Source organism: Ahaetulla prasina, chromosome 3 (genome assembly GCF_028640845.1).
Source record: "Ahaetulla prasina isolate Xishuangbanna chromosome 3, ASM2864084v1, whole genome shotgun sequence".
In the NCBI taxonomy this organism is placed as follows: Eukaryota; Metazoa; Chordata; class Lepidosauria; order Squamata; family Colubridae; genus Ahaetulla; species Ahaetulla prasina.
Genome location: NC_080541.1, coordinates 487,355 through 769,295, shown reverse-complemented (window position 1 = coordinate 769,295; position 281,941 = coordinate 487,355). Strand labels below are relative to the sequence as shown.

Below are 281,941 nucleotides of genomic sequence, written 5' to 3'. Positions count from 1 at the left end.
ATAGAGGGCAGGAAAGGGCAGCTATCCTCCCCCCCCACGCTTAATCTGGGGCAGCCAAGTTCTCAGTGGGAACACAATTTTTCCTTTATTCATTCAGTAATTGAAGTTACAACTGTGCTGAAAAAAAGAAGTTATGAATGGTCCTTGAAGATACAGCTACTTTAATGCCCCCGTGATCACATGATCAAAATTGAGATCCCCCCCCCCGCACTTAACAACTGCAAGGGTGTGAGAGTGGTTAAGGCACCATACCAGAAACCATACCAGTCCCACCTTTATCATAAAAACTCACTCTCTCACAGAACAGTCCAACTTCACAGTGTTGTTGTCATGGGGGAGGAGAAGCATATGTTTGCTGCCTGGGCATGGAATGAAGCAGCTTGGCTGTGATGAGTTGTCTGCAGCAAGTTGGCCATGGCAAATTGTCACAGACCCCATGTGATGTCCCAGGGCAAGGCACAGATGCAATATAGTCAGCTGATAAACCATCCCTTTATTGCTCCAACTTTCCCCCAAACGCTCCCACATTTATGGCAAATCCCAGAGCAAAGTGATCACACACACACATACACCCCTCCAGCAGCCTCTGGCCATAAGTAGTCCCAACACAATACTGTGAGCACAACGGCTGCAAAGCAAGAAATCCAGCGGGGCAAGGGAACAAGGCAATTAATCCAGGAAGCAAGAAATAAAGCAAGTCCAGGCAACAGCAAACAACACTCCATGAATTCAGCGTTTGTTCCTGACAAATGCCCCTCCCCACAACGTCTCTTTTTTTCGCAAATTTTAAAAAGTTTTTATTCAATATATTAAAATTTCTATTTTTATATAAAATGTGTCGTGTGAGTACAACTAATTTTGAGAAATAATCATAGTAATAACAATATTCATATCATAGACTGATAGAAGCTGATAAGGACCTAGAGGGAACAGTAATTACCCTGAAGATGGAGAAAGCTGAATATTTCCTGAGATTTCAGAATATTGAGGAAGGAAAAGGGGAAGATCTTGCTGATATAATGGCAGAGTTGTTGGTGGATGCCTTGGAGATGAGTAAGCAGGAGTTGCAAACTGGGATGGACAAAATATTCAGAATACATACAAGTTATGCAAGAAGGAATAAACTTCCCAGAGAAGTACATGTGAGATTTCTTAAGAAGGCGACAAGAATGGAAATACTCCAAAGAGAAAGAGAAGAACCACTGAAATACAAGGGGAGAGAAATAATTGTTTTGAAACAGATATCTAGAAGAGTAAGAGATCTAAGGAAACAATACCAATTCTTGACAAGACAACTGATTAAACATGAAACAAATTTCAGATGGCTGATACCTGAGAGAATAGAGAAAAAAGAGAAAATTGAAATGGACATTGAATCAATCAATACTAAATGATAACGAATTTATACAAACAATGGAAAAAGAATTGGATTTCTTCTTTAAAGAGAACAGAAAAGGCTCACTGCAAAATGTATGGGATATTGCTAGAGTGTACTTCTGGGGACTAGCTATAACTTACATAGGAAGGAAAAATAAGAAAAAGAAAAATAAGAAAAATATCACAAAACACTAGAAGAAGAATATAAAAGATTAGAACTAGAACTACAGAAAGAACCACAAAAAATAACTTAAAAAATCAAATGGAACTAATAAAACATAAATTGAATCTGATAGAAAAAGAAGAATTGGCACAAAAAATTAAAAGTGGAAAACAGAGTTTCTTTGAAAATGTGAATAAACCAGGAAGATGCTTGCCATATAAAGTTAAAATAGAGAATGAAAAGAAACTGATACATAGACTGGTAGATGAGAAAGAATTTCTCTATTACTTGTTAAAAAGAAAATAATTCAGGATTTCTATGAAAAGCTGTATAATCAAGAGAAAATCTCAGAAGATAAAAAAAAACAATACTTGGAAAAAACTGAATTACCTAAAGTGCTTGAAACAGCGAAAGCCATGTTAAATGAAAGAATAACAATGATGGAACTAACAGAGACAAAAGAATACTAAAACACCAGGACCAGATGGGCTACCAGAAGAACTTTATAAGTATTTACAAGACGCCTTAGGTCCATCAATTTTGGAAGTATTGTTAGAAGTGAAGGTACCAAATACTTGGATGGAAGCAAACATCACTCTTATACTGAAAGAAGAGACAGATTTGATGCAGATAAAAAACTAGAGACCAATATATCTATTAAACGCTGATTATAAAATATATGCTTCAATAACAGCAGAGGCTAAAAAGGGTTTTGAATGAATTTATACATTCAGACCAGAATGGTTTCTGTCTAAAAGACAAATTAAAAATAACCTGAGAATGATTCTAAACACATTGGAGTACTACGAGGCACATCCTGGGGAAAAAATGATGTTGATCTTTTTAGACGTGCAGAAAGCGTTTGATAATGTAAATTGGCAATTTATGTTATTACAACAAAAATATATGGACCACGGTGAGAAATTAACTAATAGGATTAAGGCAATATATCACAAGCAAACGGCAAAGGTGATTGTAAATGGGCGCATGACAGAGAACTTTAATATTAAAAAAGGCACAAGACAAGGATATCCACTGTCCCCTCTATTGTTATATTGACATTGGAAGTGTTAAATAGAAATATTAGACAAGATACCGAAATAAAAGATATGGAATTAAAGATAGAAAAATATAAGCTACATGCGCTTGCAGATGATTAGGTCTTCATATTAGAAGATCCACAAGAAACTGGACCCAAACTAATTTAAAAAATAGAAGATTATGGTGAAATAGCAGGACTGACAATAAGTAAATAAAGAACTAAAATATTAGTTAAAAATCTTACAGACAAAAAAAAAAGATTTAATGAAGAATACAGATATCCAGATAGTCAAGAAAGTAAAATATTTAGGAATTCATCTAACAACAAGATGTGTAACCATCAAAGAAGACAATTATTGTAAGCTGATACAACAAATTAAATCCAACTTGTAGAAACGGAAAAATTTGCAACTGTCTTTGACAGGAAGAATAGCTACTATAAAAATGACTATTTTGCTGAGATTATTATATTTATTTCAAACAATTCCGATAAAGCTGGGGGGGAAAAGCATTGAAGAATTAAATAAAACAATGTTAAGATATATCTGGCAAGGGAAAAAAAGCAAGAATAAATCTGAAAATGCTGTAAGACTCCAAAAACAAAGGGGGTTTTGGGTTGCCAGACTGGTAGTTGTACTATCAGGCCTCTGTACTTACATGGGTGAAAGAACGGATTAGCTTGAGACATAATAGATTATTAAGTTTGGAGGGACATGATCTTCAACTAGGGTGGCATGCCTTTTTATGGTATAGGAAAAACAAAATACATAGCTATACTACTATATTAGAAATCCACTAATGTTACTATGGGCAAAAATTAAAGAACAACACTATCTGAAAATACCAGTTTGGCTTTCCACAATGGAGGCACTGATACATCCAAATATTATTAATATGGAAAAATTACAATATATAAAGATATATTAAATTAAAAGTGGGAGCTTAAAACCAAGCAAGAATTGAGCACTCAAGGGATTGATATAGCATGGTGGCTACAAGTGCAGATAAAATCGCCATATGAAAAAGATGCCAAAATGTATGGAAGGAGAACAAGTAAAGGAGACAATGATAGTATGGGCCAAAAATTTTGGTTACCCACAGCATCTCCTTAACTCTCAGTCCCCAGGTATGCCTTGTGAAGAAGGTGGGCTGCTCTCCTTCCGAGTCGTTGGGTCTGTCTGCACTGTTCCTGCCTTCTCTCCACTCTCCGTGATCATGGATCAGGATTGGGTGGTCCTTGCTCATCACCTGAGCTCTGTCGCTCCTCATGTTCACTGCTTGCCTTCTTTTGGTCATCCTGCCCCCCCCCATTCCTCCCTGCCTACAAAATGTCCCAATCATGAAAGGGCTTGGCCTGACTTGGCCTGCTCCTCCCCAAAGTCCCCCAAAGAAGCTGCCCCCTCAATCTCCATCGGCTCCAGCTCCGGCTCATCTTCCTCCGCAGATTCAGGCTCCAACGGGGGATGTCACCCCCACTGGATGAGCCTGCAGCCTCGGCATTCCTGTTGCCAGTACAGAGCCTCATTTGCCAAAGGAAGGTTGCCAGGCCCTGCCAGGGAGGAGACAATGGGAGTGTGAGGTGAAGCTCCCTCCATCGTCGGCCAAGGCTGGAGAGCCACAAGCAGCTCAAGGAGCGAGGGCGGAGGCAGGCCTGCCCCCTCAGCAGTGCCTGGGTCAGCAGCCGGGGGAAGAAGACAGCAAAGGGTAGCCGGCAGAGTGCAGGGCAGGCTCCATTGTGGTTGTAAGTCAAGGACTATCTGTATCGAAAGACGGAGCAGCAGAGATGTCACTATCCAAGACGCCTTAGGAGACGCTGCCTATTCCCAAGAACCTCTAAGTCCCATAAGACCAAGGGAGACCACCCCTCCAGCCATCTCCAATTCAAAAGGCTACAAGAACCGACCCCTGAAATACGGCAAGCGACAGAAGAAGAAGCAGTTAAGGGTCTAATAGCAAATCTGGAGAATGACCCGTTGGAAGGGTCTCCTAGCAGACAAAGGAGCAAAGGTTTGAGCAGGACATGAAGGCTCCTCCGAATGCCAGGGGACAGCCAAGACATCAGATAGACCAGCCCAGAATTGTCCCTGAAAGAAAACTGACCAGACGAGGACTCTCCTCCATCAGACATAGGAGGTGAACGTGCCAGGAAAGGCCAGAGAAGAAGGGGTGATGCCCCTGGGCTCCCTTGCAGTGCTGACCAGATCTAAAGACCAGATTGAAGGCAGATGGTCATGGAGAAACTCGTGGTCATGAAGAGCTGACAATGACTTGATGGCACAAAATCAATCTATTTTCTTTTAAGAAATGCCTGAAGAAATCCTCCAACCCTATTAATTATGTTTAATTCCATTGTCTTTTATAAACTGGGTATCTGTATATAACACAGGATTCAGCTGTCCAAATTCTTATGAAATATTCCTTGGTCTGTTTTACATCACATCTATGTCACCATAATCTTCCTGGCCTGGGATTGTTAATTTTTAATCCAAGCCCTGCCTTAAACGGGATGGGGGGGCTTTTTTCTGGCCCCCACACCTCGCTTCAGGAACTCCTTGCATCCTGCAGAGCCCTCCCCAGGAAAGGACCAGCTTTCCCTCCAGGGTAAAGTGGCATCGGCCATTGGGAGCCCCCTGCCAGGCTTGGCAAGGGCAGAAACGCCTGGGCTCCGGATGGAGAGGGCGACACGGCAGCCAGTTCTTTCTAGACCTTTATTGCCTTTAATGGGGGTTCACAATAGGGGGGAGGGGGTCACCAGATGAAGAGGGGCTTCCCGTCCTCCTGCGAGAGCTTCTGAAGGCAGTTCAGCAGCAGCAGGCAATCCTCCAGCATTTCGGCGGGGGCCACACTCCTCACCACCTCCTCCAAGTGCTGGACGTTGCTGTAGGCGGCTGCCTCGGGGCTGGAGGCTTCTGGCCGCTCACGAAGGATGCCGAAGGTGTTCACCGTGCGTTCCGTCAGGCTTGGGTGGACGCGGGGGTTGTAGCCCAGGGGCTTCAGGGCGTCCATGATACTGTTGTAGCGCTCCATGATGGCCTCAGACTGCTCCGGGCTCAGCTGCAGGAAGGGGTCCTTTTCTCTCTGGGGAGAGATGGGGAGCATAAGAGGGGCAGGAGGCAAGATGCTGGTCCTGGGGTGCCTGAGCTTCACTTGGGGCCTCCAAAGGGAGGAGAGCCCAGTAACCAGAACGGGTGGGAACCACGGCTGGCAAGCCAGCCTCTGTGGGCCGGGCAAAGGTGTGGCAGAGTCCAGCCATGGGGGGCAAGCTACCTGACTTACCCTGCCCCCTCCTGACTACAGAAGAAGCTGGGTGGGGGTGCTTTCCCCACATAAAGCCCCAAAGGTCACTCCAGGTGGAGTCGCAGAAGTGTGTGTGTGTCATGGGGCTGCCCAGACTGAGGGGCCTCGGCCAGGAGCCAGCAGACCCTGTCACACCCCACAGGGCAGACAGCATCTCCTCCTGCCCCAAAGATACCTCCACCCTGGGGTAGGGACAGGCCGCAAGAGGGGGTCGCTTCACCTGTGAGATTTTCTCAGGGATGTTGCGAACAGTGAAGCCATAGAGGCGAAGTCGGTCGGGGAAGATGCTGGAGAGGATGCGGCGGTCCAGCTGGAAGGCGACCTCGCCCACAATGCGCTCCTGCTTGTTGGCTTCTGCAAGAGACCGCCAATCAGCAGCAGCCTTTGTGGTCTCTCCCTAGCAGCCCCTCCCCAGCAGGTGGCTAAGGCTAGGCCGGCTTCTATCTCGGGGACCAGGAGCCGCCGCCCCCCCAAAGCCTGGTCAGCATTGGGGGAGGGGGAAAGAGGCGGAGACCCAGCGGACAGCAACGCTGGTAGGGAGAAGGCTTGCCAGGTCCCCTCCCTGCTCGATCTATTTCAATCCTCCAAAGCCGGGCGGGGGTCCTCGATGGGGCCGGGAGGGAGGCACCTCGGGCGGCCAGGGCTGTGTCGAGCCAGTGCCACGAAGGAGGACGCAGTGGGATCGCCACCCGGTGTCCGGGCACGAGAAGGCTGAGCCAGCCAGGCCAGGTCAAGGGGGCAGAGCAGCTGGGCGGGATCCTGTGGGAAATAGAGCTTGGGAGCCCTTATTCGGCTTGCCTTCTTTTAATGCCGTCTGAAATTTAAGGGAGTAACCTGGAAGTATTTGGCGCCGGCTCTTGGCTTGTTGGCTGGGCCGAACCGCTTAGCCTGGACGGAGCTGCGAGCATTGCAGGGTCCTTTTGCGCCCCTCCGCCCACCCCTCCTCCGGCCTGGGCAGGGGCTCCGGGCAAAGCGTCCGGCGCTGTCCAACCTCCCCCCGCTGCCTTGCTCACCTTTCTCTCCGGCGCCGACGGTGCTGCTGCTGCTGTCGGCGGCGCCTTCCCGCTGGACGGAGCCGCTGCTCTCCTTCGCCCGCAGGGGTTGCGGGGGCTGCGGGGCTTCCTCTGCGGCCAGGGATTCGTCTTTCCCGACCTCAGGCGGCGGGGACGGGACGGGAGGGGGCGGAACGGCGGGGCGCGGGCCGCCCTGCGGCGGGGGCGGAAAGGCGCTCTGGACCGGAGCAGCGACCAAGAGGCCACCGCCACCCACCGCGCCGCCCGCCCCCATCCAAAAGGCGGTGGGCGGCGGCGGGGCGGCGGGGCCGAAGCCGAAAGCCTGGTAGGTGGCGGGGCTGTCGCGGGCGCAAGGGCCGGGCACCGCAGGGAAGCGCTGGGGGCCGGGCTGGGGCCAGTAGGGCAGGAAAGGCGGGGGGGCGCCGCCGGCGAAGGCCGGAGCCAAAGGTGGCCGGTGCGGGTGCCAAGGGAAGGCGCACTCGTGGCAGTAGCCGTGGGAGCCGGCGGGGTGGAGGGAGGCGGCAGGAGCGGCGAATTTCGGGCTGGAAGCGCCACTGGCTGCAAAGAACAGAGAGAGCGTCTGCTGAGCGAGCGCCAGGGGCTCCCGCTGGCTCCCTGGAGGCCCCGGGATCTTCCCCGATAATTTTGGGGAAGGGAAGGCCGCCTCCTGATCCTGTGCCTAGCCATTCCCTGCACGCCCTCCAGCCTGCCGCCTTGTGCCCCCCCCCTCCGTTTGTTCTGCTGGGCGCCCACCTGCCGCCCTGGAAGCAGCCGTGGCTCCCTTCCGCAGAGCCACCTGGACCCCACCCCCTTTAGGCTCACAGCATGCCCGGGTAGCGCTTCCTCGGTTGTCCTCGGTCAGAACCTGATTGACTTCATTAAAGGGAGGGATGTAGCTCCCCCCACATGCACCCTCCCGAAGGAGCTCTATGCAGAGGGGGCAGGTGGATGTTGGGAGCCCCCCTTTCCTGCTCCCTCCAGCCCTGGGCAACCTGCCTCTAAAAGACCGGAAGCTGCTGCCTCCTTCATAAAACCTTCAAACTTTCAGGGCAAAGTCTGCTTTCCCAGCTCTGGCATCTGTGCCGTGAGTGGCACTAGTGCTGGCTTTAGAGCAGGGCACAGCAGCAATGACCAGAGCCCTTCTGGGCACGGCATCCTTCCAAAGAGTGCCCGCAGGGAGTCCCCTAATGCCCATGGCATGGAGGGCAGGATGTGAGTGCCCAAGCTGAAGGCAGCTGGTGAGGCTCCTGGAGCGAGTCCGTCCTTGGGCAGAAAATCAGGCGTGGCTGTTGGAATGAGGCCCAGGGAGAGCAGACCTGAGCAGCACAGTCTGCACACCTACAAAGTGTGCTGCCCATCTTGGAAAGAGCAGGAATGGTCGTTCTTTGGCCTGGGTGAGTAGAGGCACCACCATTTGCAGCCAAAGTCTTGTTCTGACTGAAAACTCTGCCTGTAGGTGACCACACGATTTATCTCTGGCGTCTGAAATCCCCTTCATTTCACTTGCAGTTGCAAACCACAGGCCCTGAAGCTCTTATCCTTCAAACTTTGCCCTTTTCCAAATGTTGATAAATGAAAACTAATGGAAAAACATGGGAGGCCAGGAGGGAGGGAGTATGTGGTGGGGGCGGAGGAGCAGCAAGTGTCTCTTTGTGGGAGGGGGTGGTTCTGCCTGCCTTGAAAGGGCAGATGGCTGGCTCCCATTCACTGGAGGTCACCCTTGGATCCCCCACTCCTTCAGTTAAGGGAAACCTCTCCTGTTTAGGAAAGGCTGTTGAATAAAAATAGAAATAAGAATAGAAACAGAAATAGAAATAAGAATAGAATAGAATAGAATAGAATAGAATTCTTTATTGGCCAAGTGTGATTGGACACACAAGGAATTTGTTTTGGTGTATACGCTCTCGGTGTACATAAAAGAAAAGATACGTTCATCAAGAATCATAAGGTACAACACTTAATGATAGTCATAGGAAACAGTCAATATAAATCGTAAGGATACCAGCAATGAGGTTAGTCATACAGTCATAAGTGTGAGGAGATGGGTGATAGGAACGATGAGGAGATGGGTGATAGGAACGATGAGAAGATTAATAGTAATGCAGACTTAGTAACTAGTTTGACAGTGTTGAGGGAAATATTTGTTTAGCAGAGTGATGGTGTTCGGGGGAAAAAAACTGTTCTTTATGTCTAGTTGTTCAGGTGTGCAGAGCTCTACAGCATCGTTTTGAGGGTAGACGTTGAAACAGTTTATGTCCAGGATGCGAGGGGTCTGTCAATTGGGGAGGATCCTTTTTCTAGATCTTTTTCCCTCTGGATGATATTCTGGAGCTCCCACGATTCTGATCTTCGGAGGTGCAGAGCCTTCCAAGGCCTGCAGGGACCCTCCAGCAAGGGCTCCTCCACAGGGTTCTCGAAGGCAGAATTCTTCCTTTACTGTTCATGGTTGGCACTAAAAGGCAGAAGCTATTTATGTCCCTGATAGCTTCATTGCCAGTTCTAAGGCTGACCGTGCCTGTTGTCATTAATCTGGCCTTCTTTATGTTTAATTTGAATCCCGTTTTCCCCTCTGCTCCTTGACTTTGATTGTTAGAGCTTGCCAATCTTTTGCATTTTTCACTGTCTAGCAGTGTCATCATCAGCACAGCATATTGATGTTCCTTCCTCCAATTTTAAAACCACACTTATCTTCTTCCAGCCCAGCTTCCCTTAATATACTTAGTACATAGGCTGAAAAAATAAGGGCAGCACATCTGGCCTTGTTACACTCCTTTGCCAACCTGGATCCGGTCTGTTTTTCATATTCTGTCTGACTACGGGGTGTTGACCTGTAGGTAGGTTTCCCATGAGAACAATGAGATGTTCTGAGGCCTCTCTTGGGTACTGACATCTCTGATGCTCAGGGTTTCCATGAATCCTTTCCATCTTCCTTGGCTCTCCTTCCAGCCACTGACTACCAAGGTCCCTTGGTGTCCTTTAGCTGCCAGTTTGAGGTCGGAAACCTCTTCTGAGTTCAGAGATCTTTTGAAAGACTTTCCTTCTTTTTCCGTGTCTGTTGCTGTCCTGGGTGTCTCTACACGAGTCGTACTACAGGTAATCCCCAAGGTACGAGTGTTCACGTAGCACCCATTCGAAGTTACATGATAAGACCCACTAGTGTTTACGAACAGATCCCGAAACTATGAATGTTGCAGCACCACGATCGTTATTCGCCCTTACAAACAACCACAGAGGCTTTGCAACATTTGTCTGTTTTCCCCCACCCCACCCCCGCACTGGGTCTTCATAGGCACTAGGCCTGTGGATGCTCACCTTGCGAAGATCTAGAGATCCTTCACTTACTTGGCCTGTTTCGGCACTTCAGGCTTTCGGTGAGTACACAGAGAATGGAGGCCTAAAGTACCACAAGATCACCCGAGATCACTAGCATGAGATCTTATGCTATTGATCTCTCGTGATGTGTCTGTACATTAGGCCTCTCTTCTCTGCAAATGGAGGCCTGGACGAGATCTGCAGAAGAAGGCTTTGCAATTGGAGGGGAGCAGTGAAACATCAAAGCGCTCCCTCTGTTTGCAAAGCCTTTTGCTATCTTTGCAAAGAGTTTTGCAGCCCAAAATGGAGCTTTGGAGGGGTGGGCAAGCCCTTCCGCAGCTCCATTTTGATGTGTGCAGGCCTCATCCAGTACTTTGCAGCCAAAACGGAGCCGTCCAAAACGCCGTTTTGGGCTACAAAGTGCTGGACGAAGCCTGCACACACCAGAACAAAGCTGCAGAGGGGCATGAGTGGCTGAGAGGCTGGAGAGGAGATAGCTTGCTAGATCTTCATGTGGTAAGTGACCTGGCATGGTTTTGGGGGGGGGGAAACAATTGTGGGGAACATGAGGTATTTCAATGGGTCGGGGAGGTCTTGGGTGGTCTTAAGCAGGTGGCCTGTTCCATCACTAGGCCTCCTATGGCCTTCCCCACCCTGAGATACCTCTCGTGCTCTTAACAAGCCTCGTATTCGATTAGCAAATGCATGGGTGAAAGGAGGGAGTGATCATGTTCAAGGTACGAGATTCACTCCCACAGATCCTCGGGTTAGGAATGGAACGGGCAGGCTCTGTTACATTCATAACTTGAAGACTACCTGTAACAGTGGTGGGTTTCAAATTTTTTTACTACTGGTTCTGTGGGTGTGGCTTGGTGTGTGTGGCATGGCTTGGTGGGCATGGCAGGGGAAGGATACTGTAAAATCTCCATTCCCTCCCGATCAGCTGGGACTCAGGAGGCAGAGAATAGATGGGGGTGGGGTCAGTCAGAGGTGGTATTTACCGGTTCTCCAAACTACTCAAAATTTCTGCTACCAGTTCTCCAGAACTGCTCAGAACTTGCTGAAACCCACCTCTGACCTATAATATTTTTTGTCTCTTTTAATAGCTCTCGGAAATTCTGTGAAGCTCCTTCTTGAGAGTTTTTGTCTTTTCTCACTTTGGCTTCTGTTCTTTTCCCTTCTTGGCAATTTCCATGGTTTGTTCCACTTGGCATCCAGTTTGCTTTCTTCTGTTTCTCCATCTTCGGCAGTCTCTTATCACATTCCTCCTTGAGGATTTCTTCTGAGTTCATTCTACAGGTCCTCTGCTTCTCTATCAAAGAGTTCCAGGACTTGACAGAGATAAACAGAATAAAAGAATTGGGAGGGACCTTAAGTGGGAAACCTTATACCAGAGTGTCAAATTGGGGGCCCACGGGCCACATGCATCATGCATAGGCCACACCCACCCCAGCTCCGCGAAGGGGGAAAAACATCACAATAAGTCGTGTGACGGCAATGTGACACTGCAAGTTTGACACTCATGTCTTATGCCATTTGGAACAAATGGTCATCTAAACTCATCTTGAAAACCTCCAGGGATGGAGCACTCACAGCTTCTGCAGGAAGCCATTCCACTGATTAATTGTTCTCACAGTCAGGAAATTCTCCTTAGTTCTAGGTTGGCTATATTCTTGTTAAGCTTCTGTTACCTCTTGTCCTGCCCTCAGGTGCTTTGGAGAATAGGTTGACACCCCCCCCTTCTCTATGGCAGCCCCTCAAATATTGGAGGACTGCTATCATGTCACCCCCGTCCTTCTCTTCGCTAGACTAGACCTGGTGGGTCCATGTTCATATCATGAAAGCCGACTGCTTTTCTTCTTGTCAACTCAGAGCAGCTTGTGATCTGTTCCACAGGCAGCACCCGGCCAGGTCTTGGATGCTATAATTCACTACCTCCTTTGAGCAATTATACCATTGCTCAAAGGAGGTAGAGCAGCTCAATTTGTGCTCCATCGGGTGACGTCCATGTTTACAGACTATCATTTGGAGTTGTTTGAAGACAATGTTAGCTAGGAAGAAATCCCTGTAATGGATAAGTCCGCCTCCTGGTTCATTGCTGGGTCCTTTGAGCCATAGAATCCAGCCAGATTTTCCTCCTCCATCTTTCTTTGAGATTCCGGACACCAGGCCACAAGCAGCACATCTCCCTTGCGTGTTCTCTCCATCTCCGGTTGATAATAAAATGCTTCCCACGCCACGCCACGCCACGCCCATCAGCCCTTCTTTTCTAGCCTTTTGGAAGGGCATTGAGGCCTGTTTTTTCCCCCCTGGGGTGTGGGAGAAAGTATGGAAGGAGGGCAGCTGAACCTGTTATGGGTGGGCCAAAGGGGATGAATTTGGTTCAGGATTTTTGTGTTTTTGTTTCAGTATTATTGCATTTTTTTTGTTTATTGGGGTTTCTTTTTTATTTACATTTATATCCCGCCCTTCTCCGAAGACTCAGGGCGGCTTACAGTGTGTAAGGCAATAGTCTCATTCTATTTGTATATTTACAAAGTCAACTTATTGCCCCCCCAACAATCTGGGTCCTCATTTTACCTACCTTATAAAGGATGGAAGGCTGAGTCAACCTTGGACCTGGTGGGACTCGAGCCTGCAGTAACTGCAGGCTGCTGTGTTTTAATAACAGGCTATCTTACAGCCTGAGCCACCACGGCCCTTTCACTGATATTGTGAGTTGCCCAGAGTAGCTTAAGATAGGAGCCCTTTATTTCAAATAAAGAAATCATCTTTTTCTGCATTGGTGGTTGGAGCATGAACTAAGATGGTCATCCTATTAAAGGTTTTTCCGCAAAGCCTAATTGATATTATCTGGTCACTGATTGAAGGGTAGTCCAGGACTGTTCCTAGGACGCTCTCCCCAGCTGTAGACCTTGCTATCCCTTTCTTAACCTTGCTTGTCTACTGAATTGACTTATTCTTTTGTAATAGCAAAACTGAAGGAAGAACCAGAGCAGCCACAGGGGTAGGACTCTCACCTCCCGCAGCCGGAACAGACCAGGTCCGGAAAGAGAGAGAAAGCTCAGTTAAAAGCAGGAATGGTTCCTCTGCCACCCACAGGCGATACGTTTCCACTCACACAAGAGGCCTGATTACTGAATGAACTCAGGTCCAGGGTTAGGTTTCCACAATCTATTGAAAATGTCAGAGACTGGACTTGTAAACTATTGTTAAGCCAGCGCGCCCCCTGCACACACACAAAAGAAGTTTAATGCTAACTAGGGTTAGTGTATTGGACCAAGGAATATGTCAGCCTGAGCCTCTTCCTATGAAACGCTTGTCTTGCAGGCCTGGCTGTGGAGGGACAAACACAGCCGAGATGGCAGCCACTATTGTAAAGACTTTCACGGGGCTGCTGTGGCCCAGAATGGGTTGCCGAGGCAGAATCCTCCCAGCCAGGACCATCCCCCAGAGAGGACCTTTTGAGCCGGACGGGCCTCCTCTGTGGTGGCCCCGCTCTCTCCCTTGGAAGTGAGGATGGCCTCCTTCCTCCTGCATTTTGGGGTCTAGTTTTAAATGTGTTACTCCAGTGGATGTTCAGACCCTGGTTTCTCTTGGTGTCTCTTGGAAGGACTTTATATATTATGGTTTTAACTGTAAGCTACGAACTAGAATCCCGGTTGATTGGAGTGGATTACAAATAAGGCAAATAAGATGGGCTACATATATGGTAGAATATAATTCTAGGAAGGCTGGGCCTGTTCTTATGCAAACCACGTCATCTTAATTGGCACACAATAGTATTGTGATTGTTGTCTGGACTTGTTTTATCTTCTTTCAAATATGACATTTTGCTCACCTTTTCTTAAATTCTATTTTATCTGTTTAGCACATGCATGTTGTAATTTAACTCTATGTTAAAAAATGAGGACTGTTTATGGTCACAGTTATAAAGTAACCCAAATCTATCTCCCAAACATAGTTTATGATAACTGAAGAAACTGGTATAACAGACTTGAAATAAAGAATCTAAAATCTGGGATTTAATTTAATTTATTCAATTTAATATGGCAGGAAGATTCTGCTAGTCACATTAAATCAAATAAATTAAATTTGGAAGCCATTTGTGTCTATAGCTGAAGCGGGGCCTAATCAACGAGGGTAACGCAAGCCAAAGAGATCAACACTTGCTTCAAGAGTCTCACCGACAGCCACAACTGCTGCAAAGTTACAAATTGTCCGAACCTCCCTCAACAGCGGAGATTTACAGCCCCACCATGAGCTGCCTGGCCCGTCCATCTTCCAGAGCTCTAGTCACAGGACTGGCCATTGCTCATCCTGAAGCAGCTCCTCCAACTGGGTGCGCCGCGGACCACCAACATTTTCTCACGGACCACCAGTGGTCTTTGGACCACCAGTTGGTGACCACTGGTCTAGGATGCCATATTTTTGTCATCTGCCCAGGCCACCTGAAATGAAGGTCACCCACTACCACAATGGGTGTGTGTGTTCCTATCACTAATATTTCATGGGGGAGAAACCTTTCCTAATTCAAAAACATCAAAATGTCACATGAATAAATTAGAGACCTGGTTTTGTGCCGACCTCCAGTTGTATAAATAGCTGAATAGAGGGAGCAGTTTAAACATCTTCCACTAACCTGAAGCTTCCAATTTTCCATTTATGAGATCAAAGTGGCTTTCAGGTCTACCAACGCTGAGAATAATTTCCCTTCCTTTATCTTGCTGGATTCGCATATTCAGTGTTGCAGTACAGGGATCTCCAAACTTGCCAACTTTACAATTTGTGGACTTCAATTCCCAGAATTCCACAGCCAGTTATGTTGAAGTCCACAAGAAAATCAATCAAATAGACTTGGAAGGGGCCTTGGAGGTTTTCAACCCCATGCTGCAGCAGAAGATCCTGTACTATTTCAGGCAGGTGGCTCTCCAGTCTCTTTTTAAAAACCTCCAGTCATGAAGCCTTAAAGTTGCCAAGTTTGGAGATTCCTGCTGTAGTACCAAGCCATTCTTTGATGTTAAATAGCCTTTCCTGGGTTCTTTAGCAAGAATTTAATCTTCCTTCCGCTTATTTGGGTAAGTATTGGGTGTACAGTTTCTCTGTGGTATTAATGAAGAGACAGGTCAGTTATGGGCTGGGTTCTTCCTGTCTCCTCCTTTGAATGCTACTCCTCCAACCAGCTTGTTTTGAAGAGATTTGGTCCTAAGCTCCTCACATAGATCCATATACAGATTTGGCAGCTGTTGAGAGTCAAATCTGCACCACTGGCCTCTTTAGCCAGCTGGCAGCTTTCTCATATTCTGACCCCATGGATGATAAAACCAGAGCCCTTTGGCTATTACACCCCATCTGCATAAGGTGGGGTGCAGGGCAGACTTGGATGACCACCTGCTGGGAAGGAGCCTCTGCTGGGATCTTTGCACAGACTTCTTCAAGGACGTACTTCAAACAACAAGAATAGAATAGAATAACAGAGTTGGAAGGGACCTTGGAGGTCTTCTAGGCCAACCCCCTGCCTAGGCAGGAAACCCTACACCACTTCAGACAAATGGTTATCCAACATCTTCTTAAAAACTTCCACTGTTGGAGCATTCGCAACTTCTGGAGACAAGTGGTTCCACTGATTAATTGTTCTGTCAGGAAATTTATCCTTAGTTCTAAGTTGCTTCTCTCCTTGATTAGTTTCCACCCACTGCTTCTTGTTCTTCTCTCGGGTGCTTTGGAGAATAGTTTGACTCCCTCTTCTTTGTGGCAACCCCTGAGATATTGGAAGACTGCTATCCTGTCTCCCCTGGTCCTTCTCTTCACTAGACTAGCCAGGTCCAGTTCCTGTAACTGTTCATCGTATGTTTTAGCCTCCAGTCCCCTAGTCATCTTTGTCGCTCTTCTCTGCACTCTTTCTAGAGTCTCCACATCTTTTTTATATTGTGGCGACCAAAACTGAATGCAATATTCCAAGTGTGGCCTTACCAAGGCATTATAAAGTGGTATTAACACTTCACGTGATCTTGATATGCAGCCTAAAACTGTGTTGGCTTTTTTAGCAGCTGCTGCACATTGCTGGCTCACATTTAAATGGTTGTCCACTGGGACTCCAAGATCCCTCTCACAGTTACTACTATTGAATGAGGTACCGCATCGGGGTGGGTTCTACTTACCTTTATATTGTTTCGCATTGTGCCCGCGCAACAGGTAAAGTCCAGGCCAAGGGTAGTCAATCTTTTTATACTTACCGCCTACTTTTGTATCTCTGTAAGTAGTAAAATTTTCTAACCGCTCACCAGTTCCACAGTAATGGTGATTTATAAAGTGTATTGTTGTCTGCACATGCCTCTCGTGCATCGTGGATTGGATTTGGGGGGCCGGGGGCGCTGGCTACCAGCTCTGCTTGTCTGTTACAGCTGGGTGGTGTGGGGGGAGATGCATGAGCTATTCTGGGACGAGGGTCTTTTGCTTGCGGTCGCACTATAGCGCCATTTAGTTTCACTTACGTAACGTGAACTAAACTTATGCGCGGATGATACAAATAGTATATTTTCAGAAATTTAAATTGTCACGGGGAATTTTATGAAAACCTAATAAAAATGTTTTTAAATAATGCTATGAAATTTTTTTAAAAAGTCAATTAAATTTAAAAAAAGGAAAGTGTTTCAGTATTGGACAAAACCCCAACCGCCCACCATGAAAGCTGGAATGCCCACTAGTGGGCGGTAGGGACCAGGTTGACTACTAGTGGTCCAGGCTATTGTGTATCTCCTAGCAACTTCTCCCCATTCAGGTTTCTTACATGTTTCTCTTTTGTAAAACAGCCACAAAGTTCAGCCACCCCACCTCCACCCTGTTGGGCTTATTTCAGCCCACTCTTTAGTATGAAACAAAATTTCCCTGATTTGCAAGCAATGCTTTATATATAACCATGGAATTAATGTCAATACGGGACAAATGCTTATTTCTTGGACAGCAAAGGGCTAACCAGCAAATACTAGAGTGCATAATGTCACTAGAAGGCAAAATCGCGAAACTGTTTCTCATTTATTTTGACCCTGTAATGCGGAGTAATTCGCGGGAAAAAGCAATTCCATTGGGAAGAGTTGGGGCAAAAGGCAACCAAGCTGCCAAAGACGACGGTGGCTGGACACCATCAAAGCTGACACCAGCCAGAGCGTAGAATAAATCAAAGAAGCAGTGCAGGATCGGAAGACATGGAGAGATCACCTGGCCCTTAGAATCACCAAGAGTCGGACACGACTGAATCGATGATAATATCATCATCATCATCGGTAAAATTAGGATTGTCAGGCCTACCTATTCTCTCCTTCCCTGAGCATCCGGTCTATTCCCAAGGTTGGAGTGATAAAAGACAGCATTTTCCAGTGAGGGCACCTGGAGCAGAGCTGATATTTCAAAAATTATGACCGTATTATGTCCTCTTTAAATATTTAACCAAATTTGATGGGGTGGGGACATTTAAACAATCCAGTCACAGCTCTTGTTTTAGTGGCTGCCATCCTTTTATAACAGAAGAGCCATGAATTTTCCAACTATTGAATGAAGAGAACAATAAACGAAGCAATGTTGTCGTTCCATTCGTTGCAGGAATATCAGAAAAGCTCAAGAGGATCTTCAACATGCACACTTCAAACCCAGGAATACACTAAGGCAGAACCTTGTCCACCCCAAGGATAAAACACCCAGACACAAACTGAGCAACGTGGTATATGCAGTACAATGCATATACATATGTGCTAGTTGTTCCCGACTCTAGGGGTGGTGGTGTTCATCTCCATTTCAAAGCCAAAGAGTCAGTGCTGTCTGAAGACCTCTTGGTGGTCATGTGGCTGGCATGACTAAATGCCAAAGGTGCCTGGAACGCTGTTACCTTCCCACCAAAGGTGGTCCCTATTTTTCTACTTGCATTTTTTTTTTACGTGCTTTCAAACTGCTAGGTTGGCAGAAGCTGGGACAAGTAACGGGAGCTCACCCCATTACACGGCCCTAGGGAGTTGAACTTCTAATTGCTGACCTTTTGATTGACAAGCTCAGCATCTTAGCCACTGAGCCACCATGTCCCTTTTGAGAACTATAAGTGCATATAAAAAGACAAATAGAGTGGAAAATGTAGCAGAAAAAATCAATAAATGGTTAAGATTATAAAAAGAAGAAAAAAATACAATGCAATTTTAATAGAAAGACAAATTGCTTCAGAAGTAGGCAAAGAAACTAAACAAGGCTCCTCTGCAAGAATAAATAGGATTAAAAACAGAAGTGATAAAAAAGTTTGAGACAAAACTTAAGTGAAGGGATGGCAGAAGGAATATTTCCGAGATTTGCAAGTTAACAACTAAGAGTAGAATTGAAGACCAACACTGTACATGTTGGCATCCAAGAAAAGACTGCTGTCTAGAAGGTCTAATTGCTGTCAGGATTTTGAAGAATGGGGAGGCTGCAATCGTAGCAGGAGAAGCTTGGTTTGCCCAGGGAGTGATTGTGCTCCTTGATTGAAAGCACAGAATTATTGTTCCCTCATGCAAAGAGAAAGATTCTGTCCCTGATAAGGAAAGTGAGTTCACAGATCTTCTATATTAAAATCCAGCATTCATCTCTCTTTTTCTTTCTTTCTTTCTTTCTTTCTTTCTTTCTTTCTTTCTTTCTTTCTTTCTTTCTTTCTTTCTTTCTTTCTTTCTTTTTATACACACACACAATTACGCCACCACACCCACAATTGTCCCTTGTGTCTTACGAGTATGAGACTGGCCTTGCATCATCTCCAGGCCATGAGTTACACCACCTTTTCCTGCTTGGTTCCACATTGCACAACCAAATCTCTTGCAGACAAGATTGGAGCCAGGCCCCCAGAGCTCTCCTCTGGCCATAGTGTGGATCGCTGGTGGACCAACATCGGCACAGGCCCATATCTGCACACCAGGCCAATTTCCCATTCAGCAGAACAAATTGAATCTCTGAAGCCTTTGCAGCACTGCCGGCTCCTGTCCTCCCAGAGTCCATCATGACCTCAACCACATGACTCCCTTTGGGCTACTCAGAATCACCCATCAGAGCAAGAAGTACGGTTGGCGCCAGCTGCAGCTGTGCACTGAGCTGGCACCCTTGCCCCGAGGACCTCTAAACTCTGCCTGATGTAGAGCAGACATCCTCCGAGATGTCTGGAGGGGAGGCGTCCCGTGCTGGATCTGGAACAGTTAAGCTTTTATGCTGCAAGGACACAGCGGGCACCTGTGACTCACCTGAAGTGGAACCTGCGGGAGAGCAGACCTGGAAGCGGGGAGGGGAACCCCGCAGACTGGCAGCCATGGCTCCTGGTGGAGAAGAGGGTGAAGGGTATTGTGTGGTGAGCTGGGCTGTGAGGCCGGATGGATGTCGCTGTCGAATACCCAGCCGCAAGATGGTGTTCTGGGAATTTTGGGATTGATCCAAGTTGGAAGAGTCAAGGAAGGCCTGGTTGGCTAAAGGTTCTGTGGGGAGGACAAACGGGGAAGCCTGGGTCAGCCTCCTGCTGCCAAGGGGAAAGAACCACCCTGAGCCTCCCCAACACCTTGGCCCCCACCCTATAATCTCATATTGGATGTCAAGGATTTCCACCCCTTCTTCTTGGAGGGCATCCAGGGAGTGGGTGGAGAATTGGGCCTCCAGGTCTCCCTGCACATGCTTCCTCAAGTGGACCTCTGCCCCATCTGCATCCACTAGGTGGGGTGGGTAGGCTTAGAGATTGTCCTCATGGCAATCCATGGAGGGTTTCTTCTGGAATCGCCCTTGGATGAGCGGAGATAACATTGGACTGAAGCAGATGCTGATGGAGGCCACCATTGCTAGTGAGGCTCTCCTGGACATTCTTCTGCTGCCTTTGGAGGAATAGCCAGAACCAGGGGATGGAGGACCCTCTTTGTCCCCCATGGCTTCACAAAGTATCAGCTCATCTCTGGGGAGCTCCCCTCCATGGGTGCCCCCTCAATGAACTTTCCCCTGGCTGGCTGGATAATTGGAGATGGCAACCCCTGACTGTCGGGTCTGGGTGGCGCTTGATTGTCGAGCTGGGGTGTCTCCTGACTTCACTCAAGCAGCCCCAAGGCCTCAAGGCCAAGGTCTGCCCCAGCTGCCCTGACCTCTTGGGACACTGCTGCAGTTCAGCACGGGACTGGATTGGGGCCCAAGGTGCAGGGGGGGAGGCTGGATTGGGGCCCAAGGACAGCCTGCGGGGGCTCTTACTTGGTTGAAGTCAAGGGTATGCCCAAATTCCCCTCCTCCCGCCACCTTGTTAGTCCAGCGGGGGGAGAGGCTGGATTGGGGCCCAAGGACAGCCTGGGGAGGCTCTTATTTGGTTGAAGTCAAGGGTATGCCCAAATTCCCCTCCCCCCCACCACTTTGTTAGTCCAGCGGGGGGGGGGAAGAGGCTGGATTGGGGCCCAAGGACAGCCTGGGTGGGCTCTTACTTGGTTGAAGTCAAGGGTATGCCCAAATTCCCCTCCCCCCCACCACCTTGTTAGTCCAGCGGGGGGGGGGTGGCTGGATTGCGGCCCAAGGACAGCCTGGGTGGGCTCTTTTTTGGTTGAAGTCAAGGGTATACCCAAATTCCCCTCCCCCCCACCACCTTGTTAGTCCAGCGGGGGGGGGAGAGGCTGGATTGGGGCCCAAGGACAGCCAGAGTGGGCTCTTACTTGGTTGAAGTCAAGGGTATGCCCAAATTCCCTCCCCACCACCTTGTTAGTTCAGCGGGGAGGCTGGATTAGCCCAAGGACAGCCTGGGTGGGCTCTTACTTGGTTGAAGTCAAGGGTATGCCCAAATTCCCCTCCCCCCGCCACCTTGTTAGTCTAGCGGGGGGGGGGAGAGGCTGGATTGGGGCCCAAGGACAGCCTGGGGGGGCTCTTACTTGGTTGAAGTCAAGGGTATGCCCAAATTCCCCTCCCCCCCACCACTTTGTTAGTCCAGCGGGGGGGGGGGAGGCTGGATTGGGGCCCAAGGACAGCCTGGGGGGGCTCTTACTTGGTTGAAGTCAAGGGTATGCCCAAATTCCCTTCCCCCCGCCACCTTGTTAGTCTAGCGGGGGGAGGGAGGCTGGATTGGGGCCCAAGGACAGCCTGGGGGGGCTCTTACTTGGTTGAAGTCAAGGGTATGCCCAAATTCCCCTCCCCCCGCCACCTTGTTAGTCTAGCGGGGGAGAGGCTGATTGGGGCCCAAGGACAGCCTGGGTGGGCTCTTATTTGGTTGAAGTCAAGGGTATGCCCAAATTCCCCTCCCCCCCCACCTTGTTAGTCCAGCGGGGGTGGCTGGATTGCCCAAGGACCGCCTGGGTGGGCTCTTTTTTGGTTGAAGTCAAGGGTATGCCCAAATTCCCCTCCCCCCCCACCTTGTTAGTCCAGCGGGGGGGTGGGAGGCTGGATTGGGGCCCAAGGACAGCCTGGGGGGGCTCTTACTTGGTTGAAGTCAAGGGTATGCCCAAATTCCCCTCCCCCCCACCACTCTGTTAGTCTAGCGGGGAGGCTGGATTAGCCCAAGGACAGCCTGGGGGGGCTCTTACTTGGTTGAAGTCAAGGGTATGCCCAAATTCCCCTCCCCCCCACCACTTTGTTAGTCCAGCGGGGGGGGGGGAGGCTGGATTGGGGCCCAAGGACAGCCTGGGGGGGCTCTTACTTGGTTGGAGTCAAGGGTATGCCCAAATTCCCCTCCCCCCCACCCCTTTCTTAGTCCCGCCGGGAGGCTGGATTGGGGCCCAAGGACAGCCGGGGGGGGCTCTTACTTGGTTGAAGTCAAGGGTATGCCCAAATTCCCCTCCCCCCACCTTCTTAGTCCAGCGGGGGGGGGGGGAGAGGCTGGATTGGGGCCCAAGGACAGCCTGGGTGGGCTCTTACTTGGTTGAAGTCAAGGGTATGCCCAAATTCCCCTCCCCCCGCCACCTTGTTAGTCTAGCGGGGGGTGGGAGGCTGGATTGGGGCCCAAGGACAGCCTGGGGGGGCTCTTACTTGGTTGAAGTCAAGGGTATGCCCAAATTCCCCTCCCCCCCCACCTTGTTAGTCCAGCGGGGGGGTGGGAGGCTGGATTGGGGCCCAAGGACAGCCTGGGGGGACTCTTACTTGGTTGAAGTCAAGGGTATGCCCAAATTCCCCTCCCCCCAACCACCTTGTTAGTCCAGCGGGGGTGGGGAGGCTGGATTGGGGCCCAACACAGCCTGGGGGGGCTCTTACTTGGTTGAAGTCAAGGGTATGCCCAAATTCCCTCCCCCACCTTGTTAGTCTAGCGGGGGTGGGAGGCTGGATTAGCCCAAGGACAGCCTGGGGGCTCTTATTTGGTTGAAGTCAAGGGTATGCCCAAATTCCCTCCCCCACCTTGTTAATCCAGCGGGGAGGCTGGATTGGGGCCCAAGGACAGCCTGGGGGCTCTTACTTGGTTGAAGTCAAGGGTATGCCCAAATTCCCTCCCCACCACCTTGTTAGTCCAGCGGGGTGGGAGGCTGGATTGGGGCCCAAGGACAGCCTGGATGGGCTCTTATTGGTTGAAGTCAAGGGTATGCCCACCCTCCCCCACCACTTTGTTAGTCCAGCGGGGGGAGAGGCTGGATTGGGGCCCAAGGACAGCCTGGGGGGGCTCTTACTTGGTTGAAGTCAAGGGTATGCCCAAATTCCCCTCCCCACCACCACCTTGTTAGTCCAGCGGGGGGGGGGAGGCTGGATTGGGGCCCAAGGACAGCCTGGGGGGGCTCTTATTTGGTTGAAGTCAAGGGTATGCCCAAATTCCCCTCCCCCCCACCACTTTGTTAGTCCAGCGGGGGGAGAGGCTGGATTGGGGCCCAAGGACAGCCTGGGGGGGCTCTTACTTGGTTGAAGTCAAGGGTATGCCCAAATTCCCCTCCCCCCCCCACTTTGTTAGTCCAGCGGGGGGAGAGGCTGGATTGGGGCCCAAGGACAGCCTGGGGGGGCTCTTACTTGGTTGAAGTCAAGGGTATGCCCAAATTCCCCTCCCCCCCCACTTTGTTAGTCCAGCGGGGGGGAAGAGGCTGGATTGGGGCCCAAGGACAGCCTGGGGGGGCTCTTACTTGGTTGAAGTCAAGGGTATGCCCAAATTCCCCTCCCCCCCACCACCTTGTTAGTCCAGCGGGGAGAGGCTGGATTGCCCAAGGACAGCCTGGGTGGGCTCTTTTTGGTTGAAGTCAGGGGTATGCCCAAATTCCCCCCCCCCCCCCCACTTTGTTAGTCCAGGGGGGGGGGGAGGGGGAGGCTGGATTGGGGCCCAAGGACAGCCTGGGTGGGCTCTTACTTGGTTGAAGTCAAGGGTATGCCCAAATTCCCCTCCCCACCACCTTGTTAGTTCAGCGGGGAGGCTGGATTGGGGCCCAAGGACAGCCTGGGTGGCTCTTACTTGGTTGAAGTCAAGGGTATGCCCAAATTCCCTCCCCACCTTGTTAGTCCAGCGGGGAGAGGCTGGATTGGGGCCCAAGGACAGCCTGGGGGCTCTTACTTGGTTGAAGTCAAGGTATGCCCAAATTCCCTCCCCACCACTTTGTTAGTCCAGCGGGGAAGAGGCTGGATTGGGGCCCAAGGACAGCCTGGGGGCTCTTACTTGGTTGAAGTCAAGGGTATGCCCAAATTCCCCCCCCCACTTTGTTAGGCCAGCGGGGGGGGGAGAGGCTGGATTGGGGCCCAAGGACAGCCTGGGGGGGCTCTTACTTGGTTGAAGTCAAGGGTATGCCCAAATTCCCTCCCCACCACCTTGTTAGTCCAGCGGGGAGGCTGGATTGGGGCCAAGGACAGCCAGAGTGGGCTCTTACTTGGTTGAAGTCAAGGGTATGCCCAATTCCCCTCCCCACCACCTTGTTAGTTCAGCGGGGAGAGGCTGGATTGGGGCCCAAGGACAGCCTGGGGGGGCTCTTACTTGGTTGAAGTCAAGGGTATGCCCAAATTCCCTTCCCCCCGCCACCTTGTTAGTCTAGCGGGGGGAGGGAGGCTGGATTGGGGCCCAAGGACAGCCTGGGGGGGCTCTTACTTGGTTGAAGTCAAGGGTATGCCCAAATTCCCCTCCCCACCACCACTTTGTTAGTCCAGCGGGGAGGCTGGATTGAGGCCCAAGGACAACCTGGGGGCTCTTACTTGGTTGAAGTCAAGGTATGCCCAAATTCCCTCCCCCACCTTGTTAGTCCAGCGGGGGAGGCTGGATTGGGGCCCAAGGACAGCCTGGGGGGGCTCTTACTTGGTTGAAGTCAAGGGTATGCCCAAATTCCCCTCCCCCCGCCACCTTGTTAGTCTAGCGGGGGGGGGGAGAGGCTGGATTGGGGCCCAAGGACAGCCTGGGGGGGCTCTTACTTGGTTGAAGTCAAGGGTATGCCCAAATTCCCCTCCCCACCACCACCTTGTTAATCCAGCGGGGGGGGGTGGCTGGATTGGGGCCCAAGGACAGCCTGGGTGGGCTCTTATTTGGTTGAAGTCAAGGGTATGCCCAAATTCCCCTCCCCCCACCACCTTGTTAGTCCAGCGGGGAGGGGGGAGAGGCTGGATTGGGGCCCAAGGACAGCCAGAGTGGGCTCTTACTTGGTTGAAGTCAAGGGTATGCCCAAATTCCCCTCCCCCCACCACCTTGTTAGTCCAGCGGGGGGGGGGGAGGCTGGATTGGGGCCCAAGGACAGCCTGGGTGGGCTCTTACTTGGTTGAAGTCAAGGGTATGCCCAAATTCCCCTCCCCCCCACCACCTTGTTAATCCAGCGGGGGGGGTGGCTGGATTGGGGCCCAAGGACAGCCTGGATGGGCTCTTATTTGGTTGAAGTCAAGGGTATGCCCAAATTCCCCTCCCCCCACCACCTTGTTAGTCCAGCGGGGGGGGGGAGAGGCTGGATTGGGGCCCAAGGACAGCCTGGGGGGGCTCTTACTTGGTTGAAGTCAAGGGTATGCCCAAATTCCCCTCCCCACCACCACCTTGTTAGTCCAGCGGGGGGGGGGGAGGCTGGATTGGGGCCCAAGGACAGCCTGGGGGGGCTCTTATTTGGTTGAAGTCAAGGGTATGCCCAAATTCCCCTCCCCCCCACCACTTTGTTAGTCCAGCGGGGGGGGAGGGGGAGGCTGGATTGGGGCCCAAGGACAGCCTGGGGGGGCTCTTACTTGGTTGAAGTCAAGGGTATGCCCAAATTCCCCTCCCCCCCACCACTTTGTTAGTCCAGCGGGGGGGGGAGGGGGAGGCTGGATTGGGGCCCAAGGACAGCCAGAGTGGGCTCTTATTTGGTTGAAGTCAAGGGTATGCCCAAATTCCCCTCCCCCCACCACTTTGTTAGTCCAGCCGGGGAGGGGGGGAGGCTGGATTGGGGCCCAAGGACAGCCTGGGGGGGCTCTTACTTGGTTGAAGTCAAGGGTATGCCCAAATTCCCCTCCCCCCGCCACCTTGTTAGTCTAGCAGGAGGGGGGGAGGCTGGATTGGGGCCCAAGGACAACCAGAGTGGGCTCTTATCTGGTTGAAGTCAAGGGAATGCCCAAATTCCCCTCCCCCCGCCACCTTTTTAGTCCGGGGGGGGGAGGCTGGATTGGGGCCCAAGGACAGCCTGGGTGGGGCCTCTTATTTGGTTGAAGTCAAGGGTATGCCCAAATTCCCCTCCCCCCACCACCTTGTTAGTCTAGCAGGAGGGGGGGAGGCTGGATTGGGGCCCAAGGACAACCAGAGTGGGCTCTTATCTGGTTGAAGTCAAGGGAATGCCCAAATTCCCCTCCCCCCGCCACCTTTTTAGTCCGGGGGGGGGGAGGCTGGATTGGGGCCCAAGGACAGCCTGGGTGGGGCCTCTTATTTGGTTGAAGTCAAGGGTATGCCCAAATTCCCCGCCCCCACCACCTTGTTAGTCCAGGGGGGGGGGAGAAGCGGCTGGATTGGGGCCCAAGGACAGCCTGGGGGGGGCTCTTATTTGGTTGAAGTCAAGGGTATGCCCAATTCCCCCCCCCCATGCCACCTTGTTGGTCCAGCCGGCTGGATTCAAAGTTGGGCAGCAGATTCCTCTCGTTGAATTGGTCGTGAAGGAGAGACTTGAGCTCCTGGTTTTCGCGTAGGAGCAGCACCAGCTGTTTCAATTCCTCGTTTTCAGCCACGAGGGCTTTGATTTCTTTTCTCAATGCCTCATAGCGAGCAAAGATAGCCATCCCCTTAAAAGCGCTTTGATGTGGGGAGACTTTGCTGCCTCAGGGTGCCCCAAAAGAATGACATTCAGAGGGCCATATGGGAGCCCCAGCTGCCAAGAGCTCCCCTCTCCTGTCCACTGCTGGGCTGGTAGGTGGCAGCTTAGACAGCTGGCACAGTGACACAGGCAACCTTTGTGATGCAGTCATGTGGGGGAGGGAAGGAACTGGAAGAGTGGGGAGGGGGTTGCTGGGCTCTGCCCCAGAGCAGAAAAGAGCTCCAGGGAGGGCCAAAGGTGGTACCTGGTTCTAGCCAGCTGCTTCCACAATGAAGAAGTGGGGAGGGGGCTTCTGGGGGAATCTGCTGCTTTGGGGACTGGCCGTTGGGGTTGGGGTTGGGGTAGGGAGACTGATTGCAGCTGAACATTGACCTCTTCCTCTGGCCTGCCAGCCTTCTGATGGGGATCCCTGGCCCTGATGGCAAGAGGGGAAGTTTGGTGCCTGTCCGCAGCCTCGAGGGCAGCTCTTCTGACTGGCTGCCTTCAGTCTATGGCCAAATTGTAAGGGAAAAAGCCCAGAACATGGAAGGTGCTCACTGCCATGAATTGCCCAATGCTGGTGTAACCCAAGCCATCCAAACTACTTCAAAGCTTTGTTTAAAATACAGAAGGACTGATTTAATACAAGAACTTTGTTGAAAACAGCTAAATGGACTCCTGTCCCTTTGTGTCCATTGGCCCCCACCAGGACTGGTCCACAGATGAGATGGACCTCTGACGGGGCACTTGGACTGTCCGGGGAGCCTTCAGTAAGCAGTCAAACATTTGGCCCATCCATGACTTGCCTATTATAATATTTATTCTTCCTCTGGACAAGAAGTCATTTTCTTCTTCCTCCTCCTCCTCTCCCCCTCCTTTTTCAGAAGTGACATTAAAAAATGATTGCTTGTTGGCCCATGGAGAAAGACAGTCCAGTTGGGGGTCAGCGTTTGGCCAACTATTGGTGCTTGGAAAACTAAGCAGGTTCAGACTTGTTGATCCACGGCTGTGGGCTGGAGAAAAGTCCCTGAATTGGTGGGGTTGGGGAGCCGTATTTTGTTCCATGGAGCCTCACGGAAGCCGCACAAGTTGAGTTCCACCTGAGGAGGCTCACAGGAGGCTCCACGAAGCTTTGCCTGGAAGAGAAAACGGTGCCCCCTTTCCTGACTCAGAGAAGACAGGAAACGCCCGATGGGCAAAGAGTGGCATCTGCTCATGCTGGAGGCTCCCCAGTTAGGCAGGGGTGAAGGGACACGGCCATGGGGAGGGCAGGGAGGTATGTTGTGTCACACACAGCCACGGAGACCCCAACAGGTGCAGCTGAGTCTCATTATTTAGCTGTGGAAAGGTGAAGTGGGAGAATATTGGGGAGGGGAGGGGAGGGGAGAGGAGGGAAAGGGAAGGAGTTGCCTGCCAGCAACTTTGCCCCCTCAGCTTTTTCCCTGCCAAGGGCTGCCAGAGTGGTTGGGCTCAGATCAGGCAAGTGCCAAAGGGGCACCCATTTCATAGCTCAACAATCCACCGGTGGATATCCCACATTAAGTTTTGGGGGGCTCTTACTTGTAAAGACAACCCCCACACTTTGCAGCAGCTGATCCTCAGGCCTGCCCCCATGCTTGTTGTTCATCCATCCCATTAGCCATGTTAAAAGTCCGTGTGGGGTGTTGGAAGATGACTGGTCAGGCCTAGCCAGGCGGGGAACATCCTGGCACAGGTTGGGCAAACGGGCAGACCCTGCAGTTGTTGCACCGATGGTTCCAGGCTTGCACAGCTGGTGCTTGTGCTGTGCTTCCGCAATGGACCTTCCTTCCTCTGCTTGGCAGCTTTCATGGATGGGGCCACTCCAGCAGAGCAATTTTGCCTCAGTGTTTCTCTGGTGGTTGTGTCCATGACAAGCAAGTTCAAGAAGGCCTTTGATGAACCTTTGCAATGTTTCACCTGCCGTCCCTCCATGTGACTGTTTTGCAACTGAGCTCCCTGAAAAGAAGGTGTGTGGGGCTGTGCTTCTTTGGCATGATCTGCCCACCAGTCTAAAGGAGGTTAGGGGCTAAAAGGTATGGAAAACAGTTGCAGGAATTGGATGTGTAGTCTAGAGAAAAGAAGGACTAGGGGTGACTAGCAATATTCCCATATTTGAGGGGCAGCCACAAAAAAGAGGGAGTCAACTTATTTTCCAAAGCACCTGAAGTCAAGACAAGAAGCAACGGATGGAAATTAATTAAGGAGAGAAGCAACCTGGAATTAAGGAGAAACTTCCTAACGGTGGGGACAATTAAGCAGTGGAACAGCTTGCCACCAGAAATTGTGGGTTGGCATTTGGGTTGGCATGCCTTCTTATGGTATGGGGAAAGTAAGATACTTGGTTACTTTCAAAGACACTATATAAAAAAATGCTTTATTAGTAGTATGGGAGAAAATTAGAGAATAAGATTATTTAAAGATACCAGTTTGGCTTTCAACAATAAAAGTTCTTATCCATCCGAATATTGTTAGATATAAAGATACTTTGTCTGAAAAGTGGGAGCTCAAAACTAAACAAGAATTGGAAAAACAAGGGGTTGATATGGTTTGGTATACACAATTGCAAATACACTCTAGATATGAAAAAGATGCTAAACTATATAGTTTTTATATAGTTTTTATATGGAATTGACAGACTTGGATAAGATATTAAGAGGAACAGAAGAGAGGGTCTGCTGTGGCCCGCTAGTGGCCAGTAGATCTGGTAGCAGATTCGCACAGTGAGGAGATTGGGGAGGAACATGGGCCAGTCCTGGAGTCTGGGGAAGGCTCTGATGAGGGCTCTGCATTGGAGGCAGAGTGGGGGCCAGGGCCATATGCCAGTTATCAGCTGCCTTTGGAGTCAGACATCAATGAGGCAGATGAACAGCTGGAGCCTGTTCCCAGTGTGTGCATGTGTAGAGTTGCCAGTCGAAGGGAACAGCTAAAGAACTAGGGTCGACTTGGCAGTAAGGCCACAGGTGGACAATGAATGACCTCTCCCAGAGGGAATAAAGGGAGTGAAGTTTGCAGGAGACAATTAGTTCATTACTGCATTCTTGCCAAGTATTGCGGCATCTGAAAGATATTGGCCTGGCCACTCTCCAAGCCTGATAAAGGTCGGTAATAATTATCTTTTTTTTATCAATATAATTTTAGAATAGAATAGAAGAGAATTTTTATTGGCCAAGTGTGATTGGACACACAAGGAATTTGTCTTGGTGCATATGCTCTCATATTTTTAGTGAATCATGTGAGTTCAGGGAGAAAGGTGCTCCAGCTCTCCTCATGGGTAAACTTGCTTGTTTCTAGGGGGACGGGGAGAGTGGCTGTTTGATTGAGTGTAAGTGGGAAGTCTTGTTAGCTGTGTGCATGGGAAAAACCGGTTAGATGGTGTCCATCAGCCTTGGAAGACAACTCATGTAGCAGGAGGAAAATTCCGATCTCAAATCTACACTGCCTTGTGGCTATACCCACCTATGGGAAAGTCTTCAGGAGTCAACCTCGAGGCAAAACCTGGAGCAGGAGTCCTGGAGTGAGGAGGAGTAATACCTCTCTGAAAAAAACCTTGGTCCAGCTGGCCCGACTGGTAGCACCTTGTAAGGGCCCCTTTCCAGGGTTACAGGAGAAGATGGTCAACTGTTTTGAAGGCGGAAGAGGGCTTTACGACCCAATGGCAAATAATTTAGAATTTAGAATTTATTGGCCAAGTGTGATTGGACACACAAGGAATTTGTTTTGGTGCATATGCTCTCAGCGTACATAAAAGAAAAAGAAAAAAAAACCTTCATCAAAGGTACAACATTTACAACACAAATGATGGTCATAGGTTGCAATTTAACCCTTAATGATAGCAACAAAAAGTTACAGTCATTTAATTGGATTAGAAGGGAAAATTTTATTCTATGTTTGGTTTATGTATAACAATACCTTGTGATTGACCCGGGAAGCCGGGAGGGGGGGTGAAGGGAGGGGGGAAGGGGGTTTTGCGGGGGGGGGGAGGGGAGGGAAAGGGGGAAAATGTTTTTGTTTGTTAAAACTTTTTCAATAAAAAAAAAGTTACAGTCATACAGTCATAAGTGGAAGGAGATGGGTGATGGGAACGATGAGAAGATTAATAGTAGTGCAGATTTAGTAAATAGTTTGACAGTGTTGAGGGAATTATTTGTTTAGCAGAGTGATGGCCTTCAGGAAAAAACTGCCCTTGCGTCTAGTTGTTCTGGTATGCAGTGCTCTATAGCGTCGTTTTGAGGGTAGGAATTGAAACAGTTTATGTCCAGGATGTGACCCTCTTCTTGGTTCGTGCAGTATACAGGTCCTCAATGGAAGGCAGGTTGATAGCCATTGTTTTTTCTGCAGTTCTAATGATTGATTGATTGATTGATTGATTATTTATATTTTTATACCGCCCTTCTCCGAAGACAGGGTGGTGTACAGCCAGAATAAAACAGTAACACAACAATTAAAACAATATATCACTAAAAATCTAATTCAATTCGGCTAGAAAGTTAAAAAATAATAAAATAAAATTATAAAAACCCTATAAAACCCCATTAAAATTCCCATTAGGCCAGCCCTGCTCGATGAAATAAAGTCTTGAGCTCGCGCTTAAAGGTCCGGAGGTCAGGTAGTATGCATAGCCCCACAGGTAGTTCATTCCACAGGGCAGGTGCCCCCATCGAGAATGCTCTTCCCCTGGGAGCCGCCAGCCGGCATTGTTTGGCTGACGGCACCCTAAGGAGGCCCTCCCTGTGAGAACACACAGGTCGATGGGAGGCTATTGGTGGCAGCAGGCGGTCCTGTAAATATCCCGGTCCCAAGCCATGGAGCGCTTTAAAGGTGATGACCAACACCTTGAACTGCACCCGGAAGACCACTGGCAGCCAGTGCAGCCTGCGCAGGAGAGGTGTTATATGGGAGCTACGAGATACTCCCTCTATCCCCCGCGCAGCTGCATTATGTACCAGTTGGAGCCTCCGGGTGCTCTCCAAGGGGAGCCCCATGTAGAGAGCATTGCAGTAATCCAGGCGGGATTTTTTTTTTTTTTTTAATTCAAAAAGTTTTACAAAATTTTTTTTTTCCCCTTTCCCCCTCCTCCCCTTCCCTTCGCAACCCCCTCCCCGACTTCCGGAGCAGGCACAAGGTATAGTTAAAGTAAAAGAAACATATGCTAAAAAGTTTCGTCCCAACAATTATACCCTACAATCATCAATTCTAACTTCCCCAAAAGCTATCAAAATAATACATCATAATCATTCAAAACAGTCTGATAACTCTTAGTCTGATATCTCGTTGAATATAGTCAATCCATTTTTCCATTCCTTTAAGTATCTTTCTTAGTATTGTCTTTCAAAAGGCTGATATCTTCGCCATCTCAGCCAAATTGGCAACTTTCAATATCCATTCTTGTATTGTTGGTACTTCTTTTTTCTTCCAATATTGTCCTATTAGTAATCTTGCTGCAGTTATTAGATTTAAAATCAATTTAGTCTCAATTAATTCAATACCATCATTCAATACCATCATTCCAGACATTCTTCTAACTAAGCTAAACCAGCTACAGGTACCGGAACAGACTTGTAAGTGGATCACAAGCTTCCTAACAAACAGGAAGCAGCAGGTGAAGCTAAGCAAGATCACATCAAATACCTGTACAATTAGCACAGGGGCCCCCCAAGGCTGTGTGCTCTCCCCACTTCTCTTCTCTCTGTATACCAATGACTGCATCTCCAATGATCCATTTGTTAAGCTACTGAAGTTCGCAGATGACACAACAGTGATTGGTCTCATTCGAGACAATGACGAATCCGCATATAGACGAGAGGTCGAACGACTAGCCTTGTGGTGCAACCAAAACAATCTGGAACTGAACACACTCAAAACCGTAGAAATGGTGGTAGATTTTAGGAAAAACCCTTCCATACTTCCACCTCTCACAATACTTGACAACACAGTATCAACAGTAGAAACCTTCAAATTTCTGGGTTCTATCATATCGCAAGATCTCAAATGGACAGCTAACATCAAAACATCATTAAAAAAGGACAACAAAGAATGTTCTTTCTGCGCCAACTCAGTAAGCTCAAACTGCCCAAGGAGCTGCTGATCCAGTTCTACAGAGGAATTATTGAGTCTGTCATTTGCACCTCTATAACTGTCTGGTTCGGTTCTGCAACCCCACAAGAAAAACACAGACTTCAGAGGATAATTAGAACTGCAGAAAAAATAATTGCTACCAACTTGCCTTCCATTGAGGACCTGTATACTGCACGAATCAAGAAGAGAGCCGTGAAAATATTTGCAGATCCCTCGCATCCTGGACATAAACTGTTTCAACTCCTACCCTCAAAACGACGCTATAGAGCACTGCACACCAGAACAACTAGACACAAGAACAGTTTTTTCCCGAAGGCCATCACTCTGCTAAACAAATAATTCCATCAACACTGTCAGACTATTTACTGAATCTGCACTACTATTAATCGTTTCATAGTTCCCATCACCCATCTCCTTTCACTTATGACTGTATGACTATAACTTGTTGCTGGCAATCCTTATGATTTATATTGATATATTGATCATCAATTGTGTTGTAAATGTTGTACCTTGATGAACGTATCTTTTCTTTTATGTACACTGAGAGCATATGCACCAAGACAAATTCCTTGTGTGTCCAATCACACTTGGCCAATAAAATTCTATTCCATTCCATTACTGTACAATCCGTAATAATTCCCAACAAGAAAAATTGCGGCAGGAACTTTATCTTCTTTTTCAGAACATTTTGTAAAATCCACCAAATTTTTATCCAAAAGGCCTTTATGACCTTACAAGTCCACCAAATGTGAAAATATGTAGCGTCATCACAATTACATCTCCAACATTTTGCTTGCATTTCTGGATACATACACGATAATTTTTTAGGATCTAGATGCCATCTATAAAACATTTTATAAAAATTTTCCCTCAGATTCTGTGCCTGCGTGAATTTAACATTTCTAACCCAAATTCTTTCCCACGTTTCCAATAATATTGGCTCCTGAAAATTTTGTGCCCACTTTATCATACAGTCCTTTACCAAGTCCCTTTCAGAATCTATTTCAAGTAACACATTATACAATCTCTTTATATGCTCCTGAGACTGATTTCTAATTTGCTTTACCAAATTTCCCTCGTTCTGCTCTATACCAATTTTTGATCTCCCTACCATCTAGCATGTAATTGCTCATATTGAAACCAAGTATAATTTTTCCCTTCCTCTCTTAATACTTGCAGAGATTTTAACTGCAAATTACCTCTTTCAGTATACAAAAGATCTTTATATGTAATCATTTCCTGAATCTGTTCTATGTTTATATTTTCTACTGTATGTCTAGGACATGCCCATATAGGAACCTTATAATTTAGTTTATAAGAGTATTTTTCCAAACACATGAAGGGCATTTCTTAGCACATGATTTTTAAAGGCCTTATCCACTTTTTGTCATAAATTAAATATGCATGCCATCCATATAACAAATCATAACCTTCTATATTCAAAATTCTGTCCTCTGTTAAATTAAACCAATCACTTATTGCAGAGAGAGCAGCTGCTTCATAATATAATTTAAAATTAGGCATTTTAAACCTCCCTTTCCGAGAATCTTGAATTATTTTCATTTTAACCCTAGCTTTTTTACCTTCCCATATAAATTTGTTAATTCCCTTCTGCCATTCCTCAAGATTCTTATCTTTCTTAATTATTGGTATCATCTGAAAGAGGAATAAAAATCTACGTAAAACATTCATTTTAATAGCAGCAATTCTCCCAGCAAAGATAATTGCAATTTTTCCAAACAATCAACTCCTTCTGAACTTTTTGCCATAAAACCTCATAGTTATTCTTATACAATTTCACATTTGATGACGTAATATAAACCCCTAAATACTTAACCTTCTTTACAATTTCAAATCCTGTTACTTCCTCTAGTTTTTCTTTCTGTTGTCTGGCCATAATTTTTATTATCACTTTTCTCCTTTTTTGATTTACCTTAAACCCTGAGACATTTCCATATTGATCAATTATTTCCAACAAAGATTTACTAGAATTTATAGGGTTTGTTAAAGTAATGACCAAATCATCTGCAAAAGCTCTTAACTTATATTCGTACTGTCTAAGTCTAATTGCCTCTATCTCCTTTACTTCTCGTATTTTATCCAATAATGGTTCTAGAGTTAAAATAAACAATAATGGTGATAAAGGACATCCCTGTCTTGTTCCTTTCGCAATCTTAAAAGGTTCTGTTAAGCTACCATTGATTATAATCTGTGCTGTTTGCTCTCCATAAATTGCCCTAATTATTCTTAAAAAACCATCTCCAAATTGCATCTTTTCTATTAATTTAAATAAAAAATCCCAATGCAATCGATCAAAAGCTTTCTCTGCATCGAGAAAAATAAATGCTGCTGGAATAAAATTTTTCTTTTCTAAGTACTCCAGTAAATTAACAATCTGCCTAACATTATTCCTCATCTGTCTCCCTTTTATAAATCCAGATTGATCATTATGAATTCTTCGCTGCAGAATCAACATTAATCTATTAGCTATTATTTTAACAAAATCTTATAATCATTATTTAAAAGTGAGATTGGCCTATAATTCCCAGGTTTAGAACAATCCTGTTCCTCTTTTGGTATCAATGAAATAAAGAGGTTCTCCATGAGAAATTCCCCTCCTAGTTGTATCTGATTAAATAATTCCTTAAGTGGACCTAACATCTCATCCTGTAAATTCCTATAATAACTAACTGTAAGCCCATCCGTACCAGGAGTTTTCCCCATTTTAATTGTTTAATTACCAAAATAATTTCTTCCGAGGTTATAGGCCGATTCAATTCATCCGTTTGTTCTAAAGTTAAATTTTTAACCTTATATTCCTTCAAATAATTATCAATATCCCTATTCAATATATTATCTTTAAGATATAAATTTGTATAATATTCTAAAAAAGCTTTTTTAATTTTATCCTGTTGATATCTCTCTTTACCTTTGTATTCTATTTTTTCTATAGTACGTTGTTTTTGTCTTTTCCTTAAAGTGTATGCTAACCACCTACCAGGTCTATTTGCGTTACAAAAAGTATTATGTTTGGCATATTGTATATTTGTTGCCACCTGATCAGCCATTATCATATTAAATTGATTCTGTAGTAACTTTATTGCATCTTTAAGTTTTTGATCATGTGGGTTATGTATTAATAATTGTTGTTTCTTATAGATTTCCTCTTCTAAACACCTACGCTGTCTTTGTTGCTTATTTCTCTGTCTATTATTAAGATATATTAATACACCTCTCATAAAATCCAGGCGGGATTGATTAATGATCCTCTGAAGTCTGTGTTTGTCTTGTTGGGTTGCAGAACCAAACCAGACAGTTATAGAGGTGCAAATGACAGACTCAATAATTCCTCTGTAGAACTGAATCAGCAGCTCCTTGGGCAGTTTGAGCTTCCTGAGTTGGCGCAGAAAGAACAGTCTTTGTTGTCCTTTTTTGATGATGTTTTTGATGCTAACTGTGCATTTTAGATCTTGCGATATGATAGAACCTAGAAATTTAAAATGGCAGAACCATCTTCTAGGTCCTAGAATCTAGGAGAAGGGAAACTCTGATTATGAACCTCCAATGCCTTCTGGCTATATCTACTACTGGAAAAGGCTTCAGGAGTCAACCTCGAGGCAAAATCCGGAGCCGGAGTCCTGGAAGCAGTTCGTGACTGTGTACAATCACGGTCTGGTAACTCCTGTGATGTAGCTGGAACTAATCGTATCGGCTTTGCCATTCCACTGGACTATTTCAGCAACGTGGAGAGGAGGGATCTGCTGCTTGGGTAACAGTCTATCCTCCATATTAATCTACCCAGGCCTCGTGCTCTGGAGGGGACACTCCAGCTTTGCATACAGCATTGAAATAACATGGGAAGTGGCAGTTACTGGTTATAAGTCTTTGCTTGATTGGCATAGAATATGACATCAGGGGCCATTTTCATTGGTGGGAGAGGTCATTGTACCACCTTAAGCTGCGCAGCCCCCAGCCAGTAAGGTGCTGCCCCGCCACAGTCTGTTAACCTCACGGGGTGCTGACAAGCAGATCGATAACTTTGCACCATGAAACAGACGTAAGAAAACTTTATCCCTAAAGTTGGGCATCTGGAATGTTCGGACAATGACCCCCAGCCTCTCTTGACGATTTACAAGAATAGATGACATACGTAAGACAGCTGCCATTGACATGGAGTTGAGCAGACTGCAGATGGACATCATTGCCCTTCAAGAGACAAGACTGGTAGACTTGGAATCTGTTAAGGAGAGAAACTTCTCGTTCTTCTGGCAGGGAAAACCATCAAACAAGTCTAGGGAATGCGGGGTTGGCTTCGCGGTCAGAAACACCCTACTAGGATCCATTACTCCACCTGCTGCAGAAAGTGAAAGAATTCTATCCTTGCAGCTCCACTCATCAGCAGGGCTGGATACTCTTATTAGCACATATGCACCGACATTATCATCTTCAGTAGAATCCAAAGACAAATTCTACGACGATCTGGCTGCTAGTGTCAAGAAAATCCCTGAGAAAGAACCACTGTTTATCCTTGGTGATTTTAATGCCAGACTCGGAGCTGATTATAGTTCTTGGCCCACTTGCTTAGGTCAGTTCAGCGTCGGGAAAATGAACAAAAATGGCCAACGCCTGCTGGAGTTTTGCTGCTACGATGGTCTTTGCGTTAGCAATACATACTTTAAAACAAAGCCTCAACACAGAGTCTCTTGGAGACATCCAAAATTGAAGCATTGATTTGATTCTTAACAGGCGCTCCAACCTCCCCAATATTGCAATCACACGCAGCTAACAGGGTGCTGATTGCAATACAGACTACTCCTTGGTGTGCAGGAATTAAACAGCAAAGAGATTGCATCACTCAAAGAAGGAAGGAAGACCACGAATTGACATCAACAAAACCCGCAATCAGTGCAAAGTGGAGGAATTTGCACAAGCACTCAAGGAAACTCTCCCAGGCCCAGCTTCTCGTTTCTGACTTGATTGTGATTTTGGGTTCTGCGTATGATGCATGAGGAGCAGACTGGTGCACGACTATGGACTTTTGAATACTGATGTTGAGTCCAAAGTTTTCACAAGCCATGGAGAATTTGTCCACACTGACTTGCATCTTTGGTCCTGAGTCAGCATTTAGGACATGGTCATCAGGGGTCTGCCACCTTAAACACTCAAAGAGCCATTTGGATCCATTTCCCACAGAAAAGAAAACACCGGGAGCCACAAAACCTGGGTGGGCATGGCCAATTTGATGTCACTCACTCCGACCCAGTCACATGACACCCCCCAGCCATGCCTACCCAGGTTTTGTGGCTCCCGGTGTTTTCTTTTCTGTGGGAAATGGGTATCTCTCTCTCTGTCTGTCTCTTTGTTTCTCTCTCTGCTCTTTCTCTCTCTCTGCTCTGTCTCTCTGCTTGCTCGCTCTCTTGCTCTCTTTTTCTCTCTGTCAGCCCTGGAGCCATCTTTATTGGGCATCTTCAGGGCTGCCACAGCGGTGGCTGGGCAAGCTGTGGGAATGGGAGGGAGGAGGTGGAGATAGTGTGGGGTTTGTAATCATAACAACATTCTTTACCCTGGGAATTAAGGATGCCTTGCCAACACCTGGGAGATTAGGAGTTGGGACAGTGACCAGACTGGACCATGCGATGCACATGTGGATGGAGGGGAAGGAACTTTGACTTTACTTTGGGTGGGGAAAACATGGGGCTTTCGGATTCGGATTTTCCCCAGATGTGCCAATATGACATCTCTAATAAATCTACTGTATACTTTGAGGAAGATGCCTGCCTCAGAGTTTTGATTCTGTTGAGGGTGTTACTTGAAACCCTGACACACACTCACTCCCTCTCTCTCTCTCTGCTCTCCCTCTGTCATTCTCTCTCTCTCTGTGCTCTTTCTCTCTCTCTGTGCTCTCCTGCCCAGCTTCATGTGTTGTGTGAATCCAACCCCTAGGGCTGTGGAGTGGGAGTGGAGGATGGCAGGCAAAACCACACAAAATAAGGCAACACCAACCCGGATACTGTCAGGGGGAGACACCCCCCCCTTCCAAGGGTGAAATCTACTTACCTTCTTTACCAGTTTGGAAGTGCACATACCATGTGCGGGCTGTGAACTGCGCATGTCCAAGATGGCGTTGCGCCGCTGACCAAGAAATGCGGCAGCGAGCCTTCCTGGCCGTTCTGGACTAGGGGGGACCCTTTTGAGATCTTGGGTCCCCCCGCCCAGATGGATGAGTGTCTCCTCAGCCCGGGGATGCTGAGGTGGGTTTTGGGCGGCTCCGGGTGGCTTCGGGAGGAGCCCGGGGCAATCTCCCATAGCGGCGGTGGCGGCGTTTTACTTCCACCACCGGCGGCCTGGTCCGGCCTGGTCGGCCTGATGCGGCCTTATGCGGCCTGGTCCGGCCTGGTTCGACAGCCCGGCAGTCGAGAGAGCGATCCCGCCGCCGGTGGCGTTGTGGCCATCGGCGGCGGCAGGCCTCTTTAGGCCGGCTTGGGGGACCCTTTGGAGATCTTGGGTCCCCCGTCTGGGCCTTGGGAGAGCGTGACCGGAGCGTTTTCTCTGGTGGCGTCTCTCTTCGACGGCGGCAGCGGCCTGGCCTGGCAGCGGCCTGGCCTGGCAGCGGCCTGGCCTGGCCTGGCCTGGTTCGGTGGCCGGCGTCGGTGGCTTGAGATGGGGGTGGGGACCTTGTGGAGATCTTGGGTCCCCCCGCCACCTTGGGTGAGAGGGCCCCCCAGCCTGGGGGACAAGGAGGGCTCCGGACGGCCTCGTTTAGGGCCAACTAGAGCGTTTCTTCTCCGGCGGCGCCCTGGCTTGGTTGGGTGGCACCGGCGTTGGCGGCTGCGGCATCAGACGTTGACAGAAGATGACACCCGGACATTGGCAGCGGCTATGGCAGTATGGGTTTTTGTTCCCGGATGCTGCAGAGGCCCCCAATGGCCCCCAGGGCTACTCTGTTTAGATGGGGGTGCCGATGGTGCTGACGGGGGTGCCCCCCCTTTTTTGTAAGCTGGCTGGGATGTGGAAGCGACATCTGCAGCGAGCCGGCGGGAGAGATGACGGCGACTGGCGACGGTGCTGGGGTGCTGATGCTACCAACCAGCAACGGCAGGGTTCCGGTTGCTGCCCTCCTCCCTCTCCGGCGACGCCAATGATGAAGATTTGTGCCCCGGAGTTCCCCCCCAGGTGGAGCCGAGATGGAGCCCATGGAGTCCATGAAATTGGAGGGCTCGCCCTTTCCTCCCCCCCCACCCCAGACCACCCTTGGATTGCCCATAGAACATCATCGAGCCTCAATCTGTTGCCATCGGCAGCCAAATTAGTGGCTGCAATTTTCGAGGCTCGATGGGGATGGGGGTGATCTGTCGCGGTACTGAGTGACTGAATAAGGTGGTGACTATTCCATCTACCGCCTGAGACTGAGACTGAGATGGATGTCCATCGACTTTTCCAGCCGGAGATATCCTGACCGTCCAGGATGGGTCTGCTTGCCGTGTTTTTTCATCATGCGGACATTTTCAGCAGCTGACCTTCTTGCCCTGCGAGATTCCCCTCTCTCGCGGGTTTGGCCCTCTACGTTATCGAGGGCCCATCTTGAGGACGGGTTTTGGAACCCCGAGAGATGGCATGCCAAGAATAGGAGACTTAGGGGATTTTTAATTAACTGTTTTAACCGATTTTTTAAGGGGAGTTTTAATGGGAATTTTATGGGGAGGGTGGAAACTGACGGGTTTGGGTTGGGGGGGAGGGGAAGAATGGGTGGGGAGGGAAACCCGTTGGGGAAGGAGCCAAGTCCAGTGTGCGTTTGCGGCATTAAGTTAGGTCCGAGGGTGGTGGGGGAGGGTTTCGTTCCAGCTTATCAGGGTTGTGCTATTGACACGGTAAGTGGGAGAGGCAGATATGGCAGAAGGGGGGGGCACATCAGGTTTTGGGAGTACGCCCTCGCTATTTAAGAGCGATCGCGTGCTCCGGCCCGCCTGCTTCTTCCCGTTCCCCGGGTGGCCAGAGTACTCGGGACTTGGGCCTCCGGCTGATGTTATGCAATGCAAGGTCCGTGGTTAACAAAGCCCCCCTGATCTCAGATCTAATTCAGGAGGGGACCACGGACGTTATGGGCATTACGGAGACCTGGTTGGGCACGGAAGGGGGGGTTCCCCTAGTGGAGATGTGCCCACCAGGTTTCCGAGCATTCCATCAGCCGAGGGCCCAAGGTAGGGGTGGCGGTTATTATTAACGAAAGCCTGGAACCGAGGGAGACCACTGTACCTCAGATAGCTGGTTGTGAATCCCTCTATGTGAAGTGGGGTCGTAGGACTCAGGTGGGCTTGTTGATCACGTACCTGGCTCCTTGCTGCGTGACAACAGCCCTGCCCGAGCTGTTGGAGTTGTTGGCCGGGTTGGCAGTTGAAACCCCTAGACTGTTGGTCATGGGGGATTTCAACTTGCCATCAACTGGCGTGGCATCTTCGACGGCTCGGGAGTTCATGACTTCCATGACGGCCATGGACCTGACTCAATTAGTGGACGGCCCTACCCACATCGGGGGAGGCACTCTAGATCTGATTTTTGTCTCTGGCCAGTGGGCGACTTATCTGATTTTAAATGATTTAGTTATCGAGCCTTTGTCATGGTCAGATCATTCTCTTCTTTGTCTGGACTTTCGGACCGCTACTCACCACCGCAGGGAGATGGAACCAATGCGTTGGTTCCGTCCCAGGCGCCTGATGGACCCAGAGAGGCTCCTGACGGAGCTTGGGCCATTTCCCGAGAACCTGGCCCGCGGCACGACTGAAGAACTAGTCCGCGGCTGGAGCTTTGGACCGTGTTGTGCCTTTGTGGTCTCTGACCCGGTGCTGGTCTCAACCAGCTCCTTGGTTCTCCGAGGAGCTGAGGGAGATGAAACGCCGGAGAAGACGCCTAGAGAGTGCCTGGAGATCCAGCCGTTCTAAGGCTGACCGGACACTAGTTAGGTCCTATAGTAGGACCTACCTAGTGGCATTGAGGGAAGCGAAGCGTTCTTACGTTTCCTCCCTCGTTGCATCGGCAGATAACCGCCCGGCCGCCCTGTTTCGGGTTACCCGCTCTCTCCTTCAACAGGAGGGGCGGGAGGACCCATTACAAGGGCGTGCCGAGGAGTTTAACAGTTATCTATACGATAAAATCGTTCAGCTTCGGGATGGTTTGGATCAAAATTGGGTAGATCCAGGCGAGAGTTTCGAGACTTGTCTTGTTGAGACCATTTGGGATAGTTTTGACCCTGTGACTCCCGAGGACATGGACAGGTTACTGGGAAGGTTGAATGCCACCACATGTTTACTGGACCCGTGCCCCTCCTGGTTGGTGCTGGCCACGCAGGAGGTGACACAAGGCTGCTTCCGGGGGATTACAAATGCTTCTTTGCGGGAGGGGGTCTTTCCCGCTGCCTTGAAAGAGGCAGTGGTAAGACCTCTCCTCAAGAAGCCTTCCCTGGACCCAGCTGTTTTAGGAAATTACCATCCAGTCTCCAACCTTCGTTTTAAGGCGAAGGTTGTAGAGAGTGCGGTGGCATGTCAATTACCCCAGTACCTGGATGAAACTGTCTATCTAGACCCGTTCCAGTCCGGCTTCCAGCCCGGATACAGTACTGAGACGGCTTTGGTCGCGTTGGGGAATGTCTCTGGAGGGCCAGGGATAGGGGTTATTCCTCTGCCTTGGTCCTATTAGACCCCTCAGCGGCTTTTGATACCATCGACCATGGTATCCTGCTGCACCGGTTGGAGGGATTGGGGGTGGGAGGCACCGTTTATCGGTGGTTCTCCTCCTATCTCTCCGATCGGTCGCAGACGGTGTTGACAGGGGGGCAGAGGTCGGCCCCGAGGCGCCTCACTTGTGGGGTGCCGCAGGGGTCGATTCTCTCGCCCCTTCTGTTCAACATCTATATGAAGCCGCTGGGTGAGATCATCAGTGGCTTCGGTGTGAGGTACCAGCTGTACGCTGATGACACTCAGCTGTACTTTTCCACACCGGGCCACCCCAACGAAGCTATCAAAGTGCTGTCCCGGTGTCTGGAAGCCGTACGGGTCTGGATGGGGAGAAATAGACTCTGACACTTCAAATACTTGCTCAATCTCTTCTTAAAAATCTCCAGTGATGGAGCCCTCACAACTTCTGGAGGCAAGTTGTCCACCGATTTGTTTTCACTGTTCAGGAAATTTTTTAGTTCTACGTTGCTTCTCTCCTTGATTAGTTTCCATTCATGTTCTCCTCTTCAGGTGCTTTGGAGAATACACCCTCTTCTTTGTGGCAGCCCCTCAAATACTGGAATATTGCTATCATGTCACCCCTAGACCTTCTTTTCATTAGACTAGACATGCCCAATTTCTGCATATGGTTTAGCCTCCTATCCCAATCATCTTCGTTGCTCTTCTCTGCACTCTAGAAGAGTCTCAACATCTTTTTTACATTGTGATGACCAAAACTGGATGCAATATTCCCAACTGCGGTCTCCCCAAGGCATTATAAAGTGGTACTAACACTTCACATGATCCTATCCATCGGTTATCCAGCTGGGTCATTGTGGGGGCACAGGTGCCGAGCGAGGTGGTCCACTGTCACAGGATTTTTTAAGAATGGTGGTGTTGAGAGTAGTGTGCAATTTGGATTTGAGCGAAAGTTGCACAATGTCAGCCTCACTCTCCCATCTAATCAGGTGGTAAGGTAAAGAGTTGAGAGAAGCAGCGAAGGGATTCAGTGCAGCGGATGGACAGCCATCTTCTCTGCCTTGTCCTGCTGTTCAGGTTCCATGCATTGCAGAGGCCTTCATGATCATGAGTGGGCCAACCAATGGTCTCATCCACTCAGCCCACTGAGCAGCAAGCGTTTAAGACCCATCAGATACCCTCACCTGGTTCATCCAGCAGGTCAAAACTGTTGCCTGGGTTGTGGCTGTTGCCACATGCAAACCGCTTTGGGGAGCCACAGGTGAGAGCCAAGTGCAAAGTGGGGACCAGAGGTGGGTGGCCTGCCTGGAAAGGACAGGATGCATTCCCGTCAAAGGTGTTCCCCTTCCCTGGCACCCCATACAGCCCCACCCCTTACTGTGCTTCTGGAGAGATATGGACCCCGGCAGCTGAGGCGGCCTTTGCACCCCTTCCTGTCTGCAATGGCAGTTTTTGTTTCACCCCCAATTTCTGTGCCCGTCTGGTGTGAGCTGCCCAGACCTTTTCATGGAGAAAACACACATTTATTCAGACTCTGCCATGACAAATGAAACCAGCCAAGAAGACCGTCCTTTCCCTCTTCCCTCTTCTTTTTTTTTTCTTTTTGTTTACATTTATATCCCGCCCTTCTCCGAAGACTCAGGGCGGCTTACAGTGTATAAGGCAATAGTCTCATTCTATTTGTATATTTTTTACAAAGTCAACTTATTGCCTCCCCAACAATCTGGGTCCTCGTTTTACCTCCCTTATAAAGGATGGAAGGCTGAGTCAACCTTGGGCCGGGCTTGAACCTGCAGTAATTGCAGGCTACTGTGTTCTCATAACAGGGTTCTTAACAGCCTGAGCTATTATATTTCTTTCTTCATTTCTCAAACACCCAGAGGATTTGTTCAACATGGCTTGAGGATATGTATTTTTAAAAAATACATATTATATCCCTCCCCTCCCCTGAAATATATTTAAGGGCTAGAACTGAATTGCCAATTGTGTGGTTCAGATGCTGTGGATATCACTGCAAACTCTCTGGAACAGGAGTCGCCAAACCCTGGGCTGTGCCTGTTCACGGCCTGGGCTGTGGAAGCAGCGTGCGAAGGTGTGCCTGTGTACAGCTCCAATTGAATGCGCAGTGGCGTGTGCGCACAGCTCCATTTGTGCATGCCCGCCACTCGTACAACTGGAGTTGCATGCGCATCCACCGCTCATGTGGAACCATCCCTTTCCTCTCCCCCCAACTGCTGATCCACAAAGCCAGAAAGGTTGGAGACCCGTTGCTCTGGGAGGCTCCTGCAGCGCACACCTCTCCATCCCTCCTTGGAGCCTCCTGTGCAGCTCATTGAAAGGAGCTCATTTGGAAGATCAGGCAGACATTAACCCCAGCCCAAGAAAGGCCCCTTCCTCTCCTTCCTTCCTGGCTGGCTGAAGACAAGCGAAGACCCTGCTGTGGGCATATTTTGACTTTTATTAGACTGCTATTTTGTACAGCTTAGTGCAGAGGCTGGCCTTGGGGGCAGAGTGGCAATGGCTCAGCATGCGGCATTTCAAGCCCCCCAAAGCCAGCCATGTGTGGGGGAGGAGGGAGGGAAGAAGAGAGAGGAAAGTGTCCTCAAGTAACATCAACATCCTGGTCAAAAGGTCTCGGCAGACCCCAACGTGGAGGTGCCAAGAGAGAGACCTTGAGCTGCGCACCCTCAGGGCTGAGAGAGCCCTCCCCTTTACTGCCCAAAACCCACAGCCTCCCCCCAGGGTGAAACACTCTGCCCAGGACAGCCAGGAGGAGCTAGTGGGGAAGGTCATGCCCAGCAAGCAAGGGGAAGGAATACCATGGTGGGCATCAGAGGGACTCAGCGGGTGCTCCTGGGCCCAGGAGTAGGAGGAGAGTTTCCAAAATGAAACAAGACATTTCTAGAGCAAAACGCAGTGGACAAGAACAACAGCATATTTACACCCCTTCCTCAACTCGGGGTCACCCAAGAGATGCAGGGCGTGAATCCCTTCTCTTCCTCGCTCCGGACAGACCAAAGAGGAGTGCCCACCATTGCTACCTTGCGGTGCCGCCTTCCGCAGGAGCATCAGGACCCCGACCCCAGTGCACCAACCAAGCCCGTAGGGAAAAGAGAACAAAACTGAGGAGGGGAGGGGGCTGTGAGGGAGGAAAGGGCTGGAGACGGCCTAATCCTTGGCACGGCCAATGATGGCCAAGATGTACAGGAAGATGTTGATAATGTCCGTGTAGAGGTTGAGGGCCGCAAAGACATATTCCTCCTGGCTGATTGCCAGCTGCTTGTTCCCCAGGATCAGCTGGGTGTCCACCGCCAAGAACTGCAATGAAGAAGCAGCTATGTTAGTTCCCAGCAGCTCCAGCGGGCCGGCAGACAGGGGGTGGGAGTGGGGTGTTTCTTCCTCTAACCCTCCTGCCCCTCTCTTCCCAGGGACACTCACGCAGGTGAAAAGCAAGGCCCCAAGAGACGCATAGACGATCTCCAGGATGCGGTTCCGGATGAAGATGCAAAGGATGGCGAAGATGAACAGGACCATCAGGCAGACGATCAGCACTCCGCGGCAGGAGGTGAAGTCGTACTTGGTCTGCAGGAGAGGAGGGGGCCACAGGGCAAGTTCAAGGGGTTTTGACATCCAGGCTGCTTTCCCAGACTGACCCCTGCTCACAAGTAACACACACACACACACACACATGCTGTGCTTCTCAAAGGCTCTGCCTCTCAGGTTGGAAAGGACGACCGTGGTGGGTGTTGCAGGGTGGTAAGTCCAGGAATGTAGGAATCCTGGATTCTGTACCCGTCTGGCACAGGCACGGTGGCTTCACCAAGAATCTCACTCTTGGGCCCATAATTCCCAGTGATTCCCCCAGAGCAGCACTGCCAACCAGCATGGGAAATGCTGGGGTCCAAAGCAAGTGCTCCCCAATCCCCCCTGCAAACATGGGGACATGACCCCGATTTATGGTCTGAGGCCATATGGCTTAATTCCCCCATCCCAGTAGAAACAGAGGGGCCCCACCTGCAAGGAGAAGATGACAACGGTGAAGCACACGGCAGTCGTGATGCCCACGGCCATGATGACGGCATCTGTGTTGTAGAAGCTGGCAATCATGCCCACCATGTAGGAGAGACTCAACGTCAGGATGGACTGTAGAGGGAAAGGAGGGTGTTAGTGCCTCCAGCAGGGCTTGGAGTGGGGCCTCCTCTCTGTCTTGGGGGGCTTCTCCTGAAAGCCAGCCAGAACCTCCAAGTCCTCATGGACTGTAGCCCCAACCTCTCCCGCCAGAGCTCTGTGCTACCAGGGCTATCAGGTTCCATGGGTGCTTCCGCCGGAACTCCCCGCAGCAGCTGAGGACAATGAGGGAGATGAAGAAGACTGCATAGGAGATGTAGTATGTCCAGACATTCTTGCGCACAAAGCCCTTCACATCCTTCACAAAGGTGAAGATGGCCACAAAGGAGAAGGTCACAGAGAGCTGGATGGTCAGCACCAGGAAAACCTGCGAGTACAAGGACAGCAGCTCAGCCTGGACAGGGCAGCCATCTGGGGCACCAGGTGACAAAAGGATCCAGCTGGCCCCCTCCTCTCTCCTGCCTGGACTTTCCTACATGAGGAACTCAACTCTCTTCCACATAAGCTGAACTGCTCACAGGGCACATGGGGGACCCCGTCTAGCTCAGCTTCACGCCAGAGCCTGCCCAGCCCCTTTTTGGGCAATGTGGGAAGTCCACCAGTGGAAGCCCTTCCCCCAAAGTGGAGAAAGAGCATGGAGATCCTGCTTCATCCTGTCCCAAGGAAGTTCTGGAGATCCTCTCCTCTACACCGTGTCTTTTTTCTGCAAGAAGGTTTATGGAAGAAGGCCCTTCTTTGTGCAGGTAGGGTCCCTTGCCCCTCCTCTGGCCGGAGAACCATTCCCTTTCTCTTGCAAGGAGTGGATAAGGTGCGTGGCCCAAGGGAGGCCACCTGAGCTGAGCCTCACCTCTGGTGGGGCCTCCCAAGGAAGGGACACAGGGGGCCTCTGACCACCTGCAGCCTGGCCCTGGGCAGGGTGGCAGCAACCAAAGGGACAACCTCTCACCCAACCAGGACCATGCTGCCCACCAAGCCCTACAGTGACCATCCTGCTGACCTTGCGGATGAAAGCCTGCCGGATGTTCTTGTCGTCCCAGTTGCTGGGGGTGAAGCCCTCATTGTCGTAGTAAGAAGGTGGACCGTCCTCATGGTAGTTGTTGTGTATCGGCCCTACGCAAAAGCAGCAGTGCAGGCAGACTGAACGGCTCTCTGTACAGCCCCTGGACACCTGGTCGTCCAGAAAGCAGGGCTGGTGCAGGTGGGAGCCTGCTCCCCAGGTTGCATAGAGGATGCCCCCTTTCGCTAGTCAGAATTCAGGAGACGTGCATCCCCAGAGGAGGCTGTGGATGCCTTAGGAGGACTCCCTGGCCCAGGATGGGGGGGGGAGCAGAGCCACCAATGACTTTGCAGATGGCTTCATGCCCAGGAAACTAACCCGCTCCCTCTACCCACCAGGGCACAACTTACCAGGTGGGCTCATAGGTGCTCCAGGATGCGGCTGCGCATAGGGGCCCTGGGGGTATGGCCCTTGAGGGTATGCAGCTTGTGGATAAGGTCCATAGGGTCCGGCCTGGGGATAAGGAGAAACCGGGTAGGGGTTTGGCGGATAGCCAGTCTGGCCATAAGGTGCAGGCTGGAACTGACCCTGTGGGTGGGGGGCCACTGGATACGGAGCCTGGACATAGCCAGGGGGCACCGGAGGCTGTGGGCCTGGATAGGTGTCCCCCGACACCAGGAAGCTCTTCTCGTGCGACATGGCAGTGATGCTGGGAGCTGCAGGGGAAGGAGAGGGAGGCAGGTGAAGAGGCAGCATCTGTACAGTCCTTCCTTGTCTTGTCTATCCCTCCCCCTCACAAAAAATCCCAGGGAGAGGATCAGCCACCACCACCCCCAGGCTTCCTGAGCAGCTGAAATGCCCTAAGTTGACTGGGTGAGAATCTCACTTCTTGGTTAGGCATCCCACCCCGGTTTCCCATCCCCCCTCTGCTGGGGGGGGGGGGCGGGCAGATTTCCTCTCAACATCCACCACATCCTACCAATCCAGATGCCCTCTACCCCCACCCCCATTGCCCCAGTACCCAGCAACCTGCTGGAAGCAAAGGTAGGGAGAGGGGGACTTTTGGAGGACCTTCCCCCACCCCTTCTGAGGGCATTCACAAAGGCAATCCCTGCAAGCCCTCCCCTCCCCCTCCCCCAGGTGGAGGCTGGCTATTCTGTCAAAGCCTCCAGAGCAGCTCATCCTTCCCTTCCCTCGTCCCATGGGATCCCACCTGGTGACCCCCCCCACTATCCTACCACTGTGGTCTTCAATGCAGCAGGTGGCCAATATTAACCCCTCAAAAAAGAACCACCACCAATGGTACTTTAAAGAGAGATGTACAAGGGGCAGTTGAGATGGCCAAAGCAATTAAGCAAGAAATTTTAAATTATGGCATTAAAGGTTTTGAGGGTTATGAGCGATTAACCCATGAACCTTTTTCCAGCTCTGGTTGAAGCAGACAGATCTCTTTCTCTTTCTCCCTCTCTCTCTCTCTGTTTGTGTGTGTATGTGTGTGTGCATACGCCCATTTTGCTGCTCTTCCCAGGAAGTGGTCCTGGGCCTCCCTTCGGCTTTATCTTCCACCTTCTAGCCTGAGATTTTTGGGGATCCCCAAAAGTTAGATTTCACCAGAATTGGCAGATGATTCTCCCACATGGCAGGAACGATTCTCCTTCCCAGCACCAGGTAGCCCCCTCGGGGTATTCTGTGCCCCCCCACCTTGTGGTCTACCATGTGGGGCTCCCTGAGTGGCCAAAGCCAGTTTGGCACAGGCTCCCGCCTTTGCTATTGGCAGAGCCCAGCTGGACTCCTGGAGGCTCTTACACAGGAGTATTGGTAAGCCTTCCTTCCTTTGCCCGGGGGGGGGGGGGTGCGGGGGGGAGGAGCATGGGCCCTTTGGGGACTTCCTGGCTCTGGGATCCCAATCCAAGCGCTAACAGGATCTGGCCCTCTTTGAGATCAGCTGGAGCTGCCACAGCCAACTGAGAAGCTGCCATGGGGAATTTCCTCACCCACCACGGCTGCTCAATGCGTACCTCCCCGGGGGGGGGGCAGCTCTGGGGACTCCCAAAGACTCACTTGGACATGGAAAGGGCTGTCCTGCAAAACAGACATCTTCGGGAGAGGCAGAGCTGAATCCCCACCACTTCATCAGAAGGAGGGACCTGGCCCCTGGCCCCGAGGGGGTCTAAGCCCATATTTTATTTATTTATTTATTTTATTTTATTAAATTTTTATACCGCCCTTCTCCCGAAGGACTCAGGGCGGTGTACAGCCGGAATAAAATACAAAATATATACAATTAAAAAAAATTAAAATAAACTATTACATAAGCCACAGCACTCTCAGTTGGGGCTGCCAAGATCTAGAGGGGCTCAGTGCCAAGGAGGATGATCTCTGGAAGGTTCCCAGCTGTCCCCCATTAAATGAATGTGCCCCCAAATCCCAGCCCATTCCAGTCTCCAGGCCCATTGCAACTGTGCAGACAGACAGGCCCCCACCCAGCCCCATGGCACAGTTTGCCAGCCTCCCCTCCTTCCCCAGAGCACCCAGCCGAGGCCACCTCAGGGCCCCAGGATGCATTCAGACAGCCTGGCCCAGCAAGGCCAGACCCACCTCCAGTGCTCCCCTGCTTGACAGGAGCAGCTCCCCACGGCTGCCACCACTGTGGGCTTCTATTATGGGCTCCGTTGCCATGGTGCCCAGGAAACCAACAGGCTTCCGGGGTGAAGATTCAACTGGCTCTTTGGAAAGAAGAGAGAAGGAGTTCCAGTCCCAGAAGAAGCAGGAAGCGCCACCTGGTCAGAGAATCTGCCCACGCCATGCCCCCCCCGTAGCAATCCTAGCACTGTGCCCAGATGTGACCCTGCATCCCCCCCCCAATCAGCAAGGGCTTCCCCAGCCTACCCCCCTCCATCAATCCAGCACGGGGTCCTTCTGGGCCAGCTTCGGGGTGGGAAGGGGGAGGCTCTGTGGTTCTACTCCTTCCTCCAAGACTAGGGTTGGTAGGAGGGCAAGGTCAGGCCCCAGGGCCATGCAAGATAGGGTGCCTTGGAGCCCGAGCCTCTGGCCTCTCCTTTCCAACAAGAGACCCTTAGGAGGGAACTGTCCGGTGAGGCATCATAACCCTGGTGATGCTTCATCTTTGGCTCTGGATGGGTGGCATTTCCCTGGACTAAGTTGAAAGACAATTGGGAGAGCGGGTCCTGCTGGGCTCAGGGCTCCTGCTGAAAGTACAGCCATGGCTGGGGAGGCCTTTGAATCGATCTGTCTGGTGGGCCAATTAAATCCCTTCCTGGACCAGGAGGCCTTGCTCACCATCACTCAGGCCTCGGTCACCTCCCATCAGGATTACTGTGATGATCTCCACATGGGGCTGCTCTCGAAGAGGTCCAGAATGCAGCAGCATCTACACAATAATAGGGCCTTGCCTGCAGGATCACCTTTTCCAAGTCAGAGAGAGTGGGCAGGCTCCCATTTCCTTCCCCACAAACCATCATCTAAGGAATGATGGCGAACCTTTTCAGCACCGAGTGTCCAAACTGGAATATGCGCACGGAAACCCGAAGACCAGCTGGTCAGTGCGCATGCATCAGGTCCTTGGGCGCACGCCAGCCAGCTGGTCTTTGAGGGTGCTGGAGTGCGGGAAACCCGAAGACCAGCTGGCCAGTGTTGTATGTGCGTGCCGGCCAGCTGGTCTTTGAGTTTCTGGTGCGCGCATGCACGCTGGCCAGCTGGTCTTTGCACGCACTGGAGCTCCGAAGACCAGGTGGCCAGCACCGGCCAGCTGGTCTTTGGGTTTCCGGCGCTCTGGTGCATGCGAGGACCAGCTGGCCGGCGCACATGCAGGAAACCAGAAGAGCAGCTGGTGACGGCACACATGCCCATAGAGAGGCCATCAGAGATCTAAGAGGAGCCAGGAAAGGAGTGTGTCCCTCCCCCTTGACGTTCGGCAGCCCCCCAGCCTTTTAGTCCCCATTTAGTGGAGGTCACAGAACTGGCTTTTCCCTCAAGCGTTGCCATTAGACGATATTACCTTCACATGGATCAACACCAGTTTTTTGTTGTTTCAATGCTTCACACTTTATCTGGTTGCGTTTTATAGTTTTTAAAACAACTTTATATGCCTCTGAAGTTTTGGAGAGTTGGCTTTAAAATGGGTGGCTGTATAAATGCGTTAAAGTAATAAATATTCCCAGCCCAGCTTTCCCGGCTGGGGTGGGGGGGAGGCGGCTCCTCCGGGCCCTAACTCAGGGTCAAGACTCAGACGGTGCTGGGGGAGAGATCGGGGCCCAAATGCGCGCGGGGGGGGGGCGGTGTCCAGTTCAGCAATCGCTGCGCCGCCTCCATCTCAGAACCCCGAGTGGAAGCAGCAAAGCCGCTCAGTCGGAGCAAGGCGAGGTTCGAGGCCTTTCCAAGCAGCTCCCGGGGCTCCTTCGCAAGAGCCCGCAGCTCCGCTCGCCCAAAGAAAAGGCGGCTGTCCGATGGGCGCCGGGCTCCCTTCCTGTCATTTCTCCGGGGCATCCGGCGCCAGCCGCCATCCACTGCAGCCGTCAGAGCTGAGCCGGGGCCCTGCAAGCCCCCACACCTGGGGAGGGGGACCGGGCTCGGCTCGGGAAGAGGGCACGGCGGCCCCCAAGCCCCGCGGAAAGCCGGCCGGCCTCCTGCCTGGCCTCGGGGTCGCAGGGATGGCGGCGCGGGGGCCGGGATGAAGGCCGGGTGCCCCCGGCTCGCTCGCCCTTCGCCCAATGTGCCCAGCCGGCGGAGAGCCCGTCCCCCGCGCAGCCCCCAAGAGCGGGCGGGGGGGAGGGGATCGGAGCCGCGCCCCGGGCTTAGCCGGCGACTCCGGGGATACGGCCGGGCCTCTGCGGGGGCGGCGCGAAAGCCTCCCGAAGCGGCGACTCCCTCCCCTGGGCTGGGGGGCCTGCAGCCCACGGGACCCTCGCGGGGGAGGCGCCGTCAGGCGTGCGGCGGAGAAGGTGGGCGCTCCGGGGCGACACCCCCGCCCCGCCCGCGAAGCCCCTCGCCCGCAAGGCCGCCCCTCCCGCCAGGCGACGGGACCCCCCGCGCCGCCTCCCTCCGCTCTTCCCGGGGCTGCTGACTCACCGTGGCCTGCCGGAGCCCGCAGCGATCAGGCTGCGCAGGAACGGCGGCGGCGGGGGCGGCTTGCCCCCTCCCAGGCGGAGCACGGAGGGGGCGGGCACGGTGACGTCAGCGGCTCAGCTCCCCTCCCCCTCCAGATGGCAGGCGATCGCGGCCCGCGGAGGCTGCAGGGAGGGAGGGTCGCGCAAGGAAAGCGCTGCACCGGGGGAGGGAGAGGGCAACCGAGGGGGGCTGCCTCCGCCCAGGGGCTCAGCGGGAGCGCCCGGCCCCCTCCCTGCAAAAAGCCCCTTGGAACCCGCCTCGCCACCTCCGGGCTGGGCGAGCGGATCCGAACGGGCGGCACCTGTTCCGGTTGTGGCTGAACCGGGGCCAATCTTCGCAGACGGCGCAGGACGAGCCTCCCACGGCGCCCCCGACGGAACGGCCGCCGGGCGATCCCCTCCCCCGCGCGATCCAGGGGCTCTTTTAGCTGTGTGTATTACGGGGAGGGGGCATTGACCGCTATTTGTGCACCTGAGACGTTCCCCAAAGCCAACTCCCACTCCAAAGATCTCATCAGGACCAGTCAGCATCTCTTCACAGGCAAGCATCCCCTCTGGCGCCCTCCAACCGCTCTGTGGGCCCAGAAGCTACAGTGGGGCTGCACATCCATGTGCTGTCCCTGTAAACCACACCCCCCCTCCATCAAGCGAAGGCAGACCAAACGAAAAGAACCCCACGGAGCCCTCTTCCATCACCCGAAATGGCAGCAAAGCCAGAACTGGATAAAACACACACACACACTCACAATCCTTAGGGTACCTTTATATACTCCAGCCCTGAAGGTTCTGGGCCCACAGACAGCAGATCCCCACCTACTAGATCCCTAGCCAAGACGCACCTCACACAACTGGGCCCTGGTCACACATCCAATTCAGTGGGGCCCCACACCCCAGAGGGCACAAATCAACCCCTCTGGCCTTTAGGCAACCCAACCCCACCAGACCCTTGCATGGTAGTCCCACTTTGTTTTCACACCCACCCCTGGTCATCTGCTGCTCCTTACTACCAGGAGTAAAGTACATTTCTCCTTAATATCAGGTTGCTTCCAGTTTCCTGCGCAGGACCACAGGACCCACAACCCTTCTCACTCCCAGAGCCCTCAACACCAACTGCCCCACCACAAGGGCCAGCTGTGTGGCTGCAGGGCTTTCATAGCTGCTCTTGCTAAGCAGCTATGCTGATTGGGGAGAGGTGTTGAAGGGGCAGGGGGCCACCACCCAGGGGCTGGCTAATCCCAGGCTGCCTGTCTTCTCCCAGTCCTCCTGGGGAAGCAGCATGAGGTGCCTGGCCAGATCAAGGGGGCTCCGAGCAGTCCATGCCCAGGTGATGATGGTGCCCACTAACCAGAGGCCTTTCCAGTTTGCCCTGGGTAGGCCTGGAATCTGTCCTATCCCCCTCGCTGTTCAGTTTTAGATAACTTCATAAACGGCCATTGAATTTGGCCTGGGTCAGTTCATTACCACAGTCCATCTGGACTGGTCATCCGGTTGGAAAAACTGAATATACTGACCACTGACGTTCAGCAGTTACCATGGGCCAAAATGGAGTGCAACTGCATAAAATCAAGAGAGAATACAGCAAAAGCAGAGCACTGCACCTTGGAAGATGCCAGCTGATGAGATCACAGCCCATCTCCATGGGAAGAATTCAAGTCTCCCAGCTCCTACGTAGAGCAAAAGATGGTTGGCACAACAGCCGAAGTGAAATACCAAATTGGCATTTGGTTCACTCCTCCGCCCCTTTGGGGAAAAGCCAAATATTCCCACGCAGGCCCAAATGCAGATTCCGGTCACTGAAGCTACCGAGGGGCTGAATCAAGGATGCTGCTACAGCAGAGATCCCAATGTGCGGTCCCCACTGGATCCTCAGCACCGCATTGATAGATCCCGTGAGAACGAAGCCAGCCAGCGGCAAAGCTGCAAGCAGTCAGCCACGGCCAATGCCAGCTCAAAATGGCAGGGATGCTCGGGCATATTTGCAGGATAGATTCTGGCAGAGACCACACAAACTATCCTACAACAGTCCTTAGATACAAAATGCAGCGCCAGGTAACAGCAGATTCGGTCTAGATTCTGGGCCAGACGTGAGTGAAGCCAAAATCCCAGCAAGGGACAAAGCACTTGGCCCCCTGGCCCTCCCCTCCCCCCAATTACCGGCCACAGGGAGCCTTGCCAAACTTGTCAGGGCAGCAGCTGCGATCCCAATTCCAGAATTCCAAGAGTGCCGCAGCCGATTCTCCCACAGCTCCTCTCACTCTCCAAACCCCAACTGACCCACCGAGGGATGAAGTGGCTATTGCAGCCAAACGGTCCCCTGTAAGTAGGTCATTATAGTGATCGCCCAAAGCAAAGCGGCTTAAAGGGAGAGGGAGACGAGCGCAGACCGACAAGGGAGGGCAGAGGCAAAGCTTAGAAGCCTTCCCAGCTTATAGCAGTTCTAAAATAAAACCTCCAGGCCTTCTGAGATAAGCCTGGCCTGTTTTGGTAACGCTCCTGCCCCCCAGAAGTAGCCCTTATCTCTTCTGCATTCTCTTCTCCTCCGACATAACCTTTTACCAACCCCTCCCTCCCCGATTCATATATGTTGCTGACTCAGAATAATCTTCTGATCTGGAAAGGGAACAGCCAGAGCCCCAATAAATCTTAAACTGACAGTTTCTTCCCCCACCCCGCTTTAAAAGAGCCCCCCCCCCGTTTGTCTTGGGCGCTGGCTGGCAACCTGCTTAACCAGATCGGTTGGACCGGAAGTGGCATTCATGCCAGCGGCATCAATGCCATCGGGACCCCCGGGGTCCCATCACCACGTTCGCTGAGGCTCACTGCCTGCCCGAAGAAGATGGCTTTGTGCCACCTGAAGCTTTGTCCAGCATGGCAAGTATAAGATGTAGAATCACTGAGCTGGAAGGGGTTACAGAGGTCATCAGTCCCACCCCCCATACTCTCTGCAGGACTTGCTAGAGGGCTATCTGGCCCCTTTGAAGACCTCCAGCAAAGGGCAACGATTTGGAGATCTTTGGGGTTCTTCTCTCCAAACCCCAAAGTATCAGCCAGTCTCCCAGCTCCATGTTATCAGGCAGCATGGTAACTATCCACTCAATTCCCACTTCCAAGCCTTTTGGTAAAAATGTTGAATAGCACAAGGCCAGGGCACAGCCCCCTGGCACCTCTCTTTAGGCTGCTCCCCACATTGGAGTCATGGGTGAGAATTATCCAGGGGAGGGGCCATCAGCCATCATTATGAATTTAACTAATAGTTACAACATCTAGCTCTTATTTTATCTTATCTATTTTAAAAGTTGCTTAGTGTGGAATTGTGGGGTCCTTGGTGCTTTCTGAGCTTATTTGTTTGCTTGCAAACATTTCATGACCCAACTAGATTACATCATCAGCACTATTGAGTGTTGGCTTTGCTTCCTTATTTTATCATTTCATAATGAGGACATCATGAGAGATTTTGTTAAATCTAATAAAATACCGCCTACAGCTCAAAGCTGGAGTTCTGGGAAGTATCATAGTTGAAGCAGCAAGATTGTCCTCTGACGGAAAGCACCACAGCAACTACACAGATCACACAGGAGGGCCTTAAGCCAATCCCAAAGGCCAGGAAGCACCAGGCAAAAGGGTTCGAGGCCTCACAGCCGGGCTCTCTGGCCAAGCTCTGGGAAGCCCACAAGGCAGATTCAGTGGTGGAAGTCCAGAAGGCGGAAGTTCTTGGCTTTTAAGGGAAAGTAAAACGGCCTGATTTAATCAGTTCAGAGTCCTGCAAAGAAGGCTCCCGCGGCAAGGAAAGGCACTCAAGTGGGGAGGAAGTTCCTAGAGAAGGAAATGCCAAAATCCCTACTGGAAACCATGGCAGTCAGGAGAAGGAAGGAAGGGGTCACCCAAAGAGGCAGCCAGAGCAGCTGGGGAGAGTCTGGCCACCAAGGAAGTGACCTGCAGGAGCCCAGAACTGCAAAGCACTTGTCAGCAGTTTAACCACGGATGCTCCGAATAGCAAAATTCAAAATAAAGGAAAAGAGCCCAGCTGCTCGGTGGCTCTTCAGTCCCTCTCCAAGCTCATCTGCTATCTGCACATTCCGCCTGGACTCTCCCTACGCAGGAGCCAAGACCAGAGGACCCGCCTTCCAGGGAATCAGCTGATGGCTCTCACCCCACCCTGTTTCTCTGGAAAGAAATGAATTATTGGCAGGCCAGGAAAATGGGGGAAGAAAACTGGATGCTTAATTATTATTTATTTTGTATCCCACCTTTATTATTTTTCCAAATAACTCAAGGTGGCAAACATATCCAACACACCTCCCTCCTATTTAATTTTGAAAAAGCGAAAAGGGTCGTCCACCCCTTAAGAGGCTGACCATTCAGCCAGTATGAATTGGTCAACGATAAAGCACACAAGAGCTCCTTACCAGTTAGTGGGAACACTGTAGTTGGAGTTTCTCTCCATTTGAGCAAAGCATTTGGCAAAGAACCCCTGTGGCATGCTGGCTGGCGAGCCAGTTAACTGTGGGCTGGGTGGCATAGCTACAATGTGGGTTCATCTCTGGAGAGGAACTTCTACTCGAAGCATACATAGCAAGAGCACTTAGACTCATATACCGCCCCAAACACGTCAGCCTATGGCCCCCGACAATCTGGGGCCTCATTTTACCAACTTCGGAAGAATGGAAGGCTGAATCAACCTGGAACCCATCAGGATCCAATGCCTGGTTGTGGGCAGAGTCAGCCTGCAATCCTGCGTTCTAACCGCTGTGCCACCAGGGCTCCTACATCATCCTCATCTTCATTGGTTCTTCATCAAGCTGGAGAGGTGTACTGAGTGGGGCTCAGCAGGATTGGTCCCGGCTCCTCTCCTCTCAAACATTTCCATTACCAATTTGGGTTGTTGTAGCCAAAACCTTCTTTGCCTAATGCAGGGCTTTCAAAACCTGGTAAATTTGTGGACTTTAATTCCCAGAAGGAGTTGAAGTCCAGAAGTCTTAAAGTTGCCAGGGTGGCTTAAAGCAACCAAACTATTTTGAAGATAGAACATAAATCTATGACGCGTATCGATAGAGGGTAATATTTGTACCTCAGGGTTGAACTGTGGGGTCCTTCTGCTCTCTGTGCACTGATGATGTTGCCTAGTTTGGAAATGAAAAGGGTCTGCTAGAAAACACCCCAGTTCAGAGAGCACCAAGGGCCCCATAGTTGCTAAGCATGCAAACAACAAACGGTCTGAACCAAATACCGGTACCAAAGCGGTGGCACTTTGTTGGGCAGCCCAGAGCACAACCAAAAGCAGAATGTACCTTTGGCCGACTACATTGCCAGGCAAGACGAAGAGGCAGGGCCTGCAATTACCAGATGGCCTTGGGATGTGTCTGATAAGGCCACCTGGTGACCTTCGATCCCCTCCTCCAAGGTCAGCATGCAGCCTCACTCTCTCTCTCTCAGATACGGCCAGTGGATAGAAATGGCGGTTTGCTCGGCCATCAGTTCCCAGCTGACTCTTCCTCCTGTCGCCCCTCAGGACCAATTCAGCTCTCTGTAGACGTTTCCTCACTAGGGCACTTCAAGCCATTTGCATTTAAAGGTGGGAGGGGGAATCTCACAGGTTTAATATGAATGCAACTCATCTCTGCGTGAGTGTGTGTGTGTGTGGGGGGGTATTTTTTACCACCACAGGAGGAAGAAGTCATGGGAACGCAGGTCAGATAGGATGGGACAGCTAATTTCCTAGAAGGCAGAAATGCAACAAGAACAGCCCAGATAGGCTGGAGAAGGTAAGAAAATGGCATTTTAAATTTACTTAGGAAACTGAAAACGGAAAAGGGTGAGCATAGAAGGGGGTCCCTGGGTTAGTAACAGTATTTGTGAAGAAGGTTGTGTGTGGCAGGTTGCGAGCCAGGAGGTGCCATATTAGACAGACCCTGTTCCTTGTCTCCTGCGCTGGGCAGGTTCCCCTTGTGATTTGGGTTGAGCTCTGGGGATTCTGGTGGGAAGGCATTCGAGGAAACTGCAAGAGGTTTAGAGGGAAAAAAGAGAAACCCTCCAAAACATCCCAAGTAAACCAAAAGACTCAGCGGTCCCAAAAGGGAAAAAACCAGGAGTCATCTACAACAAGCGGGCAGAAGACCAGCAGAACTTTTCCATGAACATCAAGTAGCAGTCAGAAGACATGATGAAAATTTTTTCATTTCACAACATATGGACAGGCTTAGCCATAATTTCAACTGGGAAATTGTGAGACCCTCCTAAACCAAGCCAAGTCCAAAAAGAGAATTCCTGGAAGACTGGCACTGACAAAGGAGCTATCAATATACATACTTTTATACCGCCCTATCTCCCTAAGGACTCAGGGCGGTTTACAGCCAAATAAAAACATATATATATACAGAATAAAACATTAATTTAAAAAACTTATTAAATAGGCCAAATATTTAAAATAGGAATATAAATAATAAAACCCCATTAAAACCAGATTTAAAATTTAAAAATTCTAGGCCAGTCCTGCGCAAATAAATAGATGTGTCTTAAGCTCGCGGCGGAAGGTTCGAAGGTCAGGAAGTTGGCAAAGTCCTGGGGGAAGCTCGTTCCAGAGGGTGGGAGCCCACACAGAAAAGGCCCTTCCCCTGGGTGTCGCCAGTCGGCACTCCCTGGCCGACGGCACCCTGAGGAGTCCCTCTCTGTGAGAGTGTACGGGTCGGTGAGAGGCAATCGGTGGCAGCAGATGGTCCCGTAAGTAGCCCGGCCCTATGCCATGGAGCGCTTTGAAGATAATTACCAAAACCTTGAAGCGCACCCGGAAGACAACAGGCAGCCAGTGCAGTCTGCGCAGGAGAGGTGTTACATGGGAGCCACGAGGGGCTCCCTCTATCACCCGCGCAGCCGCATTCTGAACTACCTGGAGTCTCCGGGTGCTCCTCAAGGGGAGCCCCACGTAGAGAGCATTGCAGTAATCCAGACGAGATGTCATGAGAGCATGAGTGACCATGCATAGGGCATCCCGGTCTAGAAAGGGGCGCAACTGGCGAACCAGGCGAACCTGGTAAAAAGCTCTCCTGGAGACGGCCGTCAAATGGTCTTCAAAAGACAGCCGTCCATCCAGGAGAACGCCCAAGTTCCGTACCCTCTCCATTGGGGCCAATGACTCGCCCCCAACAGTCAGCCGCGGCTGCAGCTGACTGTACCGGGACACCGGCATCCACAGCCACTCCATCTTGGAGGGATTGAGCTAGAGCCTGTTTCTCCCCATCCAGACCCGTACGGCTTCCAGGCACCGGGACAGTACTTCGACAGCTTCATTGGGGTGGCCTGGGGTGGAAAAGTACAGCTGCGTATCATCAGCGTACAGTTGGTACCTCACACCGAAACCACTGATGATCTCACCCAGCGGCTTCATATAGATGTTGAACAAGAGGGGCGAGAGAATCGACCCCTGAGGCACCCCACACGTGAGGCGCCTCGGCGCCGATCTCTGCCCCCCCCCGTCAACACCGTCTGCGACCGATCGGAGAGATAGGAGGAGAACCACCGATAAATGGTGCCTCCCACCCCCAATCCCTCCAACCGGTGCAGCAGGATACCATGGTCGATGGTATCAAAAGCCGCTGAGAGGTCTAATAGGACCAAGGCAGAGGAATAACCCCTATCCCTGGCCCTCCAGAGATCATCCACCAACGCGACCAAAGCCGTCTCAGTGCTGTATCCAGGCCGAAAGCCCGACTGGAACGGGTCTAGATAGACAGTTTCCTCCAGGTACTGGGGTAGTTGACATGCCACCACACTCTCTACAACCTTCGCCGCGAAGGTTGGAGACTGGACGATAATTTCCTAAAACAGCCGGGTCCAGAGAAGGCTTCTTGAGGAGAGGCCTCACCACCGCCTCTTTCAAAGTGGCCGGAAAGACCCCCTCCAACAAAGAAGCATTCGTAATCCCCTGGAGCCAGCCTCGTGTCACCTCCTGCGTGGCCAGCACCAACCAGGAGGGACACGGGTCCAGTAAACATGTGGTGGCATTCAACCTACCCAGCAACCTGTCCATGTCCTCGGGAGCCACAGGATCAAACTCATCCCAAACAGTCTCAACAAGACAGCTCTCTGACATCTCACCTGGATCTACCCAATTTTGGTCCAGACCATCCCGAAGCTGAACGATTTTGTCGTATAGATAACCACTAAACTCCTCGGCACGTCCCTGCAACGGGTCATCCCGCTCCCCCTGTTGAAGGAGAGAGCGAGTCACCCGAAACAGGGCGGCCGGGCGGTTATCTGCCGACGCAATGAGGGAGGAGACGTAGCAACGTCTCGCTTCCCTCAGTGCCACTAGGTAGGTCCTAGTATAGGACCTAACTAGTGTCCGATCAGCCTCCGAACGACTGGACCTCCAGGAACTCTCTAGGCGTCTTCTCCGGCGTTTCATCCCCCTCAGCCCCTCGGAGAACCAGGGAGCTGGTTGAGACCTACGCCGGGTCAGAGGCCGCAAAGGCACGACACGGTCTAAGGCCCCCGCCGCGGCCCGTTCCCAGGCCGCGACAAGTTCCTCGGCCGTGCCGTGAGCCAGATCCTCAGGAAACGGCCCAAGCTCCGTCTGGAACCTCTCCGGGTCCATCAGGCGCCTGGGACGGAACCAACGTATTGGTTCCATCTCCCTGCGGTGTTGAGTGGCGGTCAGAAAGTCCAGGCGAAGGAGAAAGTGATCTGACCATGACAAAGGTTCAGTGACTAAATCCCTCAAGTCCAGATCCTTCAACCACTGACCAGAGATGAAAATCAAATCCAGTGTGCCTCCCCCAATGTGAGTGGGGCCATCAACTACTTGAGTCAGGTCCAAGGCCGTCATGGAAGCCGTGAACTCCCGAGCAACTGTCGATGACATGCCGGTCGATGGCAAGTTAAAGTCCCCCATGACTATAAGTCTGGGGGTCTCCACTGCCACTCCAGCAAGCACCTCCAGGAGCTCGGGCAGGGCTGCTGTCACGCCGCAAGGAGCCAGGTACGTGACAAACAAGCCCATCTGACATCTATGACCCCACCTCACAAAGAGGGATTCACATCCGGCAATCTGAGGTACAGTGGTCTCCCTCGGCTCTAGACTCTCTCTAATAACAACCGCCACCCCCCCACCCCTACCTTGGGCCCTCGGCTGATGGAATGCTTGGAAACCCGGTGGGCACATTTCAACAAGGGGCACGCCCCCTTCAGTGCCCAACCAGGTCTCCGTAACGCCCATAAGGTCCGCGGCACCCCCCTGAATAAGATCGTGTATTAGGGGGGCCTTACTGACCACGGACCGTGCGTTGCACAACATCAGCCGAAGACCCGGGCTCTGAGGATCTTGATATCTACATGCTGTATACAAAAGGAACAGTCAACAAACCAAAAAGGGAACAAAATGACCAAACACCTCCCCACCACTATCAATATCCCGATGAGGATAGATTAACACTAAGATTAACATCAGACCAACAATCAAGAAGTAAACAATATTCCAATCTGCCAAACAAGCTAACAGTAAACAGCCCAACCAAAAAGCCTCCAAAATCACCCCCATCAACATTCAGGGCAAGTCACTAGAATATAAAACGAGAACAAACCCCACTCTTTAGTAGCACTGATGTTGTGTAATGAAACTTCTGCAAGAAAACAACCAAGCTCAGACAGCACCAAGGACCCCTTGTTTAGAGTAGTCACAAGGAGGGTCAAGGGCTTGAGGAATGGGTCAAGGAACTGGGAAGGTTCAGTCTTCAAATTCTGGCACAATCTCTCTTCCCTGTCCAGAGCCCTTTGGAGTGTGTGCAGTGGGGGCTCCCCCATTAAAAAACAATCATGCTAGATTGGAGGAATTCAGGCAGGGGGATGGAAAGGGCTCCAGAAAAGAAGCTGTTGGAAGAGTGGTAAAAACACCCAGGTATATTTGGCCTATAAACAAAGCAATTAAGGGGGGAAGGCGGGAGAGGGAACAGCTGTCTCCAAGCACCCAGAGAGCTGCCTGGCAGCAAAGGGGATGGGCTCCTCGTCTCCTTGGGCTGGGAGGGCAGGAGAGAAGAGGGTCAGGCCAGAGGACTAGAGCACGGACAGTCATTCTGAAAAAAGCCTTCCCTGGTGGGTGGGCTGAACACTCAACAAGAGCTCTTCTCATAGGAAGATGTGCCAGGTACAAGCAACCCGATCCACAGGCATACAATTCAAGCAAAGTACTTCACTGTATTCTGCCTATAATACAGGAATCTTCCCCAGGGTGATTGCCTTCCCTTGGGAACAGACAGATAAGGCTCTGCGAAGCTTGGTGGAGGGGGTCAGTCCTGGATCTCTTGTGGCTGTGCAAGGACTGATGGAGGCTAACTGCCAGTTTAATCTCCCCTCCTCATCTGCCTAGAAGTTTCCCAACAGGATAGTCCTCTGTCAGGGTTGCTAAGGCCTTTCAAACTCCGGGATGCCGCAAGAGCCAGGCCTGATTCTGCTCAGCTTCCCAGCCCAGCCGGGGCCAGCATCTCCTGACACAAGTGGACTCTGTGTGTGCTTAAATGAATACAATCAAGAAAAAGGAGGTGACGCCCAGAGATCCAAGTGGCCCATATTGAACTTCTTGGCTCAGTGAGTTTCCCAGAGCCGGAATCCATTTTCCAGAACTGAGCCAGGGAAGAGACTTCCTGCCGGCATCATCCAGCTGAAAGACTCCTGCATCCCCTAAACAAACAAGTCTCAGCACAATGGATGAACCTGGTCAGTTCCCAGTATTCATCTCTCACCAGACACGACGTGGAAGAGCACAATTTAACCATTAACCGGCGATCATAATCTCAAAGGCTTGAATGGGTCACAGTCCGCAGTTCAAGCCGAAGGAGGGGCTCCCCTTCCCTGCCATCTGTCTCTCGCCCCTCCCAGCACCCGCCTCGCATTGGACCCCATAAAGGGAGCTCCAGGAGTCACTGTCCCCCCCCAACCCCCCCACGCCTGATGCCGCCCCATCGAAAGTGGGCCGGGTTGCACGCCTATTGCCGAAAGCACTTCCCCTTAGTCCCAAGGCCGCGGGGGCAGCTGAGAAGCGCCCTCCCCCCAAAAGCGGCGTCGGAGGAGAATCAAGAGGGCGAGGAAAAGGCTGGGTCCGCGCAAACGCCCCCCCCCCTCTGGCAGCTGCCCGAGCGAGAAGCCCGAGCCCGGGGCTTTTCCCACCAGCGCGGAGAGGCGGTTTGCCGAGCGTGGCGCTGCGAGCTCTTCCCCGGAATGGATCGAAGGAGCCGAGCTCTGCCCTCCGCTTGAACGCTGCGGCCGGCCCTAGAGTTGGGCGGCCGGGTCTTGGCGCACGAGGCTCGGCCGCTGCCAGGTCGAGGTTGGCGGTGTAGCGCGGAGGCAAGCCGGGCGGCGGCCTCTTCTCCTGCGCCCCCCGGCCTCGCCCGCGAAGCCGGCCTCCCGACGGAGGGCGGCTCTGCTCTGCGGCAAAGGCAGCGAGGCTGCCCGGGCTCGCCCCCCTCGCCCTCACCTGCCTTGGCCGCTGGCGGGATCCGCCTCGACTGCTGGGAGCGGACTCGGCGACCACCACCGCACCGCACCGCCTCTCGCCCGCCAGCCGGTGCCGGGAGCGCGGGCGGGCTCCCCAACTGCCGCGGCGCTGGAACGAGCGCGGGCGCGCGCCTCTTTCCGGATGGTCGGCAGCGAGAAGCGCCGAGCCGCGAGTGACGGGCGGGATCGACTCCCGGCCAGGCTGAATCCTTGCGCAGCCGCAACAGAACCCCCCCCACACTTTTCTGCCCCTCGCTTTTCTGTCTGTTCCCAAGGGAAGGCAATCCCCCTGGGGAGATTCCTGTATAATGGGCAGGCTAGTATATAGGATATGATAGACTACAATAGTTAAGCTTGTAATGTACCCCCGTGGACCAGGTGGCTTGTGCTTGCCCCATCTTCCTGTGTGAAGAGCTCCTGTTGAGCAAGCTGGCTGTTCCCAGGAAATGAATAATTGTCTGTGCTCTAGTCCTCTGGCCTGACCCTCTTCTCTCCTGCCCTCCAAGCCCAAGGAGAGGAGGAGCCCATCCCCTTTGCTGCCAGGCAGCTCTCTGGGTGCTTGAAGAGAGCTGTCCTCTCTTCCTCCCTCTCTCTGATAAACACATCTACATTATGATTCCATGTTCAAAAACGTTTTATTGACCAGAGTATGCAACGAAACAACTTTGGCGACTACTCCTCTAGGGTATCTACTGCTCCAACACAGATCTGGAACGCAACAGCTACGATGAAAGGAGCACCGTTGGGGTGATGGGCCCCGCTTTCCTTCCCCTTCATGAAGAGCCTGGCATTCTCTTGTGGGCTCCATTTTGTTCGAATCTTTTCCAGAATTCATCCATATTTCTGGCTGTTATTGGCGGTCCCTCCAGCAAGCCATGCCCAATTCTGAATGAATTTACAGATTGTTTTATTAGATTAGATTAACAGAGTTGGAAGGGACCTTATAGGTCATAACATAACATAATAACATAATATAACATAACATAATAACAGAGTTGGAAGGGACCTTGGAGGTCTTCTAGTCCAACCCCCTGCCAAGGCAGGAAACCCTACACCATTTCAGACAAATGGCTATCCAATATTTTCTTTAAAATTTCCAGTGTTGGATCATTCACAACTTCTGCAGGCAAGTTGTTCCACTTATTGATTATTCTAAGGTCATCTAGTCCGATTCCGCCCCCCGTACACACACACACCCCGCTGAAGCAGGAGACCCTGCACCATTTCTGACAAATGACAGTCCAATCTCTTTTGAAAGCCTCCAGTGATGAAGCTCCCACAACTTCTATCCCATTGTTTGATTGTTCTCACTGTCAGAAAGTCCCTCCTTATTTCCAAGTTGAATCTCTCCTTGGTCAGTTTCCATCCATTATTCCTTGTCCCACCTTCAGGTGCTTTGGAAAATAGCTTGAACCCCTCCTCTCTGTGGCAGCCCCTCAAGTATTAAAAGATGGCTATCATGTCTCCCCTGTTCCTTTTCTTCACTAGACTAGCCATGCCCAGTTCCTGTAACTGTTCTTCATGTAAGTCTCCAGTCCCCTAATCATCCTGGTTGCTTTCCTCTGCACTTTTTCTAGAGTCTCAACATCTTTTCTATTGTGTGGTGTCCAAAACTGGATGCAGTACTCTAGGTATGGTCTTATTAGGGCTTTAAGGAGTGGTATTAGTACTAACTTGTGTTAGTTTTGGAAGACAATTTTCTTTTTTGCTTCTTAACTGCCACATATTTTAGCTGGGGAAGTTGGGAGCGGGTTGTTGTTGGAGCGGTAAAGTCATAACAACATTCCATATTCAAGGACTTTTGCCTGCATCTGATGGAGACCGACTGAAGATTATATCTTTTCACATGAGTGTGAAAAGTTGATTGGACAATGTGATGAACTTGTGGGTGTGGGGCAGGGCTGTGAATTGTCAACTGGGTGTGGAAAACCTGGAAGCTTTCAGATTCGGGTTTTCCTAGCTGTGCCAACATGACATCTCTAATAAATTGGAACTTTGAGGAGCCTCAAGCATCAAAGCTTTATTTTGTTGGGGGTGTTCCTTGGAACCCTGACATTAACCCAAATCTCCTAAATAACTAAGCAACATCCCAAAAGGAGGCCATCTTCATCAATGACTTGGACGAGGGGATAGATGGGGAACTCATCAAATTTGCAGATGACACCAAGCTGGCAGGAATAGCCAACACTCCAGAAGATAGGCTCAAGTTACAGAAAGATCTTGACAGACTTGAACATTGGGCGCTATCTAACAAAATGAAATTCAACAGTGAAAAAAGTAAGGTTCTACATTTAGGCCAAAAAAACAAAATGCACCAGTACCGTATATGTGGTACCTTGCTCAATAGTAGTACCTGTGAGAGGGATCTTGGAGTCCTAGTGGATAACCATTTAGATATGAGCCAGCAGTGTGCAGCAGCTGCTAAAAAAGCCAACACAGTTCTGGGCTGCATAAACAGGGATAGAATCAAGATCACGTGAAGTGTAATACCACTTTATAATGCCTTGGTAAGGCCACACTTGGAATATTGCATCCAGTTTTGGTCGCCACGATGTAAAAAAGATGTTGAGACTCTAGAAAGAGTGCAGAGAAGAGCAACAAAGATGATTAGGGGACTGGAGGCTAAAACATATGAAGAACGGTTGCAGGAACTGGGTATGTCTAGTTTAATGAAAAGAAGGACTAGGGGAGACATGATAGCTGTGTTCCAATATCTCAGGGGTTGCCACAAAGAAGAGGGAGTCGGGCTGTTCTCCAAAGCACCTGAGGGTAGAACAAGAAGCAATGGGTGGAAACTAATCAAGGAGAGAAGCAACCTAGAACTAAGGAGAAATTTCCTGACAGTTAGAACAATTAATAAGTGGAACGACTTGCCTGCAGAAGTTGTGAATGCTCCAACACTGGAAGTTTTTAAGAAAATGTTGGATAACCATCTGACTGAGATGGTGTAGGGTTTCCTGCCTGGGCAGGGGGTTGGACTAGAAGGCCTCCAAGGTCCCTTCCAACTCTGTTGTTATGTTATGTTATGAATGAGGTGCTGAGCCCCAGCACCAACCGGCGGAAGAGTCATGGGAGATGTTCATGGCAAGATTCGATTGTTTCCTAGAGGCGAACGACAATAACCTACTACCGGACAATAAAAAATGGGCGGTTTTCCTCACCAATTGCGGCCCGAAGGTATTCGAATGGCGTCGACTCGACTGTCTCCGAGGCTAGTCCAGCAAGTCGAGTGGTGTTGCGATATTATGCCATATGAACCCCTTTATGAAACTGTTTATAAAATTACTTATGTGCAAATATAAGCATGAGCAAGAAATTGCTTATGTGCAAAAATATCAGCATAGGTAAGTCTGGCTAATTGTTATCATGTAAGCAGAAATCTGTTTGATGCCAAGGTTACAAAGATGTTTGCCAGTAAATGTAACAACACCTATGAGATAGCCACAGAACATTCCTTCTCTGATAAGGTCAACTTCACAGAGCTTCAAAAGAAGTTTGCTCCTACACACAATTATATGAGATTTATTAGTATGTAGTCAGGATGTCTCAAGATGTATTTCTGGTTGCTGTACCACGTAGGCAAAAGCAGAGAACAAAGAACCACTTCATGGTAAAACTCCTCCCAAGAATCATGATCTTTCTCCCAAAATCATAGGCTTGTGGATGTGCTTGTAGTCACGTGTTCACGTGTTGAATATATGCTAATATGTAACCACCCCTGCTTACCTTCTGTAACCACCCTAACCCCTAATCTTAATAAAAGGGTTGTTTCGAGCTAGCTCGGGGCTCGCTCACCCCGAGGAGAATTGGACTCTGCTTATTCATTTCTCACTCCGTCTGGCGCGGGGATTGCCCAGACCCCTTCGTGGCGAGCCCGCTGGCCGCGAGAAAAGCCACAACTGGTGACCCCGACGTGATTTGATCCCCGGTCCTGGTTGTTCGCCTTGATGCCCCCGTACTTTCGCCAGTGAGGCGCTCCGCAGTCGTAAGACTTAGTAAGTATGGGGAACGGGTTGTCCAAGGGCCAGGTTACGCACCTCCAAGAACTTGGAGACCTTATTAAGGCTGCAAAAATTATTTGTATGAACCATGGCAAACCTTTACCCTCAATTTCAGCAAATGATCTAGTCAAATTATTGAAATTCATTTGGCAAAAATATCCCAGCTATCCCCCTTCAGGGGATATTACATCTAAAAAATGGAGGCGCATATTGAAATATTTAAATGACCCCCCTAAAGCCAATCATGATTTGATTGTAACTTGTCAAGTAATTGTTATTAGCCTGGAGATTTATGAAAAGGCTATCAGAGATTCGAGCGATGCCATGGCGCTCAACGCTGCATCTCCACCTCCATACGAGGATGCCTCACGCAGCAAAAATCTCTTGAGGTAAAATGTTCCAACATTGCCTCTTTAACTGAAACATCTCCACCATCTGCCCCTCCGCCTCCGCTAACTGCGGACGGGAGACTGTCTCATTCTGCTCTCGCAGCTGGACTGAAGAGAGCGATGGCAACGGGGACCTTTCCTTAGAGGATTTGCAAATGTTTCCTGTTGCCCTTATAGATGACCCGCAAAATCCTAATCAAAAATTCGAGGTCATCAACCCTTGATTTCAAAATGGTTAAAGATCTTAAAAGGGCAGTGGCAGAATATGGGATTCAGAGTCCTTATACCAGGGTTTGCTTACTTCCATGGCCAATGGTCATGAATTGATTCGGAAGATTGGAAAAATATTGCCTCTATGCTTCTTTCCTCTTCGCAATTTCTGATTTTTGAATCTGTTTGGCGGCAAGGGGTAAGAGTGGCGGTGGCCCGCGGGAACCTCCCGGCCGGCATCACCGCTGACCATCTTCTAGGGGAAGGTGCTGTTAACACCATTGCATTGCAAGCTGCTTCCCCGCACCCTGTTCCTCCACTTAATGCCATAATCTTATCTGCCTTTCTCAAAGTGGATGACCCTAAGTCATCCGTCTCCTTCTTTGCTTCTATCCGCCAGAAACCCAATGAGTTGTATTCTGATTTCATTGAAAATTCTCCAACCTTTTCGTTCTTTGTTCCCTTCTTTTCTTGTGTATCATTATATGGATGACATTCTTGTCGCTGCGCCTGGGCCCCCAGGCACAGTCAAACAGCAATTGCCAAAACTCTTACACACCCTTCAGAAGGGTGGCCTTACTGTTGCCCCAGAAAAAATTCAATCCCACCCCCCTTTCTCTTATTTAGGATATACGGTTCTCAGGTCAGCGGCGGCCCCGAATGTGCCAACCCTCTACCTTTCAAACAAGCCCACTTTAGTTCAGCTACAGCAATACTTGGGGACACTGAATTGGATTCGCTCTTACACAGCTCTAACCACTGCTCAATTATCTCCACTGTTCACAGCCCTCACACAAGGCTCTCAACCATCAGACCGTATACAACTGACCGATCAACAAACGCATGCCATGCATCAAGTCAATCTAACCCTAAAACACATATGGGTAGACAGACTTGCTCCTAACATCCCATTTGGCATGCTCATTGTCAACACTGTAATGCTCCCTACTGGGGCATTAGTTCAAAAGGAGGAGAAACTTCTAATCCTAGAATGGTTTCATCTTCCTCACACTTCTCGCACTTCTTTAACTTCAAAGCCTACACAATTAGCGCAGCTCATTACAAAGATTAGATCTAGGAGTAAACTCCTCGCTGGAATAGAACCATCTATTTTATATGTTCCTTTTTCTTTGTCTATTTGGGAATCTTTGTTGTCTGTTTCTGATGAATTGCAATTTGCACTTGCCGAATGGCCAGGAAAAGTCTCCTGCCATCCGCCCCCAGACCCACGACTGCTACTTCTAAGAACCATTCCTTTTTCCTGGAATTCCCCCTTTTCTCCCCAACCACTACCTAATGCCCTCACTGTCTTTGCTGACGGCAGCAAGTCTTATGGTGCCTGTGCTTGGCAGAAAGGTGGTCAGTGGTACACTAAAATTACTCCTCCTCAAAAATCTGCCCAGAGAGCAGAACTCTTTGCTTCTATATTGGCTTTTCAAAACTTTTCTGATGAACCTTTCAATCTCATCTTAGACAGTCTATATGTCACTCAAATTATTAGCTCTCTCTATGAGTCATATCTGGCTCCCTCCCTCGATGCAGAACTGCTATCTTTGTTTCTCAAACTACAAACACTCATTTCTGCTCGACATCTTCCTTTTCATGTTTCACACATTCGAAGCCACCAGCCTCTGCCTGGAATACTTCTAAAAGGCAATAATGTGGCCGATGCTGCAGCTGCCGCTGCCTCTGTTAGTACTTCACTATCTGTTCTGTCTCTCTCTCCCCAATCTCCCTGGGAGAGTCACGCTTATTTTCATCAAAATAAAAAGGCGCTCATGAAACAATTTGGTTTAACGGTTGCTGAGGCATCTGCTATAATACATCAATGCCCTACCTGCAGCCGCCAAGGTAACTCTCTTCCGATGGGGTCAACCCCAGAGGAACAGTGGCCTGTCTACTTTGGCAAATGGATGTTACTCAATATCCATCCTTTGCTCCATGGAAATTCTTACATGTATCAGTGGATACCTTCTCAGGCTTCATCATGGCCACCCCACAAAGGGGAGAAGCCACTAAACATGTAATCAATCATTGTATTCGGACCTTTGCATCGCTGGGATGCCCCAAAGAACTAAAAACAGATAATGGTCCCGCCTACACCAGTGCTGCATTTGCAGACTTCATGGACGGTGGAACATTACTCACAAATTGAATTCCATACAACAGCCAAGGTCAAGCTCTGGTAGAACGCGCCAACCAGACATTAAAACAGCCCTTGACCGATACACCAAACAACAGGGGAAAATGCCCTGGCCTCCCAGCAGTGCAAGATACCTTGAATCGTTGTTTATATGTGTTGAATTTTTAAACTTAACTGGACAACCGCCGCGACCGCTGCAGAGCGACATTTTCCCTCCCATCGGCAGGCCTACCCAAACCACAGGTATACTACCGCGAATTACCTGACCTGACATGGAAAGGGCCTGCTGATCTCATCACCTGGGGTCGAGGTTACACAGCCATCCAGCTGCCGGACCGAGTGCTTTGGGTTCCAGCCAGACACACCAGACCGTATTTGGTTAAAGACGGTCCCCTTCAGCCATCCCTCAACTAGAACGAATGCTGTAGTTCCCTGTTGCCTTTCAGCTACTGGACACTGCCTCCCTTCCCCCAGAGCACCCCTCCTTTTCCCCCATGGGTGCGATAGCTCAGACTATTTTTAAAAGTTTTTTTCTCTCCCTCTCTCCTCGCTGGCTTATCTTAACTACCCCCCCTTGGTTCCTTGCAGTGCCAGGGAAAAGGGTGGGCTACGGGGGAGAACCATTCACCCCCACTCCATTTTTTTTTTCTCTCTTCTTTCTTGTCTGAGAAGGGAGGGACTATTAGGCTTTTTGGAAGCATTGCTTTTGTAAAAAGCTATGTAAAAAACTATGCAGATATATTTTCTTTTTAACCACAAAACAATTTTGATTCTAATTTTCAATCCTGAAAACACTTTTGATTTTACCTTTTAACCATGAAAACAATTTTGATTTTAATTTTTAACCCTACATACAATTTTGCTTTTGCTTTTAATTTCTAATTTTCCTTTTTCTGGAACTTTTTGAGGTTTAAACTGCCTGATTAAACCTATACATTTATAAATGTTTTCAAAGCACTGAGTTGACTCAAAATGTTTCATTTAGCTTTGTATTTTTGAAGCTGTTCACATACATCAAGAGAGTTGAAAGGGACCCTTGGAGGTCTTCTAGTCCAACCCCCTGCCCAGGCAGGAAACCCTATAGCATTTCAGACAAATGGCTATCTTCTTATCTGTTTTTTGGAAAATGCACTCAGGTTTTCCACATAAACTGACTCACCCAACAGCTTAAACCCTTATTTGCTGTTTGTATTGTTTCTTTTTCTTTTTAGCAGCACAATATGTGCCCTGTTTTAGGAACTATTTCAGAGATACGTTAGAAGGTTATAGGATGTGATAAATTAGAAGGTTACAGTATGTGAAGAGAGAGTTAAGAGGATGTTCTGATACTGGTACTGAGTAAGTTTTAATTTGTTAAGTCCAGCCATGAATTTTAAGCTTGAGGCATAATGGAGCTGAAATAAAATTATGCAAGTGTGATTTTGCAAGTTAGGAGGAGGAGTTAGAAAAGTATGAGCAAAGTAAGACAGATGGTGATTTTGCTAAGATATAATGTGGTTTGTTTTTGAAAGTTTTTGATAGCATGGTTTTGTTAGTGACCAACTTCCACACATAAATAAAAAGGGTGGGAGTTGGGTCTTTATTGATTGATTGTCTTTTTCTCTGTCTTCCACATAGTACCTTTGTTAAAAAACAAAACTGAGATTTGTATGTTTGTTGTTTCTATTTCAGTTCTACATGCAAGCTATCTATTCCCCCTTGGCCCCCTCCCTAATCCTCCAACAATGCCTTTTTTCACCCAGAAAGGGAGGAGGAGGGGACCCTTTCTCATGTCTTTTAAACATGTAACGATCAAAAGACTTTTTAAGACAGTTTGGTTTTTTCTTGTTTTATGTATTCATGTAAGGATTTGTATTTTGAGATTTCTGTCAGCAGCGAACATCCACATCAACGGTGAGACCTTGAGGCCCTGGTCGACATATCCGTCCCTACCATCAAAAGATTGATGGCAACTGACTCTTTTCTTCCTACAAGAGACATTTATCGCTCCTTTGGCCTTTTCTTTCTCCAAGAAGGTGGATTGTGTGTGGTTTTAAAGGAAGAATGCTGCTTCTATACTGACCATCTGACATTGTAAAATGTCAATGAAAAATGTCAAAGAAAAAACTAAGGGACTTAACTTTGATATGATTTACAAGCTATTATAGTTGTAGTTGGTATAATTGCATTAGGATGTATAATTTACCTTGTATTCTACCTATTTTTGTTAGAACAATTTCTAAAAGTTTATCTTTACTGGCTATTGAAGAACTCGAAGATGATTACACCCAAACTGCACCTAACAATTCCTGCCTGGTTGACGAAAAAGAAATAGACAAGGATAGTATGGCTAATATCTGTGTTTACACCAACATGAAACCGACTGATTGTCTGGTCCTAAAAAATAAAAACAGAGGAGATGTTGCGATATTATGCCATATGAACCCCTTTATGAAACTGTTTATAAAATTACTTATGTGCAAATATAAGCATGAGCAAGAAATTGCTTATGTGCAAAAATATCAGCATAGGTAAGTCTGGCTAATTGTTATCATGTAAGCAGAAATCTGTTTGATGCCAAGGTTACAAAGATGTTTGCCAGTAAATGTAACAACACCTATGAGATAGCCACAGAACATTCCTTCTCTGATAAGGTCAACTTCACAGAGCTTCAAAAGAAGTTTGCTCCTACACACAATTATATGAGATTTATTAGTATGTAGTCAGGATGTCTCAAGATGTATTTCTGTTTGCTGTACCACGTAGGCAAAAGCAGAGAACAAAGAACCACTTCATGGTAAAACTCCTCCCAAGAATCATGATCTTTCTCCCAAAATCATAGGCTTGTGGATGTGCTTGTAGTCACGTGTTCACGTGTTGAATATATGCTAATATGTAACCACCCCTGCTTACCTTCTGTAACCCACCCCTAACCCCTAATCTTAATAAAAGGGTTGTTTCGAGCTAGCTCGGGGCTCGCTCACCCCGAGGAGAATTGGACTCTGCTTATTCATTTCTCACTCCGTCTGGCGCGGGGATTGCCCAGACCCTTTCGTGGCGAGCCCGCTGGCCGCGAGAAAAGCCACAGAGTGGACCATCCTGAAAGACACACTTTGAGCTCACTATGCACCGACCCCCTCGAAATTCACCCAGCACTACGAATTCCACCAGCGTTTCCAGCTAGAGGGGGAATCTATCACCGAATTTATCGCCTCGTTCGGCAAGCCGCCTCCATGGGCGATTATGGGACTTTCCTAGACAAAGCCTTGCTGGAATAATTCCTTTGCAGCATACGGGATGTCCAGCTAAAACAACTACTACTGGCTAAACACAACCTCTCATTACAAACCGCAATTGATGAAGCTAAGGGGTACGAGCTATCCAACCGAGCAGCCACCAATATGCAACAGCCAGAGGCAAGTAAGGCTCCAGCAGCATACTGAGCGGCCCCGGTCCATTACGAGTCCGCCCAAGCAGACTCATCAGGTACCAGCTCACTCGAAGAGGGGGAGGAAGACGAGGCAACAGCAGTTTGCCGAACAAAGCGTTCTCCCCGAAAAAACGGTTTTGCCTGTTCCAGCTGTGGGGGAGACCATCAAAGAAACAACTGCCATTTCCGTGATGCAACGTGTCGCCGCTGTGAGAAGAAAGGCCCTTTGGCTCACGTCTGCAGGGTTACGCTGCCGATTCAACCTTCCCGCCAAAGAAATCATGGAGAATGGCGGCCAGCTAGCCAGCAGACATCACCGCGCAAGCCGAGCAAAATGGCCACCACAAAAAGAGTGCAAACACAAACCCAGTCAACATCGGCAGCACCATCATGAAACCAGAAAAAAAACGTACACTATGGTCACAGTGGACGGTCAACGGATCAAGATGGAGATCGACACCGGATCGCCCATCACTATCGTATCCTGGTCCACAGTTCAAGAATTGCTGCCACATATTAAGAAAAATCACCTACAAGCCCAATACCTGTGAGTCCGCGATTTCCAAGGCAACAAAGTACCTGTGGAAGGCATGGCCACCGTAAACATAGTTTACGGGCAACACAAAGAGAAACTGCCAATCACCATCGTGCAAGGAAACTTCCCAAGCCTCATGGGTTGGGATTGGATCTGCCCCCTAGGGATTGGTTTATATGGAGTGCTAGAGATCCAAGCTGACTGCCAATACAGGAAGGACAATCTTCTTCGCGAATTCCAAGACGTTTTCACCGGAACCTTGGGCAAGTACGTGGGAACCCCTATTTCCTTCAACCTAGACCCGGGGGTAGCACCCATTAGACTCAAAGCAAGGAGGGTTCCCTTCGCACTTAAGCCAAAAATAGATAACTAACTGGATAAGTTAGTCCAGCAGGGAATCCTCGTTCCCATCGACCATGCTCGATGGGAAACCCCTATAGTAACCCCCATCAAGTCAGATGGGTCTGGCCGCATCTGCACGGACTACAAGGCAACCCTAAATAGAGCCCTACAAAAGAGCGCCTATCCAGTACCGGTAGTGTAACATTTGTTGCACTCGTTGGGTCCAGGGAAAATTTTCGCAAAACTTGACCTAGCCCAGGCTTACCAGCAGTTGACAATGCCACAGCAGAAGCACAAACAATAGTGACCCATAGAGGAGCATTCAAATATTGATTTGAATATTGATATATTATATTAATATGGGATTGAAAGAGAGCTCCACTTCCCAACCTCAAATTCCTGATAATCCTAATGAAGATTTATTTAGGATACCAAAACCTGAACAAGAATTTATTCCTTGCCCGACCTTGTTTACAGAGATAGTACAAAAACCATGGGTTCAGCCCCGCTCCCTGGCGGTCCCTAGTGGTCAAGATAAAAAATTGTATTGCTCTGATCCTGCTCTTGATCAGCTTCTCCAATTACCTTCAGTAGATACTCCAGTGGCTGGACTAACTCCCTCCTCGGTTATATCTGGTGATGTTAGCAAAGGGCTGAGGGCGGACAATAAGAAAGCTGAGATGGTCTTTCGGAAGACTCATCAAGCGGCTGCTTGGGCCATCAAGGCTGCTACATCGATCTCATTTTTTAATAGAGCGTCTTTGGTTTGGTTACGTCAATTGCAGGAACGTATACCACCTGAGAATGCACGAGTTCACCAAGATAACAACAAGTTGGTGGCAGCTATGGAATATTCTGCAGACGCTTCCTTAGATGCGGCAAGTTTGCAGCTCCTTTAGATCTGTTCAGTTTTATTTTTTTATGATCAAAGATCAGATAATAATCAAAATCACAGCACAGAAAAACAAAGAAAACATGCCATGGTCCACCTAGGAAAGAGCACAATAACACATATTGTAGGAATTTAGCACCCGCCCCCCTCCTAGAAGAATGAAATATTTTAGAAAATATTTAAAAAGGCAGAATATATTTCCCTGGATGAGAAATGGAGAAACATGTTTTATTTAATCGTATTTATTTAATCGTATTTATTTAAATAAATAAATAAATAAATAAATAAAGTTTTAAAGACAAAGCAGCTTCCTGACTCCCCCCCCCCACCTTTGTCAATGGGCCATTAAAAGCCTCAGCTAAGCTCACTCATTCTCCCCACCTTTCTCAATGGGCCATCATCATCTGCAACATAATAGAACCCATCTAGAACAGAAACTCACCACATGGCACCTGGGAAGATTACATCAGCCAGCAAGGCTAGCTAAGACCCCCACCCACTGGGAGTCTGACAACCAATCAGGATACTCTTCCTGTGCCCCAGAAAGTTCAAAGCTCAGAAAAAGCATAAAGCCAGGGAGCAGACAGGATCTCAGCCCTTTTCTGTTCAGGAACTCAAGCCATGTGATCCTGACCACCATTAAACCATCTTTCCAAGCAGCCTCCATGTTTCCAGTGTCTTTGTCCCCACTTGGAACTGAACCCAGATGGATATTTCTTCCAACAATATAAACTAAAAAGTAAGGATATTAGATCAACAAAGCCAATAGTCACAACATTTTCCCTGCAACTGCCTTGTAATTGCAGTTGTATAGTGTGGACTGCACTCATTACGACAGACATATGATAAAAGAAGTTTTATACTAAAAATCCATCTCCCTGGGAACTCAGGTGCTGAGTCAAATTCTCAAATCTCTCTATAAAAATTGCAGTAGAGGAATCCACACTAGGCAATTAATTTCAGCCCTGCCAGCATCTCAGGAGCTTTTATGTACACCTGGAATATAGGAAGATGGAGCCCCTACCTGAAAGGGTCGAGGGGGAGATGTGCTAAGGCGGGCTTGAAAGCAATCTTCCCTCACACTGGAGGACCTGAAGGTGCTCGGCTGTTCTGCAGATTTCCCTGTTCCTGAAGCCCAAGAAGCTCTTCCTCCTCCAGCCTTCTGGCCCTACCAACGGCAGCAGAAAGAAGGAAACCTTTGGTTAATCCCGGGAATGTATTTTGCTTTCCCCAGTGAGGACCAGTCACTTGCCAGGCCATTTCTGCATTCAGCCCTGCCCGGCCTCCCGCCTGGGGAGGCTCTGAGCGGCAGAGGACAGAGCTCAGAGGGGTTCTCGGAAGCGCTCAGCCGCCCCTCATCTCTGGACCAGGCTGGGAAAGCTCCAGGGGCTCCCTGCTGAAGGGCCGGGGGGGGGGGCGATAGGGCGTCCCAAGGTCTTCTCCCCCTCCCTTCCCCACTACCCAACCCTGAGGTTCCCGCCTCTTCCTCCAGACATCCCACGCCACGCGTGCCCCTGCTGATCCCATTTTGGGGGGCGCAGGTGCCTCGCTCGCCAGCCCAGATCCACAGCCCAGCCTCCACCTGAGGGACCCGCTCCCGCCTCCAGGCAACGGGTACAGCAGCGCCCCCCCCCCCGAGAAGTCGAGTCGGGGATATTGGTAAGACTCGACTTCTCCACATCGGGGCGGGGTTTCGTGGCCGAGGGGCGGGGCATCGGGGGGGGACTCCCAGACGCAGCGGTGCTGGGAATTGTAGTTCGTTCCGTAGCCTGATGAAGAAGCAAGTAGCCCCTCCCTTGGGAAAGCTCACTTGTCGCAAAGGGCTGTGGGGGTTGGAGTCCAGCGGCACACCTGGGCGCGGTCCGACGGCTGCCTGCAGGGGCGGAGACGGGCGGGGCGAGAGGAAGGCAGCTGCGGCGCCGCCCCTTTTTGCTCGCGGGCCCTTTCGCTTTCGTTTCCCGCGGCGCTCCAGCTGTTGGCGTAGGTGTCTCCGCCCTCCCGGGCTGCCTCCCTCCTGGCGGACTTGCGGGTTTCTCCGATGGCGGCTGCCGTGGCGGTGCTCGAGGTCCCCTCGGACGTGGCCGATGAACTGCTGGTGTTTTACTTCGAGAACCGTCGGCGCTCGGGCGGCGGGCCGGTGCAGAGCTGGCGGCGGAGGGGCGGCCGCGCCATTCTAACTTTTGAGCGCCCCGAAGGTGAGGGCCACGGCTGGAGGGAGGTTGGGGACAGGCCGGCGGGGAGAAAGGCCTTCCGGCCCGGGGGCTCTGCCGGAGGCGGAGGCCTGCAGCCCCAAGGCTTGCCCCCATTCCACCCGGCCTTTCACGAAACGGCTGCCCTCTTGCTTTCCCCGTCCAGTTTTTTGGAGTCACACAATATGTGCGCTTGTGCTGTACACTAAGGCACCGAGGCTACACGTTGACCCTAGTTTTGCTTAGCAGGAGTTACAAAAGCAGCAGATACGTTGGCCTACAGATTCCATGTGTTCTATGACTGAGGAGGTTGGGGATGATGGAAGGCATAGTCCCTTGTGCAAGTGACCCAGATGGCTATGGGGCTGAGGTCTTTAATGCTCCAGCTTTGCCCCTGACAGGTTCCCCCAAACAGCTGGCTGGGCCCTTCTGGGACTTGGCTTTTGAGGGGTTTGAGGCCCTGGTGGGGAGGGTGTGTGTGGCTGGGTCTGTCCCTGGTAGCGGCTTGGCTGGCCTCTGGGGGGAGGACCTTTCTTCTGGAGATCACCTGCTGGTCTCCTCCCTCGCAGATGCCCAGAGGGTCCTCTCCAGAACTGACCATGCCCTGCAAGGGGTGCACCTGACGGTCCAGCCCGCTGCTCCTCGGGATTATGGGAAAGTGGTCCTCCAGGGCTTGAACCCCCAAAGCAGCCTGGAGCTGGTGGAGCTGTATGTGGAGCACATACTGGATTGCGAGAGGAACGCTTACTCCATCCACCGCAGCCCTGCCGGGGACCAGGCACTGGTGGAGCTGCAGGCGGCGATCAGCCACCCAGGTACTTGCAGAGATCTCCTCTTCCCTTCGAAACTCAGCCAGCTGTGCTTCCTTAGGCTCCCTCCCAGAGGAGCACCTGAGGAGCCTTCCTGCCCTCCAAGCGTGGTTGCCACCGGGTGCCTCGAGCCTCTTCTCTGCACCTGCCCCCTTATTCTGCCGCCTCCCAATGCCAGGAGGGGCAGATACCCCAAGGACAGAGAAAGCACTGCCTTGCAAATGTTGCAGTCCTGCACTGAGGTACATCAGCTAGGCTGCTGCCTTTGGCTAGCTGGGACCGTGTGCCCGCCCGGAAGGATCCTGCATTATAGGCACAGTTAGCCATCATCTGCCAGGGATTCCTGGCTTCGCTGGGTCTGGAAACCAGTCTCTGGCCTCCAGTTGTGTCATCAGTTTCCAAAGGAGGGAGGAAGGTTAGCTGACTGCCCTTTCTTGGAACCTCCAGAGAAGCTGAATGGGAGGTCTTTTCCCAGCATTCTGCCTGGGGTTGGAGGAGGCATAACGGAAGGTAGTTCTTATGGCAAAGTCTTCATTGGCTGCCTTGACTTAGTTCCTCGGCTTTCCTGGCAGAGTTCTTGGCGCTGGCGGATCGTGTGCAAAGCCGGATGCTGGACGGGGCCAGCTTAGTGCTGGATTGGGTGGAGCAGACAGACAGCATCCTGGTTCAGAGTCATCATGGCAGCCAGCTGCAGCCAGAGGTGCTGACCCTCTACTTTGAGAGCAGGCGGAGTGGCGGGGGCCGTGTGCAGTCAGTGCGGCTTCTCCCGGGAGGCATGTTGGCTGTGGTCTCCTTTCAGGACCGCACAGGTGAGGGCTGTTCGAGACGCGTCGCCTGGCTCCACTTCCAAGAGGAAGTGAAAAGACTCCTCTGATCCTGCTGCCTTCGTTTCCCACAGTGGTGGATCGGGTGCTGAAGCAGCCCCATCAGCTCCCAGATGGTGATCTGAAGGTCTCCCCTCACTACGACTTCCTGGAAGCCCCAGAGGCAGCGGCAGAGCTGCAGGTGGGAGGAGCTGGCATGGCCCTGTCCACCACCCTTCCTGTTGCAGAAGCAACTACAAGGCGACTGCTGCAGTCCAAGGGCATCCTGCAGGAGCTGGGGGCCTCTGCTCCCGAATGTGTGCTTCGCTGCGATGAGGCTGGGCTGCACATCTTGGGTGGGGATCCGATTCTTCGACAGCAGCTGCAGGAGTGCATCCAGGCAGCCTTGCATGCAGTGACACAGGAGCGGCTCCCTTCCTCAACCTTGGTGCTTGAGTTCCTGCAGCGGACAGATGTGCAGGAGCACCTGGCGGAACAACTTGCTGAGCACGGGGTGGGCGCCTGCTACATTCCCACTGCAGAGGAGGTGCTCATCATTGCCCTGAAGCCTTCTGTGGCTCAGCTAGCCGCTTCTCTCCTGGGCTCCTTTCTCAGCTCCATCTCCCTGCCCTTGTCCGAGCGGCAGTTGCTGGCCTTGGCATCCCCACGCTGGGCCCAAGTGCAGGCGGGACTGCGCTGCTGCTGCGTGTGTCTAGCTGAGGATGGGGAGCACCTGGAGGGCCTCACCCTGCCTGGCCTGGAGGAGGAGAATGTGGCTGAGCTGAAGCGTGGCCTGCAGGACTGCCTGCCGGATGAGATGCTGGTGACCATGGAGCCTGGCCGTCTTCACTACCTTCAGCTCCATCGCCATGAACTGCTGGCTGGCTTGGCTGATGTCACACTGCTGCCCCTGGAAGGAGCCGAGGTCACTGGCTTGCGGGTAAAAGGGGTGCAGCTGCAGGGTTCTTCCATGTCCTGCCCGCAACACACAGGGTGCCAGGCACTTGCCAGCTCTGCCCTAATTTAGTGTCCCCTCTCATGGCAGCAGACACTTGTCCTTGGGCACTGGGCTAAAGGCCCACTTCCATGGCCAGAGAAGAGGCGGGGGGGGTGTGTCAGGTCATGCTTTTGCCAATCTTTTGTCTCAAGCAAAACAAGTTAGCCTGAGAAAACTGGCACGGTGTCTTTTTGTGCAGCTGAACGGAGATTCTTGGGCGTGCCAAGCTGCGGCTGAACTCCTCCAAAGTCTGCTCTGTGCCATCCGTGTTCGGACTGTGGTGTTGCATCTGCCTGGTGTGAGCCGCTTCTTGCTGGAGGAGCGTGGCCAGGCCATCCTGCAGGGCCTGGAGAGGAGCTTCTCCTGTGCCTTCGGGCTGGAGCACCTCCAATGGCACCCCCCAGAGTCCCAGGTGCGTACCCTAGAGGAGGGGATGGGGCTCGGGATGTACAGTGTGGCCAGAGGCTGGTGTGCTGAGCTGGAGGGGAGAGAAGAGTTTGAAAAGTGGGGGCTGCCTCTGAAGGGCGTCTCCCCCCTCCCCAGCACAACTTGGAGACCTCACAGGAGCCAATTGCCCTCATGTGCCGGCGGGATTCCCTACGTGGCCTCAAACAGCAGCCGAAGAACCCAGTCGGGGTGGCCGAAGGGCAAAGCGAAGCTAACCTGGGTAATGTCTGTCCAGCTACCTGTCTCTGGAGGTGAAGGACATCAAGGGGCACCCACCATCCCCTTCCTGGTCTGAGGTTGGAGTTTGGGGTGGGATTCGAGTAGCTTCAGGGTCACCCCTTTCTGTGCAGGCCTACCTTACATTGCTGCTTCCCTGCTCACTGGGTCCCCCTCCCATTGCAGAAGAGATCAAGGGCCTGCTGGCTGCCCTCCAGCCTCCCCGGGTAGCCTTTCCTGCAGCGGAGGAAGAGGCGGCAGAGACGGCTGCAGAGCCATTGGTGGAGGTCCCCCCCGCCTTTGAGCGGCAGACCAGCTTGGCTGACCTCGACGCAATAGAAGAAGGGCCCTTGCCTGTCCCAGGCCCCATTCCAAGCCTGGCATTGGAGGAAGAAGAGGAGGAGGCACAACTGCTCCTGGCCATTCAGCAGTCCATGGACAGCGCTCGGCAGGAAGTGGAGGAGCTGGCGCGTGCCACTGAGCTCTCTCTGCGCTCCTTCGAGCAGGAGCAGCCATCCAGTCCAGATGCCGACATCCGATCTGTCATGAGGGCCTCTCTGGAGGCAGCGGCTGCAACCCGTCTACAAATCTACACCGCCTTGGAGGAGGATGCAGAGGCCGTGGTGCAGGAGCTGGAGCATGCCCTGGGCATGCACCTGCGGGAGGAAATGGTGCAGAATGAGGCCCTCTTGTCTCTGCCTGCTCTCTGCCTTGACTATCTGACCTACCTGGAGAGGAAGCATGCAGTGAACATCACGCTTGCCGGCCCCGTAGCCACTGTGTCGGGCTTCTTGGACTACCCTGTGGCCGCCACACGAGACCTCGCCCTGCTGCTGGCCCGGCTGCTGCACGTGGAAGTGGCTGAGGGCTGTGGGGATGCCCGCTGGGTCCGCTGGGAGCCCTCTGAGCAGGGCTTATCCACCCCCTATTCGGCTCAGGCCAGCGCCCTGCTGGAGCAAGCATGGTGCCGCGGCCATAAGCGCATCGAGGTGTTCTTCGACGGGCGGCCTTTTGCTGTGGACTTTGAGCGGATGGAGGAGTACGACGTTGGCAATGGCTGCACTCTACCCATTGGCCGCACTGAGCTCCAGCTGCCACTTGCTTCTCCAGGTAGATTCCCTGCGCAGAGTGCCCCACCCAGTGAGTATCTGGTGCTCCTGTTGTGGCAGCACAGGCCTCCCTGGCCATGCAGTGCCCCTGCCTGGCCTTGGGGTGGGGGGACAGGAGCTGTTTCTTCACAGCCTGTGCTTCTCTGCAGCCCTGCTAGACCCCCCAGCTGAGGGCGAAGTAAAGCTGCTTCCACTGGCTGAGGACTCCGAGGAATTTCAGAGGACCATCCAAGGCTTCTATGACACCCTGGCTGGGCTTCACGGCAAGCTCTGGATCGTCAAGGTGGCTGGTTGTCTCCATCCCCTTCAACGGAGGGGCAACCCTTGCAGGCAGCAGGGCCCGTCCTGAAGCCCTGGAGGCAGAGCAGAGACCTTTCTGGCTTTGAGGCTGGGTGGTAGGGTCTCAGCAAGGTCCAGAGGGGGAGTGGATTTGTGGGGTTCTGAGGAACAGAAAACCTAACTTGGTCAATTGGAGTTCTACCTGCTACGTTGGGATTCTTGTTGGGTTGTTCCTTTGTGCCAAACCTGGAGAGGGGCTCAGTTCTGCAGTCAAGGTTCCCTCCTCCACATCTCTCCCCTGCCATGTGTTCAGTGGGCACCCTGGCTTTGCCCCACAAATCCTCTCTGGAAGAGCCAAGCTGGGGTGGGCTGCCAAGCAGAAGCCGAGACTGCTGGCCCTTCAGAGGTGTGCCGCCTCTCTCTGCTGGTGGCTGGCCAGCCCTGCTGGGCTCCACTGGGGGAGGGATGTGAGCCAGCCCCCTCCCAGCACTCATCTGGTGGCACCCCCTTGGCCTTGCGGAGAGGCACCTCCCGGTCTCTCAACTGGGTACAGGGGTTCTCCCCCTTTCTTTGCAGTGGGCAGTGGTCTGGATAGACTCTAGGGCAGGCTCCCCGAGAGCTGGGCCAGCCCGATTCTACCACTGGCATCACTTGCTCTAAGAGCCAAATTAGATGAGGGAGGGATTTCCTCCACTGCCCCCCCCCCCGGTCTCCTCAGAGCTGTCCCTCTTTGGGGCTGGTTCAGAGCAGAGATGGTGACTTGGGTCCCCTGGGGGGGTGCTGAATGAGAAAGGGGGGTGGTGTTTGGAAGCAGCCCAGGTTTGGGGTCAAGCGGGCCCTGGTCCACTAAGCCCAGTGCAGCCAGTGGGGCAGGGAGGGAACTGGGCTGGATGTGGGTCTGATTCGTTTGCCTCCCTGCTTGGCAGCTGGAGAAGGTGATGCACCCGCTGCTCTACCAGCAGTATCAGCTGAAGAAGGCTGCCATGCAGAAGGCCTGCGGGCACCAGGCGGTGGAGCGGATCCTGTACCATGGCACAACGGAGCAGTCCAGCCACGAGATCTGCCAGCACGGCTTCAACCGCAGCTTTTGTGGCAAGAACGGTCAGTCACTGACTGCGCACAAAGGGACCCTCCTTGGCGGCTCTTAAGGGGGCATTCCCATGGGGGGTGAAGGGGGACCCTCTATGCTAGCTGTCTGACCAGTCCTGGGGATTTGTGTCCATATCCAAGAAGCACACACACACACTGTCGTGTCCCACTCCTCCGCTGACGGCTGGGTCAGGGAAATCCGAATCAGGCGTGCCTCTGCAGCTCTGCCAAAGTCCTAGCAAAGTTCTCAAGGCAGGCAGGAGACCAGGAAGTGACTTCAGCAATATAAGGTAGACTTTGCCTGACTCAGAGAATGCCAGAAAGCAGATCCTTTATATAGGCCATGAGGTGTGGCTCCATGACTCAGCACTTATCCAGGCCTGCCCCTCCCTTCCTTCTGTTGACGCCACCTATCAATTCTCCTGAAGCGAGGATCACTCCAGGCTCCAGCTGTTGGTAATTAACCTTCCTCAGGCTCACATGCTGTGGGGGAGGGGGAGGGGTCTAGTTGCTCCGTTTGCCTGGGCATGGAGCCAGGGCTGGGGGCTGGAGGCACTTCTTCCTCGGCCTGTCTGGGCATGATGCCAGGGCTGGGGCCTGGAGGCATGCCAGGACATTCCTCAGCGTTCGGAAGGAGATAAGACGGGCCCGGCTGCGGGGAAAGCGAACGAGACACAACACACACTCACCCCACAGAGAAGCTGTGCCGGATGCGAGAGGGGCTTCAGCAGCCGCATTCAAGCCCGGGGTGGGGGCAGGATAGGGACCAGCAGCAGCTGGAGAAGCTGAATTGGTGGGTGAGGGGAGGGGCTGCAAAGCTGGGTCTCTAGTGGAGAGGGGTTCTGGACACTGTGCTGCCAGAAGGAGGCTTATAGGTGGCTCTGCCAGCCTTGTGACCCAAGGGTGCCAATGCCAGCCTAAGGCAGGAGGCTCACTGAGGTGCCTAGCACCAGTCAGTGTCCAGTCTGTAATTGAGACAGAGAGTGGGCAAGATGGCGCTGAGATTGCTTTTTTGCATTTGGCCTCTTGGAGGGCCTCTTGGAGGCCGCATCAGCTGCTGGTCTGGCTTCCTCTTCACTCCCCGAAGGGGTGGGGGATGGGGCAGAGCCCTGCAGCTTCATACGTGTGAGATCCTGCGCATTATTCAGTACTAGATCTTGCATGCTGTGTTTTCTTGCACTTCAGTAATACAGCAGAATAGCTGATCCTTTGTCTTTTGTTTGAATTTTCATACCTTAATAGGTGTTAGAGATTTGTCTTACACTCTCTGTAAATGTCCGTATATTTGTTGTGGATTATTCACCATATTCCTGTCTATCTGGATGCTTTTGCATATTTTACCTACCTTTATCTTGCTGTGTGCCAGCCGTTGACTGAATAACTCCTGTCCCCTCCCACATTTCCAGCCACACACTACGGCCATGGCGTCTACTTTGCGGTCAAGGCGTGTCTTTCGGCGCGTGATCAGTACTCGCCTCGCAGCCCCGATGGCAACAAATACATCTTTGTGACCCGGACGCTGGTCGGGGACTACACAGCGGGCAACGCCAGCATGCGAGTGCCACCCCTGCGGGAAGGAGATGCCACCCTCCGGCGGTACGACAGCACAGTGGACAATCCGAGGAAGCCCTCCATCTTCGTCATCTTCAATGACACGCAGGCCTACCCCGAATACCTCATCACCTGTCGGTGGGTGGACCCGAAGGGGAGGCCTCCCCCCGTCTCGCCCTTGCCACCCTGGTGAAGGAGAGCTGGTTTTCTGCAGGAGGGCTGCTGGGCAGGCAGGGGCAGAGCTAGGGAAGGCAATGGGGCACTGGTGGGAGCAGTTTATAGGGGGCAAAGCATGGCAGTGCCCACAACAAACCTGCCTGCCCCCTCTTCCTTGAAGGTGGGCCTCAGGCCCTGGGGCAGCACCTGGAGGGCTCCCTCGCTGAGGTCCAGGCAGCCCCAGGGGCGATTGTGCCCCCCCAAGAAACACACTGGGACCTCCTGCTCTTCAAGTGCTTCCCCCCCCTTTTTTAAAAAAATAACTGGTTGTTTCCTTTAAAGCTACAGACGTTAATAAAAATAAATAAAGAACTTGTGTATCTGATTAAACAAGATTAGCTGTAAAATACTCTACCCAAAAAGAGCAGGATTTTACAATCCATCAATGTGCAAATGACTATATTCAGTATTTAAACAAGAATTTTTTTTTTTTTGGTTTACATTTATACCCCGCCCTTCTCCGAAGACTCAGGGCGGCTTACAATGTATATAGTCTCATTCTATTTGTATATTTTTTACAAAGTCAACTTATTGCCCCCCCAACAATCTGGGTCCTCATTTTACCTACCTTATAAAGGGTGGAAGGCTGAGTCAACCTTGGGCCGGGCTCGAACCTGCAGTAATTGCAGGCTTTGTGTTCTAATAACAGGCTTCTCTATTGCCTGAGCTATCCCGGCCCTTGACCACCCAGAATCAAAATTTTTTAATTTTTGTCAAAAAAGGAACCGATTTAAGGACAGAGTTGGCAAGTTCCACCTAGCCGACCCTTAAAACCTCCCTTCCATGATTGCATCCTTCCCTCTTTTGTAACAGTCCAAGCAGAAAATGTTGTAAGCGTGTAAACTCTGGGATTTCCAGCTGCTGAGATAAAATTGAACAACATTCAATTCTCCCCCAAACCTTTAAAATCCAGTTTTCGATTCTAAATGTTTGAATAGCATTAACAACATATTATTTTTTTCTCCCTACCATTTTCCTGCAAGCACAGATTCCCCCTTTTTTTTCAGATCAACAGAGTTGATCCATGGGGTTGTGACAGGAATTGATGAACCAGCTTGTTGCCCAGTCCTGGCATTGATGGTGGGGAGAGCATGGCCCAAGGTCACCCAGCCAGTTTTCATGCTGAGGACTAGAACTCACCGTCTCCTGGTTTCTACCGGACCAAACTGCTCTTAGATAGATAGTAGTATTCAATTTTATTCTAGCACTTTTTCTTAAATTATTAATATTACTGGGCTGTTGGTTTCCTTCCAGAAAATCCTGCCGTGTATTCAGAGTTTTTGAGCTTTCAGTAGCTGCTAAAGCTTCCAGGCAAAGCAGAAGTGTTGCTTATCAGCTAATTTTGGTAAATACTCTCATTTATTTATTAAATTTCAGTACTGCCCATCTTGCTTCTCTGGGCAGCTTACAATGTCATAAATAAGAGAATAAAACAATTACAGGGTTAAAATATTAAAACATCAGATCTTAAAAGCAAAAACATTAAAATTCATATTAAAATGGGTAAAAAGAGCCAATAGGTGGAAAGGGTGAGACCCTGCACTAGTCTACTAGCCATAATTTTTTTAATTTATTTAATTTATTTATTTTGTCGCACAGTATATATAAGCATAAGCATGAAACAACTATACAACGCATAAGCATATATATGAGTATGAGTATGTAAACTATATTACTTGGATATAACGAAGGAAAACAATAGGACAGGAACAGTAGGCATGTTTGTGCTCTTATGCACGCCCCTTACAGACCTCTTAAGAATGGGGTGAAGTCAATGGTAGATAGTTTTTGGTTGAAGCTTTTGGGATTTTGGGAAGAGACCACAGAGTCAGGTAGTGTATCCAAGCATTAACAACTCTATTACTGAAGTCATATTTTCTTCAATCAAGATTGGAGCGGTTAACATTAAGCTTAAATCTATTGTGTGCTCGTGTATTGTTGCAATTGAAGCTGAAGTAGTCTTTGACAGGAAGGACATTGTAATAGATGATTCTATAACTTAAACTCAGGTCATGTCGAAGGCGGCGTAGTTCTAAATTTTTTAAACCCAGGATTTCAAGTCTGGTGGCATAAGATATTTTGTTGTATTTGGAGGAGTGGAGTACTCTTCTTGTAAAATATTTCTGGATATCTTCAGTTGTATTGATGTCAGAAATGTGGTATGGGTTCCAAACAGTCGAGCTGTATTCAAGAATTGGTCTAGCAAATGTTTTATATGCTCTGGTTAGTAGTGTAGTGTTTTTGGAGAAGAAGCTACGCAAGATTAGGTTTACAACTTTTAAAGCCTTTTTTGCGATATAGTTACAGTGGGCTTTGGCACTTAGATCATTTGATATGAAAACTCCAAGATCTTTAACAGGGTGGGGGTCATCAGTAAGGTAATGTCCATCAAGCTTGTACTTGGTGTTTAGGTTCTTTTTTCCAATGTTTAGGTTCTTTTTTCCAAAATAATAATCTTTTTTCCAAATAATATTAATCATAATAGCCAATTATGTCTCTTCTGTACTCTTAGAAACATTGTTTGCTCCTCAGTTAACAAGGAAGAGTAGCTGCCATTTTCCACCCATGTTGTTCCAAATTTTTTCCTTCCATCTTTAAAGAAGGGCTATTTCTCAGGGAAACCCTGGGGGCAGGATTGGTTTCTACCCCCATAGGGCCCTTGGGAGTCTGCCTCAGTTGCTGGAAAGACACAGAATTCCTCTGGCAACCGAGCCAGTCCTTGCCAGGGTCCCAGGATGCCCACCAGGCCCTCTACAACTGGGCAGGCTGGCAGGCCCCTGGCGGTTGTGCCACCGAGGGATGGGCCTGAGAGTGCAGTCTCGGACCTAGAACTAAGGAGAAACTTAATGACCCTGAGAACAATTAACCAGTAGAACGGCTTGCCTCCAGAAGTTCTGCGTGCTCCATCATGGGAGGTCTTCAAGAAGCCATTCGTCCAGAATGATTAGGGCAGCGGGGTCAAACTCATTGAGGGCTGACACTAACCAATGGTAAAATTGATCCCATATCTTAAAATATTCTGAATCCTCACTTTCTTTGATCATCAAAGTTAATCTATTCATTTCTGCACAATCTAATTTTTTTTAATAACTTTTCCTTCCAGGGGTATTTTCTCTGTTTTCCAGTTTTGTGCAAAAACAATTCATGCTGCTGTTATTACATGTATAATCAAATATATTCTATACTGATTTTCTCTGGAAGAATATCCAATAAGAACAGCTCCGGTTTTAAATCAATGTGTTGTTGGGTCATTTCGTCTAACCATGCCTTTATTTTGTTCCAATAATTTTTAGCTTCTGAGCATGTCCACCACATATGATAATAAGATCCTGGTAACTGGTGACATTTTCAACATTTAGCTGATTTATCTTTAAACATTTTTGCCAGTTTTTCAGGAGGCATATGCCATCTATAAAACATTTATATTGATTTTCTTTATATACAGTGGGCATTGTTAATTTGTAGTTCCTCTCCCATAACTGTTGCCATTTACAGTATCTAACTCTATTGAATATCCGAAATTTTTTGCCCATGCCATCATTGTTTCCTTTACTTGTTCATCTTCTAATTCAGTACCCAACAAAGTTATAGATTTTTTTAATTAATTTATCCTCTGTTCCTGTGAGTATCCTATCCAGTTCTGTTTTTTCTAAGTAAAAGCCATATAGTTTAGCATCTTTTTCATATCTTGTTTGTATTTGCATATACATATACCAATCTAATTCGATCCCCTGTTCTTCCAGATTTTGCTTCTGCTTCAATTCCCCCTATCTGTTAATAATTCCTTATACCTAACAATGTTTCTTTGGTTAAAAGTATTTGGATGCATTAAAGCAGGGGTATACCTACTGCCCACTTTTGTATCTCTGTTTTATACCTACCGCCCACTTTTGTATCTCTGTTGGTAGTAAAATTTTCTAACCGCCCACCGGTTCCACAGTAATGGTGATTTATAAAGTAGGGAAGTAATTTTACTTTATAAAATTTATAATTTGACAATTTGACAAAACCCCAACTGCCCACCATGAAAGCTAGAACACCCACTAGTGGGCGGGAGGGACCAGGTTGACTACCACTGTATTAAAGCTTCCACTGTTGGAAACCATGTTGGAATTTTCATATATTTGTCTTTGACCTCCTCCCGTACCAATAGCAATGCATTTCTTATATAGTGTCTGTGAAAATACGTATGTATCTTACTTCTCCCATACCATAAAAAAACATGCCATCCCAGTTGCAAATCATGTCCTTCCAAAATCAGAAGTCTTGTGTTCCTTAATTCCACCCATTCCTTCATTCAAGTCAATTCGGCAGTCCAAATCCTCCCCGTAACCTCGTATCTTGTAACATCTTTATACTTATTCTAGCTTTTTTCCTTTGCCATATAAATTTTCTTGTTATCTTATTAAGATGTTGAAAATAAGTTTTTTCAAGTTTTATCGGTACTGTCTGGAATAGATATAATGGTAATATATTCATCTTTATGATTGCTGTCCTTCCCATAAGTGAAAGTTGTAGGTTTTTCCATCTCTCCAAATCTTTCTCAATTTGTTCTTTTAGTTTATAAAAATTGTCCTCTTTTATCCTTACACATCTTGATGTTAAATGTATTCCTAGATATTTCACTTTTTTCACCACTTGTATGTCCAATTTCTCTTTTCTCTTTTCTGTTTTTTTGCATGTTTTTTGCCAATATTTTTACATAACATAACAACAGAGTTGGAAGGGACCTTGGAGGCCTTCTAGTCCAACCCCCTGCCCAGGCAGGAAACCCTACACCATCTCAGTCAGATGGTTATCCAACATTTTCTTAAAAATTTCCAGTGTTGGAGCATTCACAACTTCTGCAGGCAAGTCGTTCCACTTATTAATTTTTCTAACTGTCAGGAAATTTCTCCTTAGTTCTAAGTTGCTTCTTTCCTTGATCAGTTTCCACCCATTGCTTCTTGTTCTACCCTCAGGTGCTTTGGAGAACAGCCCGACTCCCTCTTCTTTGTGGCAACCCCTGAGATATTGGAATACAGCTATCATGTCTCCCCTAGTCCTTCTTTTTATTAAACTAGACATACCCAGTTCCTGCAACCGTTCTTCATATGTTTTAGCCTCCAGTCCCCTAATCATCTTTGTTGCTCTTCTCTGCACTCTTTCTAGAGTCTCAACATCTTTTTTACATCATGGTGACCAAAACTGGATGCAATATTCCAAGTGTGGCCTTACCAAGGCATTATAAAGTGGCACTAACACTTCACGTGATCTTGATTCTATCCCTCTGTTTATGCAGCCCAGAACTGTGTTGGCTTTTTTAACAGCTGCTGCACACTGCTGGCTCATATCTAAATGTTTATCCACTAGGACTCCAAGATCCCTCTCACAGGTACTACTATTGAGCAAGGTACCACATATACGGTACCGGTGCATTTTGTTTTTTTGGCCTAAATGTAGAACCTTACTTTTTTCACTGTTGAATTTCATTTTGGGGAGAAACAGGCTCAAGCTCAATCCCTCCAAGACGGAGTGGCTGTGGATGCCGGCATCTCGATTCAGTCAGCTGCAGCTGCAGCTGACTGTTGGAGGCGAGTTATTGGCCCCAAAGGATAGGGTGCGCAACTTAGGTGTCCTCCTGGATGAGCGGCTGTCGTTTGAAGACCATTTGACGGCCGTCTCCAGGGGGGCCTTCCACCAGGTCCGCCTGGTTCGGCAGTTGCGCCCCTTCCTTGATCGGGATGCCTTGTGCACAGTCACTCATGCACTCGTTACCTCTCGCTTGGATTATTGTAATGCTCTCTACATGGGACTCCCCTTAAGGGGCACCCGAAGGCTTCAGCTAGTCCAGAATGCAGCTGCGCGGGTGATAGAGGGAGGGTCTCGTACCTCCCATGTAACACCCCTCCTGCGCAGACTGCACTGGCTGCCTGTCGCTTTTCGGGTGCACTTTAAGGTTTTGGTTATGACCTTTAAAGCGCTCCATGGCTTAGGGCCTGGGTACTTACGGGACCGCCTACTGTTACCATATGCCTCCCACCGACCCGTGCACGCCTCACAGAGAGGGACTTCTCAGGGTGCCGTCCGCCAAGCAATGTCGGCTGGCGGCCCCCAGGGGAAGGTCCTTCTCTGTGGGGGCTCCCACACTCTGGAACGAACTTCCCCCGGGTTTACGCCAAATACCTGACCTTCGGACCTTTCGCCGCGAACTGAAGACGCATCTTTTTATTCGCGCGGGGCTGGCTTAAATTTTATGGATTGTATAGTTTTATTATTAATTTTAAACGGGGTTTTAATTTCTATATATTTTAAAATTTTAGGCAAAGTATAATAAGTTTTTTAATTTTGCATTTTATAGATTATTGCCTTGTCTGTTTTTATCTGCCTGTACACCGCCCTGAGTCCTTTGGGAGAAGGGCGGTATAAAAATCAAATAAATGAAAATGAAATGAAATGAAATGAAATGAAATTTTGTTAGATAGTGCCCAATGTTCAAGTCTGTCAAGATCTTTCTGTAACTTGAGCCTATCTTCTGGAGTGTTGACTATTCCTGCCAGCTTGGTGTCATCTGCAAATTTGATGAGTTCCCCATCTATCCCCTCGTCCAAGTCATTGATGAAGATGTTGAAGAGTACTGGGCCTAAAACAGAGCCTTGGGGTACTCCACTGCATACTTCCCTCCATGTGGATGTAGTTCCGTTGAGGACTACACGTTGAGTGCGGTTGGTCAGCCAGTTACGAATCCAACTGGTGGTGGTGCTGTCTAACCCACATTTTTCTACTTTATCTAGTAGTAGGTTATGGTCTACTTTATCAAATGCTTTACTGAAGTCCAAGTAAATTGTACCGACAGCATTCCTCTGGTCTACTAATTTTGTCATTTTGTCAAAGAATGTGATAAGATTAGTCTGGCATGATCTGTTTTTGACAAACCCATGTTGGCTTTTGGTTGTTACTTTGTTTGCTTCTAGGTGTTCAGTGATTCGTTGCTTGATTATCTTTTCCAGAATCTTCCCCGGTATTGAGGTCAGGCTGATAGGTCTGTAGTTTCCTGGATCTGTTTTTTTTCCCTTTTTGAAGATGGGAACTACATCAGCTCTTTTCCAGTCATCTGGCAGCTCCCCTGTGCTCCAGGATCTTTGAAAGATATAGTTCAGTGGTTCTGAGGTCACGTCTGCCAGTTCCTTCAGAACCTTGGGGTGTAATCCATCCTGTCCTGGTGATTTGAACTTGTCTAGGGTAGACAGGTGTTCACTTACCATTTTCTTCCCTATTTTAACTTGTGTTTCTAATCTGTTTTTTGTAGTGCTGTTTTTGATAGGTTGGATTGTTTTTTCCTTTTGTGTAAAGACAGATGCAAAATATGAGTTAAGTAGATCTGCTTTCTCCCTGTTGCTTGTCATCTTCTTGCCACTTTCTCCCAGCAATGGGCCAATTGTTTCCTTGACTTTTTTCTTGTTTTTAATATGTTGGAAGAAGCTTTTTTTGTTATTTTTTACTTTTGTCGCTAGCCTTTGTTCATTGTGAGCCTTAGCTTTCCTCACTTCATCTTTACAGGCTCGGGCTATTTGCTGGTATTCTGCCTTAGTTATTTGCCCCTCTTTCCACTTTTTATATTTGTCCTTTTTGTCTTTCAATTTGTCAGATAGTTCTTTATGCATCCATGCTGGTTTCTTTTGAGATCTATTATTTTTCTTCTTCATTGGTATTGTGTTAGATTGCGCTTTTATAATCTCACTTTTCAAAATTTCCCAAGCTTCTTGAGTCGTTTTCCCCCTGAGGATTCTCATCCATGGAATCCTTCTCAAGCTCTCTCTAAGTTTATTGAAATTAGCTCTCTTAAAGTCCAAGACTCTAGTTTGACTTTGTTCTACTACTTGTATTTGCTTAATGTCGAATTCCAACATTGCGTGGTCACTTGTCCCCAAGGTTCCTGTAGCTTCAACACCTTCTATCATTTCATCTCTGTTAGTGAGAATTAAGTCCAGTATGGCTGATCCCCTTGTCGCCTTCTCTATTTTTTGGGAAACAAAGTTGTCTGCTAGGTTTGTTAGGAACCTGTTGGATCTTCCACTTGGTGCAGAGTTTGTTTCCCAGTTGATGTCAGGGTAGTTAAAATCCCCCATTACTACTGTGATGTGCTTCCTACATACCTTAGTTAGCTGACTAGCAAAAAGTTCATCTACTTCCTCTGTTTGGTTGGGTGGCCTATAGTATAGACCTATGGCAATATCGTTTTTCACCCCTTTTATATTGACCCAAATACATTCAAGATGATTTTCATCATTGTTGTTGAAGATGATTTTCATCATTTTTGTTTTTTCCTTGTTTATTTTTAAGCCAGACACTCTTCCATAGCCCTCTATTTGTTTTAATAGTTTAGGACCCGTCGTATGAGGTTCTTCCAGAATAAATACTAAGTCATCAGCAAAAGCTTGCAATTTGTATTATTCTTTTTTAATTTTCATCCCTTTTATATTTTCATTTCGCCTAATATTCCTGTTTAGAACTTCTAAAGTCAAAATAAATAACAATGGAGATAGACAACGTTGTCTTGTATCTTTCATAATTTTAATGTTTTCTGTCATTTCTCCATTCATCATTATCTTAGCTGATTGTTTCTCATAAATTGTTTTTATAGTATTTATGAATCTCTCCCCAAAGTCCATTATCTTCAATTGTTTTATCATAAATTGCCAATTCAAGTTATCAAAAGCTTTTTGAGCATCTAGAAATATCATCACTATTTGTTTTTCTGGATATGCTTCATAGTATTCCAACGCATTTAGTATTATACTCATATTGTCTCTAATTTGTCTCTTAGGTAAAAAACCATTTTGGTCCATGTGGATAAATTCGTTTTATAGTCTTTTTAATCTATTTTCCATTATTGAAGCGAAAATCTTATAGTCCACATTTAACAATGAAATTGGTCTATAATTTCTTATTAATTGTAAGTCTGCATCTTCTTTGGGTATAATTGTTATATATGCCTCCCTCCATGCGTCTGGCATTTTTGCTTTACTTAGGAATTCATTATATAGTTCTAGCATTACATTACTCATACGTCTTGAAAGGTATTGTATAGTTCTGCTGATAGGCCATCCAGTCCTGGTGCCTCCCCATTTTTTTGTCTTTTAATTGCTTCTGTCAATTCCAGCATTGTTATTTTTTCTTCTAACATTCCCTTGTATTGTTCGGTTATTTTAGGTAAATCTGATTTTTCTAAATATTTTGTTATCTCTTCCTCCAAGATTTCCTCTTGACAATATAGTTTTTCGTAATATTTTTGAATTATCATTTTCTTTTCGTCATTAATGTTTTATTATTTTCTTCTCCTTCTCTTTTTTTATTTCGTATGCTAGCCATCTTCCTGGTTTGTTTGCATTTTCAAAGAAGTTCTGTCTGGATGCTCTTAATTTATTTGCTAAAAACTGTTGTTCATTTAAGTTTATTTCATGCTTTTTCAGTTCCATTCTTTTTTTTATTATTTTGACTATCTTCCTGAAATTCTTTCTCTAAAATTTTATATATTTTTTTCCCAATTCTATCTGTTTTTGTCTTTTCCTTTTGCTTTTCTTTGCCACATAAGTTATTATCAGTCCCCCAGTATATGTTTTCATCGTGTCCCATACATTCTGGAGCGATGTATCCTCTTTTTTATTTATTTCAAAGAAAGACTTTAATTCTTTTTCCACAAATCGTTGAAAATCTTTTTCTTTTAGTATTGATGTATTCAATGTCCATCTTGCTCTTTTCTTCTGTCCTTTTCATATTATCGTAATTGGATTGTGATCTGCCCAAATATTTGAGCCAATATAATAATAATTATATAATTATATAATAAATAATTCCCTCAACACTGTCAGACTATTTACTGAATCTGCACTACTATTAATCGTTTCATAGTTCCCATCACCAATCTCTTTCCACTTATGACTGTATGACTATAACTTGTTGCTGGCAATCCTTATGATTTATATTGATATATTGATCATCAATTGTGTTGTAAATGTTGTACCTTGATGAACGTATCTTTTCTTTTATGTACACTGAGAGCATATGCACCAAGACAAATTCCTTGTGTGTCCAATCACACTTGGCCAATAAAATTCTATTCTATTCTATTCTATATTTACTTCTCGTATATTCTCTATCAGATCTGACAACATCCATATCCTATCTATCCTCAACCACGATAAATGTCTTTTTGAGTAAAAAGTATTTTATTTTTCTTTCAGATGTTTTTGTCTCCAAATAACTTGAATACTCAATTCTTCAATCATTGTACGAAAGGATTTCAGCACTATTTTGTTTGCTTTTTTGTTTGTCTTTATTGTTTTATAATCCAATTCTGCATTCATTACAGCATTAAAGTCTCCCATTATACAAATGTGTTCATAGTCCAATTCTAGGATTTTTCTATGTAGTCTCTTATAAAAAACTTCTTGTTTTTCATGTGCGTATAACGCTATTAGGCGTATTTGCTTAGAGTACATTTTTATTTCCACCATCAGGACTCTACCTTCTCCATCTTCAAAAAGAAACGGGTTCTAATTTTTGTTTGATATACAAAGCTATTCCTTTTTTACTTTGGTGTATTAATGAAGTAAATAGGATTCCTAATTTTGAATGTTCTAATAATTTTATATGTTGTTTTCTAATATGGACCTCTTGTAAGCATATAATGTCCATCTTCAAAGAATTTAATTTGTTTAATGTTCTATTCCTTTTTATCGTCACATTCAGTCTACTTACATTTATCGATATTGCTTTTATTTCTTCCATATTTTACTTGTTAGTAGTTTTAACTTCATTGCCCTAGTTGCCCTTCTCTCAGTGCTCTTTCTTCTGTCCTTTTCATATTATCGTAATTGATTGTGATCTGCCCAAATATTTGAGCCAATATAATAATAATTATATAATTATATAATAAATAATTCCCTCAACACTGTCAGACTATTTACTGAATCTGCACTACTATTAATCGTTTCATAGTTCCCATCACCAATCTCTTTCCACTTATGACTGTATGACTATAACTTGTTGCTGGCAATCCTTATGATTTATATTGATATATTGATCATCAATTGTGTTGTAAATGTTGTACCTTGATGAACGTATCTTTTCTTTTATGTACACTGAGAGCATATGCACCAAGACAAATTCCTTGTGTGTCCAATCACACTTGGCCAATAAAATTCTATTCTATTCTATTCTATATTTACTTCTCGTATATTCTCTATCAGATCTGACAACATCCATATCCTATCTATCCTCAACCACGATAAATGTCTTTTTGAGTAAAAAGTATTTTATTTTTCTTTCAGATGTTTTTGTCTCCAAATAACTTGAATACTCAATTCTTCAATCATTGTACGAAAGGATTTCAGCACTATTTTGTTTGCTTTTTTGTTTGTCTTTATTGTTTTATAATCCAATTCTGCATTCATTACAGCATTAAAGTCTCCCATTATACAAATGTGTTCATAGTCCAATTCTAGGATTTTTCTATGTAGTCTCTTATAAAAAACTTCTTGTTTTTCATGTGCGTATAACGCTATTAGGCGTATTTGCTTAGAGTACATTTTTATTTCCACCATCAGGACTCTACCTTCTCCATCTTCAAAAAGAAACGGGTTCTAATTTTTGTTTGATATACAAAGCTATTCCTTTTTTACTTTGGTGTATTAATGAAGTAAATAGGATTCCTAATTTTGAATGTTCTAATAATTTTATATGTTTTCTAATATGGACCTCTTGTAAGCATATAATGTCCATCTTCAAAGAATTTAATTTGTTTAATGTTCTATTCCTTTTTATCGTCACATTCAGTCTACTTACATTTATCGATATTGCTTTTATTTCTTCCATATTTTACTTGTTAGTAGTTTTTAACTTCATTGCCCTAGTTGCCCCTTCTCTCTGTGCTCTTTCTTCCTATTTTGTTATTCTTTCTATGATCACTTGTGTCCCTCCCATCAAGCGTAAAGAAAATCTGGAATGGTATAGGATGTCCTGCCATGGACGGGGGGTGGGGGTGGACTAGAAGACCTCCCAAGCCCCTTCCAACCCTGTTCTATGTTCAATTCCAAGAGGAAGCAGACAAGCAGGAGCCTCTTGAAGTGATAAGAGTGAAGAGGCCACTCCCGAAGGAGCCAAAACTGAAGGAGGAACTCGGGACCATCTGGGAAGTGTCAGAATGAGGTCAGGAAAGGTGGAGGTGAGCTAAACCGCAAGGGGGCAAACTCCAGCCGAGATGCCGCAGCAGGAGAGGGGCTAAAGAAGCTGGTGGGTGAACAGTCACGGAAAAGCAGAGCAACACTGCTCCCTTTGGCCCCTCTCTCTGCACCCAGAGTGCCTAAGCAAAGGCACTTAGACTTATGTACTGCTTCACAGGGCTTTACAGCACCCTCTAAACCAGGGGTCTCCAACCTTGGTTAAGTTTAAGTTGAAGTCCACAAGTCTTAAAGGGACCACGGTTGGAGACTCTAAGCAGTTTACAGATTCAGCATATGACCCCCAGCAATCTGGGTCCTCATTTTACGACCTCGGAAGGATGGATGGCTGAGTCAACCTCAGGCCAGTCAGGATTGACCTAATTCTGGCAGTCGGCAGAATTAGCCTGCAATACTGCATTCTGACCCGTGCATCATCACGGCTCTTTGTGAAGCCAATTTGTATAGCACAGGCTATACAAAGGAACTCAACAGGGGAGGATACAGGCCAGTAAGGATACAGAAAGGACCTTCTGGCTAAGCCGGATGTCGCCAGTCCCTGATGAAATCTGCCCTAGCAGGCGGAAGGGAAAAGAGCTCTTTGGGTCTCCCTCCCCTGTCTTTAGAGAATCCTGCAGAACCAGGAAGATTCAGCCAGAAGACTGAAGACCAGCAAAGTGGGACTTCACTCTTCCAACAAGAAAGAGGATCCTCTAATTATGGGGCAGTGACTCCAAAACCTGAGAACATTTTAGAGCAGATAATAAAGGAGGCCATTTGCAAGCACTTTGAACATAAACATGAACCAAATACGGCTTTGTCAAAAATAAGAGGGTTTAACAAGATAACTGTTGTGAAAGGAGTTGCTTGGATATTTCAACAAAGGCTCTAGATGACTTTCTTATTTATTTTATTTATTTTTATTTTATTTTATTTGATTTTTATACCGCCCTTCTCCCGAAGGACTCAGGGTGGTGTACAGGCATAATAAAACCGACAATACAATATACAAGTTTAAAATACGATTTAAAAAACTTATTTAAATTAGCCCAGTAATTAAAATTTACCATATTAAAAAACCCCGTTTAAAATTAATAAAATTCAACATTAAAATCCCAGTTTTAGCCAGCCCCGCGCGGATAAAAAGATGAGTCTTGAGTTCGCGACGAAATGTCCGAAGGTCAGGTATTTGGCGTAAACCCGGGGGAATGTCCGAAGGTCAGGTATTTGGCGTAAACCCGGGGGAAGCTCGTTCCAGAGTGTGGGAGCCCCCACAGAGAAGGCCCTTCCCCTGGGGGCCGCCAGCCGACATTGTTTGGCGGACGGCACCCTGAGAAGTCCCTCTCTATGGGAGCGTACGGGTCGGTGGGAGGCGTGTGGTAACAGCAGGCCGTCCCGTAAGTACCCAGGTCCTAAGCCATGTTATTGATAGACTGTTATGTTGTTTGGAGGGTACAAGAGTAACACAGGCCCACAACTGGCTGATGATCCACCCTCAGAGACCTGACGTTAATTGCTGTATTTTGATTTGGAAACAGAGACCAGGATCTAGCTAGGAGACCAGTCTTATTCAGGACTCCTATTCATGGCCCAGATAAGGGGATTCGGGGACCGCTTATCTGATCTGCAGGTGACAGGACATTGGGAGATGTGGCCAAGACCCAGGTTGGCTGAGTGAGATTGCAACCTAACCTGGACAGGTAAAAAGACGAGGTGAGAGGAACAAGGTGTCCTTTGAGAAGAATGAATGGGAGACCTACAAAATGGGGGATCAATGGCTTAGGAGAACTACATCAGAGAAGAAGCTGAGCAAGGCCAGTGACGGCAAGATGAACGTGAGCCAGCCAGAGCAGCAGTTCTGGGTTGCCTTAGAAAAGGGGTGTCCAACAGGAGTGAAATGTTCCCAGTTTGAACCAGATCGCCTGATCCAGTAGCGATGGCAGCGGGTGGTTTGGAGAACTGGTAGCAAAAATCCCTGCCCCCCCTTCCCCCCCCCGCATACCCAGCTGAGCTGCCCGATCATCAGGTTTTTTTTACTTTTAAAAGCATTTTTTCTTTGGCCGAAAAAATGCTTTTAATAGTAAAAAAAAAAGCATCGCGCAGTGCAGCTGGGATTGTCAGAACCCTTTCAAAGCATTTTTTCTACAAGCTCTTCGAAGAGGCTGTAAAAAAAAACTTTTAAAGGGTTATGGTGATCAGGCAACTCAGCTGGGATCATCAGAATTCTTTCAAAGCATTTCTACAAGTTCTTCGGCCGAAGAGGTTGTAGAAAAAATGCTTTTAAAAGTAAAAAAAAAAAAGTTGGCCACGCTCACCCAGTCACATTATCTCCACCACCACCAAGCCACGCCCACAGAACCAGTAGTAACAAATTTTACATTTCACCCCTGGTGTCCAACCCTGGCAAATATAACTCCCAGAAATCTCTGATGGCTGGCTGGGGGATTCTGGGAGTTGGCCCACAAGTCTTAACATTTGGCAAAGTTGGACATCCCTGCATTAGAAAAAAACCTTGCGTCACCTTGTGTGTTTAGCCTGACAAAGAGAAAACTGATATAGAACAGAATAGAATTTTTTATTGGCCAAGTGTGATTGGACACACAAGGAATTTGTCTTGGTGCATATAGTTTAGTTTAGTTTAGTTTAGTTTTATTAGATTTTTATACCGCCCTTCTCCCGAAGGACTCAGGGCGGTGTACAGCCGAAATAAAATACAGAATATATACAATTAAAAGAAATTAAAAGAAACTATTAATAAATGGCCGATAATTTAAAAATTAAAAAATTTACAAATGTTTAAAATCTCTAAAACCCCAATTTAAAATCACTATTTATGCCAGTCCTGCTTGAATAAATAAGTATGTTTTTAGCTCACGACGGAAGGTCCGAAGATCAGGAACTCGACGTAAGCCAGGGGGGAGTTCGTTCCAGAGCGTCGGTGCTCCCACAGAGAAGGCCCTACCCCTGGGAGCCGCCAGCCGACATTGTTTGGCGGACGGCACCCTGAGAAGGCCCTCTCTGTGAGAGCGCACGGTCGATGGGAGGCATACGGTAACAGCAGGCGGTCTCGTAAGTACCCGGGTCCTAAGCCATGGAGCGCTTTAAAGGTGGTAACCAGGATCTTGAAGCGCACCCGAAAGACCACAGGAAGCCAGTGCAAACTACGGAGCAGAGGTGTTACGTGGGAGCCTCGAGCGGCTCCCATTACCACTCGCGCAGCTGCATTCTGACTAACTGCAGCCTCCGGGTGCACCTCAAGGCAGCCCCATGTAGAGAGCATTGCAATAATCCAGCCGAGACGTAACCAGAGCGTGAGTGACCGTGCATAAGGCATCCCGGTCAAGGAAGGACGCAACTGGCGAACCAAGCGAACTTGGTAAAAGCCCTCCTGGTGACGGCTGCCAGATGTTCCTCAAAGGACAGCCGCCATCCAGGAGGACGCCCAAGTTGCGAACCACCTCCTTTGGGGCCACTAACTGCTTCTCAACAGTCAGCTGCGGATGCAGCTGACTGTACCGGGTGCCGGAATCCACAGCCACTCCGCCTTGGAGGGATTGAGCTTGAGTCTGTTTCTCCCCATCCAGACCTGCACGGCTTCCAGGCACCGGGACAGCACTTCGACCGCCGCTGGGGTGGTCCGGGTGGAAAAGTACAGCTGAGTGTCATCAGCGTACAGATGATAACTCACCCGAACCCACTGATGACCTCACCCAGCGGCTTCATGTAGATGTTGAACAGGGTAGGCGAGAGAATCGACCCCTGGGTACCCCACAAGTGAGGCCCCTCGAGGACCACCTCTGCCCCTGTCAACACCGACTGCGACCGGTCAGAGAGATAGGAGGAGAACCACCGATAAACGGTGCCTCCCACTCCCAATCCCTCCAACCGGCGCAGCAGGATACCATGGTCGATGGTATCAAAAGCCGCTGAAAGATCTAATAGGACCAAGGCAGAGGAACAGCCCCTGTCCCTGGCCCTCCAGAGGTCATCCACCAACGCGACCAAAGCCGTCTCCGTGCTATAACCGGGCCGGAAGCCGGACTGGAACGGGTCTAGATAGACAGCTTCCTCCAGGTGCCGGGGAAGCTGCCATGCAACCACACTCTCTACAACCTTCGCTAAAAAGCGAAGGTTGGAGACTGGACGACACTTTCTCAAAATAGCTGGGTCCAGGAAGGCTTCTTCAGGAGAGGTCTCACCACCGCCTCCTTCAAGGCGGCGGGAAAACCCTTCAACTAAAGAAGCATTTATAATCCCTGAACCAGCCTCGTGTCACTTCCTGAGCAGCCAGTACTAACCAGGAAGGACACGGTCCAGTAAACACGTGGTCGCATGCAACCTCCCCAGCAACCTGTCCACGCCTCGGAGCCACAGAATCAAACTCATCCCAAATAACCTCAACAAGACGAGTCTCTGTCACCTCAGCTGAATCATCGCAATCATGGTCCAAACCATCACGGTTGAACGATTTTATCGTATAGATAATCAAACTCCTCGGCTCGACCCTGCAGGGGTCATCCCGCCTCTTGTTGAAGGAGGAACGGTCACCAAACAGGGCGGCCGGGCGGTTATCTGCCGACGCAATGAGGGTGGAAACGAGAGCGTTCGCTCCTCATTGCCACTAGGTAAGTCCTGGTAAAGGACCTCACTAGTGTCCGATCAGCCTCGGACCTGCTGGACACTCCAAACACTCTCTAGGCGCCTTCTCCGCTTCATCTCTCAGCTCCCGGAGAACCAGGGAGCCAATTGAGATCTGCGCCGGGTCAGAGGCCGCAAAGGCACGACACGGTCCAAAGCCCCAGCCGCGGCCCGATCCCAAGCCGCAACTAGTTCTTCAGTCGTGCCGTGGGTAAGATCCTCAGGAAACGGCCCAAGCTCCGTCAGAAACCTCTCCGGGTCCATCAGGCGCCTGGGACGGAACCAACGCATCGGCTCCGTCTCCCTGCGGTGGTGAGCAGCGGTTCGAAAGTCTATGCTCTCAGTGTACATAAAAGAAAAGATACCTTCATCAAGGTACAACATTTGCAACACAATTGATGGTCAGTATATCAATATAAATCATAAGGATTGCCAGCAACAAGTTAAGTCATACAGTCATAAGTGGAAAGAGATTGGTGATGGGAACGATGAGAAGATTAATAGTAGTGCAGATTTAGTAAATAGTTTGACAGTGTTGATGGAATTATTTGTTTAGCAGAGTGATGGCCTTCGGGGAAAAACTGTTCTTGTGTCTAGTTGTTCTGGTGTGCAGTGCTCTATAGCGTCGTTTTGAGGGTAGGAGTTGAAACAGTTTATGTCCAGGATGCGAGGAGTCTGTAAATATTTTCACGGCCCTCTTCTTGATTCGTGCAATATACAGGTCCTCAATGGAAGGCAGGTTGGTAGCAATTATTTTTTCTGCAGTTCTAATTATCCTCTGAAGTCTGTGTCTTTTCTTGTTGGGTTGCAGAACCGAACCGAACCAGACAGTTATAGAGGTGCAAATGACAGACTCAATAATTCCTCTGTAGAACTGAATCAGCAGCTCCTTGGGCAGTTTGATCTTACTGAGTTGGCACAGAAAGAACATTCTTTGTTGTCCTTTTTTGATGATGTTTTTGATGTTAGCTGTCCATTTTAGATGTTGTGATATGATAGAACCTAGAAATTTAAAGAAATTTAAATTTAAATTTAAATATCGGCGTTCATATACATTAAAAAGTGCTACTTTTCCTTGGTCACAAAAATAGGTAAGAGGAAAAAATGGGCATACATTGCAGTTACCCAAACCCATCTCCTTATGGAAGTTGTGGATTCTCCATCTTGGGGGTTTAAGAAGAGCCCAGTCTTGAGGATGGATTAATAATTGGTTCTCCTGTCAGACCTGCTCCAAGTGAAACCTCTGAATAGAAACCATCCTTGGCTCTCTGTTGAGAAAGGTATAGTTGTATTAGAAGTCAAGTGCCTTGCAGTACTGCATAGCCAGGACTGAGACTTGCACCCCAATATCCCCAAGTTCAAGATTTCCTTCCCTTAGGTGCCTCCCATCACTGCCCTTCCCCCACCAATCAGGTTCAAGCAAGATGGTCTGAGATTGGTCGCTTCAAGCTTAGATTGGTATGTTGGTGTGCAGTTGCCGTCTTCTCCCAGCAGGGTGACCTTGCAGCAGAGTCTGGTGGGTGGGTGTGATCGTTTTCCCCAGGCAGCAGTCATATTTGCTTTCCCCCAAGCACTCCCCCTCCCCATAGTTCATGGCAAACGAAAAAGAAGTGGCAGCCCGCAGGCCACTTAAACTCCACAACTTCTAAGATTCTATGGTGGAAGTTCAAGGATCCATTAATGTTGAAGTGATTAATCTGACTAAGTAGATTTAGCTGAAGTGGAAGTAGCAGGGATATTGGAGAAAAAGTGACTATATGATATGGACTTCTGCAGAGATGGGTTTCAGCAGGTTCTGACCGGTTCTGGAGAACCGGTAGGGGAAATTTTGAGTAGTTCCGAAAACCTCTGGCTGGCCCCACCTCCATCAATTCTCTGCCTTCGAGTCCCAGCTGATCGGGAGGAAATGGGGATTTTGCAGTAACCTTCCCCTGCCACGCCATAGAACCGGTAGTAAAACAATTTGGATCCCACCACTGGACTTCTGGGGTTGAATAAAAACGGAGTAAGCAAACCTAGCCTTGGAGTTCAGGGCAGCAGAGTCCCAAAGCCAAGCCAAGCCAAAGAGGAGGACCTCGGAGCAGAGGGACCGTCTTCGGGGAGGGGGAAACCACAGCACGGATAGCCTTGAGGCCCCGCTCCTTGCTCAGGGCAGGAACCACATTTAGGCCTCCGCGCTCTCCAGGGCGAAGCTGCCGATGCCCGGGCCAGGCCTCGCAAAGCGCCGCTGCTCCTGAGCTTCCCACGGAGGGAGGCAACGGGGTCTTTCTCCCGCCCGCCTGCCTGCTCTCCTCCTCCTCCTCGTCCAGGAGGGGGCGCTCTGGGCGCGGCTCCGTTCTTTTCCTGGGACAGAACCACGCCCTGGGCCGGGGCGAGGCTGGCAGCTCCACCACTTTGTGTGCCGGGCGAGGAAATGCCGTTCCCCGGGGGCCATTCTTCCCGGATTGCTCATTGCTGGCGGAACAATTGGTGGGGGGGGGGAGTTCGAAGCAACAGAAAAACAACTGTGGGAAACGGGAAACGAGGCGGGGCGCTGCTCTCACGCCGGGCAGAGCCCCCCCCCCCTCCGGACATCTGGCTGGGCTTTGGGGCTGGCTCCCTCGTGAAGGGATGCGGAGACCAGCCAAGATACTTTTTGCCCTCCTCGAGACTGATGCCCGGGCTTTCCCAAATGGGGCTGGGAGTGGGGGGCCAGAGGATTCTGGCCGGGAAGTCTCTGCTGCTCAAAGGAGACGGCTGGCGCTCCGGCGGCCTCTCCCCCTCGCGGCCCCACCGGCGGTGCACAACAGCGAATTGAAAGCTTAGCACCCCCCCCCATGTCCCTACAAAAGGCGGGGGAGTAAAGTGCCCCCCCCGTCCAAAAAGCCAGATTAGAGGGGCACTGGCTCCCCATGGGCATATCCGGGCTGCGGCGGCTGCTTTCCATGGAAAGAGCCGCTTTTCCGGAGGGCGGTGTGTTTATGTGGAGCCCAGAGCCTCGACCCTCCCCTCCGCGAGCCCCGCTCTGGCTTTGGGGTCCCAGGCGCCCTTCTCGTGTTGGAAGGCGAGCCGCCAGCAGGGGGCATGAGCACCACGTGCATCCCTCCGCCTGGATCAAAGGCAGAGAGCATGCGCAGAGCTCAGTCCGGGAGGGAGCGCGGCGCCCCACAACGGGCAGCGCAAAAGGCTTAGAGGAGTTCCGAGGACGGCGCTCCTGCGGGGCTTTCCGGCCCTTTGGTCAGCAGTGGCTCTTGGGCGAAGCCGGCTGCTCCCTCCTGCCACGTGCATGCCCAGCGTCCCTTGACTGGGAGGGGCCGGCAGCGGAGCAGTCGGCACATTCCGAGCCTTGCCCTTCCCACGGGGTGGGGAGATTCTTCTCCGGGCCCCCAGCTGCATCCAGCCCATCCCCAAGCTTAGCCTTCCTTTTTCGGGCTTTTGCCAAACGGGGAGAGGGGGGCTATTGCGTCCTCCCCCTGACAGAGAGAGACACCCCCCCCGGCCCCCTCGCGCCTTTTCTCTCTGCCAGCCCCCTGGGTTGGAAGAAATCCGGAGGGTGGCCAGGGAAGAAGTCAGAGGGAGCCCGGCCCGGTCAGGCTGGTCTGGGCCCAGGGAGCAGCCCAGGAGGTCCAGTGGGGCTGTCTCGGGGGTGGGGGTGTCCCAGTGAAGGCCAGAGCACCAGTGAAGTAGCTGCTCAGTAGAGAAGGCCAACAGTCCTGGAAGTCAAGAGCTATTCAGCTTATATTTTAGTTTAATTATTTAAAGGAAATCAGAAAACCATGCTTTTCACCAGAAAAATTTGAAAAGCAAGATAAAGGGTCAGAATTGAAGCTTCAGTTTGTTAAAGCTTCTGCTTTAATGTAGATTAGTTTAAATCCCCAGGATTAGATGAGTAACAGCTTGCTGCAGGAGGCTAAAGGATCAAGGCTAAATCTTGCCGGTTCTCTTTCAGAAATTCTGAGATTTTGGTGAAATAGCCAGGACGTGTGAATATCCTGATCTTCAGGAATGGGAGTCAAGGTCCAAGAAAAAAATATGTTGAAACTAGAAAAAGTGCAGAGAAAGGCAACCAGGATGATTAAGGGACTGGAGGCTAAAACATATGAAGAAATGTTACAGGAACCGGGCATGGCTTGTCTAGTGAAGGACCAGGGGAGACATGATAGCAAGGTTCTAATATTTGAGGGTCTCCAAAGCACCTGAAGGCCAGACAAAGAATAATGGATGGAAACAGAAGGAGATTCAACCTGGAAATAAGGAGAAGTTTTCTGACAGAACAGTCAACCAATGGAACAGAGGTTGCCTTCAAAGTTGTGGGAGCTTCATCACTGGAAGCTGTCAAGGACAGACTGGACTGCCATCTGTCAGAAATGGTGCAGGGTCTGCTTGGGCAGGGGGTTGGACTGGATGACCTACAAGGTCCCTTCCAACTGTTAATCTGTTAAACTATAAACCTGAGAAGAATGTTTGAAAAATCTTTTAAGCAATGAATCTATAAACAGACTGAAAACAATGGACTCCACAAAATTTTTTATTGATCTTATTTTTCAATTGATGATAATTTCCTTAATAGACCGTGGGAATGATATACACATAACTCGGGTTTTGTACCATGTTTGTACCATATTTGACAAAGGAGTATAACTCATAAGATTTTAATTAGTTTAATTTAATTTAATTTAGTCCTTTTAGGTATGGCTTAGAGGCATCACTATCAAACTATTGACATCACTGTCAAACTATTTACTGAATCTGCACTACTATTAATCGTCTCATAGTTCCCATCACCAATCTCTTTCCACTTATGACTGTATGACTTAACTTGTTGCTGGCAATCCTTATGATTTATATTGATATACTGACCATCAATTGTGTTGTAAATGTTGTACCTTGATGAACGTCTTTTCTTTTATGTACACTGAGAGCATATGCACCAAGACAAATTCCTTGTGTGTCCAATCACACTTGGCCAATAAAATTCTATTCTATTCTATTCTATTCTATTCTATTCTATTCTATTCTATTCTATTCTATTCTATTCTATTCTATTCTATCACAATTAACTGGATATATAAATGTTTCTTCAATTCAGGCTTTGCAAAGATCACTTTTGGATTCTATAATTCTTTAATATTTCCCTTCATAATATATATGATGACATAGAAGAAATGATTACGAAGTGACACAAAATTGGACATGATTAATAATTCTAAAAAGTGCAAATAAAATTTAGAAGCTAAATAAGTGGACTGACCATAACAGAGTGAAATTTATCAGCAATAAGTGCACAGTGCTTTATTTAGAAAACTGAAATTAAATTCAGAGATACGGAAGATTGGATGTCTGATTGATGATAGTACCCATGAAAAATATGTAGAACAAACCGCGTGCTATGAATTGAGTGCTATCAATTGGTAGCATGACATGACTGGAAAAAACCCAGTTTCAGCTTTGTTAGTTCATCGATCAATTCGTCCTGCTTCCTGATCATGGGAAATAGCATTTTTGTCACATGTTCTTAAACTTTGTCAGCTTCCCAGAGTCAAGTCCAAGTGATGGCTACAGAAGCTGACATTATAAAATAAACTCCCACTTTTCACTGGAAAATTTCAAGCATGGCAGAGATTCTCCCAGAATTCCCCAGCTATGCCTGAGGTTGAGAAACTGGCTCTGTTTGGATCCTGGATCTCCCAGGTGAGGGATTGGACTAGATCATCCCGTCCAACATTTAGCGAGAAAACTTTGGAAGAGCCCGATGAAGACATCAACTCCCCTCTGACTGTGGAAGAGCAAATGACAGTGAAGATGAAGAACCGGTGACAGGCAGACTTCCTCCCACCACCCATTTTGAACAGGCTAAAGGAGTGCCCATCGCAGCCCAAAGCCCGGATCCCTCCAGGAGAGCAGAAAGGGATCTGAGGGAATGTAGACCAGAAGAGGGTCCCCTCTCTTCTCCAGACTATTGGAGCTCTCTTACCGTTCTCCTGCCCCACAGCTCTGGCCACACTGCCAGAGGGGTTAAACCCTGGGCCGCCTGGCTGACTCAGAGGGAGCGGCCTGCTTGGGGTGGGGAGGAGGAAAAGGAGGGGCTATGAACATCTGGAACCCATCTGGGCCGGCAGCAGACAGGGAAGACAGTGAGGGTTAATGAGGCCGGCACACCCGCTGCCCTCCCCCTCCCCTCCCCCCTTGCTGCTGGGTGCAGTGGCGTGGCTCGCGTGGCACAGCGGAGCTGAGCATGGCCTCCTTGAACCCGTGGACACCGACTGATCCTGCCTGGCTACGCGTTGCTTGGGTAGCCGGCCTGGTGCTGTGCTCTCTCGGGGTGTGGGCCCTCTTCCTGGTCTGCTCCTGGCAGGGACGCCCGCCTCCCAGCCTCTGGTCAGGTAGGTAGGTAGGTAAATGTGGGTACCAGGCCGGGCTCGGCCCTTTCTGGGCAGACCAGCTGGCGATGCTGAGGATGGGGGAAAAGAGCCAGCAGCAACTCTATCTGACTCCCTCTTCAAGCTCCTGAGGTGGCAGGGGTGGTGGAGGAGGAGCGCATTTATCCCACCCACCCCATCTCCTGTTGCTGTGCCTTTGCCCGGATTAGTGCCCGGCCAGCAGAGGAAGACGGTTGACACTTTCCTTCCAAGGGGGCAGAGCTTTTCCCCATCTTGCTGGCAGGGGACTTGCAGAGTCTCTACCAATTCAGAGGGCTGGAAGGGGGGCTGCCCACTGCAGAGGCAAAACTGGGCCGCTTGACAAGGACTTGGCTGAGTAAGACCCATTGCTGGACCAGCCAACATCCAGGACATGCTGACGTCTGCAAATCCAAGGCCCAGAAGAGGCGAGGCAGGAGGCGTTGTGGAAGGAGGCCTAAAGAGGCCTAAATGCTTCTGTGGAGCACAGACGGCCTCCTGCATCATTTTCCACCCCCTCCCTCCGCACATCCAGAGTCCAGAAGGAGAGAGTCATGAGAGGGGGGAGCCCCTCATGCAATCGGGGAACACCTGAAGCTGAGTGCTGCTCCCCCCCCACCCGGACCTTCACTCAGGAGCCTCCCAGGACACAAGATAGCTCACGCCAGGGCAGAGGGGCAAACAGCCAGCTAGGGCCTCTCCACATCCAACCCTCTGCTCAGGCATCTGGGCTCGCTTTGGGCCAGGCACAGACCTTGTACCTGCCGAGGGGCCCGTGAGATACAGACAAGCCGCTGGAGTAGAGTATATAAATATGATTAATAAATAAATAAATAAATAGAGGGGTCCATCCTGAGGCAGCTGTCCCCTTGGGGCCATTTGGAGGGTGGAACTGCAGAGGAAGCAGCCAGGCGGGACTCTGCAGCCACCCTGGGTGGACAGCCATAGGAACCTGGAAGACCTCAGGAAGATGGGCTTGTGTGGGCCCTTGTGCCTGCTGGCCTGGGGCCCAGCTGTGGGGGAGGATTTATACTTTCCATTGAAGGTTGGAGAAGAAACCTGCACCACAGCAGCCAGGTACAGACAAAGTTCCCCTCCCCTGACCTCCAGCCTTGCACTCCTAACTCTCTTCTCTTCTGCCAGGATCGCAGCTGGGAGGAGCCAGGTCATTGGGCCCTTCAGAGGTAAGCTTTGCTCTCAAGTACCCATGCCCTACAGGCTCTTCCTTGAAGAACCCTGCAGCACAATGCCCGTGCCCGTGGCAAGGGGCTGCAGACACTGGGCCCTTCTCTGCCCTTTTGCCCTTGAGGTCAAGCGCCCTCAAAGCTTTTATTGTGAAACCCCCTGGCAAGGGGGGGAGTTCTGCCCACAACTGCAAAGAAGGTTCTGGGTGGGGGAAAGGGCCTCCACCAGTGACTGGCACGCAGCCATCCCTGGGCATTTCCCACCTCTCAGGCAGGAAGGCAGGGGGGCAGCAAGGAGGGGTCAGGAGAGCTGGGCACATCCTGTGGAGCTGCAGGACTGACTACCCTTCCCCTCTTTGCATCTCTAGAAGCGCCGGAAAAAGGCCGCCAAAGCCAAGCCACGCAGGGACCAGGCTGGGAACTCTACCACAGGGGAGTCTCTCTCTCCAGCTGCCAAGGAGCAGGTAAGGGGGCTCCAGGCACAACTGTGGGTGGCTTAGCCAGATGAGCTCAAGGCTTCCTGAAGCCACAACTGCACCTGCAGCCTGATGCAGGGTGGGGGGGGGGCGCACAAGGCTTGAGCCGAGGCCCAGGGAAGATTTCTCTGTGCCTTGAGAGAATATTCTGCCAGCACCAATTGGGGGCCTCCAAGCACCTACATTCCTGGGTCCCAGGAAGCTTCCCCCTCTCCTCCCTCATGTGGCCTTACCTGACTGCCTGGGCCTCCCCCCCACTCTGGGCTAATCCTGCAAGTCAGCTGGAGAGCCCAAAGTGCTGGTGGGCAGAGCCCCCTTGCCCACAGAGGCTCCTTCAAAGCTAGAATGTACTGAAGACCCGTGGAGATCCCGGGTATGTGCCTGTTTGCACACCTGTTCTTGCCCTTGGCCTCACCTGTCATTGCATCCCTGGCCTCCTTGGTTAACCAGGAGATTCTCAGGGAGAAGCTCACTAGGGCTGGTCTCCCCCATCCACACCCTGCTCCTCCTATCCCACGAGCCCGGCTACTTCGGCAGGCCTCTCAGTTCGCTTTAGCCTAGGCTGCCCGGCCCTGGCAGAGCCGGACTACGAACGGAGCCCTTGCCAAGCGCATGCCTCGGGCAGGGGTGGGGCTGCGGGACGCGGGTCAGACAGAGGAGCCTTGTTCTCGAGCCGCCTGGACCCTCCTCCGCCCCTCCTGCCCACCCGCCGTCTCCGGCAGCCCGGCTCCCGCACCTCCCAGTCCTCCGCCTGCATCGACCCGCTTCACCGGTTCTCGTCGGCCCCCGAGTTTGCCCGCTTTCCTGATGCAGCCGCCCCCTCGGCGCTTCGCTCTGCAGCTCTGCTGCTCCTGCTGTTTCAGGAGGCCGGTAGGTTTCACCGGCCGAGGGTTGGCGGGGGGGGAGACGGTAGCTCCGTCGTCCCCATCCCTCGCTCCCAGCGCCGAAGAGGACCTGCAGCGGCCGAGGCAGGTCGGGCAGCCGACCATGCCGGCCAATGGCGAGCCGCGGTCCGGGGGCGGGGCTGACCACCCGCAGGCGGGGCAGGAGGCCGGGCCGCCGGTGAGCGACGGCCCAGGTCAAGCCCCCGGTGAGCACCTCCACCGGCGGAGGGGGGAGCGGACAGGTAACGCGACGGCAGCCCGAGGAAAAGAGAAGTAGCTGGCAGGCGGGCGCCGAGCCGAGCGTCCCGTCTAGTCCGTGGCTTCAGGGCAGATCCTGGGCAGGCCGAGTCGAGCCTCACCATCCCCTCCCCTCCCCCCCCGGCACGGAGGGCAGCGGTGAATGGAGGCGAGCAGCGCAGCCCCGACGGGCTCCGGCAGGAGTTCCGCTGTGGTACAAGCAGCGGGTTGAAGGCTGCCTCTCTCGGGAAGGAGCTCGCGCTCGCCCCATCTCAAGAAGCAGCTGTCGGAGTCTTGGGAGGCGGGGGGCGGCGAGGGGCCCAGCACGGTAAGGGAACCGCCACGTCCCGCCTGCCCCCCGACGACTAACCCGCCCCTCGGGAGCGGCGGCTCTTGCGCGTCCCACGGTGACTCCCCCCCCCGGAAGTCCAGCAAAGGGTCCCAACCGCCGCCTGATCGTCCTGGGCTTTGCTCCGCTGGTAGCGACATTCGGATCTCCGCAGGCGAGGCGCGGGGTGGAGACGACTCCTTCGACCCTGGTGGTCGAATCGCCCTCGGCTGCCTTCCCGCCCCGAGGCGCTCCTGCCTGCCCGACGGGGAGACGCTTCTCGGCGGGCCCTCGGCCAGAGCCGGCCCCGGGGCTCCTCGGCCGACGCCCCCATTGGGAGGCCGGGGCAGCTCCTCCTCTGGCGGCCGAGACAAGTCGGCCAGCCGCCGCCTCCGAGCTCCCTCCCGCCGCCCTCCGGAGCGCGGCGCCTAATCCGGCCGGCCGCCTGGAGCCGCGCGCGTGGGGCGCCGAGATAGGGCCGCGCCGCTGCCGCGCACCAGCCCTCGCGCACGCCCTGCCGGAGCCGCGCGGGGCGGCGCCTCTGCCAAACGCCGCCGCAGGTTGCCCTGCTCGGCCATGATTCCGCCCGGCTGAGCCCGGACGCCAGCCGCCCCGCAGGCATGCCACCCGCGCGGGAGAGCGGCCCGGCGCCCCGCGGCCCCCGCCCTCGGTGAGTGGACCGCGGGCGAGGCCGGCCCCTCCGTGGCGGGACGGGCAAGGCTGCCCGCGGGGCGAGCTCCGGGCCCGTACGTCGCCCGGCCATCCCGCTCGGGTCCCTCTCCCGGCCTGCGGAAGCGGCCTCGGGGCGGCCGGGGCCCCGGGCGGAGGAGAAGCGTCCCGAGAGCGACGGCCGCGGCTGGCACGGGCGCCTCCGGCTGGGCTGCCCCGACAGCGCCCGGTCCCCGGGCGGAGCCCGCCGGAAAAGCCGCCCGGAGCGGGGCAGCGGGAGACGTCGCCGCGCTGGGTGGAGGGGGCGGGAGGGGGACCGTCCCGAGAGGGGGGCAGCGCGCCCGTGCCTCCCTCCCACTGGCGCCGGGGAAGCGGCAACCATGGCAACGGAGAAGTGCCAGCTCTGCCCCCGAGAGCCTGCCGCTTTTCTAGGGCCCCTTGCCTCCCCCGTGGAGGACCTCCTGGGGGCCTTTCCTACACCGAGCTGGGTGGGAGGAGGGGGGAGGGAAGGGTCTTGCGCTGCTTTGCCTCTGGCCTTGAAGCTTTGGCATCTTGGAGCACTGTTGGCCTCATCTGCTCCTTCAACAGATGCAATCAGGATGAGCAGAGATGGACCAGTCTGGATGGAACCAGTCTCCCCCCATTTCTGCCGAAACTGCTCCAAGAACTCAGGCTGCCCCGGGGAAAGTGAAGGCCTGTCAGTGGCTAATGGGCAAAGTGACTAGATCCTTTGCTGCAGATGGAGGGGAGATTCCTGGGGAGGCTGGGAACCCCCAACTCTGACCCTGTTCCCCTTTTGCAGGAGGTGATGTCTGGTCGATGGAAAGAGAAGCCGCCAATGGCTGAAGACAACTCCAGCGGCAGCAGCGGCTCCCCCACCCCGGGAGACACCCTGCCGTGGAACCTGCCCAAGCACCAGCGCACCAAGCGGACCAAGGCAGCCGTGGGTGGCAATGGCTCTGTGCTGGACCCCGCAGAGAGGGCAGTCCTCCGCATCGCAGGTAGGTGAGGCCTGGCAAGTGCACACGGGGAAGTGGGGTTGGGGTGCCAGCTCTGGTGGTATCTGCTCGTCCTTGCCACCTTGCATGTCCATTTCTGAGCGCCCGTGTTGGTATTGCCAGTTGGGCTCAAGTTTTGTGTTGCATCGACCTAGCAGGCTTTGTCGAAGTGGGCATGGATTGGACTGGGCGCCATGTGCTGCAGTGCCAATGCTCTGCTCTACTAAGTGAGGATGATGTGTGCCAGGGAAGCCTTAATTTCCTAGGGCGTTCTTGGCAGAGATGTTTGCCCTCGTCCTCTGGAGGCCCTGCTGGGATGCGGCTTCTGGAAATTGGTGTTTGGCAGAGTCAGCTGGCTGGTTGCGATTCTAAGCCAGAGGCTGATGGCTGCTCTCTCTGGCCTGCAAAGGAGCTTCCTCCATGACACGGGCTGGAGGATTTGGCAGTGCCCAGGTTCTCGGCTTTTCTGGCACAAGTCCTGGATATTACAACGATGTTCTCAGCTGACCTTCCAAGCTTTGCTGTGTTCTGCACCTGAGTCCTACTCAGAGGCTTCCCATCTGAGCCAGAATCGTGGCAGAAAGCAAAGCGTAGGGTGCTGTTGGGAAAGTCCATTGGCCCAAAGGGTGGCGGGGTTAAGGCCTTGGGGCTGGGCAGGGAGCCAGCTGAGTTGCTCCTCCTCTTCTGGGTTTCTTCTGCCTGCAGTAAAAGACCTTCCAAGCCTCGGCCCTGATTCTTCCCCTATGAGGTCTCAAGTGCTGTCTTGAGTTTCTGTGGAGACACCCTGCCGTGCCCTGGTTGGTGGGTCTTTGCTGGAACTGGGCAGTGAGTGGGCTTTGCAACCCTGTCCTTGCAAAGGGGGCCGTTGCTATTCTCTTACCTGCTGATCCGGGACGGCCAGAGCAGAACATTTTTCCTGAAGGACAGGTGATGAGTTCCCAACCGGGAGCCTCTTGGCTGCAGTTGACGTCCCAGAGTTTTGGTCCCAGGACTTGCATGTTAGTAGTGTTAATTAGGATTTTTCTTTCTTCTCTGAATTTGTTTGGCTAATTAGTGGTGACTTTTGTCAGACACTGCAATTGACCCTCTCCAGTGAGGTCTGTCTCCCATAGGTCTCCCGGGGATGTGGCCACCACTGCTGGGTTGGAGTCCATCCACCTTGCTGCTACTTTTCTTCTCCAGGAGTCCAACTTTAGAGCGTCCCAGGAAAAACTACTGGCCTCCATACTTCTGATCCCCATAGGTACAGGCATCGGAATATTTCCTCCAGGGATCCAAGATTTCACTAATTTTGCTGGCATTGAACCAAGGGCTGGTCTGCAATGTATTTCTTGACTGCTGGTGCCTTTAGTGTAGAACAGTTTCTCGACCTCCAGAGCTTTAAGATGTGTGGACTCCAATTCCCAGAATTCCTCAGCCAGCATGGGAGTTCACGCATTTTAAAGTTGCTGAGGTTGAGAAATGCTGCTGTAGACAACTGTGAATGCAGACTACCTGCCACGTTAATGCCGTTCCCTTCACTGTAACTGAGCGATCTTGGCTGCTTGTCCAAATTGTTCTCTGTAGATACCTTGGTGCTCTCTGAGCTTAATTGTTTTCCGATGGATGTTTTGTTACCCAACTAGGTAACGTCATCAGTCTAGCAGGGAGTGGGTGTGCTCTCTGTTTATATGCAGCAGTTTGCTCTGTCAACGCTGGTGGGGGTGTAGCTTTCCCTTTGGAAGCTCCTTGATTAGGCTGTTGTGTACCCCTTGATTGTTCATTGAGTGTTAATCCTGGTGTGAATTTCTGCTTATCTGGGTGTTGGCTGCTGGAGATGAGGTGTTTGGGTGTTTCTGTTTCCCTTTTAGCCTTTTCATTGTTTCTTTTGAACGTTGTGGAAATGTTTATCTCTATAGGACTGTTGGTTGTTGACTTGTCTGAGTGCCAGGCTTCCAGGAATTCCCTGGTGGTTGGGATTCACTTGTTCTAGGAATTGCTCACAGTTTCCCAGCTGTAGGGATGGTTGAGTTTGTCAGTGTGCTATGAAAGCAGGGAGTTTTCCTCGTGTCTTCTGACTGCCGGTTGTCATGGGTGGATGGGCTCTGCCGGTCTTCTGCCTGTCTGTCCTACACGGTGGCCATTACCATCCTGGCACTCTATGTTGTGGATGACTCCTGTTTTTTCTTCTGGGGCAGCTGGGTCTTTTGGTCTACGTGGGGCGTTTTGGAGGGCTTTTTTTGTTTCTGGTGCTATGGTGACACCGCAGGGTTGTAATACTGTGCTGGTTGTTTCTGAGAGGTTGTGACAGTGTGATAGTGTTATTGTTTTTGTTGGTTGTGTTAGTTGTGCTGTAGCAGTCAGGCTCTTTTGGATGAAATTGCATGGATATCCCTTTGTAGGAAGATGTAGTTTAGATCAGCAACTGGTGGTCTGAGGACCACTAGTGGTCCACGTGGAAATTTTGGTGGTCGCAGAAAAATTATTTGCATTTTTTATATTGCACTAAATCAGGGGTCCTCAAACTACGGCCCCTGGGCTGGATACATGCAATGAACATTTGTGTTGCTGCAGAGAGTCTCCCTCTTTGGGGTCTTTTTGTGTGGGTCGGAGAGGGGCAGAAATTCTGATGTGGGGTCTGCTTCCGCCTCCTGGTGGGGGGCTTTGGGCAAAGGCTGGAGGGAAATGCCGCTGGTGGCGAAGAGCAGGAGGGCCTCATTCCAGTGGGACTGCATCAGGGCCTAGAACTGGCTGACCATCCTAGCCCACTGAGCCTCCAGGCGCTGGTACCTGGCCTTGTACTCCTGCAGGTCTTCCCTCGGCTTGGAAAGCCTATGCTCCTAGTCCTCGGTGAGGTGCTTCTGCTGAGCCTTCTTTCTCGGTCAGATCCAATTTGAACTGAGCTGTTTTGCCAACTCTTTCTCGTGGTCGCTGCTTAGCTCCAACAACTGCTTCCTGTTGGGGCCCTAAGGAGCCCGGGAGGGCAGGAGAGGAGTGGCTGGGAGGGGAGGGGTGAGTAGAGGCTGGTACTGTGCCCCTCGACATGAGTGACATTGAGTTGGCCATACCCATCCAGTCACATGACCACCTAGCCACGCCCACCCAGCCAGTCATTAGGCGGATCTTATTAGTGGTCTATGGAATTTAAAATTAATGAATTTAGTGGTCCCTGAGGTCCGAAAGATTGGTGACCCCTGGTTTAGATGCTCTGTTTCCGTTATTAGGTGTTCGGGGTTGCTGCGTTTCTGCTCGTCTAAATAGTGTTTCCACACAGCTCCTCTTGTGGAACATTGGGTTGTTTCTTTGCCGTGGAGCACACCCATTGAGTGTGGGTGGATTTTCCATAGATTTTGTGTTTCTAATTTGCTTCCATTTCCTCCGATGATGGGATGGCTGAAGTGGCCTTGTTTCCTTCTTCCCTTGTGGATTTTACTCTTTGCAAGGGGCTGATGATTCTTTCCTGCGTCCTTTTCAGCTGTTCCTTTTTTATTGTGGCCTGTGTGTAATCCTCCGCAAATCGGAGGCCACGCTGCTTGTCCACGAACCAGGTCAAGGGTGAACAAGACTGCGTGGGGGGTGGGCTTGGAGAGGCAGTGCAGATTCCTGCCATTGTAGGTCAGGGGGCAATGACAGCTGGAGGGTGACATTTGCTCCCCAAACTGGCCCAGAGGTCAAGGGTTAATGTCTTCATTCCTGGGTCAGAGTGGACATGGAGAGGGGTCAACAGGATCAACCTTTAAACCCTTTAATGGCCAGAGATGATCTACGGGGTGGGGGTGGGGGGGGTGACTTCTACATCAACCCAAATGCTGCTTAAATCATATTTACTTTTAAAAGCTGATCTTTTCCACAATGGAATGGGATTTTTTTTCTCCCTGCGCTGCAGTCTAAAGGCAAAGTCACTGAGTTTCTCAGCTGCTCTTTTTATGTTATATATGTTTATAATTAATGACTGTTTTTATTGTTTTAATTGTCAGTCATCCAGAGTTGAGTACAGTATATGAGATGGGCGACCATTTAAATTGATAAATAAATATAAGAACTCCTCCATGATCCTTCAGTCTAGATCTCTGTTTACCTTCCTGCACAGGTGCAAAATGTCCCTCGCGAGGCTTCTTCTCACTTCTCCATAATCAGAATAAATCTGGAAAGGATCTTGGAGGTTTTTTAGCCCAACCCTCTGCTCAAGCCTACACCATTCTGGAAAAATCACTGTCCAGTCTCTTCTTAAAAACCTCCAGTGATGGAGCACTCACAATTTCTGGAGGGAAGCCCTTCCACTGGTTAATTATTCCAGGAATAATCAGGAAATTTCTCCTTAGTTCTAGGTTGCTTCTCTCCTTGATTGGTTTCCTCCGTTGCTTCTTGTCCTGCCTTCAGGTGCTTTGGAGAATAGCTTGACCAAAGCAAAGGTCAACTTATTTTAATAAGCAAAGGGTCCCCAGCACAGAACACACATACACACCTTGGTCCTTTTCTCCTGGGGTGCCCTGCAGCCTTTACCCTAGTTTACTTTTTTGTCATTGCACCTCGTACAACAAAATTAAATGCCATCTTCAGTGTACATTATAACTATAAAAATAAAACAAAAACACACATCCTTCACATTCTACACAATTGAATTGAATTGAAAACCTGATACTGCATTAATATTACACTATACAGTAGAATTCAATATGGTTATTGCCCTGGGATAGAAGCCTACTTCTCCTTGTTTTTATTGACCTGTACAGTCTGCCAGATGGTAATAGTTCAAAAAAAGGGTGCCCAGGTTGATATGGATCTTTAAGAACGTTTTGGACTCTCTTAAGGCAGCGGGAGCTCTCAAGCTCTTCCAAGGAGGGGAGAGGGCAACCAATGGTCCTCTGGACAATGACTTTAACCCTCTGGAGTGCTGTCCTATCTGCCACTGTGCAATTGGCAAACCATATACAGGTGCAGTAAGTTACAATACTCTCTATAGTGCAGCGGTAGAAGGTTACCAGCAATTTTTCATTCGGTTGTTGTTTCCTGAGGGAAAGGAGGGATGGACATGAGGAAAACCTTTTAAAATGTCCCAATATTTCCTTTGTATGTTTCATAGAATAGAATAGAATAGAATAGAATTTTTATTGGCCAAGTGTGATTGGACACACAAGGAATTTGTCTTGGTGCATATGCTCTCAGTGTACATAAAAGAAAAGATACGTTCATCAAGGTACAACATTTACAACACATCATTACAAGCACTACATAATAACAAATGTCTCTCTGTTAAACCGGGTTTTCCCCTCTCCATTGGAAAATTCCTCTGGAGCCTGCAGATCACCTTTGAGCAGTTTTTTTTGTTTTTTTTGTTTACATTTATACCCCGCCCTTCTCCGAAGACTCAGGGCGGCTTACAATGTATAAGGCAATAGTCTCATTCTATTTGTATATTTTTTACAAAGTCAACTTATTGCCCCCCCAACAATCTGGGTCCTCATTTTACCTACCTTATAAAGGGTGGAAGGCTGAGTCAACCTTGGGCCGGGCTCGAACCTGCAGTAATTGCAGGCTTTGTGTTCTAATAACAGGCTTCTCTATTGCCTGAGCTATCCCGGCCCCTAAATAAATAAGTTTATTTATTATTTATTTATTTATTTATTTATCGTATTTGTATACCACCCTATTACCCTAGGGACTCAGGGCGGTTCACAGGCAAATAAAAAGGTACATATAAATACAGAATAAAATATCAATTAAAAAACTTATTCTACACAGCCAAATAATTAAAAAGAACAATATAAATAATAAAACCCATTAAAACCCGTATAAATTTAAAATCTAATCCAGTCCTGCGCAGATGAATAGATATGTTTTAAGCTCGCGGCGGAAGGTTCGGAGGTCCGGAAGTTGACGAAGTCCTGGGGGGAGTTCGTTCCAGAGGGTGGGAGCCCCCACAGAGAAGGCCCTTCCCCTGGGTGTCGCCAAACGACACTGTCTAGCAGACGGCACCCTGAGGAGTCCCTCTCTGTGAGAGCGCACGGGTCGGTGAGAGGTATTCAGTAGCAGCAGGCGGTCCCGTAAATAGCCCGGCCCTATGCCATGGAGCGCTTTAAAGATAGTTACCAGAACCTTGAAGCGCACCCGGAAGGCCACAGGTAGCCAATGCAGTCTGCGCAGGAGAGGTGTCACATGGGAGCAACGAGGGGCTCCCTCTATCACCCGCGCAGCTGCATTCTGGACTAACTGAAGCCTCCGGGTGCCCTTCAAGGGGAGCCCCATGTAGAGAGCATTGCAGTAATCCAGACGAGACATCACGAGGGCGTGAGTGACCGTGCATAGGGCATCCCGGTCTAGAAAGGGGCGCAACTGGCGAACCAGGCGAACCTGGTAAAAAGCTCTCCTGGAGACGGCCATCAAATGATCTTCAAAAGACAGCCGTTCATCCAGGAGGACGCCCAAGTTGCGCACCCTCTCCATCGGGGCCAATGACTCGCCCCCAACAGTCTAGTTTGCCTAGTTGAGCAGGAGGCCATCACAGGAGATTACACCATGACCAAATGCCAGAGTCAGGAGGGACCTTGGAGATCTAGCCCAACCCCCGTCCAAAGAGGAGGCAGCCTCCATCAGCCAACTCCCAAGGCAGCCTCTTACCACGGCCCGATTTTTCCTGATGTCCGAATGAAATCTGTTTTCTTATTCTTTAAGCACCTGGTTCCTTGTCTTATTTCCCCAAATGATGCTCAAACACTTTCCCTTCAAGGGCTTATTTCCTCGTTCTAGTGGCCCAGTGCTGAATCAATGCAGACTTGGCAGGTTGCGGGGTCCTGGGTGCTCTCTGAGTGGGGTGATTTTCTTGCAGGTGTTTCATTACCCAACTAGGTTCTAGCAATGAAACCACCCCGCTCAGAGAACAACAGGGACCCCACGGTTCTGCCCTGAGCTATAAATATTCTCTTCTATCAGTATGTACTTAGAAGGTTCCCATTGGAGGAACATGGCAAGCTATGGGACAGCATAAGTACTTGAACACAGGAACGGAAGAAGAAATTGGCTTTTATTCAGTAGTCCAGACAGACTGTCCATAAGTCATCTGTAGCCCACCGATGCTGGTCTCTCCCATATCCCCCCCATCCTTTCTGCCACCTCACCCACCCCACCCAGGTCCCTTCTTTCATGGAAGGTAGTAAGGGTCACTAACCGAACAATTTCTCTTTTTACAATGATCCACAACAGAGGTGACCCTGGGAGGGGGCATCTGGATTTGTGGCGCGTCCTTGATCCCAGGTTGTATCACTCACTCCCTTGAGCAAACAGGAGTTACGGCAGCAGTCTTGACCCAGAGGCTGGAGGCTTTAAGGGCAGGCCGAGGTTTAGCCCAAACGTGACACTGTTCATCTGGACACTGGCTGTCCCCAGCGTGAGTTTCCTGCAGAAAGAAGTAGATTAGTTCGACTGAAGTGTGTATGGTCAACGCCCTGGAGGGAGACCTAGGCAGGAAGGATAGTGAAGATTGTAGAGTGCAAGGAATTACAAAGGAATAGCTGATGTTTGTATTACAGTGGTGGAAGGATTGTCGTCTGTTGAAAATCCTTGTAAAAAGAGGAATTGTTAGTGATCCTTACTACCTTCCATGAAAGAAGCAGAGGAGTTTGCATTCTTCAAGGGAAGAAGATAATTAATACTCCTTGCTCTTACTCAGCAAGAGATGGATCAGACGAGGAAGAAAAGAGACGGGTCCCTGGGGACCCAGGATGGTGGTGGTGGGGGAAGCATCTGCTGTGAAAAGGCTCAGCTTCAGAACATGGTTTTGGACTGGGATGGGGGAAAGGGATGGGGAATTGAAGGCCTGTTCATGAGAGCGCAGCCAACGATTCTGGCAAAGACCAAAGAATCAGGGAGGGGACGGGCTGCTCCTCGGAAGGAGGCTGCTGGAGAGTCGTTTTCTGTGGGTTTGGGCTCCAGTGGACAATGGGACAATGTCTCGAGGAACTCATGTTTATTGCAAGAGGCGAATACAGCTGTGTGCCCACTTGGTCACTTGGAAGTGAGCGATGGGGAGGCCTGGAGAAAGATCAGAGCCAGCTAGGAGAGAGATTTAAGAAGTGCCAGCAGCAGCTGATCAGAGCCTGGGAAGGAGACAGAGGGAAAGGCTGAAGAACAAAAACAGGGTGGTAAAGAGGCTGAAGATTTGCTCCCTTGTTTCCAAAGCTTTCAGCTCTTCCAGTTGAGCAATGGAAAAAAACGCTCTCTTTCCCCCCACTCCGTAACTCAGATTAAAAAACATAGCAAAGTACAAAGCATACAAAAGAAAACCACAGACCCATAAAAACCACATAGTCGAAATCCTGAGAACAAAACTCCCTGAGCCCAGATGCAGTTAAAAATGAAATTCTGTTGCCAGGGAAAACACATCCTCTCCTCCCCGCCCTCCCAAAAGCCAATGCTATGTGTAGGCTGGAAAAAAGAGACCTTTGAACCTCTGGAGGGAGAAGCTGTTCCGGGATGGCCAGAATGGAAACCACAGCAGGTGGCAGTCCCTGGGATGGGATGCAGCAGATGGGAATGGGAGAAGGGGGCCCTGCCGGGATTAATTGCATGATCATTGCATGATTCACCTTGTACCTGCTTACAGGCAAAGACTTAAAACCACAAAACCAACAATTAAATCAGTGAAGACCTGGACGGAGGAATCAAAATTAAAGCTACAGGCATGTTTTGACTGCACTGATTGGAATATTTTTGAAGATACCTCTGCAGACCTGGATGAACTCACAGATACTGTAACATCATATGTCAGCTTCTGTGAAGACCTATGTGTACCTACAAGGAACTTGCGAATATACAGTAACAACAAACCTTGGTTCACACCTAAACTTAAGCAGCTACGACATTCCAAAGAGGAAGCCTACAGAAAAGGTGATAAAATGCTGTACAATCAGGCCAGAAATGCACTAACAAGGGAGATCAGAGCAGCAAAAAGAAGCTACTCTGAAAAGCTAAAGAATCAGTTTTCAGCAAATGAACCAGCAAACATGTGGAAAACTCTTAAAATATCACCGGCTATGGCAAACCTCCTTCCCAGGCTGAAGGTAATCAACAACTGGCAGATGACCTGAATGAGTTTTACTGCAGGTTTGAAAGGAAACTACAGCCACCTATCTCCACAACCCCCATCTCAGACACACCAACAACAGCCAAGCCTCCTACAACTGACTCCATTTCATTGGGTTCACAACCCTAGTGATCACAGAAAAGGAAGTGCAGGACCCATTTCACAGACAAAAGCCAGGAAAAGCTCCAGGCCCAGACAAGATAACTCCTTCTTGCTTAAAAGTCTGTGCTGACCAATTGGCCCCATCTTCACCCATATTTTCAATAAATCACTAGAGATGTGCTATGTTCCTTCTTGGTTCAAATGCTCTACCATCATCCCAGTGCCAAGAAATCCACCATCAAGGAACTGAATGACTACAGACCAGTTGCTTTAACATCTGTAGTCATGAAAACCTTTGAAAGGCTAGTGCTTTCCTACTTGAAAACCATCACGGATCCGCTGTTAGACCCCTTGCAATTTGCATACCGAGCAAATAGATCAACAGATGATGCTGTTAATATGGCTCTGCACTACATCCTACAACATCTTGAGTCTCCAAAGACCTATGCAAGGGTCCTTTTTGTAGACTTTAGTTCAGCATTCAATACCATCATTCCAGACATTCTTCTAACTAAGCTAAACCAGCTACAGGTACCGGAACAGACTTGTAAGTGGATCACAAGCTTCCTAACAAACAGGAAGCAGCAGGTGAAGCTAAGCAAGATCACATCAAATACCTGTACAATTAGCACAGGGGCCCCCCAAGGCTGTGTGCTCTCCCCACTTCTCTCTGTATACCAATGACTGCATCTCCAATGATCCATCTGTTAAGCTACTGAAGTTCGCAGATGACACAACAGTGATTGGTCTCATTCGAGACAATGACGAATCCGCATATAGACAAGAGGTCGAACGACTAGCCTTGTGGTGCAACCAAAACAATCTGGAACTGAACACACTCAAAACTGTAGAAATGGTGGTAGACTTTAGGAGAAACCCTTCCATACTTCCACCTCTCACAATACTTGACAACACAGTATCAACAGTAGAAACCTTCAAATTTCTAGGTTCTATCATATCGCAAGATCTAAAATGGACAGCTAACATCAAAAACATCATTAAAAAAGGACAACAAAGAATGTTCTTTCTGTACCAACTCAGTAAGCTCAAACTGCCCAAGGAGTTGCTGATTCAGTTCTACAGAGGAATTATTGAGTCTGTCATTTGCACCTCTATAACTGTCTGGTTCGGTTCTGCAACCCAACAAGAAAAACACAGACTTCAGAGGATAATTAGAACTGCAGAAAAAATTATTTATTTATTTATTTATTTATTTTATTTTATTTTTATACCGCCCTTCTCCCGAAGGAGTTTAGCGGTTATAGATAACCGCTAAACTCCTCGGCTCGTCCCTGCAAAGGGTCATCCCGCACCTCCTGATGTAGGAGAGAGTGGGTGACCCGAAACAGGGCGGCCGGGCGGTTATCTGCCGACGCAATGAGGGTGGAGGCGAGGAACGCCGCTTCCTCATTGCCACTAGGTAGGTCCTAGAATAGGACCCAACTAGTGTCCGATCAGTTCGGGCGACTGGACCTCCAGGTGCTCTCCAGGCGTCTTCTCCGGCGTTTCATCTCCCTCAGCCCCTCGGAGAACCAAGGGCCGGCCGAGATCTACGCCGGGTCAGAGGCCGCAAAGGCGCGACACGGTCCAAGGCCGTGTTCCCAGGCCACGACCAGTTCCTCAGTCGTGCCGTGGGCCAGTTCCTCAGGGAATGGCCCAAGCTCCGTCAGGAACCTCTCGGGGTCCATCAGGCGCCTGGGACGGAACCACCGTATAGGTTCCATCTCCCTGCGGTGGTGAATGGCGGTTCGGAAGTCTAGGCGAAGGAGAAATGATCCGACCATGACATTGGTTCCGTTACTAAATCATCTAATACCAGATCATTTAACCACTGTCCAGAGATATAAAGCAGATCCAGTGTGCCTCCCCGTGTGCGTGGGGCCATCATTTACTCGAATCAGGTCCAAGGCCGTCATGGAAGCTAAGAACTCCCGAGCTGCCGTCGATGACGAGCCAGCTGATGGCAGGTTGAAATCCCCATGACTATAAGTCTGGGGTCTCAACCGCCACAGCAGCAAGTACCTCCAACAGCTCAGGCAGGGCTGTGGTCACGCAGCAAGGAGCCAGGTACGCGATCACCAAGCCCAACTGATTCCTATAGCCCCACCGCACATAAAGGGATTCACAACCGCAATCTGAGGAATAGTGGCCTCCTCGGCTCTAGATCCTCCTTGATAACAACCGCCACCCCCACCCCTACCTTGGACCTCGGCTGATGAAATGCTCGGAAACCTGAGGGCACATCTCAACAGGGGACCCCCTCTGGGCCCAACCAGGTTTCCGTAATGCCCATAAGGTCCGGACTCCCCTGAATAAGGTCGCAAATCAGAGGAGCCTTATTAACCACGGACCGGCATTACATAACATCAGCCAAGATCCAAGCTCTGAGGATCATGGCCACCCGAGGAACGGGTAGGGATTGAGGGGCCGGAGCACGCGATCGCTTTCAGACATCGAACGCGTGCTCCCACAACTGCACGCCCCTCCCCCGCCATATCTGCCTCTCCCACTTACCGTACAGATCGAACATCCTCTAAACCTGGAACGCCCTCCCCTGCCTTCAGACAAGATGGAATAGTGTCGCGAACTAGCACAGGGCTGGATCCTCCCGACGGGTTCTCACCCCACCCGAATCCTCCCCTTAAAAACCCTTATTTAAAAACGGTTTAAAAACCCCACAGATTCTTCTTCCTCGCATGCCACCTCTCCGGGTCCCAAGACCCTCGTTAAGGCCGGCCTCGATAACCCGGAGGCCATTCCTGCAGGCGGGGAACCTCGCAGTCGGAGAAGGTCAGCGGACGAATATTTCATGCTAAAAGATTAAATAACAGTGGGGAAAAAAGGTGTTCCTAGCCACTTGATGTTATCGTAGCCTGTGGACAAAGTCAGGACAGTCACAAACCAGGGCCAAATGCCCGGTAAGGGTAATAAATAAGATGGAAGTTTGGCTGATGGATTCCGCCATTCAGTACTGCCCATAATGGATACAGCAAAGTTTTTGCCGCTGGTGCCGCCCATGATCAGGTCCAAGGCCGTCCACGATTGATGCCATAAATAAATAAATACCGGGACAGGAAAAAGTTTTCAGCCGCAGATGTCAAATGATGGTATATATAAGAGTCAGCTAAAATTCTAAAATCCAAAATGTCCAAGCTACCTGTGTCCAATGTCTCTGGTGCCGCTGAAAATAGTCCAGCAAAACAATCCAGCCGCCAGCCGCTGATGATAAGTGCGCCATAACGCAGCCAGACAATCCCAGATGTTGCCAATGGAACCATCAGATGGGTGGAATCGTAGAAACCATGCTGCTGAGCCATGCCACTGAAGGATAGAGCGCGGAACATCCAGCCGCCGATGACATATGCGGCCGGCAGCAGCAAACCACGATCCAGCCGCCATTCCTAGCGAGCGCCGCCCGCGCCTCCAGAATGGCGGCGCCATCTACCGTTGCCGCCGATGGTATCAGTGCCGCTGCTGGTATCCAAGCCGCGGATGGTATCCCTGCCGCTGGCCAGCCTATCGCACCCCCCAACTGGTCGCTGATGTCCGAGCGACCGCTTCGCCACGGAACCGCAAGCCGGCCTGCTTCCGCGGGCACGCCAGCCAAAATGGCCGCCGGCAACCGCCCACCGCCGCCCGCCTCTCCAGCCCTGCCTCGCAGCCGAGGGTCTAACAAGACCCAAAGATCTCATTTCGGCTGCCGGAAAGATGTTCTGCGGGGCGGCGGGCCCAGATAGCTTGAAAACCGCCCCGAGGCATCGCGGCTAGAAAAAACGCCGACCCACCGCCTGCATGATTCTCAGATCGCCGCCATTTCCGCGCATGCGTAGAGAAGAAGCTACCAACCTGCCTTCCATTGAGGACCTGTATACTGCACAAATCAAGAAGAGGGCCGTGAAAATATTTATAGATCCCTCACATCAAGGACATAAACTGTTTCAACTCCTACCCTCAAAACGACGCTATAGAGCATTGCATACCAGAACAACAAGACACAAGAACAGTTTTTTCCCGAAGGCCATCACTCTGCTAACAAATAATTCCCTTAACACTGTCAAACTATTTACTAAATCTGCACTACTATTAATCTTCTCATCGTTCCCATCACCAATCTCTTTCCACTTATGACTGTATGACTGCAACTTTGTTGCTGGCAATCCTTATGATTTATATTGATATATTGACCATCATTTGTGTTGTAAATTTTGTACCTTGATGAAGGTATCTTTTCTTTTATGTACACTGAGAGCATATGCACCAAGACAAATTCCTTGTGTGTCCAATCACACTTGGCCAATAAAAAATTCTATTCTATTCTATTCTATTCTAAAGCTGACGACCAGCACCGGAAGGTCACCTGGAAGCCCAGAGTCACCAGCGAAGGGAGCGCCCACCGTCAGCTGCCTCTGAGGCAGAACCAAGGCGGCTCTGAAAGTGGAGAAAGCTAGTTTTGCAACGTTTCTGTCTCTCGTTTTAATTTACTGTGCTCAGCATTTCTTACGCCTTGTTGATGGGTCTTGTCTCTATGATATGTCAGTGTTGCTCAACCTTGGCCACTTTAAGATGCATCGACTTCAACTCACAGAATTCCTTAGCCAGGAATTCTCAGGAATTCTGGGAGTTGAAGCGTACACATCTTAAAGTGGCCAAGGTTGAGCAACACTGTTTTCTTATGTCTGCAGAAACCCTAGAACTACAGACACATCACAGAAAGCGGTGTGGTTGCCATGAGCTTAACATGAATGCCTCTTCATTCATCTCTTGCATCCGAGAGCCTATCCAAGGCCTGGGCCAGGCAGCTGAGCAGGGCCCGATTGGAGCCGGGTCTTTTTCTACTTCTTGTGCCATATCTGTCATTGGACGTTGGCGATCACGTTGGCGATCCTATTTTTATCAACAGCCCCACAAAAAGTGCTGCTGAATTTTGTTCAAACAGTCGCTCAGATTTTGAAGCCATGATGTTCTTCTTCTGCCTAGACCTCATTTGCTTTCAATCTTTCCCTGGAGGATTGAGTGAAGTATGCCGTATTTCTCCAGGTATCACATCACATGTCCAAAATATTCCAATTTACGCTTTTTGATGGTTTTGATGATTTCCCTTTGCTTTCCCAGGCGGCTTATCATCACCTCATTTCTGATTTTGTCAACCCAGCTTATACATAACAGCCGCCTGTAAATTTACATTTCAAATGCTTCTAGTCTCTTCAAGTGGTTTTCTGTCAGAGACCAACTCTCCACTCTGTAGAGCAAGACAAAAAAGATGTAACATCTGACAAGCCTGATTTTCAGTCTTAGGCTTATGTCATGACTGAAACATTTTCGGGCTTTAGGTAGGGATTTCCTAGCAGAAATCATCTTGCAGATAAGGAAGGACCAGGAACTTGGCATGGGATGGATGCCGGCAGGATCTCTGAAGCCTTCGAGGCAGAGATTCCTGCTGGCTTTTCTCTGCAAGGTGGCTTGGCATTCAGGATGATGAGCCCATGGGGGAGAGGACTGATTGGGGTCTCGTGGGAGTTCACTGCCCACCAGGGAGCCTCTGAGGTAGTGGGGACTCAGCCATCAAGGGACCCATCAGAGGAACTGGGGGGGGGCAGCTGTGTGGATGGCGCCCTTACGCTGCCTCTTTTACATACCATAGCTAAAAATAACCTGTCCCCCTCTTTGACTGCGTCAATCTAGAAGGAGGCTGAGATTTAGCAAAATAAATAAATAAGTAAATAAATAAGGGGCGTGCATAAGAGCACAATAGTGCCTACTGTTACTGTCCTATTGTTCCCTTCATTATATCAAATTAATATAGTTGATGCATATTTTTTTACTTATATATGTATATATTTTCTTCAAGATATGTTGTTTTGTCTACGACAATTGTTTGTGTATACTGTTGTGACAAAAAGAAATTTAAAAAAAATTAGAGCTGGATTTCGAAAAATCTTACAGTGTGCAGAAATGGACAAGATGATGCTAGAAATTAAGGAAAGGGAAGAGTCAGAATATTACAAAGTGTGGAATAAATTATATGATTGGTTAGAAAAAAGAAATCAAAATTATAAATTGGAATGTTAACCTAATTAAGTTAAAATTAGGAAGTGTAAACCATTGAATTGTGTTAACCGGATAAGGACGGATTGGTAAACAGAAACCAATGTAAATATAAGCATGTAGAGGAACGAGTAAATAAGAGCAGAGAATATATATCATTGCCAATACGGCAAGCTGTAAAATATGTAATGTTATGTCTGTTATGTGTTTTAATGTGTTTTTGTTTTTTGTTGTATTTTTCTTTATTTTGTTTTTAAAAGTTAAAAAAGTTTAATAAAAATTATTTTTTTTAAAAAAAAAATTAGAGCTGGATTAGCTGCAGGAAGAGGTGAAAATATGGGGAGGCCTGGCAAATGGAAGAGCTGATCTGGGTCGGCCAGGGTTAAGTGGCACCTGGCTAGGAAAGGCGGGCCTAGGAATGGGCAGCACCAGGCACCCTTCGGGGGCTCAGGTACTCTGGGAGCAGCAGTCCTCCTTCCCCAAGCTGCCCTGCCCCTCTTTTTTTTTTTTTTAATAGAAAAAGTTTTTTATTTTTATTTTTCATCAACATGTTTAAATGTACAGTCTCTTATCCATCATTAATCATTATTCATTAATCTTATCTTTAATTTTCATTTGTTAGTTGTTCGGGCCTGCCCTTTTACCATTTCCTTCCTTGGTTTTAACACAACCGTAACTTTGCCTCTCTTTGTGGGTGCTCTTGTACTCTCACAGGTGAGGAACTGTTATTGTGAGCATGTCATCATTTCTTCACCAGCAGCCTTCCCAGGATCCTGGGCTAAGAGGGGAGTTGTTCCTCCTCCTCCTCCTCCTCCTCCCTTGGGCTCTGTCTTGTGCTGCGTCTTCTGAGGCTTCCCTGGGAGACAGCTAGGTGTGTCTCCTGCACAGCAAATGCTCCAGCAAGCAAGTTGTGTGGGAAGCTGCTGGGGATCCCAGTGGAGAAGCTGGACCCACCCCTGCCAGGCTGGGGTCTCCTCTGTAGTGAGCAAAGCATCCAGCAGGGGGCCAAGGCTTCCCTTCAGCCCAGCCCTTCCCTGGCAGCAGCAGACTCTGCTGGGGTTTCTTTGCTTCCGTCTTTGGTGCTTTGTAACATGGAACGCAAAATCCCCAACTTCTGTTTCCCCCCATTTGTGCACATTTTGCAGTCATGTCCTCCTTTCCCTGCTCAACACAACCCCCTTGGCTTTCAATACAGTATAGTGATTTTCCCAGCCGGCAGGTCACCCATTTTTTTTCCCATTCGTTTCAATTGGTCATTAAATGAGGTCATTAGTGGTTTCGGGGTGAGTTATCACCTGTACGCTGATGATACCCAGCTGTACTTTTCCACCCCGGACCACCCCAACGAAGCGGTCGAAGTGCTGTCCCGGTGCCTGGAAGCTGTACGGGTCTGGATGGGGAGAAACAGACTCAAGCTCAATCCCTCCAAGACGGAGTGGCTGTGGATGCCGGCATCCCGGTACAGTCAGTTGCATCCGCGGCTGACTGTTGGGGGCGAGTTAGTGGCCCCAAAGGAGGTGGTTTGCAACTTGGGCGTCCTCCTGGATGGACGGCTGTCGATTATTATTATTATTATTATTATTATTATTATTATTATTATTATTATTATTATTATTATTATTTATTCGATTTTTATACCGCCCTTCTCCGGAAGGACTCAGGGCGGTGTACAGCCAAAAGTAAAAACAGACAATACAATTGATGAGCATCTGGCGGCCGTCTCCAGGAGGGCTTTTTACCAAGTTCGCTTGGTCCGCCAGTTGCGTCCTTTCCTTGACCGGGATGCCTTATGCATAGTCACCCACGCTCTGGTTATGTCTCGGTTGGATTACTGCAATGCTCTCTACATGGGGCTGCCCTTGAGGTGCACCCGGAGGCTGCAATTAGTCCAGAATGCGGCTGCGCAAGTAGTAACGGGAGCCGTTCGTGGCTCCCACGTAACATCACTGCTCCGTAGTCTGCACTGGCTTCCTGTGGTCTTTCGGGTGCGCTTCAAGATTTTGGTTACCACCTTTAAAGCGCTCCATGGCTTAGGACCCGGGTACTTACGAGACCGCCTGCTGTTACCCTATGCCTCCCACCGACCCGTACGCTCTCACAGAGAGGGTCTCCTCAGGGTGCCGTCCGCCAAACAGAGTTGGCTGGCGGCCCCCAGGAGTAGGGCCTTCTCTGTGGGAGCATCGACGCTCTGGAATGAACTTCCCCCTGGCCTACGTCAAGTGCCTGATCTTCGGACCTTCCGTCGTGAGCTAAAAACACACTTATTTATTCAAGCGGGACTGGCATAATAGTTTTGATTTTAATTTGGGGTTTTATTGATATTTTTAAAATTTTAAATTCAAATTCTTAAATTATCAGCCTTTTGCAATTTGTTACGTTTTAATTGTTGGTTTTAATTGTATATATTCTGTGTCTTATCTCTAGCTGTACACCACCCTGAGTCCTTCGGGAGAAGGGCAGTATAAAAATTTAATTAATTAATTAATTAATTAATAAATAAAGGAGAATCTCTAGTTGCCCGAAGCTGGGTAGAGAAGGGCCATCTGAGTCTAGAGGGATTTGGGACCATCAGCCAATGCTCAGACCACTAATTGACACCCCCCTCCGGATGGGAGGAAGCAGAGGGTTGCTTTGGCCAGCAGCCTGGGTGTCTCCTGTGGATCAGATCTGGTGCTTTTCTACAGTTCTCCGTGGGGCAGACCAGGCCAGGGATCCTACTGCCTTCTCAGCCCCTCCCCCACTTCTGGGCTGCATTTGCAAGTAGAGTCCACAGGGAGTGGGGTTCTTCCTTCCAGGCATCTTCCATTCCCCCCCCCACCCCTCTTACTTCTGCTCCTAATTCTCCAAGCAGGGACTTTTAGCTCCTGGGCAGCAGCTGGGCAGGTTCTCTGTGGTCAGCAAGGGCTTTGCCCATGGCTGTGTCTTGGCACTGGAAGACTTCAGTCTGGCTGTGTGTCCTGCAGCCAGTTGGCTTGCTTGGTTCTCCAGCTCCAGCTGTTTCCATGGCCCATTTTTGTCCTCTTCTTGGAGAGTGATGCTCTGTCCACTGACCAAATGCTATGTCCAGCAATATCATGGCACCTCCGAGTGTCCTTGTGGTCCTTCAGAAGTGCATCTTCTGGAGGGCTGAGGATCCCCCTCTCTAGGCGGGGCTGGAGAGGATCCTGAATGCAGAATCACAGGGTTGGAAGTGGTCCAACCCCGCTCACCCAGGACAGGAATTCTCAGGCCATCCAGGACAAACGGCTGTCCCTCTGTTTTTCAAAAACTCTCCCACTGCCTATCAGCTTTTGCAGTCAGGAAATATAAAGAATTTATAAATATAATTTATATATAAATATAAAATATAAAAAATTCTATTCTAAAAAAATTCTATATCTTCCCACTTAATCCTGGAATGATTGATCAGATAAGTCAAGGTAAAGCCCCAATGACCGCATAAGGCGATCTTCTGCAGTGCCCAACCCGTTGCTGCTGGAACCAAGTCCCGTCCCCTTCCCCTTCTTCTCTTCCCTTCTACCTTTCCTGGCATTATGGACCCATAATTTGGTCATTTGTGCTTCAAGTGAGAACTGAACTGATTTGTTTCATGACCCACATGTTTGTTTTCCTGATTATTCAAACATTCCAATTCCAAAATTCAGGAGCATCTGTGGTTTTTCATCCTACTACTTCTTCACAGCCACAGAGTGCCACAGAAAACCATGGTGTCAGCCTGCATCTTTGCTTTCTTTCAAGCTTTGCTGCCAGCTACCACGGAAACACTGTGCCCGTAGGGAAGCAATGGGTAGGTATTTGGGAGAGGAAGTGTGCAGGAGGTGAAAGTAGAATTTCTGAGAAGTGATGGGGAGGCCTGGACTCAGAGAGGCCAGCTTGGGTTGCTTAACCTCTTCAAGGCCAACTGTCCTGGGATCAGCATGCATGAAGAAGGAGCACCTGGACCAGAAACATTCCCAAAATATCTTCCTGGGCGATGATTGAATTCTGATTGCTTGGCTGCTGGGGAGGGAGAGGGCTCTAGGGTTAGTTTCACTTTGTCTCTTAGAGTATGTTTTGCTTAGGACGATGCCTGACTTTTGCTGCAATCAGTTCCTTCCTAGGAAACTAGAAGGTGCTAGAAAAGTACCTTTTCTCTGAATCTATGGAGAAAGGTTTTCTTTCCTAGGGACTGATCGGAGGCAGCCCCGACACATTGCCTGCACCAGTGCTTCTCGGCTTTGGCAACATTGAGATGGATGGACTTCATCTCCCAGAATTCCCCAGCCAGCTTTGAATTCTGGGAGTTGAAGTCCACCCATCTTAAAGTTGCCACAGCCAAGAAACATTGCCCTGCACCGTTCTAACCTTTATAACTACAAATACACATCATGATATTTAAATATCTTTTCCAGAGCTTTCATGGTATCCTCTCCACGCTGGTCTCCGATGTGTGTCTCAATTGCAAATCTTTTTGTCCACACTAGAACCTAAAAAGCTGCCTGCCATTCCTTCTCTCTGAGCCCCCACCACCACCATTCCCCAGACAGCGTCCATTGCTTGGCAAGAGAAAGCCAGGTCCGCCATTCTCCCAGTCACGCATGCTGTCCTTCTCGCAATGCTTTGAAGGCCTCGGGAGCTTTCCAGAAACTTTCCAGAGCATCTGGAGAACGGCCCCTGGGACCTGGGGAATGGTGGGTGCAGCCTTCTCACGAGGCTTTGCCAGGCCTCACGAGAACGGCATGAGCTTTGTGGTTTTGGAGGCCACGGAAGCCTTCCAGAGTGTCGCAAGAATGGCATGTGCTATTTGGAGAGCGGCACTATGGAGGAAGAAGGCCTGGCTCAGCCATCAGCTGCCTCTTGTGGGGCAGGCTGGGTGGGCCTCGCCAGCAGCGGGAAGAAAATGGTGAAAGTCGGTCGTGGTCGTGGTGGGGGCTGGCTGCGTGGCCACGTGAACTCGCGTTTTTGTGACCGCATTGTTTAGCGATGAACATTCCAATCCCAGTTACCGTTGCAACTTGAGGACTTCCTGTACAGGTAATCCTCAATTTACAATGTTCATTTAATGATTGTTCAAAGTTACGACAGCATTTAAAAAAGTGACTAAAGACCATTTTTAGAATAGAATAGAATAGAATAGAATAGAATAGAATAGAATAGAATAGAATAGAATAGAATTTTATTGGCCAAGTGTGATTGGACACACAAGGAATTTGTCTTGGTGCATATGCTCTCAGTGTACATAAAAGAAAAGATACGTTCATCAAGGTACAACATTTACAACACAATTGATGATCAATATATCAATATAAATCATAAGGATTGCCAGCAACAAGTTATAGTCATACAGTCATAAGTGGAAAGAGATTGGTGATGGGAACTATGAAACGATTAATAGTAGTGCAGATTCAGTAAATAGTCTGACAGTGTTGAGGGAATTATTTGTTTAGCAGAGTGATGGCCTTCGGGAAAAACTGTTCTTGTGTCTAGTTGTTCTGGTGTGCAGTGCTCTATAGCATCGTTTTGAGGGTAGGAGTTGAAACAGTTTATGTCCAGGATGCGAGGGATCTGCAAATATTTTCACGGCCCTCTTCTTGATTCGTGCAGTATACAGGTCCTCAATGGAAGGCAGGTTGGTAGCAATTATTTTTTCTGCAGTTCTAATTATCCTCTGAAGTCTGTGTTTTTCTTGTTGGGTTGCAGAACCGAACCAGACAGTTATAGAGGTGCAAATGACAGACTCAATAATTCCTCTGTAGAATTGGATCAGCAGCTCCTTGGGCAGTTTGAGCTTACTGAGTTGGCAGAAAGAACATTCTTTGTTGTCCTTTTTAATGATGTTTTGATGTTAGCTGTCCATTTGAGATCTTGCGATATGATAGAACCCAGAAATTTGAAGGTTTCTACTGTTGATACTGTGTTGTCAAGTATTGTGAGAGGTGGAAGTATGGAAGGGTTTTTCCTAAAGTCTACCACCATTTCTACGGTTTTGAGTGTGTTCAGTTCCAGATTGTTTTGGTTGCACCACAAGGCTAGTCGTTCGACCTCTCGTCTATATGCGGATTCGTCATTGTCTCGAATGAGACCAATCACTGTTGTGTCATCTGCGAACTTCAGTAGCTTAACAAATGGATCATTGGAGATGCAGTCATTGGTATACAGAGAGAAGAGAAGTGGGGAGAGCACACAGCCTTGGGGGGCCCCTGTGCTAATTGTACAGGTATTTGATGTGATCTTGCTTAGCTTCACCTGCTGCTTCCTGTTTGTTAGGAAGCTTGTGATCCACTGACAAGTCTGTTCCGGTACCTGTAGCTGGTTTAGCTTAGTTAGGAGAATGTCTGGAATGATGGTATTGAATGCTGAACTAAAGTCTACAAAAAGGACCCTTGCATAGGTCTTTGGAGACTCAAGATGTTGTAGGATGTAGTGCAGAGCCATATTAACAGCATCATCTGTTGATCTATTTGCTCGGTATGCAAATTTTTCACACTTATGACGATGGTCATGTGACCCACATTCTGATGCTTGGCAACTGGTTCATATTTGTGACAGTCGCAGCATCCCGGGATCATATGACTTCCTTTTGTGACCTTCTGATGAGCAAAGTCGATGGGGAAGCCAGGTTCACTAAACATCCGTGTTACTAATTTAACAACTGCAGTGATTCGCTTCACAACTACAGCAAGAAACATCGTAAAATGGGACATAACTCACTTAACAACAGAAATGTTGGGCTGAATTGTGGTCGTAAGTGGAGGACTATCTGTAATTCGGTCTTCTTTAATTTTAGTCCCATTTTTCATTGCGCTCCTTCACTTTCGTTACAAGAGCCTGAAGATCCAATGCCTGTGTTTTTACTTATAAAAGTTATGGGCTTCCCCCCGAGTGACAGCAGGGTTTAGTTATCGTAGCAGTGCCATAATATGCATAGTGCAAGTCACAATATTGGATGTTTGCTCCTGAATTTTTAAAGCCTTGGTCCCCGTTCTTCCATCCTCCCTCCACAGACCTATTCTGCCTACAAATTGAATCAGTGGGGAGACTGTCCGAATCCTCTTTCTGTTGCTTTCCCAGCCTGGAGTGAGGCTGCTTAGCCTGTTCAGCCTGTGGCTCTTTGGCCTCCGCGGAGGTTTTGCACCAGGACCAGGAGCCATGTGCTGCATTCCCAATTGCCTGGCATGGGCACATTCAGAGGCTTGTCTTTCTTGGCCTTTTCCAAAACCAGCTTGGACATCCAGCTTTCCGTTTCCCTATAGGGACACGTGCACCATATTTTATCCAATTGGCAGGGTCTCTTGTCTTTCCTATATAGACTGTCTGCCATCGTCCTTCTCTTGATTAGAACTTTTAAAGATTCTTCTTCTGTGCTTTTTCATACTTCCATTGTCCCCCAGGTCCTGTAGCCTTCCAATTTGGTAATGGCTTCCTTTGGCCATCCATCCTGCATGGGCTACTCTGAGATGGTTGGACACCAGGGGTGAAATGTAAAATTTGTTACTACCGGCTTGGTGGTGGTGGGGGTAATGTGACAGGGTGGGCGTGGCCAACTTTTTGTTTTTACTTTTAAAAGCATTTTTCTACAACCTCTTCAGCTGAAGAGGTTGTAAAAAATGCCTTTAAAAGGCTGTGATGATCAGGCAACTCAGCTGGGATCGCCAGAGGGAAAAAAGCTTTTAAAGGGTTCTGACAATCCCAGCTGAGCCACGCGATCATCAGAGGCTTTTTTTTTTATTTTAAAAAGCATTTTTTCGCCTGAAGAAAAAATGCTTTTAAAAGTAAAAAAAACCTCTGATGATCGCGTGGCTCAGCTGGGCATGCGGGGGGGAGGGGGGGCAGGGATTTTTGCTACCGGTTCTCTGAACCACATCGCTACCGGATCGGGTGATCCGGTCTGAACCGGGAGCCTTTCACCCCTGGTTGGAAGGCTGTGTCCACAATAAAGGTATCCCTGGATTGAGCAAAACCAGTAAATTGTTCTCCTACTTGATGTTGGCTTCCTTAATCTTGAAGTCCAACTACACTTTCCTCCTCAATATTTCCAACTTGTGGATTGCATTTATTTATTTATAATATGAATTTGACTTTGACCATGAAAACCACAAAACTACTCTCCTTCCAGCAGTTGGAACACCAGACTTGGGCAGTTGTCATGGTAAAGCAGGAGTGGGGAAGCTTGGCCCTTTTATGACTTGTGAACTACAACTCCCAGAATTCCTGAGCCGGCCATGCCCACAAGTCATAAAAGGGCCAAGCTTCCCCACCACCCTCGTGGTAAAGGGCAGTCCGTGAAGTCTAGGACTGGCATAAATAGTTGATTTTAATTTGGGGTTTTAGAGATTTTAAATATTTGTAAATTTTTAAATTTTCTAATTATCGGCCATTTATTAATAGCTTCTTTTAATTTCTTTTAATTGTATATACTCTGTATTTTATTTCGGCTGTACACCGCCCTGAGTCCTTCGGGAGAAGGGCGGTATAAAAATCTAATAAAATAAAAAAATAAAATAAATAAATAAATAAATAAATAAATAGTTGATGTTATTCAGTCGTAGACTGCATTGTCCCAAGTGCAGCCTTGTTCAATCAATCAATCAATCAATCAATCAATCAGAATAGAGCTGGAAGGGGCTTGGAGGTCTTCTAGTCCAACCCCCTGCTTACCCTTCCTGCCTACGAAAGCGATACCTTTTGGTGTGCTGACCAGGATGCTCTTCTGCCTGAAAGTGTCCAGTTCTTGTCCATTTCAACTCCTTCAGGCCTTAGATGTCAAGCTGCCCTCTCGCATTTTGCCTTTCTCTGGGTTGGGCCTTTCTGTGTTGACGCATCTTACCTTCTGCTCCCAGTTTGGACCAGGTCGGCCGATACGGTAGCAATGACGGCAGGTGATTCAGAGAACCAGTAGCAAAAATCCCTGCCCCCCCTCCCTGCCATGCCCACCCAACAGCTGAGCTGCCTGATCCTCAGAGCCTTTTTTTTTTTACTTTTAAAAGCATTTTTTGTACAACCTCTTTGACCGAATAGGTTGTAAAAAAAAAGTTTTTAAAAGTAAAAAAAAAAAAGATGGTGTGCACAGCTGATCAAATCCCTGCCCCCTCATGCGCTGTTCTACTTACCCCGTGCCTCCTTTTGGCGTGCACTGCGCGTGTGCGCAGGCGCCTTGCATTTGGGTAAGTCAACCATTTCAGATTTCACCACTGCTTCTGCTGCGGTTCTGTCTTTGCCTCGTCAGTTTTCTCTCTTCCTGGATGGCAGCAGTTGCCACTGGAGGTTGAAAGGCTTCCGTCTGGCCGTGGCAGAAAGAGCCTTAGTGTCTCCAAAGACCCTCAGCTCTTCCCCCTCCGCCCTGAGGGCCCACCATCTGGCACTCTGCCATCCATCGCTTGCCTCTTTTCTTCCTCAGAAGATGTCAGGGGTGTTTCTGTTGCCCCTCTTGCACAGCAGGCAGGCTGCCTTTGGTGCCTTGCAGCCCAAGAGAGGCTGTGCCTGCTTCCTGTAGCTGGGCAGCCAGGACGGACGGCCTTCCTGCCTGGGTGCCCCTGCACCCTTGACATGTTGAAATCATTCCCGCCATGATGAGAGTTTGGTGGGCAAAACAGAGACCACTCCCATTTGGCTTGCTTCGTGCATTGTGTGGTGTTGTGGATTGTTCAACTGTGATTGACTCATTGGGTAAACCACAGTTGACTGGGGTCATGATCATGATCCCAAGACACAATCCGTTGGATCCAGGAACATGCTAAGCCCAAATCAAGCAATCGGCATGAATATTCTTGCCCTCCAGGACTGTGTTTGTGGCTTCTCTGAGGAGAAGCCATGAGGATACATCTCTTCCTTCATTCCCCCCAAGCGGGGGTCAGTGGGAGCTTCGGTGCCTTCCACAAGGTGGGCTCTTATTTACAAGGAGCATCTGCCCACTGGCCGGACCCCCAGCTCTGCAGAGACACCCTGTCAGCCCCAGAGCCTAAGTTCTCAGAACGGCCACCCAGTTTCTGCCCGGTGGGCTCATTCTGCCACTTGATCTGCTGCCTGTGGCTGGATCTTGCATCACATGTGTTTTGCACTCCAGGAAGAGCATCTGATTGATCGAGACTGTTGTTTTTGGAATAGGACAAAGTGCGGGGGAGGGGGGTTCCAGACTCCAGTGCACAGAAACCAAAAACAATGGGAGCAGCCCACACAGACAGACAGACAGACAGACACCAGATTTTCTGGTGTAGCATCTTGGACACACGTGGCCTGTTCCAATGCATGCAGCTGCCTCTCTAGCAAAGGCTCCAAACTTCCTCCCTCTTTGCCTTCCTCAGCCCATCCCAGCTCCTGGGGAGGCACACACACGCACACACACACGCGGTCTGGCCAATCCTGGAGCCTTGAAGGGGGCTCCCCTCGCTCCGTTCTCTGGATCAGGCCAGGGATGTCAGGGCTGCATCCTCACAAGGGGCTGCCCTGGGCTGCCTTTGGGGGGCTTTGGGAGCATGGTCAGGTGGGCTGCTACAGCAGCACCCAAAACAGCACCCGGCTCCTGCCCGGAGTCCTTTCTTTGGCTCTTCCAGGGCAGCCTCTGCATCTGATTGGCTGAAAGGCAGCAGCCCAAAGGTTGAGCAGCCCAAAGGTTGAGCCACTTCCCGGTGGAGTTCAGGTGATCAGCTGGAGAGCTCTGGAATCTCTTGGCCAGGTGGAGGAATGAGCCGGATGAGCACGGAAGGCCCCACCTTTAGCTCTCTCCCCCCTCCCCCATTCCTGGGCCAAAGGTTGGGACTGCTGGAATGTGGGGGAGGCAGGGGGTCCGGGTGGCCAGGGACTCTGTTCCCATTGCCCCCTCCTCCGGAGCACCCTCTGCCCTGGTCTCAGCCGCTCCCTCCCCTCCCTTCCATCCGGCCCACCTGGGTCCTAGTGTGGGATTTCCACGGAGCTTTGGAGAAGGAAGTTCTCTGTGGCCTGGGTCCCTGTGGAGAAAGGCCACAGTCGGAGCCAGTTGATAGCTCCTTCTCTTCCACGGAGCCACCGACACTGCTCAGGCTGACCGTCAGCTGTGCTTCTTCCCTGCCCCGGGGAAGCAGCCTGCTCTGTGATGCCAGCTGTGGGCTGCAGACCCCGGCTGGATTCCTGGGAGATGGGAGTGTATAACTTTAGAGCTGCCGCCTTATGTGTCTCTTCTTCATCAGGTGTCCTTTGTAGGCAGTTAGCGACATGCCTGTGGCTGGAGGGCGGCTGGGGTAAGCGCTCGCCATCTTCTTACTCCCCAGTAGTGACCAGATACTTCCTCTCGAGCCTGTCTTCCCTTTCCTCTGCTTCCCTCATGCTTGCAAAGCTGCTTATTTATAGAAGCAGCCGAGAGGCCGGAGCCGAGCGAAAGAGACGGGATCCCCTCTGCAGGGGTCTCCCTCTTCTCACACGCCTTATAGGGCTGCCTGCATGGTCCCAAAATTAGCCCTGGCTTTCCCATCCCTTCGGCCATCGCCTGGCTGTTCAGCCAACTGGATGTCCGTCCCCCAATTCTCCGGGCTGCTGGTGCCGGTGAGCCCTGAGATGTTCTAGATCCCCCACCCAAAGGGGTTTAGTGGGGAGCTCTGCTGAGGAAGCTGACCGGACCGTCTCTCCATTTCCAGTGGGGGCCCAGCCAAGGCAAGCTGCCCTCCGAGGGCTCACCTCCCAGAGTCAGGCAGCAAATAGGTGCAGTGCCCTTCAGGTAGTCCTTTTTTTTTTAAATTTTTTTTTTTTTTTAACAACAAACATAAAAATCTCATCAATTCAATTACAATGTGTTGGTGGGGTGTTAACATATCTTCTTGTGCAATGTCAAAATAAACATTTCTTTCATTCACCTATCTTACATTGTCCAGGTCTCTTACTCAATTAATTTTTAATTAAACAATGGTATTTTATCTAGTAACATTATTCATTCCATTCTCCTAAATAAGCTTAATTCAGATTACTTCTCTTGACCTTAACCTTTTCCAACTCTTTTCTAGCATATCTTTCCTACTAACCAGTGACAAAATAAGTCCCATATTTTGTAATGTTGTTTATCTTCTTGTTCTCTAATTTCAAATGCCAATTTACTCATCTCTGCACATTCCATCATCTTCCTAATAATTTCGTCTTGCAAAGGTAATTCCTCATTTTTCCAATTTTTAGCAAACACAATCCTAGCTGCTGTAATAATATTCACAATCAAATATTTTAAATCTCTACTATACATTTCACGTATAATTTCCAACAAAAAAAACTTCTGGCTTAAAGTCTATATGTTTTTAGTCATTTTCTCCAACCATGTGTGTATTTTAGTCCAATATCTTTTCGCTTCAACACATGTCCACCACATATGGTAATATGATCCAGGTATCTGGTGATACTTCCAACATTTTTCGGATTTGTCCTTGGACATTCTAGCAATTCTTGTCAGGGGTAGATGCCACCTGTAAAACATCTTATACAGATTCTCTTTATATGCTGTAGTCATTGCCATTTTATAATTATACATCCATAATTTCTGCCATGCCTCTAAATCTATCCCATAATTAAAATTCTTCCCCCAAGCAATCATTGTCTCTTTTACTTGTTCTTCCTGCCCTTCAGGTAGTCCTTGACCTGTGACCGTTCAAACTTACAAGAGCAATGGAAAAAGTGACTGCTTTTCACCCTGACAACCGTTGCAGCGTCCCTGGGGCCACATGATCAAAATTCTTGGCAACTGACTTATATTTATGACGGCTGCAATGTCCTGGGGTCACATGATCACTTTTTGCAAACCTCTGACAAGCAGAGTAAAGTCAGATTCACTTAGGAACTGTAGCAAGAAAGGTCACAAAATGGGGCAATCCTCACTTAAGAACTGTCTCGCTATGGGTTCAATTGTCGAGGGCTACCATGATGGTGATAATGATGATGATGATGGTTGGCTGTACAGGCAAGAGAAATCTTTAGGCTGCATTTGGCATCCAGGCCACTCAGATCTGCAGACCCTCCGATCCTGGACATAGAAGCACTTCAGCCTCAGGACGCTGCTCCAGGGCATTGACTACAAAGACAGCCCTCCACCCCCCAGTGCCATCATCACTCTGCTAAGCACTGAATTCCCGCAGCGCTCTCTATGCCTAAGGATATCTTACCGTATAGTAGGACTGTATTATGGGTAATCCTCAATTTACAACAGGTCGTTTAATGACCATTCAAAGTTACAATGGCGCGCAAAAAATGATTTATGATGGATTTTCATACTTATGACCACTGCAGCATCCCCATGGTCACGTGATCAAAATTCAGATGCGTGGCAACTGGTTCATATTTATGACCGTTGAAGTGTCCCAGAGTCACGGAATCCCTTTTTGCAATCTTCTGATGAGCAAAGTCAATGGGGAAGCCAGATTCACTTAACAACCGTGTTACTAACTTATCAACTGCAATGATTCACTTAACAACTGCAGCAGGAAATATCATAAAATGGGGCAAAACTCACTTAAAAACTGTCTCGCTTAACAATAGAAATTTTGGGCTCAATTGTGATCGTAAATCAACCTATTGGTATTTATTTATGGCTATCGCTTTGTGGGTTCAGTCTTATGATTTATCATTTTGTTGCTGGAATGTATACCGAGAGCTTCTGCACCAGAGATTCCTTGTGTGTCCAATCACGCTTGGCCAATAAAAAATAAAGAATATTGTATTCTTTCCATTCTTTTTTCCACCTATCCGGGATAGGCAGATGTTTGCTGGTGCTGTTGCAGGATATAAATTATTCCAAGTCAAGCTGGCTTTTGCAATAGAGGGAAAGGGATTTGGTCCATGCAAAGAGCTGCTCCAGAGGTTTTGGGATTGCCTATCCCTATCGGTACTCTCTCTGTTTTCTTTTGCCACAGTTCTGTTTTGTGATCTTCTCCAGTTCTTTCTCTATTTTGCTCTCTACAGTTATTGCCACATCTACTATTCAAACTTTTTTGTCTTTCTTATCAACATTGTTAAGTCTGGGGTGTTATATGATAGAGCTTGTTTGTTTGAATTCTAAAGTCCCAGAGCACTTTAGCTTCTTCGTTTTCTATTATCTTGTCTATTTTATGGTCTGACCAGTTCTTGCTTGCAAGCAAATGCTATTTCTTGCAGATCTTCCAATGCACCATTGTTGCTACTTCAACACACCGTTGTTTGTAATTAGTTCATATGATCTTCTTGCAGCAGCTAACTGGGGAATCTACTGTTTCTTCAGCTTCTTGGCATGGGCGGCATTTAATGCTGTCTGTTGCTGCCTTCTCAATTCTGGCTTTGTTTGCATCTGTTCTTAAGGCTTGGTCTTGTGCAGCCAGAATTAGCCCCTTGGTTTCTTTCTTTAATCAATCGATCAATCAATCAATCAATCGATCAATCAATCAATCAATCTGAATAGAGCTGGAAGGGACCTTGGATGTCTTCTAGTTCTAGCTCAGGCAGGAGACCCTATACAATTTGAGAGCAATGGCTGTCCAGTCTCTTCTTAACAACCTCCAGTGTTGAAGTACCCACATCTGCTGGCAAGCAGTTCCACTGGTTAATTATTCTCGCTGTTAGGAAGTTTCTCCCTAGTTCTCAGTTGCTTCTCTCCTTGTTTAGTTTCCATCCATTGTTTGTTGTCCTGCTAAAATAAGTTGACCCCCTTTTCTTTGGGACAGCCCCTCAAATGGCTGCCTTAGCTGGGAATGTGGGGACATGTAATCCCAGCTGAAGGTCCAGACAGGTGGAAGCTTCCTTGGGGAGCCCCTGTATGCCTGTGGGGGGGGGGGGCTCCATGGAAGGAACCCTCTAGAGTCCCAAGCAGCATCTCTCTCAGTGAGGAAGGAAGAAGGGCCTTTGTGCTGATTGCCAGTTGTCTCTTCCAGCAGGGGAGAGGCTGGATCTGCCCCAGTGCTTTGCTTTATCTTTTTAAAAAAATCAATCCACTGCTGAAAGGAATCAGGGTGGAAGAACAAAACCACACAGCATTTGCCAAATCCCACGCAGAACATCCTTTTATGAGGGACAGGGCTGTGCTGTCCCCTAAGTCTCCCCCCCCCCAGGTCCCTCCTGAAGCTGGAATCGGGACTCTGAAGGAGCAGCCAAGTCCGAGGCGACGTCTGGCAGGGAGAACTTAAGAAGGGCCTTTGTTGGGACTCTCTGCTCACCCGCAGTTTGTCCCTGGCAGCAACTTGTTTGGGACTCCGAGTCCCATGTAGTGGGACACACAAAGGCCAGGCCTGAGTGAAGCGGGTGGGGGGGGAGACTGGGGCACAGCAGGAAGCATATGCCTGCTTGCATAGTGAAGAAAACCTTGGGAAGTTCCATCAATTGCAATCATTGCAGCTGTGTGAGGCTAATCTCTGACCCTGCCCACCCACCCTTTTCTGCCTCTGGAGCATAATCCTTAGCCCTTGAACACCCTGGGCATTGCCAGGCCCATCTGTGGAGGGTGGGCTGCAAAAGGCTTCTTAAGAGGAAGGGGTGGGAACAGCACAGCTCTGGCCAGGACGATGGGCGGGAGGAGGACTTATTTGCAAGTGTCCTGTGTGAATGTCTGCTCTCCTTGTTGAGACAGTAAAAATCCCCCACAAAATTCCCCTATGTTGACCATCATTTGTGTTGTAAATGTTGTATCTTGATGAACGTATCTTTTCTTTTATGTACACAGAGAGCATATGCACCAAGACAAATTCCTTGTGTGTCCAATCACACTTGGCCAACACAAAATTCTATTCTATTCTATTCTATTCTCTCTCTTCAAGCTTCCTGGGAATGGCTGTCATTCTTGTGGGAGGGGGAAATCTGCCACTCCCCCTTCTACTCATGTTAGATTTGTGCTAGGGCTGAGATGCTGGCTGGGATGGGGGAGGGCCAGCACACTGCTGGATTGGGAGAGGTGAGTGGGGGGTCCCTTTTGGACCACCCCTCGAAGAAGAGGTGCCCCCTCCCGCCCAAGGTGCCCATGGGAGACCAAGCAGTATCAGGAGGGGACTTGTCCCTTGAGTGTGGCTCAGCGTGGCTCCCTGCAGGCAGAAGAAGCCCCTCAAGCCACCTTCCACCACCACCCCAGGTTTTGGATCTGAATGCCGAATGTCCTCAGTGCCCGTTCTGGCTTCAGAAGGGCTATGGGAATGCAGGTGAATGAACCTCTGCCATGTAGTCCCTCCCTCTTGTGCCCTGGGCTAAGGGTTGGACAGCAGCACTGGCTAAGAGGGCAGCTTCTGGGCATCTGCCAATGGGCCTCCAGACAGGTGGGGAAGGCAAGATCTCGCTTCCTCCTGCCCAGGGGACAGGGAGGGGGTCCCAGGAGGCTGTTCCCCGCTCTCCTGGGGGCTGCTGCAACCCGGCCTCCTGCAGTTGGTGTCGGTGCCGATTTCCCCGCGCGAGCGGCAGCCGAGATTCGGCCAGCCAGCCGCCCGGCGTGGCGCGGAGCCAGGCATCCTCGGGTCCCTGCCTGATGCCTGGCCGGGCCCTGGAGGAGCGCAGCGGCTGCCGCCCGCGCATCTCAGTCCGGCGCTCGGGCTGGCGGGAAGCGCCGCGGAGGAGGAGCCCCGCAGAGACGGCTGTGGGGCCAGACGAGACCCGGGCGCACCTGCTGGAGCCGACCGGGCTGCGCCGGGCATGGCGAGCGCACCCTGCCCTCCCTCCGCCCTCCAAGAGGCCAGCGCAGAGGAGAGGCTGGCGGGGGAGGGCCGGGCCGGGGAGGGGAGGGGAACCTGGCGGTGGTGCCTTTAAGGGGTAGGGCCAGGGCCGCCGCCGGAATGCCGCCGCAGGGTTTGGCCGGCCGGGCCGCCTGGCCTCGCCCCCCTCCGCCGGCGCGGCCCCCGACCGAGCCCAGTCTGCCCGGGCCGCGCCATGGCCACCTTCAACCTCAGCCTGCTGCCCCCCAACCCCGAGGAGAAGGACTTCGTGCAGGCCTACGAGGAGGTGCGGGAGAAGTACAAAGGTGGGCACCGGCCGGGGGGCTGCGCGGGCTGCTCCTCCGCGCTTGCCCTTAATAGGGCAAAGGGAGGCGGCCGTGGCGGGACGAGAGCCTAGCTCGAGAGTGTCTGCGAGCGGGCCGCCTTTCGCCTCTGCGCTCGGCCCTAGCGAAGCGCCCTGGGACCGGGGAGGCCTTTTCCGCCCTCGGGGCCGAAACAGGGCCAGGCCGACAAGGGCGAAGTAAAGTTTGCCTGGCCGATCGGGCGATGATGCCCCCCACTCCTCCAACACAAGCGCCCCTTTTATCTCGAGGATCTGACTTTTTAGTCCTCCGGAGGGGGGTGGGAAAAGCCCCAGTCTGGAAGGGAGGAAGGGAGGGGACTTAGACAGGAGGGGTGACTGGCTGGTCTGCCTTGGATTTTGACTTGGTAGGGGGTGGGAAGCCTGGTCGGGGGGGGGGATTCCTGAATGGCTGTTTTGTGGTTCTTTAAAGTCTCCTCTCCTCTGGTCCCCGTTGGTCCTTTGGGGCTTCAGTTTGGGCCTTGCTGTGCTCACCATTTTCCCCTGCCCCAGAGCTGGAGGGAAGCAGCCCCTACCTCTGCCCAGCTAGGGAAGGCAGGGAAGGGGCAGGGATTGGTGGGCTTCCAAAGGTGGTCTTTGCCCTTGGGGAACAGGAGGGGGGAACCTTGCAGGGAGGGGCGCACCTGCTGTGCCGGAATATAGTGTGTATGGGTGTGGGTGAGTGTGTTGCAGCCCCTTTGGGAAGGTGCTCTGTGCATGCTGAGTATTTATGGCTCCCAAGGCCTTGGTGCCATTGCTGCTTGGCCTAGCGGCACGTTGTCTGCGAATGCCAACAGGCAGCGAATCAGCTGCCTCTACCCCACCCTGCCCTCCCCAGGCCTGGTTCCCCTGGCTGCCCTGCCCTGCCCTAGCTGGGCATTGCTGCTGGCGCCTGCATGCTTATGCTCCAGCCCTGGCCTCCTGTGATGGATCTCCCTCAGCGCCCTTAGAAGGGCAGGCAGAACACAGATCAACTTCCTAGTGGGATGGGAGCCAGTAGCAGTTGATGTCCCTGCTGTGGGAACTGGGGCTGCTTTGGCAAAACTGGGTGCAGGTTGGTCCCCCTGGGTTGGCAGGAAGGAGGGAGTGCCATGGCTGATCTGGGGGAGCAGGTAGAGAGAGAAGCTTGGAGAGGGGCAGTCTGACAGAGGGGGCCAGTTTCCCCTTCCCCAACTTCAGTGGAGGTTTCCTTCTAATTCTGTGATGCCGGGGTGGGCACTGTGTGGGGGAAAAGGTGACTAACCAGAATGGTGGCCGTCAGAGGCCCTGGGGCAGGTGTTCTATGTGACTCAGACTGGAGAATTCCTGGGCAGCCAGTGGGGAGGCAATATGGCCTGGAGTCTGAAGTCCCTGGCATGGAGTGACTTCAGACCCCTGGAGCGCACAGCACGCCTGACACGGATGGCATGACTCCTTTGGGAGAGCTTCCTAGGAGGAAACTGGCCGAGCATGGCCAGAATGTGGGGGGGGCAGCAAAAGGAAGACCCAGATTGTTGGGGGCAATAAGTTGACTTTGTATAATATACAAATGGATTGCTTAACATAATGTAAGCCGCCCTGAGTCTTCGGAGAAGGGCGGAATATAAATGCAAAAAAAAAAAAGGCTGCCTGGCAGCGGTGCTGCTTCAGTGGCATCGTCAGAGAGCTTCCTGGCATAGTTTCCAGGGTTGCTGGGGAGATGATTATCCTCTCGGCTGGAAAATGTGATTTGCTTCAGGACTCTGGCAGGTCTGGAGGGCACCTTGAAGGTAAAATGCTTTACGTAAATGCAGCTGTTGCTGCACATCCCAGTGTGTCAGAACCGTGGCACTGGGAGGCGCAAATAGGGTCATCCAATCCCACCCTTTGCCATTTATCCATGAGGGTCTTCTTATAGCCTCCAGTGGGGAGAACCCACCACCACTGTGAGGAGATGGTTCTCCTCTGACAAGCAGGAACTCTTCCTTACCCTGAAGTGAAGTGAGCACTGAACTGGCTCCCATCTAGCGCAGCTTTTTAGCCTCATTTCCACTTTGAGGTTTGTGGACTGAATGCCTGTGGCAGTTTGTGTGGCCCAAGAGGTGGGAGTGGTGAGTTGCTGCCTTGATCCAGGGGGCTGGCAGTCAGGATGGCCCCTGCCCAGTGACCCTCCTCCAGCAGGGGGAGGAGTCCCATTGGAGCTGTTAGAGGAGGGCCAGTTAATCTGGAGGCTCTAAAAAGAATGAGGGTCCCTCTACGTTGGCTGCATGAAGTGGGAGGGGTGCCAATGTGCAACAGTTCCAAAGACTGGCTGTGGAGAACTGCAGCTCACCCCCCTCCCTGCCAGGAGCCTGAGGGATCCAGGAGGGGGGAGGGACTTTGAGGAAGAAAGAGAAGTTGGTATTGTGGTTGCCAAACCACCCGCCACCCCCCCCTGCTCTGTGGCCACATAACCCCTTACCAGGTTAGATGGCACAGCCACATGCCCATTCCTGGGTTTGTTTATGGAACCAAAAGACCTCTGGAGAAGCACATCTTCCCAGCACTCTAGCAGGTGATGCCCTCAACACCCACAAGCTCCCTGTACCCCATTTCCACACACACCCCTTTGCCCTACACAGTCTCCCTTCTGGGAGCCCCAGTGTGCAATGATCCTGGCACCTTCTGTTTTCAAGATCTACAGAATGCCAGTCTGGTGAAGTGCAATCCCTCCCTTGCAAGGCATCCATGCGTTTGAATAGCAGGGTAAGGTCAAGCTGGTGCCCCGTCCTGGCGAGCAGAGGTCTGTCTGTGAGGTGGAGGCATGAGTGTGTGAGCAATTCCTGTGAAGTGGAGGGGGGGTGCACTGGGAGAGTTGGGAGTGTGGGATCCCCCCACATCCTGTCTGTGGGGCTGCCTTTCAATATGTGCACAGTTCAGTTGGAAGGGGGTAGCTCCAGAAATAGGGACGCTGTCCGTAGGGATCTCTCAGACCCTCTTCAGATGGGCTTCATTGCCATGGGTGGGAGTAGCCCCCGGAAGTCTTTTCTTTGCATTCCTGGTAAAACTTTCCCGTTCTGCTCTCTTCCTGGCCCTGTGAGGCTGCACTTGGACAGGAGCCCTGGTGATCTGGGGCACTGATGGCCATGCGCCCATGTTCCCAGATGCCATGATTCTGGCCAGTTCCAGGGCTTGGAACAGGCCATTTCGGCAGGGAGCAGCGGCTCCCTTTGTTGACATGCAGCTGACTCAGTGGGGCCTTTTGTTGGCCCTGATCTGGCGGAGCCTCTGGGATGCAGGAAGACAAAGGATGCGAAGGATGTGGGGTGTGAGGGCAGCCCCCCCCAGCCTCCTAGGGCAGGAAGCAGTGGGGTGGGGGGGACTCAGCCCTGCATGGGGTCCAGATCAAGTGGAGACCCCCTTCCTTCAGACCTCTCTGCTTAGGGGCTCCTTTGGGGCTCCTCTTATCTGGGGAGAGGTCACTGGGCATAGATCTGTTGGTGCCCAGTCTTGCAGGGCAGAAGGGGACCCTTGGTTCTGCTTTGGGATTCTTTCCTTGCTCAGCTTCAGTTCAGGCTTGGCACATTTCAACCAGGTGGGGACTAGAGGCACCCCCCTCTGTGGGAGAGCTTGAAAGCAGGCAGTTGTTTCCTGAGCTTAGCCGGTTTTTTTTTGGGGGGGGGGGTTTGGTTTTTTACATTTATATCCCGCCCTTCTCCGAAGACTCAGGGCGGCTTACAGTGTATAAGGCAATAGTCTCATTCTATTTGTATGTTCATAGCCCGGAGAGTTGTACTGTATTGCACTGCATCCCTGCAGTGTTGGCCGGCTTGGTCGCCTCTCTCTGGCATTGAGAGGGACACCGGGCAGCCGTTTGGGGGAGGCAGCTCTTGTTGCGCCCAGCCCACACGCCTCCCGCGGGAAGGGCTCCACTTAGAGCAAAAGAGGGGCGGTTGTGGAGGATAAGCGAGGATCCTTTAGCTGCAGGCGGGGACCTCACCAAGCAGCCGCTGCCCGGAGGGCTCCGGCATCTGGCTCCGAGACTCCTTTCCTCGCCTTGGGGGGGAAGCGGGCAGGGGGGCAGCCGAGCGGGCGCCCTTTTAGTGGTGCGGACTGGGGTCCCCCGACGCGCCTTTCTACGGAGGGCGGCGGCCCCAAGCCCGGAGCAAGAGGGGCCTCCCGGGCCGCCGCAGGGCCCAGGCCTGCTGCTCCTCTTGCTGGCTAGTAACGGAGGACTCTTCCAGGGGTCTCCGCAGCCGCCGTTGCTTGGCAAGACCTGCGGCTTTGAGTCTCGCCTGGCCCCCTCGAGTCGCGCTGGCAAGTTCGAGGAGCCGGCGCTCGCCTCAGCCAGGGGATCGCGCGGGAGCGTTTGGCTCAGGGGCCGCCGCCAGCTCGGGAAGCCCGCGGAGGGCAGGTTCCGACCGCCGGGCAGGGCAGGCTAAGTCGGGTTAGCCAGGGCGCCGCTGACACGCGAGCCGCGCTGCGTCTCCTCCACGCGACTCTCGCGTGGGGTCTGCGGGACAGCCCTCCCCCCGCTCTTTTCCCGGGCGAAGCGCAGTGCTGCAGTGGTCGACTCGCCGGGGAAGGAGGCCTGCCGGAGGCCCTGGCGCTGATTGGCGGTGGCTCTGCCGGGGGAGGAGCTCCCCCACCCGCCCCGCCCGCCGACGGCCGACGGGACGCGGTCAGCTGGAGGAGGAAGAGGAGCGCGCATCGCTGGCGCCGTTGCTCCGCATCCTCGCGCCATGGAGTTGACGCGCTCCATCCAGCACGAGATCAGCTCGCTGAAAGGTAGCCCGGGCTGTGACTGTGGGGGTGTGTGTGTGCCGAAAACCCTGGGTTTGGTGCAATGGGGGCATAGATGAGACTGCGGCGCGTGGGCGGGCAAAGGCTGGGCACATCCTGGCTTTGGTGGCGCGGGACCATCCTTGGCGCGAGGGAAGCGGAGATGAAGCTGGTACGCAGTTGCTTGGCCAAACTTGCATTCCTCGGCAGACCCTCCGTGCTCGGTTGCAGATGAAGGGGGGCTCTCTGCGGGGTCGGCAGCATCTCCCGAGCTTGATCCAGGAAAGCGGGGCTGGGGCTAGGGGCGGGCGGGGCTGCTGTTGGAAGCGGCTGTCTGGGGCGCCAATGTCCTGAATCTCCAAAGTGGGCTTGCTGGCTCCAGGTGTAGTTGATGGCGGGAGGCGAGAAGGGGTCCTTGTGCGAGAAAAGGCAGCGTGGGACGAGGGGTGCAGAGGCATCCCAGCTGTTCCAGGGAACTGCAGCGTTTGGAAGCCCCCCAGCGGGCAGCAGGTTCTGTCTCAGGCGCACCTGCTCCACCAAGAGACCCTGGCCGGACTAACAGTCCCTCCTTCCACCCTATTGGCTGGTCTAGTTGCTCCTTTTATTTGCAATGCACCAATCAACAGCACTTTCTGAGTGGCTGTCCCAAAAGTGCTTTTTCAAGAAGCAACTTGATCTTCTGATTTTTCTTTGAAGATGTTTCACTTCTCATCCAAGAAGCTTCTTCAGCTCTGACTGGATGGTGGTGAATGGAGCTGAAGAAGCTTCTTGAATGAGAAGCAAAATGTCTTCAAATGAACCAGAAAGTCCAGTTGTCTCTTGAAAAAGCACCTTCGGGACAACCAGGACCTGGATGATGGAGAAGCTCCATAGATATTTCTGAGCAGCTCTTAGGGATTGTTGAATGAAAAGAGTGAAGTGCCAGAGACAGCCCCTCCTCTAGCCAGTCCAAACTGCCCTGGGGGAGTTTAACTCCTGCACAGGCCTCTGGCAGAAGACGGGGGGGGGGGGCTCTTCTCCTGCCAGTCCAAGATTTCTAAGGTGAAGCACTTGCTATGTCTCACCAGCCTTCTCCCTCGGAACCCCTGGCCTCTGCTTCTGCTGAAAGGGCCCTTCTCTCCCCACTGAACGGCCAGAGAGCCGAGGGGCAGCCCCCCTGGGGCTGGACTGTCCACTGCTTCATGCACTTTCCTCCAGAGCTGCCTGGCTCTTGTCCCTCTTGAGATCCAGCTGAATGAAAGCTGGCCCGGTTGGTGCCAAGGTCCCACACAGCTGTGGTGTAAACTGGAGTTCAAGAAACAGCTGCCAAGGCAGGGAGTGGCCAGCCTCTTCCGCATTAGGCAAAAAAAGTGCCTCTGGAGCCAGCCTCCCCCCCATTCCTGCCACGCCCTGGGGCACTTCTGGCCGGTTGGCAAACTGGGCCTGGAAGAGGGGGGCTGCCTGCCTGACCCCGGTTTCGGCATGTGCGTGTGTGGTTCTACAAAAAGGGTTCTGGTGAAGAGCAGAGAGGCATCATTGCCGAGTTGTCTTCTTTGGGGAACGAGGACAGGTCTGACAAGGGGGCTCCGCTGTTAGGGGACTGTGCCCCCCTTGCCCATTTGGGCCCCCTTCTTCAGCTGACCAAGATGCCTAGCGCCTGCCTGGCTGGCAGACTTGGTACAGACCTGGAAGCCTGCCTGCCTGCCTGCCTGCCTGCCTGTCACAGTCCGCCTCTCTGCTGCGCTGACGCTGCACTTCCCTGCGTCTGCTGCAGTGGCCGATTCTGGTGTGCGATGCGCCTGGTTGGGTGAAGGGCTGGGCGTGTCTTGGGGGGGGGAAGCTTTTCTGCCCAGACCCTGGAGACCGCTCAGTCTCCAGAAGTCACTGCTGGAAGGCGGGGTTGCTGGAGAGCCTGTGGGTCACTTGGGCTGGGCCCATAAAATGTCAAAGCCCTGAGGCTCAGCAGCCCTTTATTCATGCAGGGCAGTCCCCTCCGGCCTTTCTAGGGGTGAACAACCCACTGTCCAACTGAACATTTAGAGGTGTGATGCCCTGTGGGCAAATGGGCGAGAGAGGGAAGGTGAAGACTGGCTGTGAATCTGGGGAGAGAGGCTGCATCTTACATAGTGGAAGGTGCCAGGGAAGGTGAAGGCCCCAGTTCATTTATGGATGAGGGCCCCTTGAGAACGTCCTTCCCCCCCCCCCAATTCTCAGAGGCCTATAAAGGAGGTTGGCTCCCTCTGGGCCTCCTGGCTCATTCCCAGCTGGCATAGGCTGCCTTTAGGGAAGCCACGATCTCCCCCTCCTGGCAGCCGCAGCCTTGAGGCCTCGATCTAGACCCCTTGCCCCTCACTGCTGGTGGCAACAAGGATGCCTCTCCTTCCTTGGGGAATCCATTTCCCTCCACTGGCTGGGACAGGCTTGATTGCTGCTGGGGGAGAGGGGGGTTTGGGAGGACGGGGGGGGAGGGGCTTAGAAGGGCACTTAAGGTGGCAGCAGATGTGCAAAGAGCCAGTTAAGCATCAGACTAGAAGTGGGGTGCTCTTTGGAGTGGGTGAAGGAAGTGGGGATCTCTCTCTACCTCACAGTCAGTCATTTTATTTATTTATTTATTTTATTTATTATTCATATTTGTATACCGCCCTATCTCCCGAAGGACTCAGGGCGGTTCACAGGCAAATAAAAACATTTATATATACATTAAAATAACCATTAAAAAACTTATTCTAATGCCAAATTTTAAAATATAAATATTAAAACCAATTTAAAACTCCTATAAATTTAAAATCTGGGCCAGTCCTGCACAGATGAATAAATGTGTCTTGAGCTCGCGACGGAAGGTTCGGAGGTCCGGAAGTTGACGGAGTCCTGGGGGGAGTTCGTTCCAGAGGGTGGGAGCCCCCACAGAGAAGGCCCTTCCCCTGGGCGTCGCCAGACGGCACTGCCTAGCTGACGGCACCCTGAGGAGTCCCTCTCTGTGAGAGCGCACGGGTCGGTGAGAGGTATTAGGTAGCAGTAGGCGGTCCCGTAGATAACCCGGCCCTATGCCATGGAGCGCTTTGAAGGTGGTTACCAAAACCGTGAAGCGCATCCGGAAGGCCACAGGTAGCCAGTGCAGTCTGCGCAGGATTGGTGTCATACGGGAGCCACGAGGGGCTCCCTCTATAACCCAGGCAGCTGCATTCTGAACTAACTGCAGCCTCCGGATGCCCTTCAAGGGGAGCCCCATGTAGAGAGCATTGCAGTAATCCAGGCGAGACGTCACGAGGGCGTGAGTGACCGTGCATAGGGCATCCCGGTCTAGAAAGGGGCGCAACTGGCGCACCAGGCGGACCTGGTAAAAAGCTCTCCTGGAGACGGCCATCAAATGATCTTCCAAAGACAGCCGTTCATCCAGAACGCCCAAGTTGCGCACCCCTTCCATCGGGGCCAATGACTTGCCCCCAACAGTCAGCCGAGGACTCAGCTGACTGTACCGGGATGCCGGCATCCACAGCCACTCTGTCTTGGAGGGATTGAGCTTGAGCCTATTTCTCCCCATCCAGACCCGTACGGCCTCCAAGCACCGGGACAACACTTCGATAGCTTCGTTGGGGTGGCCCGGTGTGGAAAAGTACAGCTGGGTGTCATCAGCGTACAGCTGGTACCTCACACCGAAGTCATGACAGACAGGCTGGGCTCCCCAGGAGGGCTTTGCCCCCTGGCTGGCATCAGGAGGGACAGCAGCCCCCCCTGCACCCAAGCGCCCCCCCCCCCGAGCCCATGGTGCAAATTATTTATTTATTTATTTATTTTATTAGATTTATAAACCGCCCTTCTCCCGAAGGACTCAGGGCGGTGTACAGCCAAGGTAAAAAAGAAACAATGTACAGTTAAAAGTAAATTAAAAAACGTATTATACAGTGTGGCCGAGATTAAAATAGTTAAAAATCTAAAAGACCCCAATTTAAAACTAAATGAAATTTAAAATTTAAAATCCAGACAATTTAAGAAAGCCCCGCACGAACAAACAGATATGTTTTCAGTTCGCGGCGAAAGGTCCGAAGGTCAGGTATTTGACGTAAACCAGGGGGAAGTTCATTCTAAAGAGTAGGAGCCCCCCCAGAGAAGGATCTTCCCCTGGGGGCCGCCAGCCGACATTGTCTGGCGGACGGCACCCTGAGAAGGCCCTCTCTGTGCGAGCGTACGGGTCAGTGGGAGGCATGAGGTAACAGCAGGCAGTTCCGTAAGTACCCAGGCCCCAAGCCATGGAGCGCTTTAAAGGTGGTAACCAAAACCTTGAAATGCACCCGAAAGGCAACAGGAAGCCAGTGCAGTCTGCGCAGGAGAGGTGTCATATGGGAGCTACGTGAGACTCCCTCTATCACCCGCGCAGCTGCATTCTGGACCAACTGAAGCCTCCGAGTGCATCTCAAGGGGAGCCCCATGTAGAGAGCATTGCAATAATCCAGGCGGGAGGTAACAAGAGCATGAGTGACTGTGCATAGGGCAACCCGATCAAGGAAGGGGCGCAACTGGCGAACCAGGCGAACCTGGTGAAAGGCTCTCCTGGAGACGGCCGCCAAATGATCTTCAAATGACAGCCGTGCATCCAGGAGGACACCCAAGTTGCGCACCCTATCCTTTGGGGCCAATAACTCGCCCCCAACAGCCAGCCACGGTTGCAGCTGGCTGAATCGGGATGCCGGCATCCACAGCCACTCCGTCTTGGAGGGATTGAGCTTGAGCCTGTTCCTCCCCATCCAGACCCGTACGGCTTCCAAACACCGGGACAGCACTTCGACAGCTTCGTTGGGGTGGCCCGGGGTGGAAAAGTACAGCTGAGTATCATCAGCATGATGGCCCTCTCTTCCTGTGGTGCAGCCTCCCTCTGCAAAAGCCAAGCAGCCCAGGGGGCAGAAGGAAGTGTCCTTCTGGCCAGGTTCTGGGGTGAGCAGTTGTAGCCCCCAAGCTGGCTCTTTCTCATCAGGAGGGCCCTGCTGCAGCCCTGGCCAGCCTATGCTTCTCTGCGAGGAACGGGCAGACTTTGGCAAAGGCTGGGGTGGACAGAGTGCTCCCTCCTGCTTTCCAGATGGGGGTGGCTGCTGGAGGGGATTAAGCCTCTCCCCCTCCCCAAAGGTGGAGGGACTGTGCCCGCCTTTTGCGTGGCTTGTGCTGGAATTGCTGCCAGTTGAGCAGGTTTCCTTAGAGCCTTGGAGTTTCTCAACTGTTCCAGGAAATTCTTCCCCCGACCCTTGATGTGGCCCTCCTATGGGGCCCTGGTGCTGTGGGAATCTCCCAAAGAGTTGTCAGAAAGGGGATCACTTCTGCTTGGCATAGAGCAGGTTGTGGGTGTGGCTGCTCCTGTCTGGTGTGCCAGCCCTCATGCCCAGAAGACTGGCGTGGTTTCCTTTGCTCCGTATTGTCCTTTTGGCCCCCCGCTTTAAGATGTGTAACATTTGTCTCCAGGCTCTGTTTCCCTCTTGCTCAGCCCCTCGTTTGCTCCACCTGAGGTATGTCCCAGATCAGCCCCGAAGATTTTGGGCTAATTATCAGCTGCTCTAAACCATGGCATTTCCTGCTAGGTGCCAGCCAAAGGGAGGGGCAGGGCAGAGGCCTCCCGGGGCCCAGGATGAGCTGCCAGGGCCCCTACTGATGGGTGCTGCCATTGCTGTGAGTCACAATGCGCCTCACGTGTCGCAGACGGGAGTCGGTAGAAATTGAGGGCAGTTTGATAGCAGCTATGTCTCCCTGGGGGCCAGGTAGGAGAGGCTGTGCAACGTGGGTCAACTTTTCAGAAGGCACAGGGCACCCTTAGGCCCCCATTGCCTTCCAGTCTCCCCATTATCTGCATGGCCCCCTGTGGCACTTAATGTCTGCCCTCGTTTGGGGACAGAAGAGGGGCAAGGAAACAGCCAGAGGTTCCGCTCTGCAGTGATGGCCTCCGGGGTCCCCTCAGCATGTGCCAACTGCCCTGAGCAAGAGTGCCCGGGGCTTTTCCCTAGGGAAAGTGGCTGCTGTGAGTGCGTGGGGGGGGGCATGTGTACTTAAGGTGGGGCTGGACCAGCAGAGTAACCACCAAAGGCAAATCCTGCACAAATCCTGTTGACTCTGGCCGAGTGCTGGGGAAACTGCCCAGCCGGTTTGAAGAGTCTCTTCCTGCCAAGTGGGCACTGTGCCCAGTGGGGACTGAGGAGTGGTTTCTGGCAGGCGCAGAGTCCTGAGTGCAAGAGAGGCTGTCTGGCTGGCAGTGCCTGTGGAGATGGTCCAGGGCTGCCCAAGGACCCTCAGGAAAGACTCAGCTGGGGGTGGGGTGGGGTGTCCTGATTATACCCTGGGCACTAGCTGCCCTTTGTGTCCATGGAAGTGGAGGGTGTCTGCTGGGTGGAGACTTGTCAGGTGGGCAGGGCTTTCGAGCAATGGAAAGAGGGAGGCCCCGATGCTGCCTGGGGCTGGGTGATAGCAGCCTCACCACCTGTCCTTGTCCTTTCAACCCTATTTGTCCCTCTCCCCCCCAATCCCTCCCCCCCTCCATGCCTGGGCAGCTCTTTTGAGCTCAGGGAAGGCTTGCAAGGAACCAGGCATTTCCCAGCAAACAGACCTGGGTGTGCCCCAAGAGACCAGTTGCCCGCATTGGGGCTGATGCTATAATTGGAGGGGAATAAGCAGCCCCATCTGGCCCTAAATACCTGGCAAAGTCTCCACCCAGGAATAGCTTGGGTGGAGGCAGAGGAGTGGTTGGGTGCCTGTGAGTCTGAGGGATTTGGAAGGGGCTGAGGGGGCAGGCAAGCAGGCAACTACTTTCCCTCTCCTTGCTCCCTGCCTGCCTGCCTGCCTGCCTGGAGGCTCCGTGGTTGGGGAAGCCCCTGGAACAAGCCATGCAAAAGGCCAGCAGAGACCCTCCATCTTGTGGGGAGGGGCTCAGCCCTCTCCAGCAGCGATTCACATCTGGAAACCAATTCCTGCCTTTACAAAGTCTGGAAGTAGCTTCCATTCTGTACCTCAGTTTCCCAGTAGGGAATTGGGAGTATTCTGACTCTGACCAGGGTGCCCTCAAAATAGGTCTCCAGCAGCCCAGCTTCTGGGCAAGCATGAGTTTCCACAGATTTCTCCACCCTGCCCTTCCCCTCCCTCCAGCTGCCCAGAAGTTTGTGGAAGGAAACTCTGAGCAGGACACCCCTCCCCTCCCTGCTGACTCAGGCGCAACAGTCGCTGGTGGAGAGGGAGGCTGGTGGTGGAGGAACATGTGCTTCCCCTGGCCTCCCCCTCCCTCTCCCTGCTGTCGGGCGGGGGAGGGGGAAGGGGGGCTCGAGCGGGAGGTTCCTTGGGGCTGGGCGGTCCAGTCCAGCAAAGCCTTTCTTCCTGTCCCGGCTACCCGTCGGCGAAGGCGGCGGCTGCTCCTCTACCCCCTGTCAGAAGCCGGCTGGCCCCCCTGCCCTCCGGCAACATGGTAGCCGGCATGCTGATGCCGCTGGGGCAGCTGCGTAGCATCTACGAGCTGCTGTTTCGGGACGGCGTGCTGGTGGGGCAGAAAGACCCCCGCCCACATAGCTTCCACCCAGAGTTGCCCGGGGTCAGCCACCTGCAGGTCTGGCGGGCGATGGGTTCCCTGTGCTCTCGGGGGCTGGTCCGCCAGAACTTTGCCTGGCGCCACTGCTACTGGTACCTGACAGACGAGGGCATCGCCCACCTCCGTCAGTACTTGCGTTTACCGCCAGAGATCGTGCCCACCACCCTGCAGCGTGCCCGCCGCCCCTTTCCCATGGCCCGGCCTGCCTCGCGCGCCCCTGGCGTGCAAGCCGTGCGGGGCCCGCTCTCCCAGCCCACCAAGCCCCAGGAGGGCTGGAGACAGGAGTACCGCCGGAAGGATGCCGCCGGACCTGTGGAGTCGGCCAGCAGGAAGGCGGTGCTGCCGCCGGCATCTTCCTCGGATGAAGGTCAGACCACCTCCCTTTGGGGGGAGCGCTGGCCGTGTGGGGGTGGGCCTCTTTTGGACTAGGGGGCATCTTAGCTTAGAGTGCCGTGACTGGCAAGATTTTTACCTTCTCTTTCGTTCTGGCGCTGAGGAGGTGGGGGAGACGGTGTTCCAGAGGGAGGGCAGGAAATCTCATTTGCGCCGTGAAGATCCTGGGGGAAGAGCTGGAGGGCCGGGGGGGGGGTTGTGCTCCGCCTTCGGTGCCCTGTAGGAGCCTCTGTGCTGATGATGGCATGCGGGGGGGGGTGTCTGCTGCTGACAGGTGGGCAGCAGCTGCTGTGCTGCTATCCTTAGCAGCTCCTTGCCCATCGCTGGGAACCCCGACGCTTCTCCCGCCTGCCAAGGTCAGAGGCAGCTGGTGCCCATGGAGCCTGCTGGAGGGCCCGCTCTCTCTGAGGGAGAGCTGCAGAAGAGGCGGCAGCGGCGGCGCAGGGAGCGCAGGCGAAAGGGGGGGCAGCTGGGTGAAGGTATCCGGGGAGGGTTGCTTGTTGCCTGTCCCCTTGCTTGGGGGGAACTTCGGCTTGGGGACTCCTGCAGCCACTTCTTTGCTCCTGGTTGAAGAAGGTGGGATGTGAGGGGGCAGTTGGTGGACCGTAGTTGGAGGGAGATCGGTGGGCGTCTCAAGCGCTTCTCCCGGCCATCTGGGCTGGTTGAGAGCTGGTCCGTTGAGGCTCCTGGATGCTTCAGGCGGGCCCCCTAATGGGGGGGGAGGGGTTGGCGGTGGTGCCTGGGAAGGAGCTCTCTCTGTCTGTTGCCACCGATGGGACGGCGCCTTTCCGAGTGCCAGGATGGTTGTGTGTGTGGGAGGGCCAGCCAGGCACAGGAGGGGCCGGACAGGCTAGTCGGTTGCTCTGGCAGCTGGTCATGTGAGAAAGGAAGCGCGCGCGCGTGTGTAGACCCAGGCTCTGAGTCAGCTAAGCCCCCCCACCCCCGCTATGAGCTGCCTAACTCCCCTCTTCTGGGAGAGGGAGGACTGCCTTGTTGGAGTTGGTGGGCCACACCCTGTTCTGCCCCAGCAGTTGTTTCCCGGCCGCCTTGCAATCGGGTTGCTGTTGGGCGCCTTGACTGCAATCTGGCAGCCTTGGGGGGGAGAGAGGGAGATCCTGGAGAACGGGGATACAAGGGGGCGCAATCCTGGAGAACACTATGGAAAAGGGCTGAGGTGGCCACAGGCTGGGTCTCTTTCCGTGGCTACCAGAGACCCAGCCTGGCAATTGGCACTGCTGGGGAAGCCATGCGAATGACTCAAGCAGCACAGCAACGGGGAGGGGGGTGTCCTTCTTTGATTTCTGGCTGAGGAGGCAGGGAGTTCTGGTCGGCGGCGGGGGGCGGGGGGCTAGGTGATGAGCCCTGCCCTACATCCCTGCAAAGGGAGGCTGTACAGGAGAGAACCTACTCGCCGCCCCCCTCCCCAGTCATTTTTGCATTTTAGCGGGAAGAGCGCCGCAGGCGTCCAGTCTGCATCCAGATGGCAGCTGGAGCGAATTTGGGGCTGTTGGAGGAGAGGCGGGGGGGGAAGGGAGGGGAGCCCAGAAGCCGTCTCTGGGTGTGGCAATGGCAGCAGCTGGAGGGGGGCCTGGCTTCCGCGCTCTGCACGGGCTTGTCTGGCTGACGGAGTCTCGGGGTGCGATTTAGCGGGAGAGGAAGGAAGGTGGCTGCTCTCGCCCGCGCGCGCCTCCTCGCTCACCAGGGCCAGAATGGCGGCTCCTGCAGCCTCCGACTGGGAGGATGGCCGCTACTTCATGGAGGACCTTATCCAGCAGGGGCAAGGTACCGCGGGGCGGGGGGCTACCCCGAGGATGGCAGGCAGGAAGCATAGAGGGTGGCTGCGCTCAGACCCTGCGGGGGAGGAGCCCTCTCAGGACAGGCAGAGCTCAGCGGTTGTGGGAGCTGAAGGCGAGGAGGGGGGCTTGGCAGGGCACTCCCCCTTGCTCCATCCCCAACACCTTTGGCCCCTGCAGCCTGCGTCCCACACCTCATTGCCAGCTCCTGGAAACCTCCTTGTCTTCCCACCTGAATGTTCAGCTCTGAAGCCAAAAGGAGGGCCCCTTCTCCCCCCTGCAGGGATGTTGTCCCTAAAGGGAAGGTAGAATCTGGGAGCTCCATGAGGCCATGAGTTCTGTCCCAACTGTGTGGCACAGAGCTCAGTCTCTGCTTGGTGAAGGAGAGGCTTGTAGGGCAGCTCATGTTTAGTGTCACCCTGAGGTAGCTCCTTCCCCTTGGGCCCCCAATCCCCATCTTTGGAATTAAAAGGTTTAATTCAGTGCAGAGGGGAGTAGTAGATGGGCCTTTCTCCAGGGAAATGCTGAGTAGGTTCATCCAGGAGTCCCATTCCCTCCCCCCCATGAGATTTGGGGAGGCATAGGACGCAGCCTGTTGTGCGGTTACACTGAGCCCCAAAGGTGGCTCTGAAAACTGAGGTGCCTGCCTCCTTCTCCTCTTTCATTCCAGCGGTTGCCCCAGAGCAAGCAGGGCAAGAGGGGTGTACCAGCCTCCCCCCCTCCAGAGTGGGGTTTGGCCAGATCCTCCCCCATACTAAGCAGGAGGCTGGCCCTCTGCTGTGGCTGGTGTGGGGGCTGGAAGTGTGCTTGGTGGCTTTCTTTACTGCAGCTTCACAGAGTTTGCTCCCGGTCTGGAGTTTAATGAGGGATGACCCAGATGTGGGGATCTTCTCTGGCCTGAATCCCCCTCTCCTAGATGAGTCAGATGAAGCCTCTGGGACAATCTGGCCAGAGAAGTTTGGGGTTGCAGGGCCTATGTTTTCTTGGGCTTCGGGAGAACTGATCTTGCTTGGCACAATAGCTGCCATCGTGCCCCCCTCCCCCAGGCAAACCTCCTTTCCAGCCTGACTGCTGGTCAAGTTAAGCTGGATTTCTGCTCACCCATATAGATTTCCCTCCTGCTGGAACAGCAGCAGGTGGAGCTGAGGCCAAGAGAACAGCTGGCCGTTTTTTGTGGGAAGATGCCCCCTCTGTCCTAAGAAGCAGCCCCTGGCTGTCCAATGTGTCTCAAATCCAGTCCCTGCCTGAGAGGGAGCTAGCTGGATGTGCTTAAAGTCCCCCACCCCCAAAGCTCAGGATGCCCTCCACAGGGCCCTTTGGAGGGTGCCCTGAGCCCACAGAGGGCTTGAGGTGTCATGGGCAAACTGTTCCACTGTGGGGCATTGATTCTGCTGGAACCGAACAGCGAGGATCACTTCTGGGGGTTGGAGGCAGCACAAAGCTCCATTGTGGCCCACAGAGAGCTTGGGTCCAATTCAGGAACTTTGAGATGTGAAAAGGGCTTCTACAGACGCAGCAAGGATTGTGGCTGTCGCCCATCTGTCTGCAGAAGATGAGCCCCAAAAGGCTGGGCTGGGCTGGCTGGTGCCGGAGGGGCGGGCTGGGTTTTCTGGAGCATGCACCATGATGGGGCAGCTTCCCCCAGGGCCCCACCTGTACCTGGGGTAGGTTTCACCCTGGGTGATGATCCAGAGCTGCTGCTCTCTCTGCTCGGACATGCTCCTGCTGGTCAGTGCCTGATCTGCCTTGACCTCTGGGCCTGGAGGGGGGTCCCTGTGGAGAAGAGCCCCCTCTCTCCCAGAGACCTCAGAGGCAGGACCAAGTGGCAAGGGGCCTCTCCAGAACCAGCGAGGCTCTTCTGCCTGCGTTGACTAGGAGCCCGACATTCCTTCAGTTTTATGTCCGAGCAGGTGTATGTATCCCCACATTTCTGTCTTCTGCGCAAGTATTTATTTTTATTTAATTTTGTCACAACAATATATGTAGGTATCATACAAAAAGATTATATAGTAAATAAACACATATATGGGTAAATATAAGGAGGTATAAGCATATATATAGGAAGAAGAAAAGAAAAACAATAGGACAGGAACGGTAGGCACGTTTGTGCGCTTATGCACGCCCCTTATGGTCCTCTTAGGAATGGGGTGAGGTCAATAGTAGAAAGTTATAAATAAAAATAAAAGAAAATAGTAGAAAGAAAATAGTAGAAAGTAACCTGGGGTTGCATTAATACAGCAAGTGACCCCTGGTTGGGCCAGAGGCTCTTGGCAGACAGCTCAAGGGGGCACCTCAGGAGTCTCCAGGGAAGTGAGCTGCCTGGCATCAGAGAGCAGAGGCAGCAGGTGGGGGTACAAGCAGTGGAACCCCTACTTGGAGTTAAACCCCAAGGAGTTCTTCAGAGGGCTACCTACGGATTTCCCTTGAATACCCACTTAAGGTACTCACAGGTGGACAGAGGCCTCTGTCACTCCTTGCAATGCCCTCTCCTTTCCCTGGTGGTTTAGACTGAAAGCAGGATTGGCTCCAACTCCCCCCTTTGGCATAGGCCATGGTAAGGGTTGCAAATGCCCCTTGCCTCCAGGCTCATACATAGCATGGATGGCACCTGATTTATTATCCACTGCTGAGCCCTGGTTCCCCATCTCGACCCCTCACCCAGCGGGTGCCGGAGAGGCAACTGCAGCCCCGACAGGTGTGGCGGGGGCGCCCGCAGGTGCTGTGCTTGAAGGGGCACCCTCCCCCGCTCCGCCTAATGTTCTAACTTGGAGCCGTGACGAGCTGGGCCGCGGGCCGGCAGCAACGAAAGAGCTATTTATAGCCCATCTCCCCTGCCACGGGGTATCGCGGCGGGGGGGCAGTCGGGGTTCGGCCGAGAGACACTTCGGACCCTCAGTCGGGGGCTGCTGTCAGTGCTGCTGCTGAGGCCGGGGGCTGCTCTCCGGAAAGGGCCTCACCATGAAGATCGTGCCGGGTAGGCGACGACTCCTGTTCCGGGAAGGCAGGGGTGCTGGGCGCCAGTTCCCGACGGGACGGGGACGGGGACGGGGACGTTTATGCGACGCCTGCCGCGATGGATGGGCTAGGGGCGACCGTCGCTCCGCGCCACCGGGCCGCTATCCCGCCACCGTGGCGTGGGCTCAGCTGAGCTCGCGGCGCCCTTGGGCCTCCCAGGCCCCGGACCTCCCGCGGGGAGGCGGTTCCGAAGGTGACGGACTCGGCCGCGGCAGGAGCACGCGCGGGGCGGGTAACCTTGAGTGCTGCCCGTCAGTGGGGCTTCAGCCTTCGGGAAGGTACGCGGCTTCGGGCTGGGCCAGGACGGCTCCGCATTGCGGGCGGCGGGCCGAGGGGGCCGGACTTGCGGACAGCCCTGGAGGAGGCGGAGGAGGCCGCCGCGGCGGGCAGGAGGGGCCGCTGCTCACTCGGCTCCGTCATTCGGCCCAGCGGCTGCGTCCTCGGAGCTCCTCCTGCTCTGCCTTTCCCGGCCGCTATGGATCCCGGAGGGGGCAGCCTCTTCCCGTCACTGGTGGTGGCCGGCCACGCGCTATCGCTGGCGCTGGTCTGGTACTGGCGGCGCGCAGGGAGCCCCGACCGCGCGGCAGACGACGGTGAGAGCCAATGGACCGGCGGCGCTGGGGCCCGGCGGGACAGGCGGGCAGGGTGCTCCCTCCGCCCGCCCTCGCCCCCTCCCTCCCTTCCTTGCACAAGCTGTAGCAAACACAGGCACGTGGGGGGGGGGAGCACCCGGGCGGGGCGAGCCTGGCTTAGCCGGAGCTATTGGGGTGGGGGGTCCTGTCCCCGCCGCCTCCTGCCCGTTTTCGGGGCTTTGCCAGCAGCTCCGTTCTTTCCCCAGGCAACCGCAGCCAGTTGCTCGTTGACCTTGGCTGGAGCTTTCGCCCGCGGCCAGCTTTCTCCGGGGTTGCAGGAGGAACGGCGCGGAGGGGGGGGGGTTCCTCCTCTGTGTGTAGCCGGCCGCTTCCCCGAGGGCCAGCCACGCCGGGACGGAGGTCCCGCCCGGGCCCGGCTCGAGTGTCCCGGCAGGGACGCGGCTGCAAATTTGCGGCTAGGTTTGCCAAAGGCGGGGGCGGCCAGCGAGTTAGGCCGCGGTGCCGGTCAGATGCGTTAGTGGCGCACTCGCCTGCCGGCCGGCGGGCGAGACACTATAAAGCTCGCCTGGTTCTTCGTAGATTCTGGAGATGGACGCCCCTCTTGCCAGTCCCCCGATGGGACGCCCCCAGTTATATGACTGTCTGAGTAGGAGGCCAGCCCGGGTGTGGCCGTGGCAACCTCTACTTTTATTCCAGGGGACTTTGGAGAGTTTTCCCGGGTCCTAGTCAAGGAGCTGCTTTGGGTGCCATGAAGGTTATGGGCCTCAACAATTTCAACACTGTCCCGTTCTTCCTCCACGTGTGTGTGTGTGTGTGTGTGTGTGTGTGTGTGTGTGAGAGAGAGAGAGAGAGAGAGAGAGAGGGAGGGAGGGAGGGAGGGGGGGGAACCTCCTCCTTCGAAGGTATTAAAATCCAGGGATTTCATGGCAGGGATCCTGCCACCTTTCTTCACCCTGTGACCTTTTCTGCATAAGGCAGCAGCATTGAGAACTCTCTTCCTGGTGGAGGAGCTGCACTTTTATGTCTGCAGTGCCTGGAAGTTGGGATGATCCCCCAGAGAAACTGCTGTTGGGCATCAGGCCATCATCTACTTAGCCCACCTCCCAAATTCTGCTTCCTGGAGGGCTTTGCATTAGCAGAAGCAGTTTCGAGATGTCGTCTGCCTGGGCTGGAGCCTCTTTTTTGCGGGGGTTTCTTCCCTGTCTGTGGAGGAGAGGCCTGGGACGCGACTCTGCACTCCCACAAAAGGGATGGGAATTGTGCGCACTGTGCCTTGGGAATTCCAGGGCCCATCCCGAGGCTGGCTGCTGGGTCTGAGGGAGTACCAAGCTCAGGTGCTTCCTGCAGGTGTCAAGGTGCCAAGCAGCTGGAGGAGGGTGGGCTTGTAGCCTAAGGCTTGAGGGATATTGGAGTGCTGCCTCTCTGCCATTCTCATGGTTTGGGGTAGCGGCCTCAGCTGAAGGCAGCAGAAGAGCACTATGTGGGCTGCCCCTCTCCCAGCTAGGTGGTACACAGGAACCCACACTGGGAGCCCCACTCCTTCCCCTACCAGTTGCTACTGATGTTTAGCCTTGAGGCCTGTTCCCTTTGCTCTCTGCTGCTTCTGCTTCCTGACTGGGCCACAGGATAGCTCAGAAGGGCTTCAGCTGAGGCCTGCTGGTGGCTGAGGGCTGGGCTGAGTTGCTGAGCATGTGCAGAGGGTAGCCTCCAACATGCCTGTCAGTTCCCCCAAGCCGCATCCAGTCATGCAAGGCCCCTTCCTCTTCCTCCTCCTCCTCCCCTTCAGTGAGTGAGGCTCCATCCTCAGTGGCTGAACTGAGTGTAGCCTGGAGGGGCAGTTGAAGCCGAGCTCCCTGGTGGCTCTGGGCAGTGAAGTCCAGAGCTCCCTTCCTGCTGCTGCTCCCAGGCAGTTGGGCCTGCGGTTTCTAGCTTTCTCTGAATCACTGCTGGTTTCTCTGAATCATTGCTGCCCACACAGCCTCAGGCTGTAGGGGCTTCTCCTCAGGAGAGTGGCTGCTGGGCCTCCACCCAGTGGCAATGACGCTGGGGAAGCCTCCTCGGTCTGATTCTGATGCCGCTGAGGAAAGCTGCAGGAAAGGAAGGGGGGGAAGGAGTCCTCTGGTTTCCCTCTGCTGAAGTGTTTAAACCACAAAGATGCTTTTTCTGGTCAGTTGCCCAGCACAAGCCCCATCAGGAGGGGAGTGAGCTTTCCCCTACCCACTCAACTGCTTTTGCCCTTGCTCAGAGGGTCCTTTCCTCAGTCTCCCTTCCAGCCAAGGTAGCTCACTCCTGTCCCTGTTCACCTCCCCACCCACCCATGGAGGACCTGGCCATCTTTGGCCCTGGTCTTTGATTTTGTGCTAATCTCTTTCTGTTGGGGGTGGGGAAGGGGGAGCTGGAAATATACTTCTCAAGTTACAGCTATCATTATGGCCACCTGGCCCAAAGCAGGAGGTCTCTAGTAAGGATGGAGGCCCCAGGCTGGAGCACAGCTCAGGCAGAAGGGCACCGGCAACTCCTCTGCTTGCTGCTTCCCAGCAGCTCTCTTGGAGGAAGAGACCTGGGAGTTGTTGGGGGTGGGAAAAGAGCAAAGGGGGCCTTGGCTAATTTCAGTTTAGGTGCAACTGAGCCCCTCTGTCCTCCTCCTGCTAATCCAGTTGGACCTTTGCCTGTTCTGAGGGAAGGGAGCTCTGCCAGCTCCTGACCCTGGTGCTCTGCCAGTCTGGCTTTGGCTTGGCTACTGCATCCCAAGGTCACACCTGCTCAGAGGCATCAGGGCACGTCCGGATGGTTGATGGGCATGGAGGTCACTTCTGTCCTCAGGTTAGGGCCCGGGCCTCCCCCGTCCCCAGGTCCACTCTTGATTCATTTAATTTATTTATCATTATTAAATTTACACGCCACACATCTCGCCCACCCCGCCGTGTTGCCTGTCCAGGGAGGAGCCGCACCGTTTAGCCCAGTTCTAACTTAGAAGGATGAGGTGCTGTCTGTCTGGATCCAAATGGCAAGGCCTCTTGTTGGGGGGGGCGGGACGGGGCTGAGCTGTGTGCACAAGATGCCTGTCCCCTCCAAGCTCTGCCCAGGGCTGTCAGGGAGCACATCTTTGATGCCTATGAAGCTGGACATGAATCTGAGTCTCTCCAGTCCACCATCACTCATTCACTGGGAGCATCACAGAAAACCCTAATCTGGAGCAGCAAATGCTCCCTGGAGAATGCTTGTTTGTGAAACTGCTGTGGGATCCAGGTCTGCAGCAAGTGGGGGGAAGTTGGAAAATACCCCAATAAAAGGCCAGGCATCCTCCCCCACCCACCCCCATCCTGGAGGGAGAAGCTTGGGGTGGGGGGAATGCTGGTGCCCCCAGTGGCAGCATTGAGGATTGACAGCCCCAGAGCTCTCAGCCCTGCCAGAGTAGGGGAGTGGGGACATTCACCCTTCCTTGCTTATGGAAAATGCAAGTTCCACTGGCCGCTTTCAGGGGTTGGTCCTCTGCGCTGTCCCTCAGTCCTTCCCTGGAGGCAGGCGTTAACTAATCCAGAGCTTGTTGTGAATCTCCAAGAAAAGGGCATCCTGGACATACTCTGAAAATATTGGCCCTATTTCCATGGGTCAGCCACCCCAGTTTGGGGGCTCTGAGTCCTTAATTCCACTGCTTCCCACTTGGGTAATCATTGATGGCTAATGGGGTGGAGAGCAGGAAGGCACTCCTAAACTCATTCTTCCCTTGCTTCGGTAACCCCCCCTCACCTCCCCCTCCGGCTGGCCAGAGGAGGGGAGTCCTGGTCTTCCTGGAAGTGGTGCCAAGCCCTTGTTCCTCAGCTCAGCCTGGGCGAACCCCTGGGAGCTGCCCACAACTCCCTCTGGTTCACTGGTTACCAGGGGTCAGGAAGACACTCAAGAAAGCTGGGGTCAAAAAACCTCTTGGGCACCCAGCTGCGGGTTTGCTCTCCAAGAACCCCACATTAGCAAAGGCTTTGGCTGATGTGATAGCTGCGTTCACTTCCCTTCTCTACCTTATCTCTGTTGTGCAGGCTGGCACATGGGAGGGAGCCGTGTGTGGAGGGAGCAGTTGCACTAGCAATAGCACTTGCACTTATATACTACCCCATAGCACTTTGGAGGGGTTACGATATCAAAGCATTATTTGCATATTGTCCCCAACAATCCGGGTCCTCATTTTACTGACCTCGGAAGGATGGAAGGCTGAGTCAACTTTGAGCCCCATCAAGATCGAACTCCAGGCTGGGGGCAGTTATCCTGCAACACTGCACTCTAACCACTGCACCACTAGAGCTCTAGGGAGAAGGGCCCGCTCTGCAGTCCCCGGGGTAACAGGCCCGGAGTTTGGTGTCCAGGCAGGGCTGCCAACTGCTCTGGACCTGGGTGAAGGATTCTTTTCCTCCCACCCAGATTGACTAAGGGCTCTTGCAGGCTTGCTTAGTGTCCGCCCCCCCTTTCCATGTCAGGGAGGAGAATCCTAGCCAGCCAGCCTGCCTATAAGTGGCCCTGGGTCCCTGTGGATCCCTCAGTCGTCCTCAGCTGGGGACGAACAGACTTCGACTCAACCCATCCAAGACGGAGTGGCTGTGGATACCAGCGTCCCGGCACAGTCAGCTAATTCCATCGCTGACTGTGGGGGGCGAATCGTTGGCCCCCAGGGAATCGGTGCGCAACTTAGGCGTTCTCCTAGATGTACGGCTGTCTTTAGAAGATCATTTGACGGCCGTCGCCAGGGGAGCTTTTTATCAGGTTCGCCTGATTCGCCAGTTGCGTCCCTTCCTGGACCGGGACTCTCTATGCACTGTCACTCATGCCCTCGTTACCTCCCGCCTGGATTACTGCAATGCTCTCTACATGGGGCTCCCCTTGAAGAGCACCAGGAGGCTCCAACTTTTGCAAAATGCGGCTGCCCATATAACACCTCGCCTGCGCAGACTGCATTGGTTGCCGGTGGTCTTCCGGGTGCGATTCAAGGTTTTGGTCATCACCTTCAAAGCGCTCCATGGCATGGGACCGGGATATTTACGGGACCGCCTGCTGCCACCAGTAGCCTCCCATCGACCTGTGCGCTTTCACAGGGAGGGCCTCCTTAGGGTGCCGTCGGCCAAACAATGTCGGCTGGCGGCCCCCAGGGGAAGAGCGTTCTCTGTGGGGGCTCCTGCCCTGTGGAATGAACTACCCGTGGGGCTACGCTTACTGCCTGATCTCCGGACCTTTAAGCGTGAGCTTAAGACTTTTCTCTTTCATCAAGCAAGAGCTGGCCTAATAATAAATTTTAATTGAGGGTTTTTAGCGGGGTTTTAGTGCGGCTATTTTATTTTATAATTTTATCTTCCTATTTTAAATTTTCGGCTCATGGAATTAGATTTTTAAATATATATTGTATTTTAATTCTTTTGTACATTTGTTTTATCTATGCTGTACACCGCCCTGAGTCTTTGGAGAAGGGCGGTATAGAAATTTAAACAATAAATAAATAAATAAATTAAATAAACCGCTGTGCCCGGAGCAAAGGCTCCTGCTTTCTGCCCCACTTACGACTGATAGGGCCTGCAGCCAGAGCGCCTCTAGCGGCCCAGCCGGTAATTGCAGGTGGAGGCTGGGTTTGATTCCCGAGACTTTGGTTGAGTGCCACAACTACGGTGGCTGCCTTGTTCGCAATTTCCCGTTTTCGGAGGTGTGAGACAAGCGCGGTTCCCACAAGCACAGCGATTGAAATGTGCGTCAATGTTGGCTGAACTGGTCGTGAGAACGCAGCATCGCTCTTAGAGCCGGCCTGCCTTGACGGCTCCGTGGGCGCAAAGGCCGAAAGAAAGGCGGCTTCCCTGGACCCTGCAAGCGCAAGGAACCGGCGCCTGGGCGGAAGCTAAGGCGGCCTCCCCACCGGGGCGGCTGCCGAGTCTGGCGCGCCTTCGCCCGGCGCTCCACGTGGTTGCGGGACGGGGCAGCAGCAGCGGCGCAGGGCTCTGGGCGCTGTCCGTCGAGGGGCGCCTGGACGGGCTCCAAGGGCTGCCGTGCAGCGTCCGACGCGGCCACCGCAAAAAGGCCGGAGCAGGGCGCGTGGTTCCAGCGATGGCTGCCGTCTGCGGGCGGGCGGGCGCGGCGAGGGGCGGGCGCAGCGCGGCAGGGCGGAGCTCCCTTCTGCCGCTTCGCGGGCGGCAGGAAGCGGCGGCGGCGGCGGCGGGAGGGTTGCCATGGCTGGCGGCGGCGGCGGCGGGATGGCCGAACCCTCGGTATCCACCTATTTCGCGTACAAGCGGGCGGTGCTGCTGGGCGGCTCGGAGTGGCTGAGCGCGCCCGAACGACACCGGCAGCGCCTCCTGCGCAGCCGGCTCTGCTGCCTGGGTGAGTGGCCGAGACGATCGAAGCGGGGCTCGCGTGAGCGCCCGGGCTGGCCGTGGGCCAAGGGGCGGAGCCTGGCCGGCCCTCCTCCGGCTCCCGAGCGACGGCCTGGCCCTCCCTCCGCCCGTCCCCAGCGGTCGCCGGTCTGGGTTTCCTGGCGCCGCCGCCGCTTCTCCCTGCAAGCCCTTAGCTCTGGCCGGCCGCCAGCTGGGAAAGGCGGGGCGGGGCCCGGCCAGCTGGCGCGTCTGTCGCGGAGCTCCGCCTCCGAAGCGCAGGGCTGGCGGAGGAGGGGGGTGGGCAGCTCGGCGCGCCTGAGAATGGAACGGGCCCGAGCGCCCCTCCCCCCCCCCGCCAGGTGCGAAGGCAGGGAATGCGCGGCCTGCAGGAAGGCAAGAAGCCCCCCTTCCCCAGAATTTACAGGGTTGGGATGGCGTAGTCGCCGCACCAAAAATGGGCCAAGTTGGCAAGGAGGGGAGCGTGTGGGTGGGCATCCCCTTGGATGTGGCTGGAGGCTTGATGTGGGGAGGGGGAAGAGCCCCTTTTGCCTGAGGGATGGGAAATGCTCCTCGTCCTTCCCTAGAGGGAGGCTGGCTGCGGTTCTCGGGAACTTGCCTTTCCCTTTTTTCTGTCCTAACCAGCTGTTTGGGGGAGCCCGGGGAGCTGTCTCCCCTTCGGCTGCAGGCAGAATTGCCACGGGTGCAGTGTGTGCAAAGGGAAGGAGGAAGAAGGGGGCAAGCCATCCCCCCACCCCTCGCCGAGGCTCTTGGCAGCCTGTTCCCTGCCCAGAGAGGAGGCCCTGGAAACTGGCAATTAGAGAGCTTTTGGAAAGTTCTGCTTGCCAGATTTCTGGAGGGATGCGATGGGGAAAATGCTCCCAAAAGATCTGAAAGAAAGGCTGGAACATTTGGGACTCTTCAGCTTGGAAAAAGGCAGCAGGGACTCAAACTTGGACAAGGGGACAGTTCTGTCCTTTGGGGGGGGGGAATCATTCCTTTTTCTGGCTAGGCTGGCAGCCAGAATGTAAAGAAGCCGTGCGTCTGTCCCAGCCAGAGGTGTAACTGGAGTTGTTCCAGTAAGTGAGAACTCTTCTGAGGAAGTCCTTCCTTGAGACCTTGAGGCTGGTCAGGCATGGACTGAAATGGGTAAACAAACAATCTGGAGGAGAAGTAAATTGTGTCCAATACACAACAAAGCCACTTCCAGGTGACTTTTGTTTTGAAAAGTCCAACTCAGCCACACAGCTCCTCCCCTGTGGCTGAGTTGGACTTTTTGATTCTGCTCAGAACCTGCAGAATCTGCTCTCCTGCCCTTTAGTGAAAGACTGAGTGAAAGACTATTCGCATGTGTGAGTGGGGAGCCGTGGGAAGTTGCTGGGTCTACAAAGGCCAGAGTTGGTGTGTCACTGGCTCCAGTGCCAATCCAGCAAGCTGGGCTGCTGGAGTGGGCTGCCTCACTTCTTCCCTGTCCTCCTCACATCCTCCAGATGAGAAGGCACCTCTGTGGACCTGACATAAGTGGGGTGATGACCATTGATGGCTTTGAAAGGATTGGGTGCAGTCAAGCAGGGCTACTCCCCCAAGGGCTATTGTCTGGAAGACCCCACCTGACCTTCAAGTAGAGGACAGCCCACCTCCAAATCCAGACTGCCGGGGACCAATGGTGGCAAATGTTCCTCTGGATGGCCACTAGGAGAATGTGAGGCCGGATCCAGCTGGCCTGTCCTTCTGGGTAGGGTGCTCAGGGCTTAAATGCAACCAGTCTCACCTGTTGAAGTGTTCAGTCTGTTAGCTGAGTGGATCCTTGGCTCCAGAAAAAAATAGAAAGCCTCCCTTCGCCCCCATCTTCTGGTTGGGTCTTCATCCAAGTTTCACATTGCCATAGGACCATGCGTAGCTCACAAGTAAGGCTTGTTCCTCAGAATTAAAGGCTCTTTAGCCCAGAAAGGGCAGGAGATAGAACTTTCTACCTTGACAAACCAGCAACTCTTGAAGAGCAGCCAAACTCCGCTGCCCGTGGAGTGCCCTGCTGGAGTCCTGTGGTTCCTGCTTGAGCAGCAGTTGGGGCTGTGGCCCAGCTCAGTCGGATTGCAGCCCGGTGTTCTAAGCAGGGCTGCCTTTGAAAGTGGCCTCAAAGGTACGGCTGGTACCGAATCAGACCGAATAATGTCTATTTCGCCTATTATGGTGCCAGTTGTATTCTTGAAAGCCATCTCTGGTTCATATGGACATACTTTAGCAAATGCCTTGTTTTCCTTCCCCCGCCCCTGCCTTCCGAGGTCATCCTGAAAGGGCTTGTGTAAGATCTGGCCTTAAACAAGGAGGGTGATTTCATGGGTTTGAAGCAGGGGTGCAATGTAAAATTTGTTACTACAGGTTCTAGGGGCGTGGCTTAGTGGGGGGGTAATGTGACTGGGTGGGTGTGGCCAACTTTTTTAAAAAAACTTTTAAAAGCATTTTTTCTACAACCTCTTCAGCCGAAGAGGTTGTAAAAAAATGCTTTTAAAAGCCTCTGATGATCCGGCAACTCAGCTGGGATCACCAGAGGAGCCTTTTAAAAGCATTTTTTTGGCCAAAGAGAAAGCGTTTTTGAAAGTTAAAAAAAAAACCTCTGATGATCGTGCGGCTCAGCTGGGCATGGGGGGGGGGGCAGGGATTTTTGCTACCGGTTCTCCGAATCACCTGCTGCCATCCCTACCAGATCGAGCGATCCGGTCCAAACCGGGAGCATTTCACCCCTGGTTTGAAGGCCCCTACTGTGCCCACCCCTTGGGATGTTTTGTCTCTGGCCTCAGGAACCCTTTTGGGAAGTGTGCCATGAGTTTGATGCTGTAGAGGGGGAGGAGAGGGTATTGTAGCCTTTGCTTGGCAAGCAACTAAGCAACTGAGCTGCAAGACAGAGGAGGGGTTAAGGTGGGAAGCCCGCTGTGGGCTTTCCACCTCTCGGTGATGTCGCTCTCTGTTGTCATTGCAATTTTGAGGAAGGCTGAGGCTCACAGGAATGAAGGAGGACCTTTGAGTCAAAGAACAGAGAAAAGACAGCGTAGCAGCCCTTCTTCCATCATGGGTGGAGTCGGGTAGAAAGTTATTTCCTATGATTCAGAAAACACGTCTGTTGTAAATTGCATTTGATTTTTTTATCAGATGGTTCGCACTGCTGATTCACGTACGGCATGAGGTCCTTTGACTTCCAGTTTCTGGAAAACCCCTCCTTTGCTTTGCTTCTGTGCAGAAGTTTGGATCTGGAGGGATCTCATCTGTCCAGGGCTGTGGGCTGCCTTATGTTCTAGAGCTGGGTCCTAGTGGGGAGGGGAACACCCCCTGGCTTGGTGCAGCTCTTTTGTGATCAAGCAAGCCCCCTTTGGCTGCTGTTTTGTGAGCTGAAGGCCAGGATAAGATTGTCTCCAGCTGGAAGGCAAGGCATCTCTTCTGCCTGGCTCCTGTGGTGGAGAGAATGAGGGAGCCCTTCCTTTCTCCCATCCCCTCCCTCCCTCTCCATCTCCCTTCCCTTCCCATCCCCTCCTGCTTCCAGTGGTGCCCTGCGGCCACTGGCTTCCTCCATGGGATGTGACTCAGGCGGGTGGGGAGTTTGGCTCCAGGCGGCTTCCCTGGCAGGATGAGCACCCAGCCCCACCTTTTTGACGTGCTTTGGCACTCCGGACGCATGGGCGGAGGCAGTGGGGGCTGCTGGGAGGCTTTGAAGCCCTTGTGTTGCAGCACATTCCTGTGTCTGGGCCCAGCCCAGGTCTGCCTCAGTGGAGCTGGGTGGGGCCAAGCCTGGCCAGGCTGGAATGTGCTGCCTGGGGATGTTCAGCCCTGACAGTTGGCAACCTTTGCTCCCAGAACATTAGTGTTCTCTTGGGCGGGGGCAGATCCACAATCAGCTACACATTTGTGCTCTGTCTCTGCCCCTGTCCAGACTGAAGGGGGCTGGGTGCCCCTTTCCTTTTAGAATGGGGGGGCGATGGAGCCCCCAGAGCAGCGGATTTCATGTGCCTCTGGCTGCCCCTCAGAATCAAGGCACCCTGGATGAGGGGCAGAAAGGGGGCAACAGCCCCCCAGAGCAGCCATGGTGGAAGCCCAAGAGACCCACTCTGAGAGATGGGCAAGCCTGAAGGGAGCCACACTGGAAGCCTCTTTTGTGCTCTCTGTGGGCAAGTCTGTTTGCTGTGCCAGGGAAGGGACGCCCCCCTCCTCTTCCCTGGGATTGCTCAGGAGCCCCGTCCCCCTCGAAGGGCAGGTGAAGAGCACTGGGCTCAGAGGCTTGTTCCCACCCCTCCGCCCCAGTATTGGGCTCGGGCCCCTCTGCGTCTTTTCCTCTTGTCTTTCATCCGGGCGCTGCGGGGATGGCCGGCCGGGAAGCAGTTAAATGGCCCAGGAGCGGTTTCCTGCCTGAGCAAGAGGCAGGCGAGGCAGGCGGAGGTGGGGGGGCGGCAAGGGAAGCCCAGGGCCCGCCCAGCCCCACCCCGCCCAGCCCCCAGCGGCTCCGGGGGCGGGCGGAGGGCCGAGCGACCTGGACTGCTTGCGCCAAGTTTGTTCCGCTCAGTAGCAGCCTCGGCCGGGAGCGTCCGCTTGGGGTGGGGAAGCGTCTGTGAGAAGCCGAACGGCGTCGGTTGCGCCCATGTCAAGGCCGAAGAGGCGCAGCCGGGCGGGGGGCGAGGGTCCCTCCCCGGGGGGGCTGATGCAACCTGGCAGCTCCGAGGAGAACCTGTACAAAGCCGTCCTGCGTGCCTCCGAGGGCAAGAAAGGTAGCGGGGGGCCGCGGGTCTTCCCGCCTCTCGGGCCCCGCGGAGCCCGCTTATCCTGCCGCCTTTGCTCCGCTCGAAGGTCGCCTTTCCCGGCGCCGGCGAGCCTCCCTGCTGTGCCTCCGGCTCACTTCCTGGTGCGCGGCGTGGGGAGCAAAGGCCCGTCGGGCGGAGGGAGCGGCCCGAGCGTTGCGGCGAGGGTGCTTTTCCCCACCCGCGTGGACCCTGCTGAAGGGGGCGGGCCGGCGGCGGCTGCTGCTGATCCCAGCAAGTCCTACCGGAGGAAGGGAAGCAGCTCCGCCCGAAGGTCCCGTCGGGGATTGCTGAACCGGGGCGGGGAGGGAGCGCACCTGGGAGAGGGCGTTGGGATGCCAGGCTGCTGCCTCAGCGAAGCCGCGGCCCCACCTGGCCCGAAGGGGGTTGGCTGGCAGGAGGCTCGAGGTGCAGAGCAGCAGCGCTGCCGGGGAGGCTGGTGGGCGCTTGTGCCGGGCCTGATCCGACCTGCCCCTCGGCTGCTCCCTTTCCAGCCCCCTTTCTCCTCGGCGCTTGCTCTTCCTCCATTGACCGCATTCCTCCCGGGCCTTCCGCTCGCTCACGATATGGAGCTCTTTTAGTAATGATCTTTTGCATCCAGGCCCCGGGTGGATTGTGATCAATAATATTGCCTTAGCCCTTGAGGGACGTTTCTTGTTCCGACCAAAGCATCAGGCACACAACTGCCAGCAGCTTTGTGAAGAAAGGCTGTTCTGCCAGGATCCTGGGCAAGAGCCAGGCTGCTTGTGGGCTGCCAACTGTTGGGATGCAGGCAAGAGTTTGGTCCTTCCCAAAAGTGGCTTGGCTAGAAAAATGAGGGGGTGCTTGATTTACTCTTGATTAAAACCTGGTCTCTTTTGTGCTGATGGCATCCTGGCCAGATACGCACCCCGTCCACAGGGAATGGAGCCTGGGGCAGGGTGGGACTTTGGCCTGCTCTATTTAACTAAAATGCGTCTTTCTGTCTGTCACGCGAGAGCCTCCATTGACCAAACCATGATCCACAGCAGAGATGGGCCCATCTGGTGAGAGGACGTGCTATTAAAGATTGCAGTTTATGATGTAAGGGGGAGGGGGTTTGTATAAGTGGAAAAGAGCCCGAGGGAATCATATAAGGTCCAGTACAAGCAGGAAGGGTAAGCAGATCTTCTGGAGCAGAGGAGCACCTGGGGGTGCGTTGGCTTTGTTGTGAGTGATGGAAGCAAAATATATGCTGGAAAGCAGGACCTGGTGTCACTGAAAGTAGGCCTAACATTGTACGTGAGTTGGAGATCAGGAGTGGATCATGGGAAAAAGGAATGAGAAGAATTGCAAGGGAAAGTAGAAGAAAAACGGATGTGCTGGTAGAAAAGCTGATTATTCTCCCCAAGAGAATGAATGAAAAATTGATATGAGAAAAAAAGATGCGGAATCTGTTTTGAAAATACTTTAGCAGAATTCTCAGAGGCCCACAGAAGTGCGGGAATTACAGTAACAGGAAATATAAAAAGGATGCTGGACATATGATGAAATAAGAGACCTCGTGAGTAAGGTGGAAGAGAATGATTAAAAGAGGCAGAGAAAATGCAGAACAGTTCTAATGAAAATTAATTGTTTGGGGATTAAATGAAGCTGGCAGTGGAGGGGTGGTTTTGTCTTTAGATGGTGTGCAGGCTACTTTTTCTCTGCTCAGCAGCTCCGTGAGAACGGTATGAATGTTGGTTTAGTGGCTGAGGTGGGGAATGCTCTGGGTAGTCTGGGGTTGGAGGATGGTGGCTGATCGTGGTCAGAAGAAGGTTTGATGGAAGCCCAGCATCTTGAGAATAAGTGGAATGTTGGGATCTGGGTGGGTTGACCGTTTGAAGTCCTCAAGGGTGAAGGTGGAGGCACCCTTGGGGTGGGACCTGAATGCCACATGCAGAGGGTGCTGTGGCTGGCTGGCGGTCTGCCATTCAGAGCCAAAGCTGGCTGGGTTGTGTCTGTGATACAAATCTGAAAAGTAACCTGTCAAAAGGATGTTGGGTGAAAATTTGTTAAATTGTTCAAATGCAGCAGAAAGAAAACAGATATAATGTCCTTTATTGCAAGGAATGTAGGGGTAAGTGAAAGCAATAATGGGAAGGGAGAAAAGTCTGTTTCTGCCCAGGGTGTGATCTGGAATTGGTGCATCAGACAAGCCTAGGTTGAAAGCCCAGAGCCGTGACAAGGAGGGGACTCAAAAGACCAGGGGTTGCAATGGGGAAGGATGAGTTGTGAATTAACAGGAGGTGTGTGATGTGCCAGAGTGAGCGACCAGGACAAAAGAGTCTTGCCGTAGCGGTTGGGGGTACGGGGAGAGTAGCTGAGACCTGAATGGCACAACAGGCATGGAGGTTGAGGAAGGGGCTGGGAGGAATGGGCGGATCAAGAATGGGGGGGGGGCTTGGCATGGAGGCAAGGAGAGGGTGAAAACAGGGCTTCAAGGAGTACCAGGCCATGCCAAGAGAGCCTATTGCAAGCAAGAATGGGTGGCTGGAGTAGGAAGGGGAAGAGAGAAGGAGGGAGTGTCTGGTGTCCCGCTGAGCTTCCTTTTTCACCCCAGGGCCGCCTAGCCTAGCCGAAAGCGTCTGGGCTGGGGACTGGAAAAACAGCCCACAACCAGTGACAAATGCAGTGGCACTGACGGCCCAGTTAGCCCAAGGCACCCTTTGGAGATCTGTGCAAGGGGGAGCGACCCCATCCCACAAGGCCTCTCCTTGCTGCTTGTGGAAGAGGGGAGGTTGTGCTGGGATAAGGCAGCCCCTCCTTTGCCCAGGCCTCCAGAGGAGGGGGGTTGGCAAGAGAAAATGAGGCCACTGAGGGGTCTTCCCCTGTCTCGCCCAGCCTCTGGAGAGGTGGAGGTTCCTAGCATGGGTTTCCTTCCCATCCTCTCAGCTCCTTTTGCCTGTTTTCCTCCCTTCTTCCATAAGCCCCACTTAACACACACACACGTACGTCCTTTCTTGCAGATGAGCGGGACCGGGTCCAGAAGAAAACCTTCACCAAATGGGTCAACAAGCACCTCTCCAAGGTAAGTCCCCCTTTCCCTGGGGTGGGGGGAACCGGGTGATCTCAGGGGCAGCTTTTGGAGGATGAGTGTCAACCTCCCTGCCTGGATCCGAGCCAAGCAGAAAGGATGACAGTTCTGGGGGCCTCGAGCTTTCCCAGGGATGGGGTTGTGAGTAGTGGATTGTGTGCAGGAGGCCCACACATGGTGCAGCCGCCATCCATCCCACCCACCCTTTTCTAGGCACAATTGGGGACATAACTGGCCTCAACGTCTTTTCCTTCTTCCTTCCCTTCCCTTTCCCTGGAGGAGACCCTCTTCCTTGTCCCTGACCCAGTTTCTGGGAGCATGGAGACTTTGTGTTCCCCATATCATGGCTCTGGGCTCGGGCTGAGAGCCCTGGAGCTCTGCCTGCCGATGGGGGTGGGATTTCTGGGGAAGGGCTCCGGGTGATGGACAGGGGTTGCCCTGGGGAATAGCATCTCTCAGGGGCTGCTTTCCTCCACTTTGGGAGCCCTACCTCATGCTGCTCTGGCACAGCAGTTGGAAATGCCGCCAGTTGGGGTGATGGGAGAGGCCTGTGAGCTGGCTGGAGGTGCTTCCTGTGGGCATTTCTCCTCCCTGACTTCTCTCTCTGTCTCTCCTTGATGCTTCTCTTTCTCCTTCTTTCTTTCTTCTCACCTGCCTTGGCAACAGCACTGGCGAGCAGAGGTATGTGCCAAGGCAGGCTGGGCTTTGACCCACTGCCTGCCTGCCTCCCTTCCTTCCTTTATCCTCCAGGAATTCCCCTTCCTCTGGTGATGGCTGTCTGAAACAGGCTTTCTGGGGTGTGGGTGAAGGCAACCCCAAAGCCAGATGGAGAGGCGGGACATTCCTTAGGTGCAACCACCTCCCTGAACTGGCATGGGCATGGCTGCCAGACTGGCATGCCTAGCAAGCCCACTCCCACCGTACCCCAGCTGCCTCCCAGCTGGGTCCACTTCTCAATCCCTCCGGTTCCTCTTTGCCTCCACAGGCCCAGCGCCATGTGAATGACCTCTACGAGGACCTGCGAGATGGACACAACCTGATCTCGCTGCTGGAAGTGCTCTCAGGGGACACTCTGGTACGTGGCCTCCTGTGCCTGCTCCTCAGGGCTCGGTGGGCAGTACCACCCACCCAAGCTCCAGAGGAAGCAGCTCAAGCTTCTGCATCAGGGGCCCCAGCGCCACGTCGCTGCCCCACCAGCGTCTGCCGCCCTTGTCTCCTGCTTGCCGGTTGCTCTGCACCTCCTCCCCGGCTGCACCCGTGTGTCACCTAGCCTGAGCTGGGAGTCCGAGCAGCAGCTTCCCTCTTGCTCGACCCTTGCATGGCTGGCCGGAGGCTTTGGGGAGGGAGCTGTTCCTGTCCTCTTCTACCAGGACCCCTTCCTCAGCTCTGGGTTCCCCAGGGGCTGGACGTCTAGGCCCAACGCCATGGGAGCCCAGCCCAGCCCCGGCTGTGCTGTGGCCAAAGAAGCAGCTGGAGGGGGACATCTCCTCTACCGCCTCCATGTCAGCTTCCTGCGCCGATAGAGATACAGGCGGTGCTCCCACTGGTGCTGTTAAGGAAGAGGAACGGCAGCCGGCCTTCGGGACACTCAAAGGAGATCTGTGGAGGTTGAGTGCCATCTCGGTAGTCTCCTGAGTTAAGAGAGAGGCTTATCGGAAGGAGGATGAAGGCGTGAGGGGCACGGACACCAAATTGCTCCCACCCAAGGGTGGTGCTTAGAGTGACACTTGGGATGCTGCCGCCCTCCGGTGCCCCCCTGCTGCCACCTCCTCCTCATCCCCCCTACGGCAGGCTGAGCCTGCCTGCGCACTGTAATGCAAGAGCTACTCCGGACTCTGTTTCTCTCTCACTTCCTCTGGGTTGTCTGTCTGCCGCTCCCTGTGCTGTTTGTCTGTCTCTTCTCTTTGCTGGATTCTGACCTCTGCTTCCCTCTCGCTCGGCTGTCACCTGCTGCTCAGCCCAGAGAGCGCGACGTGATCCGGAATTTGCGCCTGGTGAGTGGTCCTGCCTGGTTCCGCATGGCACCCCTGCTGCTGCTCTTGGCGCCCGCTGGAGAGGAGGCTGGCTGATGTGCGCTGCGTCCTGTCCATGCCCTCTGAAAGCTTTGCTTAACCCATAACTGCTGATGGGAGGCTGGTGCATCACACGACCGGATCCTACACAGCGGGCCTGCGTGGCTGTCCCCTTGCTCCTCAGCCTCGGGTGCTGCAGAGGGGATCCAGGGTGGCGGGCAGGCAGGGAGGGGGCTGTGTGGCCGCCTCCTGGCAATTCCTTCTTTTCCAGAGGGGAAGCCAGTGTGTTGCTGAGGGTGGCCTTGTGAGCTTCTCTTGCAGCAGCCAAGCTTGATAGCCCCAGGATGCTTTGGCTGAGTGGGAATGGCGGAGGGGGGGGGGTTGGGGGGCAGTCTTTTCTTCTGTGCATTGTTTCCTGGCTCTGTTTGCCAGGCTGGGATTTCTTTGCCCTTCTCCGGCTCCTTTCAGCAAGGATGGGAGGGAAGGAACACATACACACCCAGCTTCTCCAGGGCCCTGACCTGAGCCTCCTTTGCCCACAGCCCCGGGAGAAGGGAAGGATGCGCTTCCACAAGCTGCAAAACGTGCAGATCGCCTTGGACTACCTGAAGCACCGGCAGGTGAGCATCCCGGACGAGGAGCCTGGAGGGGAAGGAGTGAAAAGCCAGTGGGGTCCTTTAGTAACCGTGCATGTGTGTGCGCATGTACCTCCACAGGTGAAACTGGTCAACATCCGGAATGATGATATTGCCGATGGCAACCCCAAGCTGACATTAGGCCTCATCTGGACCATCATCCTCCACTTCCAGGTGAGGCCATCTCTTCCCCACCTTCTTCCCTGCTCTGCTCTAGTGGGCAAGGCCTCTCTTCAGCCACTCCCTCCCTCCCTCCCTCGCCTGTGGGCCAGATTCTTGTAAGCCCCCCCCCCCTCTCCACAAGCACTAGGCGTTCAGATGGGCAAAGGAGGCTGGGGTTGCCCTTCCCTTCGGAGGCTGGGCAGGGAGGGGGCTGCTCAGAAGGGGGCCAGGCCAGGGGTGGTGGGGAGGGGGTTGGCAGGGGGAAGTAAGCGAGGAGGAGGATCCCAGTGGTTCCTGGGGGAGGGGAGGAATGTGGGCTGCGGCTGGGAGAGAACAGGATGCTGTGGCTTGTGGGGCTGACTCACCCATCGGTTGGTCGGTCGCTTCAGGACACAAGATTTTCCGCTAAGTGCTGGGCCTGGGCGTGTTGTGGGGGGAGGACCTGCAGGCCTTGCCGTTCCCCAGATGCAGGGATAGGTCTTGCTTAGGAGAGTATCCAGAGCCCTGCAGCTGCGCCTTGTGTATTGGGTAGAGGCAACTACTAAGGGCAAGCTGCCAAGGCGCCCTCCAAGGCTCCCAGTGGAGATCCAGTGCCTGGCCTGGGGCATCGCAACCACCAGGGGTTGCACAGAGAATCAACCCTCCTCTTGAGGGGCACATGGCAGCCCTGAGGAGGCAGGTGGGAGGTCCAGGTCTGGGCACAGAAAGCGGCCAAGCCTTGGCCAGAAGGCTCTGCAGCCCGGTGGGTGGTGGGAGGTGCCATCCCCAGATGGCCAGCAGCTTCAGTCAGGCTCCCGGATTCAGGCAGTCCCTCTTTCCTCCAAGATCTCTGACATCCAGGTGACTGGCCAGTCGGAGGACATGACGGCCAAAGAGAAGCTGCTTCTGTGGTCGCAACGCATGGTGGAGGGGTACCAGGGCTTGCGCTGTGACAACTTCACCTCCAGCTGGCGCGATGGCCGTCTCTTCAACGCCGTCATCCACAGGCACAAGTAAGGGGTGGGGCAGGGGGTGAGTGGGCAGGGGCCCATTGAAGGGGCCCCAATGGAAAGGGCCGCAGTGTTGCACCCATGGATGTCGGGCGAGTGGCCTCAACCACAGACTACCCTGCTTGTGAAGGGAGGAAGGGGATTGCCCCCACCTTCCTTGACCAATGGGGTAGGGATGGGCTGGAGCCCCTCTGGCCTGGCCTCTTGCTTCCCCTCCCAGCTGACGGAGGGCAAGGGTCTGGCACACCTGCTGGCACTTAGCGCCCACTCCAGAGTCGAGGCTAGGGAGATTGACCAGGGGGCATCAGACTCCCGGCAGAAGGGGAGGAGCAGTTTATGAGGGAGGGAGTGCCTTAAGCTCAGACCCCTTGCTGACCAGTAGGCTGCTTCTGAAAAGCCAGAGCCTCATTCACTAGTGGGTCTGCTCCAAGCTGCGGACTGCCCCGGGACCCCTCCCAAACAAGGAGCATTGGGTTCGGGTGCCTGCAGGGGGCCTAGGCACAGACTGGGGGGGAGTGGGCTTCAAAGCAATCATTCAGAGTGCCCAGGACCTGAGGGGGACAAGGAAGCAGGAAACGTCCTGTCTTGGGACATACACGCACGATACTGCAGCGGGCCTTGAGGACTGGAACCTTGAGCTTTTCCAATTGTTGGGAAGCTAATTACTTCAGCCGTTCCTGTGCTCCCTATTTTAAGGAGCAGAAGCTTGAGGTCCAGGGTGGCCTTGTTCCAGACCACACCGATGCGACCTCTGGAAGAGCCACAGGGGGCACAAAGGCTGGTGTCAGGGGAGGCTGATGAGGAGATGAGCCCCTCATTGATGGGCACAGATGCAGCCACGCCGCTTCCAGGGGAAGGTCTGACGCAGAAGCTCGGCCCTGGGGGGGTCTCTGACTGCAGCCTCTCCCTTCTGCAGGCCAATGCTGATCGACATGAATAAGGTCTACCACCAGAGCAACGTGGAGAATCTGGAGCAGGCCTTCTCGGTGGCTGAACACGACCTGGGGGTGACGCGGCTCTTGGACCCGGAAGGTACTGGGATGGGCTGCCCCATGGGCAGGGCGGGGGGTGGGGGCTCCTTTGGGAGGGGCAGCACAGCACTCCCTTCCCCCTTTCTTTTCCCCAGATGTGGATGTGCCCCAGCCGGATGAGAAGTCCATCATCACCTATGTGTCCTCCCTCTACGACGCCATGCCACGAGTGCCAGACGTGCCGGATGGAATCAAAGCCAACGTGAGCATTGGGGGCGATGAAGTGGGGAGGCCTGGCCAGTCTGTGGGCTCCGGGTGTGACCTTAGCACCCACCACCTTTTCTCTCATCTACCCCCCGCCCCCGTAGGAGCTGCAGCTGCGCTGGCAGGAATACTACGGGGTGGTCAGCCTGCTTCTGCAGTGGATCCAGCACCATACGGTGACTTTTGAGGGGAGGAAGTTCCCTGCCAGCTACGAGGAGATCGAGGTGAGAGCCCGCCTGGGTCGGCTCCTGCCCGCTGTCCTGTGCCACCTCCCTCTCTGGCTGGGGTCTCTTGAGGGCAGGCCTGGGCCTCCCTTCTGGGTTGGGGAGGCACCCCATGGTGGTTGGGTGTGCGTGTGAAAGGGCTCCCTGAATAGGCATGGGAGTCCCCTTCCATGGACAGCTCTGCCCCCAGGAGAGTCACTGGCTGCTTTGGCCCAGAGCAAAGAGCTCTGGGGCCTCTCGGTGCCCACTGGGCCACCCCCAGGACCCACCCCGTCCCACCCCACCATCCCCCCCCCATTGTTCTCCCGCAGATCCTGTGGCACCAGTTCTTGAAGTTCAAAGAGATGGAGCTGCCCGCCAAAGAGGCTGACAAGAGCCGCTCCAAGGTGATCTTCCAGTCTCTGGAGGTGAGCCCGAATTGCCCCTTTGCTGCCTTGATGAGGCCTGAGGCCCTGGGCTGGCCAGCATGCCAGCCTACTGGAGGGCAGGGTAGCCTTCTGGGGCCTGTCGTCAGCAGCTCCCATCTGTTTCCGGCTCCACTAGGCTGCTGTGCAAAGCGGGCAACTGAAGATCCCTCCGGGCTACCACCCACTGGATGTGGAGAAGGAGTGGGGTAGGCTGCACGTGGCCATCCTGGAGAGGGAGAAGCTTCTGCGCTCAGAGTTTGAGAGGCAAGCAGGAGCACCTAACAGAGTGCCTAGAGGGAAGCTGGGGGGCACAGGAGCTGGAGTCGGGCACTTCCTCTTCCTGGGAAGGCAGCCCGGCAGGCAGGAGGACGGCGGCTCCCTCCCAACCGCAGCGGGCCCAGCCCAGCCATAATGGGAAACACACGGCTGGTGACTCACCACCCGCCTCCCCCACCCACCCGCTGCTTTACTCTTCAGGAAGCATCTGGGTGAGTGGGCAGAGTGAGCCAAGGCAGCCTGGGACAGCTAGGCTGCCCTCCCCTGGAACAGGAGGGACGAGAGCTGAGCCCCAGTGGAGTGGAGGGAGCTGGCTGGGACCCTTGTTCACTTCTCTCTTGCTCCCCTCCTGCCTTCCTAGGTTGGAACGGCTGCAGCGCATCGTCAGCAAACTCCAGATGGAGTCCGGACTCTGCGAGGAGCAGCTCAACCAGGCAGACATCCTACTGCAGTCGGTGAGGGGTGCTCTAGTCTGCTCCCACTGGACCCTGGGACCAGGAGTGGGCGGAGGGTCTGACCTGGTGCTCTGCCAGGCTCAGGGTCCTTGGTTCCCCTCCTGCAGGACATCCGCCTGCTGAATGCAGGCAAGGCACCACAGCACTTGGTGGAGATTGAACGGGACCTGGACAAGGCCGAGGCCATGATCCGCTTGCTCTTCAATGATGTGCAAGCCCTCAAGGATGGGCACCACCCCCAGGGCGAGCAGATGTATCGCAGGTCAGTAGTGCTCCTCCCATTCCTTCTCCTCACATGGGGGCGGGAGGGGGGTTGTTTTTCCATGGGAGAGCTGATGCCATGAAGTTAGAAGTTTAGAGCCCTCCTGGAAGGGAGCCTCTGCCCCTTAGGAAAAAAACAACCCCGTAACCAGCACATTTTGTGTGTACTGCCCTCTGGTGGTGGGAGCTTCCCCCTCTGCAGGAGCAGCTGCAGCCACTCTCACTGGGCTTGGAAGCGGGGAGCTCTGGCTGCTGTCTTCCCAGCAGGGACCCCCATCTGTAGCACAGCATTCCCTCCCCGCTTGCAGGGTTTACCGTTTGCACGAGCGCCTTGTGGCCATACGCACCGAGTACAACTTGCGGCTGAAATCTGGGACTGTCCAAGTGTCCGTACCGGTCACGCAGCGCCCACGACCGGAGTTGGATGATGTCACCCTACGCTACCTGCAAGATCTGCTGACCTGGGTGGAAGAGAACCAGGCCCGCCTCAACGCAGCTGAATGGGGTGTGGACCTGCCCACGGTGGAGTCACAACTCGGCAGCCACCGCGGACTGCATCGCTCCATTGAGGAGTTTCGCCCCAAGATTGAGCGAGCCCAGGTGGACGAGGTACACAGGGTGTGTGTGTGTGTGCCAGGCATGGGGGTCCGAGAATGCCAGCCTCCCAGCAAGGCTTGTTGAAGGAGGGGGCTGCCATGTCTGCCTAGTGGTAGTGGTTTCATGGCTCTCCTTTGCTCACTGTAGGCCCAGCTCTCTCCTGGTCCACAGACCTCATACCGGGACTACCTCAGCAAGCTGGATGTGCAGTACGAGAAGCTGCTGGTGAGCAGATGGCCGGGGGACGGTCGGGGCAGCAGAGGGGTTGCAGGCAGAGACCTTGCTTCTCCTCCCCCTTGGGGATGCAGCGGCATTGGGTGCCCTGGCGCTCTTTGCCCTGGACACTTTCCCTTGACCAGTGGACAGGCTTCTCTCAGTGCTGGGCTGAGCCACCATGATCCGTGTCTTGCAGAGCTCATCCAAGGCCCGGCTGCGGCACCTGGAGAGCCTCCAGGCATTCGTGGCTGCAGCCACCAAAGAGCTGATGTGGCTGAATGAGAAGGAGGAGGAGGAGGTGAACTACGACTGGAGCGAGCGCAACAGCAACATGGCTGCAAAGAAGGAGAGCTACTCGGTAAAAGTTGCCCTCCCTCTGGCCCCGAGCGAGGAGCCCGGCTGCCAGACCGCAGCTGACCCCCGGATCTGTGTGTGCTCTGCCACCCTCTAGGGCCTGATGAGAGACCTGGAGCTGCGGGAGCGGCGGGTCAAGGAGATCCAGAACACAGGCGACCGGCTGCTGCGGGAAGATCACCCAGCCAGGCAGACGGTGGAGGTGGGTGGGATGTGGGAGCGCCAGCAGTCACGCCTGCGTCACGAGGAGCCCTCATCAGATGACCGCTCCCGGCCCTTGCCCACTGCCCCCCCCCCAAGCAGGCACCCGAGAGTGTGGGGGAAGGGTTCTTCCCTCTGCTGTCTTCCCCACTCACTCTGCTCTGCTTCCCCCTGCAGGCCTTCCAGGCAGCCCTGCAGACTCAGTGGAGCTGGCTGCTGCAACTGTGCTGCTGCATTGAGGCTCACCTGAAGGAGAACAGCAGCTACTTCCAGGTAGTCCTGCAGGAAGGTGGGGGAGGGTACACAGTCTCTAGCAGCTGAGCAGAAAAGCAAGATTGTGGCAGGAACCGGCTGACCTTCATCCTTCTGGCTTCCTTTGGCAATGGGGGGGGGGGACACAGAACCCCAGAGGACTCTGTCTCAATTAGCACCCTCTCCATCCTCTTCCTCCCCCCCCCCCAGTTCTTTTCTGATGTAAAGGAAGCAGAGGAGTTTCTGCACAAGACTCAGGAGACGATGAAGAAGAAGTTCACCTGCGACCGGTCCATCACAGTGACTCGCTTAGAGGACCTGCTGCAGGACTCCCTGGTGAGGGTGGGACTGGCCCCCTCCCTTGACCCAGCCGCCGCCTTTTCCCCTCACTTACCGGGGCTGCTTCCTGCCTCCCACCCTCCATTTCAGGAGGAGAAAGACCATCTCACACAGTACCAGAGTCACCTGGCTGGGCTGGCCAACCGGGCCAAGACCATTGTCCAGCTGAAGCCCCGCAGTGCAAGCCCCCCAGTCAGGGGACGGCTGCCCCTCCAGGCCATCTGTGACTACAAGCAAATGGAGGTGAGTGAGGAGGGGGCAGCGGGGGGAGGGAAGGGGGGGCTGCCTCTGGCTGCATCAGCTGAGCTCTCCTCCTTTCCACCCCCAGATCACAGTGCACAAGGGGGATCAGTGCACCCTCCTCAGCAACGCCCAGCCCTACAAGTGGAAAGTCTTGAATGCAGCCGGGAAGGAGTCCCTCGCCCCCTCCATCTGTTTCCTGATCCCCCCACCCAACAAGGAGGCCCTGGAAGCCGTTGGGAGGTACGTGCTTCTCACCTGGACTCCAAGGCGGCAGTAAAGGCTCCCTCCCTTCTTCAGCAGGCCATTGCACCCCCCTGTTCCCCCCCCAGCTCTGGGGCCAGGCAGGAGCTCCAAGCCTGTCTTTTGCCCCCTTACCCCACCCAGCCTGGAGAGAGGCAGCCTCCGCCCTGACCTCCTCCTCCCATGTCCCTTTAGGCTGGAGACGGTGCACCAGAAGCTGCTCAGCACTTGGCACCAGCTGCACATCAACATGAAGAGCCTGCTTTCCTGGCAGTATCTGCAGCGGGAGATCCAGCAGATCCAGACCTGGTCCCTCCTCATTGTGAGGCCCAGATTCCCTCCCTCTTCCCAATGCCTGCTTTCCTGGCAAGCCCAGGCCAGCGGCAGACACCTCCCCCCACCCCCCACAACGGTCTGCAGGGCTTGCCCTGCTCAGATTTGGCTTTGACTGGCTTGGCGTCCCTTGGGCTGGCTGGAGGGGACGGGCAGGAGTTGCCCAAAGGGGGAACCAGCAGCTGTGTGATGATGTCCCCTCTTGGGAAGAGGGTACAAGTCTGGGAGTGCCTTGAGGGTTCTTTATCATTGTTCGTGGCCCTTCTGAGGGACCCTTCCTGACTACTGAACTCTCAAGCAGTGTCCAAAAAAGAGGGAAGGAGTGGAAGCCCCTCCAAAAGACTGGGACACCAGGGCCACCCCAACCCACAACCCATGGAGTCCCCACCAGCAAGGCCATCTGCAGATTGAAGGGTTTGGGTGGGATGCATTTCTCAGGGAAGGGGAAGAGTGGCCACTCGGTCTGAAGGGTGGGCAGGTCTTAGAGGGTTTAGCTTTACAGAGAGGATCAGCTCCTTTGAATGGTGCTGGGGGCAATGCAGTTAGTGGAGAGGGTTCAGCTGCCTCAGCCCCATCGTCCTTTGGGGGCTTTGCGCTGCCCCATCGGGACGTCTCCTGCCTCTTCAAAGCAGCCCAGGTAGAGCTCAGGATGTAATGCAGGGTAGGTCAGACGGGACAGCAGCTGCATCCTTGCCAGCCCTTGCAGCCCCCTGAGCTTCACTGCTTGGTATGGGCCAAGGGACCCCCAGGTCCCCATCCCCCCATCTGTCAAGCAGGGTATAGCGCTGCCCAGGGTGCCTCTTGCAGAGAGAGCTCTCTTGGTGATCCCCACGGCAGGCAGGGGTTGAGGGAATGTAGCCCCCCTGTTTTTGAGACCACTGGGGCTGGTCAGCCCAGACTCGAAGGTTACCCTGGGGAGATCTTGAGGGACCAACCTCAGCTGGCTCGGCTGATGTTCTCTTGGACTCCCCACAATAAGACGTGTATTTCGCAGTTTCGGACGATGCCCCCCGAGGATTACCGGCAGATGCTGCGCAGCCTGGAAACCCACTACCAGGAGTTCCTGCGCGACAGCCAGGACTCCCAGAACTTCCATCCGGATGACCGGCTACAGGCAGAGCGCGATTACACCGTCTGCACCCAGAAGTATGAGATGCTACTGCGCGGGCTGGAGAAAGGTAAGCCTTGAGTCTGCGCTTTGATTTCAGACCGGGCCTCTCCCTCCCATGGGCTCCCTGGGTGGCCTTGGCAACCCATCCTTGCTCCCCTCTTGACTGACCTGTAACCACGAGTGGTGCTGGTGTCTGTTAACCCCAGGCTTGGTTTGTGGGGTGGCAGGGGAACAGGAGGAGTCGTTGTGCAGGAACTTCATCTCCCAGCTGAAGGACATCCGCCTGCAGCTCGAAGGCTGCGAGTCCCGCACCATACACAAAATCCGTTCTCCGCTTGACCAAGACCCTGTTAATGAATGTGCGCAGCGCATTACCGACCAGCAGGTATGGCTCCCCTTTGGCAATGAGATCGGCACAGCTGCAGAAGCTGATGGAATCTCCTCTGGGGCACAGGAGACTCACAGTCCAGGGAAGGGGAAGCAGAGGCTCCACTGCTCTGGCCACGGAGCTGCTTCCTGCCTTCCCATCTTGAAACGGGACAGGGATACTCTCCTTTCCCCAGGAGAAGGGGTTGAGGTCTGTACTTGAGGCTACCTGGCCTAGGTCCTTGACGTCGCTCCCCTCCCCTCAGGCGATACATCTGGAGCTGGAAAAACTCCAGAAGAGTTTGGGCAAAGTGAGCACCCAGACGGAGCAGGTCCTGGCTCAACCAGAGCAGGCCGGTTCGGCCCCCCTGCTGCACTCCGAGCTGGATATTACGCTGCAGAAGATGGGCCAGGTGTACAGCCTCTCCAGCATTTTCTTGGAGAAGTAGGTGGTTCTTAGCAACATGCCTGGCCATGGGGACAGAGGGAGGGAGGGAGGGAGGAGGAGGGTGGGCATTGGGTTTGGCCACCCTTGTTCTTACTACAAACTCAGCAGCAGCAACTCTGAGATCCTAGCTGGGGAATCAGGTCGTCCTGGAGACCCCCTGATCCAGCTCCCCACCTTCCAAAGGCGCCCTCTGCTCTCATATCCTCCTGAGGTAACTCCCATCGCCCCCCCTCAGCCCTTTGCTGAGGGACAGAGGTGAACTTAGTGTTGGCAGTTTGTTCCCTTTGTGGGTCTCGCAGCACAGGGGCTTTGTGGTAAGAGCCCTCCAGGTTAGAGACTCTCTTTCTGAGTCTCAACATCCTTTTGACATCCAGCTAACTCAGTCTTCAGTTTTTGAAGATTTTGAAGTGGCCATTTCTATGTTTCTGCTCCCCGCTATGTTTTTTAATGATGTGGGCTAATTCTTATATGCTTGGGAGACCAAAGAATAACAGAGTTGGAAGGGACCTTGGAGGTCTTCTAGTCCAACCCCCTGCTCAAGCAGGATACCCTATTACCATTCTGGAGAAGTGATTATTCAGTCTCTTCTTCAAAGCCTGCAGTATTGGAGTATCCACAACTTCTGAAGGCAAGCTGTTCCACTTGCTAAATTGTTTTGACCTGCAGGAAATTTATCCTTTAATTCCAGGTTGCTTCTCTCCTTGATTAGTTTCCATCCACTGTTTCTTGTGCTGCCTTCCGATGCTTTGGAGAATAGCTTGACCCCCTCTTCTTTGTGGAAACCCCTCAAATACTATTTTATTTATTTATTGATTGATTGATTGTTTAAATTTCTATACCGCCCTTCTCCCAAAGGACTCAGGGCGGTTTAAGTAAAACAATTAATACAAAAATTAAAACCAGTTTAAAAAGGAAAATTTAAAATTGGCCGAACACTTAAAACCAATAAAAACCCCATTATTAAAACCCCATTAGGCCAGTCCTGTGCGATGGAACAGAAATGTTTTCAGCTCGCGTCGAAAGGTCCGAAGATCAGGGAGTTGGCGGATACCTGATGGTAGCTCGTTCCAGAGGGTTGGTGCCCCCACAGAGAAGGCCCTCCCCCTGGGTGTTGCCAGTCGACATTGTCTGGCCGATGGCACCCTGAGGAGATCCTCCCCATGGGAACGCATATCACCCGCGCGGCCGCATTCTGAACCAGTTGGAGCCTTCGGGTGCTCTTCAAGGGGAGCCCCATGTAGAGAGCGTTGCAGTAGTCCAGACGGGAAGTGACGAGGGCGTGAGTGACTGTGCATAAGGAATCCCAGTGTAAGAAGGGACGCAACTGGCGTATCAGGCGGACCTGATAAAAAGCTCCTCTGGCGACGGCCATCATGCTCTTCCAATGCTGCTATCATGTCACTCCTAGTCCTTCTTTTCACCAAAGTAGACATGCCCAATTCCTGCAACCGTTCTTCATATATTTTAGCCTCCAGCCCTCTAATCATCTCTGTTGCTCTTCTCTTCACTCTTTCCAGAGTTTCAACATCTTTTTTATAATATAGTGGCCAAAACTGGATGTAGTATTCTAAGTATGGTTTTACTAAGGCTTTATAAAGTGGTATTAGTACTTTATCACCCATATCTTCAATAAATATCACCCATATCTTCAATAAATCACTAGAGATGTGCTATGTTCCTTCTTGCTTCGAACACTCTACCATCATCCCAGTGCCGAAGAAGCCCACTATCAAGGAACTGAATGACTACAGACCAGTTGCTTTAACATCTGTAGTCGTGAAAGCCTTTGAAAGGCTAGTGCTTTCCTACTTGAAAACCATCACGGATCTGCTATTAGACCCCTTGCAATTTGCATACTGAGCAAATAGATCAACAGATGATGCTGTTAATATGGCTCTGCACTACATCTTACAACATCTTGAATCTCCAAAGACCTATGTAAGGGTCCTCTTTGTAGACTTTAGTTCAGCATTCAGTACCATCATTCCACACACTCTTCTAACTAAACTAACTAACTAAATTACTACAGGTACCTGAACAGACTTGTAAGTGGATCACAAGCTTCCTAACAAACAGGAAGCAGCAGGTAAAGCTAAGCGGGATCACTTCAGATACCTGTACAATTAGCACAGGGCCCCCCCAAGGCTGTGTGCTCTCCCCACTTCTCTCTGTATACCAATGACTGCATCTTCAATAATCCATCTGTTAAACTACTGAAGTTCGCAGATGACACAACAGTTATTGGTCTCATTCGAGACAATGACGAATCCGCATAGACGAGAGGTCGAACAACTAGCCTTGTGGTGCGATCGTAACAATCTGGAACTGAACACACTCAAAACTGTAGAAATGGTGGTAGACTTTAGGAGAAACCCTTCCATACTTCCACCTCTCACAATACTTGACAACACAGTATCAACAGTAGAAACTTTCAAATTTCTAGGTTCTATCATATCACGAGATCTAAAATGGACAGTTAACATCAAAAACATCATCAAAAAAGGACAACAAAGAGTGTTCTTTGTGCGCCAACTCAGAAAGCTCAAACTGCCCAAGGAGCTACTGATCCAGTTCTACAGAGGAATTATTGAGTCTGTCATTTGCACCTCTATAACTGTCTGGTTTGGTTCTGCAACCCAACAAGACAGACACAGACTTCAGAGGATAATTAGAACTGCAGAAAAAATAATTGCTACCAACCTGCCTTCCATTGAAGACCTGTATACTGGTCAAGTATACAGGTTGAGGGCTGTGAAAATATTTACAGATCCCTCACATCCTGGACATAAACTGTTTCAACTCCTACCCTCAAAACGACGCTATAGAGCATTGAACATCAGAACAACTAGACACAAGAACAGTTTTTTCCCCGAAGGCTATCATTCTGCTAAACAAATAATTCCCTCAACAATGTCAAACTATTTACTAAATCTACACTACTATTAATCTTCTCATCGTTTCCATCACCCATCTCCTTCCACTTATGACTGTATGACTGTAACTTTTTTGTTTCATTAAGGGTTAAATTGCAACCTATGACCATCATTTGTGTTGTAAATGTTGTACCTTTGATGAAGGTTTTTTTTCCCCCCGTTTGTGTACACTGAGAGCAAATGCACCAAAACAAATTCCTTGTGTGTCCAATCACACTTGGCCAATAAAATTCTATTCTATTCTATTCTATTAAATGATCTTGATTCTATCCCTCTGTTAATGCAACCTAGGATTGCATTGGCTTTTTTGGCTGCTGCCACACATGGCTTGCTCATATTTAGAGGATTGCCCACTAAGACTCCAAGAGCCTTCTTGCAGTTAGTGCTATTGAGCCAGGTTTCATCTAACCTGTACTTGGACATTTGGTTTTTCTTGCCTAAGTATAAAATCTTATTTTTCTTTTCATTGAATGTTGTCCTGTTGAATGGGCAACCTTGTCCAGCTGCCATTTCTGAGTCGATCCACCTCTCCTGCAGGTTAAAGACCATCAACCTGGTCATCCGTAGCACCCAAGGGGCTGAGGGGCTGGTCCAGAGTTATGAAGAGCAGCTCAAAGATGTCCAGGCTGTGCCGTCTGACCTCAAGGCTGTTGAAGCTACCAAGGCAGAGCTCAAGGTGACCGGCCAGGCCCACAGCTGCCAGGGGGGACCTTTGAACCGCCTGTGGTTTAGAAGGGCTCGCGTGACCCTGACTCCCCACCCTCCCTCTGTCTTTGTTCTGTAGAGGCTGCGTGGGCAGGTTGAGGGGCACCAGCCAGTCTTCAGTGCCCTGGAAGCGGACCTGGCCAAGGCCAGTGAGGTAAACGAGAGGATGGTGAGAGGCCACAGTGAGAGGGATCTGGACTTGGACCGCTACCGGGATCGCGTGCAGCAGCTCCTCAACCGCTGGCAGGCTATCCTGGCCCAGATCGACCTGCGGCAGCGGGAACTGGACCAACTGGGACGCCAGCTGCGCTACTACCGCAACAGCTACAGCTGGCTGATGGAGTGGATTCAGGATGCCCGCCAGCGCCAGGAGGGCCTCCAGGCTGTGCCCATAACCAGCAGCCAGCAGGTGCGGGAGCAGCTGCTACAAGAGAAGGTGAGGTCAAGCAAGAGGAGAGTGGACCTGACTAGAGCAGACGGCGGAAGCCCCCTTGAAGCCCCCTCAGCTGGCAGGGCTGGAAGGAGGTCTTCAGTGCTGGGGATGGAGGGGTAGCAGCGGTGAAATTCCCCCAGTTCTATCCGACTCGCTGAACTGGTAGCGCTGGTGGCGGGAAGCTCCGCCCACCCACCAGAACGTCATTACGTCCTGTTTTTTTACCATCTGCGTCTGCGCAGAAGGTTCTGCGCATGCGTGCAGCACACACGTTCTCGTGTGCTCCCATTCCTGAACCGGTAGCAATGGTAAGTGCATTTCACCACTGGGGGGTAGACATGGCATCCCATCAGGCCTGGGTCTGACTTGCATTTCCAAAGGGAGGGGTAGCTTGAGTGCAGGCCACTAAGAGGTTTTAGTAATTGCTTATAGCTGACAAATTCATGCCGTTTAACAAATAAATGGCCTGAATTTTTCAGCTATATACCACTATCTAAGAAGGGGGAACCATGGGTCTTCCTAATGATCGGGGTTCCTTGGATGCTGGCAGAGTTCCAGTTAGACCCACTCCTCCCTTTGGCTGAGAGAGTGAAGCCCCTCTGCCTTGTTTCCGGCCCCTGAGCTTCCCTGCGACCCTACCTCAGCACCCTGGAGCTGCTTTTGGGGGAGCGGGGAAGCTGTGCTGTGTAGGTTCCTCTGAGACTCCTCTGCGCAGGACCTCCCTCCAAGGTGGCCTCTTCTTGAGCCATGGGCCATCCCTGTGCTGTGGGCCTTGGTGGGGGGGGTCGCTTATTCCTTCTGACTCTCCTTCCCCAGAAACTCCTGGAAGAGTGTGAACAGAACTGGGAGAAGGTGGAAGAGAGCCACCGCTTGGCCAAGCAGTACATTGATGCCATCAAGGTGCGTGGCAGTGAGGCGGGCCTGTTCAAGGGGCGGGCTCTGCAGGCCACCGCCGCCCGCCACCTGGGCTTAGGGGGCTCCCACAGCAGGCCAACCCTTCTTTCCTTTGAAGGATTATGAGCTTCAGCTGGTCACCTACAAAGCCCAGGTGGAGCCTGTCTCTTCTCCTGCCAAGAAGCCTAAAGTGCAGTCTGCCTCGGACAGCATCATCCAGGAGGTGAGGGGGCATCCCTGGGCGGGGCTAATGGGGGCGGGACGCGCTGGGAGTAGGGACAGAAGTTCTAGAAGGAAAACATTTTGATCAGAGCTGATGGCTTTGTTCTGATGAGGGTGCTGCAGAGAGTGGGAGCGCTTGAGCTGCTGTGCTCGTGTCAGTTGTCCCCGACTTTGCCTGAGGGCTTCTGAAGGCATTCCTCTGCTTGGGAGGAAGAGGCCATCAGGGCTAATCTGAGCGCCCCCTCTTTGGCCTTGCAGTATGTTGATCTGAGGACTCAATATAGTGAGCTGACCACGCTGACCAGCCAGTACATCAGGTTCATTATGGAGACTCTTCGGCGGCTGGAGGAAGAGGAGGTAAGGGATCCAGAGTGGGCTCAGCATGGCTTGGCTGCCCCTGGAAGGACTGGGGGGGGGCTGCTCCCTCCCAGCTGGCTGTTCCTCTTCCCTGACCCTCCTCTGGGCAGTCAGAGGCCCCACACAGGAGCCTGGCTGCGTGGGCATCATCGCCCTCCAGGAAGATTGACTGCTGTGCTTGCTCTTCCTCCTGCTCTGCCTGGGGCTGCTTCTGGGGCTCCCCTCCCTGCCCCCTTTTCCTCAGATTTGCTGTGGTCTTCTCCCCTTTCTAATTCTTGGTTTCTGCCCTTCGGAAGCCAAGCTTCTTTGCCTGGGCTTGCTCGGGGCAGGTTGGTGTTGGTGGGGCTCTAAGGAAGGGTTAACCTCCAGAGGAGGCAGCAGCAGCTTTTCTACCAGGTACTCCTTCTGTCTGCATGTTCCCCCACCTTTGCACTCTCCCACCTGTGGCTCCTGCACTGATCACACAGCTTGGGGGGGTGGGGAGTGGAGGGCCTACTGGGTAAGAGGGAAGGATATGGAGGAGCGGGGGGGAGGTCTGCTGGGTCGCCTCGATCTGCCAGCTTGTAAGGTCTCCAGCCCGCTTGGTGTGCTGCCTGGCCTGGATGTGTGTGAATGGTCACCTGCCTCCCTCCTGCCTCCTCTACAGTCTCCTAGGAAAGGCTTGGAGGACAGATGCTGGCCTTGCGTGCTAAGAACAGGGGAGGGGGGCCTTTGTGAAACAGCACTGTCCCCACGGTTGTTCTTGTAGTGTGGTCGCTGCCCTCACGTGACCCTAGGCTGGATCACCCCCGACCCCTAAGCTTTTGGACTTCTAGTCTGCTGGATGTTCTACTGCGTGGTGGCAGTGCATTGCGCATGGTGGAGGTGTGCTCTTGTGGCTCGTTGGTCTTGGGTTTGCTTGTCTCTGGCGCCCACCCATCCATTGGTGTTTCCATCCTCTTTCTCAGTATGTGGGTCTGCCTGCTTTCTTGCCTGCTGCCCCTTGCCACCACCCCAAAGACTGGCCCTCCCATCTGCTCTTGTGATCTTTCTCTCTCTCCCCCACCCCTCCTCTCTGCCCCCTCCCCATAGAAAGCAGCGGAACAGCTGAAGGAGGCAGAGCGGAAGCGCTTGGCAGAGGTGGAGGCCCAGCTGCAGAAGCAGAGGCAGCTGGCCGAGGCCTACGCCAAGGCCAAGGCTCAAGCTGAGGAGGAAGCCAGGGAGCTGCAGCAGCGCATGCAGGAGGAGGTCAGCCAGCGGCAACAGGCAGCCGTGGACGCCGAGCAGCAGAAGCAGAACATCCAGGAGGAGCTGCTGCAGATGAAGCTCATCTCTGACAGGCAGATCCTGACCAAGCAGAAGCTGATCGAGGAAGTGGAGATCAGCCGCAGAAAAGTGGAAGAGGAGATCCATATCATCCGCTTGCAGTTGGAAGCCACGCAGAAACAGAAGGCCGGGGCAGAAGGGGAGCTGCAGGCCTTGAGGGCTCGAGCAGAGGAAGCCGAGCGCCAGAAGAAAGCCGCCCAGGAGGAGGCTGAGCGCCTGCGCAGGCAAGTCAAGGATGAGGCCCAAAAGAAGCGGGAGGCAGAGGAGCAGCTGCAAGAGAAGGTGCAGGCAGAGCAGCGAGCAGCGCAGGAGAAGCAGAAGGCTCTGGAGGACCTGCAGCAGCTCCGCGCACAGGCCGAGGAGGCTGAGCGCCGAATGAAGCAGGCGGAGCTGGAGAAAGAACGGCAGATCCAGGTTGTGCGGGAGGCAGCCCAGAAGAGCGCTGAGGCAGACCTGCAAAGCCGGCGCCTCTCCTTCGCCGAGAAGACGGCCCAGCTGGAGCTGACTCTGAAGCAGGAGCACGTCACCCTCACCTACCTCCAGGAGGAGGCTGAGCGTCTGAGGACACAGCAGTTGGAGGCTGAGCGGGCTAAGGAAGAGGCCGAGAAGGAGCTAGAGAAGTGGCAGCAGAAAGCCAATGAGGCACTCCGGCTTCGGCTGCAGGCGGAGGAGGTGGCACACAAGAAGTCCCTGGCCCAGGAGGAGGCAGAGAAGCAAAAGGAGGATGCCGAGCGTGAAGCCCGGAAACGGACCAAGGCAGAGGAGTCAGCCCTGCGCCAGAAGGAGCTGGCTGAAGAGGAGCTGGAGAAGCAGCGCAAGCTGGCTGAGGGCACAGCCCAGCAGAAGTTCCTGGCTGAGCAGGAACTGATCCGTCTGAAGTCGGAGATGGAAAACGGAGAGCAGCAGCGGCTGCTGCTGGAGGAAGAGCTCTTCCGCCTCAAGAGTGAGGTCAGCGAGGCTGTCCAGAAGCGTAGGGAGCTGGAGGAGGAGCTGGCCAAATTGCGGGCTGAAATGGAGCTCCTGCTGGAAAGCAAGGCCAGGACCGAGGAGGAGTCACGCTCTGCCAGCGAGAAGTCCAAGCAGATCTTGGAGGATGAAGCCACCAAGCTGCGGGAGGTGGCAGAGGAGGCAGGTCGTCTGCGCGCCCTCTCTGAGGAAGCCAAGAGGCAGCGGCAGTTGGCTGAGAAGGAGGCTGCTCGGCAGCGAGCAGAGGCCGAGCGGATCCTCAAAGAGAAACTGGCAGCCATCAACGAGGCGTCACGCCTCAAGGCGGAAGCGGAAATTTCCCTGAAGGAGAAGGAGGCCGAAAACGAGCGGCTGAGGCGGCTAGCAGAGGACGAGGCTTACCAGCGGAGGGTCCTGGAGGAGCAGGCAGCCCAGCACAAGCATGACATTGAGGAGAAGATTGCACAGCTGAAAAAGTCCTCCGAGAGTGAGCTAGAGAGGCAGAAGACCGTCGTCAACGAAACCCTAAAGCAGCGGCGCATCATTGAAGAGGAAATTCGCATCCTCAAGATCAACTTTGAGAAAGCCTCTGTGGGCAAGACAGACCTGGAGCTGGAGCTCAGCAAGATCAGGCAGAGCGCAGAGGAGATTCAGCGGAGCAAAGAGCTAGCAGAGCAAGAGGGTGAGAAGCTGCGGCAGGTGGCCCTGCAGGAGGAGAACCGCCGCAAAGAGGCTGAAGCAAAGCTCCAGAAGACTCTGGCTGCTGAGCAGGAAGCTGCCAGGCAGCGCAAAGCCGCTCTGGAGGAGGTGCAGCGCCTAAAGGCCAAGGTAGAGGAAGCCAAGAAGCAGAAGGAGTTGGCAGAAAGCCAGTCGGAGAAGCAGATCCTGCTGGCCCAGGAGGCAGCCCAGAAGAAGATTGCAGCTGAAGAGGCCGCTCACCTGGCCCTGGTCTGTCAGAAGGAGCAGGAGTTGCTGCAGACCAGAAAGCAGGAGCAGTCTATCCTGGACAGGCTGAAGGAGGATGCCGAGAAAGCTAAGAGAGCAGCTGAGGAAGCAGAGTTTGCCCGCCTCAAGGCAGAGCAAGAGGCCACCTTGTCCCGGCAGCTGGTGGACGAGGCCGAGCGCATGAAGCAGCGAGCTGAGGAAGAGGCCCAAGTCAAAGCCAGGGCCCAGGAGGATGCGGAGAAGCTCCGCAAGGAGGCAGAGCTGGAGGCGGCCAGGCGAGCCCAGGCTGAACAGGCAGCCCTTAAGCAGAAGCAGGTGGCTGACACGGAGATGGAGAAACACAAAAAGTTTGCAGAGCAGACACTGCGGCAAAAGGCCCAGGTGGAGCAGGAACTGACCAAGGTCAAGCTGCGCCTGGAGGAGACGGACCATCAAAAGAGCCTCTTGGAGGAGGAGCAGCAGCGGCTGAAGGAGGAGGTGACAGAAGCCATGAAGCAGAAGGTCCAAGCGGAGGAGGAGCTGTTCAAGGTGAAGGTCCAAATGGAGGAGCTGATCAAGTTGAAAATCCGCATTGAGGAGGAGAACAAGTTGCTGATCATGAAGGACAAGGACAACATGCAGAAGATCCTCACCGAGGAAGCTGAGAAGATGAAGCAGGTGGCGGAGGAAGCTGCCCGGCTGAGTGTGGAAGCGCAGGAGGCCGCCCGCATGCGCAAGCTGGCAGAGGAGGATCTGGCCCAGCAGCGGGTGCTGGCGGAAAAGATCCTGAGAGAGAAGATGCAGGCCATCCAGGAAGCTACTCAGCTGAAGGCCGAGGCCGAGGTGCTGCAGAAGCAGAAGGACCTGGCTCAGGAGCATGCCCGGAAACTGCAGGAGGACAAGGAGCAGATCCGTCTGCGGCTGGAGGAGGAGACAGAAGGCTTCCAGAAGATGCTGGAGGCTGAGCGCAAGCGGCAGCTGCAGATCACGGCTGAGGCCGAGCAGCTAAAACTGCAAGTCACAGAGCTGAGCCTGGCCCAGGCGAAGGCAGAGGAAGAGGCCAGGCGGTTCAGGAAGCAGGCTGAAGAGATCAGCGGGAAGCTGCACCAGATGGAGCTGTCCACTCAAGAGAAGGTGACCCTGGTGCAGACCCTGGAGATCCAGAGGCAGCAAAGCGATCAAGATGCCAACAGGCTGAGGAAGGCTATTGCTGATCTGGAGATGGAGAAAGAGAAGCTGAAGCGGGAAGCCCAGCTGCTGCAGCAGAAGGCGGAAGAGGTACCTGCTCTGTTGTGGCTCCCCACATCCCCTCCCTCCCAGGTTGTGCAATGTCCATCAGCCCCAGCCAGCAGATTAGTCCACAGCCCCCTGGCTGAGGAGGCTTCAGGCAGGAGAGGGGGGTGCCACTCCGCGGGATAGATATGGTAACAGTGCAGATGCAGTGGACCATGCTCCCTCGCCACCCCGCCCCAAGAGCCAGCCGTACTCAAGAATCTAGGCTGTGTGTTTGTGTGGGCATCGACCAGTCTCACTCAATGGCTTGGGAGGGGAGGAAGGAGAGAAGGAGGAGGAGAGGTTCTTGCTTCCCTAGTAGGGTTCAGAAGACGTTCCCTGCTGCTTACAGGTCAGTACTGATGACCAAGTGTCCTGCTTGTTAGATGACTGTCGTGTTAAGTTGTACTTTAGGAAGTGGCTGGTTGTGTTCTCCCACAGCCAAGATGGCATATCAAGAAAGCAAAGGAGAACATTAGGTGAACTATTGTGTGCTGTTGAAATAGAGCGTGCAAACCACAGAGACTCTTCTGGAGTCTCCCTGTTCCAACAACTGTTTCTTACTCTTTCTGTCAAAGTTTGAATTTTGGCAGAACTGGGAATGGAAACTGAGAAGAGGGAGGGTGGGAAGGCAGCTGAGGGGATGGAATGTTGCCCCATCCATAGGCGATGCCCTCCTGGGATTGATCTGGGTAGACTTCCATGGGACCATTTGGGGGGGTTCCTGGGGGAGGACTTCCAAAGATCTCTGCCACAAGCAGTGCCTTCCCCTGGGCAAAAATGACGGAGCTCTCTTTCAGGTGTGGAGGGTGACCCCACATAGGCGGCAGCAGCTGGCCCAGTAAGGGTGGTTGTGCAAAGACATAAAAGGGATTTCTTGTTCTGAGACTTCAAACGGAAGGGGTTCTATGAATTGGCCATGGACTTGGGAACAAGTCGCCCAACCCACTCCTCATTTCACCAGTTTTCTCCTCTGGGAAAGCTCCTTTCAGACTCAGTCCATAGAGAGTCCCTCTGATGCCGAAGGAACGGGGCAGTGTTTTATAAAATGAGATGAAAACAGCCCTATCTTCTGCTTCCGTGACCTCTGCCTTTTAGATGACACCCCACCCCCTCCTTTACCCTCTGGCTGATGCACTTTGTTTTCTTCCCAATCCAGATGCAGACTGCTCAGAAAGAGCAGCTCCGCCAGGAGACGCAGTTGCTTCAGCAGACCTTCCTGTCCGAGAAGGACGTCCTCCTGCAGAAGGAGAGATTTGTGGAGGAGGAAAAGGCCAAACTGGAGAGCCTCTTCCAGGAGGAGGTCAAGAAAGCTCAAAGCCTGAAGGCTGAGCAGGAACATCAGCAGAAGCAGATGGAGCAGGAGAAGGAGGAACTGGAAGCCACCCTCAGGGATGCCCAGGAGAAGCAGGCTGAAGCAGAGAAGAGTGTCCGTCGCAAGCAGGAGGAGCTCCAACAGTTGGAGAAGCAGCGTCAGCAGCAGGAGAAGCTTCTAGCTGAGGAAAACCAAAAGCTCCGGGAGAAACTGAGGCAGTTGCAGGAGGAGCAACAGGCTGCCCTTGCTCAGACCCGAGAAATCATGATCCAGACCGATGACCTTCCCCAGGAGGCAGCCGTGTCCACAGTAACAGCTCTGCCTAACGGCCAAGACATGCTTGACGGTGTCTCTCAAAATGGTGAACCTGAGTTGGCATTTGATGGAATCCGACAGAAGGTTCCTGCCAAGAAGCTGGCAGAGGCTGGCATCCTGAGCCCAGAAACCTGGGAGAATCTGGTGCATGGGAGAGTGTCTGTGCAGGAGCTGTCCCAGATGCAGGAGATCAGGAAGTACCTGCAAGGCAGCAGCAGTAGCATTGCGGGGCTCCTGATCAAGCCCACCAATGAGAAGATGAGCATCTACCAGGCCATGAAGCAGCAGATCCTCAGCCCGGGCACGGCCCTCATCCTGCTGGAAGCGCAGGCAGCTTCCGGCTTCATGATAGACCCCCTGAGGAACAAAAGGATGTCTGTCAGTGAGGCAGTAAAGGAAGGCATAGTTGGGCCTGAGCTGCACAATAAATTGCTGTCTGCAGAGCGGGCAGTGACTGGATACAAGGATCCCTACACAGGTGAAAAGATCTCCCTCTTCCAGGCAATGACCAAAGACCTCATCGTCAAAGACCATGGGATTCGGCTTCTGGAGGCCCAGATTGCCACTGGTGGCATCATCGATCCTGTCAACAGCCACCGCCTACCTGTGGCCATCGCATTCAAGCGAGGCTATTTTGATGAGGAGATGCAACGGGTCCTCTCGGACCCCACAGATGACACCAAGGGCTTCTTTGACCCCAACACCCAGGAGAACCTGACTTACCTGCAGCTGATGGAAAGGTGCGTGACTGACCCTGAGACCGGGCTAATCTTCCTGTCACTGACAGACAAAGCAGCCAGAGGACAGGAATTGTTCTGTACCGATCAAGAGGCCAAGGACATGTTCAGGAAAGCCACCGTCTCTCCTCCCTTTGGCAGATTCCAGGGAAAAACCGTGACCATCTGGGAGATCATCAACTCTGAGTATTTCACTGAGGAGCAGAAGCGGGAACTCCTGCGTCAGTACAAGACTGGAAAGATCACTGTGGAGAAGATAATTAAGATCATAATTACTGTTGTCGAAGAAAGTGAGAAGAAAAGCCAACTCTGCTTTGAAGGCCTCCGGGCTGCAGTGCCGGCGGCCGAGTTGCTGGAGAGCAAAATCCTCAGCAAAGAACTCTACAATCAATTGCACGAAGGCAAGAAGACAGTGAAGGAGGTTGCCAATATGGATGCCATAAAAAGGTATCTGGAAGGTACTGGCACCATTGCGGGCATCATGGTAGAGTCAACAGGCCAAAAGTTACTTCTTGCAGATGCAATGAAAAGAAACCTGTTGAAACCCGAGGTGGCCCTGATCCTTCTGGAGGCCCAGGCTGGAACTGGGCATGTCATCGACCCCGTGAGGAATGAGAAGCTTCCTGTAGATGAAGCGGTCCGAGCAGGAATAGTGGGGCCTGAGCTTCACGAGAAGCTGCTCTCTGCAGAGAGGGCTGTAATTGGCTATAAGGATCCCTACATGGGGCAGGTGGTCTCCGTTTTCCAAGCGCTGAATAAAGATCTCATTCCTAAGGACACCGGGCTTCGGCTCTTAGATGCTCAGCTTGCCACTGGAGGCATCATTGATCCTGTGCACAGCCATCGCCTCCCACTCGAAGTTGCCTGCAAAGAGGGCTATTTCAGCAAAGAAATGAACAAGGCCTTGTCTGATCCAGCCAACAAGGTCAAGCTGTACTATGACCCCAATGCCCAAGAAAACCTCACTTACGCTCAGCTGCTGCAGAGGTGCCAAGTGGATAAGCAGACAGGCCTCCACCTGCTGTGCCTTTCAGACGAGGCCATACGGCGTCATCAGGAGGAGCTCTACTCGGACAGTGCTATCAAAGAATCCTTTGATAAGGCCACCATTGAAGTTCCCGCTGGCAGCCAAAAGGGCAAGACGGTGACGGTCTGGGAGCTGATCCACTCAGAATATTTCACTGAAGAGCAGCGGAGAGAGCTGATAAGGCAGTTCAAGAGTGGCAAAGTCACCATTGAGAAGGTCATTAAGATAATAATCACAATTATTGAAGAGAGTGAGGCCAAGAAACAAGAAAAAATGACCTTCAGTGGCCTGCGAGCACCAGTGCCTGCTAGCCAACTGCTTGAGTCCAAGGTCATCAGCAAGCAGCAGTTCGAACAGCTCGAGTCAGGGAAGAAGGCAGTGAAGGACATTGCCGAAGTAGATGTGGTGAAGAGATACCTGAAAGGGAGTGACTGCATTTCCGGGATCTATGTCGAAAAAAGCAAGGAGAAGCTGAACATCTACCAGGCGCTGAAGAAGAATCTGCTCCTGCCCAGCACAGCAACCATCCTTCTGGAGGCCCAGGCAGCCACCGGGTTTATGGTGGACGCAATAAGGAACCAGAGGTTGTACGTCAATGAAGCAGTGAAAGCTGGCCTTGTGGGACCAGAGTTACATGAAAAGCTGCTCTCTGCTGAGAAGGCCGTCACTGGCTACAGAGACCCTTATTCTGGGAATACCATCTCCCTTTTTGAGGCTATGAAAAAGGGGCTGATTGTCAGGGAGCATGCTGTCCGCCTCCTGGAGGCCCAGATTGCCACAGGGGGCATTATAGACCCCGTGCACAGCCACCGTATTCCTGTGGAAGTGGCCTACAAGCGAGGCTACTTGGATGAAGAGATCAACCGAACTCTCTCAGATCCCTCAGATGATACCCGGGGCTTCATTGACCCCAACACCCAGGAGAATCTTACCTACTTGCAGCTGAAAGAGAGATGCATTGAGGACCCCGAGACTGGCCTTTATCTCTTGCCTTTGAAGCAGCCCGAACGGCCAGCGGTGGTGGAGAGAACTCAAGTGTACACAGAGGCAGAAACCAAGAAGATGTTTGAAGAAACCCAAATTGACATTCCAACAGGAGAGCTTGCTGGCTCCTCCATGTCCCTCTGGGAAATTATGAACTCTAATCTCCTCCCCGAAGAGCAACGTAAAAAATTGATGGAAGAGTTCCGTTTAGGCAACCTGACGAAGGAACGCATGATCATCATCATCATCGAGATTATAGAGAAAACCGAGATCGTCCGCCAGCAAGATGTCACCTCCTATGATTACATTAGGCGCCGTATCACTGCCGAAGACCTCTACGAGGCCAGGATCATCTCTCTGGAGATATTTAATGCACTGAAGCAGGGCTCCAAGACCATCCAAGAGATTCTGGAGATCGAGCCCACCTGGAAATACCTCTATGGCACTGGCTGTATTGCTGGCATCTACATTCCCTCCAGCAAGCAGAAGCTCAGCATCTACCAGGCCCTCAAAAAGGGACTGATTAGCCCTGAAGTTGCTCGGTTCTTGCTGGAAGCGCAGGCTGCCACTGGCTTCATTATTGACTGTATGAAGAACGACAGACTTACGGTAGATGAGGCAGTGAGGAAAGGGCTAGTGGGCCCAGAAATGCATGATCGACTTCTATCTGCCGAAAGAGCTGTGACAGGCTACCGAGATCCTTACAGCGAGCAGAAAATCTCTCTCTTCCAAGCCATGAAGAAGGACCTCATCCCATCTGAAGAAGCCCTCAGATTGCTAGATGCCCAGTTGGCTACAGGAGGAATTATAGACCCGTACCTGGGCTTTCACTTGCCCTTAGAAATTGCCTACCAACGTGGTTACTTCAATCGGGAGACCTTTGACAGACTTTCTGAGCCCAGTGAGATCCGCAGCTACACAGACCCCTCCACAGATGAAAAGCTCAGCTATGCTCAAATCCTGAAGCGATGTAAGAAGGATGAGAATACAGGCTGTCTCCTGCTACCCCTCTGTGACACTCGGAAGCTGACTTTCAGGGGGCTGAGGAAGCAAATCACAGTGGAGGAGTTGGTACGATCAAAGGTCATGGATGAAGCCACTGCCCAGCGACTCCAGGAAGGCCTAACCTCAGTGGAGGAGGTCTCTAAAAAGTTACAGCAGTTCTTAGAGGGCACCAGCTGTATTGCTGGAGTCTACATGGACTCAACCAAGGAAAGGTTGTCTGTATATCAAGCCATGAAGAAAGGCATTCTCCGGCCAGGGACGGCTTTTGAGCTGCTGGAGGCCCAGGCAGCCACCGGCTATGTCATCGACCCCATCAAGGGTCTCAAGCTAACTGTGGAGGAGGCAGTGTGCATGGGCATTGTAGGCCCAGAGTTCAAAGATAAGTTGATTTCAGCTGAGCGGGCAGTGATAGGTTACAAGGACCCTTACTCTGGCAAGATAATATCCCTTTTCCAAGCCATGAAGAAAGGGCTGATCCTGAAAGATCATGGGATCCGTTTGCTAGAAGCTCAAATTGCTACAGGAGGCATTATTGATCCCGAGGAGAGCCATCGCTTGCCGGTAGAGGTGGCGTACAAGAGGGGCCTTTTTGACGAAGAAATGAATGAAATCCTCCTGGACCCAAGTGATGACACCAAGGGGTTCTTTGACCCAAACACCGAGGAAAACCTGACTTATCTGCAACTGATGGAAAGGTGCATCACTGACCCTGAGACTGGGCTGTGTCTCCTGCCGCTGAAAGAGAAGAAGCGGGAAAGGAAGACCTCCTCCAAATCCTCTGTCCGCAAACGCAGGGTGGTGATTGTGGACCCAGAGACCGGGAAGGAAATGTCCGTGTATGAAGCCTACCGCAAAGGCCTCATTGATCACCAGACCTACCTGGAGCTCTCGGAACAAGAGTGTGAGTGGGAGGAAATCACCATCTCCTCCTCTGATGGGGTGGTCAAATCCATGATCATTGACCGGAGGTCAGGGCGGCAGTACGACATAGATGATGCCCTGGCCAAAGGCCTGATAGACCAGTCTGCCCTGGACCAGTATCGCTCAGGGACCTTGTCCATTACGGAGTTTGCAGACATGTTGTCTGGCAATGTAAGTGGGTTCCGATCCAGGTCTTCCTCCGTGGGCTCCTCCTCTTCCTATTCCGTAAGTCCTGCTCATGCCAGACCCCAGCTGACCTCTTGGAGCGATCCCACTGAAGAGACTGGCCCGATTGCTGGCATCTTGGACACAGATACCCTGGAAAAAGTATCCATTACGGAAGCCATGCGCCGTAACCTGGTGGATAACATTACAGGCCAGAGGCTGCTGGAGGCCCAGGCCTGCACAGGTGGGATCATCGACCCAGGTTCAGGGGAGAAGTTCCCTGTTGCAGATGCTGTTAATAAGAACCTTGTGGACAAGATCATGGTAGACAGAATCAACCTCGCTCAAAAGGCTTTCTACGGCTTTGAGGATCCAAGGACCAAGACCAAGATGTCTGCTGCCCAAGCCTTAAAGAAGGGCTGGCTGTACTATGAGGCTGGTCAGCGGTTCCTGGAAGTCCAGTATCTGACCGGTGGGCTGATTGAACCGGAGGTACCTGGACGGGTCTCGCTCGATGAGGCCTTGCAGAAGAACACCGTCGATGCACGCACTGCCCAGAAACTTCGGGACATCAACACTTACTCCAAGTACTTGACCTGTCCCAAAACCAAGCTGAAGATCTCCTACAAGGATGCCATGGACAGGAGCATGATTGAAGAAGGGACGGGCCTCCGTCTCCTGGAAGCCTCCTCGCAATCTAGCAAAGGCTATTACAGTCCTTACAATGTCAGCGGCTCCGGTTCCACCTCTGGCTCCCGGTCGGGTTCACGAACGGGTTCCAGATCGGGTTCCAGGCGAGGAAGTTTTGATGCCACCGGCTCCGGCTTCTCCGTCTCCTACTCTTCGTCCTCCTACAGTTCGTCAAGTTATGGCCGCAGATATGCACCAGGCCCCACCAGCAGCAGCGCAGATGCAGCTGACCTCCGTGGCACCCTGGCCCATCCAGAGGGGACCTGTGGGTGGAAAGGAAATTGTCCCCCTCTTGAACTGCCTGGAAAACAGCTGCCTGTGGCCTAAAGGGCCCTCCCCACCCCCTCTCCCTCCCTCCCACCTACCTTTCCCAAGCTGAGATAACATGGCCTTCCTTTCGCTCTGCATGTGATCAAGCTACTGGCTAATTCTACCAATATTTTTATTATTACTACTGTTGCTCTTTTTTAAAACACAGAGTTTCCTTCCAAAGCAGTGCCTAAACTTTAACCAAAAAGACTACACTAATATATTAATATATATGATGGTTCTGACAATATTTGTATATTGAGAGAGAGAGAGAGAGAATGCGGGTGCATCAGTGCTTCCCATGCCGCTTCATGCCCCCGGAACCTGCTCCTTTCCTCCCCACCCTGCCCTCACCCATGCCAAGCCACTATCACAGTTTGGCACCAACCCTTTCGGCCATCCTCCTTCACTCATCCTTACTGTGGTGCCTCCAGATCACCTGCCTATGCAAAGACTGTCTGTGCCTCCACGAAGACTAGCTGGTGGGAGCATCTCCCACACATCCGCCCTCCCGGCTTCCTCCACCGTGCCCTCGGCTGCTCTCTTCGCTGGCCTTCCACCAAGGGACAGGCATGGGACTCTCCTGGGGAATTGCTCCACGTCTTCCTCGCTGGCTGCCCTCCACACCCAGGGAATTCTGCAGTTGGACCGTAAGTGCAGGGACCCTGCTGCGCTGCTGCTGCCCCTCAGAGGAGCCCACCGCTGCCACTCCACTCCTGCCTCTCCTCCCCAGCTGCCTCTTATGCTCCCTGGCTCTGCAGACCCTGACCCTCCTCTGGGCTCCGCTTACTGCTCCATCTCCTGGGAAGCTTGGCAAGGGTGGGGAGGGTATGCATGGGGCTGACTGGCCTTGCGGGTGGGTGGGCGCACAGTTTAAGGGGGCAGCCTTCAGACCCACATCTGGGGTACTGCCCCTGCAGGGGGATGGCTGTAAGATCTCCAGGAGGTGTGGCTCTGCTTTCAGGAGGGGGAGTATGCTCCTAGGTGGCATTCTGCCATGATGGCATGGATCTGGGGAGGGTCTTTCAATAAGGAAGCAGCTTGACGAAGGCTATTGACCCTTCCCCCACGATTTTGCTCCCCTTCGCCCACTTGCTCATTCATAACATCTGCTCTTTCTTTCAGACCTTCTAGGACTGCCAAAGAAGACCCCTTGACCCTGCGGGAACTCCTCAGCTGGTTCTCCGGAGCTAGCAAACCCAATGTCAGCCACCCGGGAAACCCGCATCGGTCGGCTCCTCAAGAGGTAACTGGGCCCCTGGGGCCCCTCGTGGGCTCCCCCCACCCCTGTGTTCCATTTCTGGTGAGTGGGGGTGTGTGAAATATTGAAGGCCGTGAGGCTAGGAAGGAGGCCTTGCTGCAGGTGTCGCAACCACTTACCAGGTTCCGGCCTGCTGCTTTCTGGCCTCTGGGGAGGAGGAGATGGAGAAGGGCAGCAGCCAGAGGTGTGTGTGTGTGTGTGTGTGTGTGTGTGTGTGTGTGTGTGTGTGTGTGTGTGAAGTGAGGGCAGCTGTCATCCCCACCCCCACTTGGTTTGATAGCAGCATTTCATTTGTGGTTTCTTCTGTCTCATCCCATCCTGTTTCTTTCTTGACTTTGTTTTAGTGTTGCTGGATGTCATCCCAAGTCCTTCCCGGCTGCCATGGATCTCGTGCCCAGGTTGAGCCTCCCGCCACTTCCCTTTGCAGCCCACCAGTGTGGACTAGTTAGCAGTGGCCAGAGGAGGGCAGCTTCCTAAGGCTGACCCTTCCACCCATCACCAGCCAGCCAGTCACTCCTCTGCTCCTTGGGTGGGGCGATTCTCCACCCTAGAGTTCCAGGACTGTCCTGGCAAGGCATGCCTGCCTGCTGGGCCTGGCTAGCAACCATCCTTGTTCTGTCAGCAGGAGGAAAGGAAAGGCTTGAAAGGCCTCAGTGGCCATGCTGAGAGCAGCTACCTGCCTGTCTTCCCCCCCCTCCCCCCCCCCGCCACACCCCAGCAGTCCCCAGCCCACCCGCCATCTCAGGGAGCCTGCACTGCCTGGTCTCTGCAGCCAGAGGTCCCTCTCGAGGCGGAGCTGTGCCAACCGAGAGGAAGGCTTTTCACCCAGTGCCAGGGCCCTCCGTGCACAGACAACTGCCCCCCCTCCCCATTCCCCCATTCAGCTGGAAAAGTCAGCCCCTCCCCCCAGCCCCATCAGGCCCGCCTCCTCCTCCTCCAACAGCTTCTTATTTGCGTCTGGATCCAGCCATCCCATCCCATCCCTGGCATTTGTCTCTCGTCCTCATTGCCAGCTGCCATTTTGTTTTTGCACCCTGTGTTTACTTGGGGAAGCCCCTGTCCATTTCTCCTCTCTCCATCCCCACTCCCCATGGCCTGTGCCCAGGGCTCACCTTGTTCCAGATTAGAGTGGGTGGGGGCAGGAAAACACTACACCCCAACTTGTAAATAGCTTGAAGTGTTTGTAAAAACCTGCAGTAGAGTCCCTCGGCTGGGAGAGCAGTAAAGGCGATTTAATGAAATGTCTGTGTGTGTTTTCTTCCCCTGCCATTTCCTGGCCCTCTCTTGGCCCTGAGCCAGCAGCACAGGCTGGAACATTCAAAGTTGTGCAATGGAGCAGTTCCTGCAATGTGACCTGGGATGGTGAGCGTGTTTGCACCTTTTTCAGGCAGAACATTTTAAAATTGGCATGAGGTCCTAGGCCTCTGGCCTCCCCCCCCCCCCACTTTGAAAAGTGCCCCTTGGCTGCCAACGGAGGCTTTCTGGGCACAGTTTCCTAAGGAAAGGGTCGCTTTGGGTCTCATTGCTGGGAAAAGCAGGGTTGGGCCTCTTTGTACTCTGTAATTCCCAGCCCTCCGTCCCCCCCTCCCCCGCCCCACTTTAATGGCTGTCAGGCTTTTCAGAAGCCTCTCAGTGGCAGCAAAGGGGGGAGGGGGAGCCCCAAGGAAAGAAAAGACTCTGGTGGACAGGGATGAATGGGCTGTTGCTGTGTGTGCACAAGGGAGGGGGGGGGGCTAATCTCTTTGCAGGCTGCCGGAGGGGGAGGGGGCAACTCTTGCCACAACTTTGACGGGGCTTAAATAGCTACCAGGCACGCTGAGTCTTGCAGGTTGCTTGAACGTGCTCTAAGAAATGGAAAAAGTGCTTCCTGCTCAAAGGCCCGGACTGGGAGTGGCAGCAGCTTTGGGTTGGGTGGGATGTGTTTAGCCAAGTTACTGCAGGACCGCAACATGGCTGCGTTTCTTTCTTTCTGTGTGCGTGTGGGTGGGGTGGTGGCGGCGGCAGCAGCTTAGCCAACAGCTAGTCAAACTGTTGGTTCATGGCCAACATCCGGTGAATCTGTTCCATGACCTGTGTTGCATCTAGCCAGTTTTAGGAAAGGAAGGGCGACCCTCTCCCGGGATCCCTGCTGCTAATGCAGCACCCCTATTGGGAAGTCGCCCTTTCCTGGGCAGGTGGATGCTGTTGGTTGGGCTGTGCCCTAAGAAGTCTGGAGTTCTGGAAACAAAGCAAAAAAAGAAGAGTGGTTTTAAAACCTGCAGGAGGGCACGCTTAGACGCCCGACTCCGTGGCTGAGAGTGGGAGATACCTGCGGTGGTTCTTAAAAGTTTGTCAACCCCTTTAAATTTTCAATATTTCTACATAAAAATGAGCTAAAATGTGATCTGTTTCCCATACAAATCTTAAGATAAAGAGAACCCAATTAAATAAGTCAAAAACATTTATTCATTCGATTTTTATGCCGCCCATCTCAAGGAGACCGGGCAGCTCTTAGCCTAGTCCTCTGTTCAGAACAGTTTCAACTCGGGAATGTTGGTGGCCTTCCCTGCGTGTGACCTTCCTGCGTCAGGCTCTCTCCCACAGCATTTCTGTGCGGTTAATGTCAGGAGTTCAGCCATTCCTTGGTTGTGTAAATTGGATGCTGTGGGTCATTGAGTGCATGACCCAGTTTCTCTTGAGCTTCAGTTGATGGACAGAAGCCCCAACCCTCTGTCCTGGTACAGCTCAGAAGTCTGTTCCTTCAAGGATGGCAAGCCCTCTTGATCCAGAGACCGCAAAGCAGATCCCACCATCACCACGACAAGGTCCTTACGCTGAATGCGGTGTTCGCCCTCTGTCAAAGGTCACGCTTTCCATTCAGGTCAGAAGCTCCTATGTTGAGCTCCTCTATCCACAGAACTTTTTCCCTTCTGGCTTATCCAGATGGTCTTTCACAAACTCTATATGGGCAGCCATGTTTTTCTTGGAGACTAGTGGCTTTCTGCTTGTGCTCTTATTCAGGGGTCTCTTGAACGCTGACCTTTGCCAATGCAAGAGAGACCTTGACTTGCTTGGAGGTACTCGGGTTCTTGCGATCTGGAGGATTGTGCTGGGGGTGACTCTGCTTGTTTGGTTGGTGGAGCACTCCTGGGAATTGGCTCGTTTGCACATGATCTGCCTGACAGCCAGCTGATGAAGTCCAAACTTTTTGGAAACCATTTGGTAACATTTTCCATCCTGGTGAGCATCATCAAATGCTTTTGGAAGTCCTCAGAAACCTCCTGTTAGAGCCACTCCCACATACCTCCATCCTGAGGATCAGACTTTTGGTAGGAACACCCAGAAGTTAAAGAATTTTGCTCTTTAAATAAAGCAGGACCTCCCATACTCACACCTGATTAGATTCCCACTGATGGAAAACTTTGCTCTAATTTCCCCTTCAAATGAACTGATCATCCTGGAAGTTCACATACTTTTGCCACACACAAATATGTAGCTTTGGATTATTTTTCTCACTAAATGAACCAGTATAATGCTTTTGACTTATTTGTTTAATTTGCTTCTCTTTATCTATTTTTACCTTGTACCTATGTAGAAATGATGAAAATCCAAAAGTGTTCACACACTTCGAAACACCACTGTAGTTCTTAGAGGCTTTCAGGCTGAAACACCTGCTCACACTTCTGTCCTGCTCCTGGCTGAGAGATCCAAAGGAAGGGCACGGAACCGATTCGTTGGTTCCGTCCCAGGCGCCTGATGGACCTGGAGAGGTTTCTGACGGAGCTTGGGCCACTTCCTGAGGACCTAGCTCACAGCTCGGCGAAAGAACTAGTCGCCGCCTGGGACAGGGCGGTGACGGGGGCTCTGGACCGAGTCGTGCCTTTGCGGCCTCTGACCCAGCGTCGATCTCGACCAGCTCCTAGGTATTCTGAGGAGCTGAGAGAGATGAAACGCCGGAAAAGACACCTAGAGAGTGATTGGAGGGCCAGCTGTTCTGAATCTGATCGAATATTAGTTAGGTCTCATATTCAGACCTATCTAGTGGCGATAAGAGTGGCAAAACATGAGTATTTTTCCACTATTTATTTATTTATCACATTTCTATACTGCCCTTCTCCGAAGACTCAGGGCAGTTTACAGCCAAGATAAAATCGCACAGAAACAAACGTTAAAAACATTATTAAAAATCTAATTCAAAATTGGCCCAATAATTTTAAAACTAATAAAATATAAAATAAACCCTAATAAAACCACCCATGTTAAATTTGCGATTAGGCCAACCCTGCACGATGGAACAAGAAAGTCTTAAGCTCGCGCTTAAAGGTCCGGAGGTCAGGGAGTTGGCGTAGTCCCAGAGGTAACTCATTCCACAGGGCAGGAGCCCCCACAGAGAAGGCCCTTCCCCTGGGAGCCGCCAGTCGGCATTGTTTGGCTGACGGCACCCTGAGGAGGCCCTCCCTATGGGAGCGCACAGGTCGATGGGAGGCTATTGGTGGCAGTAGGCGGTCCCGTAAGTAACCCGGTCCCAAGCCATGGAGCGCTTTAAAGGTGAGAACCAACACCTTGAATTGCACCCGGAAGACCATTGGTAACCAGTGCAGCTTGCACAGGAGAGGTGTTATATGGGAGCTACAAGACATTCCCTCTATCCCCCACGCAGCCGCATTCTGGACCAGTTGAAGCCTCCTGGTGCTCTTCAAGGGGAGCCCCATGTAGAGAGCATTGCAGTAGTCCAGGCGGGAGGTGACGAGGGCATGAGTGATCGTGCATAACGAATTCCGGTCCAGGAAGGGACGCAACTGGCGTATCAGGCGCACCTGATAAAAAGCTCCCCTGGCGACGGCCATCAAATGCTCTTCCAGCAACAACCGTACATCCAGGAGAACGCCTAAGTTGCGAACCGTCTCCCTGGAGACCAACGACTCGCCCCCCACAGTCAGCGATGGAACTAGCTGACTGTGCCGGGATTCTGGTCCACAGCTACTCAGTCTTGGATGGGTTGAGTCAAAGTGTGTTCTTCCCTGTCCAGACCCGTACGGCCTCAAGGCACCGGGACATTCCTTCGATGGCTTCGTTGGGGTGGTTCAGGCTGGAGATATACAGCTGAGTATCATCAGCATATAGGTGGCAACTCACCCCAAAACCACGGATGATCTCCCCCAGCGGCTTCATATAAATGTTGAACAGAAGCAGTGAGAGAACTGATCCCTGTGGCACCCCACAAGTGAGGTGCCTTGCAGTCGATCTCTGCCCTCCTGCCAACACAGTCTGCAAACGGTCGGAGAGGTAGGAGAACCACCGAAAAACGGTGCCCCCCACTCCCAAACCCCCCAACCGCCGCAGAAGGATACCATGGTCGATGGTATCAAAAGCCGCTGACAGATCTAATAGAACCAGGACAGAGGAACAACCCCTGTCCCGAGCCCTCCAGAGATCACCAACCAACGCGACCAAAGTCGTCTCCATGCTGTACCCAGGCCGGAAGCCGGACTGGCACGGGTCTAGATAGACAGTTTCCTCCAGGTACTGGGGAAGCTGCCGTGCCACCACACTCGACAACCTTCGCCACAAAACGAAGGTTGGAGACAGGACAAATTAGCTAACACAGCTGGATCCAAGGAGGGCTTCTTAAGGAGGGGCCTCACCACCGCCTCTTTCAAGGCGGCTGGGAAGACACCCTCCACTAAAGAAGCGTTGATAATTCCCTGAAGCCAGCCTCGTGTAACCTCCTGTGTGGCCAGTACCAACCAGGAGGGACATAGGTCCAGTAAACATGTGGTCGCATTCAGCCTCCCCAGTATCCTGTCCATGTCCTCAGGAGTCACAGAGTCGAACTCTCCCCAAACAACATTCTCAAGAGCTGCCTCTGTCATCTCGCCTGGCACTACCCAATCAGCGTCCAGCCCGTCCCGGATCCGAGCGATTTTATCGTGCAGATATAATCCAAAGTCCTCAGCACGCCCTTGCAAGGGATCCTCCCAAGCTCCCTGAAAGAGAAGGAAGCGGGTCACCCTAAACAAGGTGGCTGGGCGGTTATCTGCCGATTCAATAAGAGCGGAAAAATACTCACGTTTTGCCACTCCTATCGCCACTAGGTAAGTCTGAATGTGCGACCTTACTAGTGTTTGGTCGGATTCAGAATGGCTGGCCCTCCAGTCACTCTCTAGGCGTCTTTTCCAGTGCTTCATCTCTCTCAGCTCCTCAGAAAACCAGGGAGCTGGTCGAGAACGGCGCCGGGTCAGAGGCTGCAAAGGCACGACGCGGTCCAAAGCCCCCGCCGCCGCTCTTTTCCAGGCGGCGACCAGTTCTTCAGCTGAGCCGTGGGCTAGATCCTCCGGAATCGGCCCAAGCTCCATCAGGAACCTTTCCGGGTCCATCAGGTGCCTGGGACGGAACCAATGAATTGGCTCCGCCTCCCTGCGGTGTGGGTTTGCGGTTCGAAAGTTGAGATGAAGGAGCGAATGATCTGACCATGACGGGTTCGATAACTAAGTCCCCTAATTCGAAATCATTCAGCCACAGTCCGGAGACAAAAATCAAGTCCAGAGTGTTACCCCCTATGTGAGTGGGACCATTCACTAACTGGGTCAGGTCCAAGGCTGTCATGGAAGCCATAAACTCCTGAGCCATCGCTAATGTTTCGCCTACCGACGGCAGGTTGAAATCCCTCATAACCATAAGTCTGGGGGTATCAACCGCCGTCTCGGCTATCACATCAAGCAGCTCAGGCAGGGCTGTCGACACGTAGCAAGGAGCCAGGTACGTGACCAGCAAGCCCACCTGCACCCCCTGGCCCCACTTCACAAAGAAAGACTCACACCCGGCTATTTGCGGGACAGTGACCTCCCTCGGCTCCAGACTCTCGTTAATAATAACCGCCACCCCTCCATCCCTACCTTGGGCCCTCGGCTGATGAAATGCACCGAAGCCCGGTGGGCACATTTCAACAAGGGGGATCCCCACTTCCGTGCCCAACCAGGTCTCCTCTCCCTCTTATTGCATTGGCAGATAATCGCCCAGTCGCCCTGTTTAGGGTGACCCGCTCCCTACTTCATCAGGGAGCTTGGGAGGACCCCTTGCAGGGTCATGCTGAGGATTTTGGACAATATCTGCATGATAAAATCACTCAGATTCGGGATGGGCTGGACTCCGATTGGGTAGATGGTAGATGGAGAACTCTTCTGCGCGTGCGCGTTATGGCGGCGTTTTGAATACTCACGGAGAGTGCGGCTGGTGAATCCTTGGGCCGTGATGCCTTCCCGTTGCTTGCCTAGCTGCTGGTACTCCAGCCCGGCTCTGTCATCTTCTCGGCAGCCGGGAGCGAGGTCTTTGGGCCTCATTGGACTCTCGGTTGCCGAGTACGGGGCCGGAGTATGCTAATAAGCAGCGAACGGCAGCGAATGGTGGCCGCCATGTTGGGGGGGGCGCGAGAAGACGCCCGGCGTGACTCAGCTGTTTTCCAGCCGTTCTGGCCGGGGAAGGACACCAACGAGGCTGAGCAGCGTCCCGAACACTGTTTGGGGCGTCGTTAGCCACGACTGCCGGGTTTGGGGCGTCGTTAGCCACGTCTGCCGGGATGGGACTTGTACGGCTTGGACATCCCCCCCCCTCCCTTTTTCCCTCCTTGGGGACCGGAACATCGTTTGCTCCCCATTGCTGGTTTCTTGCCACAGCCTGCCATAATCACCGCAATTGCCATCTGCGGTTGATTTTTCCTCAGTCGTTTCTCCATCTGGAACTGAGAGATGGCTTCCATAATTTTATCATTGGCTCTGTGGCTTGTTAGGGCCATAAATGGGCCCAGGACTAAGTGGGCCCAGGACTAAGACCATAAATGGGCCCAGGACTAAGACCATAATCGACTGGCCTTAAGGAGGAGACATGGATGGCATGAGGGCATGGATGTCGTTATTTCAATTAGCGTACTGCACGGGTCTTTGTCCCGTGGCGGTGCGCAGCCGGGAGTGTGTGGGAGACCTTTTCATTCTTGTGGTCCCACGGACTCCTACGGACTTGGACCCATATGGTTGGCCATCTTTATGGGCCTTTGGTGATCTTTGTTTACGACGGATACATCTCTGAACGGCCTAGGATGGACACTTTTACCGCGACTATCTGGACTACCGCTCCATGAGATATACACTCGCCGAACTACTACGATTGCGAGGTTCCCCGCCGCAAGAATGGCCCTCAAGCTATTGAGGCCTACCTCAACGAAGGGTCTTGGGACCCAGAGAGGTGTGAGCAAGAAGAACTTATGGGGTTTTTAAATAGATTTTTAATAAGGGGTTTTAAGGGAGGGAGGGATCTGACGGTGGGGTGAAAACCCGTCGGGAGGATCCAGCCCCTGTGCTAGTTCATGCACTTTGCCATCTTGTCCAGGCGGCGGGGAGGCGATGTTCCAGGTTCAGAGGGCTTTTCGATCTGTACGGTAAGTGGGAGGGGCAGATATGGCGGGGGGGCGTATCGAGAGTTGGGAGCACGTGTTCGATGTCTAAATGCGATCGCGTGCTCCGGCCCCCCAGCCCCCACCCGTTCCTCAGGTGGCCATGATCCTCAGAGCTTGGGCCTTCGGCTGATGTTGTGTAATGCCCGGTCCGTGGTTAACAAGGCCCCCCTGATCTGCGATCTTATTCAGGCGGGGTCCACGGACCTTATGGGCATTACGGAGACCTGGCTGGGCCCAGAGGGGGGGGTTCCCCTCGTTGAGATGTGTCCTCCAGGTTTCCGAGCATTTCATCAGCCGAGGGCCCAAGGTAGGGGTGGGGGGGTGGCGGTTGTTATTAAGGAAGATCTAGAGCCGAGGGAGGCCACTGTTCCTCAGATTGCCGGCTGTGAATCCCTCTATGTGCGGTGGGGCCATAGGAGCCAGTTGGGCTTGTTGGTCGCGTACCTGGCTCCTTGCTGCGTGACCACAGCCCTGCCAGAGCTGTTGGAGGTGCTCGCCGCTGTGGCGGTTGAGACCCCCAGACTTATAGTTATGGGGGATTTCAACCTGCCGTCAGTTGGCTTGTCATCAATGGCAGCTCGGGAGTTTGAGGCTTCCATGACGGCCTTAGACCTGACTCGAGTAAATGATGGCCCTTCGCACATGGGGAGGCACGCTAGACTTGATTTAGATCTCTGGTCAGTGGTTAAATGATCTGGTACTAGATGATTTAGTAACAGAACCAATGTCATGGTCCGATCATTTTCTCCTTCGCCTAGACTTCCGAACCGCCATTCACCATCGCAGGGAGACGGAACCTATCGTTGGTTCCGTCCCAGGCGCCTGATGGACCCTGAGAGGTTCCTGACGGAGCTTGGGCCTTTCCTGAGGATCTGGCCCACGGCACGACTGAGGAACTCGTCGCGGCCTGGGAACAGGCGCGGCGGGGCCTTGGACCGTGTCGCGCCTTTGCGACCTCTGACCCGGCGTGGGTCTCGTCTGGCCTTGGTTCTCCGAGGGGCTGAGGGAGATGAAACGCCGGCGAAGGCGCCTAGAGAGCACCTGGAGGTCCAGTCGCTCCGAAGCTGATCGGACACTAGTTAGGTCCTATACTAGGACCTACCTAGTGGCAATGGGGGAGGCGAGGCGTACCTACGCCTCCACCCTCATTGCGTCGGCAGATAACCGCCCGGCCGCCCTGTTTCGGGTGGCCCCCTCCCTCCTTCCTCACGAGGTGCGGGGTGGCCCTTTTCAGGGGCGTGGCGAGGAGTTTAGTGGTTATCTATACGATAAAATTGCTCAGCTCCGGGACGATCTGGACCGAATTTGGGATGATCCAAGCGGGGGAGAGGAGGCACGTCTTGTTGAGTCTGTTTGGGATCAGTTTGATCCTGTGGCTCCCGAGGACGTGGACAGGTTATTGGGGAGGCTCCATGCCACGACATGTTTACTGGACCCGTGCCCTTCCTGGCTGGTACTGGCTACTCAGGAGGTGACACGAGGCTGGCTCAGAGGATTATCAATGCTTCTTTGTTGGAGGAGTTTTCCCGCCGCCTTGAAAGAGGCGGTGGTGAGACCCCTCCTTAAGAAGCCTTCTCTGGACCCAGCTATTTTAAGTAATTATCGTCCGATCTCCAATCTTCGCTTTGTTGCGAAGGTTGTAGAGAGTGCTGTGGCTCGACAGCTACCCCAGTACCTGGATGAAGATGTCTATCTGGACCCGTTCCAGTCCGGTTTCCGACCCGGATACAGCACAGAGACGGCTTTGGTCGCATTGGTGGATGATCTCTGGAGGGCCAGGGACAGGGGTTATTCCTCTGCTCTGGTCCTGTTAGACCTCTCAGCGGCTTTTGATACCATCGACCATGGTATCCTGCTGCGCCGGTTGGAGGGATTGGGAGTGGGAGGCACCGTATATCGGTGGTTCTCCTCCTATCTCTCCGACCGGTCGCAGACGGTGTTATTATTATTTATTATTATTGTTTACATTTATACCCCGCCCTTCTCCGAAGACTCAGGGCGGCTTACAATGTATAGGGCAATAGTCTCATTCTATTTGTATATATTTACAAAGTCAACTTATTGCCCCCCCAACAATCTGGGTCCTCATTTTACCTACCTTATAAAGGATGGAAGGCTGAGTCAACCTTGGGCCGGGCTCGAACCTGCAGTAATTGCAGGCTTTGTGTTCTTAATAACAGGCCTTACCAGGCAGAGCTAAACCGGCCCTTGTTGACGGGGGGGCAGAGGTCGACCGCGAGGGGCCTCACTTGTGGGGCCTCACTTGTGGGGTCCCGCAGGGGTCGATCCTCTCGCCCCTGCTGTTCAACATCTATATGAAGCCGCTGGGTGAGATCATCAGTGGCTTTGGGGTGAGATACCAGCAGTACGCTGACGACACCCAGCTGTACTTTTCCACCCCGGGCCACCCCAATGAAGCTGTTGAAGTGCTGTCCCGGTGTTTGGAGGCCGTACGGGTCTGGATGGGGAGAAACAGGCTCAAGCTTAATCCCTCCAAGACGGAGTGGCTGTGGATGCCGGCATCCCGATTCAGCCAGCTGCAACCGCGGCTGGCTGTTGGGGGTGAGTTATTGGCCCCAAAGGATAGGGTGCGCAACTTGAGTGTCCTCCTGGATGATCGGCTGTCGTTTGAAGATCATTTGACGGCCGTCTCCAGGAGGGCCTTCCACCAGGTTCGCCTGGTTCGGCAGTTGCGCCCCTTCCTTGATCGGGATGCCTTATGCACGGTCACTCACGCGCTCGTTACCTCTCGCTTGGATTATTGTAATGCTCTCTACATGGGGCTCCCCTTGAAGTGCGTCCGGAGGCTTCAGTTAGTCCAGAACGCAGCCGCGCGGGTGATAGAGGGAGCTGCACGCAGCTCCCATGTAACACCTCTCCTGCGCAGGCTGCACTGGCTACCTGTGGCCTCTCGGGTGCACTTTAAGGTGTTAGTCATGACCTTTAAGGCGCTCCATGGCTTAGGACCTGGGTACTTACGGGACTGCCTGCTGCTACCACATGCCTCCCACCGACCCGTACGCTCTCACAGAGAGGGACTCCTCAGGGTGCCGTCCGCCAAACAATGTCGGCTGGCGGCCCCAGGACGGGCCTTCTCTGTGGGGCTCCACACTCTGGAACGAACTCCCCGGGCTTCGCCAGATATCTGACCTTCGGACATTCCGTCGCGAACTGAAAACATACCTCTTTATTCGCGCGGGGCTGGCTTGAATGGAATTTTAAACTCAAATTTTTAGCAATTTTAATGGGGTTTTTGGTTTTATGGTAAATTTCTTAAATTTTTTCAGGCTCATTTAATAAGTTTTTAATTGATATTTTAACTTTGTATATTGTATATTGTTCTTTGTTGGTTTTATTCTGCCTGTACACCGCCCTGAGTCCTTCGGGAGAAGGGCGGTATAAAAATCAAATAAATAAATAAATAAATAAATAAATAGATTCAGGTGGGATGACGGAGGCTGTTCTTGGTGAGGTTATCTGGGATGAGTTTGATTCTGTGGCTCCCGAGGACATGGACAGGATACTGGGGAGGCTGAATGCGACCACATGTTTATTGGACCCGTGTCCCTCCTGGTTGGTACTGGCCACACAGAAGGTTACACGAGGCTGGCTACAGGGAATTGTTAACGCTTCTTTGATGGAGGGTGTCTTCCCATCCGCCTTGAAAGAGGTGATGGTGAGGCCCCTTCTCAAGAAGCCTTCCCTGGATCCAGCTATTTTATCGAACTATCATCCTGTCTCCAACCTTCGTTTTGTGGTGAAGGTTGTCGAGAGTGTGGTGGCACGACAGCTTCCCTGGTACCTGGATGAAACTGTCTATCTAGACCCGTTCCAGTCTGGTTTCCGACCTGGGTACAGCACAGAGACGGCCTTGGTCGCGTTGGTGGATGATCTCTGGAGGGCTTGGGACAGGGATTGTTCTGGTCCTATTAGATCTTTCAGCGGCTTTTGATACCATCGACCATGGTATCCTGCTGCGACGGCTGGAGAGATTGGGAGTGGGGGGCACCGTTTTTCGGTGGTTCTCCTATCTCTCTGACCGGACGCAGACGGTGTTGGCAAGGGGGCAGAGATCGGCTGCAAGGCACCTCTCGTGTGGGGTGCCGCAGGGGTCGGTTCTCTCACCTCTCCTGTTCAACATCTATATGAAGCCGTTGGGTGAGATCATCCGTGCTTTTGGGTGCAATATCATCAGTACGCTGATGATACTCAGCTGTACATTTCCACCCCTGACTACCCCAACGAGGTTGTTGAAGTGATGTCCCGGTGTCTGGAGGCCGTGCGGGTCTGGATGGGGAGGAACAACTCAATCGACTCAATCCCTCCAAGACTAAAATCATTACAGGTATTAAATAAAGAAGGGAGGAATTATACTTGGTTTCAATATGGGCAAATAAGTGCTAGATGGAAAGAAGATCAAAAAATTGGTATAATGCAAAGGGAAGAAAATTTAATAAAGCAAATTAGAAATCAGACCCAGGAGCATATAAAGAGATTGTATAATGTGTTGCTTGAAATAGATTCGGAAAAGGATTTGGTAAAGGACTGTATGATAAAATGGGCACAGAATATTCAGGAACCAATAATGTTGGAAACATGGGAGAAAATCTGGGTTAGAAATGTTAAGTTTACACAAGCACAGAACTTAAGGGAAAATTTTTATAAGATGTTTTATAGATGGCACTTAGATCCCAAAAAATTATCATGTATGTATCCTAATATCCAAGCGAAATGTTGGAGGTGTGATTGTGATGATGCTACATATTTTCATATTTGGTGGACTTGCAAGAAAATTAAGGTCTTTTGGATAAGAATTTGGTGGATTATTCAAAATGTACTGAAGAAGAAGATAAAGTTCCTGCCACAATTTTTCCTTTTGGGAATTATAACGGATTGTACAGGGATTGAGACTAAATTGATTCTGAATTTAATAACAGCAGCAAGACTGTTGAATGGACAAGACTGGAAGAAAGAAGAGGTACCTACAATAGAAGAATGGATACTGAAAGTCATTAATTTGGCTGGGATGGCTAAAATCTCAGCTTTTTTAAAAGACAATACGCAGGAAAGATATTTAATTGAATGGAAAAAATGGATTGATTATTTACAAAACAGATATCAGATTAAGAAATATCAGATTGCCTTTGAATAATTAGGAAGTTATTTTATGTAATGGGGAGGGGGTTGGGAGATGAAAAGCTTTGGATGAGGTTAATTGGATTGGAAGGGAAAATTTTATTCTATGTTTGGTTTATGTATAGCAATACCTTGTGATTGACCCGGGAAGCCAGGGGGGGGGGAAGGGGGTTTTCTGGGAGGGAGGGGGGAAAGGGGGGGGGAAATGTTTTTGTTTTTTTTAAACTTTTTCAATAAAAAAAAAAAATCCCTCCAAGACTGAGTGGCTGTGGATGCCGGCATCCCGGCACAGCCAGCTAGTTCCATCGCTGACTGTCGGAGCCGAGTCATTGGCTCCTATGGATAGGGTTCGCAACTTGGGCGTTCTCCTGGATGCTCAGCTGTCATTAGAAGAACATATGACGGCCATTGCCAAGGGAACTTTTTATCAGGTGCGCCTGATACACCAGTTGCGCCCCTTCATAGACCGGGATTCCCTATGCATGGTCACTCATGCCCTCGTCACTTCCCGCCTGGACTACTGTAACGCTCTCTACATGGGGCTCCCCTTGAAGAGCACCCGGAGGCTCCAACTGGTCCAGAATGCAGCTGCGCGGGTGATAGAGGGAGCTACTCGTGGCTCCCATATAATACCTCTCCTGCGCAAGCTGCACTGGTTGCCGGTGGTCTTCCGGGTGCAATTCAAGGTGTTGGTTCTCACCTTTAAAGCGCTCCATGACTTAGGACCGGGTTACTTACGGGACCGCCTGCTGCTGCCGATGGCCTCCCATTGACCAGTGCGCTCCCACAGAGAGGGTCTCCTCAGGGTACTGTCAGCCAAACAATGTCGGCTGGCGACCCCCAGGGGGAGAGCCTTCTCTGTGCGAGCACCTACCCTCTGGAATGAGCTTCCTCTGGGGTTACGATTCCTCCCCGACCTCCGGACCTTCACCATGAACTCAAGACGTTTCTGTTTTACTGTGCAGGGCTGGCCTAATATACTATGGTTTTAATTGGGGCTTTTTATCACTTCTTTATTATAGTTTTAAATGGGGTTAGCCAAATTGAATAAGATTTTTAAAATGTTTTAAATTCTATTTATAAATTTGTTTTTATGTTGGCTATAAACAGCCCTGAGTCCTTCAGGAGAAGGGCGGTATAAAAATCAAATAAATAAATAAAATAAAAATAAAGGGCCTTCTCTCCCCCACCTCCCCATTTGCCAAGCAGCTCTTAGGGGCTGTCAGAGAGGAGGGTGCAGGAATGGGCTCAGAAAGCATCCCGTGGGCATCCTTCAGCAAGGAAGAGGGACGACTGGTGAGAAGTGCTTTGCAGAAAACATCTCGGGAGATTTTCAATTATCCAGGTCATGGTAATCCCAAAGGTGCTTTTGAAAAGGTAAAATGAGGGCCACTCATCAATGCATGAGCTGCCACATTCTGGCCTTCAAGGGCAGCCCCATGTGAAGATCATCGCAATAATCCAGACGGGAGGTGACTGAGGCCTGAATGACCGTGAACAAGACCTGAGCCCAGCAGGACCCCTCTTCCCCCAATTGTGCTTTCCAGGGAAATGCCACCCATCTAGAGCCAAAGATAAAAAACAAAGATGATTTAAGCCAAAGATGGCTTAAATATGAGCCAGCCGTGTGCAATGGCAGCCAAAAAAGCTATCCTAGGTTGCATTAACAGAGGGATACAATCAAGGTCGAGGTACTAATACCACTCTATAAAGCGCTAGTAAGACCCCACCTAGAGTACTGCATCCAGTTTCAGTCACTACACTATAAAAAGAATGCTGAGACTCTAGAAAAAGTGCAGAGGAGAGCAACCAGGTTGTTTAGGGGACTGGAGGATAAAACATGAAAGGTTACAGGAACTGGGCATGACTAGTCTAGTGAAGAGAAGGACCAGAAGATACATCATAGCAGTATTCCAATATCTGAGGGGCTGCCCCAGAGAGGAGGGGGTCAAGCTATTTTCCAAGGCACCTGAAGGCCAGACAAAGAATAATGGATGAAAACTGGCCAAGGAGAAATTCAACCTAGAAATAAGGAGAATTTTTCTGACAGAACAATCAACCAGTGGAACAGAACTTGCCTTCAGTAGCTGTGGGAGCTTCATCAATGGAAGCTTTCAAGAAAAGATTGGACTGCCATTTGTCAGCCATGGTGTAAGGTCTCCTGTTTGAGCAGAGGGTTAGACTAGATGATTTATAAGGTCCCTCCAACTCTGTTAATCTGTTAGATGACCTAAAAGGTCCCTTCTGACTCTGTTAATCTGTAATGACGCATCGCCATGAATCAAAACCCCACTGTCTTGCCAGGACTGAGTTGGAGCCGGCCCCTCCCCAGCCAAACCCTCACAAGGGCCAGACTGTCAGCCAGCACCGCCAGCGCCCCCCCACAAGTGGAATTCATATCACACAATGAATACCAGGCCTCACCAGACAGTTCCCTCCCAAGGGTCTCTCATTGGAAAGGAGAGGCCAGAGGCTCGGGCCCCAAGACACCCTATCTTGCATGGCCCTGGGGCCTGACCCTGCCCTCCTACCAACCCTGGTCTCGGAGGAAGGAGTAGAACCACAGAGCCTCCCCCTTCCCACCCCGAAGCTGGCCCAGAAGGACCCTGTGCTGGATGGTAGCAAAAGCCACTGAGAGGGCAACCATCCCTGACCCTCCAGACGGTCAGCCCCACTTCAGTGCTGTGACTGGCCTGAACCCAGACCGGTTTATAACTGGCTTCATCCAGGACCCTTTGGAGCCATGCGCCAGCCGCCCTCTCTTCCCTAAAAGGGGATCAAGGGTAGAAATTGGACAAACATTCTCCATTGCTGTAGGGTCCAAGGCTGGACCTGATCAAGGTCACCTCCCAGGAGGCCTAAAGCAACCAGGAGGGCGGAGCTGCCAGCCACAAGGACCCTGCCTGCTTCCTCAAGAGCAACAAGGTCCCCCATCACCCACAAGAGTCCAACTCCAAGTGAGGTCAAGTAATTTTATCCAGCAGATGTCGAGAACATTCCTCTCAGCAGCTCTGCAAGGGCTCTCTGGCTCCTCCTTACTCAGGAAGGTCTTGAAGGACCTCTCATCTGGCGAGGAGGCAGAGGCAGGAAGTGGCAAAGTGTGTGTGGGGGTGGGTGGGAATCAAGCCTCTTGGCCAATCTTTACCCCACTTCAGTGACAGACACCTTTGGGGGACAAGGGTATGGACTCTCACCTATTCAGCTGGGAATTCTGGCCAAAGGACACCTCGTAACTCAGCAAGGGAGGTGGCTGAAATGAGGCCGCATAAAGGAAGAGTTTTCCTAGGCTACCAGGGATGGTGGCCAGAGCAGTGCTGGGTTAGCAGCCTCACCCTGCAGGTTTTTCCCTTGCTGGCTTGCTCATTCTCACGTGCAGTGATAGGCGAGCCAGCCAGGGTATGAATGCAAACTGGGGGCAGCCCCATTTCCCATTGGATTCCACTAAACTAGTGCAGCTCCTGATCTGCAGAAAATCTCTGACAAATACAGCAACACCAACAGCAGTCAAAGCTTCAGGATTTGGCTTCAGTCCCATTGGATCTGAAGAGAAACCCTGACTCCGTGGTCTCATCCCAAAATCCCCAAAACTTTAACCTGAGACTGTCTACTGTTGACCTCACCCTAAGAGGTCTGTAAGGGGCGTGCATAAGAGCACCAGCATGCCTACTGTTCCTGTCCTAAAGTTCCCTTTGGTTGTATTCATTTTGTGTGGTTATTTCATGCTCATACTTATATACATTGTTGTGTTTGACTAAATAAATAAATAAATAAATAAATAAATTAATTAATTAATTAATTAATTAATTAATTAATTTAGGAGCAGAGCAAAGTCCAACAGGTGTCTGTTAGTCCCACAAACAGAAATTCTTCAGGCTTCTGCAAATGTATCGGAGCTCTCTTTTCAGTGAGAGTCATTTCAAATACAGGCGATTGAGCATGCAATTTTTTATTTAATATTTTTTATAAGGGGAGATTGATATGGTTGTCACCATATCACTCCCCTTAGGCAATTGGTCAGGCAGCATCAAACCAGGATGGCTGAGTCAATGTTCTCCCTTCTGACCCTGACATTCTGCATTTCCTGCTTGGACTAGAGCAGCGCTTCTCAACTGCGGCAATGTGGACTTCAACTGACAGAATTCCAAGGCCAACTGACATTCTAGGACTCACATTATGAGATGCCAATTCAAGGAAGGTCCTTCTCCCTGACTCACGCTCTGGTGGGCTTGACTTCTACTGCTTGCCAGGTCTTCCCTCTATCCATACATGTGGCATGTGTTTTTTTCCTCTGCAGACACTTTTCCCTGGGGATCCTGTTGACCTTGGGGGCTTGACCTTGGCCACAGCAGCTTCAGAGACAGACCAGAGGGAAGGGAGGTGTGAAAGCAGCTTGCCGAGACATCCACCACCACCACCCCCGGATGCTTGCAGACCCTTTTTTTTTTTTTGGCATTCTGATTCAGGTGACTCTGAGGATACAGATAAATCTCCAAGTGGCCTCAACTTTCATTCGCAGCCAGATGATTGCAAGGAATATAAATCCTTCCATTCCCCACCCATCAGAACTGAAGAAGCTTCCTGGATGAGAAATGAAATGTTTTCAAAATAAAAAAGCAAGGAAGTCCAGTTGCCTTTTGGAAAACATACCTCTGGGGCATAGCCACCCATCTTTCAAGATTCAAGAGGCGTAGCCCACCTGGGTCTCCCCAAATCCTGAGGAAGAAGAGCCCCCGTTCTCAGGCAGGGCTGTCTTGAAGGCCACCACCAAGCACCCTTCCCCTAGGGGTTCTGCCTCCGGCAATCAGGTTGCACCCCCTTTCTCCATTTGATGCTGGCCACTGTACAGGCTGCAATGTTGGGGCATGTAGTCCACCCTGCATCTGAGGTCTTCATTGGGCAACGGGGGCAGAGACCCTCCCCTGCATCCCTGAGGTCACAGGTCAACACGCATGGCCGGGCTTTGTGTGGACAAGCCCATCGTGGGACAGGAGGACCAGGAGGACCAGCAGCCACACAATGCCTGGCTTCCCTTGCTCAGGTCTGGAGGCAGAGCCAGGTTCCTGATCCAACAGGAATCCTTTTTTTCCCCCTAGGAGCGCCAGGAAGAGCTGTGGAGAGCAGCAGGCAGTTGTCAGAACATGGAGACTATGCTGGGCCAACCCCAGCCAGCCATACCTGTTGGCAAAGCAGAGGCTGAGTGGTGGCCAGCCCTGCAGAGGAACACAACCAGAGCGGGCAAATGTGGGCCCGCGGTGCAGAGCCAAAATCCCACCCTGGAGGAAGCCAGGCTGTACCGGCGCCTGGACTTCTGATCTGGCATGGAAGATTTAGGCTGCTTTTACTTAGGGAAATTCCTGCCAGTATTTCCCTGTGGAAGTAGAAGTGGAACGATGGCTATGGCTGTGGCATGGCGGAGAAGCTGCTCACCCTGCGTCGCTGGGAGGATGTCACAGAAGAGAGGCTGCCCGACTGGTTGGAGCAAGACTCTGCTCCTGAGCAGGAGGGATGCCATGACTTCCTGCTCTGCCCAAGAACAGCTTCAGCTCTACCTGGACTTTGCCTTCCATATAGCTCTTTCCCACAGACGTCTCCAGATGCTGGGCAGATCTAGTTATAGCAGCAGAACATGCTCTATGTGGTTGGACTTTTGGTAGGTCTAGTCAGAACATGCAACCATGGCCTTCCCTGTTGACCCTCTGTGGAAGTGAAGTCGGATCTGAAAAAGCTGGATAAGATGATACTGGTGTTTTTGTACTTTGGCGTTGAAGAAGACTCTTGAGAAAAGGGTGGACAGCCAAGGAAACAAACGGGTGCATCATCAGACCAATCAAGTCATTTGAAGCACCAATGACCAGGCTCAATTTTGGATACATTATGTTACAGCATTTTCTAAAGAGAGAGAGAGATTCTATAATATAATATAATATAATATAATATAATATAATATAATGTAATATGTTATGTTATGTTATGTTATGTTATGTCATGTCATGTTATGTTATGTTATGTTATGTTATATTATAGAATCTCTCTCTCTCTTTAGAAAAGGCTGTAACCTCTGGAAAAGGTGGAAGGAGAGGATGACCAACACAAGGAAGATGGACACAGTTATCCTGGAAATGGGTGCTGTGTTGGAAGACCTCAAAGGTCAGAGACCAAGGGATATAAAAAATATTCTCTCTGTGTGGTTGCTAGGAGTAAACAATGATTCGAAGGAACATAGTCACTCCCTCACTCAGCCTGAAAGATCACACCTGCCCTGGGCTGCATTTGCAGTGAGCTTAGATTTTAACTGCTCTCACCTTAATACGTCACTCAATTCCCCGCCTTCCCTCCACAGGTTTTGTTGTGACAACAAAGATTTTGCTTCCTGAACACATTTGGGTCTACCTTATAGATTGTGGGCTGCTAATCACAAAAATAACTTGTAATTTATCACGTACAGTTTTATAGAAATCTGTTTTTACAGCATGGCAATGTACATCTTTCAGTATCTGCTGATTATCTGCCCCTAGGAAAGAAACATACAAAACCTGGAACTGTTTTTTTCCCCCCGTTTTTTTTTTAATTGAAAAAGTTTTAACAAACAAAAACATTTTCCCCCTTTCCCCCCCCCTCCCCCCTCAAAACCCACTCCCCCCCGCTTCCCGGGTCAATCACAAGGTATTGTTATACATAAACCAAACATAGAGTAAAATTTTCCCTTCTAATCCAATTAGAACTGTTGTTGAGGCACATTCTGTACACCAAGCACCATTGGAATATCTGCGGAAAACTGGAAATTTTGGCTCTGCTACTTGGAATGCAACTCGGATACCTCAAGTTACATACAGAAATAGGATAGTTGTGCAAGAGAATCACCTTACATTAGAAAGAAACGGCCACACCGTTTTGTGTGTGCTAAATTTGCCGTTTGTTCTGTGCAGAATCCAGGGAGGCTTTGTTGGCAGATGATGGTGTACAGCATCACGGTTCCCATGTTGGGCTAATTGCCTTGCTGTTCTGGTTGGTTGTGAGAATTTGCTTTGGAATGGGAGGAAGTCCATATGCAAGGGTGGAGCTGAGAAGTGCAGGACTGCACAGCCTGTGCCACTCATGCCATCCTTCTAAGGGAGGCAGGCATATGAGCAGGCAAAGGTCTCTGGAAAGAGTCCTGAGCAGAGAAGAGCAGAGAAGTCCTAGAAGCAGTGGGCCCCAAGGGGCTGGGACAGGCTGAAGCCCCCTCCGGATTTGAAGAGGATTCTTCCTGGGAGGCTGATGGAGCTATCTTTAGGGTGGCCTTTTCCTGTCGTCGGGAGTGCTGGTGGCTGAAGGGCGCAGCACAGAGGCATGAAACCTGAACTTCTCCTGGCCTTGTTTGAGGACTCCCCTCCCCCCCATTGGCTGGTTGGAAGAAGGTGGGCAATGCCCTTGGTGGGGCTCCTGGGGAAATTCGGTGCAGATGCAGCCTGAGGTCATTCTTTCTAAGCCTGGCATCCAATACGTTGCTGCAGGGGTGAAATGCTCCGGGTTCGGACCGGCTTGCCCAATCCGGTAGCGATGGCAGGTAGTTGAATGGCAGGTAGAGAATCGGTAGCAAAAATCCCTGGTCCCGCCCCCTGCCTCTGCTGAGCCGCACCATCATCAGAGGTTTTTTTTTTAACTTTTAAAAGCACTTTTTCTTCAGCCGAAAACATGCCTTTAAAAGTTAAAAAAAAGCCTTTGAGGATCCCACGGCTCAGCTGAGATCGTCAGAACCCTTTAAAAGTTTTTTTTTTAATAACCTTTTTGGCAGAAGAGGTTGCAAAAAAAAAGTTTTAAAAGGCTCCTCTGGCGATCCCAGCTGAGTTCCTCATCACCAGAACCTTAAAAAACATGTTTTCTACAAGCTCTTCAGCCGAAGAGCTTGTAGAAAACCTCCTTTTAAGAGGTTCTGGACTGCCATAAGGCTCTTACCTAATTAACTGCTCCTTTCCGACTGGGAAAGCCATGTTTTACATCAGCTGCATCAGCTAGCAACTGAATCTGCCTGCCTGAAATCTATTTCTTCAGTCAGCAACTGAATCTGCCTGCTTTGCTGGCTGAGGAACTCTGGGAAAACCTTAAACCTTAAAGTTATTGAGGTTGGAGACCCCTGATCTAAAAAATATAAATAAAATAAAATAATAAAATAAAATATTTGTGCAGCTTTCTGATATTTGGTGTGTTTCTGTAGCGTTTCACTCTAACTACACAAACACACAAAATCTCACAAAGCTGTATGTGGCATTTTGTGTGTGTGTGTGTGAGTTAGTTGTGTTTTGTGTGTGTGTAAAGTGTGAAAGTTGGTTTTTGAGCTTTTTGTGGATGTGTTAGGTTCCTCCATGTTGCAGGGGCCATTTTGGGTGAAATGCAGCTGCTTTTACATTGTGTGTGAGTCAGTTGTGTTGTGTGTCTATAAAGTGTGAAAGTTGGTTTTTGGTACCTCTTATTGTTTTGTATACTTTGTTTATTATTTTTATTATTTATTGTTATTGGCCACGCCCACCCAGTCATCTGACCACCAAGCCATGCCCACCAATTAAGCCACGCCCACAGAACCGGTAGGGAAAATTTTTAGATTTCACCCCTGCATTGCTGGAGAATCTGGGGAGAGCATGTGGAGGAATATGGTGCTGAGAGCAACTTCTCAGTCCCTCCATGTTACCCACCACCATCTTCACAAGGGCAACTTTCTCTCCTTTGTCTGCTGTGCCCAAGGCCTTGCCCAGCCTCTCCTGGCCTGCTGAGGCTTTTGCCGAAGAGGAAGTTTTGCTGATTATTTAGTTTGTGGGCAAAAGCACCCCAGAATTACAGAATAAGGGACCTTGGAGATCATCTAGTCCAACCCCCCCCACCCATGAGAGGAGATCCTATACAATTTGGATAAATAGTTGTCCAGTCTTGAAAACCTCCACTGATGGAACGCCTATAAGTTCTGGAGGCAATTGGTTAATTGTTCTCAAGGTCAGGAAATTTCTTCTTAGTTCTAGGTTGCTTTTCTCCTTGATTAGTTTCCATCTGTTGCTTCTTGTCCTGCCTTCAGGTGCTTTGGAGAACAGGCTGACCCCCTCCTTTGTGGCAGCCCCTCAAATATTGGAAGGTTGCTATCATGTCCCCCCAGTCCTTCTCTTCATTAGGCTAGACATACCTATGGTAGTTCTTGCAAGCATTAATCCGATGCTTTTGCCTCCAGGCCCCAGAGACATCCAGTGCTATGTTGCTGTACATTATCTAGGGGTGTCTGTGCAGTGTTTTTTCATGGGTTTGGGGTATCTGTACTAGTGTATTATCCTAGGACACATTGGGGAGTCCATGGCTGGGTATCTGAGTTCTGGCCTTTACCTTAAAGTCTGAAGGAGTGGAAAAATGTTTCAAGATTTCCAGACGGTAGCTTTATTTTGTGTGGGTTCAGCATAAGAAAAAGGACAGGCTTGGCTGGGTGTGGCAGGATAGGCTGACAACGTTTGGGGGAGCTCTGCTGCTTTGGGGTGGCTTTCCAGGGGACAGCCTCGAGGGGGGGGATCTTCAGACTGCAAACCGCCAGTTGCCATGAGGACCTGTCTTGTGGTGGTGGGGAATTGGCAATGCTGCCATGGACGGGCAGGGATCTTCCCTGGTATTTGTGCCCAGCCCGCTTAGCCCTGAGGGGCAAAGCCGGACTCAGATAAACCCCGTGCACCTCACCCCCCCCAGGCTTCGACTCTGCCCAGCGCGGCTCCGGGGCACTGCGGCTCGCCTGTCGGGGGGGTCGCCGGCTGAGCCCCGGGTTGCTGCAGGTCTCTGAGAGAAGCTGTTGTGTAGTTGCCGGCGAGGGGAAAGGGGCGACCTCGCTTTCCTGGCTTCGGCTCCGGGATCTTCGCGGGCCGGGTAGCGTCTGGGCGGGCTCCGCCGACCTCAGATTCCGGGGCTGGCGGGGGCCTTGCCGGGGCCGGGGGTCAGTTGCGTTGCTTGGAGAGCCGTCGTGGCTGCGGGCCTTGGTGGTCCAGGCGCCCGCCCCCTCCCTCCCCAGCCGCCGCCGGCCCCCCCCCCGGCGTGCTTGGGAGCCCCGTGGTGTTTCCCCAGTGACGGATCTGGGGCGTTAGCGCGGGAGCGACGAGTTCAGGCCAGACGGCGGCTCGTCTTCGTGCGCGGAGGGCAAGACAGGGGAGGGCAGGGGACGGGGGGACCCCCGCCCCCCTCCTCCACGCAACCTGCTGCTGCCGAGCCTGGGCGGCCGCGGCCGCGAGCCTCGCCCGAGGGGCGGGGCAGCCGCTGCAAGTCGGCTTTGCACCCGCCGCCCCTTCGGATGGGGGTCTCTCGGCCTGCCCGGACCGCCCCTGGGATGCCCTGAGGTGCCGCTGAGTCGGCGGAGCGGGCGGGGTAGCTGCTCCTTGAGCAACAGACGCCGAATCGCCGGGTGGGGGTTCCGGACGGTCTCTGCGCCTCGCCAAGAAGGTAAGCCGAGCGCAGGCCGGGCCCACGCGCGCTCCCGCCCGCCCCTCGCTCCAGCCGTCTCCCGGGAAGTTCGTGGGAAGTGGCGGCGAACGGAGCTGGACAGGGCGGAGCCGCCGGTGCAGCGCCCAGCGAGGAAGGCCAGGCGGGGAGGCGCGGCCGATTGTCTAGTTCACACCGCCAGCTTCGTTCGTGGGGCGGATGAGCTGGAAGCCGCCGCCCAGCAAAGAAGCGCGATTGAGCTGGGGGGGGGGGGCGGAGGCAGCGCAGCCTTTGGGCGGCCGGGGTGGGCGGTCAGCCTATTGTGCGGACGAGCCTCGTAGTGGTGGGCTTCCCTGCAAGTCCGCGTCCCTGCCCGACCCGGGTGCGGGCTTCGCGACGCCTGTCCTGGCGCTTCCCCTTCAATAAGTCGCTTTTTCCTAAGCAGGTGCGGGCCCAGCCAGGCGCTCAGCTGGGACTCGAAGCCTCCCGAGCAAAGCAGACGGTGGAAGCCGCGCGGGGCTCTTCCCCGCTTGAGCAGCCATGAGCCCCCATGGCCTGGGGCAAGGGAAACGCCACCCGGCCTCCAGCCTGTCCGGTTCCGCCCCTTAGAGGCTGGTGGCTGCTGCGGCTGCTCCTCTGGTTTGAGCGGCAGCCCGGCCCCTTCCTGCCCGCTGGCCATGGGCAACTCTGTCAGCAGGCCCAGCTGCCTGGGGGAGAAAAGCCCCAGACCAGAAGACCTCTTGAAGGAGCCCAGCTCGGCCACCCTGAACAAGGAGGAGGATGGCGCAGGGTCCCCAGAGAAGGTTTGCCTCAGCCCACAGGTGATCGAGAATGGCTGGAACGTGGCCCTGGAGGGGGCTGCAAAGAGCAGCCCCCTTCCCAAGCAAAACAATCTGGACCTTAAGCTGCGGAATTGCTGCCCCCTCCAAACTCAAAAGGAGGGAGCCGTGGCCCCCTGGACCTCGCCCAAGAGTTTGGGGGCCAGCTGGGACTGGAAGTTGCGCACCAGCAGGGAGGTGACGGAAGTGACGGAAGTGACGGAGACAGTGGTGACTGAGATCGTGGAAGTGACCGAGTACCCCGGTGGGGACAAGGTGACCAGGATGGTGAAGGTGCTGGCTGATGTCCGAGAAGCCCTGCCCCAGGTCAATAGGCACCATGCCTGCAACCCCACCCTTTCTGCCCCAGCCCCGGCACTCTGGGCAAGGGGCTGTAAGGCAGTCCTTTGGCTATGTGCTATGCCTGCCCTTCCCATTGCTGCCAGACTGGCTTGCAGCCAAGATAAGGTGGCTGTGGCTCTTGCACAGCTGGGGTGGCCACAGCCACTAAGTGGCTCATTCGCTCAGAGAGGCTTCCGAAACAGGACCAGAAGCCCCTGGCAAGGGACCTCCCCAAGATCCAGGCATCTGCTCTTCCTTCCAGGAAGGCATGGGCTAGATTGCAAGTGGACCGGCAGGCTGCTGGACATGGTTCCCTCCCCTGGCCAAGTCACTGCCCACCCTCCTCTCGCTCTGGCGAGACGGCCCCAAGAAGGCCCCCAGCCCCACCTAATCCAAAGCAGAGAGGGGTTTGCTTTGGGAGCAGAGAACTGTGCCCAGTGGCCGAGGGTCAGACCATGGAATTGGGTGGCACCTTCAGAGCAGAAGAGGGGCCTCTTGCCAACCTGTGCAGAGGGAGCTCCGGGGATGCCTCTGCCTCCTCTCACAGGGTTGGTGATGCCAACTGCTACCAGGTGGGGAGCTGGGCTGGAGGGCAGGTAAGATGGTTCCAGAAGGAGGCTTCTGTCCGCCTTGGCCCTGGTCCTGCAGTGTGTGTGTGGGGGTGTGTGTCAGCCCATGGGTGCATTGTGGGGGGGCAGCCACTGGTTCTGTACCTTCCTCCCCCTTCTGCCATGTGCTTCAGAGTTAGGAACCTGGAGGGGTCCCTTGTGGGGATCCCATCATGGCCATGTTTTTGGACCATAGGCTGGTCAAGAACAGAATAGGGTAGCCCTAAATAACCCCCAGCATGGCTTTTGGGCTCCAACCAGCCTCTCAGCTCTGACTGAAGAACCAGACACCATCCCCAAACACATTAGAATGTTCTGCAAAGAGCCAGTGATCGCATTCACATGATAAGTTTAACCTGTCCAGGTAAAGCCTTGTTGGCCATCTTTGCCCCAGGCGCAGCACTGCCAAACCTGGAGAGGGGAAAATACGACAAAATGGTTGGAGCAGGTGGGGCTGAGGAGCAGAAGCTGCCTTCCCCTTAGGGGGAGCTGCTGGGAATGAGGGGATTGTAGGGGCCAAACACCCCCCCTCCTTTGGGAGAGCTGTGCTAAGTGAGGCCTCTTCTCCTCCCTGCAGGCAGCTGCCCTCCCAGGAGGCATGCAGGGCGCTGGGCTGACCCTAGAGACCGCAGGGAAACTGGGTGCCTGGGTCAGTGAAGTGGAGGCCCTCATGGGCCACCAGAAACCTCCTTCGGGGGAAGCCAAGGTTGTGAAGGCGCAGCTGCAGGAGCAAAAGGTGAGCAGAGAGCGGCAGCTTTCGCACCTGGAGCTTTGGAAGTAGCTGCATCTTGGCATAGGTTGCTGTGGGTTGGGGGGGGGGGTTGAATGCAGGTCAGCTGGAACCTGCAGAGCTGTTGTGCCCAAAAATGGCTCTCCTGGAACCTCATCATCACCATGATCACCATCCTTCTTGTTATGACTTGGTACCTCACCAGATGACCCATGCAGCTTGGGAGCCTTTTACCATTTCGAAATGATATGTAATTTTAATATAAAATGCTATACCCAGTATGATTCACACCTATGTTGTAAAGAGCCGTGGAGAAGAGGCTATTCCAAAGCCGTTCCAGGACAGGAGCTTTCCTACAAGCCCAGGAAAGGAGGTGGGGCTGGGAAGAGGCTCAGTCTGGCCTCCCTTGACTGCAGGGCAATCAGCTGCTCTAAGCTCATACCTGAGAGCTGCCCAGGGTTAGGGTTAAGGTTAAAGGTAAAGGTTCCCCTCGCACATATGTGCTAGTCGTTGCCGACTCTAGGGGGCGGTGCTCATCTCCTTTTCAAAGCCAAAGAGCCAGTGCTGTCCGAAGACGTCTCCGTGGTCACGTGGCCGGCATGACTCAACGCCAAAGGCGCACGGAACGCTGTTCCCTTCCCACCAAAGGTGGTCCCTATTTTTTCTACTTGCATTTTTACGTGCTTTCGAAACTGCTAGGTTGGCAGAAGCTGGGACAAGTAACGGGAGTTCACCCCGTTACACGGCAGCACTAGGGATTCGAACCGCTGAGCTGCCGACCTTTCAATCGACAAGCTCAACGTCCTAGCCCCTGAGCCACCGCGTCCCTTTAGGGTTAAGGTTAGGGTTAACCTAATCCTCCACTGCAGCCATGGCTGGGGAACAGCCTGGTTGGGTTGCAGCCTCTGAACCTGTCTGGCTGCCAGGGAAGGGCCTGGCAAGGGGCCTGGCCTCCCATTTGGGAGTCACAGTGGGAAGCAATAATGGGGGAGGCTGTTTACATTGGGATAAGGCTGGTAAGCCGCATGACTCTGGCTCCCGTTGAGTGCGAGACTGAGTGGCATCAACAGCTCCTGGCGGGTTCTTGAGAGGGCTCTGCAGCAAGAGGGGATGAGGCTGCCCACTGAGAGGCCCACTGGTTGCTTTGCTCCCCCCAGCTTTTGCTGCGTCTGCTGGAGGAGCGCATCCCACACATCGGCTGCCTTTGCCATCCACTCTCTGCTGAGCCTGCCGGTGCTGCCGAGGGACTGGAGCAGCCCAGGGGCCTCGCCAGCCTTCAGGAGAAGTGGGCGATCCTGGTCCAGGAGGCCGAAGCCAGGTAGAGAGACCCAACCCTATCTCGGGGTGGGGGGGGGAGGGAAAGAAGGAGCTCCTTTGCCCTCCCCACCCTAATGCTGTTCACTTGCTGGTCTTAGCGTCCACCTTTGCAAAACCTGGTGGGCCTTTTCCTGCTTCATGCAGCACGTATCAACCAGACCTGGCATGTCCTGCAAACCCACTTTGGGCCTTTCATTCAGAGGCGTGTGCACAGGCAAGGCCTGCGTGGGGTTTTTTTAGCCCACCCTTGGTTCCTATTGTCCCAGCAGAATCCAGGGTTCTGATAATTTCCCAGCCGTGGAAGAGCCAAAGAGCAGGAGGGCATGTTTTGCTTCATCTGAACAAAACCCCAGAACATTTCGGAGCAGCCCAAGATTTGTGGTGGTCTCTGCTATAGGTGTTTGTGCCAAGCCTTAGTGGGCAAAAGCGGGGAGGGTAGCCTGACTTTGCCCAGGATGTGAATCTCCTACCCAGAGTGAAAGCCTTGCAAGCCCGGCTGGGTCTTTCTCCTCCTTGGCCCCCATGTGGCATAAATGCCTCCCCAGGAATCCGGTTCCTTGCTCTTCTCCCAGCCTGGCTGAAGAGGGGCAATTTCCCTGAGCCCCTTCAGGGTCTTCCTGCAGAGGGAAGGCAAAGGAAGAAAAGGGTGAGGGAGTCCGCCTAGGCTGGTGCCCCACCTGGCCTTTCTGTGACATGCCCTCCAGCCCATCTTCCTGGAACGTCCCTGCCGGTGGCTCTGAGTGTCCTAGAGGGCAGGAGGGAGGCCTTCCTTGGTGGGCTTCTGCTGGGGCCCCCTGCTCCCCATCTCCCTGTCCTCTTCCACAGGCACAGCTGCCTGCAGCAAATTGTCCCTGCTGCCAGTGTCTTCCAGGAGTTGGTTGAGGCTTTCCAAGACTGGCTGAGCTTGACAGAGCAGAAACTGGCCCAACTCTGGGGAGCCCCTGGGAGCCTAGCACAAAGCCAAGATGCCCACCAGCAGATTCAGGCACGTTGCAGGGAAAGCTTGAAGGAAGCCCAAGGGAGGAGGAGGAGGATGGGCAGAGCCCTGAATGATGGGGGGCTCTGTTCTCTGATCAGGGAGCGGGAAGGGCCACAAGGCCACCTGGTGTCACCTGGGCACTTGCTTTCCTCCAGGATCTGCGCAGGGAAGTTCAGTCCAAGCCAGCCGAACTGGAAGAGGTCCTGGAATGTGGAAGGCGGCTCTTGGAGATGGTGCCAGGCAAGTGGCAGCGCCAGGCACCTGCAGGAGGTTGAGTTTAGCCGCCTGGGTGGAGACCTTGAGCGGCTTGGCGGCATGAGGGAGGGGCAGAGAGTTGCAGAAGGCTCAGCAACTCTCTCCCTGCAGCAAAGCCACTTCCAGATCCACAAGGTCCTTGTCCCAAGCTCTCTGAGGTGCGAGACCCGATCCGTTCCCCCAGGGCATCTGGCTCCTCCGTGATCTGTTGCAGAGCCAAGGGACCCAGGGCTGCTGCTTGTGATCAAAGTTGGGCTCCATCCAGTGCAGAGCCATGGAAGGGGCTGCGCTGAAGGGGCCCCTCCCCATCCCGCTTGCCCTCCAGGATTTCGTGCATTTGGGTTGGCTGGGAATCAGCCTGCGGGGAAATCCCTCTCGGGGGGCTCCGGTTCTCCTTGAGGCACAATGTCACAGGTGTTGCGGGTGGAGGCGGAGAGTTAGGTGGTCTTTTTTGTCGGGTTTTATGGAGAGTTAAGATGTCTTTAGCCAGAGCATTGTATGGGCAGGAGCCAACTTTGCCTTTATTGGCTTTCTTTCCTTCCCCTGCAAGCCTGCAGATGCCTTGGCTCCCTTCCTAGGCTCCCAGCCTTCTCCCGTCTAGAAAGGGTCCGATTAACCTATTGCTTACATTCCCCCAGTGTAGCCCACCCAGGGGTGAAATGCTCCCAGTTCGGACCGGATCACCTGATCCGGTAGCAATGGCGACGGGTGGTTCAGAGAAGCGGTAGCAAAAATCCCTGGCCCCCCACCCCAGCTGAGTTGCGCGATCATCAGAGGTTGTTGTTTTTTTACTTTTAAAAGCACTTTTTCTTCGGCCAAAAAAATGTTTTTAAATGTAAGAAAAAAGCCTCTGATGATCGTGCGGCTCAGCTGGGATCATCAGAACCCTTTAAAAGCATTTTTTCTACAACCTCTTTGGCCGAAGAGGTTGTAAAAAAAAAGCTTTTAAAAGGCTTCTCTGGTGATCCCAGCTGAGTTGCCTGATCACCAGAACCTTTTAAAAGCATGTTTTCTACAACCTCTTTGGCCGAACTGGTTGTAAAAAAAGCTTTAAAAGGCTCCCCTGGTGATCCCAGCTGAGTTGCCTGATCACCATAACCTTTTAAAAGCATTTTTTTACAACCTCTTCGGCCAAAGAGGTTGTAGAAAAAATGCTTTTAAATGTAAAAAAAAAAAAAAGTTGGGCATGCCCACCCAGTCACATTACCCCCCCCCATCAAACCGTGCCCACAGAACTGGTAGTAACAAATTTTACATTTCACCCCTGAGCCCACCCTTTGCCTATCACACAAGCCTCCCAAGAAAGACCCTGAGCCTGCGCTGAGCAACATCCAGTCTGCTGGTAGAGGAAGCACAGGCTGCCTTCGTGCCACGGGCATCCCCTGCCCCAGGAGATCGCACCCACCTCTCCTCCAGGGAGGGGTTTTTAGAGGAGTTGCCCTCCATTAGATCTTTTCATTGCCTCTCACTTTGCAAACCAGCATTTAGAACAGCAGTGGAGGCCTTGGGGTTCATGCAGCTCTTGAAGCTCAGAGAAGGAGGACAGCTGCCCCAAACCAGTGGCCGTTTCCACCCTTCTGAGGCAGAAGAGCACGAGACCCGCCCTCTGAATGTTCAGGAACTTGAAGTCGGGGCCTGGAGAGGTGGCATTGCCGTGGACCCAGCTAATGCCCCCTATCCGGCTGATGGTGACTAAATGCAGCTGCTAAAAGTTGTTCCGCCCCTGGGCCAGGGAGAACATAACACAGAAGCCCAAGAGGGATGAAGCTGGTTGGTCCTCAGCTTCCCTCCCCCCACCCTGCTCCATTTGGGGTCTTTTCCCTCTCCTGGTTTGCTTCCTGTGTTAGCAGCCCATGCCTCCATGGAGCTGGTCACAAAAGCTTCTGGGGAGAAGGGCCGGTCACGTCTCCTGCATCACGTGAGGCTGTTTCTGGAATAGTCGCTCACATCCTGGTCACGTCATGACGGGACTCCATTTAGCGAGCCTAACCGTCCCCGGAATAGCTCATGAGAGGGTCACCCACAGTCGGGATTTCTCAGTAATCACCCTCTTTTGTGCTCTCAGTAAGAATGAAATAATTTCATTAAATAACACAGAGAGAAAATAAATAAACAGCCCATCCTCAGATATCTGAACCACACTGCTCTCTAATTATGTATAATAGAATAGTAAAATGGATAAAAACAATGGATTCTTGGTTTTTGTTGTTTTCTTTTTAACTCAGTTTACATATTTTGAAAGCAACTGAAGCACGTAGCTAGGTAAAACAACTCCATTTCATCACTCCCCTTTTGGGGGAGTTAAAGCAATCTCATAAAACATAAAGAAAATAAAACATTTCCTCTGCCCTTTAGCACCTAGCTGAGTATTTGCTGAGTTGAAGAAGGCAATGGCAAGTTAGGGAACCATGCCGACCCCTCCCACCGCTTTGGCAGCCTCTGGCTACCAAGGTTTTGGAGCGAAGAGGGTGGGGGGAGGGAAGGACTGGTCGTGTGTGAGAAATGGTTTGTGCTGTCTTCCAAGCCTTCGTTAAATTGACTCAGGAAGCTTCAATGATTCCATAGCTCTGCTCAAGCAACCACATCCCTCAGTTTCCAGCACAATACCTGTCGGTAGCAAGATGGTAGCAATAAGCTGTGTTCGCAATAAATCCAAAAACTCAAATAGAAATGTCCATTCAGTGCATCTTGTCCCTGCCCCAATTTCTACATCCCTTCTTGTGCCCTGAGCTTCCAGAATTGATGCTGGGTGGGATAAGAGTCTGGTGGGCAATGAAAGTCTCTGACCCTGAGAGTCCAGTTCTGTGCAGGTTGGCCTGCTGCAAGTTGCTGCTCAGCATTAGCCAGGGGAGCAAGGAGACCCCTCGGTGGGCAGCCGCTGGGCTGAGCTGGGGCTCTGGTCTTGCAGGAGAAGAAGGGCGGCTTGTCCAGGGCAAGATGGACTCCCTGCAGCTAAGGCTGCTGCTGGTGGACCAGAGGAGCAGCGACACCCTGCAGCGAATGGAGCAGATCTTGGAGGCCTCTTCCCGCCTGGACCCTGCCCAGGAGGACCTGGGCCTCAGACTACAGCCCCCAGAAAAGGAGCAGCGCTTGCCAGGCAGCCAGGCAGGAGATGGGCCCTGCCCCCTGCCCCCTGCAGGCAGAGAGAAGGTAGGAAGAATGTAGGGGGTGGGGTGGGGAAAGCCCACCCCTTGCCCAGTGGAGGCTTTGGGCAGCATAGGGCAAAGAGTCTGTCTGATTCCTACTCTGCCTGCTGGAGAAGAAGGATTGGTTCCTGGGGCGAAGACTGGCAAAGGCAGCAAAGCTGACGCCAGTGGCTGCTGCTGCTGACACCACCGGCCTCCCCCCCCTTTGCGCATCCTTTGTGGGCCTGCCTAAGGTGTGCCAGCCTGGGACCAGAACAAGCATACCCATGCAGCCTGTTCCAAAAGAGGGCAAGGGGATACCTTGGCCTCCCTCTCCTGATTTGCCTTCCCTATGTCTCCAGCGCCTTTCCGCAGAGACCCTTCGCCATCAGGACCTGGTAGAAAGGCCAGTGGCGGTAGCTGATCCGCTGCTCAGCCTCTGCCCCACAGACCTCCAGGAGGGGCTGCAGGTGAGGGGGACAAAATCGGGATGGTGGTTGTGGGAGGAGGATGCCCAGGGTGGCAGCCTTGCCCAGCTGGTAGACCATTCTTTCTAAAAAATGCTCCCGGCTTGGCCATGTGTGCCACATTCCTCGATCTTCGTCTTTGGTGACCATTGAGGCCTCCAGGAAAGGGAGGGGAGCATTTTGTTCAGGGGTTATCCAGCCATTTGCAAGCGGCCTCTGGTGCAGAAATGCCCCCTTGGGCAGGGCACCCAGGAGGCAGAGCCCAGCTTGTGGGGTGCTTGTGGCTTCCTGGCCAAGATGCGACCGAAGGACTGGTGCTGCTGGGAGGAAGTGCTTTGTGTAGATCAGGGAGATGAAGGTGGGGACAAAAACCAGGCTAGTGGAATCATGCTTGGTTACATGGAGGTGGGGATGGGGCCTGCTTGGAGGAAGGCCAAGTGACTGGGGGTCCTTGGGAGGGAAAGGGGGAGAGGGATCATTGGGAGTCAGGCAGCCCAGGGACTAAGCAGGGAAAAAGATCCTAAGATGGTCATCTGGAGAGAAAGAAGTCAAGATGCATCCCTCCCCCGAAAAAATGAAAGCCCACCTGGGAAGTGGGTGGTGGATGGGGTGAAAGGGGGAGCAAAGGGAGAGGAGGAGGAATAGTGGTGCCAGGGCAGACAAGATTTTCTCATTGCAGGCCTTTCATTTCCTTGTGCTTTTGATACGCCTTCCCTGTGCTCTGCGCCCCAAAGGCAGAGGTCCCTGTTTATGGCCTTTTCATTCGTGCTCTGCCTACTTCAAGGCTTCTCTTACAGTGTTCTCTTCCCCCAGCCCCTCCCCCCAAATGTGAGAAAGGGTCCCCTCCCCACCTGGGCCTGCTGCTCCATCCTCAGGGAAAGCCCAGGATGTTCCTACTAGCCATTTAACGCAGGGAGGGGATAAATCTGTGGGATGGGGGAATGCGTCCAGCAAAGCCCAGGCACATGCAAATCCTTCCCCCCACCTCCCCCGTGCAACTAGACGAGGCCACATTGCTTGCAGTCAGTTTTGGGGCATTAAGAGCGAATTGGGGTCTCTGGCTACACCTTGGAGCAGACAGCCCTAAGTTCAGCAACCCCCGGTCAGGGTGAATGCTGGCCTGGTTAGGCCGACTGAGGGTCTTCCAGCCCACCCCTCATTCAGGAACACCCCTCCCCCAGTCCAGTGTCCACTTGAGGCTACCCAATGCTGCTCAGGTTGTTGTTTCCGCTTTTGAACTGTTATCATTGGGAAGCTTTCCCTGCCTTGCAATCTGGCAGCTGCCCCACTTGCTCCATGCCCAGCAGTTTGGAGGAAAGCAGGGAGGCCGTGGCTGCCTTCTCTGCCCCTCCTAGTGCCCCCCTCCCTCGGCATATTTCTCGAGACTAAACATGCTCCGCTTCACAGCACTTGGAAAAGACCAGCTGGCCATGGGACTGGCCATTCACTTCGACCTGCCCGGCTTCTCTGTTAGGCCTCTCGGGTGCTGCGGGGTCAGCCTTGGGGCAAGGGGAGACGTGGTCCATTTCTCCTCATGGCATGTGGCTCATCCTCCCTGCTTTGTCCCTTGTGTCCTCACAGCTCTTGGTGACGGCCCTGCAGGAGGGCATGGAGTCCCTTGGCCAGCAGAGCCCAGCCTGCACCCTGCAGCTGGCACAAGGGCAGCTGCTCCTGGCTCAGCACGCGGAGGTCCAGGCGGAGCTCAGCCAGTGGCTGGAGGAGGCCCAGCAGGCAGTGGTGGCTTTCTCCCCTGGCAGCAGCATCATCAGCTGTGATGCCTTCTGGGAGCAGCAGGAGGCACTAGAGGTGAGGGTAGTGATGGGGCCCTTCGGGGGGGGGGAGGTTCAAGGGCCCCTGTATGACTCTCACCTGCTCCCGCCTGTGCCCTGTGCAGGGTCTGCGGGAGGCCATTGCTGAGCAAAAGCCTCTGATGGGGAAGCGCATCACCACGTGGCTGGCCGAGCTACGTCCGCGGGAGGTGGTGCTGCTCTGGCAGAGGCTGCAGACGGCCAAGGAGCGGTACGGCAGCCTCCGAGAGCAGGCCCAACAGGCTGCAGTCATTTTGTGGGAGGTCCTCCCACAATACAGCCAGGTAAGACAGGACCCTCCCCATCCAGCAGCTGTGTCCACCTGCATAAAGGCCCATGGCTGGGGGAGCGATGGCGGCTCCCTTCTTGCTTGAGAGCAGCTGGCTTCTGACTGCTGCCTTCAGGGCACTCCCTGCCTTGGTGTGGCCCCCTCCTTCCCTCCATGCCTGAAGAAAAGCCCCTACGGGGTGACCCTGGCCTTCCTGTGCTCCCCAGCAGCTGTCTGAGCAGCTGGAGCTGGTGGCTGGGAGTCTGGAATGGCTGCAGGACTGCAAACGGCACCCTCTTGCTCTGCGGGGAGACCCCGTCTGGCTCCGGGAACAGCTCTGGGAGAACAGCCTGAGGCTGGCGGAGCTGGAAAAGATGGCCCTGGCCCTCGAGACCCTCCTTGAACAGGGGGCAGAGCTTCAAGCCACCCTGCAGAGCACCGCACACCCAGGTACTCTCTGAGCCACTCTTCTTCGGGGAGGGGGGTCCCATTCCCAGAGGACACACGGCTGGCCAGCTGGTCAGTCTGTGGTCAGAGCAGTTTCCTCTGGCCCTTGATGCCTGGAGAGCCCCAAGAAACGCTCTGTGCACAGCCTGGGGGAGGGAAGGGGCTGCATTCCTGGGCCACCATCTTCTTGGCGGGGGGACATAGATCACACTTGGCCTAGATTCTCATGATACCGCATGCTAGGCTGAGATGGAACTACGTTACTTGTGAGTCAGAATGCTGTAGGAACGCAGCTCTCCAGGCTGCATGTCTTGCATGGTTGGTCCCAGCTGGTTTGAGAGGCCCAGTGGCCGCTTGGTGGACCCAGTCAGCGGAAAAGGGGTCCCTACACTCCCTGGCCTCAGCCCCTCTTCCTGCTGCTGCAGTCATCCAGGAGCACATGCAGGATCTGCGGAGTCAGTGGCAGCTGCTGTGGCAGCTGGAGAAAGACCGCGAAGCCTCCCTGCAGGAACTCCTGGCCCTGGCCGCACTGTTCTGGCGTGGTCTGGCCAAGCTGGCCGGGGCTCTCAGCAACACCCAGCGGATAGTACTGGACCTGGAAGACACCGTGGCCTCCAGTCCGAAGGATATCCAGGCCAAGCTGGTGGCCATGCAGGTATGAGACCCTCATGGCGTCCCCCCCGAGGAAGTTGTGCCTCCCCCCCCCGTAACATCCAAGCACCTGCTATCTTGGGGAAGTCCCCTGCCCTGCAGAGCAGGAGCAATGCTTGATGGATGGGCTCAAGATCCTGCAGCTACCACCTCCAGGTCTTCTGAGGAGAGCCTGAACTCTTCTCAGTGACCATGCCTCTTCGGGACTCCTACTGAAAGCGGGGGGGGGGGGGTGCCCCGGTCTCTCTTTTTGGTCAATAAACTACGGAGGTGGAAAAGACCCAAGAGGCCGGTGACAGTGAACTTGGGGATCCAGTGGGTTGGGAGAAAACGGTGCCTTTGGGCTGTCTCCATCAGTGCAGCCTCACCACTCACCTTGGCCCTGCCTGCCATGAGTCTAGGACAACTGGCCATGGCCATCTTCCATTTTTGTCCATGGGAGCAATGTCGAAGAAACAGTGATGGATAACATTATCGCATTCACCTCCTCACGCAGTTTCCCCATAGCGAGCTATCGCTTGGCGAGTTGACCGGAGTGAAATGGCTGGTTTGAGTTGTCCATTCTTCCTGCTTCTGTTTAACAGGCCCAGGCCTTCCGCCCAGCCTGCCCTGTCATTTTGGGTTGCCCCCTCTCGGCAGGTGCTGCGGAAGGATGTCCTGTCTCAAACAATGACAATGCAGGCCATACAGGAGGCCGGCTGGTGTCTGCCCAGTGATGGCAGCGGGGCCTGTGCAGATGCCCTGCAGGGCAGCCTCCAGCAGATCAGCCACCGGTGGAGCCAGGTCCTGACCAAGACGGAGCACTGTCAGCTGGCTCTGGAGCACAACCTGAACCAGGTGAAGCCGGGCGGGGGACCTTCTGGCCAGGCGTTTCCAGGGCTGGAGGGCCAGCAGCCAGGAGGCACCTCTTGGGCCTGTGGCAGCTTGATGGCCTTTGCTCAAGGCCTGGGTGGGGGGAGCAGCTTTTGTCCTCCACGCCCTCTTCACTCTGCCCACTGTCTCTGCCTGGTGCTCCAAAGGTGCGGGAGGTTTCCCTGGAGGCGGCTGGGCTGGTGCAGTGGTTGGACCAGGTGGAGTTGCAGCTCTTCTCTTCCAAGTCCATGTGGAACCCCTCTGAAGCCAGCAAGGACAAGCTGGCGGTACTCTTGGTGAGTTGCTTCCCAACAACTCTCTGCATGCCAGGGATGGCTAGGGATGAAAGATGGGCCAGGGGCAGTGGTGGGATTCAGCCAGTTCGCACCACTTCGGGAGAACCGGTTGTTAACTTTCTGAGCAGTTTGGCACACTGGTTGTTGGAAGAAATCATGAGGGCAGAGAACCGGTTGTTAAATTACTTGAATCCCACCACTGGCCAGTGGCCAGCTGGTGAGCCACTTTCACCGCACTTGGAGCTCTTTGGTTGAGAGGCTTCATGCCTCCCTTTGTTGTGGCAGTTGAGGAGTTGGACTCTGAGAAGCCTAGAAGCTTCCCCTGATGGTCTACCTGAAAGTGTTGGGCCATTTCCTCAAGACTTTGGGATATCTCCCAGGCCTTTGTGTGTTGTTTTGCTGAGTTTGGATGGGGAATCAGCAGATGGTTCAACCCAAAGGTCCTCCCCCTCTGTTTCTTCCTTGGGCCACTGGGAGCTCCTGGATCAAGCAACTGAATCAGGGAAGGGCTGGTCTGGTCAGAGCTCAACTAGGGTTGCTTTCCACAGCACGGCAGCAGGGAAGGAGTGGGCAGCACTCAGTTAAAGCGGAACAAGCAACCGCTTTTGTGTTGCCAGACCGCCTCTATGTGTGGACCTTTTCCTAGCTCTGGGAGGCTGCGTGGTTTGCAGGGTCTGATCTCCTGCCTGTTCCCAAACACTGCTCTTCCGCCTGGGCTGCCTTTGGGTCTGTCCTCCTCTTCCTACAGGCAGTGATGGGGAACCTCACCTGGGTGGGTCTTGTGGTTGGGCAGGAACTGTGCGAAGAGATGGAGTCCAAGCAGCAAACGTACCAGCAAGTCCAGGAGAAGCTCCAGCTTCTGCTAGCCGCCTGTCATCCAAACGGGGCTTCTATGGCTGAGCGCAGCCTGAGGGTCTTGGAGCGGAAGTGGGGTGGCCTCACCAGCCACCTGCAAGAGCAGAAGGTGGGTGGGGAGGAGGGGGGCTGCGGAGGGCGGGCCTCTCATCCTGCACGGGGTCCACCCATGGTCCTCCATCCTTCTCCCAGAAGCAGCTCCTCCAAAGCCCAAATATGGCCACTGAGTTCCACGCCACCCTCCAGGAGCTCCTTCAGTGGATCAAGCAGACCGAGGAGGCTTTGGCAGCCCTGCCTCTTCCCAGCTACATCCTGGACACAGTCAGCAAACAGAGGCAGCAGCAGCAGGTCAGCCACAGCTGGCCGACAAAGGAGGGGGAGCCCTCGGGGTGGCATGGCACCACTTGGAAAGAGAAGGCTGCCCGCCATTCCCTGGGCACTGGTCCCCTTAACCCAAGGCAGACTGGGCAGACTTGCAACTCTTTTTTTTTTTTTTTTTTATAAAAAGTTTTATTTTTACAATCATATCAAATAATTCATCCAATGTACAGTTATATACAATTAGTCGGGCTTGCCCAGTCACCACCCCCCTTTTTAACACTCTTCCCTCTTCTACCTTCTTCTACTTTCCAGACCTTCCTCTCCTTCTCTTATCTACATCCTCTCCTCCCTCCACCCTACACCTTCCTTCTCCCTCTTCTACCCCTCTTCCTTCCTCTTCTCCTCTTCCTACCTCCTACTCTCTTTTCTCCCTCCCCACCGTTCTAAAATGGTAACTGGGCAGACCCGACCCTGCATTAATTATATTTATACATCTTCAATAATCCCTGTACATTAACCATCACTCCATCTCTACCAAAACCCCCAATTCCCTCCCCTTACCCCCACCCCCCACCCCGACTTCCCAGAACAAAATGCAGGGTATCAAAACTAACAATCATAATCTAAAATAATTCCTAAATTATAATCTCTAGTCACACCACACTTAGTCACACTCTCAATTCCCCTCTCCTTCAAAAATATATCTAATACAAAATATTTCCTAAATTTACTCATATGCTATTCGATATTTTTTTATCTGATACTTATTTTGAATATAATCAATCCACATTTTCCATTCTAAAATATATTTTTCTAGTGTATAGTCTTTCAAGTAAGCGGAGATTTTTGCCATCTCTGCCAGATTTGATACTTTGAGTGTCCATTCTTCAATTGTAGGTAATTCTTCTTTCTTCCAATACTGAGCAATCAAAAGTCTTGCGGCTGTTATTAAGTTCAAAATCAATTTAGTCTCTATAGCTGTACAGTCCATAATAATTCCTAGTAGAAAGAACTGCGGAGTAAACTTAATCTTCTTTTTCAAAATATTCTGCATGATCCACCATACTTTAATCCAAAATGCTTTAACTTTTTTACAAGTCCACCATATATGGTAATAAGTGGCATCTTCACAATCGCATCTCCAACATTTAGCCTGTACATTAGGATACATACATGACAACTTTTTGGGGTCTAAATGCCATCTATAAAACATCTTATAAAAATTTTCTCTCATATTTTGCGCTTGTGTAAATTTAACATTCCTCACCCAAATTCTTTCCCAAGTTTCCAACATTATTGGTTGCTGAAAATTTTGTGCCCACTTAATCATACAATCCTTAACTAGTTCGGACTCTGAGTCTATTTCTACTAATACATTATACAACCTCTTAATATGCTGTTGGCCTTGATCTCTCATTTGTTTTAACAAATTATCCTCAGTTTGCTTAACACCTATTTTTTGATCTAATTTCCATCTAGCTTGTAATTGTCCATATTGGAACCATGTATAATTTTTCCCTTCTTCCCCCATCTTTTCTCTGGATTTTAATTGTAATTCCCCCTTTTCCATACAAAGAAGTTCTTTATAGGTAACTACCTCCATCTTTTGATATATATTTATATTTTCTATCATGTGCCTAACTTGAAATTGTATTATGAAGCAGTTGTTTTATCATTAATTACTGATTGGATTAATTTAACTGAGGAAAGAGTTTTGAATATAGAAGGGTATGGTTTGTTATATGGGTGGCACGCCTATATATTATATGATAAGAAAGTAGATAAAATATTTAAAAATAATATAATTAGAAATGCATTATTGAGGGTTTGGAGGAAATATCAATATAAATTAGATGGAAAGATTCCAATATGGGCAATCCCCAGACTTGCAACTCTTATGTGGGGCACTGCCAAGCTTGCTCTCAAGTGTCCCTTTTCAGTCTTCCAATGAGAGGCTGGGTGGCATGGGCACTGTGAGGAGGAGTCTTGGTCCAGGAATCTCCTGGACTCCCCTTTCTGCTTGTCCCTGCAGGCCTTGGCACAGGAGACGGAAACCCAGAGAAAGAAGCTGGCAGAGATGGAGGCGGGAGCTGCCTGCCTGACCCAGGACAACGGAGATCCTTGCAGCCAGATGGGCAGTACCAAGGAGTGGCTGGCCAAGGTCCTGCAGCAAGTGAGCAAGAGTGGGGAGGTGCTGGAAGAGGCCCACCAGCAGGCCAAGCAGGTATCTCACACAAAGACCCCAAAGGACAGTGGGAGATGGGGAGAGGGTCAGGCGTGCCCAGGGAGGTTTCGTGCAGTGCTGCTCTGGCTTTCCAGTTCAGAGAGTCCTGGCAGTTGTTCCTCAAGTAGATGGATGGGGCAGAGGCAGCCTGCCCAGCCTCCGCAGATGGCTCCCTATGAAGCAAGAGGACCTCAAGACCCTTCTGGGACAGCACAAAGTGAGGCGAGAGAGGAGCCCGGTGCATCATGCCCGCCCCCTCTGTGGAAGCCGCTCCTATCTCCTGCATTATGCAGGAGTCCAGGAGGGGAGGGCATTGCTCTGTCCTGTGATGTCAGCAGCTGAATTTGGGGGACACCCCCCCCCTTTGGAACTCCTCATCAAGGAGACAGCTCCCCTCCCAGGGCAGGCGGGGGAAGTAGGCAGGTTCTGGGCCAGCATCGACCACTAGGGCACAGCCAGGTGCTGGGCCCCTTTCTCCCTCCAGGCAAAGCCTTTTCTCCAAATGTTCCTGCAGGAATTCCAGAGTCGCCTGTGGGCCAAGCGTCCCATCCTTGAGGCCGCCCTGCAGCAGGGGGGTCTCCTACGTGGCAAGGCTCTCCTCCCTGCCGATGGCCAGGAGCTGCATGCAATGCAGAAGGAGCTGAAGGAGCACTGGACGGCTCTGTGCAGCTGGGCAGCCGAGAGGTAGGGGACAGAGGGATTGGGGGAACCCTGGGGTGGCTGCTCATCTGTCCTCTGCAACTCTGGGCCATGCAGGGTCTCCACTGACTGGCCAAACCCCTCTTGCCCTCCAGGGAAGCCAGATCTGGCCTTGCTGGGGCAACTAAACTTCTGAAAGTCCCAGGTCCTTCTGTGTGTGTGTGTGTGTGTCCCCCTCAAGGAGGTTCTCGGGGTGGGGGGGGAGGAAGCTCCATTTCCTTGTTGCTCACTGCAGTGCTATGGAGAGGAAATTGCTCTTTGTGCAGCCGAGAGGTGTGACCACCATTGGCCCAGCCTTTGGGGCAGGGGGTAGAGGGAAGAGGCTCGGCTGAGGAGCTGTGTGGGCCAGGACCTCTCCGGAGCGGTGCTGGGATACTGACCTGCTCTCTGGGGCCGGTGGAGCCAGCCCCGATGTCTCCCACCCTGACCAAAACTTTTAGGCAAGGACCAGGTAGAGCAGTTGAGGTAGTCACTCATGGGAAAATCTGGGGGTCAAGTGTCTCCGGCCCCACATCCAGGCCCCTGGGATTTAAAGCCCCATGTAAAAGTTGCATAGAGGGGCTGAAACCTCCCTCACCCACCCCTTCCTAGAATTGGGTGCAGGCTGGTGGGAGCTTGCCCAGAGTGGGGGCTGCTGATGGCTCCAAGGAGCTTTCACTTGTGGCAGGCCTGGCCCTTCACTCTAGAGAAGGGGGCACAGAGGCCTTGTGGACCCCTCACTGCTGCCAATCCTTTGCAGGCCGCAGAAGCTGGAGGAGCACCTGCTGTTCTCCGGCTGCTTTGGCGATGCCCTTCAGCGCCTTCTGGACTGGCTGTGTCGGGCCGAGCCCCAGCTGGCTAAGGAGACACCTGTGGCTGGGGACAGAGATCTGGTGGGCACACTGATGGAGCAGCATAAGGTGAGTGAGAGCGCCACTGCCTGGCGTGGGTAAGGCGAGGAGGAGCTGTTTGCAAAGCTACTGCTGAGAGGGTGGGCGGAGGACCTGGTGCGAGTTGGGCTTGGCATGTTCACAGAAGCCGCTGGTGGAGAGGAAGGGGCTGGATGGCTGCGCTGCCTGGGTGCCCAGCAGTGAGGCCTCCTCTCTTGACCCTGGCAGGCTTTCCAGACAGAGCTGGGCTGGCGGGCAGTGAATGTCAGGAGGCTGAGGTGCTCTGCACGTGTGTTGGAGCAAGGTGGGAGCAGCGTGAACACCCGGTGGCTGCAGATCCAGATGGAGGAGCTGGAAGACCACTGGGAACTCATTGGCCGGCTCTCCGTCTCCCAGCAGAACCGGCTGGAGGTGGCCCTGAGGCAGGCATGTGGACAAGCCAGGGCAGCGGTGGGAGAAGGACAGCTGTGTGGAAGGCAGAAGTTCCCAGGCAGGACCTGGGCTGGGACATGGGACGGGCAGGTGGCTTGCCCAATTCCCCGCCCACCACCGCCTTCCTGAAGCCCGGCAGATTTCAGAGTGCTAAGAGGACCCATATTCTGCTAAGAGGACCCCAGAATGGCAGCCCCTTTGACGCAGGCGTCCCTCTTTCCTACAGGCAAAGGAGTTCCACCGCCTGCTGTGTGCCTTCCTGAGCCGTCTGTCCAGCCTGGAGAAGTCGGTCATGGATGGGGCAACCCTAGAGGAGGAGGACGCGGACGCGGCCATGGCCAGGGGCCAGAGCCAGCTTGAGGTCAGGGCAGGGGGTGGGGAAACCCTGCTGCTCTCCTCTTGAAGAGTCTCATGCCAGAGCCTTCTGCCTTCACCCTCCTTTCTGGAGCAGGGGGCTGGCCCCACAGGGAGATGCTGATGGCTTTGCCCACTACCGGCAGGAGGTGCAGCAGAGCGTGCAATGCCAGCAGCTGGAGCTGGACTGCATCAGATCTGTGGGTGAGGAGATCGTGAGCACCTGCCACCCCAGTGCTATGGGCACCGTCCAGTCCTGGGTCACCCTTGCCAAGACCCGCTTCCAGCAGGTGAGCATAGTGGACGTGGGGGGGCTTTTGGGCATTTTGGGCCTTCTGTGTGCGGCCTCCAGTGAGGCCACTCATCCAATGGGGTGGGGAGAAGGGGTTTCCTCCCTCATCATATGTGCCCCTCCTTCCCCACATTGCTCTCTCCCTCCTCCTCCCACAGCTCTGCAGCCAGGTCCAGGAACAGGAGCAGCAGCTGCAGGCCCAGGCGGCTTCTCTGGCTGCAGACCAGGAGGAGGCAGAGCGGCTCAGTGCCTGGATCACAGCCGCCGAAGAGGCCTTGCGCCTGCGGGACCAGGAGCCCCTCCCAGAGGATGCCGGGCAGCTGGAGAAACTCGGATGCCAACACACAGTAAGATAACTTCCCTGCCCCCTTTTCCTTCGTGCCTGCCCCAACTGGTCGTAGCTGCCAGGGGGAGCCGAAAGGGGCTCTGCCCTCCTGCCTCCCATTAACAGTGGGTTGGCTGAGGGGTCAGTGACCCCCACTTGCCCCCAGCCTTTTGACTCTCTGCAGAGGCCACTCCCTTCACTCCTTGGCAGGGCTGCCACGCATTGCCCTCTGCCACGCAGTCAAGGGAGCCTCTGGCAATCAGGTTGCTGCAGCCCTGGAGAACCCATCTTTCCCAATTGTGGGGGGGATGACATTTCGGCCAACGTGGGAGGCCCTGTGTGCATTCACCAGTGCCTGCGAGTGCCTGCATGGGTGTCTTGCTTTCAAGCTCCTAAAATGGGGTCTTGGCCCTGCGGCAACGGCACCTGGTTGCCAAGCTCCTAATGGCTGATGGAGACCCCTCCCCCCCACAGGTCTTCATGCGGGAGTTGGACCACAAACAGTCGGAGGTAGAGAAGGTGGCCAAGAGCAGCAGGCAGAAAAGAACGGCACAACTGGGGCTCACTGCTTCTTCCTGCAAACGGTCTTCTGGTTAGTGCCACCAGTCCCTGGTTCTTCCGCAGCTCTCGCTCTGAGCCAGAGGTGGAGCATCCAGAGCAGTTGGCTGCGTTATCCTGCTGAGCGCACATCTGTCCCCCTGAGCCATTTTAATTGCAAATCCTGGCTTGAGGCTCAGGGAAGAAAAGGGGAGTGGGCACATCCAGGGAATCAAGCAATTGGATGTTCACCCTTAGTGTCAATGCCTAATTATTTGGGCAATTAAGCCACCAAAACGCTCCAAATGCCTTCTCGGTCTAAGAAAGTGGAGATTTTAGGGATTTTATCAAATGTTAGAATTAAAGAAAAAACTAATACAACCTAAAAAAGAATAAAAGCAAAGTGCAGAAAAGAAATAGAAAAAAAATAGAAAAGAAAAAATAGTACAAGAGAGAGAAAAATACATAAAGTAATGACCGTCACAAGTATAAACTATTTTCCCTGTAATATAACCATTGGTCTCTTCTTCCATATTCCATCTCTTCTATAAACAAACCCTGACCATTTCAATCCTGATCAGCAAAAATCCATTAAGGATGACCAGAGATAACAGTGTATCCATTTCAGGAAAGATATTTAATAGAATGGAAAAAATGGATTGATTATCTACAAAACAGATATCAGATTAAGAAATATCAGATTGTCTTTGAATAATTAGGAAGTATTATTTTATGTAATTGGGAGGGGGTTGGGAGATGAAAAGATTTGGATGAGGTTAATTGGATTAGAAGGGAAAATTTTACTCTGTGTTTGGTTTATGTATAACAATACCTTGTGATTGACCCGGGAAGCGGGGGGGGGGGGGTTTCTGGGAGGGAGGGGGGAAAAAGGGGAGGGGAAATGTTTTTGTTTTTTAAAACTTTTTCAATTTTAAAAAAAACAGTGTATCCATTTTAATCTTGATTAAATAGGCCAAATTTGCATTCCTTTATTTTTAACAACCTTGATCTCTGATTGCTTCAAATTATGTCTTAGAATTTTTTTTCATTTGGTCCCTTCTCGCAAATCCTTCAATACCTTCACAGGGCTCTCTTGTAAATCGAATGTAGGAACATTGTCCAGGCCATTCTTTTGTTATTTGTATATTCCTTTTCATTAGTAAGACAGCAGCATCAGCGGTTCCATTTGTATATCCTGCACAGCATCTTTTTCCATGTCATTCTTGTAGCCTGTCATTTTAAAATCCACTTTCAGATCAGCCTCAGTCTTGTTCAATAAAATTTGATCTCCTCTCATAATATCTTTTAAACACAGATTATCTATAAGAACAGACATTTTTAAAATTAATTTCTGGGTCCATTGTTCACAAGTGTCTTCAATAAATATAATGTTAAAGTGTTCCGTTCCATTCTGCATAAACAAATCAGCTTTAAACGTTCTCCTCCTTTAATTGTAATCTTAAGTTTCTTCTGGTTTCCTCTACGGTCCAATCTTTGAAGTCCCGTTCTATCACCATAAGATTTTTTAAAGAATTCAAAACAGTGTTTGCCCACCAGAAGGATTCTTATAATGAATTTCAAAATCTTGTTTCAAATCCAGGTGGATCCTTAGTTCATTTGGAACTTTCCAAAAATTAATGTTCTAGTCACCCACATTTAAAACCTATTTAGCTAAGGATTGAAGGAAACTCACCCGCTGTTGTCGCTCCAAAGAATAGAATAGAATTTTATTGGCCAAGTGTGATTGGACACACAAGGAATTTGTCTTGGTGCATATGCTCTCAGTGTACATAAAAGAAAAGATACGTTCATCAAGGTACAACATTTACTCTTAGGTTCCTAAGAGCCGAACAGAAGTTAACGAGCAATTTCCAAAAATTATTACAAAAGGAATATATGACCCCAGTGTCCATAGAGGAATCAACTGAGTGAAAATGGCTTCCCTTCATCTCCCAGGCATTCCTTCTAACCCCACAAGAGAGCGCTGTGTTGTAGTCTCTGCATGAGGAGCCACTGTCTAGAACACTTGTGGGTGATCTCAAGTCCTCTCCTTGTGCAGAGAGGAATTTCGCAGAGCAGGTTTACTCGGTGGCTCTGACTTCCTTTATGGTCATTGGCTCTGCTTTTTCCAGAGGTATCTTGGAAGTCCCCCAGGAGAACAAGCCTTGATGGAATAAGCTGAGTGGCTGGGTGCCAGCAATGCTGGAAGATGGCCTGGAGCAGAGAGTACCTCAGATGGGAGGGGGGCCCCCTTGCCTTGTGGTTATCCATGTATGTTTTTCTGGCTGACCATTGTGAGAAGAGGATGCTTCACTTGGTTGGGCTTCTCCCCAGCACCTTGGATAGCGCTGCGCCAATTGCTTGGTCGCCAGCAAGGCAGAGATGGGCTCTCCCTGGAGCCCCCCTGGTTCTGCTGGCTGAACTCCAGGTGGGGGCTGGGTCTTGGAAAAGCTGCAGGGCAGGTGGAGCCGTACCCATAGTTCTGGGATTCAGATTTAAGTAGGGAGTGTTCCTGGTTTCGGAGGGCCACAGAAACCATGGGGTGGAGATGATGGACCATTAATTGTGGGAGGGAAAAGGGTAATTAAGGCCCGAAGACACGACACTTTGCCCAAATGTGGTTTTCTTTGGAGCCTAAGAGTTTTGTTTTTTTAATAAGTTTTTATTTATTTTCCATTAAAAACATATATAAACAATAATCTCTCCTTAAACAGTGTGTCGTCGGAGTACAAATATTTCTGTGCAATATCCTTCCACAAATTATATAATAATAATAATAATAATAATAATAATAATAATAATAATAATAATAATAATAATAATAATAATAATAATAATATCATCATCATCATCATCATCAGAGTTGGAAGAGACCTTGGAGGTCTTCTAGTCCAACCCCCTGCCCAGGCAGGAAACCCTACACCATTTCAGACAAATGGCTATCCAACATTTTCTTAAAAATTTCCAGTGTTGGAGCATTTACAACTTCTGCAGGCAAGTTGTTCCACTGATTAATTGTTCTGTCAGGAAATTTCTCCTTAGTTCTAGGTTGCTTCTCTCCTTGATTAGTTTCTACCCATTGCTTCTTGTTCTACCCTCAGGTGTTTCGGAGAATAGTTTGAATCCCTCTTCTTTGTGGCAACCCCTGACATATTGGAACACTGCTATCATGCCTCCCCTAGTCCTTCTTTTCATTAAACTAGGCATACCGAGTTCCTGCAACCATTCTTTTTTTTTTTTATTTTATTTGAATTTATATCCCGCCCTTCTCCGAAGACTCAGGGCGGCTTACACAGTGTTAAGCAATAGTCTTCATCCATTTGTATATTATATACAAAGTCAACTTTTATTGCCCCCAACAATCTGGGTCATTTTACCTACCTTATAAAGGGTGGAAGGCTGAGTCAACCTTGGGCCTGGTGGGTCTTGAACTTGCAGTAATTGCAAGCAGCTGTGTTAATAACAGACAGACTTAGTCTGCTGAGCCACCAGAGGCCCTTCTTCATAAGTTTTAGCCTCCAGCCTCCCTAATCATCTTTGTTGCTCTTCTCTGCCCTCTTTCTAGAGTCTCAACATCCTTTTTACATCGTGGCGACCAAAACTGAATGCAACATTCCAAGTGTGGCTTTACCAAGGCATTATAAAGTGGTATTAACATTTCATGTGATCTTGATTCTATCCCTCTGTTTATGCAGCCCAGAATTGTGTTGGCTTTTTTGGCAGCTGCTGCACACTGCTGGCTCATATCTAAATGGTTGTTCACTAGGACTCCAAGATCCCTCTCACAGTTACTACTATTGAGCAAGGTACCACATGTACCTTGTGCATTTTGTTTTTTTGGCCTAAATGTAGAACCTTGCTTTTTTCACTGTTGAATTTCATTTTATTAGATAGTGCCCAATGTTCAAGTCTGTCAAGATCTTTCTGTATCTTGAGCCTATCTTCTGGAGTGTTGGCTATTCTTGCCAGCTTGGTGTCATCTGCAAATTTGATGAGTTCCCCATCTATCCCCTCGTCCAAGTCATTGATGAAGATGTTGAAGAGTACTGGGCCTAAAACAGAGCCTTGGGGTACTCCACTGCATACTTCCCTCCATGTGGATGTAGTTCCGTTGAGGACTACACGTTGAGTGCGGTTGGTCAGCCAGTTACGAATCCATCTGGTGGTGGTGCTGTCCAACCCACATTTTTCTACTTTATCTAGTAGTAGGTTATGGTCTACTTATCAAATGCTTTACTGAAGTCCAAGTAAATTATATTGACAGCATTCCTCTGGTCCACTAATTTTGTCACTTTGTCAAAGAATGCAATAAGATTAGTCTGTCATGATCTGTTTTTGACAAACCCATGTTGGCTTTTGGTTATTATTTTGTTTGCTTCTTGGTGTTCGGTGATTCGTTGCTTGATTATCTTTTCCAGAATCTTCCCTGGTACTGAGGTTAGGCTGATAGGTCTGTAGTTTCCTGGATCTGTTTTTTTTCCTTTTTTGAAGATGGGAACTACATCAGCTCTTTTCCAGTCCTCTGGCAGTTCCCCTGTGCTCCAGGATCTTTGAAAGATATAGTTCAGTGGTTCTGAGATTTTGTCTGCCAGTTCCTTCAGAACCCTGGGATGTAATCCATCCGGTCCTGGTGATTTGAACTCGTCTAGGGTAGACAGATGTTCACTTACCATTTTCTTCCCTATTTTAACTTGTGTTCCTAATCTGTTTTTTGTGGTGCTGTTTTTGATAGGTTGGATTGTTTTTTCCTTATGTGTAAAGACAGATGCAAAATATGAGTTAAGTAGATCTGCTTTCTCCCTGTTGCTTGTCACCTTCTTGCCACTTTCTCCCAGCAATGGGCCAATTGTTTCCTTGACTTTTTTCTTGTTTTTAATATGTTGGAAGAAGCTTTTTTTGTTATTTTATACTTTTGTCACTAGCCTTTGTTCATTGTGAGCCTTAGCTTTCCTCACTTCATCTTTACAGGCTCGGGCTATTTGCTGATATTCTGCCTTAGTTATTTGCCCCTCTTTCCACTTTTTATATGTGTCCTTTTTGTCTTTCAATTTGTCAGATAGTTCTTTATGCATCCATGCTGGTTTCTTTTGAGATCTATTATTTTTCTTCCTCATCGGTATTGTGCTAGACTGCACTTTTATAATCTCACTTTTCAAAATTTCCCAGGCTTCTTGAGTTGTTTTCCCCTTGAAGATTCTCATCCATGGAATCCTTCTCAAGCTCTCTCTGAGTTTACTGAAATTAGCTCTCTTGAAGTCCAGGACTCTAGTTTGACTTTGTTCTACTACTTGTGTTTGCATAATGTTGAATTCCAATATAGCGTGATCACTTGCCCCCAAGATTCCTATAGCTTCAACACCTTCTATCATTTCATCTCTGTTAGTGAGAATTAAGTCCAGTATGGCTGATCCCCTTGTTCCCGTCTCTACTTTTTGGGAAACAAAGTTGTCTGCTAGATTTGTTAGGAAGCTGTTGGATTTTCTACTTGGTGCAGAGTTTGTTTCCCAGTTGATGTCAGAGTAGTTAAAATCCCTCATTACTACTGTGATGTGCTTCCTACATACCTTAGTTAGCTGACTAGCAAAAAGTTCATCTACTTCCTCTGTTTGGTTGGGTGGCCTATAGTATAGGCATATGGCAATATCATTTTCTCTCCCTTTAATATTGACCCAAACGCATTCAAGATAATTTTCGTCATTGTTGTGCTCTATTTCTGTAGAGATGTAGTTATTTCTTATATATAGTGCAACTCCACCTCCTCTTTTATTTGGTCTATTTCTTTTAAATAATTTATATCCCTCTAGCTGTATGTTCCATTTGTCAGTTTCATCCCACCAAGTTTCCGTAAGGGCAACAATATCATATCTGCTCTCATTTACTTGAATTTCTAATTCACCCTGTTTATTCCTCATACTCTGTGCATTGGTGTATAGACATTTGAGTCCATTTTGATTGACCTTGTGTTTACTGTCTACATAACCTGTGTTGTGCATGACTGCCCCTACTTTCTTGTCACCTGTTTGATTAGTGCACTTGGTATGGCACTCACTATTAAATGCTTGGTTTTGCTTGATGGCAGGGCTGATAATCTTATCCACACAGACATCTATGTTACATGCATTGATAACCTTATTAATTTTGGATTGCTGGGGACAGAAATGTTCTGTATCAATTAATTCTCTGTCCCCACTGTTCAGTTTAAATGTTTCTCCAGAAAATCTATGAATTTATTGCTAAGTAACTCAGATATAAATTAAACAATTAAACAATACATTAAACAATATACATTAAACAATTATACCTTGTGTAATTCTTCATTTCCTTCATAACATATATTCTAGTAGAAATACAATAATAACATTAAGCATAGTTATTCTCATCATACTCATATTATAAATTACTTTTATTCTTATCTCTATTTTAATATATTTTCTATTCTTATTGTCTTCTTCCTTTCTTTCCAGTTTCCTTTTTTTCCTCTAACCATTGGTAAAATACTTCCCATATCATATAATAATCAGGGCCTCTGTGGCTCAGACTGGTAAGACAGTCTGTTATTAACAGCATCTGCCTGCAATTACTGCAGGTTCAAGCCCCACCAGGCCCAAGGTTGACTCAGCCTTCCATCCATTATAAGGTAGGTAAAATGAGGACCCAGATTGTTGGGGGCAATAAGTTGACTTTGTATATAATATACAAATGGATGAAGACTATTGCTTGACATAGTGTAAGCCGCCCTGAGTCTTCGGAGAAGGGTGGGATATAAATGCAAAAAAACCCCAAAAGTTTGTTCTTTCTCTTTAATTGCTAGTGTTAGTCTATTCATTTCTGCACATTCTAATATTTTCCTAATCACCTTCTCTTCAGTAGGAATCTCTTCACTTTTCCAATATTGTGCAAATACAATTCTAGCTGCTGTTAATACATGAATAATTAAATATATATTTTCTTTGTTATAAGTTTTAGGCGAGATCCCCAACAAGAATATTTCTGGTTTGAACTCAATACATTGTTGTATCATCTTTTCCAACCATAACTTTATTTTTGTCCAATACTTCTTTGCTTCTCCACATGTCCACCACATATGATAATAAGATCCAGGTATCTGGTGGCACTTCCAACATTTAGTTGATTTGTCTTTAAACATCTTTGCCAACCTCACCGGTGGAAGATGCCATATATAAAACATCTTATATAAATTCTCTTTATATGCAGTTGACATCGTTAATTTTTAATTCCTGTCTCACAATTTCTGCCATTTATCTAGTTCTATCGTGTAACCAAAAAATTTTGCCCATGTTATCGCTCCTTTCCTTGTTCCTTTGCTAGCTTTTCACCCAGTAAATAATTATACAGGTTTTTTTATTAATCTTTCATCTCTTCCTGTTAAAATTTTATCTAATTTTGTTGATTCTTTATAAAAACTCTGTGATTTTACATCTTTCTCCTATCTAGAATGTGCATACCATGATAAATTGATCCCTTGCTCACTCATTTCCTCTTTCGTTTTCAGTTAGAATGAATTTTTTATTGGCCAAGTGTGATTGGACACACAAGGAATTTGTCTTGGTGCATATGCTCTCAGTGTACATAAAAGAAAAGATACGTTCATCAAGGTACAACATTTACAACACAATTGATGATCAATATATCAATATAAATCATAAGGATTGCCAGCAACAAGTTATAGTCATACAGTCATAAGTGGAAAGAGATTGGCGATGGGAACTATGAAACGATTAATAGTAGTATAGATTCAGTAAATAGTCTGACAGTGTTGATGGAATTATTTGTTTAGCAGAGTGATGGCCTTCGGGAAAAAACTGTTCTTGTGTCTAGTTGTTCTGGTGTGCAGTGCTCTATAGTGTCGTTTTGAGGGTAGGAGTTGAAACAGTTTATGTCCAGGATGCGAGGGATCTGCAAATATTTTCACGGCCCTCTTCTTGATTCGTGCAGTATACAGGTCCTCAATGGAAGGCAAGTTGGTAGCAATTATTTTTTCTGCAGTTCTAATTATCCTCTGAAGTCTGTGTTTTTCTTGTTGGGTTGCAGAACCGAACCAGATAGTTATAGAGGTGCAAATGACAGACTCAATAATTCCTCTGTAGAATTGGATCAGCAGCTCCTTGGGCAGTTTGAGCTTACTGAGTTGGCGCAGAAAGAACATTCTTCGTTGTCCTTTTTTAATGATGTTTTTGATGTTTTTGAGTTCTCCCTTTTCATTCAAAATGTCTTTGTACCTAACAATATTTCCCATATTAATAACATTTGGGTGAATCAATGCTTCCATTGTTGAAAACCAGACCAGTATCCTGAAATAATGTTGTTCTTTAGTTTTCTCCCATACCATCATTAGTGCACTTCTTATATAATGTCTCTGAAAATATCCATGTATCTTATTTTTCCCATACCACAGAAAAGCATGCCGCCCCAGTTGTAAATCATGTTTATTTATTTATTTATTTATTCGTATTTGTATACCGCCCTATCTCCCGAAGGACTCAGGGCGGTTCACAGGCAAATAAAACATTTATGTACAAATTAAAATAACCATTAAAAAACTTATTCTAAAGCCAGATTCTTAAAAATAATATAAATATTAAAACCAGTTTAAACCCCTATAAATTTAAAATCTAGTCCAGTCCTGCACAGATGAATAAATGTGTCTTAAGCTCACGACGGAAGGTTCGGAGGTCCGGAAGTTGACGGAGTCCTGGGGGGAGTTCGTTCCAGAGGGTGGGAGCCCCCACAGAGAAGGCTCTTCCCCTGGGCGTCGCCAGACGACACTGCCTAGCTGACGGCACCCTGAGGAGTCCCTCTCTGTGAGAGCGCACGGGTCGGTGAGAGGTATTCGGTAGCAGTAGGCGGTCCCGTAAGTAACCCGGCCCTATGCCATGGAGCGCTTTAAAGATGGTTACCAAAACCTTGAAGCGCACCCGGAAGGCCACAGGTAGCCAGTGCAGTCTGCGCAGGATAGGAGTCATACGGGAGCCACGAGGGGCTCCCTCTATAACCCGTGCAGCTGCATTCTGAACTAACTGCAGTCTCCGGATGCCCTTCAAGGGGAGCCCCATGTAGAGAGCATTGCAGTAATCCAGGCGAGACGTCACGAGGGCGTGAGTGACCGTGCATAGAGCATCCCGGTCTAGAAAGGGGCGCAACTGGTGCACCAGGCGAACCTGGTAGAAAGCTCTCCTGGAGACGGCCGTCAAATGATCTTCAAAAGACAGCCGTTCATCCAGGAGGACGCCCAAGTTGCGCACCCTCTCCATCGGGGCCAATGACTGGCCCCCAACAGTCAGCCGTGGACTCAGCTGACTGTACCGGGATGCCGGCATCCACAGCCACTCTGTCTTGGAGGGATTGAGCTTGAGCCTGTTTCTCCCCATCCAGACCCGTAGCTACGCCTCGCTTCCCTCAATGCCACTAGGTAAGCCCTATTATAGGACTTCACTAGTGTCCGATCAGCTTCCGAACGGCTAGACCTCCAGGAACTCTCTAGGCGTCTTCTCCGGCGCTTCATCCCTCTCAGCTCCTCGGAGAACCAAGGAGCCGGTTGGGACCTGTGCCGGGTCAGAGGCCGCAAAGGCACGACACGGTCTAAGGCCCCCGCCGCGGCCCGTTCCCAGGCCGCAACAAGTTCCTCAACCGAGCCGTGAGCCAGCCCCTCAGGAAGTGGCCCAAGCTCCGTCCGGAACCTCTCCGGGTCCATCAGGCGCCTGGGACGGAACCAACGTATCGGCTCCGTCTCCCTGCGGTGTTGAATGGCGGTCAGAAAGTCCAGGCGAAGGAGAGAGTGATCTGACCATGACAAAGGTTCAATGACTATTTCCTTCAAGTCCAGATCTCTCAACCACTGACCAGAGACAAAAATCAAGTCCAGAGTGCCACCCCCAATGTGAGTAGGGCCATCAACTACTTGGGTCAGGTCCAAGGCCGTCATGGAAGCCGTGAACTCCCGAGCTGCTGTCGATGACGAGCCGGAAGATGGCAAGTTAAAGTCCCCCATGACTAAAAGTCTGGGGGTCTCAACTGCCACCCCAGGGTCAATAATCTTGGGAGCACAAGAATTTTATTGGTGTTTTGTAATATGAGTGTGGCTTTGGAGTATGGATAAGGCCACACCAGATGCTCTCCTTCTCACATCTTCCCCAAGTGCTGCACATCCCCCCCCCACTATGGGCTTCTCAGGTACAGCTGCCACCTCCGCAGTGGGAAGGGAGGGAAAGAAAACAGGAACCCCCTTCCTTCCTCTCCTTCGGCAGGGACCTCACTGCATCCTTATTTCTGCTACTAGTCATGGGGTGGGATAGGGTTAGGGATAGGAACAGGCAGGGGACGGCTAGAGAACTTTGCGCAGTCCTGAGAGGGAGGGAGCCATGAGAAGGAAATTTCAAAATAACCCTCTCCCCTGCGATAGGGAGGGCCTTTCAGGACTGATGGCAGTCAAGGAACAGGCCTGGTAAGATCCCAGGTATGGCCTTGGTACTCGTAAGGGAGAAGGGCAGAATCTCAAAAACCCTCAGGGCAGGGGTGAAATGCTCCCGGATCGGACGGGATCGCACAATCCGGTAGCAATGGCAGCTGCTGGTTCGGAGGACCGGTAGCAAAAATCCCTGGCCCCTCCCCCCTGCCTCTGCTGAGCCGCACCATCTGCAGAGGTGTTTTTTTTTTACTTTTAAAAGCCGGTTTTGCTTCAGCCGAAACAGGCCTTTAAAAGTAAAAAACAGCAGAACCTTTCTTGTACTCTTACTTGTAGAAAACATATTTTCTACAAATAAGAGTAGAGATTCTAAGGCACTTACCTGATTACTGATGAATGCATGGCCACAGCCCGAAAGCAGTTTCAGTTTCAGCCAGACAGAATCAATTGCTCAGCTAATCTATTTCCTTGGTGATCAGCTGACTGGCTTTGGAACTCTGGGATTTGAAGTCCACAATAAAATAAAATAAAATAATAAAATAAAATATTTGTGCAGCTTTCTGAGATTTGGTGTGTTTCTGTAGTGTTTCATTCTAACTACACAAACACACAAAATCTCAGAAAGCTGTATGTGGCATATTGTGTGTGTGTGTTAGTTGTGTGTGTGTAAATTGTGAAAGTTGGTTTTTGAGCTTTTTATGGCTGTGTGAAGTGTGAAGTGCAGCTGCTCTTACATTGTGTGTGAGTCAGTTGTGTTGTGTTGTGTTGTGTTGTGTGTGTGTAAAGTGTGAAAGTTGGTTTTTGAGCTTTTTGTGGCTATGTGAAGTGTGAAGTGCAGCTGCTTTTACATTGTGTGTGAGTCAGTTGTGTTTGTTGTGTGTGTGTAAAGTGTGAAAGTTGGTTTTTGGTACCTCTTATTGTTTTTTTATACTTTGTTTATTATTTTTATTATTTATTGTTATTGGCCACACCCACCAAGCCATCTGACCACCAAGCCACGCCCACCAATTAAGCCACGCCCGCAGAACCGGTAGGGAAAATTTTTAGATTTCACCCCTGCCTCAGGGGTTTCTCTCCATCCATCTTGAACCAAAGAAGATCAAGGTGCTGTCTTATTGAGCCTCTTTCTCAGCCTTCCTTCAGCTCTGGCCTGTGTCTAACCTGCTCACTCACTCTCTCCTCTGCCCCACAGTCCACTTACAGGAGGGCAGGTGAGTGGAGCCTCTGTTAAAACCCAGCTCACAGCTCCTCTTACATTTGCCTCCCGTTTGGATGCCCTAATCGACACCCTGGGGGGAGATGCTCAGGGTTCTCATGTGCCCTCTGCACCCTTTCTCTCAAATGGCAGCCAGCTATTTAATAGCACCAGGTTTTAGCTAGGACCCTCCCTCCCCACCTTGCAGGTTGGCATGGTGCCAGCAGAAGTTTGCCCCATCCCTCCTTTGTGCCCCTGGAAGACCTGGAGCCCCAGAACCCACTCCTAGCCCAACTGGTGCACCGCTGGCAATGCCTCTGGCTGGCAGCTCAGGACCGGCAGCATCGGCTCCAGAGTTCTCAGCAGCGCCTTCAGGAGGTGAGGACAGCCAAGTGCTGTGGGCGAAGAGCCACCCTGGAGTGGTGGGGCAGATGCAGAGAGGGACCCGATTCAAGTGGCAAGCCCCAGGTCCCCTGGTAGCCCTGAGACGTCAGGGTTCCACCATCCCGGATGTCTGGGTGGAAGGCCTGGGCTGCCTTTGGCTACCTCCAGTGGGATTGGGCAGCTTGATGGGGAACTATGGCGCCAGTTCCCTCCTGGGCCAGCTCCCTCCTCTCTTGGTCCACCATGGGGATGAGGAGCAATGGAAGGCATGGGACCCTGCTTGTGGACTTTCCTCAGGCGCCCTTATGGGGTCCTTGTGCCTGGCACCCATAGCTGGGTGCGTGCACTCTCTGTCTCGCACACAGCTGGAAGAAATGACTGGCTTCGACTTTGCTGTCTGGCGAAAACGGTACCTGCAGTGGATCAGCCACAGGAAGTCCCGGGTCCTGGACATCTTTCGTAGCATTGACCGAGACCAAGATGGGCGCATCACCCAGAAGGAGTTTGTTGGGCATGTCCTGGCCTCCAGTGAGTGCTGCTCCTGGGCTGCCATCCTGCAGGGCACCACAGATGTGGGCCGGGTGCCTTCCATGGGGACAGGCCGAGAGGTCCAGGTTTCCTGCGTGAGCCCCTTGCAAGGGCCGCCCCCTCGGCCTCTGTGGTGCGTTTGCTTCCCTTCGTGAACTCTTATGGACATGGCCGGGGATGCAGGGGGGTGTCGGCCTCCTCCACTCCTTTCTTTCCTCTCCAGAGTTCCCCACCAGCCTGCCGGAGATGAAAGCAGTGGCCAAAATCTTTGATGTGAACAGGGATGGTTTTATTGATTATTATGAATTTATCAGTGCTCTGCATCCCAGCCGGGACATCCTGCACAGGGTGGCCAACATGGAGCACATCCAAGAGGAGGTAGGAGATGGTGCCCACCCCATACACACACTTGTGCAGTTTGACACCAGAACTGCAGCTTCAGAGTCTCCCCGGTTCTGTCCCTGGAAGGCATTTAGGTGCTTCCTTTGAAAGAGGAACCTGAGCAGACTGGGAGTCCTAAAGAGGCTGCAGTCGCAAATCTCCGCAGGGGAACTGGGGCTCTTCAGCCCAACTGAGGAGGGAGGGTTAGGCTCTGCCGAGATGCCTCAGCAGATGCTTAGCCCCACTGAGGGAGTCTGCAGCCAACTTCCCCCGCCTTTGGAGAGGCAGCTGAGCGCTGGGGACAGCACTGGGCAGAGAAACGGGAGGGAAGGGGTGATGCCCAGGAATGTGAGTCGATGGTGGGAGGGGTGCGGGGGGGTCCCAGCTGGAAAGAGCCTCTGGGTCTGGGATTTCCATCGCCCAAGTGATGCAGCCGTAAAGCAAGAGCTCACACTTCTGTTGCCGTTCTCAGTGAATCCTATGACGTTCTCCAGTGTAACTTCATATGGTGTCGCCTTTTGCTACTTCCTGACGGTTTCCCTGCTGAATTTTCTCATTGGAAGGTTGGCAAAGGCGACCAAGTGACCACAGGATGCTGTGCTGGGAGGGTTTTGAGGGCCAGTCATAAGCAGCACCCACTCAGCAGTGGCTGAGTTCCAGCAGTTGCTGAGTGAGAGCAGGCAAGGAACCCCAGGCCTGTGGCAATTGAATTTCCCCTGAGAGGAAAGAGAGGCTGGCAACTCAGGGTGAAGTCTAGGCCCCTGCAAATGCATGCATGTGTAGGAGAAATTGGGGGCTCCCCCCCCACTGCCTCTCTTTTGTGACCCAGGTGAAACGACAAGTGGCTGAGTGCAACTGTGTGAAGCGTTTCCAAGTGGAGCAAATCAGCGCCACCCATTACAGAGTAAGCCTGTGTCATCATCGTCCCCTCCCTGATTTCTTAGCCTTGTTCCCTCTGCATCCCAAGTCTCTTGGCCCTTCCTGCTAAGCCAGGAACCCACATCAGCTTCCGGAGTCAGGGTGCTCTAAGCTGGCAGGGGAGCCTGGGTGGCCAAGGGGCAGAAGAGGGTCTCTGTCGGGGCTTCTTCTGGCGCTCATTTCTCACACCAGCTCTGCCCTTGGGGTTCATGAACTGCGCAGCCGTGCCAGAGGGCTCTGCCTCTGCCCTGAGGAGAGAGGGACTGAGGGGAAGGCTTCTCCCCTTATGGGGACCCCAAGAATGGCCTCTGTCAAATGCTCTTCTCCTACTGCTTGTCCAGTTTGGGGAATGCCAGCAACTGCGCATGGTCCGGATTCTGCGAAGTACTCTGATGGTGCGAGTCGGGGGAGGCTGGACGGCTCTGGACGAGTTCCTGGTGAAGAACGACCCCTGCAGAGGTGAGAGGCTGGGCAGGTGCCAGAACCTCAGAAGCAGGCCAAGCAGAATGAGTGTCCGATTGCCTCCCCCTCCCCTACCCCAGCCTCCCCATCTTGGTGATTTTCTCTCCTGCAGTCAAGGGAAGGACCAACCTGAAGATCAATGAAAGATACCTCTCCCCGGGACTTCTGGGGCGGAAGGGGGCAGGCAGCCAATCTGCCCCTGCTTCCAAGATAATCTCCCCTAGCTGCTCCACCTCCAGTCTCAGCTTGTACAGCAGTGCCTCTGCACCCAGCAGCCCTGTCCTGAGGAAGGTGAGCTGGTTTGTGGGGGGGAGCAGGTGGGCAGAATCCCATATGGCCCCCGAGGCAGCTCTGGCAATCCTGCAGTCGGCCTCTCCTCCCTCTCCTTCCAGACTTTACTGCGCCAGGCACGCTCAAGGGATCGGTGCCTCCATTCTTGCAGTCCTGCTGGGGCAACCAGGGAGGCCGAGCTGGCCTTTGCTGCTGGAGCAGCTGGGCCTGATGCTGAGCCCTCAGGTGAGAGTGTGTGGCTGGACTCTGTGGCCAGAGGGGCTGCATGCACCCTGGCTGAGAAACAGGCCAGCCCTTGCACCCAAGCATCCAGGGGATTGCTGCAACCATCCAGGACACTCGGGTTTGGCAGCCTTACTTGGGTGGGCTGTTCAACCATGGTCGCCCCCATGAAGGGCTGGGCCTGTTTTGTGGGATGCTCCCTCTGCTTCTACATAGGTCACCCCAGAAGAGAAGCTGCCTCAAGTGATGTCCCTGCACCCTGACCACTGGAGCACATCCTTCCTCTCCGGGCCCCGGGAGCAGCAGTGGAGAGATCTGGGCAGCACTCCATTGGCACCCCGGTCCCTGGGAGGCTAAGCAGGCTGCCCCACCTTTTCCCCACAAGCATCCCTGTCCCTGCTCTCTGCAGCCCTCCCTGGCAACGTAGCTGAGGTTTTCTTGGAGCAAGACCACCTTCGGGGTTGCGCTTTTTGGTGCTCCCACCAGCCAGCTGCCCAGGGGACAGATTTTGGAATGAGTGGCGTCCCTCTGCAGGCAGCAGCCAGGTTGAATCCTGGGGCCAGACATAGCACCAGGAGCAATAAACACGAGGCTTCCTACAACCCTGTGCACAGGGTGTGTGTGTGCATACGTGTACCGGGAACCTAGGTGGCACGTTAACAGAGGCAGCCAGCTGGCCATCTTCCCGGCTGCCCTCAGAGAAGCTGCTCAGGTTAGGCTTCCTGGGGCCATGAGGGGATGGCTGCAGCCTGACGAAGCCACGAGGGAAAGAGCTGAGGTTGGCAGGGGCTGCCATGGCCTGGGCTGGCAGGTGACTTCTGTGGCCGGGTGTCAAGGGTTTCCAAGCACAGCCCCCTCCCAAATGAATTCCTCCAGGCAATGGGGTGAGGGGATGGAGTGTGTAGCAAACGGGCTTTAAGCCACTAGAAGCGAAACTCAGGCAGAGAAATGGGAGGGGGGAAGAGTGGAGGGAAGTGAAGGAGACCCTGGTGGAGAGTCTGGATCTGGCAGAGAAGCAACTTTGTGTTAGGGTCCCAAGTAACAGACCCAAAGCAATCAAAACGCTGAGGCCTGGAGTTTCCTCAGAACATGACTTTATTGGGAATGTCATATTGGCAGAGCACAGCTGGTGAAAACCCGACTCTGAAGGACCCGGAGTTTTCCCCACCCAAATTAAAAACCCACGTTCTTGCCCCCAGGTCACAAGTTCATCACATGGCCCAATCAGGTTACAGTCCCAGCTCCAGCTGGCTTTGGTCCATGCCCCTCCAACACCTGGTAGAGTGTCCTTGGCTCCCACGGGAAAGGATGTTATTTTGGCTACATATTCCCCAGTTATCTCTATCTCCCCCTCATGTTCCCACAGCTCCAACTGGCCGTGCTGTGGCAATCCTGAAGAGGCTCCCAAAAGGGCTTCTGGTCTGGCACTTTATTTATTTATTTATTTTATTTATTTATTATTTATCCAATCCACTTTGCTTCTGCCCTTGGGGGACGACTGGCCCTCAGCCCCGACTTTCTCAGGAAGCCCAAACCAGGGCGGGTGATTGGAGTGAAGACTGCATGTGAGGCCTTCCCTTAACCACCCAGTGGCGGCATCACTCCCAAGGGAGATGGTTTGAGCTTCTGGCAAAGGAGGCAGCCCTCAAAGCCAGCCAAGTGCCAGGATGATCCCCTGGAGTCAGGTTGGGAAACTGGGAGGAGTCACCTCGGGCAGAGGAGTGGGAGGGGATCCAGGAGAGCATTGCTGGGCTCTGGAGCCCTGGAGAGAAAAACTCTTTCAGCCCCTTCATAAATGGTCTGGACGGGGGTGAGGGGAGCGGCAGAGAGATGGCTAAATCCACAGACCTCCTTGGCCATTGAGGACCATGGAAACTTAGGGATGAGCCAAGAGGAGGTCCAGCCTGCAGGGTGTAATCCAAAATGCTGGGGAGGAATGCCAGGAGGATGGCTGTTAAACCAGTGAAGCCCCTCCCCCCCCAGTCAGAACTGTCCCTCGAGATGGGGGAATGCTGGCTTGGCCTGGAGAGTGTGGACGGCAGCTGCCTCGGCAATAGGCAGGGCAGACAAAAGCACCTCATTAGCCCTTGTGTCCTTTGAGGTGGGCACTGCCTTGGCACATGGGAAAGCCCTGAAGTTCCAGCAGGGAAATCCTGGTGTCCAGCTCCCCGATGACTCTCCTGATAGCACTCCTTGGAGTCCGCATCGATTTGTCACTGCCCTTTTTGAGTGTGGTGCCAGAGTCTGACCAGGTGGACTCGAGGGGGCCCGTTGCTACCTGTGATTGGCAGTATGCTGCAGGCAACGGAGTCTAGGATTGCCTTTGCCTGTTTAGTAACTGCATCATATGGCTGGCTGAATTACCAACCAGTTTGTGCTCAAGGGTGCTCAGATCCCTCCACCGCACCTGCCGGCAGCTCCACCTCAAGTAGGTTGGAAGGGCTGAAAGATGGATTCCAGGCAGGGTGTACAAAGGCATTTGCAAGCCCAGCATTTGGGCCTCTTGGCAAGGCAGGCAGTGTCAGGCTGCCTCTGATTATATTTAGGAACGAATACACCTTGACTTCATTTGTAAATAAAGAAAAGTACTTTTACTAGATACATCCGGACTGCAGCAGTATAAAGTTGGATCTGAGACAAAATATGGCTAACATTCCATATCCCATCGTTAGTCCCGCCTCCCCCAAGAGGTCAGGCAGGTCTGGTCCAATGCCAGCTCCTTCTCGGCCCCCCGTGGTAATCTTCTTCCGCAGGTCTCTGGCTGTAAATCATCTCAGGAATGCAATGTCCGTTGAAAGCCCACGCTCTAACATTCCTGCAGAATTCAAACCATCAGTCTCCCCTCCCCTTGATCTCATGTCAGACGACACTCTTAAAGGGCCCTCTCTACTTAACCTGAATCCATGAGCTATTTACATTACACATAAAAACCCCATTGCAATTTAAATACTGAATATAAAGTGTACAAAAGAATGTGAGGATTGGAGTGGAGGCTGACATTCAGCCCTCCTGCAACAAGGACGTTAGTCCTAGCAAAGAAAAGAGAAAAGTTAGGGTTTGTCAGGATATTTTTTATAGAATTGTGCTATCTTTTCTGAAGCACGAACATCTTCCTTGTTCACCCATTCAGCTTGGGACAAAGGGAAGTGCTTCCAAGCAATAAGATATTGAAGTTTATTTCTATGTTTTCTTGAATCTAAGATTTCTTTTACTTCAAAATGTTGTTCGCCCTCTATGAGAATTGGTATAGGAGGGGGTGTATGGTTAGCACGGAAAGTAGATGTGTGTTCTGGTTTCAGTAAGCTCACATGGAAAACGGGGTGAATTTTTCTAAGTGTTTTTGGTAATTCTAGCTTTTACAGTCACGGGGTTGATGATTTTCACTCTGGGGAAAGGTCCCACATACTTAAGTCCCAGTTTTTTAGATTTTTGAGTGGTTTGTAAATATTTGGTGGAGAGATAAACTCTATCTCCAACTTGGTACTTGTTCTCTAGGGATCTTTTTTTATCCACTTGTTTTTTATGTGCACGGTGGGCGTCATCAATCGCCTTTCGAGTCATTTTCCATGTGCTTTGTATTTGATCTATCCATTCTGACAACGATGAAACCGTGGTCTTTTCCTTTGGAAGTTCCGAGATGGGAACAAAGTCTTAGCCTGAAGCTACTTTAAAGGGAGAAAATCCTGTGCTACTATGAATTGAGTTATTGTAGGCTACTTCTGCAAAAGGTAGTAGGTCCGCCCAATTGTCTTGTTGATAGTTAATGTAACAATGTAAATATTGTTCTAGTACCGAGTTTGAGCGTTCACAACTTCCATTAGTCTGGGGATGATGGGAAGAGCTTAATCCTTGGGTGGAGCCAATCAGTCGCAAAAACTTTCCAAAACTGAGAAGTGAACTCCTCGATCTGAGATGATGCGTTCAGGAACTCCGTGGAGTCTATAAATGTGTTGCACAAACAACTTTGCCAGAGTCTTTGAAGAAGGTATTTTGGAACATGGAATAAAATGGACTTGTTTGGAGAACAGGTCTGTGACTACCCAGATTACAGTATTGCCTGCACTTTCGGGTAGTTCTACTATGAAATCCATGGATATTTTTTTCCATGGAGCTCCTGGCCGGGCTACTGTTTGAAGTAATCCAGGAGGTTTTTCTGGAGGCCTTTTAGATGATGCGCAAACAGGGCAACTTGCTATATATGATTGAATGTCCTTTTTAAACTTGGCCACCAAAATTGTCTTTTAAGAAGGTGCAAGGTTTTCACAAATCCAAAATGTCCTGCCATTTTAGCATCATGGCATCGTTGTAGGATGGTTTCTCTGAGTGATAGAGGAACATATAGTTTTGCTCCAATCCAAGCTAGCCCATCACGGAGCATGCATTCGTGCGAATGAGCCAAGAACCAGTCATCTGAGTTCAAAGCTTCCTTAAATAACTTAGCTAATTCATCTGGTAGGGATGTCTCATTTTTGGTATGGCTTCGGGTTATAGCCGGAGCTGCTACTTGCTGAATGGGGAGTATTGGGCGAACCACCTCAGAGCATGTACTATTGTATTGGGGCAGACGTGAAAGAGCATCTGCCAGAAAGTTCTTTCCTCCGGGAATGTAATGTAAGGTGAAATTAAAACGGTTAAAATATTGAGCCAGGCGGGCTTGTTTAGGCGAAAGTTTTCTAGGATTTTTTAGCGCTTCCAGATTTTTGTGATCAGTCCAAACTTCAAAAGGATGGTTAGAACCTTCTAAGAATTGTCTCCAAGTGCGAAGAGCCCAATGAACTGCAAATGCTTCTTTCTCCCAAATAGCCCACCTTCTTTCAGTTTCAGTCAATTTTCGAGAAGTGAAAGCACAAGGTTGTAGTTTACCATCAGCATTGTTTTGGAGCAAAATGGCTCTGACCGCTACATCACTAGCACCTGCTTGTACAACAAAAGGAACATCCATGTCGGGGTGTTTTAAAATAGGTTCAGCAGCAAACAGTCGTTTCAACTTTTCAAATGCTGCTTGACATTCCACTGACCATTTGAGAGGTAATGATGGTTTGGGTCTTGTATCTCCTTTAGTTTTTAAGAGGTTGGTGATTGGCAAAGCAATTTGAGCATAGGAGGGGATGAATTGACGATAAAAGTTCGCAAATCCCAAGAAACTTTGCAGCTGTTTGCGTGTGCGGGGGGGGGGTGGCATTCCAAGACAGCTTTTACTTTCTCAGGGTCCATTCCAATCCATCTGCCGATATACGGTACCCTAAATAGTCTATTTTTTTTTGATAAAAATCACATTTGGATAGCTTGCAATAAAGTTCTGCGGCTAACAACTTTTTGAGTACCGCTCTTATCAGCTTTATATGCTCTTCCATTGTTTCTGTATAGATAAGTATATCATTGAGGTAAACAAGAATCCCTTTAAACAAGTGTTGATGGAATATTTCATTTATTAGCTGCATGAAAACGGGCGCCCCCTGCAGTCCAAATGGCAGTACTCGAAATTGAAAACATCCTAGGGGGCAGTTGAAAGTGGTTTTCCATTCATCCCCCTCCTTTATACGAACTCTGTAGTAAGCCTCTCGTAGGTCTAATTTGGTGAAAAACTTTCCTTTCGCTAGATGTGCTAACATGTCTTTCATGAGCGGCATGGAGTATACGTTTTCGGTGCATATTGCGTTTAGGTTTCTATAGTCAACTATAAGACGAAAGGAGCCATTTTTCTTTTCTCAGAACATCACTGGTGCGGCTACACGAGGCCTAGCCAGTTGGATAAACCCCCGCTCTAAGTTTTTGTCTATAAATTTACGTAGCTCCCCCAATTCTTTTTCGGTCATGGGATAAGCTTTTGGTTTTGGAAGCTTTACCCCTGGAAGTATGTCTATTGCGCAGTCAGTAGGCCTATGGGGTGGTAGGACATCTGATGCTTTCTCGCTAAAGACTTCTCGCAAGTCCCAGTATTCCTTAGGTATCCTCTCCTCCCCTTCTATCCGTTCCGTCATTGCCCCCATCACGTCACGGGGCACGGCCACGGTAGATTCCTCCTTGGTGTCTCTTTTCTCCCCTCTTGGTGTCTTAGAGCGAAAACGTAAGACTCCCGTATTCCAGTTAATATGGGGGTTCCACTTTCGCGGCCATGACAAGCCTAGCAACAGAGGTTGGTCCATTCCCGGGGCTACTATGAAGTTTAGGACCTCACGATGGTCTCCCATCATCATTTCTATGGGTTCTGTTACAAAATGGGCGGGCCCTCCGGGCCCTCCCCCTGCCACAGAGCCATCCAACTGGGCAAAGGCTATGTGCCTAGTTAGGGTTCTCAGTTTTAATTCCATTTTCTCTACTACCTCGGGGCTGATGATGCACCTAGTACACCCAGAGTCTAGGAGCGCTAGCATTTCTCCCTTATTTCCCGAAGAAGGGACATGCAGTTTGACCGGGATGTTCAAAGGACCCCGTGTCCAACTCACCAGAAGATTTTCATCAGATTCTGACGTGGTTTCGCTGTAATTGGACTCGGTCGGCGTTCCACGCTCCTCCCTGATGGGAGTGGCCTTCTTGGCGATGCCTTCTCCCACTTTTGCCGGCTTTCGCGCCTTAGCAGCTGGTTTCACCGGTTCCTTTCCACCACTAGGGGTCGTCTTAGGCACCAGTTTCACTCGACAGTCGGCTGCTTGGTGGCCTTCTTTTCCACATCTGTAGCACGCAGTCAAGCGTTGCCTCCCACTCTCCGACGTAAGGGCGTTCTTTGGAGAGCCTCTAGGAAAATGGGCAGGGTTTGGCCTTCCAGCGCGCTCTGCTCGGCTACGATCCTTTGCTAGCTCGATTTCCATCTCCGCTGCCAGGGTGTACCAGCCGTACAACGTGGTTGGAGAGGCCCGTGCCCGGCACAATTCATACAGATCTCCATTCAGGCCATCTTTATAAATGTCCACAAGGGTCACCTCCGACCATCCTCTCATCATGGGAACCAGATCACTGAACTCCTGGTTGTAGTCAGCCACTGGTCTCCTCCCTTGTCTGATGGTTTTCATCCGACCTTTGGCCTTCTGCTCTGCCAGGGGGTCCTCAAACCTCCTCCTCAGTGCAGTCATAAAATGCTCGTAGTTTTGCAGTAAGGGGGAGTGCCCGCTATATAACGACACAAACCACACAGCTGCTGTTCCAGTAAGGTTTTGGGTCAAAGCTCTAACCTGCGCTGCCTGTGACCAATAATCTTCCCCCCAATCCATCATATGGTTATTCACTAGCACCAGGAACAGTCCTAACTCCTTGGCATTTCCATCGAATTTCCCAGATATGGGGGGGATTTTAGGCTTTTTCCTTCCTCTGCGCAACCTCACTTGGCCAGCAGGTGGCATACGCCCTCCATCTGACTCATCTGCCCCTGGGAAGGGGATTTCTGGTTCTGGTTGTTCCAAAATTTCTACGCATTGGGAAACTCCCCCAGTTGCTCCCCTGGTAATTTCTTCATCCTCTTCTCCCTCCCCCCTGGAGGACCGAATAGGGGATTCATACCTTTGGCGCGCTGCTTGCCTTACTTTCACCTCACGGTAAAGACGCAATGCCTCGTCCAACTGGAGCTTGTCTCTGATTTCCTGCTCTTCTTTCCAATCTGAAAGTCTAGCTCTCCCCTTTTTTCTTTTAGTCACTCCAGAAGGAAGCACTTCAGAATCTGGTTGCCACATTTTTTCTTCCAGCTGTAATTGCTCCATCCACCGGGCTCTGCAATCCTCCAGTTCAGGGTTAAAACTGACAGAAGAAAAACCTCCGCCCCCCCCCCCCCCGGTTCAGCAGCTGGCTGGCTTCCCATCAAAGTTTTTCTGTTGGCCCCCTCGGTATTTTGGTTAAAATCCTGGTTGGTCGACATGCTGTGAGATCCAACTTAATGTCAGGCTGCCTCTGATTATATTTAGGAAGGAATACACCTTGACTTCATTTGTAAATAAAGAAAAGTACTTTTACTAGATACATCCGGATTGCAGCAGTATAAAGTTGGATCTGAGACAAAATATGGCTAACATTCCATATCCCATTGTTAGTCCCTCCTCCCCCAAGAGGTCAGGCAAGTCTGGTCCAATGCCAGCTCCTTCTCGGCCCCCCGTGGTAATCTTCTTCCGCAGGTCTCTGGCTGTAAATCATCCCAGGAATGCAATGTCCGTTGAAAGCCCGCGCTCTAACATTCCTGCAGAATTCAAACCATCAATCTCCCCTCCCCTTGATCTCATGTCAGACGACACTCTTAAAGGGCCCTCTCTACTTAACCTGAATCCATGAGCTATTTACATTACACATAAAAACCCCATTGCAATTTAACTACTGAATATAAAGTGTACAAAAGAATGTGAGGATTGGAATGGAGGCTGACAGGCGGTTCAAATAGGTTTGTTGAACTTCATGAAACTTCACTTCCACTTTAAAAATAAAAGTTCCACAGCCCAAAGCAGAAATTGGAATGGATTTCAGTTTGCCAGCCTTGGGTGGGAAGGTCTTGCAGAAAGGGGTCTTGCTTGAAAAGGATCTTATGGGTTGCAGACTCCCCATCCTTGTTTGCTTGCTAAAGGGAGGTCAGGAGCCTGGAGGAATGACGTCTGACAGGTTTGAAGCCCGGGCTTTTGACAGCAGAACCTCAGCTAAGTTTCCTATGAGTTTGTCAGTCTCTGTTGCCTTGGAGAAGCTTGCTGCAACTATTCACAAAAGATTAAGCAGCACTTTGACGGGATACCACCAGGAAATCTCAGAGCCGAGGCTAGATTTGGCTATACCGTGACCAGGGCAGTGGAGGGCCACTTCATTGGAAAAACTCCCCTCCCCCCCAATCATGCCCTTAGGTGGAGATGGCAAATATTTGCAATTCAACCTCAGCTTCTCATGTCAGTTTACATGTGTTGCATCACCATTTCTGTTTACCTTGTTGGGAACAAAGGGGGCCTGATTCAGGGAGGGGCTGGCTCGCCATTGCCCAGACTTTGTAATATATGCCACAACTTGCTTCTTTTCCCTGGGAATCTCAGAGGGCAGCAGTTGGAACAAAGGGAACCCATTCCCAATTCTGGCAAGGCCTGGCACCTCTGCCAGCACTTTGTCATGTACCATCAATTTGCCCCCATCAGGCCTCTAGCTTCTCCTGGGCACCCTAAATGGGACTCTGTTGATGCCTGATAACATCCATTGGTTTGAGGGGTCTATTTTATTGGCCAAGAGCATCATCTGGATATATCCTCGCAGGGAGATTTTATTTTCAATCAGACATTTGGGTTCCCCTCATCTGCACAAAGCCGTTCATTCCGTGCCTCCAAGACCTGGTCCAGTTCCTGTTGCTGGGTAGGGTGGGGTTGAGCACTCAGCTGGTGCTGCCACAGAGCTTCTGCCTCCTCTGGCTTCTGGGCTTCTGGGGGCCCAGCTGGTCCCTTCTCCCCCTCTGCTGGTCCTTCCATCATGCTGCTCCTCTGGGCTTTGGCAAGGCTTCTCCCACAAGCTCCATCAACATGGTGGTATGGGGTGGAGAGTTGCTGCTCCTGGCCCAGGGCAGCCTCATTAGATGTGGACTACTCTCTTCCAGGGGTGCCAACTGTGCAGGATTGAGGGGGATGGCTGGCACCCTAGAAGAGGGAGAAGCGACTCAGGAAGCCGAGCCTGCAGGGGTCTCCTCTGGCCCCATTCCTCTTCCTCAGCTCCTCTGCATGCCCAGCCCCATTCCAGGCTGCCCTTCTGGGCTTCCTGCAGCCATCCTCAAGGGTATTTGCCGACTTTCATGCTTGCAGGCACCACGTCTGTGGTCTGGCCTCAGTCCTTCGGGCAGGCAGATCTCGGGAGACTCTGCTCTGGGCTAACTGCCAGCTATGTAGCAGTGGCCTGGAGCTTTCCTTGCCAGACCCAGGGGGGAAAGGGGGGGTTGAACTACAAGGGCTGTCTTCAGCCGGGTCTGTCAATGTTCCAAGTAACATCCCATATGAAATCAAAACTCCAAGGCAGGGTTCCTCAAAGTATAGATTTATTAGGTATGTCGTATTGGCACAGCTGGTGAAAACCTATTGTGACTTGTCCTCCCTCCTATCCTCAGCCGGGCTCCTCTCGTCTCCAACTGGGCCTGTTATCAGACTCCGAGTCTGATAATGAAGATGAACGGCCTGTCATGCCTCCAGCCCCCGGCCCTGGCCCCATGTCCAGAGAGGATGCCAGGAGTGAACGAACAAGCCCGATAAACCTCACTCATACGGCGTGTGTTCCTTTGGCTCAGCCGTCAGAGGAAGCCAGCCAGATGCTGGAATTACTGACAGCAGATCCAGCTGAAGACACTTCAGTGTGGGAGGACCCTCGCTTCCAGAGATCTGAGAGGCGACGCCAGCAGAAGGAGGGGTGGGGCAGGCCTGGATAAATGCTGAGTCATGGAGCCATATCCCACAGCCTATATAAAGGACCTGCTTTTGGCATTCCAACCTTGAGTCAAGCAAAGTCTCATCGAGTTTGCTGATACCGGACCCTATCGCTGAAGTCACAACTTGGACTCCTGCCTGCCCTGATAAACCTCGAAGGGACTTGGCAAGCTGCAGAGGCTTCGTTGCCAAGTTTGCCATGGACTTCCTTGACTCGTGCGTCGGAGTTGGGGGAGTAGAACATGACAAAACCCTACTCTGAAGTTCCCTGGGTTTTCCCCACCTAGTTCACAATCCAAAGTTCTTTCCCCCATCACACACAACCATCACATGCCCCAATCAAGTCTCTCTTCCCATTCCAGATGCCTCCCATCCAGGCCCCTCCAGGTGCTGATGAGTGTCCTTGGTTATTTTGGCTACATATTTCCCCAACTATCTCTACTCCCCCCTCCCTTTCCCACAACTCCATCCAGCTTTGCTGTGGCAACCCTGAAGACGCTCAAAGATGGCTTTCGTCTCAGCCTGCCCTTGGAGCCTAGCTCCCTGCCTCTTTGGGTGGGGGTTTCGCAAGCCAAGAAGAGCCCCAGAGATCCCTGGGGCCGAAGACTGCAGTAGAGGTGTCTGTAAGGAGGGCGGGTGCCTGCAACAGGTGGAGGACCTTGGGCAGTGAGACGGTAGGTGGGGTGACGGGTCCCCGAGGTTGCCTCTGCCCGCTGCTGCAAGCAGAGTTCCGAAGCCTGGGGAGAGAGTGGCCTCCGCCCTGATGCCTGAGCAATCCCTGCATGGCCTGACAGGCTTCACAGTGCCTCACAACAAGCCTCACACCTCGGCCTGGAGACTCTTGGACCCCAGAATTTGGCTCCTAATTGGGATTAGGAGGCTGGCCAAGAGCGCGCACACAGACACACCCTGTCCCCTGTGCCAGGAATGGGAGCAGGCCCTTGGCCGGGGCAGTTAGCCACAGCCTCCCTGGCTTCTTTCAGCACCCTCCCCCTGCTCCCCTCTCCAACTGATTCTGCCACTGACATCATTGCAGCAGAAGGGGGCAAGATGGGTACATCTTGGGTAAAATCTTGATCTGCCGCCTATGGCTCAAAGTTGGAGTGCAGAAGAGCCTAGCACTCCAGCAGAGCCCTGGCCCCTTGTCCTGCCTGAACAGCCCTGGAATTAGAAAAGGGCCCAGACGGACTGCCAGTTGAATACTACGTGACCTTTCAAGAACAACTGGGTCTCCCATTTTTAGAGATTATGAATGAAGTGATGCAGAAAGGGAAAATATCTGAGACCTGGATAGAGGCTTATATTACTCTGATTCTGAAAGAGGACTCTGACTTAAATCAAGTTAAAAATTACAGACCTATATCCCTGTTGAACTCAGACTATAAAATATTTGCTTTAATACTTGCAGAACGTCTTAAAAGATATTTGAATGAATTTATACATTTGGATCAAAATGGATTTCTGCCTAAAAGACAAATTAGGAATAATATGAGAATAGTCTTGGATACCTTAGAATATTATGAGGCCCATCCCAAAAAACAGATGGTGTTGATCTTTTTAGACACACAAAAAGCATTTGACAATGTTAATTGGCATTTTATTTTCCTACAATTGAAGCAAATGGGTTTCGGTGAAAGATTTATTAAAGCAATAGAAACTATATACTATAAACAGTTAGGCAAGATGATAAACGGTGAATTGACGGATGCGATTCGAATTGAAAAAGGTACAAGACAAGGTTGCCCACTGTCACCGCTGCTGTTTGTGTTGATTTTGAAAGTATTGAATAGCAATATTAGAGAGGAAGGGGGAATAAAAGTCATGAAAATTCAAAAGGAAGAATATAAATTTCAAGCTTTTGCTGACGATCTGGTTTTTATTATTGAGGATCCTTTAGAATTCATAACCTGTTTGTTAGAAAGAATTGATGAATATGGGAAAGTGGCAGGCTTGAAAATTAATAGAGACAAAACGAAAATTTTGACAAAAAAATATGTTGACAAAGCAAAAAAATGAGTTGGTAGAATATTCTGGGATGCAGATTGCAAATAAAGTTAAATATTTGGGGGATATATCTTACCCCAAGGTGTAGCACTTTAAAAGAAAATAACTATGGTAAACTCAAACAGCAGATTCTGGCAGATTTGACTAAGCGGGAACATCTACAATTGTCTTTGTTGGGAAGAATATCACCAATGAAGATGAATATATTACCTACAATTCTGTATTTGTTTCAGACTATACCTATTAAATTGACCAGAGGGTACTTTGAGGAGCTGAATAAAGCAATGCTGAAGTATATCTGGCAAGGGAAAAAAGCAAGGATAAAAATAAAACTATTACAACACAAGAGAATTAGAGGCAGTTTTTGGGAACCATATTATCAAGCAGCGAATTTGATGTGGATTAAAGAATGGATAACCCTAAAAAATAATAGAATATTGACTGTGGAAGGCCATGATTTGTTGTTGGGATAGCATGCCTTTTTATGGTATGAACAAGCTAAATCACAGGGCTATTTTAGAAGACATATAGTCAGACAAACGTTGTTAAATTGGGAAAAGATTAAGAAAAGTCACTTCTTAAAAATTCCAATGTGGGTTTCACCTATTGAGGCATTCTCTCACTCAATAACATTTAAAAAGGAACATATTGTTAGGTATAATGAACTGAATGAAAAGGGTGAGTTAAAATCTAAATTAGAATTAGAGGCAGAGGGTATAACAATGAACTGGTTTGCATACTTGCAAATACAATCCAGATATGACAATGATGTTAAAACAGAAGGCTTTTATAATAACGAGTTTTGATGAGATCTTAACAGGTTCAGATGACAACCTGATAAAGAAATTGTATGGATACTTTTTAGAGGTGAAATTAGAGGAAGAACAAGTTAAAGAGACAATGATTGCTTGGGGGAGGAATTTTGGTCATGGGATAGACCTAGATGATTGGCAGAAATTGTGGATGTATAATTTTAAAATGACGATGTTTACAGCATTCAAACAGAATTTGTATAAGATATTTTACAGATGGCATTTACCCCCGACAAGAATTGCTAGAATGTCCAAGGACAAATCTGAAAAATGTTGAAAATGTCATCAGATACCTGGATCATATTACCACATGTGGTGGACATGCATTGAAGCTAAAAGATATTGGACTAAAATACACACGTGGTTGGAAAAAATGATCAAAAAGCATATTGACTTTAAGCCAGAAATATTTCTGTTGGGAATTATACCGGAGATATATACTAGAGATATAAAATATTTGATTGTGAATATTATTACAGCAGCTAGGATTGTATTTGCAAAAAATTGGAAAAATGAAAAGTTACCTTCGCAAGATGAAATAATTATGTGCAGAGATCAGTAAATTAACATTTGAAATTAGAGAACAAGAAGATAAGCAATATTATAAAATATGGGATTTATTCTATAACTCTAAAAATGAGTATAAGATATATGTATGAAAGAGATGATTATTTTATGAATATATGTATGAAATACATATTACATATTCATATTATTTTATGAATATATGTATGAAAGAGATGATTATTTTATGAATGCACAGGAAGATATGTTAACACCCATGCAGCACGTTGTAATGGAAGTGATTTGATGAGGGTTTTTTTTTTATTCTATGTTTAAAAATAAATAAAAAAAATTCCAAAAAAAAGAAAGAAAAGGGAAGGGTTTCAAAGGACTTTGGAGGTCATCTAACCCAAACCATGCCCAGTTTAGTTCGCTGCTACTATCTCTCCAACAGAAGATCCGCCTCTCCATTAAGCACCTCCAGCAAATTCCTTAGGATTAAAGCATTCTTGGTGACAATTGGAATCTACTTCCTTTCTCTTTAAACCTGTTGTTTCTTGTCCTGTCTCCTGGGACAAACACGCCTGTCTCCTCTGTTAGATTCGGGCAATAACGAGGCAGGAGACCAGGATAGTGACAACAGCTCTTTACTATATGGTGAACCCAGCAGCCAGTGCTGGGAAAAACCTCTCTTTATATACAGTTTAGCCGGGGGCTTCAACCAATCAGCAACGTGCTAATTTCCCGCCAAAACTTTTAAAGATACATTACACTCCTTCCCTCCCAGAAGACACTTTACCAATATCTACATAACATTTACATCTTATTTCTCAACGTAATCATGCAAGTAGACTGGGCGTCTCCTGACTCTTTCGGACCTGCGCAATTCATTCCCTGGGAGTGAGTCGAGCTGACCGGAGGGACTGTTTGTTCCTCTCAGCTCCTCCTCTAGGCCATCCGGCCCTGGATTATTTGCAGAGTCGTCCCTGCTGTCTTCAGGAGGAACCGGTTGGCGTCGCTGGACCTCCTGGAACCCAGATAAGTCTCGCGGCTGCCCCGGGTTTGAGTTAGTGGTGTATTCAAACATTGGATAGTCAGGGCCTGTTTCATCTGACTCTGTTTTATCGGTTATGCGTTTCCTTATTTGGTCTATGTGGCGCCTCCATACCCGACCATCCTCTATCTCTACTAGATATGATTTTGGTCCTGTTATCTCTAGGATTTTTCCTGCTAACCAGGTCGGGCCCTCGCTGTAGTTGTGTGCCCACACTAGATCGCCTACTGCCATCTCTCTTGTTTTACCGTGTGCCCCTTTGTACCCGTCTGGTGTGTAGTTTGGGTTTAAACGGTCCAATGGGCACCTAAGCTTCCGTCCCATTAGTAGCTCTGCCGGGCTGCGGCCAGTTGTTACACAGGGAGTTCTGTGCTGGACTGCTAGGAATGTATCGATTTTTGTTTGCCAATCGCCTGGCCTGATTTTGGACAATGCTTCTTTTGCGCTCCGAACGGAACGTTCTGCAAGGCCGTTCGTCGCAGGGTGGAAAGGCGCCGAGAGGACATGTCGGATGCCCTCCTCTGCCAAGTACCCCTCAAACTGGGTTGCCGTGAATTGCGGGCCGTTGTCGGAGACTAACGTGTCGGGCAACCCGTGGGTTACGAATAGGTGCCGTAGGACTGAAATCACGGCATCGGCTGTCATGGATCTCATGAGAATGATTTCCAGCCATTTGGAGTAGGCATCGACTATTAC

At 51.6% G+C, this 281,941-nt stretch overlaps 4 protein-coding genes across 41 annotated transcripts; 3 read left to right on the top strand and 1 right to left on the bottom strand.

Annotated features, from left to right (window-relative positions):
- Positions 1 to 44,561: 44,561 nt before the first annotated feature.
- Positions 44,562 to 77,478, bottom strand: GRINA (glutamate ionotropic receptor NMDA type subunit associated protein 1). Of its 5 annotated transcripts, XM_058179120.1 has the most exons (8): positions 77,357 to 77,478; positions 76,799 to 76,942; positions 47,657 to 47,962; positions 47,247 to 47,359; positions 46,416 to 46,616; positions 46,136 to 46,264; positions 45,560 to 45,703; positions 44,562 to 45,439 (listed from the first exon to the last, which is right to left on the bottom strand). In XM_058179120.1, exons 3-8 carry the CDS (start codon positions 47,943 to 47,945, stop codon positions 45,290 to 45,292), a joined length of 1,026 nt encoding a protein of 341 aa, XP_058035103.1. In that variant the 5' UTR covers positions 47,946 to 47,962; positions 76,799 to 76,942; positions 77,357 to 77,478; the 3' UTR covers positions 44,562 to 45,289. The 5 variants fall into 5 exon arrangements, with proteins under 5 accessions (XP_058035103.1, XP_058035105.1, XP_058035102.1 ...); XM_058179122.1 differs by lacking the exons at positions 76,799 to 76,942; positions 77,357 to 77,478 and adding an exon at positions 63,834 to 64,023; XM_058179119.1 differs by lacking the exons at positions 76,799 to 76,942; positions 77,357 to 77,478 and adding an exon at positions 63,838 to 64,023.
- A 118-nt stretch (positions 77,479 to 77,596) lies between these two features.
- On the top strand, positions 77,597 to 85,791 carry PARP10 (poly(ADP-ribose) polymerase family member 10). 6 transcript variants are annotated; one of them, XM_058179055.1, is made up of 10 exons: positions 77,599 to 77,969; positions 78,533 to 78,778; positions 79,345 to 79,581; positions 79,671 to 80,515; positions 80,772 to 80,984; positions 81,116 to 81,239; positions 81,422 to 82,345; positions 82,494 to 82,627; positions 83,550 to 83,724; positions 85,119 to 85,791. In XM_058179055.1, the coding sequence occupies exons 1-10, from the start codon at positions 77,813 to 77,815 to the stop codon at positions 85,454 to 85,456; spliced, it is 3,393 nt and encodes a 1,130-aa protein (XP_058035038.1). In that variant the 5' UTR covers positions 77,599 to 77,812; the 3' UTR covers positions 85,457 to 85,791. The 6 variants fall into 6 exon arrangements, with proteins under 6 accessions (XP_058035041.1, XP_058035040.1, XP_058035038.1 ...); XM_058179054.1 differs by having other exon boundaries at positions 81,422 to 82,375; XM_058179058.1 differs by lacking the exon at positions 82,494 to 82,627 and having other exon boundaries at positions 77,597 to 77,969; positions 85,119 to 85,325.
- A 22,725-nt stretch (positions 85,792 to 108,516) lies between these two features.
- PLEC (plectin) lies at positions 108,517 to 209,108 on the top strand. 29 transcript variants are annotated; one of them, XM_058178997.1, is made up of 39 exons: positions 108,517 to 108,679; positions 109,838 to 109,878; positions 110,247 to 110,342; positions 113,275 to 113,473; positions 177,725 to 177,786; positions 178,459 to 178,473; positions 178,778 to 178,867; positions 179,751 to 179,786; positions 180,347 to 180,424; positions 180,521 to 180,613; positions 181,427 to 181,593; positions 182,507 to 182,622; positions 182,717 to 182,823; positions 182,930 to 183,049; positions 183,361 to 183,456; positions 183,593 to 183,720; positions 184,094 to 184,187; positions 184,295 to 184,449; positions 184,757 to 185,057; positions 185,193 to 185,270; positions 185,458 to 185,619; positions 185,713 to 185,817; positions 185,994 to 186,089; positions 186,279 to 186,404; positions 186,498 to 186,650; positions 186,736 to 186,890; positions 187,086 to 187,212; positions 188,218 to 188,401; positions 188,562 to 188,719; positions 188,967 to 189,145; positions 192,619 to 192,757; positions 192,866 to 193,222; positions 194,036 to 194,119; positions 194,232 to 194,336; positions 194,594 to 194,692; positions 195,764 to 199,144; positions 200,298 to 207,256; positions 207,732 to 207,852; positions 208,212 to 209,108. In XM_058178997.1, the coding sequence occupies exons 1-37, from the start codon at positions 108,532 to 108,534 to the stop codon at positions 206,622 to 206,624; spliced, it is 14,157 nt and encodes a 4,718-aa protein (XP_058034980.1). In that variant the 5' UTR covers positions 108,517 to 108,531; the 3' UTR covers positions 206,625 to 207,256; positions 207,732 to 207,852; positions 208,212 to 209,108. The 29 variants fall into 29 exon arrangements, with proteins under 29 accessions (XP_058034980.1, XP_058034982.1, XP_058034986.1 ...); XM_058178999.1 differs by lacking the exon at positions 178,459 to 178,473; XM_058179003.1 differs by lacking the exons at positions 178,459 to 178,473; positions 179,751 to 179,786.
- Positions 209,109 to 231,504: 22,396 nt separating this feature from the next.
- On the top strand, positions 231,505 to 280,490 carry LOC131196344 (microtubule-actin cross-linking factor 1, isoforms 6/7-like). The gene is made up of 32 exons (XM_058179043.1): positions 231,505 to 231,865; positions 232,290 to 232,989; positions 234,190 to 234,348; positions 235,500 to 235,660; positions 236,485 to 236,644; positions 236,794 to 236,878; positions 239,802 to 240,043; positions 240,381 to 240,488; positions 242,067 to 242,291; positions 242,380 to 242,577; positions 242,789 to 243,011; positions 243,434 to 243,663; positions 244,299 to 244,496; positions 244,679 to 244,807; positions 245,556 to 245,771; positions 245,855 to 246,010; positions 248,016 to 248,207; positions 248,722 to 248,891; positions 249,646 to 249,805; positions 250,004 to 250,201; positions 250,434 to 250,568; positions 250,708 to 250,851; positions 251,012 to 251,200; positions 251,653 to 251,770; positions 263,542 to 263,711; positions 264,083 to 264,245; positions 264,469 to 264,623; positions 265,456 to 265,530; positions 265,886 to 266,003; positions 266,119 to 266,297; positions 266,399 to 266,522; positions 276,559 to 280,490. The coding sequence occupies exons 2-32, from the start codon at positions 232,522 to 232,524 to the stop codon at positions 276,606 to 276,608; spliced, it is 5,298 nt and encodes a 1,765-aa protein (XP_058035026.1). The 5' UTR covers positions 231,505 to 231,865; positions 232,290 to 232,521; the 3' UTR covers positions 276,609 to 280,490.
- The last annotated feature ends 1,451 nt before the right edge of the window (positions 280,491 to 281,941 follow it).

Excerpts from the sequence above, each read along its gene's own strand:
- GRINA (XM_058179120.1), bottom strand. The coding sequence starts at position 47,945 with ATGTCGCACGAGAAGAGCTTCCTGGTGTCGGGGGACACCTATCCAGGC. Across the intron at positions 46,265-46,415 it reads CATGGAACCTGATAGCCCTG|TCCATCCTGACGTTGAGTCT; the intron begins GTAGCACAGAGC and ends TTCCCTCTACAG. Across the intron at positions 45,704-46,135 it reads TTGTCATCTTCTCCTTGCAG|ACCAAGTACGACTTCACCTC; the intron begins GTGGGGCCCCTC and ends CCTCTCCTGCAG.
- PARP10 (XM_058179054.1), top strand. The coding sequence starts at position 77,813 with ATGGCGGCTGCCGTGGCGGTGCTCGAGGTCCCCTCGGACGTGGCCGAT. Across the intron at positions 77,970-78,532 it reads AACTTTTGAGCGCCCCGAAG|ATGCCCAGAGGGTCCTCTCC; the intron begins GTGAGGGCCACG and ends CCTCCCTCGCAG. Across the intron at positions 82,628-83,549 it reads GCAAGCTCTGGATCGTCAAG|CTGGAGAAGGTGATGCACCC; the intron begins GTGGCTGGTTGT and ends CCTGCTTGGCAG.
- PLEC (XM_058178996.1), top strand. The coding sequence starts at position 157,723 with ATGGTAGCCGGCATGCTGATGCCGCTGGGGCAGCTGCGTAGCATCTAC. Across the intron at positions 178,868-179,750 it reads TGCTCTCAGGGGACACTCTG|CCCAGAGAGCGCGACGTGAT; the intron begins GTACGTGGCCTC and ends CCTGCTGCTCAG. Across the intron at positions 179,787-180,346 it reads TGATCCGGAATTTGCGCCTG|CCCCGGGAGAAGGGAAGGAT; the intron begins GTGAGTGGTCCT and ends CTTTGCCCACAG.
- LOC131196344 (XM_058179043.1), top strand. The coding sequence starts at position 232,522 with ATGGGCAACTCTGTCAGCAGGCCCAGCTGCCTGGGGGAGAAAAGCCCC. Across the intron at positions 236,879-239,801 it reads GCTCTTGGAGATGGTGCCAG|GAGAAGAAGGGCGGCTTGTC; the intron begins GCAAGTGGCAGC and ends CTGGTCTTGCAG. Across the intron at positions 266,523-276,558 it reads GCCTGATGCTGAGCCCTCAG|CCGGGCTCCTCTCGTCTCCA; the intron begins GTGAGAGTGTGT and ends TCCTATCCTCAG.